This window comes from Gopherus flavomarginatus, chromosome 12 (assembly GCF_025201925.1).
Source record: "Gopherus flavomarginatus isolate rGopFla2 chromosome 12, rGopFla2.mat.asm, whole genome shotgun sequence".
Classification (NCBI taxonomy): Eukaryota; Metazoa; Chordata; order Testudines; family Testudinidae; genus Gopherus; species Gopherus flavomarginatus.
Window position 1 is genome coordinate 41,843,758 of NC_066628.1, and position 268,111 is coordinate 42,111,868.

The window sequence follows — 268,111 nt, forward strand, 5'->3', positions numbered from 1 at the left end:
GACTTAATGGTTTTTATTACTGCAATTAAAAACTGGCAGAGATGCTGTAATTAATTGTGCTTAGTTAGCAGTCAATTGCTATCTGGTGGAGGGCAGCTACAATGGGTCTTGTTGGCATTAAAGATTTGATCTTTTTTTAAAATAACTTTTAAAAAGTTATTCTTCAGTTTATTGCCCTCTCTATTCAGTGCCACTTGCCCCCTGATGCTGGGAAAATGAAGGGGCACATGAGACCATCAGATGTCATTGGAATGAATCAGTTGGTAGCTGATAGCTTCACCACTTGGGTTGTGTACTCTGCCAGCTTTTCCTCTCTGAGAGCTTGAATTGAATAGAATGAAATGGTGAAAAGGGGAGTTTTGGGGCTGTTGGGGGATTTTTTGTCCGTGTTTGTTTACCAGTGAGATAGAATGCACTAAACAGTGGACCCATGAGACAGTGTGCTAAACAGTGGCCCAATGAGAACATAGGTGGCCAGCTCTTCGGGTGGTGTTAATGGGTGCAGAAGACCCATTGATTTCTGTGTCACTGGAAATTGTAACATCAGTGGAGCTGGACCCATTTATGGTAGTTGAGGCTCGCACCCAACATACTCTGTGCCAATGCTCCCTGAAGTAATATAGCACAAACATTATATAGCGATTATAAATAATTATTTCCAGAAGGCCAAAGACCTTATTAGTAGCAAGGATGCTTAGCTTATTGATTCTATTACTGCTCCTGATGGCATCACTGTATATTAGTTTTTGAGTTATTCTATTTGACGACCTTCAAAGTCATTAATGGAAAAGCTTCAAACGCAAGAAAAGCGGTTACCCAAATCTCAGCAATGTTGGCTGTACTAACTTTGGACAGCAGCATGGTGTCCAAATTGAATTGTGTGTTTACTTGTCTTGACCCATGCTTGGGCTTAAAGTGCAATTAAATTCTTTTCTTTCATGGAGAATGCAAATGTACTGATGACCAACAGTGCACCAGAGATGACTTTAACTTTTTTTTTTTTTCACTGTTACCCACTGGCAATGAGAGAACAGAAATGAATAGACTTACTGGAGTTTCAGCAGGAATAACTGAATCCTGGAGAACGCCTGACTGTCCTAAATGTAGACTCATATTGGTGGTACATCTGTGAATCTTGGCAAAATGGATTGCTCAGACTTTTGCATTTCATTTATCTGTGTTAGCTGAAAAAAAAAATTTGGGGCAAACCAGAACAGATTACCACCCTTAATGCCACATCAAATTACCTTAGAATTAAAATTAACAAAATGAATGAAATCAAGAACTGATCATTAGTCTTCAGACTGATTTTCCAAATAAGGACCTTCTGAGCATTATCATAGTTAGTACATTTCTTGAGAGCCCATTAGCACAAGGTACTTTCCCATACTGAATTTCTTTAATTTAATTAGGACAAGCTTTTCAAATGCTCACTATCCTTAACTGGGGCTAGTTTTTCAAAGAGTTCAGTTTCCATTTCAGCACCTAGAATCCGGTCACTTCGGTGCTTAGCACCCAGCAACTCTCATTGTTTTCATTCCCAAATAGCTCTTGCTTCATTAGACAGAACTGCAAGTTTTTTTCGTAGACATGTTGATATTCCCAGTATGCTCACAGGGCCAGATTTTCAAGGGTTTAGCACTGCCTGCTGAAATGGGAGAATCACAAATTTTCCCCACTCATTTTCAATGAACAATACTGCATGAATTGTTTATTGCACCCACGCATATCCTGTCACAGGAAGAGTAAGCACTGATGGTGTCACTCAAAATGAACTTCTACTGCACACACCAACCTATTTCTGTACAAAGGTCAGAATTGTTATCTTTCAAGATAGCACAGAATAGTTGAATAATGAGTTGCCTCAATGCACTGGCCTTTTTACCTTCAGAATGGGCTTCTACATCAAGCAGAGCAGGCATTGACTGAAAATCATTTGGGGCTGTCTTCTGTATAGGTCAGAGTCTGAAATACTATAAGATAATTTCACCCTAGTTTGTAACGTGGAGTTCTCTCTATCGTGGAAACCCAACTAACACCACTTGTTCAGCTACCTGGCTCCTTTAGAGTTCCAGGTGGTGATGGGAACCAGGAAAGCCTAACTGGTACTGTCACTGAACTAAATTAATCAAGAAAATATAGTAACAATAAGGATGCAAATAAAGTCTGGGATGGTTTCCCCCAGTGCGGAAGTTGTCATCGTGTAGAATATTTTTTCTCAAGGCAAGCAAACTGCATCCTGGAAGTTCTAGTGGTGATGATCATTGGTTGTACATCTTTCCGTGTCTTCCCTTCCAGATGAGGATCAGTTGCTTTCTCTCCCTCCCAGCCTCTAGTTTAAGTAAACTTCCTTTCTGCTTCTAGTTCCAAGGCACTACTGTTTGCACTCACCATTCAGGTAATGGCATTTCTTAAGGCTACAGAGCTAAGTTCTGCCACTTGACCCATGTCTACAATTCCATCTGAAGCCAATGAGAGTTATGGCGCTATCATCTGATCATAGATATGCCTCACATCATTCTGTTGGCCAGTAATGTTAGCAGTCTTTCCTTTGTTCGTCAGCTGAAGTCAAACACTCAGCAGCTGTGTCACATGTAAGTGGTACAAATGCAGGAACATAAAATCAATACACTCCATTAAACTGTTTAAAAATAAATTACAGTGAGTGGTGTATGAAGCCATCAAGACATAACACTGCAACTTTATCTGTATTGGAAGGGCTCCTTTTACCTCTTAGTATACAAATTAGTATCAGACTTTTGGTAAATGAGGTGTTACATCTTTTTTTTCCCCCACTTCTGTTTCTTCTACAGATGAGTAAACATAAGGTTGTGGTCAGTGATATAAAAAAAATCTGCTGGTAAATTTAGTAAAATTACTATAGACACAAAAGGCCCAATTTCCTTCTCTCTGACATCAGATTTATACTGGTATGACTCCGCTGACTTCAGTAGTTACTCTTGACTTGCACTGGTGTGAGAAGCACAAGCACACTTCTCTCTGTTCATAATTCAAGAAATAAAGTTCAGACAAACTGTGAAATTATTAATAAGCTTAAGGACAAATGGGAGCTTTTCTGTGGATTCAATGGGCTTTTGATCAGGGTCTAATTGCTCAATTGATGGAAACTCCAAAGGATTCTCAAACCTTAACTCAGAATCTATTTTTTTTTAATGCATTACAAAGGAGACTGGCTGGCATTCAAAAGCTTGTGCATCTACTTTCAATGAACTTTTTTGTGAACAAAATGTAATACACAAGGGTTCTATGAAAACAATGCTGTTAAGCGAATTCACTTTAGAATTCACTGGAATATTCATGGGAACATTTTTTTTTGCAGTATTTACCCAGCTCTGATTGTGATCCTGTTTTAGGCACTCTGTAGAAAGCCAGGGTGGCTTCCCTCCCAACCTGAGGGTGAAGAGCCACTCTCTCAGCCTAGGGGGTGGGGCCAGACACAGGAAGGGGAGGGGTGGAACAGGAAGTATAAAGGGCAGAGCCCTTAGACCAGTCAGGGCAGCACCAGGGAGGGAGGCAGATGCAGACGCAGATGCAGACCGCTGGCTGCTCCCTTCAGACCCTGCTGCTGGTCCAGGGGAGGCCCTGGACCAGGAGAAACCTGACCTGGAGGAAGGACAGGGGCTACCAAGGCTGCCCACCGCCGAGTACCTGGAGAGGGGGAGCCGGAGCTGCCAGCAGCAGAATACTCGGATGAGCTGGAGGGACTTGCTCAAGGGACCAGGCAGAAAGGAGCCCAGGGACAGAACTGCACAGTGTGGTGAGTCTATTTGGTCAGCGTGTTGCGGAGGAACCCCGCTGACCTGGTGGCGGGACCCTCGCCCTGCCACTGTCAGGGCCCTGGGCTGGAACACAGTGGAGCTGGGTGGGCCTGCATTTCCCTCGCCCGGCCAACCCACCTTGGGTGGCAAAATCCCAATAGTCCTATAGGCTCTTGCCGGCGCTCCCCTGCCTGAGGGGGGCACTATAGGCTCTTGCCGGCGCTCCCCTGCCTGAGGGGGGCACTATAGGCTCTTGCCGGCGCTCCCCTGCCTGAGGGGGGCGCTATAGACCCTTGCCGGCGCTCCCTTGCCTGAGGGGGGCGCTATAGACCCTTGCCAGCATCCCTCCCTCTGCTAATTCCCTAGTGACAGACGGCCTGATGCAGGCCAGCCAGTGGGACAGTAGCTACCCACCACTCCCTAGCAGCTCGGTGGGCCAACCAACACGGGTCACACACTCAGATACCATAATGAAAGGTGCAGAATAAGAATGTAGATGGATGGCCCTGTGTCGGTAATGAGGTTTGGAACAATCACGGATATACTCTCTGATCACCTGTCAGACTTTGCAGAGATATGCACAGCCTTGAATTACTAGCTCAAATATACAAACTCTCCAGCTTTGATTATGGTAACTATTAAGAAATGGGGAGCAACAAAAAAATAAAATATTAGGTACTATTTTTTTTCCACTGTGAAGGGAAACTAAGTATGCACCATCCATTATCTGTATTTTGGATATGAGTTTCAGTGAATGTAATTAATGATTACTCTGTTGTATTTTAAAATATCAGAGAGATAGCTATGTTAGTCTGTAGCCGCAAAAACAACAAGGAGTCCGGTGGCACCTTAAAGACTAACAGATTTATTTGGGCATAAGCTTCTGTGGATAAAAAACCCACTTCTTCAGGTGCATAGAGTGCCAATATATCTATGCCCGTATCTGTAATTTTCACTCCCTGCATCTGAAGAAGTGGGTTTTTTACCCACAAAAGCTTATGCCCAAATAAATCTGTTATATTTGTGATTTCACCTGGAGTTTAGTTTATTGCTTAACAATTAGCAATGCTTGTTCTAACTCATTAGTAAATAATTCTGGATGATCTCTGCAAACACAGAGTAATCTAAACCAGTGTTTACGATGGCTGAGTGTTGAGTACCTGTTTATTATCCGACATGTCCTTTATAAGGGAACAACATGCTGCATAGGAGATGGACTCAATGATCCGAGTTTTCTTTTCCATCTTGAACTATCCATGATTGGCTGAGAATATGTGACGCTGGCAAACCAGGTGCCAGCTCATGCTTAGCCCTGCCCTTATCTCAACTGCACACTGATAAATACATAGCTGGAAATAGCCTGGCTCACCTGTCTGTTAATATTGTTAATATAAGTATTGGAATTATAAAAATGTGCTTAGTGTTTAGACATTACTGAATGCTTGTAAACTGCTGTCTGCATTAATCTCACTTATAACATCTGTAACCCATGTCATAAGGTAATATTTAAGTGTCTGCATTGTCCACCTCTGTAACTGTGTAAATCACCAGATAGGAAAGAGATATGAACTAGCATGAAATGCTGGCTTCCAAAAGGAGGTCCATTAACACCAAAGTGAATTAGTATGGAATCTTGAAGAGGAAAAAAGACTTCGTTTGCTCTCCCCCAGCACCCATGGAGATGAATTACAAGTAAATGTGCTCATTGGCTGAGTTTTCAGCTGAGAGCACCGAGGGGAACACAATAAAAAGCCCTAACAAGAAGAAACTGGATCTCTTCGCTGCTTGGACTCTAGTGGGGCAAAATTTCTAGGCATAAGCAAGGGATCCCCAGCTTCTTAGCCTGGGTTAGTCCTAAAGGACGTATAGAGTTTATCATAGAAACTTCTATTACCTTTCGAAACTTAAGACTGAAACTCATTTGTGTGTATATAGGCTTTAATCTTGTAAATAATGCTCATTTCTTTTTCCTATGTAATAAATCTTTATACAATTGGCTACAAGCATTGTCTTTGGTCTGAGATGTAAGGTGCAATTGACCTGAGGTAAGTCACTGGTCCTTTAAATATTGCTCTGATCTTTGGTTTAAGGGACCATCTATCACAAAAGTAAGCTTACCTGGATGGCAAGACAGAGGGAGTACCCCAGGGGTCAATCTGTGACTCCATGTTTTGCTGTTATAGTTTACACTCGAAAATTGGTCAGTGAAATCTAAGTATAGAATCAGGGGGGTTGAGCCCTTTTTCCAAACAGTCTACCACTTAATGCAGTACTGGAAAGTGCTCAGATACTGCAGTGTAAGAACTGATATCAAGTGAAAGGCAAGGGAACTGAAAACTCCACGAACTTCATCAGTTATTTTAAGAAAAATTGTCCCCCCTGTTGGGGGAGATTTGTGGGGCTTCCACATGTGCAGGGTGCAATACCTCCCACCCCTCGGATCCATCTGAAGGGCATCCCCAGATCTATGGAGCTGTTCCTACATGTACAGCAGCCATCATGTGCAAATGTGCTAACCCACCTTTCCCACTATCAGCACAGTCAACAGGAGTTGTGCTGCTCATGGCTGATTCCCCCTGCAACTGCTCAGGAACAGCCTCTGGGGATGGGGTGGGGAGAATGGTGGGCCCAACACAGCATCAACTCTTGATCAGGTTTTTGAATTGAAATCTACAAGCTTAGCTAGGAGAAGCAGCTGGTTTTTGCTCCATTCCCTCCCCCAACACCACTGAAGCAGCTCTCCAGGGAGTTGGGATGATGCTGCAGAACTGTGGCTGTCTCCTCAGCGTTCCCCGAGAAGAGATTCTTTAAATTAGTGGTTCTCAACCAGGGGTACATGTACCCCTGGGGGTGCAAAGAAGCCTTCCAGGGAGTATGTCAACTCATCTAGATATTTGCCTAGTTATACACAAGCTACATAAAAAGCACTAATGAAGTCAGTACAAACTAAAATTTGATGCAGACAATTACTTGTTTATACTGCTCTATAGACTATACAGTGAAATCTAAGTAAATAATTATATTCCAATTGATTTATTTTATAATTATATGGTAAAAATGAAAACGTGCAATTTTTCAGTACTAGTGTGCTGTGACACTTCTGTATTTTATGCCTGATTTTGTAAGCAATCAGTTTTTAAGTGAGGTGAAACTTGGGGTATGCAAGACAAATCAGACTGCTGAAAGAGATACAGTAGTCTAGAAAGGTTGAGAGCCACTGCTTTAGATCTGTCCCTTCTCCCTGGAGATGTGTAGGCCAGTGACAAGAGTCATTGTTGCTTGGAACAACACAAAGGCTGGTCACAGCTTTACTCGGCTACTTTGAATGGGATTCTCTATTTTCTGCAGCCCAGTTCTGCCTTGTCTTCCATCACCCAGAGAGATGGTGATAGTCAAACATATTACATCTGAAATAAATAGCAGCAGAAATAAAATATTAAAACGAAATGTTAGATCCATAATCCCCCGATGAGTCGTGCAGCAATAGAGAGATGTGTGCAGCAGGTGGAACGACAACTTAAAAGCAAGAAGTAGAGGGAACTTGCTGACTAGCAGCCTCAAGATTTATTCCACATTATTATATTAAGTTCAGGATTTAAATCTGGCTTTTGTTCCAAGTAGAGCCCTTCAGGGATTGTGGGTAATTTTCAACATATTTAAGAGAGTACACTGAGTCCTCCCAAAAGAGCAGTTTCATTAACTGCTTGGTATTGCTGCTGCTTGGACTCATAATCCTTTTCTTAAATTACAAAGTGCACTTCAGCCAAGACATCTCCCCTATATGCAGCAGCATGAAGGAAAATACCCTCTCCATGGTTCTGCTGCTATTGTTGACATAATGTTCCTCTGTAAATCTCATGGTATTTCTGGAAAGGGATCTGTTTATCTTAATATTAACATGCACATGGTCCCTACCAGCCCTCACCATAATCTTAGTTACATAGCTGAGTTATTAAATAGTAATTCCTAACACTGAAGGAGAATTGTCTACCCGGGTGGGGAAACAGGAAGAGGGAATGTCTAAGGCATTGGCATGATAAAGCTAATTTCAGAAGGATTTATCACAGTCAGGAAAAGAGATCATGAGGGACAGATGCAAAATGGTTGGCTAATAATGAACCAGATTCAGCCGCCCTTTGCCATACTGAGTGGTGACTTACTCCGTGAGTAAGGGACTACTCGGAGTGAGTAAGAGTGGCCGAAGCTGGACCCTGCGTGGGTGCCTTTGAAGGTGGGAACACCTCCCACTTAGGGCTGCCATTGTGACAGATAACTTCTCCATCCTGACCGATCGCTCCCAGAACAGTAGACAGAGTGGGATTTAATACCACAAGAAAAGTTTAACACTGAAACAATAATAGGAAGAATAAGAGCATTTCCAAGGTCTAGATGTTTGTAGCAGAGTAACTGACCTTATCTTAGCCTCTGGCCATGTAAACAAGATTTTCTGCATTTCCCAGTTGTACAAGCTATGAATAGAAATACTGAAGGCAGCAGATGTGGGCTCAGCCCACGGTTTCTGCTAGGGAAAGGCATATTTGTTCAAAAGAATTCAGCACAGGCCCAAATGTCTTGTTTGTGAATTCTAAATGCCCTTTTGGGGTTCAGTCCAGTCCCTTTCTCAATCAGCTGTCGGTGATTCTCTATACATTATTTCTGCGCAGCCTAAGATCAGGTCTCCCTGGACTCTGGAAGGATATGTGTGTCACCATAAGTGATGCGTATCAGGGAAGCAACTAGCAGGCTTCCATCCTGGGCTGAATCTAAAAGTGGTACCAGCATTAAGTAAGAATAGCAGCTATGCCTGGCAAGAGCTGAATTAAAAATATGGTTCAATGTTGGAGGAGGAAAAGAGGATTGGACCATGACAAAATACGTCATCTGATGTATGTGAGGGTGATGAGGTACTCGGGCAGGTTAATTCTAAACAGGTGGGGCCAGTTCTGCCTCAGGCAGCAAAGTGTGTAATGCACTCTCACACTCTCGAAGATCTGAATCACTGCATCTTCCTAACAAAAAAAACAAACACACAAAAATGCTCTTTGTTCAAGGGGAGTAGGACTAAAAGTTCAGCAAGCAAAACAACATCCCATTCCAGAAGCAACCCTTTTGGCAAAATAGAACTAAAAGGAGACCTCAGGAACACACATCTTCAGCTGAACCCCTAGCAACTTGAGGTCCAAAATACATTTGGGTGCCAAAGTATTATTCCAATCCCCTCTACTACCCATTGGATTGCTGGGAAGGGAGAGAGGCTTCCTTTCTCAGGCTCTAACCAAGAGCCACAATGCTACCAGTTAGCTTTTCATGATTAATCAGGATAGTCCTCTAATTAAGAATTTGTTGTATATTTCAATATTTGGCCTGCAATCAAGAAAGGAATTGTTGGGTGAGGGCAAAGGGACAGCAAGATAAGGCTTGCACCTTGCATCATCCATTACAGGAGTTGGTATTTTATTTTGGTACTTAATTTGGAAGGCCAATAGATTTGTCAATAGCTGATGGATGTTGTAATAAAAATAAAAAAGTTAATCAGATTAAATGTGGGAGCTGGACACCTTCCCAGTGCTCCTGTCAAAGAAAACTGTACCATCTACCCATTGAAACAGCAGGTTGGGTTCCTATTTGCATTGCTTATGAGATGAGCATTCTTTAGCACTCACAATATTAGCAAGCTGGCAGCCATGGCAAACCTCTGAGCCACTGCAGATAAATCCAAATAGATCAGCCTCTGTTTTTGTATTCCCTTTCGGAAGACAGAAACCATGGATTCGTCATCTTCTGAGCAAAGAGTTGAAAGGCCTTTGCAATTATGGGGGTGCTTGCTTAAACAAATTCTGCACAAAGCCATGTTTAACAAACCAATTAGAAGAATACATTTACTGCTTGCTTGGATGCTCTCTGCAGAGGTTATGTGCCATGAACCCTTTAAAGTAATGGCTGACAAGAGCTCAAAGAATTTTACTGAAAAGAATTTTCTGAATCAAAACGGCGGATGCGATGGTTTAGCAGATGTATCAAGTGAATTAATTGGCTAGGCGCTAAACTCTCCCCGAGTTACAGGCATGACCAACCAGTCCATTAAAGGAATGAAGAGACATCACACTAAATGCATTTTAAACACGTTCATTTTCCATGCTCTTCCATCTTCATGCTTTAGATGGTTGTTTTACACTCGCTCGTCAACAGAATAATGACTTAGTAAAGCAGGTGATACATAAAAACCAGCATAAGGAGAAAGAGCTATTGCAGGCCCCATGTGAAGTTGTGACAGCAGCGGAAAGTTAGTCACGCTTGCTAAGACACTGGCCGGTAGTGGGACCAGAGGACTGGGTGGCGGTCTCAGCTCGGCAGTGTACCTCAGACTTTTGGGGAGACTTTGAAAAGTTATTTACACTTTCTGTGCTTTCCTTTGTCCATCTGTACAGTGAGCGGAGCTATAGATCTAAAGTTAGCCCCTCTTTTGCAGAACAAATCATTCACAAATTGATCCTGCTTATTGGTTCTTAATCAATTCATCATTAGTCTTAAGGATACACCAAACCCTTTGGACAAGTAACTGTCAGCCTGTGGGAGGAATGATGGGGTGCCCTCAGCTGGTGCAGAGAACTGGCCTCCATGGTGTGTCAGGGACGTATGGACTCCCAAAATCCTGTCACTCTCCCCACTTTTACTCATGTGGGAGAGCAACAGAAGCTGTACGGGAGGTGGGTCTCTCCACACCCATGGATGAAGGATTCAGTTCTTAGAGAATCCATAAAGGCACGTTCAAGCTCAGTGTAACTGATGCTGTTATAGTCTCATACTATTTGCATTCTAGTTTAAATCTGATCTTCTCTGGTCAGACCTGTCCTGACAAGGCTGTGGAGTTAGGAAGATGTTCATATTCTTTAAAAGAAATTGACAATTATTTATGTCTCACAAGTTTGTTTTCTGGAAAATGGCCATGCTTGTTCTGCCTGTAACGGAGCAGTGAGCTTTCTCGGACTGGTTCTATTAATTCCAATAACAGAAAGGGCTATGAAATCAGTCTGCTGTCAAGGAGACAGGAACTGAGTCCCACACCCCCCAAAAAACTGTGCCACTCATTCATTGGCAGGAATATGATAAACAAGTGAATCTAAGAAGAGTTGGTTCTGGGTGGGCCCAGATGATAAGGGGTAAAGCCCTGTTCCACCTTTCACTGGAGGCTTTCAGAAGAGAAGAGACACAACTTGGACCAGAAGTTCTATCAGGTTCCCAGGTGGGTAAATTGCTTTTGTTATCAGTGGTGCACTGTGTACTTATGAAAATGCATCCTGATTCCAAAGTCATGAAAATTATTTCCCATTTTCTATCTGCAATGATGGCTTAATGTCCACCCCATAGCACCGTTCTCCACGTCCCAGACAATAGAAATATATCATCCCTGTGGTATGTGCTTTCTGTTTACAAGGAGTCCTGCAGCTAGAGGATCACTTCAGAGAAGCAGGCTCTCAGAAGGCAAAACAAAACAAACTGATGAGATAAGTTAAAAGGCTTTTCCCCATCACTCCGTGCCCACAGAAGAGGTTTATTATTTTATGGATAGTAGCTATGTTTGTGTGATTATTGTAAGTCCTGATTTAAAGATGTGGCAATTGGTCTGTTTCTAAATATAGGCTTTGTTTTGTGCTGGAGGGTGGGAGGGTGAGAGAGATTTACTGTGTTCCAATCACTTAAACCTGTGCAAAGCCTTTAAAGGCAACAGGCATAATCTGAAAGCAATGGAATTGTACAGGTGTAATTATGAGGGCATAATCTGTAGAACCTTGCAAGAATCTTGATTCACAGATCATAGGGTTGAGCTTGCAGGGCTGAGAATTGTGGAAAAAAAAACATTTTCAATTTCAAAACATCTTTTTTACTTGTTAACTGGCCCCATTTGGTATGGAGTTAATGAAAAATGGCCAGCTTGTGATTCCCCAATGCCTCTTTTGTAAAAGAGTACATTTTACATAGGGAGTAAGTGGTGCACAGAGCCTTGTGCGGTGTCTCTGCACGGGGCTGAACTTTATCCACTGAGCACACGTTGTACAGATCGTATGCAGAGAATGTAGCACATACCTCCTGTGCCATGCCTTGGTCAGCCCAGTTCATTTTCACTTTGTCACAACATTTTAGCTGTAGCCCTTGAGGCCACTAGCCTCTTCCTTTGATCTTCCCTTAACATCTAGCAAGAGGTAGCATGATCTAGTGGGCAGGGCACTGGATTGAGAATTGAGTTATACTTGGCCCTGCCGCTGACCAGCATGTGAATATCACCACGCTGAGCCTCCTTCATGTCCTCCAACCCTTCATCTCTATTTAGACTGTAGGACCTTTGACACAAACAAACAATCTCTTACTTTGCAGAGCACCTAGCATAATAGGGCAGCTAGGCATTTCTAGGGGCTACTGTAATACCAATAATACATTCAGCACTTTCCAAATATTCCCACACTGAGATTTGGTCTTACATGGTTAAATCATCAGAGCATCTTTTATAAGCACTGAGACTGGGGGCTGAAATAAAACGTTGGTCAGGCTGTGGCACAATTGAGTTAAACCTTTTTTTTTCTTTCAAAAAAAATAAGAAATGGAAAAGTTCCAACCCACCAAGATCATGATCAGCCCCTCTGACGAATCATGCGAACAAAATCATTTGCTCCAGCTCTTCTCCTCTAAGCTGTATGTTACTTACAGCCCCCACTGATTTAGTCATATTTTTTTTTAATATAAATTGTTTGTCACGGCTGATAAGCAGTTTAGTGGGATTCACACTGTGACTATGTGGCATCCTAGTGTACTTGCTGCTATAAAAACTGCCTTGGTTTAAACTTAAACCCAAGCTGTCAATACAGCCTGCTAGCAGAATAGCCTCCTGGGGATGTATAGAGAGGGAAAGCGTGATGGATTGAAGCAAGTTGATCTGAAATCAAATGGAGGTGCTGCTGGTCTTCATTGTGGAATCAAGAGATGGTTCATTTCAGCTTCGAATTCTCAACTTCTCAAGATGTTTCCAACTTGATTTTTCTCCCATTGGTCTTAAATCCTTCCAAATAGTTAACTATTTATCTGTGCAGATCTCTTGTAAATATTTCAGAACAGCTTGGGTTGGGTTTGTGCTGTATCCCAGCTTCGATATGATAAAAATCACAGCCTAAGAAAATATTTGAACTGTTTTATGATCCCTTTCCTTCTCCCCTTACATCAGGTCTCCTGCTCAGCACTCCTGCCTTTTCTTCACTGTCTCCACAGTGAAACCCAGAGACTAAAAGCAGAGGAGAGCCCTACTCTTCCCCTTGGGTTGGGTAAGCTGAGGTCCCCAGCAGGTGGTCCTCCTCTTGGTCGATGTGGTGAATGCTTCCACTCCTGTTTCAATCTACTTTACCTACTGGCTTAAAACAGCGGTCACCTCTGTGATGACGATGATTTTCTCTTATCTGGCTTTGTAATCTCTCCCTGTTTCAACTCTAGTCAATGTAAAAAATGCGGCTGCTATTCTGTACAGGTTATTGGACTGCCTTCTTCATCATAGCCCCTTCCAGGAGTACTTTATGCACTGTACCTACATCTCTCACAGGTAGTTCTTTCTCTCATCCTTGTGTGGGTAGTGTAGTGTTTTTGTTTTATGTGCTGCTCTGTGTTTGTTGGAGAGAGACAAGGTCAAAGAAGTGTACCTTGCACTTGGAGCAGTGGAGGTTTGTGGTAGTCCTTAGTTCCTGCATGAAGTTGGTCCATAGTCTCAGCTCAGCCCCAAACAGCCCTGTCTTGCACAGAGGTGCTTTACCCTATCGCCTCTAGTATCTTCCTCTGCTACCCCCACAGTACATCCCCTTCTTGGTCTGATGTCTCATATTCAATTCAAGTTCCTTGTCCTTATTGATAAGGTGCTACAGATGCTTGCTCTCACCTAGCTCTGTGCTCTCCTATGCTTATGTCTGTTCCCTAAACACAATTTCCTAACTAGGCTAGTCTACACTGCGTGGGGGGGAAATCGATCTAAGATGCGCAACTTCAGCTACGCTATTCAAACTAAGTATCTTAGTTCAACTTACCTGGCTGTCCTCACAGCGGCAAGTTGACTGCCGTGGCTCCCCCGTCGACTCTGCTTATTCCTCCTGCTGAGGAGGAGTACAGGCGTCGATTTGGGGATCGATTTATCGCGTCTAGACGAGATGCGATAAATCAGTCCCCAATAGATCGATTACTACCTGCCGATCCAGTGGGTAGTGTAGGCGTGGCCTACTTCTCTTCAGTCATCCCTTCATCTCCTGCTCCGATACATGTCTTCTGCTGTGCTATGCCAAGGACCGTCCCTCAGTCTGTCACTCTCCTCCTTCAAATTCCCCCTCTGGCAATCCCTCTTCCTCTCTTCTCACTCCTGCCCTAACCTGAAATGTTGTCCTATGTTTATCATAGGCTGGCTTGTCTTCTCTAATTTGAGTTGAGAGGCAGGGAATGCATCTTCACAACTGCTGCTCCCATTTACAAGTAAAAATAGAGAAAACTAGATAAGTGTTTTTACAAAATGATTCCAGCTTGCAAATTCGCTGTAAAAATAGTTCATGCCTAAATGAGAGTGGTAACATGTTTATAAGCCACTGGTGGCCCAATTCTCAAGCCCTAATGTATGTTCTGCAGTTGTGTAAGAGCTGAAGATCAAGGCTAGCACCATTGCCTCATCACATCTTTCCAGCCACTGGCTCCATACATAGATACACAGACCCCCCCGCAGAAGAGCACACGCAAGGACACTGCTTTTGTGAAATGGGTTTTACACGTTTCCCCTATTAACAGCCATGCGGGGAGAAAGAGGAAGAAGATGTTCAAGTTCTTGATCCCTCTTAGAGAGCCTGCAAAGTGTGTTGATGTGGGTCAGGCAGTGAAATCAGAGATCCTGGAAAAGGAAAGATTAATAAGATGCTCAGTGGAAGCAAATCTTGCAGCAAGAAATGGGTTAAAGATGAAAGTCCCAGTAATGCTGTCTCCGAGTGGTAAAAAGAATGAGATCTATGGCAGTGGTTCTCAAACTAGGGCCGCTGCTTGTTCAGGGAAAGCCCCTGGTGGGCTGGGCTGGTTTGTTTACCAGCTGCATCTGCAGGTTCGGCCAATGGTGGCTCCCACTGCAGGCACAGCAGGTAAACAAACCGGCCCGGCCCGCCAGGGGCTTTCCCTGAAAAAGTGGCAGACTGGCTTTGAGAACCATTGACCTAGAGGACTCACTGAGGATCAGGGCCCTTGTGCTAGGCACAGAGTGCAGCTCTTGCCCCTAAATACTTAACAATCTAATTAAAACAAGACAAGCAAGTGTAATCAACAGTCGGAAGGAGTGGGACAAATGTAACCATAATAAGGGTGACTTTCCATAGGGCAGTTACATGCACAGCCAAATGGCTTTGATATGACTACATTTGAAAATCATTTATCATATAAATGAGATGCATATCAGAAATCTCTGTTGGCAGTATACTTAGGGTCTGTCTCTCATATACATTTGTATAGCTATCTGTCTTCTAAACTTGCCATCTAAATAGACAAGTCAGACAAAGGGTGGGAAGGGAAAAGGGAATCCAGGTCCTGTGACTCCCACTCCAGTGCCCCATCCATTAAACCACGCTGCTCTGTAACATGTGTTGGATTCCTTCGAAATAAGGGGGTTTATTTTCCAGTGCGATATGGTTCATTGACTTGGCTACTGAGATTTCATAGCCAGCAGTCATCTTCTTGGATAAAATGTCATTACAATATCCCAACTTTCTGCCAAGCTGAATGTTCTGGCTGCACTCTATAAAACTGTAACACATACAGTACAGTAGGTCAATGATTGCAATTGTGAAATTGTTGTTAACTTTCCCAGCTGAAGGTTATCAGCTCTGACAGCATAAGCTGATGTCCGGTGAACCATAAGCCTTATTCTGAGAGTACTTATCAGTTGGCTGACTTATCTGCCAAGGCAATTCACGAGCAGTTTGTGAGGAAGAAATAAGACACAGCACTGAGGGGGACACATGAAACTTTAAAGCAATAAAAGAGGTATTAGATAATGCTAACTCATCAGAATAGGCCATGAAATAGGCCATAAAAGAGATAACAATATGAGAGGCTTCATAATGGAAATAACTACAGTATCAGGCAGATATTGATTGGCTCCCAAATCTGTCAGTTTCAAAGCCATTTCACAGCACTTCTCATCCAAAGATCTCCAAGAAGTCTCGCAACATGACTGTGAGGTAGATCAGGAGCATTATGTCATTGTACAGATAAGCAAACTAAGCTATAGAGAAGTAAGTGACTTTCTTGAGATCATAGCAAGCAAGCATCAGATTCCCCAAGAGTCCCAGCTCCCTTCGCCTTGCTCGAGAACCTACGCTAAGTAAGTGTGTGTAAGTAAGATCCAGCAGCTATTTTACCAAAGCCCTGGTGAATAACTCTGGTACTAAATATCATCTTTGATTATAATCAGACATGCCTTTTCTTGGTTATACAGGTACCTGGTAGCCTATATTTAATAAAACAGAAGGAAGAGGAGGCACTGCTCAGCAGGATAACAGACATGCCAAACCCGCAAAGATAAACAACGCAAAAATTGGGCTTGTTTTTGGCTTAATTGGTTTGTGAGTTGCTTGTTGGCTAGTTTTTGGTTTACAGCTTGTTTGACTTGTAGCTTGTTGCTGCTCCTTTTTTTTTTTTTAATCAACTCCCAGCAAGCAGGCGCGAGGCAGGAGAGAGTCAGGGGTGCACAGCAGGCCCACCACCATCCCAGACTGCACACAGATCTAGTCACAGAGTGTTGGGGTTCTTAGGGATTGGCTTGTTTTGGCCTTGTTTTGAAATGGGATTAGCTTGATTTTTGGTTTATTGTGAAAATCGGGGTGCTTATTTACCACGTGAAAGTTGGCAACTGTGCAGGATAACACAGTTTCTAACGTTTTACCAATAAACCTGCACGAGATACTCGTTAGTAGTCAGTATGTATTGTTCTAATCTTATCTCAATGTTCCATTTTAGGAGTTTAGGGGATAATGTTTGCGAGAATGTCCCAACACTCCAAAGAGTTAAAACAAGAAATTGTTTTTGTGTTACCTCTACTATTGTATGTCCAGGGAAGAAAGAGTCCTGAACTGAATCCCCACCAGTGTTTGCTACTGAAGTAGAACATTAATTACTTTGCCCTTGTATAGTGCCTTCCAGCTGAGAGGCCAAAGGTTTTGGCAACCCCTACTTTAGTCTCACAATACTCTCGGGGCGGCTCTAGGGATTTTGCTGCCCCAAGCATGGCAGGCAGGCTGCCTCCAGTGGTTTGCCTGTGGAGGGTCCGCTGGTCCCGCAGCTTCGGCAGACCTCCCGCAGGTCCGCCGAAGCCGTGGGACCAGCGGACCCTCCGCAGGCACACCTGCGGGAGGTCCACCGAAGCTGTGGGACCAGCGAACCCTCCGCAGGCAAGCCGCCGGAGGCAGCTTACCTGCTGCTCTCGCAGCACCGGCAGAGCACCCCCCGGGGCTTGCTGCCCCAAGCACATGCTTGGCGTGCTGGTGCCTGGAGCCGCCCCTGAATACCATCTGTCAGGTAAGTAAAGATAATTACCAACATTCCACAGCATATTTTGATTGCATGCTCATCATATCAGGGACTATATTCTTCTTTTGTGTCTTGTAGAGCACAGAGTCCACTGTCAGTCCTTAAAAAAAAAAATTAAAATCTAGATGAGGAAATGAGTAGAGCTGGCTGGAAAAAATGTTTTGTTGGAATTTGCCAATTTATCAAAATTAAACTGTATCATGGGAATGATTTGATTATGACTGTGATGGGTTGCCCTCCCCCCCAAGGTGCCACCTGGAACTGGGGTACCACTGAGCCCCCTGACCCACCAGCCTAGGCTCCCTTTTACACTGTACTGCTGTGACAAGCTGCCAAGCCCTTTGTAGGCTCCAGTCTGCACTTCCACCAGCACACATAGAGGTAGGGACACATCCAGCTGCAGGTACATGCAGACACTCTGACCAGCCCCTGTATGGGAGGGCTCCAGCTAGGGCACCTCCCAGTTCCTAAGGCATATACCCCCTCTGGAGTGTAAATCCAAAATTATACCATCTTGTGCTGCACAGGGAACTATACAGCATAACTCATAAAATTCACCATCACCCCCCTCAATGTGGAGAGGAATATGCAACAGCTTTCTGTCCCGAGTTATAACTCCCACACACTGGTTTTAGATAAAGCAAAACCAAGTTTTACTGCAAAAGAGAGATTTTAAGTAATTACAAGGGATAGCAAACAGATCAAAGCAGATGACCTAGAAAATAACCAAAGAACGCAAACGAAGCTTAATATATTACATAGATTGGATATGAATAGCAAATTCTCACCCTAAGTGATGGTATAAGCAGGCTGGAGATTCTTAAGGGGCAAGCTGAACTTGCTTACAGCTTGGAATCCCCATCTCTCCCATTCACAGACTAAAAATCCTTTAGCCTGGGTCCAGCACTTTCCCCAGTTCAGTCTTTGTTCCTTAGGTGTTTCCACAAGTCGTCTTGGGTGGGGAGTCAGTGAAGAACCATGATGCCAAGAACCATGATGCTGTCACTCACCTGCCTTATATAGCTTTTGCGTATGGTGGGAATCCTTTGTTTCAAAGCTTGGCTCCCACTCCAGTCAGTGGAAAAATGACATGCATCTGAGGAAGTGGGTATTCACCCACGAAAGCTCATGCTCCAAAACGTCTGTTAGTCTATAAGGTGCCACAGGATTCTTTGCTGCTTTTACAGATCCAGACTAACACGGCTACCCTCTGATACTGGAAAAATACTGACATCCCAAGATGGAGTCCAGCACCAGGTGAACTGGTCACATGGCCCTGTAGTGTAACAGCAGCCATTACTTGGAGGCTGTCCTCAGGAAAGCTCCCCAGGTAGAAGATAAGCTTCTCCTAAGGTCCATTGTTCTCTCTGATGGCTCATTAACTTGAATTGACCCTTCCAAGCCAGCCATTTAGACTGAGAGCCTTTTGCCTAGTGGGCACTGCTCAGGAACAGTTACATGTGAAATAGATATATAGTCAATATTCATAACTTTGGAAACAAAAATGATACAGGCGTACAAACAGGATAATCACAATCCGCAAATCATAACCTTTCCAATCACATCTCACAATACTTATCTGCATAAAATACATCCAAATTTTAGCATAATCGATCATAATATCACCGAAGAATTTGGGGTGCAGTGTCACAATGACCACCTTCTGTTGGATCACAGGCAGGTTTCAAAACTGGTTTCCTGCCAGCTTGCCCACTTGGCTGCTCAGCCGCCTGCTAAGCAAGGGACCATAGAGCTTGGGAGCTGGCACTCCCAGGGCATCCAGGCTCCTGGCTCCCTTTCAGCCCTCCAGGAGGACTACCAAAGACCCAGGGCTTCCAGGTTCCCCAGATCCCTGGCAGCCTGCCCCAGAACCTGGAACTTCAGGCAGCTGTGGACTGAAATTGACATAATTTCTGTCAGTTTCACTAACCACCACCAATAGCAGCAGCAAAACTGACTAGAACCATGTTAACTTGAGAAATTCAATGAGCTGCCCAAAGTCAAATAGTGAAGAGCCATGGACCTTCCTTTTAGTACTCTGGAATTAAAAATTCCTGGACATAAGGAGCTGTAGTTCTGCACAAGATGTTTGCATCCCTTACAAATATTATTTGTTTTCACTTTGAATTGAAATATGAATCAAAACTACATTCTCTCCCTTGTCAAGCGTTTCTCTCCTGCTGTAGGTGAAACAGTTTTAAAATCTGCTGTATATTTTCTGCAGGTATTTCTGTAGCAGTGTCCCTCTAGCTTTCAGAAAGTATTTGTTGAAGGCAGCATTTGAATTAGTGATGTGTCACCTGCCACTGCCTTTGCAAGAGTCATATCCTGCCCCCCCCAAAAGTCATAACCAAACTGCCTATAGAATGCTAATGAGTACAGGGCAAGATACGATCTACCTTGCCTAGCTTATCTTCTATATAATATGAGAACAGGTCTTTGCTGATTCAGGACTCACTCAGACAAATTCCTTGCTCTTGCCTAATCAGTTATGTCTTTAGCAATATAGTGCAGGGAAAATTGGAAAAGAAATAAACAAGACCAAGTTATTTACATAGCAAGCATTTGAAGGGATAAACCAGTAACATACAGTATGTATAGAAAGTATAAAATAATCTGATGTTTATGCATTAGTTTCCTTTACATTAATGATTTGGTTCTACACTAAAGCTGGTTGGGAATTTTTTGTCAATGTTTTTCAACTGAAAATGTGATTTCCAAAATAATGAAATTATCAGTGGGGAAAATGTTGATTTGTTGCTGAGGTTTTTTTCTAGTTTCCATCATGAAAATAAAAATAAAAATGTTTCTTTTTTGGTAGGTTCAACATTACTCTCTGCAGATGCCTCATGCCCACACTTTCCCCTGTGAATTGGACTCCCTAGCCAGACTACAACTCCCAAGGTGCAGTCTGGTTACATAACTCCCATGATGCACTGCAACAGCCCAGCCAAAGAGAGAGAGACCACTGTGCATCACTGAAAATGTAGTCAAATCAGGAAGACTGACCCATAGAGGAGAATGGGAACATGAGGCAGCTGAACCACAACTCCATTAGGCACTGCTGAAATAGTAGCAGTGAGGGCAGAATTTAAACTGTTTAGGTTTAGAATACAGGTCTATAGCATAGAATACGTGACTGAAATGTGGCACCATGGCTCTGATCTTCCTGGGAAAGTTGTTCTGAAAAACTATAAAACTCCAATGGAAAATGTGCTTGTCCAAAAACAAAAAACAGACCATCAATACACTAAGTTCCCTCTCATAAAAGAAATGGCAAGGTAGCAAGCTTTGCTAGCTTTAAAAAAAAATACAATCAGTCATTCTGGAAAAATTTGTGATTTAAAAATGTAGCTGAAACAGGGAAAATATCACAAGAGATGGCAGATCAACTCCACTGATGGCTAGGTATTAAATATTAACTGTTTTCATAAGACAGGTGGAATTACAAAAGACTTTGCCAAATAGGAATTGCCCAAAATGACTGATTGCATCAAGACATTAAACATCCCCAGGCAAAGAAAACGAGGAACTAGGAAAGGTCAATGATATTTCCTCATAGGGTTTAGTTATTATGATTTGCTATTGAGCTGGTGGTTGAAAAATATTTTTTCAGTATTCATACTTGAAGGTCTTGGTCTGCATTAAACAAAGAGACTTTGAAACATAATTCCCCGTAACTGGTATTTCTGAATGTTAATAGATTTTCAGTATGTTGATTGCAGCATGTTCACAGTTTGTGTGTGTGGGTGTGTGTTTGCGCGCACGCATGCGTGTGAACAGCATATAGATCAAGAGTAACATTTTCAAGAGCACTTAAGTGGCTTCTGAGTCTAACTCCTGTTTAAGAGACTTAAGTGCTTTTGAAAATTTTTCCCAAAGAGACTATTATATGAATCAGAACATGAGATCAGAACATACTTCCACCTCAGAAGTCTGGCTCCAAAGTCAGATCCAAATTTCGATGCTTGCCCATCTGACTGTTGTTAAGGCACTACATATTGGCCATTGGTCTTCAGACCTTACTCCCTGCTGTAACCTTAGTTGATATAAATTGGTGTAGCCCAATGAAGCCATGTGGATTTACACCAGCTGAGGATCCAGCCTAGTCTGGTTACCTAGAGTGCATAAATATAAATACAGTACATGTATTGGACCAGATTTCAAAACAGACTATGGTTAAGAGGCAAAATACCTTTTCTACCTATTAACATGTATAGAGACAATGTGGGGAGGGGGTCCTGTCTGCTTAAAGACATTTTCTTTGCTGCTTTTGCTGAAAATCCCTCTTTCCTCAGTATGTGTAATTACCAGCATGATATATTTTGGACACAGAAGAATTGGTCTTGTGATTATTATTGCCCAGAACTGACATTAGGGCTTCTCTCAGGTGTTCTTAATTGCTTCTCTTATAATAACAACAGTGGCTTTCATCCCAAATGACCATAGAGTAAATTTCCTACCGCTGATGCCAAGGCAGCTCTTGGATGAAATGCAACAGCTGTTTTTTAACAGCACACAGCAACATAATTCAGAGGTGGAGGAAGTGAAGAGCAATGCCATGTCCAATTAAAAATTCAAGCAAGGTCTAATTACCCAAGGTAGAATTAGATCAGGACACCAATATTACAATCCAGACCCTTCCAAAAAGGGCCATGGAACTTTTAGAGACTAGCTCTGTCCTGCTGCTTTGGTCCTGTACTGACTTAAAGGTAAGACTGCCACCTAGTGGAATACAACAACACTTCAGCAGCACCCATTAGTTCCTTAGAAAATACTGACCCAGCCTATCTGCTTTGCTTGTAAAATCTGATGGGACTTTAGCACCGGATAGGTAAGCTACATATAATCAATTTCTATCTTCCTGTCTACTGTTTTTCTTAAGCTTCTATAATCGCACCCATACTCTTTGCTTACTTACATTTTATTAAGAGATAAAGAGAACTGCTGGCAGGACAACTTATTTTTTTCCGTGAGTATTAAGAGATGGTGATGGAATATAGCTCGAGCTGAGATAGAGTATGAGTTATGGTACAGATACCTAGTGTTATCTTAATACTAAAGATGCAGACCAAATTCTGTCATGGCTTGTTAAACAGGTAAGTGGTCCAGATAAGATAAACGCCTGCCTCTATTATTTTTTTTTAAAAAATAATAATTGTTCAGTAGAATTTTCTCTGGCAACTCATTTCAAAGAAATTATATCTTAGCTGTAACTGATAAACCAATAACAGCAAGTATCCTACATTGAATCTTCTTGGTTCCAATAAAGTCACTACTGCTTCTAATGCACTGATAAAAGGGTTATCGTTCATGAAGTCTGCTGGTGACTTGGGCTGTACTGACTGTTTTCTGCAGTAGACTGCAGGAGTTCAACCGAAGCTCAAGTACCACGTTTGAAGGACAGTGATGTGCTGTTAACTCAAAATCAAGAATGAGCACTGGTTGTGGTATATTGCCATTTAAATGAGAAGAGACCAGTCAAACCAGAATACTGATTTAAAGCTAGTAACCTTGATTTGAATGTGTTGTATTATCAAGTGCAATTTGATATGGATTTGGCTCAATTGAGCCAAATTAAGGATAGGCATGAACTCACAATGAAGAAATTGTGAGTAACAAGCCTTTGCCAGTCTCTGTGCTTGCAGCCTTGTTCCCCAGGGAATCAGAAAATTGATGGTAGATGCACAATATCTTGTTGTCCATGGGTGGTTAGAGAATTCCAGATTGAAAGGGGTCGGGAGTACCTCTGCCTGCCAGATGAAAGGTTAGCTATAGCTCAGTACGTTTGTGTGTAGTGGTGGAAAACATGATTTATCTGCGACATCAGGAATAACATTGCTTTGCGTTAACCTTATCGGTGTTATGAGGTTAGGCTGTACTACTGTATAGATGCGTGTACTGCATATTTCTGTGTCTACGTATGATAACAAAACTACAATAGTTGCAAACTCCTTAAAACCTTGCTAGGAGAAACTTTTAAAAGCCCACTGTAAAAGTTTAGTTTATATTTTTAAAATTCACTTGGCCCTGGTGAATCTGCTTTCCGATAAACCCTAGAATGATTGAACCAGAGTCTCAGGTAATGTAAACTGGTGTAGTGATACATAAATAAATAAGGACAACCCAGTGATTAGGCTGCTAATCTGGAATGTGGGCAATTTGCTGCTCCCCCACTGGCTTCCTGGGTGACCACGGGCAAGGTCACTTAGATCTGGCTCCTCCAAGATATTTAGCTGCTAACACTAACTAACTAACTTTGAGGATTGGACCTTAGTCTCTAATTCCCTGCATCACAGGGTTGTTCTGCAGGATAAATACATTAAAGATTATGAGGCACTTGGATACAGCAGTAATGGAGGCCAATAAGTACCGAAGGGAAACAGGTGTTCCTATTTATTCCAGCTTAGGATCTGGGCCATTGTATGTTTGGAATCTCCAAAGTGTATTAAGTGCATTAGAAATTAATAAAGTTGAACGGTCCCTGTTCTTTGTTTACAACCTACAATCTGATCCACGCAGACAGACCTGTGAAGAGCCCCACTGACTTCAGTGGGAATCTGTAGGGACATAAAGGTTTGCCATACAGATCAGACTGCAGAATTGTCACCCTAATAGTCACCAAGCAGCTGAGGGAATAGGATGCCATGTAAGTAAATAATGTGATGTTCAGCACTAATCCTGTAGTTCCATATATTAGTAAATGATTGTGTGTGTTTGTAGTGGGGTACAGGACAAGGGATTAATAGGTGTTATGGATGAAGACTAGCTCTCGTTCCAGTTGTAGGACATCATGTGAGGGGACTAAAATCTCTGGTGGCCTTTCTTTGGAAAAAGGAGAAATAAGCATAAGTAGTACAGTGTCTCTCCATAATGTCTCGGAATTCTCATATACAATTCCCATGCTTTGTACTTGTGGGATAATGTTCTGTAAAGTACTCTCAGAGAACTGAAAGTCATACACTTTCTGTTATCCTTGATGTTGAAATCTACTTTCTCCACTATACTTTTCTTCTAGATTTTGGGTCTCTATCCAAGGACAGGAATTGATATTCATTCTAGCTAGCCAGAAATATCTTGTAACATGAAACTTGTAACTTTGAAGAAAGTGTAACAATTTACAGATGAGTTACTTATTGTCAGATATCTCAAAAGTTCCTCTAAGTAGGACAGCTGCAAGATAAGTTATTTATCAACAGTGAGCTTGTCTACACAGCACCTTAGTCCACACTTCCAGGGGTAAACAGTAAATTCTATTTGGGCATCAGTGCGTTGTGCACCATCTGGCCCATATGGATCCTGCTGACAGGCACTAAAAGTTCCCTTATGTGCATTAATGTAGTCCCTTTTCAAACTGTACTGCATTAACCCTTCACAATGTCAGTGACATTTCAGAAAGCATCAGTGCAAGGCCAAGGAAGACGATACTTCCAAGCTGAGAGAGGTCAGGAGTAAAGAGTTGCTCTGAGTTTCCTGTTTCTCTCTGAGAACAGGATGCTAGCACATTTCAATAGTCTGTCTGCTCACAAGACTGAGCAGATAAGCTCAGCAGAGAGAGCACTGCATGGGTGTGCCTGTGATTGTATGAAGAATGAGAGCCCTGAACCAGTGGGATCACAGGCGCATAAGGGAGGCTGAAGAATTCTAGTGCTCATGTTTAGATTTAAGCAGGTTGCTTAACTGGTTACAAACTCAGCTAACAGGTCTAGTGAAGACAGATTCTTCGCATTATCAAACTCGGTGCAAAGCAACCCAACAGATCAAGCAGTTCTGATAGACCCTTGCTCACTACCAATTTCCCAACAAACAGTTTAACTAGGGTGATCAGATGTCCAGATTTTATAGGGACAGTCCCGATTTTGGGGTCTTTTTCTTATAGGTGCCTATTATCCCCCACCCCCATCCCAATTTTTCACCCTTGCTATCTGGTCACCCTACATTCAACTCATCTTGGTCGTCAATTACTGCTCACCGCAAGGTCTTGGATATGCTAATTAGCTTTTCAGCAAAGATTTCCCATGGTTGCTAACACAAGAGATAAGATTTTCAAAGCTGCCTACAGGATCTGAACAAAATCACTAAGGCCTGGTCTACACTGGGAGGGGGGTGGGAATCGATTTAAGTTACATAACTTCAGCTACATGAATAATGTAGCTGAAGTTGATGTACTTAAATCTACTCACCGTGGTGTCTTCACTGTAGTGAGTCAACTGCGCCGCTCCCCCGTCTACTCTGCCTGCGCTTCTCACAGGGCAGGAATACAGGAGTTGATGGGAAAACATTCGGGTGTCAATTTATCGTGTCTAGACTAGACACGATAAATCAACCCCCACTGGATCGATCACTGCCCACCGATCTGGCGGGTAGTATAAACATACCCTGAGTAATTGTGGAAATAGCCACCATGTTTTCTGCAGTATTTAACACTGTGCTATTTAGATCTAAGGTGGGTTAGATGACAGAGTTAAAAAAATACTGGCAGCCACAGGAGTTTCATGTATTCCTGCACTCCCTATGTTAATACCCCGCAGGAGGATTGCACTGGTGGGAAATGTTTGCCAAAAACCTTACTGTGGAGAGACAGCCAGAGTAGCACATACAGTGTGAGAAATGCACTGAACTGAGAGCCACTGAACCCTTTGCCTTGAATTTCATCACAGTCACAGAAAGTATTTTCTTAGTGCTCCACCCCTAGTATCAGTGCATGGCATCATCTTCAGGTTTCATTCCTCACAGAACTTACTTTGCAAAGGGCTTACACTCAAGAATGCAGGCAGCTGTGCAAACTGGTCAGCTGTACGGATGATACAGGCATCCAGCTAGCTGCAGTGCAAAGTCAGAGGCTGTGTGCACCCTGGGAAATATCTGAGTTCCCCCACTACAGGCTAGTTCAGGCTTAGCATGTCATGGAAGAGACACTGCCATAAATCTCCATTAAGGTGACATGCATTAATCTATTAACACTAACCATGTGGAACCCCACAAGCCAGAGTAAAGTGCTGGACAGAGAGCTAACAAGAGAGAAATGTGGTAGAAGGAAGATGGAATCCTAATATTTCCTCCGCTATAAGGAATGCTTTGCCCCAAATCTGAACAGACTTTGGTTCTTTTGTTTTTTCTAGGAAGCCAGTAGATTAACGGTTGCCTCAGTTAGGGAGAGGGGAAGAAGGAAATTCAGTGCCTTTTTTTATCGATGTCACAATATGAGAGTTGCTGCTGCGCTCACTTCCTTTGTCTCCTCTGCCGGCGCAGTACAGCAGACCACTAATGGATCAGTCATATAAGTACTGGAGAAGAGAGAAGCCTCCAGGCAGCATAGAATCAGAGAAAGGTAGGGCTGGAAGGAAATCCTGTGCTGAGGGAGGACCAAGTGTACCCAAACCACCCCTGACAGGTCTTTGTGTAACCTGGGCTTAAAAATCTCCAGTGAAAGGGATTCCACCACCTCCTTAGGAAGCCTATTCCAGAGCTTAAACACCCTTATGTTTTTTTTTCTAATATTTAACTTAAATCTCCCTTGCTGCAAACTAAGCCAGTGACGGCTTGTCCTCTCATTGATAAACTTGCACTTGGGTTTTTTATATCTGATGGGTCAAGGCGCCAATGGGGGGCAGGAGGGCGGACTAAATGTTGTCTATTGCGGGTTGTTCTGGTTAGTCTTTTAAAAGTTCCACAGTGCAGCATGAACCCAGATACGGCAACAATGGCCATACAATAGATGGCTGGTTATTTTGCTTATCTCTGCTCTGGACAAGGTTTTGCAAAACTAAAAGGACCTATGAAAATATTGGAACTTTTTCCTGTCTAGAAGTGAAATGGGCACAAAATTTCACAAAATACATTGTGGCTCCTTTAAGAGTATAAACTCATGGACCTCTTTATCTTTAAAAAGTGTGTGCGAGAGAATCTACGTTAATATTCTGGATGGCTAGTTAAGCTGGATTTTCTGAAGAAATGTCACCCTGCCCTCTTCTGTGCAGTACACTGAATGGTATGATGTACACTATTCATTTCAGACCAGCTAAATATGCATGAGTCATTTGTTTGATCGTTTCTGAGTTTTTATGCCAGGCACCTGCCTTTTAATTTGCTCCGACCAACCTGAAACATCTGTCAACTTTTTCCCCGTGAATTAATAACTCTGTAATTAAAATCCAGCAGACAGCTCAGCTGAGACTTTTGGTTAATTAGGACAGGATAGAGCCCCTGGAGCAGCAAAGCATTATGTTAACTAGAGAGGGCACGAATTTGAACTGGAGTTCGAAAGGTGACAAGGAGCTACGTAACTTAACCACCCAGCTCTCTCGGTTTTCTCAATTTCGTGTGCAGCCAGAGAATCTGTTTAATGAGGACACAGTGCTTGAGAATTATTTCCCTTAACGTTTCCTTTAAAAAATATTAGTGTGGTTTTTTTTATTTTCCCAAATCTGACATAAAAAAGAAGAGAAATTATTAGTGCTAACCTAAGCTCTTGCCGGAGCTGCTCTGCAAGGTGGTTGAAGTATTACTGATAGCACCATGACCTTCTCAATATAAGGTCATACCTCCTGCTGCTGTATAGGGTTTATGAGGATTTCAGTCTCTTTCAGGGCTGTTTTCCACACTGATAATCACAGGGAATATCACAATAATAAAGTCCCTTGTCGGAATTGAAAATTGTATGTAGACTCCTTCAGTTCTAAAGGTCTTTAGAGGATTCCTAAACCATGTGCTTGGCAAAGGAGTTAACAAAATATTGAAAAAGAGGCAGACAGCTGTATCAGGGTTCAGGAAAACTGTAGATGTTAAGATCTATCTAAAGACTTCATCTCTGGTCCAGCATAACTGGAATAAAAATGCTGATTAATAATAGAGTGTCTCTTTAAGGCTGTTCATGGGAGGTGAGGAAATCTGTACTGCAGCAAGGAATGGGATATGAAAGGTTTTCATCATTAACTTTAATAGAGTTGACAACCAGATTAAACTAGATTTATAGCACTTGGAGTTATATATACACCATATGGAATCTTGATGTCTTGCTGTGTGGCCCAGTGGAACTCCTGAGAGAGATTTCGTAGGCAGGATTAGATAAAGCTAGTATAATTTAGAAAGGAGTTCCTCTCTAAATTGGACAACTGCATTTTGTTTAACATTTTATTTTACCACTGGCCAAATTTACCCATGATCTCCCTGGAATGAAAACTTTGTAACAGCTTCTAATTTAAAAGGCTCTTTCGCCAATTCAGAAATTCACTTTGACAATTTAAGAAGGTACCAGTTCTCTGTTGTTTTCCTCCAGAGACAAGATGACAGAAAAAGGCAAGACCTGTCTGGTACTAGTATTTGCACACAACCTAGCCCAGTGGGGCCATGATCCGGGTTACAGCATTTCTGCTACAGCATCTCTGATACAAATATGATGCCATCAATGCTTCCCGTCCCCTTCAGTCCCGAAAGTCTTCACATCCCCCAGTGCTGTATTCTATGCCCTCCCTTACAGAGTGCTTTGTACTGGATAACACTGGGTTCCTCCCTTCCAACTAGGCAGGCAGCATTTTTGAGGCTCAAGAGCTGTGCCTGAGCCAGAATATTTAAATGATAAACTCCAGCACACCTGGATGCTGCTTCTCTACTGGATCTCCTTTTCAGTAAATCAGGTGCATCAATAAAGGTGACTAAGTTCAGTTAGTTAAGCAAGACTGCCCTCTGCTGGGCATAACTAAACATAACCATCACTTTATCCCACAAAACATTTTGTCCTCTTCCTATATTGCAAATTAAATGTGCCATTAATTAATTTTAAAAAATATATTAACAGACAGACACTCAGGGACTGCTCCACAGTCTGAGAGATTGGATCTCAAATCAGACAAACATTAATTTACCCAAAGGCCTCCTGATTAGGCTTGCTGTTATCTGAATGCAATGAGCTAATGGAGATTATGCAAAGGGGATTTGATCTAGTCCTTTAGCTGTTTGTTGGAGTTCAGCTACCAGCACAGCCCATAACAAGCCTCTGTCTTAGCTACAGTGAGATTTCTGCTGATCGTATCCTTGTTGCTCTTTATAACAAGGAAGAAATAGAAACTGATTTTCAATGAAGATAATGTAGGTAAAGGTTGCTCTTGGGGGGTGGGGTGGGGAATATCGATGACCCCAGCAAATCTCGGTTTAAAAATGGATCCCTCCCAAAATATCAGGCTTAATCCTGTTGTAAACGGTGCCAGAAATCATCCTTGTGATTTATTATTTTCATATAAAATATCATTAGTTGTTCAAGAAAACTACCTAATGTGTTGGGTTTTTTTCCCTGTTATCAGGGTTGGAAGGGACCTCAGGGGGTCATCTAGTCCAACCCCCTGCTCAAAGAGTCTGTGTGTGTGTGTGTGTGTGTGTGTGTGTGTGTGTGTGTGTGTGTGTGTGCGCGTAGAAGCATTTGGGAAGTGGCTTGAAGATTAAATCAGATAAAGACATTTCTCGTTAATTTATTTAAAAATTAGAGATATTATTCTAAACTGCTAGGCCTCGTCTACACTTGAAACTTTTGTTGACACAGCTCTGTCATATAGGGGTGTGATTATTTTTACTCACATAGCAATGCCAGTAAAAGCCGAAATGTAAATGCCATTATACCACCAAAACTGCACATATGCTGGTATAGCTTATGCCAGCTCAGGGAATCACAATAAAGTGTAGCTGCATAAGCACATTTTTGCCAATATAGCTGTGTTCACACACAAGAGTGCTTTACTGATATACTAGCAAAGTACTCCTAGTGTAGACAAGGTCGTTTTATCCAGCAACTCTCAACCTTTCCAGACTAATGTACCCCTTTCAAGAGTCTGATTTCTCTTGCATACCCCAAGTTACACTTAAATGATTTGCTTAAAAAAATCAGACATAAAAATACAGAAGTGTCACAGCACACTATTACTGAAAAATTGCTGACTTTCTCATGTTCACCATATAATTATAAAATAAATCAATTGGAATATAAATATTGTACTTACATTTCAGTGTATAGTATACAGAGCAGTATAAACAAGTCGTGAAATTTTAGTTTGTACTGACTTCACTAGTGCTTTTTATGTCGCCTTTTGTAAAAAGTAGGTAAAAATCTAGATGAGTTGATGTACCTCCTGGAAGGCCTCTGTGTACCCCGAGATGTACGTGTATGACACTGCACCCTATATCCTTCAGTTATATTATTATGGTATGATTATGGCATAATGATGATGCATTTTGTATAAGATGGGTCATGTAGGATGTTATTGGAAAAGTTATGATTTGCTGAATAATATTATCCTATTTTATGCATGTTTCATTTTTGTATTTGAAGTTATGAATATTGACTATATCTGTCTTTCAAATGTAGTTATACCTGTTTGACACTCACTGAGCAAGATGCTTTTTTTCAGTCTAGATCAGTGGTTCCCAAACTTTAACAACCTGTGACCCTTTCACTAAAATGTCAAGTCCTGCAAAGTCCCTCTTAAAAATGAATATTTCCAGGGATTTTCTCCTTTACCTGAGTATAAATTATAAAAGCAGTGATCTTGGAAATATAAAATTTGTTTTTAGGACATGCTTATTACACACTAATTATTATTATTATTTATCTTTACAGTATTTTTATTATATTAAGAAAACAGCAACACTCTTCCAAGATCTCACTTTCATAGCTTGTATCACTTTGAATAAGCCTGTTATAAAACAAGGCTCTTATGTTTCATCAAGGAGTATCAGATGTGAAACAGAAGGTATTTAAGAACCCAACTCAGAGAGTTCCTCCTACAGAAGAATTCAGGTCTTGAGTAATCCAGGCAAACAATGCATGTTACAACAAAGCTTAAACTTGTTCTTCATAATAATTTAAAAAACAATACCAGCTGCCTATTCCATTTTAAAAACAGCAAAAACTATCCACTTCCTTTTCCATTTCTTATGAGTCTTGACCCATTCAGCTCTAACACAAACATGTTCTGACATCTTGTGTCAATTCACTTAAGAACCACTGGTTAGGTTTAAAATGTTAATGTATATTCTTACTGTGTTCCTAACTCTTGAATACAACAATTGAAACAACTGTAGAAAAATCCAGATTACTTTCTATCACTTTTTTTTGCAGTTCCTCAAGTTTGAAATGGATCATTTAGCTTTTGGAAACATCCTACTAGGTCAAGCCCCCATGAGTTTGTACTGCACCTGCCTGAGGCTCTACAGGTGATACCCCACTACAAATAATAGACTAGAAACTGACTTTAAACAGCAGTGAAACTGACACTTTCAAGTCACTTTAGTAGTATTGCGAACCCCAAATGTTCAAAAATCATGAATCGGGCTCACCAAAAATCATGAGATTGGCTTTAAAATAATGAGATTAGGTAAAAATAATAGATGTGGTGTTCTTTTTATTTGCCTTCTGCTTTTTGAGCCTTTGGGGTGCACTGGGGTCACATTCTGAAGCTTTCACCACAGCCACAAGGACTAGAAACTTCATTTTTCTTTAAGAATGAAGGCTGAAATCATCACATTTCCACTTGACTCCAGGAGCTGGGGCTTTAAGGAAAACAGTAATTATCATGAGACTCATGACAAAAGGGTGAGAGTTGACAACACTGCTGTTTCACTTCTGTTTAAAAGCTAGTTACTTTCCAGGAGGGTCTTAAAGACAACACTACAGTGATTGGTTTAAAATACTCTCCTGTGAAAACTGCAATTCAGATACCAAGAAAATCCCCACATTTTAAAGTTGAGAAAAAAGCTGAGACTTCTGAGGTATATCAGGGCCACTGCAGGCAGGAAAGGAAAATAAACAGGCCCGGGAGCTCTGGATAGCTCTCCCTCTTGAAAGAAAGTTGGAGAGTGTCATAAACAGATAGTTAAGGATTAATGCCTCTTTTACCTGTAAAGGGTTACGAAGTTCACCTAGCCTAGCTGACACCTGACCAGAGGAACCAATGGGGGAACAAGATGTTTCAAAAGGAAGGAGGGAAGTTTTCCTTTGTTGAGAGTTTCAGTTTCAGCCAGAGTGAAAAAGATCAAGGAACTAGCCTCTTATCAGAATAGTAAGTTTTAGAAAGGAATAAATAGATTTATGTTTATTTCTTTGTAACCTGTCTTGTGCAATTAGAGGAAGAATCAAATTGGGTATTTGGGTATTTTCATTGGTGTACTTAAGTTTTTGCCCAGGGGAACATCCTCTGTGTTTTGAATCTGTTGTCTGTGAGAGTAGCTGGTATGCTAATCTCTCCCAGAGGGTTTTCTTTTACTTTTCTTTTCTTTAATTAAAAGCCTTCCTTTTATACCTGATTGATTTTTCCTTGTTTTTAGATCCAAGGAGGTTGGATCTGGATCCACCAGGAGTTGGTGGGAGAAAGGAGAGGGGATGGTTAATTTCTCCTTGTTTTAAGATCCATGGGGTTTGGATCTGTGTTCACCAGGAAATTGGTGAAGTCTCTCAAGGCTACCCAGGGAAGGAAAGTAGTGCTTGGGGGTGGTGGCAGCCAGACCAGATCTAAGCTGTTAATTGAGCTTAGAGCTTCTCATGCAGGTTCCCCACATCTGTACCCTAAAGTTCAGAGTGGGGAAGGAACCTTGACAGAGGGTCAAATCTTCTAGCCCTTAATCAAGTAAAACCTTATATTGCCATCAGTGCCTCCACTCATAGATATTAACAACCCAGTGAACATGTGATAGCATGTGTGGTCAGTAACTATACACTTCAGACTTACATATCTGAGTCATCTTGTCCAGAATTACACATCTTATATCCATAGGCTCAGGGACTACATTTTCTGGCATATTCTGAACAGTGCTGAGCACACAGATGGTGCCCAGTGAATACCATATATCATGACAATAATGGCTGACATTGTGGATGCGATTTCTGTTCTTTGTTCTGGAATTGGCCTGAATACAGCTGAAACCCTCAGAATTTGAGGCATAATCACATCTATGCTCATACAACACTTTCTCATTCCTTCCTTTTCTCAAACTCAGAACAAAAAACGACAAAAGAAAATGGTTTTCAGTTAAAATCTAAAATTGCACAGCAGCCATTGCTTTACAACCCAGCCTAGGGTAGAACCCGCCACCCCTTGGTGGTTAAGTGCTCTCCTCTCACCTGACTCATTCTCTTTCTTTCTTCATCCTTCCTGACCTCTGTGCTGCTTTTGATCCTGTCAGCCATGACATCGTTCCCAATCATCTTGGACCAACTGCTGGAGTCTCAGAGAACTGGCCTTCTTGGTTTGGCTCCCATCTAAATCAGAGTCCTCTTTTTTTGCAGCATGCAGCAGAGAGAAAGGCTGGCCCAGTGGATAGGGAGCTAGTCCTGAGAGATCTGGGTTCTACTTCCCTGATATGGACTTCTTCTATGACCTCAGGTCAGTGCATTAGGGACAGAGTTTCAAAGGTTTTTAGGCACCCAACGATGCAGCAAGGCATCTGGTGGGGTTCACAAAGCACCTAACCTTCTAGGCGCTTTTGAAAATCCCACTAGGTGCCTAAATACCTTTAAAAATGTGGCCTTTAGTCTGTGTGTGCCTCAGTGCCCCATCTGTGAAATGGGGATAACAGCACTGCTCTACTTCAGTGAGGGGCTGTGATGTGAGGCCCTCAGTTCTATGGTAATGGGGTCACATAAGTAGCACAGGTAGAATGGGAACTTCTCGATACCACTGGGTTTTGGCCCCTTTTCACCTATGCCCCTCACATCCCCCTCTTTTCTGAATGTAAACTTGGCTCAGAAGGCTTAGCAGTATTTCTTCTGAGTCCCCTACAGACTCAACATCCCCCATCCCTTGCAGTGGGATTCCTGTTTTACAGGTTCATCTAACAACTTCCAGACCCTTAATTTAATTACCAGCCTTTCCTTATCTTAATCACCCTGCCTCTGTTTGTAAACAAAACATTGACTCCCTGCCCCAGGGGCCCAGGCCGGGAGAAGCTTCTCTCTGCAGAACTCACATTCCTCACCAATGTGATGTAGCTAAGAACTCCACCTGGGAGCACACCTCCTTTATGAAACTTGGGGGAGGGAGCCCCCCCCCCACTCCAAAATGGCATCCCTGCTATTTTCCCCCTCCATTTTCGGTCATCTTTTATCAGCAGTCACTCTTGCATAGCAAGATAACCACCTACCTTCTCAAACGGGCCATGAAACATGTGCCAGATCATCTCAGAACATGTGGCAGAAACTGCCCTCTGGCTTGCCGTCTGCCCCCTAGCAAGAGTCTATAAACACACGGTTCCAGGCTGTAGGTATGTGCTAGAAATGCATCTATGGTGCCACATGGGAGTTGTAGTTTGGGTGCTGTTTGTCCCTATTGTCTATGGACTGAGCTCACTGGCTGCACTACATCTCCCATGATGCTCTACCTCCCCATGGAACAGCTTAGGCCAGTGGTTCTCAGTCACGGGTGTATGTACCACTGGGGCTACACAGAGGTCTTCCAGGGGATTCATCAACTCATCTAGATAGTTGCTTAGTTTTACAACAAGCTACATAAAAAGCACTAGAAAAATCAAACTAAAATTATATACCATGACTTGTTTATAATGCTCTATATGCTACACACTGCCTGTAAGTACAATATTTATAGCCCAATTGATCTATTTTAAAATTATATGAGAAAAATGAGAAAATGAGCAATTTTTCAGTAAGAGTGTGCCGTGCCACTTTTGTATTATGTCTGATTTTGTAAGCAATTAGTTATTAAATGAGGCGAAACTTGGGGGTATGCAAGACAAATCAGACTCCTGAAAGGGGTACAGTAGTCTTGAAAGGTTGAGAACCACTAGCCTAGGAGATGTAGTCCTCAGGGAGCCCGTGGAGGAAGAGAGCAGGAGGCACCTGAACTACAAATCCCGTGAGGCACTGTTGCCGGCAGATAACTGCCTGAGGCCAAGCAACAGCGGGGGGGTCCGTCGCCTGGTGTGCCGCGCCAATAAACACACCAGGGTGGAGAAGCAAACCAAAGTATTTGAGATCTCAAAGCGGTGCAGGGAGATTGACTCAGATCAAGCACACCTAAAACAAGCAGTCTGTTCCTTTATATCCATGAGAACTTTTCTCACTGACTAGCAATCCCCCGTTTCCCCTCCCTCCTCCTCCCTCCCCCTGTAGCAATTACGTAAGCGCAGGTGCATTAAGTAATCTTGGCCGCGGCAACTTGTTAGTAAGTTTTCCTTCTGCAAGTTATCTTGTCCTTCTGCTAAAGGTGCACAGGCCTCATTATTTCTGCTTTAGACCAGTTAGAACTGTTGCAACTGATAACGACTGTTACACCTGGCCTTTTAAGTCGATTAAAGTTCAAACATGGAGGGACTCTTGTCTGCTGAGGCCTAAAACCAGGAAGGCTCCATACTCTTGCGGCCTTCCACCCTCCTGAGTTACGTAGGGTTATGCTTAGTGACACCAACAACTCCCTCCTTTGAGAATACTCAACAAACTTTTGGCTGAGTGTTCTCACATTTAAAGGATAACATGTGATTTAGCTCTAGGGAGCTGAAGTGCTTTACAGCAAGCAAGCAAGAGAAGAGTAACAATACACAACACCACACCAGTGAGCAGGAGGTGAACAATGCCTTCCCCTATTTTTCCCAGGTTAAGTAACCAGCCCCAGAGGGAATCAGAAATAGTGGGTTTTCTTTCCTGGGCCTTCCAATTTTTAAAAGCCTGTTTGGCTGACAGGATGTACTTTTTAATATCCTGTGCGTCTTCTGGGACATAAGTACAGCATTCATCCCCTATAAGGGCACACATCCTGCCCTGGGAAGCCACACTTTCACCCAGGAAGTGTCCAAGTATGTCTCCATGATCACAGATCAGATGGTATTTCTGATGCGTCTGTAAGGGCAGTGGGCCAAGTCTGGTACTCAAGATCACTTCAAATGGCCATCATCCGGTAATTCAGGAAATCCCGAATTCCTAAACATACTAGATCCCACTGCAATGCCTTCCCAGCCTCAGTGATATTCAATACCATCTTTCCTTGGTGCAGTACTATAATACACCTGTTATTTAACTATTCTCAGGTACTTTCAAAAGGCATCGACATTAATAGCATAGGAGAGGGGGTTACATTATTAGTCACTCTCCAGGACACAGGGCGCAGCCTGTAGAATAAACCCCAAAATCCAATTAATACCACATTCCCAAACATGGGTCCCACAAATGTCCTCCCACCAGTGTATAATTCTTTGTTTCTTCACCAGGGTCAGTTCTTAATGTCCTTTCTAGTCAGGAATTCCTGGACTTTGCCAATTTCTGAGTGTTCCTTCTTCTTTCCCGAAACAGTCGTGGTTCAGCATCCTTGTACTTTTTCCCTGCTGTCCAAAAGGCACAGTGGAGCTAGAAGGCGAAATAGGCTAATCATCAGGAGGAGAATTCTCCCGATGAGGAGGGGTCTTTTTGCAGTGAGAATCTTGGGTCCAAGCAGTCAGTCTTTGGCACTTCACAGTGGTGTTGGTAGGTAGCAGGACTTAATAAGGGCCTTTCCAGGGTGTAGCCAGAGCAGTCTTTCATTGGTGGACCTTTACATCAATCCTGTCTCCTGGTTCCAAGGAGTGGCAGGGCTGCTAGGGTCTTTGGGTAGCCCTTCTTTACCTGTGAGAAAAGAAACTTAACACATTTCATTAGTGCCTGGCAATGTTTTGCAAATCTCATAGCTGCGTGGGCAAATTCAAGCCCTCCTTTTCCTGGTTGTTAGCCAAGTCTTAACTGTGAGCAGTGTTCTTGAATGGAGTCAGTGTCTTATCTATAGCCTGAGCTTGCTATTTTATTTTATTTTTTTCAGTTAATTCATTCTGTTCTTTGTCCTTCTTCCCTTCTTTTAACCTGCAAAGGAAACTTCCACTTTTTACTTATACACCTTCTTCCCAACAATGAAGACATAAACATTGTCATTATACAGTACATTAGTCTTATTATTTAATATATGCCACACACACCCTTTTACTAAAATAACCTTATTACAGAGCTTTGGAGCAACAAGCCAGGACAAGCACACCCACTTTGAGGAGTTAACTCAATACAACCTCTAGTCCAATAGCCTTTCACCATCCCCAGCCCTCTGGCTAGAAATCTGAAGTAGCCAGAAAGATCCCATGTACAATATGAGGAGTGGGTTAACTTTTCATGTCTTTGCTTTCAAAGACTGTTGGTATGCAAATTTTAACAACAATTTTTGCAATTAACAACTTGGCCAATGAAGTTTCTTTTCCTTACTTAAGGAAATGCATTAAACTTTAGTATATCACATTCTACTGATTTATCGAAACACTTTGTATTCCAAGTTGAACAAAACAAATATCTGCATTTTAATTTAACCTTTTTGTTTGATTTTAAACTAGACTATTTCATAAAAATATTAAACACAAAAATTCCGGCCACAAGACAAACACCACAGGACAGAACATAGAACACAAAACATGATTCCTATTGTGCCAGTAAATGCATGGTACGTTGAATGCTGTTCAGCTGGCATCAGTTTTCTCTGATTATCTGAAAGACAAAAAAAGAGAGGTCTACCCACCCCTTCTGGGCAGACAATCATCGCTTGAAATATACAAATACTCTTGTTGGCTTCAGGCAAAAGAGAGGAATCACCCCATAGTTTCTTGTATTTGTTTCATAGGCAGCCCAGGTTTTCAATTACATAACACTGTATACATTCTTCAGCTAATTCAACTAAATTGTTCATAGCCAAACCAAATGATTGCAATCCAATAACTTCTTTGCCTGAGTTTATTTACAAACATTTCACAGACACCAAAAACTTTTTTTTTCTTTAGCATTTTTACAAAGTTCAACTGCTGTTTCATTCAGCAACTACAGAGTTAACTTCTCACTCTCCCTTAAATCACTTGCTTGTCTCCCAATAGCCACTTTTATCAACTTAAATCACCATTCCAAGTAAGTCCTAGGTATTTGAAATCTCCATGCTTACACTTACTGACTCCTTCCTTCCACTACACCCTTAAAGTTTTCCAACCTGCTTTCCAATCTCTGTCTGGCCATGTCTACATCTAAAATTTTGCAGCGCTGGTTGTTACAGCTGTATTAGTACAGCTGTATAGGGCCAGCGCTGCAGAGTGGCCACACTTACAGCAACCAGCGCTGCAAGTGGTGTTAGATGTGGCCACACTGCAGCGCTGTTGGGCGGCTTCAAGGGGGGTTCGGGGAACGCGAGAGCAAACCGGGAAAGGAGACCAGCTTCGCCGCGGTTTGCTCTCGCGTTCCCCGAACCACCCTGCAAACCGCAGGGAAGGAGACCTGCTTGTTTGGGGAACGCGAGAGCAAACCGCGGCGAAGCTGGTCTCCTTTCCCGGTTTGCTCTCGCGTTCCCCGAACCACCCTGCAAACCGCAGGGAAGGAGACCTGCTTGCTCGGGGTTTGGGGAACGCGAGAGCAAGCCGGGGAAGGAGACCAGCTTGATTACCAGAGGCTTCCTCAGGTATGCTGGGATACCTGCTTATTCCACGGAGGTCAAGAAAAGCGCTGGTAAGTGTCTATACTTGATTACCAGCGCTGGATCACCAGCGCTGGATCCTCTACACCCGAGACAAAACGGGAGTACGGCCAGCGCTGCAAACAGGGAGTTGCAGCGCTGGTGGTGCCCTGCAGATGTGTACACCTCCTAAGTTGCAGCGCTGTAACTCCCTCACCAGCGCTGCAACTTTCTGATGTAGACAAGCCCTCTGTTGCCTGCCCGCCTGGGCCCGATCCTGCTTTTCTTGCTGAACCGTCCCTTCCATGGGCACCAACTTGTTCCACTACCAGTTTAGCTAGGAGGGTGGGCTTCTCATCTAGCCCCCACCCCTCCTGGTCTCTTCCCTTAAACATTCTTACTCACAAGACTACCCGAGTCCTCCTTCATGAGGCTTGCCACCTGGACAAAAACACATGGCCCATTGGGCAAAGGCCATTTACTTAACATATAATTTAAAGGACTATTCTTAGAGGGTTTACCCAGAGACTCATTCATCTGTTTGACACTTAAACAGAAAAGAGAATTACACAGAGAGCAGAGGGAATTACAGTCTAAGCCAGACTTTCCCACTTCTATACACTGACCGCTACAGGGGACGGGACAGAAGGATCTCAATTCAACCTCAGAACTTTCTCGCACACATGGCTTCCACTCCGAGGAATTACGAACAAGAGGTTCAGTTCTGCCCACACTCCTAACGCCCAAATGAACAGAGCAGAAAAACAACAGTAACCGGTTAAACAGAACAGAACTAGAACCAGATAGCGTTTTCTTATCCTATTAGGACTCACTTTTACTCATGCAGTTCTCAACATATAACACCAATAGTACCAAGCAAAGCAAACACAAAATAACAAGGGTAAAACAAATAGATGGTGTAAATTCTGCAGGGCTCCCCCCTTCTTAATTGCTCACCAAACTGTGACAAATTTCTGTTACCAATCTATCCCTCGTGTCAGGTGATCAGGCTGACACTACAGGATCGTTGGGGGAAGATAAAGAAAACACACCATATAACTGAATTTTAAAGCTTCATTAATAAAACAACAACAGAGAGTGTTGAACGCTCCCACATCACTCAGGAAAATATTAATGCCCCAAGCCCCTTTCATACCCACACACGTACGTCCAGACTGGCCACTTCTGTGTATAATGTTCAGAGAAGGGGGGAGAGGTGGACTGGAGATTATCCTGTATACAGCTTGTCCAGAATTTCTAACATGCTTCCGCTCTTTGGAGGGCTGTTCTCTTGCACCCTGGAATCTTCTGCAGCGTCTCTTTCAGAGATTCCAGTCCAGGTCAGCTGCCTGCGGCTTCTTCAGTGTCACCAAGCCACACCGGCTCCGGGGTCACAAAGGCACACTGTTGGATCTTACTGGACAGTTAAGCTTTGCAAATGTAATCTCAATTCTGTAACTTGTATTTCCTTTGCTTCGCCTCTGTCTATATTTTTTCCTTCACAGCCAGCTGGGGCCAAAAGCAGCCCCTCCCTGCACCAAGTACAGTCCGCGCCGATTCCTGACCCTGAACGCAGAGCAATCCCCCTCTTCCATCCCTGGGCCAAGATGATTTTTAAATTAACCCGTTCCTTTCCTCAATAGACAAATTTGCTCACCCTGTGTCAGGGCTTTTTGGTGATTAAACGCTCCTCTTAGATGTATGATCTTATCTAGATTGAAGTACCTTCTAGTGGGCATTATTTAGATGGATTTTCACGGTGTAAATATTCCAATTCTCTAAATACCTGCAGGGTGTTGAACTATAATGTACGTACATGTAATATGCTGGGGTACCCTTAAGGGGTGAGATGGAATGTTTAGACTGTCCCCCACCCATTTTCCACTTACACACACAGGGAGGGTGCCCTGTCCGCGCTAGCGGCTCATAAACTAAGGATTTTTCTCTACAGGGTACTCACACAGGAGAGGCTAACGAGGATGGCCACGACCCTCCTACACCTCCCTTCAGCAAAGAGCGTCGGCTAGTCTCTGGGAGACGGCGCCGCTTACTCTGATTGCATCCAGTGAGATGATCAGACTGTCAGTAGCCCACACAGAAAGGAAAGGGGAAGGGAAGATGGGTACACACACTCCTAGACCCAGGCAGCTTCCTCACCGGACGATGCCAGGCCAAGTCAGCCCACCATGGGTCGGACCTCCTAAAGATCCACTAGTTACCGGGCTTGCGTTAGAGTAGTCCTGGTCACGAGCTTTTGCTTCACAGGGTACTCTGGGCGTCTTCCGGTAACAGTCATTCACACTGGCCCCCAGTACCATTCTGCATCTGATCTTGCTTTTTAGCTACAACAGGGAGAGAGTGCACTAGGACATGGGGTCTCCCCTTTCTAAACAGGTCCCTCCTTTGTCCCTGCACTATCCCTAACCTGCTTTTGGATCCCTGCACTCTGCCAGACAGAGGGAAGAACTGGAGCTACAGTGGGGTATTTTTACAAGAGCTCTCCATACAAACAGCTTCAGAAGCTACCCGTTTGCTGACAAAACAGGAGTAATTGGAGGATCATGTTATAATTAAGTGATCCTTCCGGTGGCCACCTTTCTGGTCCTCTAGTTGATATTGAGGCCAGTCTACTATACAGAACTTTTAAATTTGCTTTTAGTTAGTGGATCTGATACAAGCACTTCCCAATTCGCTAGAATGCATTCTAAGGGTGTACACCGTGTCCTGCCTGTACTCTGTCCCTGCCCCATATCCTAAGGTGACACTGGGCGTCCCCAGGTCATAACAGGCAAAAATCCAGACCACTGGACTGTTCCTACCTTATCCAAGGGACCGGTTCCTCACCGTCGCCCTCAACTGCTTCTCCACTACTCGAGCGCGTTGCACCGTTGTGCCCTCTGGGGTCGCTCATACCGCGTCTCCGCCGAGGCCCCCGGTGAAGTCACCGGTGCGCGCTGGGCGTCGGTCGTCGCCGCGATCCGTCGACCACCAGAAGGGATCCAGGCAAGGCTAATTTTAGCCTCGAGCCCCACGTTGGGCGCCAAGAACTGTTGCCGGCAGATAACTGCCTGAGGGCAAGCAACAGCGGGGGGGTCCGTCGCCTGGTGTGCCGCGCCAATAAACACACCAGGGTGGAGAAGCAAACCAAGTTTATTTGAGATCTCAAAGCGGTGCAGGGAGATTGACTCAGATCAAGCACACCTAAAACAAGCAGTCTGTTCCTTTATATCCATGAGAACTTTTCTCACTGACTAGCAATCCCCCGTTTCCCCTCCCTCCTCCTCCCTCCCCCTGTAGCAATTACGTAAGCGCAGGTGCATTAAGTAATCTTGGCCGCGGCAGCTTGTTAGTAAGTTTTCCTTCTGCAAGTTATCTTGTCCTTCTGCTAAAGGTGCACAGGCCTCATTATTTCTGCTTTAGACCAGTTAGAACTGTTGCAACTGATAACGGCTGTTACACCTGGCCTTTTAGGTCGATTAAAGTTCAAACATGGAGGGACTCTTGTCTGCTGAGGCCTAAAACCAGGAAGGCTCCATACTCTTGTGGCCTTCCACCCTCCCGAGTTACGTAGGGTTATGCTTAGTGACACCAACAGCACCACAGCAGCATTTCCAAATTTAATTTTTTCTGCTGAAATTATTTAGTTTTTAGCTGAAATTTTTCATGGGGGAACAATACACGTTCTGACCAACTTCACTGGATTCACTGGAAAAGGCCCAATCGTATAACCAGTTGCGTACTTAATTGTTCTTGTAAGTAGTTCCATTCATTAACTTCATTGGGATTATGCATATGAGTGATGAGCCTCACATCATAAATATTTGGACCATCAGTCTGGGAGTTTACAGGAGCTGCATACTGTGCCCCAGTGTGATAGGGAAAACTGTGCAAATATCAGTCTAACCATATGAACCTATCCTGGCACGTGTCATTTTGGGCATAATCTGGAATCAGATAATTAATGGCTACCACCCTTGTGGGGGAAAGTAGCACTCTGCCAGCTCAATAGAGTTGCCCCTTCTCTGATCCCCCCCTGAATGAGCAACTGAGATTAGCTGCTTTAAAGATAGGGATAATGAAAGAACTTTCAATCAGGTTGCACATTAGGATTAAAGTGACAGACCAGCAACTACCTGGGTAAACTGAGAGGCAGCATGATCAATAAGCAGAGTGTTGCTATAACAAAGGAAACCTGGGGTCCCTGGGTTCTGTTCTTGACTCTGCTGCTGACCCTTTTTCTCTCAGGACCTCTGTTTCCCCCTCACTCTTTGTCCCCCTTATCTATTTACACTGTATAGCGCTGGTTGAGAAACATTTTAACTATCTCGGGAAAAAATGGAGATTTTGACATTTTTCCCCATCCTTAATTAGGGTAAAGAGTCAACAATTCAAAAATGATCAGAAATTCCACAATATTTTGCTTTAGAAACCCCAAAATGTGATGTTTCCAAAATGAAATGTGCTCTCTGGGATCCTCAGCTTGTCAAATTAACAAGTCTGGTTAGGTTCACCACTGCTATTCAGTGATGGACAGCAGTGAAACTAACACAAATTATGTCAACTTCAGACAGCAGCTGCCAAGTTTTCAGGGTCCCTGGCTCCAGTGTCCTAAATAGCTTGCCTGGGAGCATCAACTCCCAAGCCTGGGGATTCTTGTTCAGCTGGTAGAATCCTGCCTGGGGTCCTTTGGAAGCTCATCAGAACTGAACCAGTCCTGCAAAATGTTCCAAATTCAAATCAGCAAATTTCAATGAAAAAATGGTTCATCAGAATTCTTCTGAGCCTAACATTGTAAGCTTTCCAGGACAAAGTCTAACTCTTGCTTGTTGTTTGTACAGGGCCTAGCATTATAAGTTCAGCTGGGGCCTCTAGGTGCTACCATAAATAAAATAAGAAGATCTGAATGAAATTAATGGGCAACAGGTTTAAAACAAATAAAAGGAACTTCTTCACGCAACGCACCTGTGGAACTCCTTGCCTGAGGAGGTTGTGAAGGCTAGGACTATAACAGAGTTTAAAAGAGAACTAGATAAATTCATGGAGGTTAAGTCCATTAATGGCTGTTAGCCAGGATGGGCAGGGATGTTGTCCCTAGCCTCTGTTTGTCAGAAGGTGGTGATGGATGGCAGGAGAGAGATCACTTGATTATTACCTGTTAGGTTCACTCCCTCTGGGGCACCTGGCATTGGCCACTATTGGTAGACAGGATACTGGACTGGATGGACCTTTGGTCTGTCCCAGTATGGCCATTCTTATGTTCTTACCCTAAATTTGTATTTCAAACAAGGGATCTGTAACTAAGAAATTAAATCAGATTCTATACGATGTTGAGACTCTAAATGAAAAGCCCCCTACATAATCAAACAAGTAAAATATAGGTATATAAAATTGGGAATCAACTGATCAACTGTAATCTGGAATGAAATCACAAGAACATGTAATTAGCACCACCCTCTTATAATAAATAAGTATGTGTTGAGGGAGATGCAAACAGCTGGCACGTGATCTCATTAAAAATGTGTACAGACAATTTTCAGCAGTAGATCATTCTAGTGACAATAAATCCTACACTTATTTTCTAACAACTATACTTAAAGTAATCCATACAGAAAATGTATGCCCTTCTGCAGCCCTCATGTTAAGGTTATCCAGCAGATGGAGTCACCTAGTCACACAAAATGCAAAAAAAGTCAAATGAAAGTAGTCTACAGAGATGCTAGCAATCAGGTCAAGATGGCTTTGCTTATTAATGAAATTCCGATGTCAAGTGAATCATTTATTTGCATATATTATTATATTTTGATGATATGGCTAATTATACCATATTGAAACACTTGTTAATAAAAGAGTCCATATTTGTTTTACACTGAAATAGCTAGACCTTCCAGTCAGCAAATACAAAGATATTTAGAGTTGACTTTCATTTTATCAAAATTCATCTCACTTTTCTGCCCAAGAATTATAGAAGCCTGAGTCACAACTTAGCTTGTGAAGCAGTGACACTACTGTAGCCATCAACAGCAATTGTATCAATCCTAAAGAGAATATCCCTGTCTCTGGTAAAATTTGTGTGGAAAGGGATAGTGGTTGTTACAAAGCACCATGGGATGAGACTACATCAGCAACCCTTGTGCTCTGTTTTCTCTGCCTCTTTTCACTCAGAGATCTGTACATCTGTTTTCCTTCAAGCCACGAATATAGAGGAGAACATATGGCCTAAAGAAACATTTCACCTGATTTGGTGTCAAGAATGTCACAAGAGCAAACAGTAAGTTCCCGTGATTTCACAGTGGTGGAGGCTAAAGTAAACAATGTTTTAAATTTGACATTCTACAATGCAGCAGAAGCTGACATTTCCATTGTATTTGTTATATTTCTGATTGTATGCAAGGGAAATACAGCAGTACATTTAATTAGCAATAGCAAGTGTAATTTCAATTTTACTGCATATGAAGGTGCAATTTTCTGTGGCCTTTACCCAGATCAAAGCTCTAGACACTTATCCTGGTAAACCAACTAATACCATAAAGTCAATAAAAGAAAACCAAAGGAAGAAATCAATAATAGGGGTAGTTTGTCAGAGGCTGCTGAATGGGAGACCTTCTAGGTAAGTGCTTATAATCTGTAATGCCTCCTCACTGTAGTTGGTGTTGAAAGGGAAGAGCGATTTTTCCTTTCTCCCTGTACAAGTGAAATGGGGACTGAAGTCCATGAGACATGAGCCACTGGGAGTTTTGAGCAGAACAACAGGGTGTGGGGATTTGGCCTAATGTGTTTTTATTGATAGTCCCACACAAGAGGTTGTTAAGTAAACTGTGAAATCAAGTGTTGAAAGAGAAAGTCCCCTCCTGTACTAAAGTCTGGTTCAGGAATATGAAAAAGAGAGTGAGAGTAACAGCCTGATTTTCACCATGGAAAACACTGGGGTGTTGGAATGCCCTAGAGCCCAGTATTAGGAATGGAGTTGTTCTGTGTTGGGGCTGGTCTACACTACGGGGGAAAATCGATCGTAGATACGCAACTTCAGCTACGTGAATAACGTAGCTGAAGTCAAAGTATCTAAGATTGAATTACTCACCATCCTCACGGCATGGGATCGATGTCAGCAGCTCCCCCTGTTGATTCCGCAACTCCGTTCAGGTTGGTGGAGTTATGGAATCGATATAAGCGCGTTTGGGGATCGATATATTGCGTCAAGATGAGACGCAATGTATCGATCCCCGAGCAATCGATTCCTACCCACTGATACGGCGGGTAGTGAAGACGTACCCTTGATCAGTGACCTAGAGGAGGGTCAACGCCCAGAGCACTGGAGTGGGACTCAGGAGGTGTGTGTGTTTTCTGTTTAGATAGTTAGCTCTTTGGAGCAGGGACTGTCTCTTACCATATGTATGTACAGTGCCTAGCACAATCAGGGGCTTCTAGGTGCGACTGTAACATGGAGGTGGAAAACTGATGGATGGCACAAAATGCTCTAGTTTACACCTAGCTGTGAGAAGAGTAACTCTACCTTCATATTTATCTTCCGGTAGCACCCAGGGTCCTCATCAAGTGGGCAGTGCCATTGTGCTAGGGACCATGCATGAAGAGACACCTTCCCTGCCCCGATGCTTTGCAGCTGAATCCCCAAGGCTGATGTGGCTCCATCCTTTATTTATAGGGCTGAGAGGTTGGGACCACTGAGAAAAGGAGGTTCAAAAGATCTCTGCTGGAAACACACCTTGTGAAACCCTTCCTCAGCGGGGAAGGAAATGTCTAAGCGAGCCAGCCAGTCTGCTCAGCTTTGGCAGATGAGCTCTGCCTTTGGATCCATCCCAGTCTCTCAGGACAGCTGATTCTTCCCTAAACCTCTGTCCACTCCTGGCGGGAGGGCGCTCAGGCTGTGCTGTGCACGTCTGCCACGGAGCAGAGCAGCCCGCTGGCAGGGCCGGGATACAGGCCAGATCCCCCGAGACTGCTGCCGCAGCAGCTGCTGTGGGTTTGTCTATTGCATTTGCGGTGCCTAGTAGCCCAGGCAGGGCAGGTCGGCTGGCTCCCGGGCGGCACGTGACGCTGGAGCAATGAGCTGCATTGCTCGGTACCTGGAGGCAGCTGGGCAGCTCCTCCCTATGAAACAGTCACCAGGGCAGGAGGGGAGCTGGCAACCAGCTCCCTGCTGCAGCCGCGAGTCCCGGAGCGGGCCGGGGCGGGGCTCAGAGCTCCCCCGGGGGAGGCAGAGGGCGCTTGGCCAGGCCGGGGGAAGGAAGGAGCGAGCAGGCTTTGCCCGGGCTTGGGAGCGCGGAAGCAGCATGGCTTTCGGGAAAAGCCAGAAAGATCCCTTCAGCACAGCCGTGGGGCACCTGATAGGTGAGTACCTGAGACCCACCCCCGATCTGGGGTGACTCGGGGTGGGAGAGGAACCCGGGCCCCTCCAGCGCCCTCGGAGAGGACAGAGGAGACGCTGGGCAGTTTGCTGGACCCCCGCCCGACCTGTCTTCCTACATGGCCGCCCATTGCAGCTCCACTCCCAGCTGGGGACAGCTTTGCAGCCGCAAGTGTGGCCAGCCTGGGGATTAGCCCTAGGTCTCTGCCATCCGATGTATTAATACATCAGCCATTAAAGGCGGAGGAGTAAAGAGGCCAGGTGAGCACTTTGGCCTGGAATAAAGGATTGATCGGTTCTAGAGTCTCCCAATCTAGCCGCCCTGCAGTGCGTGTGATGCAGCGGCTCAGGGAGGAAGTCTCTTAAACTCACAGCACCCGCCTTTAATGTAGTCCGCAGGTAACCCTGACTTTTCCTTCCAGAGAGAGCAACGGTCGGTGTGCTGCCCGCTGAGGAGTGGGGTCAGTTTGTGCACATCTGTGACATTATTAACACAACGGATGAGGGGTAAGTAGGCTGATGCTCGGTAGCCAGGTTTGGAAAGTCATTTACCAAGTGATCCAACTGTAACTGTCCGGAGTGAATAACAGAGATCTCAAAACCGGCTGCAGTGCCTATTTAACTGCTCCTGTTTAAAAGAGCCCTGGGTGCAGGGCTGCCCAGAGGATTCAGGGAGCCTGGAGCAAAGCAATTTTGGGGGCCCCTTTTCATAAAAAAAAAAAAAGTTGCAATACTATAGAATACTATATTCTCATGGAGGCCCCTGTAGGGCCTGGGGCCCCACTTGCACCCTATCTGGGCGGCTCTGCCTGGGTGTGTGGTTTATGCACCTATGAAATACATGCACGCGCACACACTCAAATATCTCTCATTTTTGTGGCTAATAACATATCCAAAGTTACACTTTGCTATTCAGAAGTAGGACCAGCTTCTTCAGGGTAGGGCAGTGTTCCTTATAGTTGCCTGTGCATCAAGTGAACTACTTAAGGTCACATCTAATTAAGTCATTACTAGGGGCTAGATCCTGATGTCCTTAGTTGGTTTTTATTCAGCCTTTTCCCAGGAGAGAGGTTCGTTTGAGTTACTAGGAGTCTTGGTTGAGTGAGAAATCAGTGAAGATGTCAAGATTTGATCATTAAGGGGAGCAGTTCCTGCTATATAGAGCGGAGAATCCAAAGTTTACAATATTCGAGACATCAGTTAGCTACCACAACATAACTATGGTTTGGGGTTTGTAACTTGACCAGGGTTCCTGATTAAATATTTTTGATGCCCACCTCTATTAAATTTATCATCAGAAAAGTCAAATGATGTCACACTTTGTATCCCAACATTTTTTAATGTACCTAGGTAGGTATTTAGGACCCCTTGGGAGGCAGTGTGATCTCATGGGTAGAGCACTGAAGACCTAGGTTCTAGTCCCATTTTGGCCAAATGCCTGCTGGGTAACCTTGGACAAGTCACTTCACTTTTCTGTGCCTCAGTTTCCCCATCTGTAAAATGGGATAATGATCCTGACCTTTTTAAAATCTTTTGAGATCTACTGGTGAAAAATGCTATGTAAGACCCTAGTGGTATTATTTACCAGAGAGGTTTCAGTCCTGAGATGATACATAATGACTGAAAAAAAGTTATCCGTTCTACGCACTTCCATTCCTTGCTCTAACGCCATGCTCTTGTTTATGGCTACAGCCATTTGCCTATAGCTACATGTCCAGCCATTGGCCAGGAGATGGTTTAGCTATGAACATTGTTTTTTATGTATAGTATCTACCCAGTGCCTCCTTTTTTTAGGAAACAGCTTTCCCTTGTGAGCAGTTTATTACATAACTGTCCATTCCAAAACATCTTGTGATTTCCTCTTCAACATCTGCTACTGGCCACAGCCTGTGATACAATACTAGGAAAAAGAAGTTGCCAAACCTGATCAGATGAGTGGCCCACCTAGCCCGGTATCCTGGCTCTGATAGTGATTAGACCCTCAGAGGAAGGTGTTAGAAACCCTGAAGTGGGGAATTATGGAATAATTTAACTACAGGGGAATTTTTCTTCCTAATCCCCCTTCTCCTGTTTTAGGCTTTGTCTACACTGACAAGTGAAAGACAAAACTTTCGTTGTTCAGAGGAGTTAAAAAAACACACCCCTGAAAGACAAAAATTTTGTCGATAGCAAGCCAATACTAACGCCACCCATTGGGGGTGGAAGTTTTTGTCGGCAGGAGAAGTCTCTCCTGCTGACAAACAGCGGCTATACTGCACGCCTTTTAGCAGCACATCTGTAGCAGCACAGCCGTGTCGCTAAAAGCTGCATAGTATAGACAAAGCCTTCGATTCTCCACTATTTTGATCTGCTATTGCAATTACTATGTTCACAACTTACAATGGTATAAAAAGAGAGAGAGATCTTGATCTTAGTAGAGTTTTACAAGAAATACATTAGGACAGTCAAGCTAAAGTATTTACAAAGGTGAGCTCTGAATTAGGGCTTTATTGGCACTAAGTGTTTTTTCCAGTAAGATTTTTTTTTTTTCTACACCCAGGTTTTGATGGATTGCATTAATATAGTGCTGGTCATCTTGAAGGATATTGGTTTTGTTTATCACATTCACAAGCAGTCCTGGGGCACCAGTTACTGTAATACCTGGGTGCATTATACACAAAGTATGTTAAGAAACAAAACTATTTTCCATATATAATGAGCTAACACCTAATCACAGCCCTTCTCTCCCACACAGCTATATATAGAGATACAGTAAATATATGAAAATCACAATGCCATGATAGATATGTGGAATGCAGTGTCTGTTTACCGGCACACAGCAATTACTAGGGTTGTTTAGAAGCATCCTGCAATTACCAGGGTTGAAATTTAACCGGGACACTGATGCTAACACCTCTGGTCTTGCCAAAACTCCCACGAGGTCTCTAACTCCAATGTATTTGAAAAATGGGCTCTAGTTAGCTCTTAATACATTGGCCATTTAAGCTTTTATATTAATGAGAGTTGCACAGGTAAATCTCTCACATGACAATAAGAGAAAATAATTTTGGAGAGGAAACTCTGCACTGGGGAATTATGTTTATTCATCTACACAGGACTTTGGAGTACAGTCTGTAGTGATGACCCCGATTCACCACCACATTACTCCAGTTTAATACCAAAGTGACTCTGTTGAAATCAGTGGAACCATCACACTGGTGTGAACCAGCATAAAATTAGAGTGATACTGGGAGCTGATTCACTCCTTATTTCATGTCGGTATTTTCAGATCTTGGATAATTTTTATAAAACAGCCACCCTATTTCATTGGTACCTTTCTCTGCATAATTTCTTGTTATCACAGGCCTAAAGATGCAGTAAAAGCACTAAAGAAAAGGATTTCCAAAAACTGTAACCATAAGGAGATTAGATTCACCTTGTCTGTAAGTACAACTGTACTACTTCTATTAGATACTGAGAAGGAAGCCATATTTTAAGAAATAAGTCAGTGTGTGATTGACATGTAGGTTGTGAGCTCTCTGAGGCACTTTGTTTTATGTCTGCACTGCACCTAGTACAATGCAACCTTGATCCTTTACTGCAGTTCCTAAATGCTACTGTAATATAAATAATAAGCCTCTACACTTAAGGCTTGTCCAAGACAGTTGCCGTATGACTCCCATTGGCTGTCCCACAGATTATACCCCACCAATCTCCGAAAGATACAGAGGTTAGAATACTGTACAAAGGCTGAACTGGTAACAATTCTCCTAATAATATGTCTGGTAGCCTTATTACTCATGGCATGTTACACAGCATGATGGAATGTGTGGTATAAATTTCGCAAAAGCGAGGAAGTCATTAGGATGAAGACATGACTGATGTTGTTCTGTTTGGAGGTAAGACCTACAAAGTTCAACTCTGAATCTAAATTGTCCCAGAGTTTGGGAGTGTTGGGATTTGGTCCCATTACAGATGGTTCTGAGTCTGCCTCTGAACTTTCCCAAGCTGTGGGGCAGTTTGGTTTGGGCCCATCTCTGGGTTTACCGGAGCACAGTTCTCCTCTGCACTGATATCATGGGTCAGATTCTGATCTTCTTTACACTGAGACCAGGATCAAGGCTCTATATCCTTGTTAGCTGGCCTGGTCTTTAGGTATAAATGATTTCCCTGAGGATGTCATTTTCTTGACTGTTTCCATTATTTGGATGCAGAAGTTTCCCTTTATCACGCAAGCATCAGCGCTGTTAAGCGTTGTATGGTGTGTCTGGTGGTCCATAGGTGACCGACACTGTTAAGTCACAGGATGGCCAGCAGTGCCCAAGTGTCAGCTGGTGAGTTAGGGATGTAGCTAAAGTTATCTGAACACATCAGTTATATGCTTAGCGTGTCCCAATACCACTCCATTGTGCTCCCTTCGTTCTTCAGTTACTTAGCTGAGTCACCTTTTTGCTCCACAGGTTTGTATAGCAGAAATGCTCTGTAACAGTGCACTCTCTGTATCAGGCTTGCTTTCTCCTCCAGGCCGTTGTTTACCTTAACCCCACATTGAATGTGCAGGCTAGAGTTTTGATAACACAGCTCAGAGCTTTGGGAGTGTTTATCTGGAGATTTGCTCTGCAGATATAGCTGGGGTTCTGTTATTGTTCAGCCTTGTAGAAAAAAGACCTTATGTTCATGTTCCTGGTGTGTCCTGGGTGGAACCGGATAACAACACTGACTTGCTGAAAATGGATTCTGTTTGCTTGCAGACAGGGCTAATAACCAACCGTTAGGTTTCAGATCCAAGCAGCATGACTGCAAAATAAATGCTCTCTCTCCTTTTCCAGGGTTTCAGGTGTGCTCCCAAGCTCCTAGCACTGTCTCATAGGCTACGTCTACACTACAGGATAAATTCGAATTAGCTTAAACCGATTTTATAAAACAGATATTATAAAGTCAATTGTGCGCGTCCACACTAGGCACATTAATTCGGTGGTGTGCGTCCATGGTCCAAGGCTAGCTTCGATTTCTGGAGCGGTGCACTGTGGGTAGCTACTGTAAAATAATGAGGCCAATAACGTCGATTTGCGTCCACACTAACCCTAATCCGATATAGTAATATCGATTTTAGCGTTACTCCTCTCGTTTTGTAGGAGTACAGAAATCGATTTAAAGAGCCCTTTAAATCGATATAAAGAGCAGTGTAGTGTGGACGGGTGCAGCGTTAAATCGATTTAATGCTGTTAAAATCGGTTTAACAGCGTAGTGTAGACCAGGCCATAGTCTCTCTTGGATTTCAGCTCCTACTTTCTCCTTCTCTGTTCCCACCTACTCACCTGCAACTATACCCTGCCAGGCAATTTCAACCTTTCAGTCCCAGATCTTTTTCTGGGTTTCCAAGCCCTGCCTCAATTTCCCAACCTTCCTTCATTTGGCAAGCCCTACTCTTTCCACTAAATCGCCCTTTCTCTTCTCCTCCTCTTTATTCTTTCAGTCTTCTTTCTGCAAGCCTCAGACACTTGTGTCTGCCAGTTCCTCTTCTGTTGCTGGGTTCTTTCCATTTTCCAGTACCTCCTGGCCTCAGCTTGCCACTCTCCTTAGCCCCAGTAAAACCTTCCCTGCAATACCTCCAATGCTAGCCATGTTTAATGTTACTTTCTTGGCTTCCAAAACCACGTACTCTTGGTGCAAGAGCTGGTTGAATGTTTTCTGTCTGTCTTTTTGTGACAGGAAAGGGCCTTTTTTGCTGAATGAAAAGTTTCCATGGAGATTTTTTGTTTGGTTTTTTGACAAACCATTCACACCCCAACCCCCACCCCTCTCTTTTTCTCTTTTGCCCCTCGAAAAGAGGGCTGGGGGGGGGACACAAAAATATGAAACACTTCTCAGTTTTTGAAAACTTTTTTTTCAAATGTCAAGTTTTTAAAAACTCTCCTGCAAAAAGCAGTTGGTGCTTTTGACCAGCTCTTCCCCTTATCTGTCCCCCTTGTGCCAATTACCTTGCTTCTCCGCCACCCATTGAGACTCTCCATCCAATCCCCTTGCCCAGCTACTTTACATACAGTTAAGAAAAGAACAAATAAAGGAGCCACTTTCTTTTATATGTATTTTGATCTGGTTTCGTTTACTCCACCTTATGTCAGTGGACTTAATCCTTGTATACACAGAGCTTAGGTTACTCCTATGAGAAGCATAAGCAGCACTCAGAAAAATGTGCTGAAAGTTCTTGTTTTGCCTTGAACTAGCAGAGTCACACCTGTAGGCCCCAGTCCTGCTGGAGACACTAGCACGCACACAAGTAACCTTACGCACCTGAGTGTTTCCATTGAGTTTTATGGTGCTGCTCGTGTACAAATTTTATCTTGGGTGTAGATTTTGCAGGATCAAGGCCTTAGTTAACTCAGTTGACCTGTCATTTACCAATATGCTAACATTAGAGCACGGCTTTTACTTTACTGCTATTTCCTTGTGCCTGTTCCATGTATTTTCCTTGTGTGCAGGTTGATTTAGAGGAACATGGGTGACAATCAGGTGTATAAAACTGTCCTGGAAGTGACTTAGTTTCATGCATTCTGGCCTGCTGAAGTCAACTGCTGCTTACAAAGTTACATGGAAAAGATTTTGCATGCTTGGCCCTGTACTAGTTTCATAAAGTATCTTTATTAAAGGCAAGAGATCAGACTCAGCACTGCAAGTTTCACAATCAGATGTCCAGGAGATTATGACTTTCAGGCAGGCAGCCAGCAGTGTGTGTTTGTTACTTGACTCTTTATTATTTGTAGATAGTGGGTGTGTCAAACCTGTTTGCATGCTCCCTTCCTGCTTTTAAAAATAACACCTATTCAGCTTACTAGAACTGGTTAGCTTTTTTTACGTTTGTAAATACCAATGTCCCAATTCTTATTGGGGCTTCTGGTTGCAATAGCAATATTAGGGATGGCCAAAATAAATAGTTTGAAAAAAAAAAAGATTTTTTTCCCATTGTGCAGAATTAAAAATGGGCAGGGGAGGGAGAGAAATTGATTTCTGCATTTTTTTTTCTTAAAATATTTTTGGGAAAAAATTAAATTTTGAGTAAGTTCTGGGATTGGGGTTGTTTTCCTCCCACCCACCCCACTTTTTCATTTTTCCTTTTGAAACTTGATAACACTGGAAAAGTTACCAAGGGTAAAGCTATGGAATTTAAATTGCACTTTTGCCACTTTGAAACTTTTTGCAAAGCTGAGGATTTGGAAAAGTTATGGGATGGAAAAATGAAGAAGTATGTGTGAGAGAGAACCCCAGAACATCACTCTATTGCATTGTAGGGCAAACAAGGCGATGGGAGGTGAAAAAAAGTTGGAGAAGGTGGAGAACTGTGGTTTTGGCTTCCAAAGCAAATGGTGGAACCCCTATCACTTAGGACATTAAAAACTAGACTGTGAAAAACACTAATAAATGTACATAATCCATTCTCAGAACGTATGGCTTAACAGACTCTATGCTGTGACACTTTGGAGAATGCTGAAGTTACAAACTGGTACCCACTGACTGAGATGTATGAGGAGCCAAAATATCCACCCGTGATCCTTAGCAGCATCCTGTGGCTAAGGCCTGGTCTGCACTGAGATCGATCTAAGTTACGCAACTTCAGCTATGTGAATAACGTAGCTGAAGTCGACGTACTTAGATCGACTTACTGTGGTGTCTTCAGCGCGGTGAGTCGACTGCTGCCACTCCCCCATCAACTCTGCTTGTGCCTCTCACCGAGCTGGAGTACAGGAGTCGACGGGAGAGCGCTCTAGATGCGATAAATTGACCCCTGCTGGATCGATCGCTGCCTGCCGATCTGGTGGGTAGTGTAGACATACTCTTAGAGGCTTCCGCTGTAAAATGAAACTGTTCATTCCAACTCTGTGGACCAAATCCTGGTTGCCTTACTCACATGATTAATCCCACTGAATTTAGTGAATAGAATCTGGCTTTCGAAGGAAAATACTTTTCTTTCCTTCTACCACTTTTCCCCTTTCCCCCATCCTTTTCTTTTTTCATTTAACATTTTGTAACAATGGTGCCTTTGCTTCTGCCTTTTAACAAAGGGCTGTGGTGCCCTTTTATTAACTGAGTCTAGTTTGTGAATCTGAGAGCTTGGATTGCACAAGCAGACACCCAACTCCCTTCCTGTTGACACGGAACTTCTCCCGCCTGGGGTGTAGAAACTGTGCCAGCTTCTAAAGTCATCCAATCCCGCCCCCTAATTATGGAAAGTCTAACAGGACAGTTGAAAATACGTTTGCTAATGCTTTGATTTGAACACTCTCAAGAGTGAGTTTCTGGGGATGTCAGTACAGCAGGCAAGAGATGCGATTGCAGCACAGGGCGGGGGCTACCTGGGCTAGCTTTGATTGAATTAGCTCACTAAAAATAGCAGCGTAGCCACGGCAGCATAAACAGTGGGATGGGCTAGCTGCCCGAATACAGTCTCACCTGGGATACTAGTTGTATTTGGGCTGCAAGCCCAGGCTGCTGCACCTACATTGACTGATGTAACTCACTAAAAATAGCAAAGCTAGGGCACGTGCTGTCCCAGTTGCAGAGTAGACATACCCTCTGAAATACTTACCCATGCTGGGTAGCACCTTACTTCACCACTATGCCCCATTGATTCCAATGGAACTGCTTAGGGAGGTAGGATATTACTCTCAACAGTCAATAAGGGTATTAGAATCCTAATGAAAGTATAAGTATCAAAGTAGCTCATTCTTGATTGTTCCAGAATTAATCGGGGCCAAATTCGCCTTGCAGTTGCACTGGAGCACCTCATTCAAGTCAATTGGGTTGCACTGGCATAAACTGAGTGGAGAGTCTGGCCTACTAGCTACAGTAGCCTTACTCAGAAGGGTAAGTGCAGGGCTGGCTCTAGCCATTTCGCCGCCCCAAGCACGGCGGCACGGGGGGGATGCTCTGCCGCTCGGCGGTCCTGCGGGACCAGCGGACCCTCTGCAGGGACGCCTGCGGGAGGTCCACCGGAGCCGCCTGCCGCCCTCCCGGCAACCGGCAGAGCGCCCCCCACGGGATGCCGCCCCAAGCACGCGCTTGGCACGCTGGGGCCTGGAGCCGGCCCTGAGTAAGTGTTCAGTGTCAGGTGTGGGGAATTCATAACTGGAGTTGCATACCATGCACTGGGTTGAAAATGTTTTACACAAACCACAGCATTTATTTCCTGAACCCTTTCAAATAGAAAAGTAATTAGTCAAGCTAAGACTCTCTGGTTATTGTCTTTTACTTGGGTTTTTGCACAGCAGTCTGCCTCGCTTTATTTCTGCAGGCTATTTTCTGCTGCTCTTGTACCTCCCTTCCCTTAAGGCCCTGTTCACACTAGAGAAAAGTCCCTATGTCTCAAAAACTCATTTTCTAGCTTGAACACCCCTTTGTGTAGCCTACACTGAACAGGGAAAGCATGTTTAATCCACTTCAGCTCCATGGGTAGCTATTGTGGTGCCACTTAGCCCTCGTCCAGACTAACCCGCAGCATCGGCGGGTTAAAATCGATTGCTCGGGAATCGATATATCGCGTCTAGTCTGGACGCGGTGTATCGATCCCCGAGCGCGCTTACATCGATTCCGGAACTCCATCAATCCGAACGGAGTTCCGGAATCGACGCGGAGAGCCGCGGACATCGATGCCGCGCCGTCCAGACTGGTGAGTACCTCGATTTTAGAAATTCGACTTCAGCTACGTTATTCCCGTAGCTGAAGTTGCGTATCTAAAATCGATTTTAATTCCTAGTCTGGACGTGGCCTTTGAAGGTTGATTCTACTTTGAGGAATGTTTCCCAATACTTGTAATGAGGGAATACTGATAGAATTGACATAGTTTGTAAACTGGTCTAAACTTTTCCCTCCTGTCTGGGTGGGGCTTAGTAAAGAGAGAGACCCTCTTCCCCTCTGCTTGGGGCACCATAGTCAAGGGGTTAGGGCTCTGAAACGTTGAACCAGGAGAGCTGGATTGTAGTCCTGCAAGTACCCACAGATGTTCTATGGGCAGGATTCCCTTCAAGCCAATGACAAGACTTTATATTGGCTTGATTTCAATGGATTGGGCCCTCTGGGACAGGTTAATGCTTCTGATTTCCCCATCTGTAGAATGGGGATGAGGAGCACCTGCCTTTGAAAGAGCTTTGAGATCTGTGAATGAAAATTGTTAGATAACTAGCAAGTATGGTGAGGTTCAATGCCTTGTGGATCTGTCATCTCTTTGAGGCTCTAGCTGCATATCCAAAGCCCACTTTTGAAGGTAGATATTTCATAAAGATGACTCTGACGATCAAAGTAATTTGCCTACTTTATTTCTGGCCTCTGTGCTCCTTATCACACAGCTCTCACAATTGGAGAGCTCAATTTGATTTTTGGTTTTGATTACATTTCACTTGTAGGCGATATGAGGAAAAAGAAAATGGTAGTTGTTCCTATTATGATTAATTCATATTGTGACTGTGCCCAGCAGCGCTAGTCATGGACAGGACCCCACTGTGTTAGGTGCTGTACAAACACTACTGTCTAATCTCGTCTTTCCCAGGTGACAATCACAATGCCATCCAGGCATGAATTGAAAGGGGGGAAGATGGAAGGGCTCAAGTTATTTTTAACCGCTGTGTCATAGAAATGCCTTCTCTGTACAGCTTCTTGACATGTGCATGAAAAACTGTGGCCCCAGCTTCCAGTCTTTAGTTGTGAAGAAAGACTTCTGCAAGGACAAGCTGGTGAAACTGCTGCATCCAAGATACAATCTGCCAGCTGATACACAGGACAAAATATTGGCCTTTATCAGGGTAAGTCAACTGTAAATAGAGGGATATATATGTAGTAAATATTTGATGATACAACCCGGTGATGGGCTGGAAATGGGGTTTGTGGAAGCCGCCTGTGAAAATGTCCTTTGATGTACTTGCTACTTTTGCAAGTGCAGCCGGGAGTGGGAGGTGGAGGGAGAGGAGCAGAAAGGAGGCATGGAACTGCCCCTTTGGATACCCCCTACCCTGACTGCTGGATGTGTTCCTTCCCCAGCTGCACTGGAGGAGAAAAGTGAAAGGGAGTTTTAAAGCTTTCTCTGTCTTGTTCCTGCTGCTTAGAGTACAGGCCAAGGGAGTAGGTAGCTCATGTGGAGGGCTTCAAGCACATGTGTAGTAGAAGAACCCCTCTAAAAGGAGGTTCTTTTCTTCCCTGACCCACTGACATCATCTTCAGCCTTGGTACCAATTCCTCCAACCAACAGAAATCCTGCATTTTTCAAGGAGTCTAGTAGGTGGGTGGACAAGGAAAGAAAGTGAGGCAGCCACCAGGGTCGGCTCCAGGCACCAGCGCAGGAAGTAGGTGCTTGGGGCGGCCAATGGAAAGGGGCAGCACATCTGGGTCTTCAGTGGCAGTTTGGCGGCGGGTCCCTCAGTCCCTCTCTGAGGGAAGGACCGGCCGCCGAATTGCCGCAGATGAATGAAATGGGGTGGCAAAAAACCTGGAGCCGGCCCTGGCAGCCACCTGGGGAGTGGAGGTTCAAGCCATGTGGCTTCTCCCAGCGAAGAATTCTGGGTCTCAAACATAAAAACATTTTTGATTTCTGTCACCAATGATTTTTCAAAATCAGACCTGGGCCTATGGGTTCCAAGGAACCGTGGATGTGAGCGAAGTGAAGGAAGTGTACCTAGAACTGCTAAAGAAAGGCGTGCAGTTTCCATCCTCTGATGCCAACCCAGAGACACACAAGGTCAGCAGAGCATTCGTCACTGTTAATCAGAGTTAATTTTGAGAGCTTTATGTACAAAGAAGGTGTGTTGATTGTCATTAGTTATTATGTCTGAAACCACGAAAATCCTACTCACATGCTCAGGAAATCAGTCACACATTCTGCCCTGAAGTGTGTATATATATTTTTTAATTAGATAATAGTGCTTTTATTATAAAAATCACAGTTTGGGGGATCTGTTATCTCAGACAGAAAGGATAAATCTCTGAGATTTTTTTTTAAAGCTAGCTAAGAGATTTGGGCACTTAATTCCTATCAAAACACATGGCAATTGAGTGTCCAAATCTCTTAGGCATTTTGGAAAGTCTGAGCTAAAATGTATATGATTAGCATGAAAACGTCCAATGATTCAGAATGTGAGCATTACCTGGGTTCAATTTGGAATTGGGAGAGGTAGGGATGTCTAATAAAAAGATCTTTATAATATAAGACTCTACCCACTTGTTTGTACAGTCTACAAAATAATTTGCAACCTTATGGATAAAGGCTCTGTTTTTACTATTTAAGTTGATCAAAGGTATTGTGTAGATCTGGAAAATGACCCTCTGTCGATATGGCTTGAGAAGTCCATACCAGCTCTACTTACAGCAAGTTTCTTAGATCCATTCCTTCCAATTTCCTGTGACTTGGAAGAGCTTTCACAAGACTTTTGAGAAGCGTGAAACCATCAGGTGGAACATTGCAGTTATGGATTTAGAATCTTCTAGTCAGCCCAGGCAGAAGTGATTCAAAACTATTGTAAGTCTGGCCTGACGATTAGATAGTGGAGTATAGGAAAGGCAGCGTATTTTGACTAAGGCTATTCAGACGAGGCTGTGTGCTGAGTCTTTTGACTAGATAATTATTTCTTCCCCCCCACCCAGATGTAACTGTGGGAATGAATGTCTTCTAAAGCTCTGGTCCTGCGCCCACTGAAGTCAATGGCAAAGCTCCAATGATTTCAGTAGTGCAGGAACAGGACCTATATTCAGAATTTGGCCCAGAGTGCCTAAGATGGAAAGGGCTTAAGCATAGTGTCTGATGCAGGCCTTCAGTTTAACCAAATGCACATGAGGCTTCTTGCATCTAGAGCTTTCCAGCTCTAGGATCCAGAAGCAGCTATTCCCCTCTCAGCTCATCTCCCAGACAAGGATTCCTAAAGCCTTTCTTCTTACGGCTTCTGCTTTCCTAGTGTGGCGCCATCACCAGCCACACCTAATTCTTTTTTCCCAGAGCAGAGTTCTTGTGCAGTGAGGTCTGACACCTGTTAATGCCCATTCCAAAGAAAGGAATAGAATTATCTCACCAAAGATGGGCTTATCTCTGCGCCTAGTCACAGAGGCATAACTCATGCTTCCTCTGATGGATTCATTTGCTAACAAACCAGCTGAAAGGAAACCTGGATCCCAAGTCTGATTTTTATTCCAAAATGGTTATTGGTTTTGCTGTAATGAATGGAACTCACTCAGATAACTCCATCTACGCCTTCCTCCCTGGTAGCATTGCAGCACTGATTATGAGGAGGCTAATGCACTGTTGTTTAGTCTGATAATGATGCTTTGTAGTGCTGTCATCTGGATGTCTGTGTCAATTCCCAAGTGAAACAAAAACTCTTTTCATATCATATAGCAGCGAGCTTCATCTTGGCCCTCTGAAAAGGCACCACCTCCTGCTGCTGCCTCTGTGAAAAGTACTCCAGTACCTCGTCCCCAAGCTCCAACAATTACATTGACTCCTGAACAGGTACAGTACAGCCTTTCTTTTGAAATATGCTGGCTAAGCATCTGTCATCACGATTCCCTGGCCTGTATAGGATATAATATTAGAGACTGCTGCAAGGAAAATCTCCATTACTTCAAGCAGTATAGTCTTTTGTTGACAGTCCAGGGCTCAATCCCTGCTCCATTACCATAATGTTTTTATTTTGTTAGAAAATTTGACACGTTCACGTGCCAGATCTTAGTAGAGGCCAGGAAAGGAGTTGCTCGATTGGAAAGTAGAAATCTTTGCTTGAGTATTTGTATTTCTAATGCTCTTATAAGGGTACTGTGGTGCAAATTAGTAAGAAAAGAGGGCAATTCAAAGACAGAAGGATAGGCTAAAGAAAACTTTTGCATGACACCAATGAGAAGAAATTATTTTTAAAAGTCAGAAAGAAATGGACAAGCCAGTTCCACACCTGCCTGTGGATAAATGAAAAGGTTGTCTGCTTAATAGTAATAGGACTTAACGGTAAAGGAGAGAAATACCAGCACTGCACTCCACAGAACTCAGGTTTGAGACCCACTGCCTTATAGTGATATAAAACTGGATTAACTCTGTTAACATCCATGGATAGGGCCCTTCCAAATTCACTGTCCATTTTGATCAATTTCACAGCCAGGGTTTTAAAATTGGTCAATTTCATCTGAAATTTCATGGCGTTGTAACTGTGGGGGTCCCAACCCAAAAGGTACCTGGAGGTGGATCTGATCTCTAATCCCATTTTCCCCCCCAGCAGCCCTGCAGAAGGACAAGTCCTGTCCCTTCTCAGCCCCATGGGGACTTGCAGCTAGGAGCCCCTTGGCTGGGGGGGAAGAAGGGGGAAGGGCTTATTTCACGGTCTGTGACACATTTTTCACATGAAATTGGTAGGACCCTATCCATGGAAAAAGCGACAGAGTCCTATGGCACCTTATCGACTAACAGATGTATTGGAGCATAAGCTTTCGTGGATGAATACCCACTTCATCAGACGCCTGGAGCTTGTACTGGAGCATAAGGACTCTTTGTTGCTTTTTACAGATCCAGACTAACACGGCTACCCCTCTGATACCATGGAGTATCATCTGTGTAAGGGCTGGAGTAAGGCAGTGCTGATCAGATCCATAGTATATCTGATAAAAGAGCAAGCAGGACCATAGATGTGGAAAAACGTGTTTTCTGTCCTTGCACATATAACATTCCATTCCATTGCACTGAACAGATTGGGAAACTGTACAGCGAACTGGATATGGCGAAAATGAATACGAAAGTCATGTCAGTGATATTAACGGAAAATGTTCCTGGGTCTGAGAATCTTGACGATATGGAGCTCTTACAGGTGCAGTACAACGTTTTTGCTAGGAGTTTGTTGATGGTTTGGTTATGGTTTGTTTTAAAAAGGTACGTTGTGCCCATTCTTTTTACATCTGGGTTCATATTGCAAAGTGAAAACCAACCTCTGTTTTCAACCTTTGGTGTTGATCTAGCTTTCTCTTTCCTCTGTCTCCACCTGCTAGGAAGAAAGGCAGGAAAGGACAAGTTCATCTTGCAGTGAAAACTGTAGCTCTAGTGGATTGCTCAGGAATGAATTACAGAGTGGAGGGTCATCTCTCAAGAATGCTCTGCCACTCATACCCAGGTGTTGAATTCAGAGAGCAAGAACATGCTGGCTGAATGCAACTGCCCCATGGGAAAATAGATGACGATACAGTCACTGTAACAGTAGGGTCCCAGGCCTTTCAGGGCTCTGGGTGTCATCGCCAATACTTTGAAGGCAGACCAAGAGCCAGTGCAGAATACGGAGTGCTGGTTTTAAACGCTCACCTTAAAAGATGAACTGTTGTGTTATGCATTAGCTGAAATTACACATAGGTTTCACGTTCCATTATTCCAGCCTGGAGATGACAAAGCTGATGCATTGTCTCCAGTTTCTTCTTTACCCACTACTGGTTTTTCTATATATACACTGCATTTTTAAATGCCTACTCTGGAAGCAAAATCCTAGTGCCTCAGCAATATAATTATCTGCCCATGGAAACTCGTGATTCAGCCATATGTTTCTCAAGGATCATGTGAACCTCGTTCTCATGTAGTTCCTCTGTGTTTTAAACTTCTCTTCAAATGCTGGGGTGGGGAAATGTTCTGTCAATGAGACGCCTTCACTTGGTTTGGCTAATCTACCTTCCAGCAACTTGTAGAATGGACATGCCTTAAGCCTAGCTTCAGCTGGCCAATGGAGAATTCTCCCTGAGCCAAGAGAATCGTCCACTGGTATGGGCTGGTGTACTGGTTCTTATGCCAGCCTGCCTGCCCTTGGCCTCTAGTGCAGGATGCATGGCAGGGAAATAGAGGTCTCTGGCTGCAATATGTTGTACTGGGGAACCAGTCCTAGAATTGGGGGTGACCAAAGTAGTGTAAAGCCACCAGATGCCAGGATGTGGCCTAAATTCATTTAAAAAAATTGGAAGAAAATCCACTCAAGGTAAAATCTATAACAAAGCAATTTCACAATGGCAAAGAGTAATTCTCCATCTGCTCATTACTGCACTTTTTTTTTGAAGTCCCACGTCATATACTTCTGCTATAATATTTATGAGCTGCTACATTCAAACAATATGATTTTTAAAAACTTCGCAATTCAGTCTGTCCCCAGCACAATAGATTGTGGATTTTTCAAGGTTTCAGTTGCAAGAGATTCCGTTACAAACCTCTCTGGTAAATAATACGCTTTTTTTTTATAAAGGTTGTCTGCCTAAATATTTACTGTACACAATAGACTTAATGGCTTCTCTGAAATGAGGAAGGGTTTAAAAATTCCCTTGGTGTGCATTTTAAAATGATCTTAGTGCACATTGACTGTACGCAGTAATTATGATTGCAAAGCAGTAGAGGACTCTACCCAGTAAATGAGAATTTTTAAATGAGTCTTAACTTTCATGTTCTTCAAGTTTAATTTTCTCCCTCAGCTAACATAAAAATATTGAAAAAAACTTATTTAAAACCAGTGCAAACAGATTGGCTTAGCCTAATAAACACCAGGGATCTGGAGCTAAGTTCTTCACTCATCTTAAGGGAAAACAAAGCAAACGGAAAGACAGTTGGATAGCCTACTTGTCAAGGTTTCTTGCCCCACTCTGAACTTTAGGGTACAGATGTGAGGACCTGCATGGACACTTCTAAGCCTAATTACTAGCTTAGCTCTCGTATACTGCCACCACCCAGAATTCCAGTGTCTGGGGCACTCTCTGTTCCCCCAAAACTTCATCCCCTCCCTGGGTTGCCTTGAAGGACTTCACCAATTCCCTGGTGAACACAGATCCAAACCCCTTGGATCTTAAAACAAGGAGAAATTTATCATCCCCCTCCTTTCCCTCACTAATCCCTGGTGAGTCCAGATCCAATCCCCTTGGATCTTAAAACAAGCGGAAATTAATTATGCCCCCTCTTTTCCCCCACCAGTCCCTGGTGAGTCCATATCCAATCCCCTTGGATCTTAAAACAAGGAGAAATTTATCATCCCCCTCCTTTCCCCCACCAGTCCCTGGTGAGTCCAGATCCAATCCCCTTGGATCTTAAAACAAGGAGAAATTTATCATCCCCCTCCTTTCCCCCACCAATCCCTGGTGAGTCCAGATCCAATCCCCTTGGATCTTAAATCAAGCGGAAATTTATCATCCCCCTCCTTTCCCTCACCAATCCCTGGTGAGTCCAGATCCAATCCCCTTGGATCTTAAAACAAGCGGAAATTAATTATGCCCCCTCTTTTCCCCCACCAGTCCCTGGTGAGTCCATATCCAATCCCCTTGGATCTTAAAACAAGGAGAAATTTATCATCCCCCTCCTTTCCCCCACCAGTCCCTGGTGAGTCCAGATCCAATCCCCTTGGATCTTAAAACAAGGAGAAATTTATCATCCCCCTCCTTTCCCCCACCAATCCCTGGTGAGTCCAGATCCAATCCCCTTGGATCTTAAATCAAGCGGAAATTAATTATCCCCCCTCCTTTCCCCCACCAATCCCTGGTGAGTCCAGATCCAATCCCCTTGGATCTTAAAACAAGGAAAAATCAATCAGGTTCTTAAAAAGAAAATTTTTACTTTTTCTTCCTTAAAAAGAAAAGCTATCTCTGTAAAATCAGGATGGAAAATGCTTTACAGGGTAATCAGATTCCCATAGACCAGAAGGCCCCTCCCCAGCCTTAGGTTCAAAGTTACAGCAAATGGAGGTAAAAGCAAAAAGAAACATTTACAAATTGAGGAAACAAAAATAAGACTAACGCCTTGCCTGGCTAATTACTTACAAGTCTGAAACATGAGAGACTGATTCAGAAAGATTTGGAGAGCCTGGATGTACGTCTGGTCCCTCTTAGTCCCAAGAGCGAACAACAACAAAAACAAAGAGCACAAACAAAAGACTTCCCTCCACCAAGATTTGAAAGTATCTTGTCCCCCTATTGGTCCTCTGGTCAGGTGTCAGCCAGGTTTACTGAGCTTCTTAACCCTTTACAGGTAAAAGAGACATTAACCCTTAACTATCTGTTTATGACACTTCTAAAGTATGAGGACTACAAAACTCTATCAGCAATGGTTTAGGCCTCGAGTCCCACTTATTGTACACACAGCAATCTGCACTGTGGTTTTAGTGAGAGTGGAGTGTGGTCTAGGGATACAGCAAGGCAGTGAGAGTCAGGCCTTCTGGATTCTCTTCCTGTTTCACCATATGACCTTGAACAAGTAATATGACCTCTCTTTGTGCTTCAGTTTACCCAGCTGCAGAATGGATATTATAATACTTCCCAGCCTCACAGGAATGCTGGCTAGATGCTTGGGGTACTGCTATAAGGCAAGCAGAAATCCACGTCACAGAGCCCAGGCTTGCAGATCAGGGCTTGTCCTACAGTGCTAGAAATAGTTGTCTAGATATTTGGGTTGGGACTGGAGCTTAGGCTCTGATGCCTAGGCTATGAAGACCATAAGCCCAGCTCTGAGACTCGCTGCTTTGAGTTTCTCCTTGCTGTGTAGATGTACCCTTAATTCTGCAGCCCTAGAACTGCAAAGTAGCCTTCCTTCTGGTTTAACCAGCCAGTGGAAGATTTCCTCTGTGCAGGGGAATCCTTGTGTGGCATAGAACGGGCAGCTCCCTTCCTAACCCCTGGTGTGATACATGTTACTGCGAGGAAAGAAGATAAGGTCGGGACATACCCGGGCCTTGTTGCCCTCTAGCTGCTACAATGGACCTTCAAGGCCAGAGGCAGATGGGTGAGCATTAGACTGGCTCCAGTAAGCTCAAAGGTCACTTCTTCATAGAATCCTCCTCTCGAACTGCGTCCACTTAGCTGTTTGGCCAGCGCCCATGATCGAGGCCCTGATGTCTAATTTAATTAGTTCTTTGAGAACCTTGGGCAAAGACCCCCTGCAAAGGATTATTAGAATGTCTTTGCCTATTTTAAATCGATTTCTGGTAATGGTTTTGAAGTATATTTTGTAAAAGGAAGAATGCCATCACAAAGTCTGAGGAAGTGCGAGCAGATCTGCCTGCTGGCACTCAAATAGTTAAATTATTGGTTGGGGTAGGGGCAGGGAGTGAATTTCACTATTTATGAAGAAGTGAGTAGAAGCTCATTCCTTTTATATGTGTTTTATGACAGTATTTTCTATTCCTTCCTGCAACACCCTGAGATACTTATCACAGCACAAAGTGGCTAGAGAAACAAATGCGAGTTGCTTTTACAAGAATGAAATATGTTCTTTTCTTTGCATCTCAGCCTAGGTCACTCAGTTCAAGGGACTGTGTCCTTGTACAGTCATAGTTTCACTGAAACTGGTGTAGAACAGAACCCTTTGCTGAAGGAGTTGCATGCTTTAGGACTTAAAAGGAGATTTTTATTTTTTTTTTTTTAACTATCTGGCACCAGAGATCCAGGCTAGTCAGATGAACTGAAACTTAACAATGGGCAAAGTACAGCAATGCAAGTCCTGGCTGAGACCCTATACATTGATTAGAGCCCAGTTTTCAGGACTTGATTAGGACTTATGGTGTTGCATCATCCTTGTGCTTCAATTCTGAACAAAGGTGAATTCCATCCTCAGAAATGTAGTTGGGTACACACGCTTTTGGAGCAAAAATGGGCCGGTGTTACAAAAAAAATCCTCCAGACTCTGTTTGAGTACTGGACTATGCCCAGGACTCGGCTTCAAAAATTATTCTTTCTGCCTGCGATCCTTTTCAGTTAGCATGGGTGATTGTTGCTGGCTGAGAAGGATCCCAGGAAGGTGCAGTATCTGCTGTTTGTTCCCCAGCCGTACCTAGGAAGAGTGGGAACTTCGCCTTAGGAAGCCTAATGGAAAAGTGCATGAGGCCACAGCTTGACCCAGGCCAGGGGATCCTCCCCCCATTATACATTGGCCTGACTTAGTAAGGAGTGCACCTCCAAATCAGAAGCGAAGGTGTCTACCCCCATAGATCCCTCAAGGAGTCTTGTTAGGAGAGCAGTGAGCATTCTCATAAGCATGAGGCCAAGTCTTCCTCTAAATGATCTTCGAAGAAGTGAGATCCAGGCCAGCCTAAACTGAGCAGTTGCTCAGCCCAAGAGAACTTAATATGTCCAGAGTCTTAGAGGCTTAGGGTTAGGGTGTACTCGCCAAACCAGCAATCAATGAGCACCATAGTGACTGTTCCCACCAAAGTGATATCGGCCCTGTCATGGTGGAAGAATTCCCATCAGGTTTGCATCTGCGTTTCCTTTCTTGCTTCTGCACAGACAGGATGATTACGGGCAATGCATCCCTGTTAGGTTGAGGTGCCCACGTGGACAGCGGTACATTGCAGGGCACCTGGACATCTCAAATGTCCAGGATGTACATCAAGAGCCACGAGCAGTTTGAAGGTCTTGCAAAACCTTTCTCCTGTTCACTCAAGGTCACCATGCCTTCATTATGTCAGACAACATCACAATCAGCTCTTACATAACGAACAGGGAGAAGTGCGATCTGTCCCCCTGTGTGCAGAAACGTTGAGTCTGTGGAACTGGTATGTCAGCAATCAGATTACCCTGTTGGCCGTCTACCTCCCAGGAAACCAGAATGTGCTGAGAGTGGCTCTCTCAGCAGCCACTTTGTGGTCAATCACGAGTGGGAGCTTCATGACACTGGTAAACAATATTTTTGCTCTGTGGAGAATGCCCCATTAAGGACCTGTTTTTCTCCCAGACAAGAAATGCAACTTGTACTGTTCTGGAGGAGCCCTGGGTCACCACTCACAGAGCAACACTCTACTTCTTCCATGGTCAGATCATCTGAACTATGCCTTCCCTCCACTACCACCCTTACCTCGAGTCTTGTGCAAGATTTGGCACGCGTTATTCTCAATGCCTCAACTGGCCCAGACAGTTTAGGTTCCTAAACTTCCTATGCTTGTCATCTCGAACACCAATCATTATTCCTACATTTCCCAATCTCCTGACTCAAAGAAGCGGCAAAATCAGGCATCCCAACCCACGGGCACTTCATCTCAGAGCTTAGTTTTATCCTTAGAGCAATTGTGTTCTGAAACTGTATAGAACATCCCTTCTATAGTAGGAAGGAGTTCACTAGGAGATGTTATCTAGCCAAGTGTAAACCTTTCTCTGTTTGGGTGCATCAAAGGCGTATTTCTCCAGAAGCCACAGATATTCCTCTCATTCTGGATTATATTCTTTCCTTGAAGACAGCAGGCTTGCTCTCAGTTCCTTACGGGTCCACATGGCAGCAATCAGTGCATACCATCTGCCTATTCACAGCTACTCAATCGTCACGCACCCACTGACTAGCAAATTCTGGAAAGGTCTAATCGGAATTTTTTGCACCTATAAAGAAGCCTACTCTTCAATGGGATTTGCACCTCGTTCTCTCACTAGGCCTTCTTTTGAATTATTAGCCTCCTGCTCCATGTCTCTCCTATCCAGGAAGGTGGCATTCCTGGTAGCCACCACCTCAACCAGGAAGGCTGGTGAGTTTGGGGTATTGATGGCAGATCCCCCTTACATTGCAGTGCATAAGGACAAGATTTCATTGTGTTTACACACTAAATTCACCTCCACAGTCGTCTGAGTTTCACCTGAACCAGTCTATCCACTTACCAGTGTTCTTCCCAAATCCTCACCCCTCCTCAGAAGAAAGGAGGTTCCATTCTCTGGACGTTTGATGAGCCGCAGCCTTTTACCTGCAGACAATGAAAACAGGTGGGAAATACCATAGACTTACTGGTCACCATATTGGAAGAGGTCTGGTTATATCCTCTGAAAGAATCTCAAACTGGATCTGAGGCTGTGTTTTGCTCTGCTAGACGATTAGACAGCTGATCTTTCCACAATAGAGCAAGCAGTGTCTACAGTACTACTTCGAGGAGTGCCTCTTCTTGATATTTGTGAGACAGCTACACAGAGCTCAGTCCTCGTGTTTGTGAGACACTCTGTATTGGCACAGGACTCCTCTACTGCTGCATCTTTTGGAATAGCAGTCCTTCATACAGCTCTGCCATCTTTGACCTCACACCTTCCTCCTATTTAAGTAGTGCTGGTCAGTCACCCACATTGGAATACTCATAGGGACTAGCACTTGAAAAAGAAGAGAGTTACTTGCCTTATAGTAACTGGAGGTTCTTGGAGATGTGTAGTCCCTATCTGTATTCCACTACCTTGACCTCCTTCCACTAAAACAACAAGGAGTCCGGTGGCACCTTAAAGACTAACAGATGTATTTCGGCATAAGCTTTCGTGGGTAAAAAACCCTTGCATCTGAAGAAGTGGGTTTTTTACCCATGAAAGCTTATGCCCAAATAAATCTGTTTAGTCTAAAAGGTGCCACCGGACTCCTTGTTGTTTTTGTGGATACAGGCTAACACGGCTACCCCCTGATACTTGACCTCCTTCCACTGCACTTCAGATCTTCTCTGATTTGCAGTGAGGAAGGAATTGGAAAGGCGATTTGTCTGCCCCACCCTTATCTCCTCAATCAGAGTAAGCCAGGGCAGATGTGCAGGCTAATGGACACTGCTTTCAAAAGTCTCTGGCTCCAGGCACATAGCATCCATCCATACCCACAGTGGAACATGACTAGGGACCACACCTCTCGGGCACCTCCAGTTACTATAAAGTACGTGACTTCTCTGTGGAGGAGGATGACTTTCCAGAAACAAGGCTGGGTTATGAGTTGGGGTATAGGAGTGCTGGTCATGGTGATAGCAATTATCAGCTGCATTTTGTAGGAAGTGGTAGGGGATCAAATATAAGGGATTTGGGGCTCACCCTTTAAACTGTATGTGGTCATGTGAATTAGACAATGCATTATCCTTGTGTCTCCCGCACCCAAAAGTTTTTATAATTCTCCTCCCAAACTGACAAGTGTGAGAAACCACAATGATGATGGTTTTGGTTTTTTTCCTGGAAAGAAACTGTACAAGATATGTCGGGTGATGCAGGAGAGGATCGTAGAACTGCTGGTGGCAGTGCAGAATGAAGATGTGTTAGCTGAATTAATACAAGTGAATGAAGATCTGAATAACGTCCTCCTGGGCCATGAAAGGTAAATTTATTAGTGAAACCTGAACCTGTCTTTTCCACTTTGGTTTCAGTAACAGGTTCTCCTGACTGGGCTGACCAAATCTGTTTTAAAAAAAAAATGTAACTCGGGTATAATGTTTATGTCATGGTGCAGGGAAGCTGCACCTGCATTCCCCCTCCAGGGTCCAGCAAGGGCACCCACTCTCAGGCATCCAGCTCCCCAGTGATCCCTTCCCTTGGGTGGAAACACATGATCTTTCTCCCTGCTGACCAGACTGTTTCCAGGTTGCACAGTTCCCTGCCTGCCCTGTGAATTCTCCAGCAAACTCCTAAGATACTTAAACTTAATCCAATTAGGTATAACTGAATTCAGGTTTGTCCAGGATATTGCAGGAAATTTATATCTGTTACAGTTTAATCTGCTCTTTCAGGGTGCAGTTCACCCTTCTGCAGAGGACTAGCATGAGGCATACGGGCCATTTAAGTGCCCCTTGAGCTCTAAGGGGCTTAAATGGTCCATATGACTGGTGCTGGCTGTCTCCAGAGAGATGAATTGCATCCTCCATCAACAAGGAAGGAACAGCTCATTCCTTTTTGTGTTGTACTCAGGGCTGGCTCCAGGCACCAGCAAAACAAGCAGGTGCTTGGGGTGGCACATTTCTGGGGGCGGCAGTCTGGCGCCAGCCATCATAGGTGCCGACTCTGGGGTATGGGGGAAAAGTGCTCCCAGCTCGCCTCCACTCCGCCTCCTCCTGCTCCCCTGAGCACGCCGTCATCACTCCACTTCTCCCTCCCTCCCTCCCAGGCTTGCTGCGCAGGAAACTGGTGTTTCGCACAGCAAGTTTGGGAGGAAGGAGAAGCCAAGCAGTGACCGCTTGGGGGAGGCGGCGGTGATGGAGCGAAGGTGAGCTGGAGCGGGGAGCGGTTCCTCTACCCGCTGTTACTTCCTGCGTCCCCCCCACCCTAGCTTACCTCCGCTCCACCTGCTCCCCTGAACGCGCTGCTGTTCCGCTTCTCCCCCTCCCTCACCCGAGAGGGAGCAGCGGCGCACCTGGGGGAGCAGGCGGAGTGGAGGTGAGCTAGGGCGGGAGTTTGGGGGGGCCCCCAGGAAGCAAGGGGGGGGAATGGGGCATGCCCAGGTGAGGAGTCGGGGCTGGGGATTTGGGGAAAGGGTTTGGAAGGGGTGGTGTTGGGGCAGGGCCAGAGGCAGGGGGGCATGAAAAAAAGGAGGGGCGGCCAAACGTTTTTTGCCTGGGGCAGCAAAAATCCTAGAGCCGGGCCTGGTTGTACTTATATTTGTCTGCTGATCTTGTCTCTCCAGGTACTTGAGAAGCAGCAGACAGGTTAAAATTAGTAGAAGGGTCCCTAGAATACCAGCTTGCAGGGTAAACCAAAGTACTGGCGTAGCTGGGAATAATAAAGCATGAGGAAAGAAACAGGCTCTGAGTCCTTCCGTTAGCATGGGACTCGGATACAGTGGATTTGGCTTCAGTCAATTATAAGCTCTCTTTGTTCCTTTAGTTACCCACATGCTGAGCTTAACTGCAGTGTGCACATGCTCCTAGGGAAGACAGACAGTTTTACTGCAGGCATCAGCCAAAGGGTGGAGTTCCTGCTTCCTTAAAAGGATCACATGCGGCTCTCCACAGTAGCAAACATGTGATTCTACCCCCCACTGCAGGCACAAATATGTATTATTTCACACAAGGAAATCCTGGATGCTTGTGATGTTGACATCTGCATTTATTTACTTATTGATTTCATCAGTGGGATAACTAGGGCTTAGAAAATACCAGAATTTCAGCATTTCGCAAGCAACATATAACAGAGATCATCCTGGTATATCAGGATTAGTCTTAGCTGTGAATGGATGGCTTTCCTAACCAGAGGTAAGATGACCATGTTCTAAAAACCATTCTACAGCACCATGTGGGTTGGGGAACAAATTGAAGCCTTGTGCTTCCCACATAGGGAAAATTAAGCCTTTCAAGGAACATTGAACTCCTTGGTTTTGGGGCTGGGCAGAGTGGAGTGCACTGATGAGACCACACTTTTCTTCATCCATCAGCTATGAAGTAGATTGTCATCAAGAAGACCAACTTCTCGCGTATTTAACACTGCACAGGACACCACACATTTCTGGCAGGCCTTGGAGACATGTTGTCCTGTCACATACTCTGTTCAGTCACTCAGCTGAGGAACTGTCAAAGGGGGGCATATTAGAGGACAGTGGGGTGATCTGGGAGAAGGAGAGTAGAATAAAGAGGAGTTGCAATGACCAGGAAAGGGAAGAGGAACACAGTGGTGTAAGGGAGGGGAGGAGAGCTCCAATTAATGTCTTGTTCTTGTTTGCCTTCTGTCAGTTCCAGTTTATTTCAGAAGAACTTTGATTAACCTCTTCATGCCACAATCCTTAGTGCTTTAACACTTGGAATGTGTGCTCCAGGTGTATATCACAAGATTGTTTTTCCATTGTGTGACTTTCTGATACAGGAGCAATTTTTGTGGAAACTCTGAAGCTGCTAATAGCATGAACTGAGAGGCTCTTAAAAGCTGCTTTAGGTGCTGTTAAATCTGTGCAGTATTGCTGTTCTGTCCCTGTAGTGGGTCTTAGGAAAATGCAAATAAAATGTGTTCCCTCTGGAAAATAACCCTGACCTCTGAGAATTTGCACAGTGAGCTTTTGGTTGTAGCAGGGATGACAGCATATAGACAGTCAGCAGCGGGTACGATGAAGCAAAGCTATTAATAAGTAAAATGATGGACTTAGTTTTTTGAGGGAGAAAGAGAGAGTTAAAGACAAAACAAGAACCCATCTTTAATGGCTCTGTCTGGCTTACAATTTTGGCTTTGGGACTCTCATTAAAGTGCCATGAATATGTTTGGTTCTGTATTTGTACAGCCCCTAGCACAATGGGTTCATGATTGGCATTCCTAGAGCACTACTGCTATACAAATAATTATCGTAATAACAATATATATGTTCAAAATAATAACATAGAAGTTAATGTGCATCATGTGGCTTGCACTTAGTTAATACTTCAAAATTTCTTGATTTTCTGGTTTTAATTTGGATTATTATTGTTGTTGTTGTTTGTTGGTATTATTATTATTATTTTATTATTATCATTAACTGAGTCTATCCAGAAGAATGCCAGAACATTTTTCAGACTACATAATAGCTTACTTTTTTTTTATACAGTGTTTTTTCAACAGAGGACCAAAGCATTCTGCAGAGATGGGTGACGTTAATTCGTCCACCTGAAATACCTATTAAGTGAATCAGTAAATATCGTTGTCCCTATGTTTACAGTTGCAGAAACTAGTGTCACTCTGAGTTAGTTTCCTAGAGCACAGAAGAGCTCTGTGTAAGCTCAAAAGCTTGTCTCTCTCACCAACAGAAGTTGGTCCAATCAAAGATACTCCTCGCCCTCCTTGGCTCATTGATTATAATGGCATTTAGTCAGGGCAGCAGGTTTAGACTCCTGCTGTCACAAAGAATGCTGTGGGATCTCTCATGATCAGGAGGAGTCAGTTCTCCTGTGCAACATCATCTACACTAGGAGTTTCCAGACCTGTAATTTGCATTGGGTGCAACTCCATCGGTGGCAGCCCTGGTGGAAGTTGCGGTGTAGAAAAGGCTCAGGCAGGTTCAGATGTTTTTATCCCTGTATAATTTAACTTAAAGATTCAAGGATTCCAAACTTGTTCAATACACCCACTTCTAAATAACAGCACTGCAGAACACCGTCCCAAAGGCCAGAGCAGACTTGTCTCTGTTTCACTGTGGATTTACTGACTTGGAAAAACATGGTGATTTCTACACTGATCAATTATGGCATCCCTTCAATCTGTCTCAGTTGAAACCAATATTCTGTTATGTATTACACAGCTGGATGATTAATACATACTCACCCCTAGTATGTTTCCTTTTAGGCCTATCCATAAGGGATTATGAACAGAAAGCTTTGCAATTTTAAAAAATAAAATGTTGCATTAGTGGCATCTGGAAGGTTACGGACTGTATTTTGCACTGACCACTGCTTTGGCAACATCTCAGCCCACGTCCACACTACAGGGTAAAATCGATGTTAATAAAATCGATTTTATAAAGCAGGCTTTATAAAATCGATTTTGCGCGTCCACACTAGGGCTACTTACATCGATGTTGAGCGTCCATGTTCCCTGGCGTCCATCTTTTCCCTGAGCGTTGCACTCTGGGTACCTATCCCACAGTTCCTGCACGGGTCCCTGCCCTTTGGAATTATGGGTTACTAGCCCAGTGCATGATGGGATCAAAGTCCCCGTCCTGGGTGGTTCTGGGTACAGCCCCCCCCCCTTCCTGTAAACGGCACACAGTCAGTTCGCGCTGTTTTTACTGGCTGCAGTGAGGGAAACGCCATTTTGCAGCAAGCATGGATCCAGGTCTGCTCTTGTCCTTGATCGCGAATGCTGTAAATAATTCACGCATTCTCGTTCTATCACTGCTGACCCATGATGCAGAAATGCAAGAGAGAATGCTTGAATGCGGGGACGACAGCGATGACGAACTGGAGAACGAGTTTTCTGACTCCCCGGGCCCCTGCACGTTGGAGCTCCTGACGGTTACGGGTGAGGTTCTACCCGTTCCGCGCCGCTTTTGGGCACGGGAAACAAGCACTGACTGGTGGGACCGCATAGTCCTGCAGGTGTGGGACGATTCGCAGTGGCTGCGGAACTTTCGCATGCGTAAGAGCACTTTCTTTGAACTTTGTGACTCGCTTTCTCCTGTCCTGAAGCGGCATAATACCAGGATGAGAGCAGCCCTCACAGTGGAAAAGCGAGTGGCAATAGCCATATGGAAGCTTGCAACGCCAGACAGCTACCGGTCAGTCGGTAATCAATTTGGAGTGGGCAAATCTACTGTGGGGGCTGCTGTGCTGGAAGTATCCAAAGCAATCATTAAGCTGCTGCTTCGAAAGGTTGTGACTCTGGGAAACGTGCAGGCCATTGTGGATGGCTTTGCTGCAATGGGATTCCCTAACTGTCGGGGGGCCATAGATGGAACCCACATCCCTATTTTGGCACCGGAACACCAGGGTGCCCAGTACATTAACCGCAAGGGGTACTTTTCGATGGTTCTGCAAGCCCTGGTGGATCACAAGGGACGTTTCACCAACATCCACGTGGGATGGCCAGGAAGGGTTCACGACGCACGTGTCTTCAGGAGCACTACACTGTTTAAACGGCTGCAGCAAGGGACCTACTTCCCTGATCAGAGAATAACAGTTGGAGATGTCCAAATGCCTATTGTTATCCTTGGGGACCCAGCCTACCCCTTGATGCCCTGGCTAATGAAGCCATACACAGGCAGCCTTGACAGTGCTCAGGAGTTGTTTAATTACAGGCTGAGCAAGTGCAGAATGGTGGTAGAATGTGCATTTGGCAGGCTTAAGGCGAGATGGCGAACGCTTCTTACTCGCTCAGATCTTAGCCAAACCAATATCCCCTTTGTCATTGCTGCTTGCTGTGTGCTCCACAATCTCTGTGAGAGCAAAGGGGAGGCCTTTATAGCGGGGTGGGAGACTGAGGTAAACCACCTGGCCGCTGATTATGCGCAGCCGGACACCAGGGCAATTAGAAGATCTCACCAGGATGCTGTGCGCATCAGAGAAGCACTGAAAAGTAGCTTCCTCATGGGCCAGGGTACAGTTTGAATGCTGATTTTCCTTTCAATTGATTGCTGCCCTCCCCGTCTATGCGGTGTTGCTGCTGCAAGATACTTTGCCTGCAGCATTCCTCAATTGCTTGCTTAGGTTACTTGCAAGAGCTGTCCATTGGAAAACATATACTTCTGTATTTCCCATTTATTACCTACCTCCACCATTAGCTGCTTCCGTCTGCTGCTAGGCACAGTACCTGCAACCTTCCTTAACTGCTTTTTTATTGAAAATAAAGTTACTACTATTTGTTACAAGAATTGTGTTCTTTATTTAAAATCAGACCCTTTCATCAATCAAGCATAATGTTTGTTGTTACAATACTGTGCATGAAATTTCATAACTCATTGTTCTATGGGGGACGGAGCGAGGGAGGTTTGGAGGAAGGGGGAGGGAGGTTTGAAAGAAGAAAGTGCATCAGAGAAGACAGAACAAGAATTCTCATGGACCAGGTTACGGTATGGCTGCTTTCTTTGTTTTCCCTGTATTGCCCATATCCCCAATTGTCAAATCCTGATGCTGATAACTAGCTTCCGTGCAGCTTTCCAAAGCTGCTTGCTTTAGTTCATTACCAATCTACAGTCACACTGACTTAATAGCATGACCTGAGAGTAAAAAATAGGCAAAGGTGCCATGGTAGAAGTTTGGATCATTAGAGGAGGGAAAAAACAGGACACAAAGGGCTTTTCAATCTAATGAAAGCCTTCTGGTTGGAGTGTCCGCAGCGGTGGAGGGGGCTGGTGCAGAGAGCCTTCCCCCACGCGTTCTTACACGCCTGGTTCTGGAAGGTGTGGGACAGGGTGAGTACTGAGGGAGGTTATACACGGGCTGTAGGGGCATTCTGAAACCACGGAGCTCTTGCAGCATATCGCGGAGGATGTCAGTCTGATCACGAAGAAGATCCAGAGTTGCTGCTCGCCAGCGCTGATCTTCCTGCCACCTGACATCATTTTTGGCGTCCCTCCTGTCTTCGCGTTGGTCCCTCCTGTCTTCGCGTTGGTCCCTCCTGTCTTCGCGTTCACTGGCAGCCTCCCTGTACTTTGCGACCAATTGCTTCCATTCTCCCTGCTGAGCTCTCTCTGTACGGGTTACTGCCATAATTTCGGTGAACATGTCCTCACGCGTCCTCCTTTTCCTCAGTCTTCTTATGATACCCCCCCCCACGTAGATGAGAAGCGAGAGGGAGGCTGGAGAAATGTGCAGCTGTGTGTGGGGGGGTGGGGTTTGGAAAGAGTGATAAAAGAATCATAAGAGACACATTTCACACAACCATGCATACAGTCTCTCCCCTCACTGACCTGTGCCTGTTACCGAACCTTGAACATTTTACTTTACCAAAAGGTCACCTTAGGATTCCTTTAATACTTATTGCTTGTGGCTGAGGACAGAGAGTTCTGCTCAGACGCAGGTCAGGGGAGCACACAGACCATGTCCGGAGAAAATGGTAAGTTAATAATGGCTAGTAATCCCTGTAGTAGATTGTACTGGTAATCAAGCTACTCTCCTTCCCTGGTTTGCTCTCGCGTTCCCCGAACCACCCAGCAAACCGCAGGCAAGGAGCCCTGCTTGTTCGGGGAACGCGAGAGCAAAGCAGGGAAGAAGAGTAGCTTCCCGCGGTTTGCTCTCGCGTTCCCCGAACCACCCAGCAAACCGCAGGCAAGGAGCCCTGCTTGTTCGGGGAACGCGAGAGCAAAGCAGGGAAGAACAGTAGCTTCCCGCGGTTTGCTCTCGCGGTCCCCGAACAAGCAGGATGAATCCGCCCTGTAACAATGGAGACTTTTCTAAAAACCACCTCATGGGTCACTGTTTTAGGAAAGGTTTTTAATCTACTTGGTCAGTGACTCTAAGTACAGGTAGTGATTTGAAGCACCCAGTAAAAAAGGCTTACATTAAACTGAAGCTTTTAGTAAAAAAAATTACACTCACCAGAGGATGGTCCCTCAGCTTCATTTTCTGGAGTACTGCCTTGAGATGGCTGGCAGGGAACCTCAGTAAGGGTGAGGAAAAGATCCTGGCTGTTTGGGGGGATAAAATGCTCTGTGCTCTCTGCTGGAGCCTCCTCCTCTTGTTCCTCATCATACTGATCATCGCCATCAAATAAATCTTCCGTAGTTGCAGGAATCACAACGCCCACCTCTGAATCAACAGACAAGGGGGGGTTCGTCGTTGCGCTGTTCCCCAATATTGCGTTAAGCTCGTCGTAGAACCGGCATGTTTTGGGGGCAGAGCCTGACCTGCCCTTTGCTGCTTTGGTCTTCTGATACGCCTGTCTGAGCTCTTTCACTTTCACTCGGCACTGTAACGAGTCCCTGGTATGTCCCCTCTCCCGCATGGCATTAGAAATTTTTTCAAAGGTTTTCTCATTTCGTCTGCTCGAGCGCAGTTCTGAAAGCACTGACTCTTCTCCCCATACAGCTATCAGATCGAGTAACTCCTGTGTGCTCCATGCTGGAGCTCTTTTCCTATTTTCAGGAGACTGCATTCTTCTCTCTGCTGCTGAGAGCTCCACGCTGTGCAAGCAGGAAATGGAATTTCAAACTTCCCGGGGCTTTTCCTGTTTACCTGGCCAGCAGAAGAGTACCTTTACCTGTGTAGAGCGGCCACTAGAGCACTGTGGGATACGTCCCGGAGGCCATTAACTTCGATGGCCGTCCACACTATCATAAAATCGATTTTAAAAAATCGATTTTGGGGTTACTCCTCTCGTTTTGATGGAGTTCCAAAATCGATTTTAGGGACCCTTAAAATCGATTTTATGCACTTTGTAGTGTGGACGGTTACAGCTTTAAATCGATTTAGAGCTCTTAAAATCGATTTAAAGCTCTAGTCTGGACCTGGCCTTAGTTACTATGGCTAAGAATGACCACATTAGAAGCAACAACTGACCAATTACATTGCAAGCCTTGTGTCTCCTTCCCACCAGACAACCAACCTTCAGAGAGTGTTATCATTTTTGCAAATGCTTCAGTGTGTATAACTTGCGTTTAGTTTTTGCACAAATGTCTTATCTCTGTCACGCAGATGCTGTAACGAGTGGAACCAGTGGCTGGCTATGCAGTAAACAACGACCATCTTGCCCCATCCTTCCTTTTTTTATTTGACTCTCAAACCTCTTCCAAATGCTTTAGCCAAACTGTCATTGTATCTTCCCAGTGTCTTTCTCACAAACTTTCATGCTATTCTTCACAATATTTCATTCAGTTTGATTCGTAAGTTTCGTGTTTGCAGCTGCGGGTTATGTTTTACAATTCACTCTTTTAAGAGGGTTTTTCATTTCTCATCTAAGGAAGTTTGTCATGTTAGTAAAATACAAATGAGTTTCCCTTTTGGTTTCTGTAAATTCTATTTATCCAAACGTTGACCTAGAATCTTCTTAATACGGACGATTAACATTTTTCTTGGAAAGCTGAAACTTCCCCCGAATTATGAATAATAGCTTGTGGGTATGCCTCAACAAATCCCCAGTGAAACAGTTCACCCGTTGATTGAAAGGGCAAATAATTGCGCGTGGGAGTGTGAAATTGATCAAAGACTGTTTTAGCATTCTCATGCAGTAGTACTGTACACTTATTTAACTGTCATTTCTGACTGCAGGTGCGTTGTACCTCAAAGCTGCTATACATGTTATTTGCAGTGGTTTCTGCTGGCTTGGTTAATATTTGCTACATAAGGATTTATTATTTAGAATAGGAAATCTTCAGTGTGCCCTTGAACACACCGGCGTGTGAGATGCTAAACATTATATAGGTATGTTTTAACTAGTTGCAGCTGTTAACATACATTTGAGTGGCAGTATGACTGCTTTGAAGCAAGTCACATTGCATTTCCTGTATCTGATTATCAACAAAGATTCTGGGCAGAGTCCCAGTGAAGTCAGGGACAATGGTCTCTGCGTGTGTAGTCTACTGGCCTGCTGCGTGTAACCATGGCTCTAGTGGTTTTGATAGCTCTACCATAGTAGTTCTTCCTTATGTCTAGTGACTCGGAGCTGTGGTTCTGGTTCTAATATTCCTACTGAGGATGTTAGTGTCTGTATGTGCGTTTGGCTGAGGCTTGTTAAATACTTTGCTAGATCCTTTTGTAGAATCAGACCTTTGCAGTAACTGCTGGATTTTTATGAATGCCCCTTTCTTTTTGAGTGATGCACCTGAGATGTTTAAGACTCAGTTATTGACAATGTTCCCTTTCCAACAGGTTTTCTCGGAACAGAGTGCGTTTCTTGGAGAATCAGCGAATCCAGCGTGAGCAAGCAGAGGCGAGTAGTTAAGGACAAATCCCATCAACTTCAGGATAAGGATCTGGCTAAGATTTTATAAACCAGAGCTTTTCCTCTTGTTTGTTGCAACAAATGTGCTTGTGTGACCTAAGGAATTCTATTTGCTTGCTATCCTCTGTTGGATTCAATATTCTGTCTCCAACAGAGGATAATCTTGCTCTATTAATTTGCAAGAGTTCCACTTCCAGAATCTCATTTTGTAGCACAAGTATCAAATTAGCTTCAAATATAACATGGAGAATAGGAAAGGACAACTGGAAAAGAGAGAAAATCTATTCAAATACAGTTTTATTACTTCTATTGCTGTGTGCTAGATTCAATTCTAATCTCTCACATGATGTGAAGAGATTTATTTCTTTTCATCTATAGTCTTATTTTTCACTTATTGTCTCTAGGGGCGTTTATGAAGCTGGAAAACGAATTTTTAAAGGCTACTTTTCTCTCATCACTGCTCCTATTTTATTAACCAGGTTGGCCCTTGTACAAAGCCAAAATTAACTCCGTTTCCTTTGCATCCTGCATGAGGCTGATTACATTGTGACTGAAATATAGTCCATAATTATTACAGGACGGTAGTAATCAATTTGGGTTTTTCAATGAAACACTCCTATAACTGGCTTCTATTTGTAGTCAGATAGTCCATTTGTAGTTTCTGACTGTTGGATGGGTTAATAGTCCAGAATGATCCAGTTTGCAGATCATGTAGCTCATTCACAAGTCCCCAAGTTTAAAATAAATTTGTTTTCGCTAGTGCTAACAAAACACTTTTTTATATCAAACATGTGATATAGTTAATTCCCTTCTGATTTCATTCTTAACTGTATTAAGACACACCTGGGCTTAAATTGCAGCAAGGAAGGTTCAGGTTGGACATTAGGAAAATCTTCCTGAGTGTCAGGAATAAATTGCCTAGGGAGGTTGTGGAATCTCCATCACTGAAGATTTTAGGAGCAGTTTATACAAACACCTGTCAGGGATGGTCTAGATAATACTTAGTCCCACCATGAGTGCAAAGGACTGGTCTAGGACATAAAGTCAATAAGTGTTTTTTTTTTAAAAAAAAAAAGATTGGGTCAATTGAAACATTTCAGGTTTTTTTTAAAATACTATAAATTAATTTAAATTCTGAAACAAATTTTGAGCCACTTTTTAGTTTTGCAAATGTTGAAATGGGATGTTTTGACAACTTAAGAACTTTTCTTTTTCAAAAATTTTCAAAAGGGGAAATTCAAAACCAACTTATTCCTGCAAACAGTTTTGGTTTTGATAAACTGCCATTTAAAAAAACCAAAAAGATCATAGAAAAATTCCCAACCAGCTCTACTGGTCACCTTTCCTCAATAATATTCAGATTCTGATTTTAAATGTTTGTATTAAGTGAAAACAGCAACTTAAGTTTACTTTTATACTCTTTTTTTTTTTTTTTTTCTTTTTAGATCTATAGCAAACAACCATCTGCTCCATCATGTGATCTGCTTGACGTCAATTCAAGTTCTTCAATTCCTGTGTCAGCATTGGGGGGAACTGGCACCGAGACTCCTCAGTTTTCAGAATTAAGTGAGTGAAATATTTGAATTTTCTCTGAAATATTAGGAAGTTTGATATAAAATATTTCTAACCTTGTGGAGCTGGAGCCTATGCAGATGGAAATGAAAGTATGCTGACTAGGGGGCCTCAAAACTAATGAAGACATTTCAGAAAGTAAGTGTTGCTTGTTGCTGCCATGTCCTGTGTTTCCTCAGATGAATTTCAAATACATGTGAAAGGAAGCAAAACGTAGGCCCTGATGAGAGAGTTTGTGAATGTACACAGTATCAAACAGAACACTGGCCCCAACACAATACACTATTGCAGGCACGTACATCTGACGTTGCGTAAATGAACTACCATAACAAACCATATAAAGATGAGCTTTTTTGTGTACGTCTCCTGAATGTCATTTTGGAATGGCTCACAATCAGTGAAAGCGGTGTTATTCCTTTGTAGTGTTCTTTGCTAAAATAAAGAACCACTGTGGCCAGAACAAGAAATTCCTTGCAAGAGACAAATGTGTATCCAAATGAAAACGAGAGAGCTCTGATTTGAACCTTTAAGGGAAAGTAGAGCTGATTTACAATTGTATACTTAAGGTACTTTGTACCAAAATCTGATGTGAGAGGTTGTGTTTTGAAATAATCTGCCTCCTTCGTTATTAAGTGGGGGATCATTAATAATTTACAAGGAAGCAATCTCTGTTATCCATGCCCAAGAATGTCCATATAACCATGCACCTACGTAACAGCTCTTACTAGTACAAATGGCTTGTTCTGTATTTTCAGAAGGGAAAGGCATGCTTATCCTTTCTGAATTTCCTAAAGATGTTCAAGGAGCCCCTTCAAACCTGCAACTTGTTACTTAGGTTGGGAGAAGTAAGAACTCAGAGTAAATAATGTATTGTTATCCTATTAGAATAAGGCCATGGCTACACTAGAGAGTTGCAGCGCTGGTGAGGGGGTTACAGCGCTGCAACTTAGGATGTGGCCACACTTGCAAAGCACGGCCAGTGCTGCAACTCCCTGATTGCAGCGCTGGCTGTACACCCGGTCGAGCCTCGGGTGTAGCGATTCCAGCGCTGGTGATCCAGCGCTGGTCAGCAAGTGTGGACCCCACCAGCGCTTTTATTGACCTCCGGGGTATAAGGAGGTATCCCAGAATTCCTGTCCACAACAAACTGGAAGAAAGGAGGAGCTCGGAGTTCAGCCAAACTGCTTATTTAAAAAACAAACACAGCTCCTGTTTGCTGAGCGAGCGGAGGCAGGCAGGGGAATTACTTTGGAATGTTCACAGCTGTTTGCTTGAAGAGAGAAACAGCACGCTCACACGGCAGAGGGGGAGGGGGAAGTCCATGTTGAGCAGATGCTTATCTGGTCTGACGGCTATTTAGGAGTGCATAATTTGCATTTAGTGAATGAGAGAGTGGTGGGGGAAGGGGTCAGAACTTTTAAAATGATTGAAGGTAGGCACTGTGTGTCTTCCAGTCCTTAGAACTTGCAAGGCAGGGAGCTGAGAACAGTGTCAGCTCCAAAAATCCAATCTCTCTGTCTCTCCCACGCTCCCTGTCACATTCCACCCCACCCCCCTCTTTTGAAAAGCACGTTGCAGCCACTTGAATGCTGGGATAGCTGCCCATAAAGCACCGCTCCCAACAGCGCTGCAAATGCTGCAAACGTGGCCACACTGCAGCGCTGGTAGCTGTCAGTGTGGCCACACTGCAGCGCTGGCCCTACACAGCTGTACGAACACAGCTGTAACTACCAGCGCTGCAGAACTGTAAGTGTAGCCATGGCCTAAGAAACGGGTGGTCCTCTTCCCCTCCCCCCCTCCACCCCGCCCGGCAATTTAAAATGTCAGGCAGAAGTACAATGCATTTCTGAATTCAACTCTACATTTCTTACCACTTCAAAGGCAAAACTATAATATGTCTAAATTGAATAGCAGCATCTTCAGTATGTATTTCAAAGCAATTGCACAACACTGCAACTTCTTCACTGCTGTTTTATAACCTCTCCAAAAAAAAACCCGTTGATAAATAATAACCTAGTAAAGACTTAATTGTTTGTCAAATAAGTTATGCAAGTTTTAATACCAGCTCGAATTTTAGATTGCAGATCTACAAGTGCTGCAGATGCAAGCATCCACCATCCTTTGCTCTACCCTCAGCTAGATTTACTAGCTATAGCAAATGCTCAACAGCCCTCGTAAGTAATATGTTACCAAGAAACTGTAGCATAATGTTTTCAGAGATGTTTGTTCTTTATATTGCTGCTCTGCCACAAACTTTTGGAAGGATCTGTGAATGTTTGGAACTACTTATGATTTGCACACTTGTTCAATAGAGCAGGAATGCCTATCTTTTGCTCTAGATGCATCCTGTCACACTTTAAAAATAGGGTGCTTTTGTAATACCCTTTGACCAATAATTAACACATTTTAATAACCCAACAGCCAAAAGTATATTTAAGATTTCCTAACCGTCCTCCCAACCCTCATTGTCCAGGAGAAACACATGAGCCTTGCAGAATGCCTTACAGGTCAATGAATTAAGTTCTGGTCTACACTACGAATTTAGGTCGAATTTAGCAGTGTTACATCAATTTAAACCTGCACGCGTCCACACGACGAAGTCGTTTTTTCGACTTAAAGGGCTCTTAAAATCGATTTCTGTACTTCTCCCCTGACAAGGGGATTAACGCTGAAATCGACCTTGCTGAGTCGAATTTGGGGTAGGGTGGTCGTAATTTGATGGTATTGGCTTCTGGGAGCTATCCCAGAGTGCTCCATTGTGACCACTCTGGACATCGCTCTCCAGGGCCGGCTCCAGGCCACAACGTGCCAAGCACGTGCTTGGGGTGGCACACTGCAGGAGGCACTCTGCTGGTTGCTGGGAGGGCGGGAGGCGGTTCCGGTGGAGCCGCCACAGGCATGGCTGCGGACGGCCAGCTGGTCCCCCGGCTCCGGTGGACCTCCCGCAGACACGCTTGCAGCAGCTCCACCGGAGCCACGGGAACATCAGACCTTCCACAGAAACGCCTGCGGGAGGTCCACCGGAGCCGCGGGACCGGCGAGTGGCAGAGCGCCCCCCGCGGCATGCCGCCGTGCTTGGGGCGGCGAAATTGCTAGAGCTGGCCCTGTTGCTCTCAACTCAGATGCACTGGCCAGGTAGACAGGGAAAGGCCCATGAAATTCAAAAGTTCATTTCCTGTTTAGCCAGTGTGGCAATCTGCAGGTGAGCGTAGATCTCATCAGCATAGGTGACCACAATCGAGTCCTAGATTTGCAAAAGAGCTCCAGCATGGACCAAATGGGAGGTACGGGATCTGATCGCTGTATGGAGAGAAGGAATCCATGCTATCAGAACTCTGTTCCAAAAGACAAAATGCGCAAACATTTGAAAAACTCTCTAAGGGCATGAAGGACAGAGGTTATAACAGAGACCCACAGCAGGGCCAAGGGAGGGTCGACTTACGACATGGCTTACAGGGAATTAAAATCAACAAAGGGGGTGGGTCTGCATCAAGGAGAAACACACAACTGTCACACACAATGGCCCCCTCAAGGATTGAACTCAAAACCCTGGGTTTAGCAGGCCAATGCTCAAAACAATGAGCTACCTCTCCCCCCACTATTCCAGGCAGGACTGAATCTCCATTAAACTTTTCAAGGTGCCCCGACAGACCTTGCCAAAGTGATTGTCGGCCGTTGATTTCACAGAGGGAGGAAGGGAGGAGGGAGCAAATGAATACAAAACAAATCTGGTCTCTTTCTTGTTTTAATCCACTCCATCTCTCTTATACATCTTAGGCTGGCAGCAGACAGTGCAGTATGACTGCTAGCCATCGTCATCTCTTGGCTGCTTGCCAGAAGATGGTGCCGTACAACTGCAGGCAGGACTGACTCTCCAGGAGACGAAACTTAAAAAGAGAATGACTGAAGTCACTCCCATTTATGTCCAGGCGCCCCTGACAGACCTCACCGAGGTCTGCCAGGAGCACCCATGTCTGCCCAGGCGCCCCTGACAGACCTCACCGAGGTCGGCCAAAAGAGCACCCAGGAGACAATGATGGCTACCAATCGTAATGCACCATCTGCTGTCAAAAGGCACGAGCTACTGCTGTGTAGCCATGCAGCACCACGGCAGCCAGCACCCAAGAGATGTACAGTGACGGTGAGCTGAGTGGGCTCCATGCTTACCATTGTATGGCGTCTGCACGAGTAACCCAGGAAAAAAGGCTCAAAATGATTATCTGCCAATGCTTTCATGGGGGGGCAGATGACGTACCCAGAACCACCCGTGACAATGTTTTTGGTCCATCAGGCATTGGGATCTCAACCCAGAATTCCAATAGGCGGCAGAGACTGCAGGAACTGTGGGATAGCTACCACAGTGCAATGCTCCAGAAGTTGACGCTAGCCTCAGTACTGTGGATACACTCCTCCAAGTTAATAGTCTTAATGGTCTTAAGTGGGGACACACAGAATTTACTATATAAAATAGATTTCTAAAAAATCAACTTCTATAAATTCGACTTAATTTCGTAGTGTAGACATACCCTAGAAAGCTTAGGACCTAGGAGAGCAAGTTCCAAACCTTGCAGAGACCATCCTGGCAGCTGTCCCCTATCGGTGACCCTAGTGATCTCAGCTCTGGCACAAGGTGACAGGCGGTAGAAAAAAAAATCTAATTATATAAGTTCATGTTCTTCAGTTCGTTTCTCAGTGACATTCTATGTGTTAATCATTATCTAGGTTTGCAACTGAAGCACAAAGCACAAGCCAAAGCATCCCTGATGGTCATCTGTATAACAACGTGAGTAACAAGGGTGCTCAGAATCACATTCTTCCATGGCAAGTGTTAAAACGGAGGTCTCCTCTCTTTTGTTCTGCTAGCTGTCCAGATGGAAGTAAAAGATCCTCCTACAACACTTTTCCAAAGCAATAGGGAAAAACCTCAATGTGCAGGCCTCAATCCCATTCTTGATACAACACGTTCTGTTCTGAAAGATTATGTGTGAGATGCTCGCTGCGACCAGCTAGGTCGCTGCAGTTTGCCGAGGCCGTTACTGTATGAGTAGTATTGAGATAATGGATGTATACTGCACATTGAGATTGCTGTGTCAGAGAGCCACTATTCAGTGTGTTTACCCAGCTATAAGTTTCCTGTTGCAGACCATCTAGGCACTGTAAGTTTAAAAAAATGAAATAAAAACAACTTTGAAGAAAAGAACCAACCAGCTAAACACAATGTAGGATAAACGGTGTATGGGCAAAATATCCCCCCACAAAGGGATGCATTCTCTGCTTAATATGAGGAATGTGCATGGTGGAGGGAAAGAAGATTGGATATAAAAGCAAAGGGATTGGGGACCCAAATAAGTCAAATTAAATAAATGACTTTTGCATCAAACTCTGAAAACAGCCAGAGAGGAGGTTGCTCATCTGTTCTTCAGCAGACCCTTTGGATGGGAGTTCACCATGTCCAAGAAAGACTTGCTGTATTATCTATATTCTAGCAGCACCTACAGATCAGGGCTATGTTGTGCTAGGTTGAATCTAGTGACTGAGGTGAGATCAACCCTGACCAACCATAGCTGCAAAGCAGGGTTATAAGGAGAGAGGCAGTTAGAAAGTTAGTCATGTGATTCTTGCCAAGATTACGAAGGGCTTTCTATGATCACATAAGAACTTGCATTGTATTCTTTGCAAGCAGTACAAATCTTGGGAGGCTGGCATCACCCACTCCTTCACCCCGTCAAAGAGCAAGTTCACAGCCATGTGCAGATCTCACAGCCTCTGGCTCAATGTATCAGAATAGAATATATACAAGTAAATTATACAGATGTACACTACAGTAATAGAAATATTGGCTCTAGCAGTTGCACATGGAGAACAATAATTGTTTTGTGCTGCCTGACCTGATCTGTAGACTGTCTGTCTGTTTTTGCCACCTTACGAAATAAACAGTATAAAAAGGTTGTCTACCAGCATACAAATTTAAACAATTTTTTGTTTGCACTGCCTGCTTACATACTAACTTTATTATGATTGATTTCCTTAGCTTGCCACGGTTTTAAACCCAGTGCCTTTGCAGACCGTAAACCTCCAACCTGTTAATGCCTCATCACTGAATGAGACAAAACCAGGCGCATCACCAGCAGGTAATAAAGTCATTTTACACTTCAGACCTAACCTTCACATTATGCATCTGTTTTCCCAGTGTCCCACAAGGACCTTGCATAGTGGATCTGAAGGATCACAGCAAAAAATCAGCAGCAAAAACTAACATGGTCCAGGGCTCTGTGTGATGACTTTGAGAAGTATGCATATGTTTAATATTTAGAGCGTGAAAATGTATTGGGGATAATCAGTTGTTGTCTTATGTATATTCAAGATGCAAAAGAAAGCAAACACTCATCAAGCATGTTATTTGCTTACTTTAATATATGTATTAATTTGTCTTTTTCCCCCACCTCCTTTCAGATGTATCAAAGAGCAGTTCACAGACACCTCATTATTATGAGATAATGGAATTTGATCCTTTAGCGCCAAGCTACAGCACAGAGTGAGTAATTTTGAAAATTACTAATCTGCAGTTTCTCACTGCTTTTTAGTAGTGTATGATAGAATGATTTATTGGACTATCAATTAACGGCCTTTAATGTGTGTGGTTAATGTGGGTTAATCGCAGACCCTCTGGGCGAGAGGGCAGCATGAGCTGCTCCAGAGAACCTGTCTGGTCAGGCACAGTAACAGAAGCCGCCACCAGAGGGTGGGAAGAGAAGAGGCTCTCTTTAGAGTTTAGAGAAAGTAATGTGGTTTTCATCTCAGCGTTTTTAAAGTAAAAACTGGATGGCTAGGGGCTTGCCGGAGTGCCCCTCTTCCCCGCTTGCAGAGCTGGCCCAAGTCACACTCTCCCTATGCCTCCTGGGGCTGCCCCACCCCCATTCTGTGCCACCCACAGCCGAGGCTGCCCCCCCCACCCCAGCTCTGCACTGCTCACGATTGGGTGTCCCCATCTCAGCCCCGTGTTGCCTGCAGCTGGGACTGACCCCCCTCCCCTGTGCTACCTGAGGCTGAGACAAACCCCCACCCTGAGCTGACCCCTCCCCTATCCCCTGAGTCCTGTGCTACCCGGGATTGGGGCTGACCCCCAACCCCTCCCTCCCCCTGCTCCAGACTGCCCATGACTGGCTCAATCCCCCCTCCAGTCCTGTGCTGCCCACAGCTGGGGCTAATCTCCACCCCCACCCCACTGCCCACAGCTGGGGCTAATCTCCACCCCCACCCCACTGCCCACAGCTGGGGCTAATCTCCACCCCCACCCCACTGCCCACAGCTGGGGCTGATCTTTCTCCCCCCTGAGCTCCATGCCTCCCCTGGCTGAAGTTGATCTCTCCCCCTACCCCAGCTCCATGCCTCCCCTGCTGTGGGATTCTCACCCCTCCCGCACAGCTCTGCGTCTCCCCCAGCTGACGCTGATCTCTCCCCCACCCCTTGAGCTCCGCACCTCCCCTGGCTGAGACTGACACCCTCTCCCTCCCCCCGCCTTCCCCTCTCCAGCTCTGTGCCGCCAAGGGGTCAGCTCTGAAGCCAGCACTACCTGCCAGCAGCAAATTTCCCTACTTTCCTGCTGGTGGGCAGGGGCAATGCTGAGCCGCCTCTCTGCTCTGCCTTACAGCTGGGACAAATGCCCAGTTTTGGTGAAAAAATAGGGCCGGCCAGGACAGAGCTGAAAAAGGGGACTGTCCTGGCCAAAACGGGACGGATTGGCACCCAAGCCAGCCCGGGCCCTATTGTTCCCAGCTGGCCCCTCACTCCCGGGACCAGCCTCCCTATGTCATGTCCCATTGCCCCTAGCTGGCTGCTCACTCCAGGGATACCCCACAGAGAACATGAGTCTTACAAGCTCAGCCTCCCTGCATCAGCCTCTCCACCCCTGCAGTATGATGAGTCCCTGAGGTAAAATCCACCCTTCCTTGCAAACAAGGGCTCACTCAGCGGAAGGGAGCCCACCTAGCTCCATAAAAGTAGGTGAGCCTGGTGAGCCCAGTACCAGAAACCACCTTTCCAGAAGCAGCAGCAAGACACCTTCCTCACCCTCCTCCTGCACAGGTTATTGCTTGGTCCTCCCCATTGTCACGCTCTGTCATCCCAGGCCCTCTTCCTGCACAAGTCATTGTTTACTCCCCCCCTCCCCTGTCCTCCCCCAACGCTGAATGCTTGATTGGCTGAACAAGAAGTAGGACTGAGTGGACTCGTAGGCCCTAAAGTTTTACATCGTTTTATTGTTAAGTGCAGTTATTTTTTTACATAATTCTACATTTCTAAGTTCAATTTTCATGATAGAGATTGTGATACAGTACTTCAATGGGGTGAACTGAAGTTTTTTATACAGTGCAAATGTTTAATAAAAAATAAACGTAAAGTGAGCACTGCACACTTTTTGTATTCTGTGTTGTAATTGAAATCAAAATATTTGAAAATGTAGCAAACATCCAAAAATATTTAAATAAATGATATTCTATTATTAACAGCGCAATTAAGTGATTAATTTTTTAATCACTTGACAGCCCTACTTTTACTGTATATATTTCTTTTGCAAGTTAAAAATGTGTGAAATTAATCAAATTGACGTAGGTATCAGGTGAAAGTGATTAACATTAATAGGAGTGGCTAAATTCTTTGCAGTTCTTTGAACATTCCTGGGTTAGCTATTTAAGCAATAAACCTGTGGAGGGGAGTTTATTAATAGGCAACCTATGTGCTGAAAAATAATCTAGTTAACTCTTGTTCAATGGTATGAAAAGCTGAACATACCAGGACTGATCTTGGTGAGGACAGGCTGCTATAGCCTCACAATATATATTAGCTCAGAGCTATCTTCTTTTGTAGTTTTAATGTATTAAAATCAGTATGTATTTGTTTAACTTTTTTGTTCTCCAACCATTTTACTTCTGGAGACCTGAACCAAAATCCTATTTCATTCAAAACTGAAAACAAGTTTAGTGGTGTCTCCTAGTGTCCCAGTTGGAGATGTACAGTATCTTCACAAATTCACCACAATTAGCAGTGTGCTCAATTTTGAATGCTGGCTGTCCTGCCACTTCAATTGCTGAATAGTAGGCATTTTAAACACTTAAGAGAAATATTCACAATTGAGCAGGATTTCACTGGCAAATTTTTGCTGAATAAAATGAAATGAGCATGACCTAGTATTTACCCTACTCTTCTTCTTCCAGAGTTATTTATGAAGAAATCGATGATTATATCTCCAAATCAGAAGCTAAAAAGCATACAGATTGCTAAGAGTGGAAGGTGAACTCTCTTAATGAATACAAAAGTTATTCTCTGATGCCAACACTAGACTTCTTTCTATAACTGACAAGTGAATACAAGGAAAGTCTTGTTTGTTATTTTGAACATAGCAACAAATAAGCATTGGGGTCTTATGCGTTACCCACTTCCATGTGTTATGTTTGGATCTGCTTTCAATTCTGATCATTGACACTTTATATAAGCGAAGTAAGGCCCCAAGTCTGCACACACTTATTTTTCGAGGGGACTATTATTGTATGTATTTTTTGCAGGACTGGGGCCTGGAACAGTTTTTTGTGTGTTTGCAGAATTGGGGCCTGAAACAAAATTGTCTACAGAATAATGCACTCTGACGCTAACTGAAGCAGAACACAAGCAGTCTTAAATTACAGAGGAAATCTTTGCTTCAAGATTAACTAACATACTGAACTGCTTTGTTTTTTATGTAGCAAACAAAATTAAACTACTATTCATCTACAGAAACTGAATAACTCAATCTGTTGTTTAGCATTAGTGCTCTTAATTGGGCAAATCATGTGAGTGACACCATCCAAAAACCTAGGAGAAGTTCTGTATCTAGGATCCTCCTATTTTAGATCTACCGACTGTTGTGTGAATATACTCACTATGGAACCTTTTTGCCTTTATATTTTGAATGCAGATGTTACTTCCTTCTAAAACCTGATTTTGAAGTGTCTGTTGTAAAACAAAGGAGAAAAAAACACACCTACATTTTACAGAAGCTTTCGTTCGATGTACAAATGAATGGGTTTTGCCTTAATAAGGACCTGCTCTGAGTTGGAGCCTGAGCTCTTTCTTCCGGGCTTGTCAGAATAGGAAGGTTTTTTTTGTTTTTTAAACCTCTCTGCTTGCTTGTATCACACCACATCCTCACTTTTAATTTTAATGTGCCTCTTTAAGAACTGGATATGAACCAACCAAAACTTTCCTAAGTATTGTTTTTATTTTTCAGTTTTTAATCCTATAAGGCAAAAAAAATACACCTCTACCCCGATATAACGCGACCCGGTATAACACGATTTCGGATATAACGCGGTAAAGCAGCAGTCCGGGGGGTGAGGGGAGGCAGGGTTACACACTCTGGCGGATCAAAGCAAGTTCGATATAACGTGGTTTCACCTATAACACAGTAAGATTTTTTGCCTCCAGAGGACAGCATTATATCGAGGTAGAGGTGCATCTGTAGTGAAGGAAAAAGAGCAATAAGGAAAAGTTACTTGGTTATCAAATTATTTTAAATAAATACCTTGAGCATTAGAAAGTGCTACTTTTATTAGCAGGGTTAAAGTGCCTTCCATACTTATGTTGAATGTAAAAGTTGCACTTTCATGAAAGATGTAATAGTGCTCTGAATTGAAAGCTGTGATATAAAACTTAAATAGGTTTTTGCAGCTAGCAAGTCAGATTAAGATTTTTTTGACTCTGTATGTTTAAAGTTAAATTTTATTATTTTAACTTCAAAAATGTAAGCAATATTAAATTATTTTAAGTTCTCCAACTGTTATACTGTCTTTTATAATACAAAACCAGAGGAAAACCGATTTGTGGAAAACTACCACCTTACCACTTGGACTTCTTACCAGTTGTCATTCATAAAGGGTGAAATACCCACCATGTAACACTACCCCACAAAAACTTACACCACTGGGAATACTTGTGTGTGAGTATAAGGTGTCACAGGTATGTGGGTGGGGATGAGCCTCCACAATGGCCAACATGCCGAATTGCTCTAGAGACAAACTTAAAAGCTTCTCTCTCTCACCAACAGAAGTTGGTCCAAGAAAAGATATAACCTCATCCACCTTGTCTCGAATATCCTGGGACTGACATGGCTACAACATGCATGCAAGTTTCTCTAGTGCAGACCAAGGCCTTACAGTCAAATCACAGACCCATTAAGAAACATCCTGTCTTTAGCCTGATGTGGTCTACAGCTTCCGAGTGAGGAATGGTTTACACTTATTTGTCAGTAATCTGGCCAGAACATAGAATTTCTCTCCCCTGAGCATTTTTTCCTGAATTGGGCCAGAAAATCAAAATTTTTCACTAGGTGAACTCTCAAAATTCCATTTTAGAAGAAATGAAATGGAATTTTCTAGCTGCTCAACTCACTCCAATGGAAAATTCCCAGCCAACTCTATGGTGCTTGGACTTTTGTTGTTGTTGTTGCAACATAGCTATGCCAGTAAAAGCCCTAATGTAGATAGTTATATAAGTGCTTTATGGGGGGACAACTTACTTCATTAACTGGAATAAGCTATACTCATAACTGCATTGATAGTAGGGGTGGGGAGGCTCTGCGGCTTAACTATGCTGGCACAGATAAAATGGCAAATCTTAAGCGTAGACAAGGCTTAAGAGAGGGATGAACGGCAGAGTGTTCTCTGATAGGGCCCCTATACCTCTACTATTTGCATGGTATGTAATAGTTTGAGTTTATTGATAAGGCATATATAACGTATCACTGGCCCCGAGAACCGAGTGAAGTTGGTGGAGGACTCGGTGGCAATTTTATTATTGGTATTTATTCAATGTCTATTTGTGCTGCTATGGCAATATGATTGGAAGGAAAAAAGTGTTTATTTAGAGTGTCTAACAATCTGTCTAAAGCACCCAGCGCTCCACAGGAAGCTCGTGTATGTTATAGTCTATATTTTGAAGAAATAAGTCAATAGCTACATTTCCATACACTTCTCTGGGGCCAAGATTTGGCCTTCATTCTGGAATTTACAATCCTGCACAGGGCAGGGCTTTGCTCAGACTCTCCACATAGAGTAAAAATCATTTTACGTAGCAGAACAATGTAACACTCAGCATGAAACTGTAATATTTTTAATCAGTCTAGTTCAGATTTCACATTGTGTTATTACAAAAGATACACTGGATGCCAGTAAATACACAGTACAATAATGTTCTTTGTTTTGAAAGAGACTTCCATGTACTTTAAAAACAACCAATAATTTGGACAGACGTAAGAGATGCACCAGAAATAGAGACAGGGGAACAACAAGAGCTCCTCTGCATAGCACTGTTCTTAAATCATATACAAATGTAGTTTGCAGAGACCTAAATGAGAGCAATTCAATATTTTGTCATGATTTCTAATGTGCCCCTCATGATGATGTCTGTACTATGAAATACTACTTTTGGTATTACTTTTATCACAGTCCATGCACTAACGTGAGGGTAGGAGGGATTGTCTAGGGGGAAAAGGATACTAAAATAGGAATTGAGTCCCGAGTTCAATGTGTGTGAGAACTTGGGCATAACACTTCTTCCACCCTTTGCCTTGGTTCCCCCATACTTAAAATGGGGATAACTGCCTGTGTCACAGGGCTCTTGTGAGAATAAAATCCATTAATGATTAAGATGGCGTGGAAAGCCATATTAATACCTAGATAGAAGGGCAGGTAGGGAAGAACTATTCTGATCTAGTATTTCCTGACAGCTTTTGAGATAAGCTACATCACTCTTTCTTTGAGAGTCTTCTGTGAACACTTTTGCTACTTTCTTTGGGGCTTAGGTAGAAACCAGCAATGCAAAACATTAAGCTCTGCTTCAAAACTGCCTTGTTACAATTAAAAAAAAGCCCATTAAGAGCTTCTATACCATCTTTCATTCAAAGATATCTAAGTACTTCACAAATCAGCCTAATTCTCCTATAAGATATTCATGGAGAAATTAAGTTTGTCTACCACCAAAATGCAGTCACATCTGAGGTGAACAGCAGCTCTTTAACAGTACACAACACTGGACTGCTGTTTACCAAAACTGAACACCAATACCTACTGGAACTGTAAGAGAAATGCTTGTCTAACAAATAGCTCTTTTTTTTAAAAATAACCATAAGTAGTCAGGACCTCTGTTGTGCATAACATCTAACACACACACACACTACCTCTAGCAGCAGTGACCACTGGTCTATGTCAGACTATTAATTCAGTACCATAAAAGGGAGAGTCCTAATAAATCAATGTCTATTCCTGTACCACGTAAGTATTCTTTAGTGACCCAGACTGATTTTGTTTCCTCTCATGAGGTCTAACAAGATTAGGTAGAATATTTGCTGGTAAGGGGTATTCCTTTTCACCTAAAACACAGGATCAATGAAAGTTGTCTTTCTTCTGAAGTACCGTAAGCTCTTAATCATTTTCAGGCATTAAGTTTTCTTATCCAATTTCCATCAACAGAGAAGATTATTAACTCCATACCCTCAGAGATTTAGTGGACAAAGCTGTTCCTATCAACTGAATGTAAAGCTAAATCTGATAATTGTTTTGAAGATTTCCATTTGCACTTAGCTACAAAGATTTCCCTTTTCCTGTGTGTTCAGACACATCATTGGCCCTTGTATGGAAAGTAGAATAAAATTCACACCTTAAGAGCATCTCTGTCATGGTTTAATAATTTAAAATACAAATTCATATTGTACAGTAGTTCCATGTGGTGTTTCATATCCTCCTTGTGTCTTTGGAAGAATGTGTTTTGCTGCCAGGTACCAGAGAAACTACTCATTCGTTGTATAGATAGTATATTATTGATAACCTGGGAGTGGCAATTTGTGTCCTCCTTTTGCTTCAAAAAAAGTGTAAGAAAGAGTGATCAGATCAACATTGGCCATTCTTGGGTCTTCAGCAAATTCAGGATCTATGAAGAAAAATACAGGCATGTCCACTTCCTCTTGGGGATTAAGCCGCTGTTCTTCAAAACAAAAGCACTGTAAATGGTGGAAAGTGGGAACGGTTACAAAACAAATATGCACAGACTGCATGTTAAGAACAGCCTTTAAGTGTACTGTTTTTTCTAGTGCTACTTTGATAAATTTAAATGTCTAATGGACAGCGGCAGCTCCAGGCACCAGCGCTTCAAGAGCGTGCCTGGGGTGGCAAGCCGCGGGGGGCACCCTGCTGGTCCCTGCAAGGGTGGCAATCAGATTGCCTTTGGCAGCTTGCCTGCGGGAGGTCCGCCGGTACCGCGGATTTGGCGACGAGTAGGCTGAAGCTGCGGGACCAGCAGACCTCCCACAGGCAAGCTACCGAAGGCAGCCTGACTGCCATGCTTGAGACGGCAAAAAAGCTAGAGCAGCCCCTGCTAATGGAACAAGATTGTGATTGTGATGGGATAGCAGGTTCTCTCTTCAATTGTTAAAACAGAGATATGGTCCATGACACACACTTCTTCCCTATTCGTGATTCATAGATCATCTCCCCTCTCTGGTGAATGGATACCAAGTGGCAATTACAGCAACTGCTTAAATTAAATACTTTCCCAATATAACTTTTCAATAGTTTTGAAGTGAACAATCAATACCTTATGACTATTCAACCCACAAGTAAGTGCCTACAAGATCGTTAGTGGTCCATCTCCTACACTCCGGGAGCCACTCTACTGGGAGTTTTAGAACCTGCCTTCTATGATTTAGCCTAGGCTAAATAGATGAATTGATGCATGCCTATTTGGAAAGGATAATGTCTGAAATACTGAATTTTGCCAGTCTAGATTGCCTCACGCGCCTTGGCGTTACACACTTCACCTACTTGTATTTTATTGAAATACTGTCCTGCTTCAAAAGGAACCACATTATATGTAGAGATTCCAATAACTGGTTTGTCTGTAGAATTCTTTGCTTTGTAAAATGCCAGTGCAGTCTCTCCTGGTACAACCTGTTTAAAAAAACAAACTATTATTGTATTTACTTTACATTCATTACACTACTCTCAAAGTTCTGTAGGACTTAAGTTGCTAAATTTATTCCAGTGATAATTTTTTTAACTGCCTTAAAGGCAGATTCACTGCAAGTTATCTATTTCCTGTATTTCCAACATTAGTGAATCTGGAAAAGTGATTGCAAATTAAAAACAGTATCGAGAACTAGCTTTAATATCCACACACAAAATTAATCATAATATGGATGCATTTTGGATCTTATCTTACAAGATATTGGACTTCAAGGGTATATCTACACAGCCCATGTGGTAGACTGTGTTTGAAGTTGTCACTTTGGATGGAATTTGGGCTCTGAAGCCTTCTTCTTCGGGGGTTGGAGGGGGCTAGACTTGAGCCCAAGCTGAAACTTCAAAGTGCCATCTATACAGCATGCTGGGAGGCTTGCTGGGAGCTATGTAGACATACTCCCATTGACTTCAGTAGTTCAGCATCTTTTTGGAGCCTTATGACACCATATAAAATCGGGTCTTTGTAGATGTCAGATTACAGGTCTGTCGCATCTTAAGTGCATTTAACGTGTGAATTCAGCTTTATGCGGTTGGCAAAAACAAAACAAAAAACCCCAATAATTTAAATACTGTTCCTGTAATGCGGGCAATTCCGCCTGCCATTCAACTCGATGTAATTTTGACTATACGCGATTTTCGCTTTACGCGCTGATCGCAGAACGTAACCCCAGCGTAAGATGAGACACACCTGTAATACACTTTGGTATACAAAGTCCAATAACCCTGTTGAAAAAAATATCAAAACGGTAATTTCAATAATGAATTCAAACAACTGATCAAGGAACACAACTGACCTCAGAAGAGCCTGTGTTGGTAACCAGTTTTCAACAGTAGCATTATTATTAAAGGTGTAAAAAAAAACAAAAAAAAAAATGCCCTACTGGACCTAAGCCCCAGTGCTGTAATTTACAATGCTGAGGTGGACTGTTCTGCCCTGCCAGCGTGAGCCCTGCAGACTTGTTGGGGGCCCAACTTGCGTTTTTGCCCTTGCTTGCAGCCCATGCAACTTTTATTAACCTTTTCTAAAACATTCTAAGAAATTAATCTACAAACCAATGTGTATAGCAGCAACCAAGACAAATATCTGGTAAGTAAAAATATTTCAATCATTGTTTTTGCCCCTTAAATTGAAATTAAAAACCTACAATTATTTTTAAAATTATGCAAAATCCCTTTGATGGTATCCTTTAAATCTGTGGCATTAACATTTATGAATTCAAATGAAAGTAGCTTCAATATTATTTGAATGGGTGCTGAAATAAAAGACTCCCATACTGTAAAAACTTGAGTAGTCCATGAATAGGCCTATCTATAGCCTTGATCCCGAAAAGGCTCTCATCCATGTTTAAATCTTTTCAAGATCAGAGCTAATGTATGTATTAGAAGCTAACATAGAACAAGTTTTAAACAGTTAAGATTTGAAGCCTCAATTTTTCAGTTTTGTAAGTTTTTTTTTGTAGCTTTCATAATCATTCTATAATGTCTAAATGAATTTTTGTGTAAATTTCTTACATATATTTCTGTTTGCTGAGGTCTAAAATTCCAGTGTAGACTTGCATGCACATCAGCATTGAAAGTGACCTTAATGATGCGATCTTTAACAGGTTCCATAGTCTCAATCTGGTCTGAATCATGGCCTGCTACTGCTGACCCACCTAGTCCAGTAGCCTTTAGAAAAAGAAAAGTTGTAGTTAGCAGTATTAAAATTGAAAACTTGATGGTATTTGAGGTACCAGAAAGTAAACAATTTCAACCTCTGTAGAAAGAGAGTTAAAGGTAACACTACCGCCTTAAGAGCTAGTCAATTCCAGGAAGCATTGAAAGTAGTGTCAGGTAGTACTCTTCCCTGGGAGTCCCCTGACCAAATCTATTTCTTTTTCATTTATTTTTTTTTCCTTTTCCCCTTTAGGAAAGGTTCCACCCAAACACCAGACTGTAGCGAGGAAAAGTGAAAATTACCATACACACAGTAAACAAACTGGGGCAAAAGGGAACAAGTAATTTTGTTACACTGCCCTTTTGAAACAACAAATAAAACAAAATAACCAGGCAAGTGCATAGCAGGGGCTTAGCTACTGACTAGGCTCCTAGGTGCTCTGGTAATACAATCAATAAACAACAGCAAGTGGATGGCACTGATTTAAAATATATAGGGCAGAAGGCTCCAGCAAGGAGAGGGAAGTGAGAACCCTGTGTGCAGGTAGAGCCGGATATTTAGGGTACATCTTTGCTTATGGCATGAGGAAGGGTATGTACACTGTACGCCCACCCACCATAGGCGTACACTGTACGCCCACCCACCATAGGCATACCTGACCGTGTAGACAGAGTCAAGATTTAGGGGGGAGAGTGCCCTGCCCACCTGAACCCTAGGCTGTACACCCTACACCGATCTCTACGTGCCCGAGAACTGCCCACCACATCCACACTGGTATTCTCAGCAGTCTAGCGTCCTGCTGCTCGAGCTCTCCCTGCCGCCAGACCCAGCGGGGGCAAAGGTGGGCGCCGGCTGCCTGTCCCTGTCCCTGCAGTGCACAGGGACACGGGCAGCGTGTGTACTCGACCCCGCCTTCAGCCTAGACTGCAGCCTGAGAACAAAGGCGGAGAAAGAGGGAAGGGGGCAGCATCCCTAAACCTCCCGGAGCTCCGGGCTTCGCTTAGGGGCAGCGGGGGCTGGGCCGGCCGGTGGGAGAGTCCCTGGCGGGGGCGGGCCGGCAGGGGAATCCTTGGGGGAGGAAGGGGGCCTTGCCCCGGCCCTGACCTGGCAGTAGAGGCGGTAGAGCGGCACGGCCGCGTAGGACATGCCCACCATGCCCACGGCCGCGGCGGCGACGTAGGTCAGGACGGTCCTGTTCCTGCGTCTCCACTCCTGCTCCTGGGCCCGCGCGAAGGGGTTGGGGCGCGCCGCCCCTCGCGCCTGCTGGAAGCCAGGCCAGGCCTGGCGGCGCGGGGGCCCGGTTCGAGGGCACCGGCCGCAGGCCGAGCCCCCCCGGGCCAGGGGCTCCCCAGCGCCTCGGGCCCAGACACTGAGCAGGCGGGGGCCCGATCCGGCAGCCCCGCACGGCAGCCGAAGGACCCCGAGGCACCTCCAGCCCCGCCCGCACAGCCCCATCCTCCCCTCTCACGTGACGACCCGGGTCCGTCGGGCAGGGCGGCACTTCACACACGTGATTCGCTAGTCTCGCGAGACCCGGGGCTCAGGTAGCTGCACGGCAGGAACCGGGCGGTTTCCAGACGCGGTGGCGCACAGTCTACGGCGGCCGCAGGGGGTAAGTTCGCGTTCTCGTTGCCCCGCCCCAGTCCTGTGGGCTGGCGCGTGTGGCTCAGCGCGGTTTCTCTGTCACTTTCATCAGGGCTTTGTGCTGACACCTCACCCGCCTCCTGAGAGGAAAGGGGCCACGGTGCCTCCCCTCACAGAGCTCCCAGGGGCGGGGGGGGGCGCTCCCAATGGGAGCATGGCGGGGGGGGGAGTATCCTCACTGGGGGCTTGGCAGGGACATGGGGAGCGCTCCCATTGGGGGCATGGCGGGGGGGAAGCATCCTTCTTGGGGACATGGCAGGGGCATGGGGAGCGCTCCCATTGGGGGTATGGCGGGGGGGGAGAGTATCCTCCCTGGGGGCTTGGCAGGGACATGGGGAGCGCTCCCATTGGGGGCATGGCGGGGGGGGGAGTATCCTCACTGGGGGCTTGGCAGGGACATGGGGAGCGCTCCCATTGAGGGCATGGCGGGGGGGGGAAGCATCCTCACTGGGGGCTTGGCGGGTCCGTGGGCAGCATCCTCACTGGGTACATGGCAGGGACATGGGGAGCGCTCCCATTGGGGGCATGGCGGGGGGGTGGGTATCCTCACTGGGGGCTTGGCAGGGACATGGGGAGCGCTCCCATTGGGGGCATGGTGGGGGGGAAGCATCCTTACTGGGGACATGGGGGGGGGAAGCATCCTCACTGGGGGCTTGGCAGGGACATGGGGAGCGCTCCCATTGGGGGCATGGCGGGGGGGTGGGTATCCTTACTGGGGGCTTGGCGGGGCCGTGGGCAGCATCCTCACTGGGGACATGGCAGGGGCATGGGGAGCGCTCCTATTGGGGGCATGGTAGGGGGGAGCATCCTCACTGGGGGCTTGGCAGGGGCGCGGGCAGTGTCCTCATTGGGGACATGGCAGGGGCAGGGGGAGCGCTCCCATTGGGGCCATGGGGAGCATCCTCTTTGGGGACATGGCAGGGGCATGTGGAGCACTGCCAATGGGGACATGGTAGGGCGGAGGGGCTCTCCCAATGGGGGCAAAGGCAGTGGGGGCACTGCCAATGTTGACAGCTCAGAATTGGCAAGAGCACTTCCAATGGAGACATGTCAGGGGGAATGGGAGTGCTCTGAATGTGGCTGGCCTAGGGGCAGCCGGAGCACTCTGAATGGGAACATTGCAGTGGGCGTGCTCTCTCAGTGGGGCTGCCCCAGGGAAAGGGGGCAGGCTGCTTCTCCCAAAGGTCTGATCTTGCAGGAGTGTCACCCCACAAAACCCTTCTACCCACAGGGTTGTACCTAGCAAAAATGGTGTTTCTCTGCAGGGTCATCCAGTGAAGCACTGTGAGCATTCCCCAGGCTTCCACGGTGTCCCAGCACAGGGACGGCTCATAGCCATTTCTCTAATGTCAAGGGAACTTTTGCTGCAGGGACATTTCTTGGGGGCTACATACAATTATACTCCTGTGGCCTGCAGCGCTTCTGGGGCTGTGCAGAACCTCACCATAGCCTCATGTCAGACTGTTTGCATTGGACCAAGCAAGCAGCATGCCATGGATTGCCATGCTATGGTTTTAGGGAGTCTTGATGCAGCACAGTCAACATTATAACATGGCACAATGGTGCCTGGTTGCAATGTTTCACTGTAATGCCTTGGTTTTTTTGGCCAAGTCCATCCTATTGCATCACAAAACGTTCATGCAGCACACTGGTGTTTTCAGGCAGTGCCCTTCTGTGAAGTTGTGCATAACAGCGAGTTGATGAAGTTCAGAGTCATCGTAATGGCATCTTCATACAAAGTGATGGATGTAATGATGCAATTCCATTTATTTGAACAAATGGTTGCAAATGGTGTGGCCTGGAGTGCAAGCCAAATTTTTGAACATCACATCCCTATGCTGTGTCCTGTCCTGATGACTTTTTGCAGTAGGATCAAATTTGGGTCAGTGGGTTATATTTTGCTGCCTTGTCACCCCATTGTGTATTGATTTGACTATATTTTGATAGAAAACATTGACAGGTTATGTAACATGCCAATGTGATGTTAACAGTAATGACTTCACGACAATCAAGTTCACACAAATTCACAAATCCTAACTATGCTTGTCCCACACACTATAGGTGACCATAGCATTATCTAGAGAAGATGAATGAATAGTGACACCTTGAGCAAAAATTCCTGGGAGAGCTTAGTCTCTCTCTTAAAAAAAAAATTTAATATAAATATTTTTATTTACTTTTTTACAAACATATACTTATGGACATAAAGAACAAATTGGATTGTGTCTTTAAAAAGAAGCTATACTTTATACATCCAACAATTGATGGAAAATTTGAAAGTGGTGCAAAGTGTTCGCCGTTATTTAGGATGTGTGTGGGGAGGGGGAATTGGAAGTATCAAACTGTAACATTGGAGGAAGCTATGCTACAATCATTATATTAGTTGATGGGTTTGAAAGAATACCAGTACTTTTCACTTGTATGTCAAACTTCATCCAAAGAACTCAGAGTTTTGCAAATTTTATTAGGCTAACTTCAGGACACCTCTGGTGAATGTAGGTACTTATCTCTACTAATTGATAAATGATGCATGGAGAAGTCAAGTTATTACTCATGCATTTGTTTTCTGAGAATTGGTTTTTGTTTTAGATTTTTGAAAGGCTTCAGAGTTGCAGAACAAGCTCTACCTGATTTTGGTTTTGTAATTACTTGGATTTTTCTAATTTGTGAGTTCCTTTTTTACGTCGCTTTAAGTCAAAACCCACACAACTGACACCTTAAGCTTTGGATCCTATAGTTGGGCTGCATTTTCAGAATGTGTGGCACATCTTGTTTTCAGGTGCTGCTCTACAGGGTGACAAGCAACTGCACCAAATGTTGCAGCTAATGAATTTGCTGCCTTCTAAAATGAGGTATACCAATCCATCCTTGTAACACACTGGTTGCACGAGTCGTTGAATGACTCTAGTTACAAACAAGGACACTTGTTTCTTCAGCCAAAAGGGGTGAAAACAATATTTATAATTCTCCTCCTTAACAAAAGGGGAAGAGATAGTAAAAGCAAGGGAGGATGAAATACGTTATGTTCACTTAAAACCAACATGTCTGAATAGACATTAAATGAACTGGTAGGATATTTCCATACCGGTAATGTTCCAGCAGTTTATCAGATGACTATAACCTAAATACATTCAGGAATGTTTCTCATGGACTTACAGTTTTGGTGAGGCTATTATAGGAGTGACCCTTTAGCATAGTTTCATTAATAATATTTAATGGCACCTTATATCCCATACCTGTATATCTGACTTAAAGGCTATAAAGCAAGAGTGTGCTTTATAGCAAGTCCCAGAATTTGAAAAGCTATGGTATCAGGTCCTTTACTGTATATGAAACAAGTTGGGAAAACTCTATAATCAACATTGGAAGAAAATCAGAGTTCATATTCTCTTCTTTAGGATTATATTGGGGTTCCTCTTACAGTGTAATCATGACTACTGCGGTGGGTTTCACAGGTTTAAATCACAAGGGGTCTAAATCTGTGTAAATTTTCAGTGTAAATCTGGAGGAGCGCCATTTATGCCAATGGAGTTACTCTGGATTTATAGTGGTACAACAAAGAACTGAGCTGAGGATGTTAGGCATTTGGTACTTTGCTCCTCAGCAATCAATTCATGAACCAGTTATACCCAGAAGTGAACTCTTCCCACTCATCTTCAGGCAAACAGTCGTAAAAGAATTGGTATGAGAATTTAAAAATAAGCATGTCTGCAAGTTTCTACAAGTGATTTCTCCTTTTTTATAGCAATCTTTAATCTTGGTTGTGGGTCTGTCATTTATCTTTCAGAATCTTCTATTCCGACCATTTAACAGTTGATCTAAGAAGATGGCCTCTACAGAGTCCCTAAATTTACATAATAGGTAAGGGTTTTTTTTGTTTCATTTTAACAAGAATGTAGTAAATGCTGGGTTACTGGATCAAGTTCTTATTGTTAGCATTGGTGGTGATGGTGTGTTGTTTCAGTAAGTTCTTAAAGGTAAACACGGTTCAAAGCAGGTTCTTACAAATGTAAATATTTTAATTTTGTTAATTTCTTGTTCACAATGGCCCTAGAGATTGAAGGCCTCTGTCTTTCCATTGAAAAAACGTCCCCAGATCGCCACACAATCCTGGAGAATAACTCAGTCACCAAGTCCATTCATTCCTCTATCTCCCTACTGAGACTGCCTTAAGGTTGCAAAATAGTACCAACTGTGGTGGTTATTTTTTTTAATGTAGACACGTGTTCACTTGGTAGTAGATGGAGACCACCAAACTCCAAATAAAAACAGTTTTTAAATCTTTCAGTCATTTAACCTACACTGGTTGCAAACCGATGCCCTTGAGATGAAAAGCTGCATATTACAACTAATATTCCCTTGAAAACTTTCTTGTTGTAGAATATCATATTATAAGTTTACTGAAGATGTGTATTTAATGAGCTTCTCTTAGGAATGAGCCAGCTACAACAAGGTCATGCAAAATATGGAGTTTATATGTTATGGCACACTACTTCTCTGCATAATAATGTTTGCATTTGTCTTGTATTTTTCATGCAAAAATCTCAGTGTTCTAGAAACATTAATTAATTAGCTTCCTAACAACTCTGTGTCAGAAGTAAGTGTTATATTAATTTTACAAGTGGTTATAGTTAAGAGCCTTAAATCAACTGTTACTGAACCTTTGTTATTTAAATCAACTTCTTACCGAACCAATGGAACCTTTCCATGATTAGCTCAAAATAAATGGCATTCAAGAATCCCAACTCCCAGATCCTTCTCAAACCACTAGATAACCATGCCAAGCATGTCAGCAAAAATGATAATTTAAAACATACACAAACAGTTTGTGCAGAATTGTATCATGACTGTTGTGCTCATGCACAACTTACTGGGTTCTGCTCTCAGTACTGGCAAACTAACTTATCATATTCACAAATTTGTAATGATACTGGCAAAAGATGAGCAAATTAATAGCCATCTTAATTTCAGTTGCAGTGGAAACTGAAAAAAGAAAACAGTATATTTGCCAGATGGAAAAGTACAAAATCAATAAAGAAGTAAATTGTCTTCATGTTTCTTAAAAACAATTGAAAATTAAAAACAAATGTCCTATGCGGCACTTGGCTGTATCCTTTTGAAGAGCCAAAGAAACTTAGCTGCGTTTTCACTGATACCAGATCATGGTTCTTCAGAAAGCTTGATTATTATTTTTTTGATCAGTGGGTGTGTACATAAAAAACATGCACACAGTTACATTCCTTATTTGGGTGTGCAAGGATGATGGTCATGAATGACTGGTTATTTGTAGATGTAATTTACCCAGTTTCTCTATGCAAACACAGGCACATGCAGATTAGGCACAATCTTTGTGTGTGAAGCTGCACAATTTTCCAATATATTTAGATAATATGATGATATATCAGTAATGCACATGTTCAGGTGCTAATTGAGATTTACAGGAAGTTTGAACACTACATTCCTTGTGTTTAAAATAGCTATGTACAAGGGAAGAGAAAAAAACAATTAACACTAACAACTAGGAGTCTGGTGGCACCTTAAAGTCTAACAGATTTGTGTTAGATAATCTGTTAGTCTTTAAAATGCCACCAGACTCCTGGTTGTTTTTGTGGATACAGATTAACACGGCTACCCCTCTGATACTTGGTACAATTCACATTGTTGCACTTTGTTGCTTGTGCCTATTTTCTTATATTTTTTCTAGATTAAACAAGTGCCATTTAATGGAATATATATTTTACTCTTTCCAATGACATAGTCCATAATTTTTCTTAATTAATTACTATTTTATGATAGACCAGATGCAAGTATTTTTCCATATTATATAACAAAGCATTCACCTGGCTAAGGGCCATAACATCTTAATGAATTTTCACCCTTTAAGGTTTTCAACCTGAAAGGTTACTGTTATATAATTGACTTTTGTAGGATTTTTTTTCATGATTTAATTTATCCTTGACTTTATTTTTTATGAAATCATTCCATGATTCTTGCTACCAAGGATTACAGGATTATTTAGCAGATAATAAGTTACCTGAATATTTCTAACCTCAGTTACTAACTGGTAATAAAATATGATTCTAGAAAAGTCATCACATAATGATACCATCTGTAATAACCTTAGTCCCAGATTTGGACCTTAGCGTCCAAGATATGGGGGTTAGCATGAAAACCTCCAAGCTTAGCCACCAGCCTGGACCTGGTACCTGCTGCCACCACCCAAAAAATTAGAGTGTTTTGGGGCACTCTGGTCCCCCTGAAAAACCTTCCCTGGGGACCCCAAGACCCAAATCCCTTGAGTCTCACAACAAAGGGAAATAATCCTTTTTCCCTTCCCCCCTCCAGGTGCTCCTGGAGAGATACACAGACACAAGCTCTGTGAATCCAAACAGAGTGAATCTCCCTCTCTGTTCCCAATCCTGGAAACAAAAAGTACTTTCCTCTTCACCCAGAGGGAATGCAAAATCCGGCTAGCCACTTCAACACACACAGATCTCCCCTGATTTCTTCCTCCCACCAATTCCCTGGTGAGTACAGACTCAATTTCCCTGAAGTAAAGAAAAACTCCAACAGGTCTTAAAAGAAAGCTTTATATAAAAAAGAAAGAAAAAATACAAATAGTCTCTCTGTATTAAGATGACACAATACAGGGCAATTTCTTAAAAGAATATTGAATAAACAGCCTTATTCAAAAAGAATACAAATCAAAGCACTCCAGCACTTATATTCATGCAAATACCAAAGAAAAGAAAACCATAGAACTTACTATCTGATCTCCTTGTCCTTACACTTAGAAACAGAAGACTAGAAAGTAGAGCTACTTCTCCAAAGCTCAGAGAAGGCAGGCAGACGGAAAACAAAGACAAAGACACTCAAATCCCTCCACCCAAAGTTGAAAAAATCCGGTTTCCTGATTGGTCCTCTGGTCAGGTGCTTCAGGTGAAAGAGACATTAACCCTTAGCTATCTGTTTATGACACCATCATTATAATTTATATCTGTTCAAAGAAGAATCTTAATCTCTTTGTCTAACGTGTTGTGTGTTCTTATCTATACATACTGGAATAATAGGAAACATCTATTGAAATTTCATTTTCCTCAGTATTATAATCATCACTTTATGCATTATTTGTTTGGGGGTAGTGCCCAATTATATGCTAGGTTTTTTCCAGACATACAACAAGGGATGTCATGCCCCGGAGGAGTTTGTCTGAAAGAGAGATGCAGACAGGTAGACAGAGGTTGGGCAAGGGAAGCAACAAAAGAGATTTTCTATGTTAATCAAAAAGATTCACTAAAGGTGGCAAAAGAGGGACTTAAACGTGGAGAAGGTCAAGCCTTGCAGATGAGTTCAGGGAGGCTGAACAATGCAGAAGTGCTAACTGGAAGAAGGTATGAATGTAATTGTTTGAGAGACTGACAAAAAGATGAACAAGGGTGGGACCAAGTTGACTGAGGAAGATAAGTAGGGAACTGTAATGTGTTTAAGAATGCTTAAAAGGTATACCGGTAAATATTTTCTGATGGAGTTTTTATAGCATGAATCAACTTCTCTGATTTTTAGAAAAAACCTTTCTCTGATTTTTCAAATTAATTTCCACAGAAAAAACCTAAAGGTGGAATTCCTCCTATCTGGTTATATATTGCAAGGAAATCTCTTATCTATGGTTAAGAAAAATGAAGATCTGTGGTTTGATTTGATTTGATTTTTTTTTTATGAGTACATAAAGCCTTGAATGACACTTTTACTGGTTAAATACAAAACATGACCCTAAATAACAACAAAGCCTTGTCTGTACAAGGGATATTTTTGCAGAAAATTCCCACTGTCGATACAACTGATTCAACTCCATTGGTTTTATTAATATTGGGAGCTTTGTTGTAGAAAGCACCATGTCAGTTAGACATGATCTGAGCAAGGTTACATGACATGGTGCTTAAAACACTAACGGCCTGTCTACTGCAAAGCTCCTAATATTGCTAACATTGACGGAGCTAAATTGAAATAAGTAAGTCTGTACACTGCCAAATCCAGGTCACTGAAGTTATGAGAGTAGTCTCGTTGACCCCTATGGAACTCCTCTCATGAGTATGGTGGGAGTCAGGAGATCTGGCTTCTGTTTCAGCGCTACCAGTGATCTGCTGTGTAACCTTGGGCAAGTCACTTTACCTCTCTGAACCCCTATCTCTATTCCCATAATCTCTTCAAGTCAAGGACTGTTTCTTCATATGTGCTTGTACACAGTGCAGTGCTTGCAGTAAAATGTTTTTTTTAAAAGCCTTACCTGAAAAAAATGAAATATCAGCTGAATGGGTGCACTACAACTTTAAAAAGGAGCACTCTCTGGCATGTGCTCCCATTTCTAGGATAGCCACCATGGCGCCCTGCTGTGCAGTTCCAGACATTGGCAGATGCTGTCTTGTCACAGTGCTGTTCCCTACTTGAGAGGGGATTCATTTGCTGTTGAAACAAAGCTCTCAGAGGTGAGGGAAACACAGAGCAACTGAGTATTTCATTTTACAAAGAAACGAAGGACAGGCAAATTGAGCTCTTCAGTCAAGTTTTTTTTTTGTTTTTTTAGGGAAAGGAGTGATGCAAATTTACATATTCATTTCCTACCTCCACAAGAAACATTTGTGAAATGTTAAAATGGATGGTATGATATAATATTTTGCCAAATATTAAAGTTGAATATCTTAAAAATAATACATGTCTAGCTCTAGACTAGAGAGTATGCCTGATTGTAGACAGGTCTTCTGTTAGACTAAGGAGAACAGGTTCCTTCTAGTCCCTTACCCTCCTTGTAATCCAGATGAGGCTGCTTACATAGTACATTCCTTCAAGCATGCTTGCTGTAGGCCAGTGGTTCTCAAACTCAGGCCACCGCTTGTGTAGGGAAAGCCCTTGGGGTCGTGAGGTTACTACATTGGGGATCGTGAGCTGTCAGCCTCCACCCCAAACCCCACTTTGCCTCCAGCATTTATAATGGCGTTAAATATATTAAAAAGTGTTTTTAATTCATAAGGGAGAGTCACACTCAGAGACTTGTTATGTCAAAGGGGTCACCAATAAAAAAAGTTTGAGAGCCACTGAGGTAAACAAACCAGCCCGACCCGCCAGGGGCTTTCCCTACGTGAGCGGCGGCCCCAGTTTGAGAATCACTGCTGTAGGCCCATTAGATTTTATCTAGAGTGGACAGACATTGAAAATCTATTTGGCTTTAGTAATTCGTTAAAAGAACTGTCTCAAGATATTGGCACTGAAAATTGTTGGACAGCTTCTGGGAATCCTTTGCATGGTTTTATGAAAGCTTCCCACCTCACTGTTACTTCGTTCTGTAAATGAGATGTATTCTGACTATTCTGTGGGGATCTAAATCAGAGACCACCTCTGCTCTCTGTCAATTTGTCTGTTGCTTTAAGAAAACAAAGTAAAAGGCAGGATTACTAAAATGAATTGGAGAGAAAGAGAGGAATATTAGAAAGAGTGTTTATGAAATAATTTTGAAGTGTGACTTAAAAAGGAATTTTATTTTCTGCTTACCTGACCACAGGAAAAAAAAGTAAGAACAACAGGAAAAGCTTCTTCACGTTTTGTTATCAATTTTCCATAGAAAGAGCATACTTTAAAATATTATCTACAGCATTTACTTTGGTCTGTATAAAAAGAATAAATCGTCAAAGTAATAATCCTGGTTCTCCATTAACCTTTGTCTGCTGTGGATGAAAACACTATTTTTTTTTAACTTGGCTTTAAGTCACTGCCATGACTGAGAGTGCACAATAGTTAGTGTAATGAAAACTTCTGATGGTCTATTTCTTTCATGGGTGGCTTATCTGTCTGTCTGTTGCTTAGTTGGCTTTCTTTTTGTGTGTGTAATCCAATCTATTAGGAAGATTGCTTTAAAAAGATCAAAGAGAGGGAGTTAGCTGTGTATTGTACTTGACCCTCTCTGGAGGATCACAGGGGCTAAATTCTAGGATATGTCAAAAATATGTATCTTAATCAGTGACTTGTCTGCTGCCAGATGGATATGCAGTATCATCATATCATAGATGAGGCTAATGCAAGTAATTTTTATCACATTTGCATTTTATGAGACTTGAAGGTTGCTACAAATCCATTTCCCATACAGGGAAAAAAGTAAACATTGCTTTGATAAGTGAATTAGCCCATGTGACGCACAGGATTTCAGAGGAGATTAAATAGAAAGAGACATCCACCTCACTCTCTGTCTGTTGAGATTTTTTTAGTTGGTAACAGAAATTGTCCTGAATGTAATTGTTGTCCTATTGAATTGGAAATATTGAGTGTCTTTTGGATGCTTTTGTTTTTCTTTTCACTTGTGTCTTGAAGAATGTCCCTACTTTCACTGATGGATGAAGATGAACCAGAGCATTTTGATGGGCTCTCTCTCTTGTACTGGTATGCCAAATCATTAGGTTTTAATAGCATTTTTATAGTGTATGAACTAACAAAAGTGCAGTAAGGGTATTTTAGAAGATGTGACTCTTTTTGGTTTTGTTTCAGTACACTAGAATATCAAGATTTTAACCCCCCTAAAATATTGTAGGTAACAAAACAACAGAACAAAGTACTCATGGGTTAGTTTTAATAGTCATTATTAGGTTCTTATCCCAATATTAGCTCTCAGAATCTGTTCTGGCACTAAATATTTTACTTGGAGTGTGAGGTTTTAATGGGGTTTTTTTGTTTCTTCTGAGAAATTTCAGCGTCACTCAATTATACATATAGCACAGATGTTCTGTATTCTCACCTGGGTATTATTTGGTGTCAAGAGTCACTATTTTTACTTGCTTTTTCTCAATATGTAAAACTATTTAATAGTATTTCTGACAAGATTTTGTAGGAGTAAAGAGAATGATATATCAAATATTGTATGATTTATATTAGTGATCAGATTTCATCTATTTTTTTCTTCTGCAAAGCACACTAAAATGTGTTTTTAGTTATTTTTATTACTGCTACTGGTTACTCTTAGCACAGTTCAGGAACCATTTTTCTTTTCCATATCATTTTACTACTATTGGGCAGGGCACTAACATTTTTAGATGTTAAATAATCGAGGTTAATTGATTATTCCAATGACATGAAAAATACTGGGGACAAGAATTTCAAAAGCATCTTAAGGCCAGATTCTCAGCTGATGTGAATAATCATAGATCCATTCTCTTCAGTAGAGCTATGACAATTTACACAAGTTAAGGATTTGGCCCTAAGTGATGCTGAAAGTCATACTGAAAGTCAGGAAGTCTTGTACTTCTAGGTCACTTGAGAACTTTTGAAAATCGCACTCTTAGATTTTTTGAGTAACAAAGTCATTTTAAAATTCATGCATTGCTGAGACTCCTATGGTATGTTAATTGAAAAGATTGTGCTCTGAACTGGCAATCAGTTATATATCATATTAAAATGACAGCCATAATTAATACGCTACAAAGTAATTCATCCAATCTGATTTGTAATTATTGTATTTTGAATTGCCGGCAGTTTTCTTCAGAATTTTATGAGCAATTGTTTCCATTCCAACCTTTCCCCATGTTTTACATACCTCAGGGCGACTTAATATGTTTAGTATTTGTGTCCATTGTGTTACTATGGTTTCAGTACCACATACCCACAGAATAATTTGGGTAATTTTTAGTGAAAGTAGTACAGAAACAACTTAATGCCCTAATGTTAATTCATACTTTGTGCTGTTCTTGAATCTCAGTCTTACATAATATAGGTTTGCATATGGCATTATATATTTTATGTGTATGTGACATCTTATTCTCCTCCCTGTAGAGGGCTGTTTCTTACCCTCGTGTATATTCTTTTCACTGCAGCAGCATCTTCTTGTAGAACATATAACTCTTTTGAAAAGATGTTTCCAGTATTCAGTTTGCTGTTAGATATTTAAAAGATTATTTTTATTGGAAGTGTCCCTACCAAAGTTAGATTCTTCTTTATTATTTTATAGTGCTGCAATGTGTGTCTTAGGCTCTGTTATTCTTGATGGTTACACTGTATCCTTTCAATGCTGAAAAGTTAGCCTAAATGCCAATCCTGTAAATCCTTATGGAAACAAAATTCCCTTGCATAGGAACTTCAGGATTGAACTCCAAAGTTTGTTCTTGCATTTTTATATGGTAATATTTAAAAAATTATTATTGTGGTGAAATTGACTTTAATAATATTCCAGGCTTCTTGTTAATTAAGTTATTTATAACCAAAGACCTGTCTATTGACATAACCAGATTTACCACCTTTCAGTCTGTTTGGATTAACATTGAAAGATCAGGAGAAATTAAGTGTTCTTTATGGCTATTCTGGTGTATTGGAAGCAATTACTTAGAAAAAGATCAAGTTGAGGTCAGATATTTATTCCTTTTTCTTTATTTTTTAGTAAATAAAATACAGAGTGTCTCTGGCTTTGCAATATGTGAAGCAGTGGGTGCTCTGTTACAATTAAAGGTGTTTGAGAGCACTACAGAGCATTATACTATATGTGACTAGTACAAAAAGCCACAAGATGAGAATGTAGAAGGAAAAATGCTTTAACTTGAAAGTGATGTGATTTCTTATTTTTGAACTTTTCAATGATAGAAACACACATCTATGGCAGACCTGTAAATGATAATTACTACTCACCCTCTTTATATATTACTTTTCACCTTCAAAGCCCTTTACAAAAATTAATTAATGAATCCATTAAGAAAATTCGATATGGGGAAGAATTGAGAGAGGAGTCATAAAAATGTCTTTTTCCAGAATAAATATTTCCTGCTTCCCAAATTATCACCATGTAATCATAGTTTTGCTCAGTTGTGCACAGCTTACAAAAATGAATTCTCAATCAGCAACACTAGAATAAATTACTCCAACAAATACATTTTCATTTCTGATCATGATAAAATATACAAATTAGGTTTCATAATTTTGTTTGAGCTTTCAGAGTAAATCCTGAGGTGAAAGTGAGTTCTCAGGAGCATCTGAGGCATAGTTCTTAAAAAAAAAAAAAAAAAAAAAAAAAAAAAAGGTATTCTCTTCTAGTTCCTTCTTGTGATTTGGGGTAAAAGGCCCATTTAGCAAGTTTTAAGGACCTACAAACCAGAGAAAAGCTTGCTTGTCTACTAGGTTGACTCTCTTTTCTCTCTTTGTGAGTATTTTTTTAAGCTAATGCTTTCAGGTTACTTAAGGGTATGTACCTTGATAGTGCAGACAGACCTCAATACCACTTATCTTGCATATGACAGCATGATGGGCACTATGAAGTTAATAATTCCTCCTCTTCTGTAGATGCTGAGGCCCCTGACAGCAGGATTGATTCAGTTCTGTTGTGCAAAAAGGAGAGAACAGAATTTGGAGTGTTTTATTGGATATGTATGTTCCAGGATGTTACCTTGCACCTGAATTCTTCTGTCCTCCTTCTTTTCTCTGGCTCTGCAGCTTGTCCTCACACCAGCTCCAGTCCTGGCTGAAATACCCAGCGTATGGCGTGGTATAGTGGTTGTGTGCTGTATGGGAGGCTTTGAGTGTGTGTCCTCCACTTTGATCTTCTTTTGCTTCACTGTTTGTGCTGGTAGTTGTTCTGCTTCACTTTGCCATCATGATGTGGAAAATAGACGTAACCATTTAATTTAGAACATTATTTATGGCATACCAGAAAATCTAAGCAGTGCTGCTGCTTTCTTGTTTGTTGAGGCTGGCAGATCCTCCCTAAAAATTGAACAACTGAGTGAGGGTGTTTTTGTAATGCAGGTTTGGATTTGTTTTAATAGCTTGCATTTGAATGAAAATATAAATGGATAAATCATGCTTGGCTAGCTAATACCAATTTATACCCAGTTTTTTAACGCTTTGTCTGTTGTTAGATTAGCCTTGGAAATATTTTCTCTGGGATTATACATTCAGGTCCCAAGATTATCATTTTATTTTGTGATTTTTTTTCCTTAATTCTTTACATCGTGATTTGCAAGAGCATTAAAAAAAAATCCTCGGCTGTTTGACAGCTCAGACAGTCTGCCCTTATTCTCACCTCTGGCATTCTGTGTTTGGAGGTGGAGTTAAAAGTGAGGCTTTCATAAATCAAGAGAGAACGAATATTATTTGATGAGAAAAAGAGAGATGATAGGAAGAAGAACACCGCCAACGAATGTCTAGAGAGTTGTGCTCTCTCCCCTTACTTAACTGTGGAAACATTTTCGTGGAGACCACTACAGCCATCGGTATTTTCATCTTAAACATCGTCTCCTGGTTGCCAGCTGTCCTGTTCTAAATAGGACCACAGTTTATTATTATTATTATTATTAACCCTCTTTTCTGTTATCCTGAGTAAGGACTTCAGGATTTAGTCAGAAATACTTTGTTTAAAAAAAAACAACAACAACCCAAAACCTCCACTGTATTTTAGATAGTACTACTTTACCATCTGTTTTTGATATTCAAATGCCAGAGCATATCATCTTGTCTTTTCATTTTTTCATCTGCCCAGTATTTACAATACCCAGTGAAGAAAATCTTTGCTTTCTTTTTTTTACTAGAAGTATAATAGCAACTGCTGTAGTTTGCATACATGTATATTTCTCCAAGTGCAGCAGCTCTGATTTTATTTATTTGTTTTAGGACTATTATGGGACCTCATGGAATCAATCGAGCTGTTCATCGCATTACTTTTTCTGACTGTCAAAATGGATTAGGTAATTAGAGTACATATTGACTCTACCAGAGCAAAATCTTGAGAGTTGCTGGGCGCCTGCTCTGCATTTGCAATTCACACTGATATCAGTGGGAGCTGAAGTTTCTCAATCTGTTGTGATATTTGACTGAATATGTTTGATGCAATGGAGAGAATGACCAGTTTCTTGCTTTTATCTGTTTTTCAACAGGGGTTAAAATTATTGGAGGTTATCGGGACCAAACTGAAGAAGAGTATGGAATTTTCATAAAGAAAATTTTGCCGGGAGGGATGGCTGCCATAGATAGTAAATAATTACTTTTACATATTCTGTAGAATCCTACATTACACAGGAAGCCTGTCAAGAAAACAAACTGTCTTTTTACATTTTATTTTCAGTATGTACATACAAAGTAATGTTTAGTTCAGCAAAGATTCATCATTTTCCAAAGGGAGGATGTGGAGGAGTCACAGTAATGGATATCCATTCAAATCAAGATTAGACCAGTGTGAAATCAGTTTGTGATCTGTCCACATTGTCAGCTTTCCAAACTGTAAGATGCTGAAAGCTCTCAACTCCCAGTGGCTTCAGTGGGAGATAAGGGCATTCAGCACCTCACAGGATCAGGTCCTGAGTTTATACATTGTTCTAATGAATTCAGATTAATGTTTATGATCATGTTTTAGGTGATTTATATGGTAGGACCAAACTGTGTTGTACAGAGAAATGGGGAGAAAATTCCAGTGTAACTAGGTCCAACCAGGTTTCTAAACTTGCTCTGGTCTTGTCCACACTAGCCATTGGGGTGGGAGAGACAAAAATAACCTTTACCCAAGTTTGTATTTAAAACTGCTCAGCAAACACATTTCCTACACTCATGTAGACAGAGCCATTGAGTGGTTCAAACTAAGAACTGTTTTAAAAGCTATTAGAAACATCAAGAAACACAAAAATATTTAATTTATATATGATAACCTACATATAGTCATCCGTTCAAAGCTCAGCTGACAGCTAATTCCACACCTGTGGAGCATAATCCTACAAATATGCACATGGTGTGAGTAGCGTCCGTTAGGATCAATGGAACTACTCATGGTAGTAAAGTTAAGCATATGCTTACGTGTTTGCAGGATCAGGGCCTACGGTGATGAAATCATTCTTTCATTAGATTAGATTGAAGCAAAAGTAGTATGAGTATATTTTCCATTTTTCCCTGTTAATTCATGTAGACTTTTACATTATATTTTGTTAATCTCTTTAACAGACCGATTGCTCACTGGAGATCTAATTTTAGATGTCAATGGAGAAAACTTAGTTGGTGTAACCAGTGAAAGGTATGTTTATAAAGATGACTAAATGTTTATTTAGAGCTTGGGAAAATGTTACTAATACTGGTGTTATACAGTCAAAGACTTGGACCAAATTAAACACTGATTAAAAGGATATAACTGCACCAAGTCCATGGAGTTGCACCTGCAGATTGTCTCAGAGAGCTCAATATAGCTGTCCTTACTCAACAAAACTATCATTGACATTAATGGGAGTTTTGCTTGCATAAGATCCGATTAAAGATATTTCATGTTGTTGTGTAAGTTGCAGAATGCATGTGTAAATTCATATCAAAATAGTTATTAAGATAGTATAATATTTAACATTACTGTAATTATTATGGTATTTGGCTGGATATCCATTAAAGCAAGTGATTTGGTTATATAGTGCTAATAATTGGCACTTCTTGTTCTCTCAGGTGGGGTAGTTAAGGCAGAGAAGTTGCCTGTATTGTTTATGTGGTGTGTGATATATAGGGACTGAGGTGGAGACACTGACTATCACTATAGAGCCCAAAACAGTGGTAGAGTTAGGATTTATATTAAAAATAACCTTCTCCCCCCAAATAAAACTACTATAGTACAGATTAAAAAATAAACAAACCAGAGCGGAATGGTACAAAATTAAAAGCCAACTTCTACCTCATACAAACTATTTGTGCCGTATGGTAACCCAAGACTTAAATGGAATGATGAATCAAAGGCATATTTCCAAAATGGTTTGTCTGTTAAGATAAGAAATTGTTCAGTTTTCTGGCATTATAAAACTATGTGGATGCAGAGCTCTTGCATTCAAACAGTGAAAATAGGTAGATTTACTTTCTTAATTGTTGTTGGGTTTTTTTCCCTTCCAGAGCTGTTGACATTTTGCGAATGGCATCAGCGACTAATCACATGTCTTTGCTGATTACTAGAGATGAAGAAGCAAAGTAAGCGAGTTAAAATGTTTATATTAAAATTACCACTATAGCATCCCTCTTCCTCAATAAACCCCAACACTTTCACTAAAATACGTCATTTGTTAATATACAGATGTTTTATAAATTGGGGATCAATCATAAGATATCCACAGTGTAATTTGTTTGTGTTTTGCTTAAACATTTTTATCGCATAATCCATTTTGTCAGTGTATAATGCAGAGTTTTTATGATCATTCCCCCCACATATGCACGTGTAGTATATCCCAAGCTATGATACCAAGATTCCTGTGAAGAATGATGGCAGTGGTGAATTGAAAGTGCTTCAATATATTTTATATCTGACTTCCAGGGCCATGCTGTCTGCATTCCATGAGTATGTGAAAGCTGGTCTATAAGTCAAACAGAAAATATTAATCCTGCTCACTATAGTCAAACTATCAGTTCCAGTTACTTCAGTGGGACTACTCACATTAGTAAAGGCTGCAAGTTCTGACCCATTTATATTTCATGAACAAAGTCTAAATGTTACATGGTACAATTAATAATACTATAAAGTATTTGCTGTCATCGTAAGCATGATTTCCTGACTCTTTGTTGTCTCTTTAGATATAAGAGAAGTGGAATTAAAAAAGTGATTAGTATTTGACAGTAGAACTACTTTAACTAATGCCAGCATCTGAAAGTAAAGCCCTTGCAGTTGTCTTTTTTTCAGAATTGGCTTTTCAATCTCTTACTTACGAGCTCTGAATTAGTTGTGATAAGTAGGTTAAACTATTCAGTGCAGCAGATAGTCCAAAATTCCTACAATATAAGGACAGTTACACTAAAATATCCCTTTAATCTTGTTATCTACAGATAATCATATAAACCGACATTGGCATAAGAAATGTTGGGATGGAAAGAAGCCAGGAAGCCCATCCAGGTCTATCCCCCCTTTTGAGTTAGCAGCTGTTTCCGCCAAATATTTATGTAACTATATTTAAAAATAAGTGAAGACTTGCTACTCTTGTTGCCTTTCCTAGGCTCTTCCATTTTTTAACTGCCCTCTATGTAAAGAAAGTCCACCTAAATTCCTTTAGAACATGGCCTTTCTTAATCTTATTCTTGTGCCTCTTTATTCCTGTATTTGACAGTAGTTCAAATGGCTTTGTAGCTTCTATCCTCTCTCTCTTCTTCAGACTGTTTTAGATATCTCTGAAGTTCACTCTTAATCTGCTTTTATCCAAAGCATACTGACCTAGTTCCTCTAACCCTCTTGAATAATTAAAATCCGTGAGCCCCTTTATCATTCGGGTGGTTTGTCCAGTGACAAGATCTCCATTAGCTATTCTAAATGTGTCCTCACTCCCTTACAGAACTCTCAGTTAATTTCCTACCATTGTACATACATATTATATTAAATGCTTCATTTATACATAAGTTTTTCTGTATGTGACTAGAACCTTGTGATAGATAAGCACCAGTTAAACAAGTATATTTGTATTGCTGTTAAGCAATGTACCAAACTGTGGTTTGAGTCAGGGCCACCCACAGGCTTCAGTGGGCCTGGGGCAAAGCGGGGGAGCTGTGGCCTTAGAACTCACCCAGTGGCAGTCCGGGTTTTCGGCAGCATTTCAGTGGCAGGGGGCCCTTCAGTCGCTCCGCATCTTTGGCAGCACTGAAGAGCCCCCCGCTGCCAAAATGCCCGCCAAAGACCCAGACCGCTGCTGGGCCAGGGCTCGCGGGGCTACTTCGGGGCCTGGGGCAAGTTGCCCCACTTGCCCCCTCCTCTGAGTGGCCCTGATTTGAGTTGCCCCTGTGTAGTCAATAGAATTACTCTGGAATTATGCTACTGTAACTGATATCACAATCTGGCCATTTATGTTACCTCCACCCTAATTCTGTGATATTAGTTTTCTGGTGTTTGTGGTTAACATCCTTTTAGATATAGGTCTCCCCCCCCATTTTTTTTCTTTTTTACTTTTACCTTTATTCCTGCGATGATAATAATGACTACATTTTAATAATAATAATAATTAATCTTAAATAATATTTAAGAATAAATAATGTTTAATAATAGATTTGCAGAGTCAGCTTTAATTATTTCTTTGCTAATTACTCCAAGAACTATTTCTGAAACTTCCAGAAATGTTTGGAAATAGTAATTAGTTGATTTCTATAGAGCCAATCATGTAAATATTTTTAATACAAAGGAGGATTCACAGATTCTTGAGATTCATTCTGCAGTCAGCTGTATATTCAAATTGTGTATTCCTCTAGGGGGGAGAATCCAAAACATACCTGTAGGCCAGGGGTCGGCAACCTTTCAGAAGTGGTGTGCCGCGTCTTCATTTATTCACTAATTTAAAGTTTCGCGTGCCAGTAATACATTTTAACGTTTTTAGAAGGTCTCTTTCTATAAGTCTATAGTATATAACTAAACTATTGTTGTATGTAAAGTAAATAAGGTTTTTAAAATGTTTAAGAAGCTTAATTTAAAATTAAATTAAAATGCAGAGCTCCCCGGACCAGTGGCCAGGACCCAGGCAGTGTGAGTGCCAATGAAAATCAGCTCGCTTGCCGCCTTCGACACACGTGCCATAGGTTGCGTACCCCTGCTGTAGGCATATAGCACTAAGTATATGAATCTTAGACACTAATGTCCAGGGTTTGATTTATGAAGTTTCCAAAGAGGAAAGGAACCACACAAAGATGAAGCTGTGGATTGAGCCAGAGGCCTAGATTTTGGGAGCTGACGCTGAAAGAGATATGGGGTCATGGTGGATAATCAGCTGAACAAGAGTTTCCAGTGTGATGATGTGTCTAAAAGGGCTAATGCATAAATGTGGCATCTCGAGTAGGAATAAAAAGTTATTTCACCTCTGTATTTGGCACTGATGTAACTGCTGTTGGAATACTGTGTCAGGTTTTGGTATCCACAATTCAAGAAGGATGTTGATAAATTGGAGAGGGCTCAGAGAATAGCCACAAGCATGATTCAAGGATTAGAGAAAACATGCCTTATAGTGATAGACTTAATGAGCTTAATGTATTAAAGTTTAACAAAGAAAAGATTTAAAGGGGTAATTTGATTACAGTCTATAAGAACCTACAAGGAGGACAAATATTTGAAAATGGGCTTTTCAGTCTAGCAGAGAAAGGTATAACATGATCCAATGGCTGGAAGTATTCAGGCTGGAAATAAGGCATACATCTAACAGTGAGGGTATGGCTACATTTGGAATTTCAAAGCGCTGCCCCGGCAGCGCTTTGAAGTGTGAGTGTAGTCAGAGCGGCAGCGCTGGGAGAGAGCTCTCCCAGCGCTGCATGTAAACCACATCCCTTACAGGTGTAGCGTGCAGCGCTGGGAGCGCGGCTCCCAGCGCTGCTGCCCTGATTACACTGACGCTTTACAGCGCTCAGGGGGGTGTTTTTTCACACCCCAGTTGCAGCGCTGTAAAGTGTGAGTGTAGCCAAGGCCTGAGAGTAATTAACCATTGGAACAATTTACCAGTGCTCTTCGTGGATTCTCTATAACTGGCAATTTTCAAATCAAGATTAGATGTGTTTCTAAAAGATCTGCCCTAAGAATTATTGTAGGGAAGTTCTATGGTCTGTAATATACAAGAGGTCAGACAAGATGATCACAATGGTCCCTTCTGGCCTTGGAATTTATGAATCTGTGAATTCCTGGCCAGTGTTCAGAGGTGTCTCAAGGAGTTAGGTAGTTACGTGCAGCTCAGTCTATTAAGGCCCAGCACCTTAAAAAAACGGTATGCTTCTCTCAGAAGAGTGAGGTAAATTGGTTGTGCTGACCGGAAACCAAGACAGAGAGCTCTGTGGAAACATAAGATCTATCTTGTGTGATTTCTACTTGCCAAATTTTTTTTGAATATTCTGCTTGTACAACTGCCTGGGACAAAGGCAGCTGGAGACTGTTAGAAAATTGGTGTCAGTTTGAATCCTGAAACTCCTACAAACAATTTCTACCCATTGATGGTGACTGTATGATCAAATCTGTGTCTCTGGGAATGTTTTCTTTCATTTTGGTGCACAACAGCCCTGAAACAAGGCCATAGAAGAATTTCTGATGCTACCTAAATTCTAGATGTAAAGAAGACTCTATCACACTTTAGTTCCAAATGCAGTGTCAACTCTCCCTCTTGTTTTCTCATCTTTTGTTGGACTGTGTAAGCTATTTATGAAATTAGACAACTACTTGCTGAATAAGACATTTCAGTTGCTAATACTTAATATTGGAGAAAATTGCTACCTTTCCTGTAGTGTTTTTTGTACAAATTGCATCCCGCAGTACTCTACAGAATTAATTTAGTTGCAGAGGTAAAAAATTGCAGGAGAAAGGAACCGAAAAGGTGTGTGCAAGGGAGAAAGATCTTCAGCTAATATTTGGAATTAGAGGGAGGAATAAAAACATCTGCATAGGGCAGGAACTGCTGTGGGAAAGGGTCTTTCACCATTAGTAGCAAGGTTGTGTGGTGGAGTAGAGAAGAAAGTAATGCTAGATGAGCAGAAGGGAAAGTAATGTGGGGTATGATTTCGGAGGTGTGGTAGAAGGAGTCCACAGAAGGTTTTTAAGTTACCCAATGCAACTTTAACTGGATCCTGAAACAAGTGGAGAGCCAATGAGTCATTTGACCACTTGGGTGAAGTGGCTGTGCTTCTTTGGACATGTTAGAAGGTGGTCAAGGAGGAAAAAGCAGCACTACTCTTTCTCTGCCAGCTTGCTCTGTTATGACAGGCTTGTTGCAGGAGGGCTGCCCTCCATTCTTTTTTTAAAGCAGGATGCATAACAATGTTTTCCCTTATATGAGAACAGAAGCAAGCTGTAGATATTAATTGCCAGTGGCTAGCTTTCCTTGTTTGATCAGTGTTTTCAAATAAAATTACCAGAATCTCTCTCAAAAACCCACAAAAATATTTTGTAAGCTTCACAGTTATCTTTCATCTTTATATGTAGAGAGTTATTAATCAAATTTGTAGTGCTGCAACAAAGAGAAAGAAATGGGGACTATCTATTATGTGAAATTTCTTTCCCCTCATTACTGTTGTAGTTTGGAATTAAAGAAGGGGATAGCCTGGAAAGAATTTGAATAGAAAATCTGGGATTGAATCTAATCTTATGCTGCTGTAAATCAGCAATTATTCTGGTGAAGTCAATTACGCTGGTGTAAAACTTGTGAAGGTGAGGTGAGAATCAGACTCTCTGTTTCTAAATATTTGCAAGTCAAGTAAGTCAGCTGATATTTTAAAAATGCAGAAAAATAGACATTGTCACATTTCATGTTTCAAAGTAGTACACTTGATCAGACAAAATGTTGAGAGCAACAATCAGAAAAGCTAATAGCTCACTGGCTTTTCCAGTGGAGCAAGCAAAGAACAGGCTGTCTTTATAATGTAGAATCCCTGAATAGACATGAGAGAATTCAGATGTATATAAATCCTATGAATGAAATCTGATTTATTATTGTGTAGGAAAAGCAAAAACAGGTTCCAGGTGCTTTCTATCCTTCTATTATGTATCAAATATTGTGTCTCAGAATAAATAACAAAGCTAGAACAAAAGCTTTCTACCCCTGTGCTATGCACAGAATTTCTGTTAGTGAATAACTCCTTTTGGAATCAAGCAGCACCACCCTCTCATCATCCAGAGGGGTCACTGTTGAGCTGCTTCACAGGCACTTGCAAACCAGGGTGAATAGAGCTAGTAATTAAACCTCTGTACCTTGTGGTGACTGGCCCATCTTATTTATAGACAGTCATCAACCTCTGTGCTTGTCCTTCAATATCATGCTACTCTTTCACTTATCTGTTCTCAGTATTTTTATATCTGACAAAAATGTCGTTTTTCATCTGGTGTTGAGCCATCTGACCTTTAGTACACTGTGGTCTGGGGAAATTCGGTGTTCAGAGGAAAATGTGAGAGACACATTCTAAACAAGTGTCATTCTACGTGGTCTCCAAGGGTGCATTTGTAACTGAAGTCAAATAAATAAAAAACAAAGGTATTTTTAATTATAGGAAAGAATTTCTAAACCTGATGGATAAATATGGATCATGCAGTAACACAGGCTCTGCAAGATGTTCACCAACACAACTGCTAGCTGGTGAGGCATTGAATATTTCTACATTTTGCACTATAATGAAGTAGGAGAGGATGCTTCATGGCTTGAAATAATGTTGGAGAACGCTATAGTCATCCTTGTATGAAATGTAAATCAGCACTTCAAAGATATAGGTTTGGGGAGTGGGACGAGGGGGTATGGTTTAGTGAGTAGAGCAGGCGACTAGGAGTCTGGCAGGACTCCTATCTTCATTATTTGAGCATTAACTCACTTTGTGATCTTGGGAAAGTCACTTACCTTCTCCATGTCTATTTCCCCATCTATATTGTATCACCTACCTCAAAGGGTTTTAATTAATGAATGGTTTATAAAATGTTATGAAATTCTCTGATGAAAGGCGTGTTAACATTGCAAAGTGTTGATACCTGAGAGATTGTAACTTTTCACACTCCATTTGGGGTTGCTGCATTGGTAAGGATGATTTATATACTGCATCTACCTTCTTCTTTAAGAAAGGTAGATAACACAATTGTTTTGCTTCACTCACTCTTTTCACTTGAAGGACCAGTCTTCACATGTCAGCAAGTGATGTCTGTTTCTGAAAACCTGAATGCTTGACTTAGCTTCCACTCTGAAGCTGTGTAGCCTCTGGCTTCTTTGTGGGTTTGTTTGTCCTTTTGACAAAAGGTTTCTTTTATGGGCTCCTCTCTAAGGATGAAAACAAGGAAAGACTGGGAAAGTGGGGTGAAACACATGAGCTGTTGATTTAGGAGTGTGAGGGGGTAGAGGGGATAAATCCAGCACTGCAAGGTTAAATTATTTTCAGCAGCTGATACAGTGTATTGTATCTGCTCTCAGCTCCTGCGTCCTTTTGTTCTGATTTTTCAAATCAGGTGCATATGTTATAAAGTGAACCCGGGTGCTAAATATTGCCTTCCTAGAGCCAAAAGGAGTGGGTCAGACCACACTCATTCCCTCCCAGAAGTAGGTTTAGAGCCTTCACATCTTTTCCTATTATCCAGAAAGCTGGATATGGCTGATTGCAAGACTTTCAAATGCTGGATCTTGTGACAAGCTAGATATTACACAGAAGCCTGAAATGCTTGCTTGGGAAAGCACCTCAATACCAGAGACACTTTTATTATATTCAATATCAAAATCAATAATAAAAGACTTGATCATAATGATTCAGTTTACTAGAACAGTTTCTTAGCTGAAGTTCATGGGGGAAAATCATGCTCCTCTTCCTGACATGTACTGAACTATTTGCCTGAGCAAGACTTGCAGAAATTGATGTTATATGTCAATGAAACACTGTGCCTTCCCTGAATGTGGTTTTTATTTCTCTTTTCTCACTATTCCTTTCTTTAAGGAAAACCTGTTGACAGCCTTTCTTCTGGATCATCCTCAAAGTCACAAAGTCCCCAGCTTCTGCGTCCAAAGGATATTGTCATCAGCTGCAATGGAAATAATTATGTTACCACAACATCCCCTCAACTCACAAAGTAATTCCTGAAACTGACTCGAGCTATCTTCTCTGAACTCCCTAGGTGGTCAAAAGTAGTTGGGTTTAGGTGCTTATGAATATTTTGGGTGGAGCTCACTAAAGGGCTACCAAGATTGTATTTTTAAAAATCATGTTACTAATAACACCGTTGATTGTTAAAACTGAAAGAATTTTTAAAGCTAACTTATTTTGGCCATTTTGTGCCGTTTGTTTACTTTTTGTGTTTTGCTCATTTTGGTGAAATTGGGCTGATCAGATTTACTGTAATTTCTACCCAGCCTCTAGTTAGTTTTTGGTTCTGATTCACGTACACTAGCAGATTGCCGCAATGCTTGGGTTGCAAACACTGCAGGAGAGCTGCCAATCCAGTAATAATAATTTTTTAAAAAGCCAAAAAAGAGAAAAACATGAAAATATATTTGTTGCCTATTTAGTAGAAGTCACTAGAAGCTAGAAAGGTAGGCATGGCATACATGTCCTAAATTCACAAGCTCAGCACCTTGGAATGTCAGGCCATATTTATTTTGCTTCTTCATTTTAGATGTCCAGGTTTGAAAATTTTGGCCAACTTATCCAAGGTCATGCTGTGAGTGAGTGGCGGAACCAGGGCTAAAATCCAGGAGTCCTAACACCCAGCACTTTGCTCTAACAACTTTTGAAACAAGTTCTATCTTAATGTATATATAAACAGCTTTATAAAAATGCTTGTGTTGAATGAGGCAGTTGAAAAATATGTATACCAAGATTTTGGAAAGGAGTAAGCAGTAAAAATGCTGTAAGTTTGGTGGATGGTGTGACAGCACCACCTCTTGGCAGTTCTGGGAATTAGCTCTGCCAGGTCAATGCCCCTTCCAGTGGTTGCACTCCTCTCTCTCTCTCAGTCTGCAGGCTCCATGACCTCCTGCTTCCTCTTTATGACTTAGCCTTCTGGCATGTTTCCCCCTTCCGGGATATTAAAGCCTTCCAGCACAAATTGTCCCAGGCTGTCCACTACCCACTGCCTTGTCTGTGAACCTGGTCCCGCCCTCTAATTAATGGCTGTTTCTTGGCTGCTCTTCCAGGTGCAGCCCAGACAGTTAATTGGCCTACCTAGCTACTTTACTCCCTTCTGGCCTTATGTGGAGTGGACACCCCATCATGGTGGGGGGCAGGAGAGACTTTAGATGGAATAGACACACGGCAAGACAGCCTTGCAGTTTGATATACTTTTATTTAAAGTGATTTTAAAAAGAGAAAGGTGACGTGAAACTTTCCAGATGAATGCATTTTTATGATTACTTTCAGATCCCTAGAAATATGGTTATGTCTCTAATAAAAGTAGAGAATTAGACACACTTTAATTCTATCAGTGTATAGAGCACTGCGTTAATGCTTAGTTTAACTTGACTTCCTATTTGTAATTGCTTAAATTAGTATAGAAATTAGTAATTTTGTATTGAGTAGAATGTGGACGATATGAGTCTCCTGATTAAATGTCAGCCATTTATGTCAAACTAGTTGTTGCAACACAAGAGAAATATTGCACATGAGTCTTCATTGCTGCTTTTTTCAAGCTCCACGGACTGTGTAACTTATCTTTTAATGCTAATTTTCTTTTCTTTTTTTTCTCTTAGTGATAGTGCATTTCAGATTATCACTGTTTCCAAGGGAACAGGCCTGGGCTTGAACATTGTGGGAGGAATTAACAGAAATGAAGGTCCCTTGGTATATATTCAAGAAGTTATCCCTGGAGGTGACTGTCATAAGGTAGATATTATAAAGTCCTCTTTTATTCATAGTTCCTTCCCATGCAGCTCTATTTTTTCTTTATTTATTACCAACCTCAGTATAAATGCTCTCCAACATCAAGACTGATCTACTTTGACTTGCTGTGTTAGCAGCAAGCCAGATCTAAAAAACAGTGTTCTGATAGGCAACACTAGATTTTTTTTTTTTAGATAGTGGCACCTTTAGTAGAGCATCCTGTCAAGTGTCAAATCTTGCCTTGTGTCGACTATCCTGTATGGGAAGGAGGAGGCAAGTGTGTGGATATCCTCTTTCCTTCTCCTCCATGCATCCATGTGGTAGTCAGACGGCTTACCGGGCACTCAGGAGAAAACTAGGAAATGAATCCAATTGTTCCTGCTGGCATGCCACAGCTGGCCCAGGGTTATAGGATTGGGGCTAGTTGGTGGCCAAGGTAAAAGTTGGGGCTGGCTGGTGGTCAGGATCCCAGGCAGCTACATACTAGTTGGGAGCATATGCTTGATCTTCTTTAAAGGAGCTTAGTGGTCATAGGCACAAACTTCTTTCCTTCTTTCCTTCTCCCATTTCCTATGCCATTTTGTATCAGCAGAATGGCCCTTTTAACCATCCTGCAGTCATCAGCACTGCTGTTGATTGCCACTAAGGTGAACTAACGTATGATGTACATAGGAATCATTATCCACATCTTCTACATGAGAAGACTGAGACACAGAAAAGTTATGATTTGCTCAGCCAAGGTCACACATGTATGTGGCAGAGCTGCAATTAGAACTCAGATATCCTGATATCCTGTTATTTTTCTTGATCACAAAATCTATCAATTTTTTCCCAGTTGAGACTCAAACAGTAGCTATTGCCAGGCCAGAATAAAGGGAAAGTCCTATAGGCCACATAATTAAGAGTTATATTGAACTCTTTAAATATATATCTTGCATCACTGAAAGTATGTAATGGACAAGGGGAACTAATAAATCACAAAAAATTCAGTTTTCAGAGCTAGATTTTCTAAACATAACCTCTCTTTTTGAACCCATGGCTATTTATAAGTGTGATATGGGTCATTTTAGAAACAAGGAGGGTGAGGTAATAACTTTTATTGGACCAACATCTGTTGGTGTGAGAGACAAGCTTTCACAGAGCTCTTCTTCAGGTCTGGGAAACTTTGGTCTGGTCTACATTGCAGAGTTAGGTCAATACAAGGCAGCTTATGTTGACCCAACTATGGAAGCATCTACACTTAAATTTTGCTCCAGACAATGTAACTGCCCCACTACACCAACTTAACTTTACTCCATGAGCAGCGTAGAGTTGAGGCTGATGTGTTTAGGTCAATGCGGTGTCAGTGTAGACACTACATTGCTTATGTCAACTGTTTCTGGCTTTCAGGAGCTGTCCCGCAAGGAGCCAGGTGTAGACACACACAGACAATGTAATTACTGCAGTGGCAGTATGCCAGTGTAAGTTAGGTCGACTTAATTTTGTAGTGTAGACATGACCTTAATCAGACTATAATACCAAGTGGAATAGATTGTTTAGCATAAGTAATGAACATACATTTCAAGGGACCATTCCAGGTGAACACCCCTCCAGTCATAAGGAGGAACAGAAAGGAGTAGGGGGGAAGTAGTTGAGCGGGGAGGGTTTTTAATGGCTTATAGATTGTTGTAATAAGTCACAAATCCAGTGTCTCTGCCCAGGCCATGATTTTTAGCGTCTAGCAAAGTTATGAATTTAAGCCCCTGGATTGTCTTTTGAAAGTGTTTTGCAGGTTTCCTTTCAGAATGAAAGTTTCCCAGACCAGAAGAAGAGCTCTGTGTAAACTCAAAAGCTTGTCTCTCTCACCAACAGAAGCTGAGTCAATAAAACATATTATTTCACCTACCTTGTCTCTTTAATATCCTGGAACTGACACAGCTACAACACTGTATACAATAGTGGGACATTTTGACATGTAAATATTGATTGTGTCTGCAAAGCAAAGGCATGAATGTTTAACAACATTAATTGCACCTGCAATGATTTGTGCCCTCAAAATTCTGCCTGTGGTTATTTGTGACCACAGATTTGTAGGTACAGAAAGGGAGGGCAGGTTAAGACCAGACTGCAGATCAGGGAGAAAATTGGAATGCTACCTTAAAACTGCTTATTTATGGATAACAGTGATTCTTCTTTTTTCAGTCTTATTTTGTTTTAGCTACCAAAAACATTTATGGTCTTAACCTGTGTAATTTAGTGCCCATTCCTTCACCGTGGTGGTCAGTGGGAACAAGACTAGGTCATTTATTTTCAAACTGTACTGTAACACTAAGACAGTTCAAACAGTCAAAATTTGAGGCTGTATTTAAATCCGCATCTCGAAATTTCTCAATTTAAAATGTGATGTTTGCCATGTGAGCCACCAGAGGGCAGCATTGTAGTTGGTAGTTTTGTACACTGGTGGCAAATTTAAAAAAGGGGTTTTTTTTGTGATCAAAGACAAATATGAAACAACACGATATGATGTGTTATAAAATCATAGTGTTCAAGCAGCTAAACTATAAGTATATGTATGTTATAAAATTGTATATATTTGTTCCTTGTCAGGCCAGCATATTTAGGTTTACTAATTTCAGATTTTTATTTTTTCAGGGGATTTTTTATGAAATATTAAAAAATTGAATGAAGGTAGAGTTTTGTATTTGAGATCTTCCAAATTTTCCATGCAATTAATTACATATAGGTTCAGAAACACAGATGCATCTTGAATGTGTGTGTGTGTATATATCTATATATATATCTGTATATCTATATCTATATATATTTTGCCATATATTAGTGAAATATAGTACTTTTACAATCCATAACCATAAGCTAGAAAAAAGTATGACAATCTTTAGAATGAGTAATAATTCTCAGTTCTCAACTACGTTGTGATTTATGCCCACTCGAAGGCCCATTTACACAGCCAGAAGAAAGTAAAAGGACCTCAGTGTAAATGAAAATTCAGCCCCCCTGTTTTTAAAGTGTTGTCTTATGACTGTCTGTAACAGAAATGTGGTATGTCACTATGTTTGCAGAAGGCTGCATATCAGGCAGCTTCTCCCATCGACATAGTACTGCCTCTTGCGGAGTTGGAGTTATTAAGCCAACAGGAAAGCTCTCCCCCATCGACTAAGGGTATGGCTACACTTGACATTTCAAAGCGCTGCCGCAGCAGCGCTTTGAAGTGTGAGTGTAGTCGGAGCGCCAGCGCTGGGAGAGAGCTGCGCCAGCACTGCATGTAAACCACATCCCTTACGGGTGTAGCTTGCAGCGCTGGGAGCCGCGCTCCCAGCACTGCGGCATGGATTACACTGAGGCTTTACAGCGCTGTATCTTGCAGCGCTCAGGGGGGTGTTTTTTCACACCCCTGAGCGCGAAAGTTGCAGCGCTGTAAAGCGCCAGTGTAGCCATGGCCTAAGAGCGTCTTCACCAGACGCATTGCAGCTGCATAGGTGCATCTGTGCTGATTTAAATTTGTAAACCTGCCCTCAGTATCACAGCTAAATACACAGTGAAAGAGATTGTTTAACATAACTAGTTAATACCTGGTGGAAGAGATTGTTTAACATAACTAGTTAACATATAGTCGAAGGGACAACTCAAGCCGAAGAGACCCAATAAAACCTCTTCAGTAATAGGAGAAAAAAGGGTTAGAGATCATTGTAATAAGCCATAAACCCAATGTTTATATTAAGACCATGATTTTTAGCATCTAGTAAAGTTATGAATTTCAGCACCTAGGCTTGTCTTTGAAGGTGTTGTTCAGGTTTCCTTGGAGCATGAGGTCAGAGAGGTCAGAGTGATGGCTTTGTAAAAAGTGTTCACCCATAGGTGATACAGTGTTTTTGTCTTTTATCATTTTTCTGTGACAATTCATTCAAGAGCATAATGATTGTCTGGTTTCACCCACATAGTTTTTGTTGGGGCATATAGTGCACTGGCTGAAGTACACCCCATGTTGTGATAGACACAGTACCTGGGGATCTTGAAAAGCGTGTTGTGGGAGGTATTGCTCATTGTAGCTGTGGAGATGCGTCTACAGGTTTTGCATTCAGTTATTTGCATTTGTTGTTCAGGCAGAGTCTGGTGCTGCTTTGCGTTAGTGTGTCTTGGTCTGTGAGGAGCTTGCTTCTGATGATGAGCATGGAGAGGTTGGCGGGGAGGTGTTTGAAGGCCAAAAGAGGGGGTTGGGAAAGATTTCTTGCAGGGTATAGTTCCCCATTGAGTAAGGGCTGGAATTGCTAAATGAAACCCTGAATGGGTTTCAGTGTGAGGTAGTACGTGACAACTAGGGTTGTGTGGTTGGAGAGGGAGGTTTTGGATTGTTTTTTTCCTCCTCTGTATGGAAACAAGTTCTCTTGGGGTATTTGGGTGGCCCGTTTCATGATGCAATGTTTACCTTCAAAAGATGAGCCTATCACCCACCAACCCCTCTTTTTTGTCCTATGACTTCAGACATGTTAATGAGCCACTTCAGTTTAAAAGGTCCCTTAGAATATGTGTTAACTACTTATGCTAAACAATCTGTTCCACCTTGTATTTAGCTGTGCCACTGAGTCCCTTTTCCAGACCTGATCTGTGCAGCTCAAAAGCTTGTGTCTCTCACCAAGAGAAGCTGGTCCAATGAAAGATATTATCTCACCCACTTTGTTTCTCTAGTATCTTGGGACTAACATGGCTACAACACTGCAAAAAGCAGATAATATTCTTCTTATTATTCGTACAGTTCTCTTCTGCCTCCATTGATGGATGAAGTTAGGGCTAGTCTACACTGGCAACGTTAAAGCTGCAGCAGCACTTTAATGTGGCTTGTGTAGTCACAGCAGAGTGCTGGGAGAGAGCTCTCCTAGCGCTCTAAAAAATCAACCTCCATGAGAGGCGTGGCTCCCAGCACTGATGCACTGCTGCTTTACAGCGCTGAAACTTGCTGCGCTCAGGGTGTTGTTTTTTCACACCCCGAGCAAGAAAGTTGCAATGCTGTAAAGTGCGAGTGTAGACAAGCCTTTAGTCTCTCCTCCCTTCTTCAGATCAGTCTGATTCAGGAGTGCCTGAAAAGTCCTTGGTGTAGCTCTGAAGGGTGATTTCTTTGAATACAAATTAATCGAGCTCAGAGATGCTTTAACTGGTAGAGAAACTTCCCATAGTCAGGTTGGTATTCCATGCTGGAAAAACTGTTGTCTGTGGTTTATTTTTATAGCAAATTCATTCCTGTTGTAATGCCACAGACATCTTATCTATCTTATCTTGTCAGAGCTTTTATACTGACTCGCATCACTGTAGAAACTGGACGATTTCAGCTGATGAATTTCAATTCAGAGATGGATTCTTTGTCAGCAATATTTCCATAATTCTCTTTTACAAATATTAAGTTCCTTTAACACCTGTGATAGACAGACACGTGTTCATTCCATATTTGAGAAATTTGTTGTGAACGTTCAAGTCATTGAACTTTGATATAATCTATGTCAGCGGTATATAGTACCTGCCATGTTGTGATTCTAATCCTGCTATTTGTTCTATTCATTCAGAGCAGTTTACCTGCATGGGAACCATATTAATTCCAGAAGGATTTGGTGTCAACACAAGGGGTCTACCCACAGTGAGAAAAATATCAGGATTAGGGCCATAGATTGGTTAAAGGCAAATTCTAGTATGTTTTGAAGAAGTGCTAACCAACCAATTGAACTTAAGTATTGTGTAGTCAGAGTCCATAGCCATTTTATTATTCATTTCACTTATAAGTGAAAGGCTAAACAAGTGACTGATTGAGTTTCTCATGCTCACTCAAGCCATCATGGAAATCAGACATATAGTGGCTATGTTATCCTTTGTCTTACTTGCATGGTAGCAAAGCAAAAAGTCTGAATCTAAAAACAAACAGCCTGCAGCACAGGCAAACAAATCGGACAGAATGGGGTGATCAGCTTCTTTCACAACTGAAAAAAAAATATTATAGAAAAATGGAACAGCTAGACCAGGTGAGCTATGCTTGAGATTCCTGTAGGACAGGACAAGAAATAATGGGCTGAAATTGCAACAAGGGAGATTTAGGTTAAACATTAGGAAAAATTCCTAACTGTCAGGGCAGTTAAGCACAGGAACAAATTGCCTAGGGAGGTTGTGGAATCTCTGTTACTGGAGGTTTTTAAGAACAGGTTAGACAAAGACCTGTCGAGGATGGTCTAGTTAATACTTAGTTCCCTGCACTGAGGCAGGACTGGACTAGATGACTTTGAATCCTATATTTCTGTGATTCTGTGGTTGACAGGCAATTAATACTATAGCGTTTATTAAAAATGAATAGTATATAATTGAGTGGTTGGAAAAATTGGTCAGCATATTTTTCCCTCAAAGCAGCTACAATAGTGAGTCTGATGCATCCATAGCTTTTCTGCATGGTGACGGTTTTTGAATGTTTGATAGTGATTTATAGAACCAAATTGTTGAATATAGTATTGATTGTTTCTTTGTGCCTTTTGAAATCTAGCACATACAAGATGTTCTTTCACTGCATAATTATTCTACTAAGCAGCAGCACAAAAGATGTATATTACCAATGGAAACTGCTAATTTACAGATTAAACATATTGGTCCAGGCAGAAAGTCTGGCCAGCCTTGACTGTTTCTTAAATTAATAGGTTCAAAAGTACATGTTAAACTGTTGCAATTAAAAAGTTGTTTCAGTTGCATCTTCATCAATAATCAGTACAGAATGCCACGCTTGGATTCTTTATTGTTACTGTTTAGGATGGCCGACTGAAGCCTGGAGACCAGCTTGTATCCATAAACAAGGAGTCAATGATTGGAGTCTCCTATGAAGAAGCAAAAAGTATAATCAACAGAACAAAGCTGAGGTAATTATTGTACTACAGCAGCTAAACCCCCAAAGTGAAATCTTGTACAAATTTTCTTTTGTGTAGTTTGAAATATTTTGTGAAATGTGTTTGAAGTAAGAAGACAAGTTCATGCCTCAGAAATATTAAATACTCATATTATTATAAAAAAGCTCAAATATGTTACTAATCTAAGTGATGCAAAATTATTAAGAAAATTTACTAGCTCAGTCACAAATGCTACTCACCTGTCCTTCACCTTCATAACTTATGATGAGGAATAAAATAAAAACAAGTGTCAAAAAAATTCTTACCCCATGAGGCGTGGACAAGTAGAATTTTGCAAGGCTGCTTTATTGTTTTATGTACAGTGTTGCATATAATATATGTAAACCATTTATTTTTAAATTTAGATCTGAATCTGCCTGGGAGATCGCTTTTATCAGACAAAGAGTTTTTCCCAGTTACTTTGAAAATCCTCAAAGTCCTGGCAGTCTCTTGACATCTTCTGCTGGATGTGGACAGCAACAGACACTACTCGCATTTAATCTTCTTTCACCTCCTAATGAGAATCCAGCTTCAAAGGTGCCCACACCCTACACTGTGAGTACAATCTTGTCTCTTGTTTTAAGATAAACCAAATAAGAGATTAATTTTCTAAATTAAAGAAATCCTATTGCAACTTTTTTCCATATTTCAGTATTAGTTTAATGGCATGTACTTACCATTCCAGTAAGTTTAAATTATTGGACCCTTTCTCAGAACATGAATTTTCCTAGGGTATTCCTGGGAGCTTTCTGGTAGATATGTAAGATCTCTCTAGAATCAACAGTACTGGCCAGTGGAATGAGAATATTAACTGAAATCGTTAGTTGATTGGTTATCTCACTTCTCAATTAAATCTTAATTGAGATCCTAGATTGTCAAATTCTTATTTTGAAAAAATAAATAATATCTAACCATTTCCATTTTATATTTCAGATATGGAGGAGATTTTGAATATTAGTAAATAGTGAAGAATAATAATCTACTATTTAAAGATATTTTTTACAGTGCTTATTACCATAACATAGGGGTTTATAGACAACTTAAACCGCAAAATGAGAATTATGTGAAGCCATGTACAATTGTTGAAATGAGAAAACACTGTCATTTTTTCAGGGCTAAAATCAAACAGAAAATAAGCTCCTTACATCATACCAAAACAAAGCCAAAAAACCTAAACCATATAAAAAAGATTTCAAACCTTGTTCCTTGCTGGGCTGCCAGCTACCTGTGCCTATTTGCTTTATTTGCTCGTATCTTTTCTGGTACATGGTATATCTGTATCGCTTGCTAGTGTGGAGTTGCACACTAACTTGTGTTAGTGGACGTTTCTCCTCTGTGTGAAATGTGTTTCTCTCCCTGACTTTAGGAGACTCTTAACAAGTTCCTTCAATAAAAAATAAGTTTTTTTAAATAATAAATTTTTACACCTCATGATAATAATAGAATTTGGAGAGGGAATATAGACTACTATAAATCTTTGTTTAGAACAATGATGTTTTATCACACTGAAGGAAAAATATAAACATTTTAAGAACTGTAGCACATCGTTAGTGCAGACGAAACTATTTTAGTGTGTGATGGTGTGAAAGTTTTGAAGACCAGGGAAAGCTAACTATTTTAGAACAGCTCTCTGTTTTCTGTCTTTTTTTTTTAAATATATTTAATTTATAGTTCTTTTTAGAGGTGAACAAAATATTCCATTTGATAAGCTGGAATTATAAAGTTATTTTTTAGACTATGTAGTCAAAGGAGTTGGTTCCCCTGTGTCCATATTTGAAATAGATGCCTTTGTATTCCTTTTCAGAAACATCCTGTGTAGGGTGCAGCCACACTTTTTTGGTGTTCATTGTCATGCTTATTCTGCAGATAGTGAACCTCAGACACTAGAATTTATTACCATGTTTGTTATATTGCTATTGTGTAATGCTAAATTTGTATACACTTACGGCTCTGCCAGAGGGACACAGCCTTTCAGCTATAGCTTACCAGGTCAAGTTGAGCCGTGGTCCGTAATGACCCACTGTTCTTTGATAGTTGTTCAGCAGCCCATACCTAATGACTTTTGGTATCAGTCCATTTCCCTGTTCCATTTTGAACTAATGCTCCATCTGCCAATAGTCTTGGCAAAGAGGCAAAAATTGGATACACCATGAAAGGCAATCACTTTTGCAACTTTCACCAGCATTAAAATTCAGATGCAGAAAACAAGCCCTGTAAAACAACCAGAGCAAGTGTTTCACTGCTATAGAAGTTTTTCTAGTATGTTACATGATTTACGGTATACTGCACCCTATTAAATATGTGGCAAAGTGGCCCTCTTCTGTTTCAGCACTAGGTTTGACACTTTTAGTACAAACCTCATCAGTAATGATCTATAATAAGTTTTCTAACAGAATGTCTGTCTCATTTATGGGCTTTTTATTAAAATATCTACATAATAAAAATAACATGCTTTCTGAATTGAAAAATAACTCTTTAAAAGCTGTAAAATCATCAGTGTGGGCTACACCTCAGACAGAGCAAGTTTACATTGGCTTCAATTACTTTTTAAATAGTACCATATAAAAAGTACTCTGTAGTGCTTAGGCGCAGTGGGTATGCCACAGTAGCCTTTACATTCTGAATCATTGCTTTTTATGGTGCCGGTAAGAGTTTAAATGCAACATTGGGTTTTGGCTTCAGTGTTCTTCCAGTATTGTTTTAATCTACCCAGCTACTCATTTTTTTAAAGGTTAACATATGTTTCTAGTCTGGTCTTTGACCTACTTTAGCAAATGTCATTTCATGACTTGTGATTTTCTTTCATAGATGAAAACAGGATTTAAGAAAAGAGAACACTCTCCAATTACTTCTGCAGACAGCAGCCCTGCTGATGTGTCTGCTACTGGTAAATGCTTATTTAATATTTTTCCCTTATTTTTTTGCAATTACTCTTCCACAGAAAGTAGTACACAATGTGATTGACTAGGCTTTAAGGAAGGGTATATGGGCCATTTTTCTAGCAGTGTATAAAAGGCTAAGATGAATGGATTGTTCAACAATCCCTGTCAAATATAATTTACATTGGACAGTTTCTTGGACAAATAGTTGAAACTAAACAAAGACGAATGATCATAACTTTTCAGTACAGCCAGATAATGAAGACTCACATATAAATCAAGACTAGGTTGCCATAGAAACAGTGCTTTCTCAGTTTGATAAAATGCTGTAGAAATATATTCTGTGTGTGTGTATATATACACACACCCACACACACATATTAAGGAGGGCAGGGTTTTTTTTTATTTTAGGAACAAAAATAATTGTTAAAGTGGCTTATATGTGATAATCATATTGATCATATCTCTAGATATATATTTTGGAGGTGCTGAAGGAAAAATAATCAGAGATCTGATCTTTCACAACAACTAGATCTGACTTGATAGTGATAAATCCCTCAGTGAGGTTATTTGTATAGTATTTATGAACAATGAAAATGCACAGGCATGACATACACACTTACATTGGTGTCAAGTATGGCTACGCTAATGGTTGTGCTCTGTACTGCTATGCAGTAGACCTGGAGCCCTCTTACCACTCGGTACAAATGGGAGCAGTATGTTCATTACATCTGCCTCTCTAATTGATCAGTCCACATGACCAAGAACCTCAATCTAATTTGTCAAGAGAGGAAGGACCAACCCAGAGGACCATAGTGTCACTCCACTGACAGTAGTTAAATTGCGCTAGGGATTAACGTGGCCCATAGTAGATACCCTAATTCCAAATGAAGCAGTCTGATTGGGATCTTGACCAACTTTGCATAAGTAGAGAGTTTCCCTAAGGGGTTAACTGGCTGAATAGCAACTTTTGGAATTGGAGCCGTCACAGTATTTCATACAGCTTGAGTTAAATAATCAGACCTCTTGATCGTCTTGCTCATGAAAACTACCATGACTAGATTAGATCAGAAGCATCACAAGACAAGGGCTCCTCTGACCAACCATTTAGGGCTTCTTATTTAGTTAAAAGGAGGGGGTACATGTGAGCTGAGCCCCATCTATTCAGGATCCAGACTTCTCAAACCAATGTATTTTTAAATGACAGATCTATGCAAGAGACAAAATACAGTGGTTGGGGGCTTAATAGGGATGGAAATATCCCCTTCCCTCCCTGCTTGAAACGGTGGGGCCCTATGTCTATTTTGATCACAGTTAAAGATTTTGGACATATGTAGTTAAGTCATCCTTCCCCTACCCCATTCATTCAATATGGGGAAAAAATGCAGCCATTCTAAGGGGTTGGCTTAGTGAGCATAATGAGTAATTATGGGTCTAAGTGCCCATTCTTCAGAATTGACACATGAAGTTAAGTTGTAGACATTTTGGTCCCAGGATATTTGAGAGACAAGGTGGATGAGATAATCTTTTATTGAATCAACTTCTGTTGGTGAGAAAGACAAGTTTTCGAGTTTACAAAGAACTTCTTCACTGATGAACAGCCCTGTGGGAGCTTGAGAGCTTGTCCTCTCACCAACAGAAGTTGGTTCAGTAAAAGATATTACCTCACCCACTTTGTGGCTCTCTATCGTGCAGTTTAGTGAGGGCCAGATGCTCAGCTGGTGAAACTTCATTGGCTTCAATCCACAAATAGAATTGAATTCATTGAATTAGATCAGATGAATGCAATGCGTCAGATGAAGTTAGTGACACTACATCAGTTTATACCAGCTGCGAATCTAGACCTCAGTTTTGGACATTTGTCCCTGTGTCTCCACCACAAAAAATGAATTTGCCAAGGACAGTCCCCATGGGAACTGATTCCCAATTATATTTTAAAAGGGACTAAGACGGCTACAGTGTATTACAACATAAACAAGGTGGCTCTACCAGTTCTTGTACAATTTATATTATACTATCCCGTATGTTATCTCTGGGCTTCCTTCGTTCCATTCTTATTTGACAACATGTCCTTGACTGAAACTGCTACTTCTGTCACACACCTCTTCTTCAACACTAATGTGAGACAAAGATCTAAGCTCTTGGATCGAAAAATCAGCATAATTTTGAGACGTGCTTGAAAAAATTCATGCTTAAAGCCAATGATCCAATAGTTTTGTGAGCTTGGTATCCACACACTGACTTCAGGGGAGCTATACCGATTTACACTAGCTTAGGATGTAGCCTGTTGTCTTTAGAATTTAATATAGCATGCCAACAGTATTAGTGTTACAGGTTTCCAAAAAGATGTTTTGTTGAGCACATATGGAGAATATAAAATTAGTTTAAGCTTGGAAACAGATGTTTCGTGAGTTACGAAATCCAGTTTTGTTTGTTTGTTTTTGTTTTTTGTTTTGTTTTGATTCCGTGTTTTGGAGATGGTCCCACGCTGCAGAGTCCTGAGGTTTTCAGATACACATTTTGGTTTGAGCCCATCTCAGTCTCCTCCTTGATGAAATAATAATATAGAAAGAAGAACTAATTAAGAACACTAGTTAATATGTGGTTGTTCCTCAGAATTTCAGCCTTTTAATGAGAAGTGTTTTGGATTCCTTTCCAAATTAGGAAATTTAATAAATTCACATTGATGAGTCTGTCGATAGCATGTCCCTCTTTGTACTTGGCCCTCTGCAAAAACTCAGCCAGTGGATGTATTGTTTGTTCTATTTTAAATAAAACGTTAGTGCATCTAAAATAAAAGTGAAGCTACAAGTTTGCTGGAGTGCATATAGACAGTAGTAAAAGGCCCTGAAGAGCCTCCTGCTATTTTCCTGGTGTACTGAGATCTTTCTCTAGAGAAAGCCAGAGCACTCTGGCAAAGTTATAGTTGATTTTTCCTGTATTGTTTTCCCTGCAAAAGAGATCTGTAGGTGTGAAATCTTTTGTGTTATCTACTTATAATTTTAAACTCAGTTTTCCTCAGAATTTATAATTTGCACATAAGGGAAAATAAACAACTGCATCCAAATCTTAATGTATTAAGGCATTGTTTAAATTATGGAAAATTGTTATACTCTCTCATCTGTAAGGAGGGGCATGAGAGGAAGGGCTCGGTGGGTGGACAGGCCCTGGAGAAGGGGGGTTTCCCATTCCCACTAGGCAAGAGGAGAAGCCAGAAGAGATTCACTCCAGGCAAGATCCCTAATTCAGCTCAGCCCCTCAGTGTCAAGAAATAATCCCTTCTCTTGACACAGTGCCTCCTGCTATTTCCTCAGAACCAACCAGTTCCTTAAATTAAACACCTGGAATTGACAGTTGTGGAAAAGCTAACAAATGAGTGACATCTCTGAATTAATAAATGTTTTTCCCAACCTGTTTCCAAAAGCACTCTGTATGTATTCCATGACAGAAGGTAGTGTCAGCCATGTTTTTCTGTTCCGACATGACCTCATGCTACATAACTTTTGTTAATCTTCCCTCCCATTATGATGATAATTATGAAATGGCTTAACAGTGTCTATATTTCCTTTTTGGGTATTTAATGAATATTTTAGTAATGTTCCTTTTAGCATTTAAGAAAAACATCATAATAAACATTAGAGTTCATTCCTGCAATCATGTGATTAGCTAGAATTATTTTGAACAGCAGGACTGTAGGGGTAGGTTTAGAAGATAAAATAAAAAAAGAACAAGTTAAAAATCACTTAGAAAAGTTAGATGCCTGCAAGTCACCAGGGCCTGATGAAATGCGTCCTAGAATACTCAAGGAGTTAATAGAGGAGGTATCTGAGCCTCTAGCTATTATCTTTGGAAAGTCATGGGAGACGGGAGAGATTCCAGAAGACTGGAAAAGGGCAAATATAGTGCCCATCTGTAAAAAGGGAAATAAAAACAACCCAGGAAACTACAGACCAGTTAGTTTAACTTCTGTGCCAGGGAAGATAATGGAGCAAGTAATTAAAGAAATGATCTGCAAACACTTGGAAGGTGGTAAGGTGATAGGGAATAGCCAGCATGGATTTGTGAAGAACAAATCATGTCAAGCCAATCTGATAGCTTTCTTTGATAGGATAATAAGTCTTGTGGATAAGGGAGAAGCGGTGGATGTGGTATACCTAGACTTTAGTAAGGCATTTGATACGGTCTCGCATGATATCCTTATCGATAAACTAGACAAATACAATTTAGATGGGGCTACTATAAGGTGGGTGCATAACTGGCTGGATAACCGTACTCAGAGAGTAGTTATTAATGGCTCCCAATCCTGCTGGAAAGGTATAACAAGTGGGATTCCGCAGGGGTCTGTTTTGGGACCGGCTCTGTTCAATGTCTTCATCAACGACTTAGATGTTGGCATAGAAAGTACGCTTATTAAGTTTGCAGACGATACCAAACTGGGAGGGATTGCAACTGCTTTGGAGGACAAGGTCAAAATTCAAAATGATCTGGACAAATTGGAGAAATGGTCTGAGGTAAACCGGATGAAGTTCAATAAAGACAAATGCAAAGTGCTCCACTTAGGAAGGAACAATCAGTTTCACACATACAGAATGGGAAGAGACTGTCTAGGAAGGAGTATGGCAGAAAGAGATCTAGGGGCCATAGTGGACCACAAGCTAAATATGAGTCAACAGTGTGATACTGTTGCAAAAAAAGCAAACGTGATTCTGGGATGCATTAACAGGTGTGTTGTAAACAAGACACGAGAAGTCATTCTTCCGCTCTACTCTGCACTGGTTAGGCCTCAACTGGAGTATTGTGTCCAGTTCTGGGCACGGCATTTCAAGAAAGATGTGGAGAAATTGGAGAGGGTCCAGAGAAGAGCAACAAGAATGATTAAAGGTCTTGAGAACATGACCTATGAAGGAAGGCTGAAAGAATTGGGTTTATTTAGTTTGGAAAAGAGAAGACTGAGAGGGGACATGATAGCAGTTTTCAGGTATCTAAAAGGGTGTCATCAGGAGGAGGGAGAAAACTTGTTCACCTTAGCATCTAATGATAGAACAAGAAGCAATGGGCTTAAACTGCAGCAAGGGAGATTTAGGTTAGACATTAGGAAAAAGTTCCTAGCTGTCAGGGTAGTTAAACACTGGAATAAATTGCCTAGGGAGGTTGTGGAATCTCCATCTCTGGAGATATTTAAGAGTAGGTTAGATAAATGTCTATCAGGGATGGTCTAGACAGTATTTGGTCCTTCCATGAGGGCAGGGGACTGGACTCGATGAACTCTTGAGGTCCCTTCCAGTCCTAGAGTCTATGAATCTATGACTTCAGAATACATTCTTCGGAGGGAAAAATCCAATTAAAATTCCAATGAATGTACAATCTGTTGTCTCTTAGCTGTTGCTTCCAACTGGACTGAAGATTATGGACCTCAAGAAAGGAAGATTTCTCTGAACCCCACTGTTCGTCTCAAAGCAGAGAAACTGGAGATGGTAAATAGCGCTTAATATTGTTTTCTATTTTTTCCATAATCGGTGAATGTAAAAAGTCTAAAGAAAATGTCTAGCTTGACTACTGCATAAATAGGTAAAAAAGAACTGATTACTTCCCAAATGTATAGCTCTTTCAGGCTCTGGATACATATCTGACTTTACTTATTGGGCAAATAGTTAAATAGCTGGTTGGGTCAACCCATTTAATTTTTAACCGATTTAATTTTTAACTGCATTATTTTCTGAGCATCCTTTTGAAAGAGGATATTGAAAAGGAATTTCACTCATTTTTATCCATCCTTCCTTCCTTTGGGTTTTATACTGCCACCCATCCCTGTAGTTTGTGAGTGCCTCCCACATAAAATTGATAGCAATAGCAAAGTCCCTAGTGAACTTTGTGGAGTCTCTGGCACAAAATTGTAGCCAAAACATTAAGAATATAAACAACATGAAATAAAAGCTAGGTACGGAGGAATGAACAAAGTGCCAAAGGCTCATAAATAGAATAAGTAAATGCATACATATGTCTTTTATTATTATTATTATTATTATTATTATTTCATTATTTTATTTATTAAAAGAAGGCAGGGAGTTAAAATTTAAGGAGAGAAATATTGAGATACCCACAAGAGTACATGAAGATATGATGAGGTAAAAGAAGATGAAAGAAGCCAAAGAAATTGCGCCTACAAAGAAGTAACTTCCTGGACAAGATTCATGTGGGAAAAGTGAAAAACAGATGAGAGAAATGCAGAAGGAAATAAGATGCACAGAAATACTGTAGATGTGCAGATCAGTTACATACATTTTTGCTGAAACATGCAGTATATATTTAAATTGATTCTTTCATTTTCCCTGGCACTGTCAGCATGCAATAGTTTGATCTATCATTTTTATTTATCTCTCCTGCATGACATAGTATATTTCAGAAGGAAATACAAATGGGCATATTTTTATGAACATTTTTATTTGTTTCTTGTTTTGATCATAAAAAACAAGTGTCAATAAGGGGATAAAAGATAAGGAATAGTGTTCAGAGTAACAAAAATATCTTCTAATTATGGTTTGGAGTTCATTTGAGAATGCTAGACTGCATTATAAGTTCAGTTGATCCCTTTCAACATTCCAGTAGAGACTGCAGTAGAGGAGTCTGCAGTGTTAGCATTACTTTACCTTAAATAATACTCAGGTCATTGGAGCAAGAGGATCTAATTGTGAGTTGGAGGAAATGTAGCTATACAGTGAAAACTGTCTTCAGGTGATCAGCCAGGAGACCATTAAAATCATCTAGCTAATAATACATGGTAAAGAGGAGGGGAAAAAAATCTCTGGGGTCCTCTTGTCCACATCTCTACCACTGCGGAATTGAAGTTGATAGGTCAATATTAAGTGCATAGGTAGGTCCTATTGATATGCTTGAAGTTAAGCACCTGTCTAGACATCTGGTACCCTGGCCTTTGAAGTGAGAGCCATCTTGCATGTTTCCCATATAAATTGATGGCCAGTTGACAGCTTGTAATTTATGCATCAAGTTGAAAGATAACAGATTATAAGGATGAGGTGCATTAGTCTTCTTTATTCCAACCAACCTCCCTCCCTGTTTTAGTCTCTCTCCCATTTAAAGATGCCTGATCCATCTTCTACCTCAGGAGTGGGCAAACTTTTTGGCGCGAGGGCCACATCAGGGTCGGGTAGGGAAGGCTGTGCCACCCCAAACAGCCTGCCCTCTGCCCCCTCCCACTTACTTCCCCCCTGACTGCCCTCCTCAGAACCCCTGACCCATCCAACCCTCCCTGCTTCTTTTCCCCTGACTGCCCCCTGCCCCTATCCGCCCCCCTGGAACCCTCCTCCAGCCCCTTTTGGAATGTGGCCCCGTGAACATGGGCGGAGACTCAGGAGGAGCAGGGGCAGCCATACAGCCAGAGAGAAGCGGTGGTTTCCCCTTCAAAGCACCGCTTCTCTCTGGCCGGCTGCGCAGCTGCCCGGTGCTCCTCCTGAGTCCTCTGCCCGCGTTCCCTGCACTCCTGCCATGCGCACCGCCTGCTCCCCTGCCATCGCAGTGCAGCCCCTCCCCCCTGCGGGCGGTGTACCAGTGCTGAGCTGCCCGAGTGCCTGGCCCTGGGTCCCTCTGTTGTTGGAGGGCCTGTGCCAGGGCACTCTGTGTTCACCGGTAAATCTGCCCCTGAGCCGCGCCGCCTGGCCAGAGCCAGCCATGCGAGCTGAGGCTGCGGGGGAAAGGAGACAGCAAGGGAGGGGCCAGGGCTGGCCAGGAGCTCAGGGGCCAGGCAGGACGGCCACGTGGGCCATATGTGGCCCGCAGGCCGTAGTTTACCCACCTCTGTTCTATCTTATCCCTCCATACCTGAAAATATTCTGGAGAAATGAACATATGATGAATGTGGAAGTGCTCGGTAATAATTATTGGCCTGTAACGCAAAATCTGATTATATGCCCCAAGTTAGATGGCATGCTAAAATGGCGTGATAGATTTCCGCTACTAGAAGAGTTCCAGATGGTTTCAACACTCTCACCTATAGGGAGAGACAGTAAGCAGACAAGGGATTACAAGCTATTGAGACAGAATGGGTCTACCTACCAAACAAGGAAGCAGCTGTCAAACAGTCTTAGCGCAAAGGAAAACTTCATACATGGATTCTGAAACAAAGAAATTATCAAGCAATATAGAAATTGAACCCATGCACACACACAGTAGGTGGGGGCGTTTAAAAACAGCGCTGCCCTGAGAGAGGAAAATCTGAAACAGTCCCAAGGCAGGTGGTCTAAGAAAAACAGCGGGGCATGCTGTCATTTGAAAGTTCCACTTTGGTCCTCAGTCCAGCCAGAGCACTTACATGCGTATTTGACTTTTAAGTACAAGCACAAGAAGTCCCTTTGTATGCAGTAGGATTGCTCGCATGTTTAAAGTATGCATGTTCTTGAGTTTTTGTTGGGCCAGGCTTTGACCAGCAGGTCTTTTTCTTGAGCATTTTGCTTTTATCATAAATTATTGTTTTGTGCTACTATCCAGAAACTATTTCCATGGTATTTACTTTATCTCAGCCATTTTAATAAAATTTAAAGGAAAACAGGCATGAGCAATGGGCTGTCCCTTTAATGATGATTTATGATGATAAACATCTTTGTGTGCAATATTCAAAATTTTTGAAGAAATGTCTTTAGAATATGAGATTTTTTATCATTCATTAATTGAGAAGTCCAAGCTTCAGTACAATCTAAAGGATTTAACTGATTATATTTCTGTCTTGAAAAAATAGTCACTCATTTTCATGTTTTGAAACCTGTATGTCTTTTTGGTTCAGTTAACTACTGCATATAACTTAATTTACATTAATATTTGGCTCTTTATTGCATACTTTGTCTTTGATACAGCATTTGTGGATTGTTTACATGACATTGAATGGTTTGTTTTGCAAATTATTATATCTATATGCAATTTTCAGGTGTACTCCACCCTTCCATTATATTTAGTCCTCCCTACTTCCATTAACACTATAAAGAAACCATTACCAGTTATAAATATATCAGCATTATCTTGTATGCTGTGTAATGTGTGCTGGGTTATTTACTACTTTTTTTTAAACACAGTCTTGTAAAAGCTATTTGAGGTACACAAACTAATAATTCCCCATAACTCAAAAATACTAGCACCAGATTTCATTTAACTTGACAAAAAATCAAATAAATACAAAATCTGTGAGTGAAAGCAAATGCTGAAACTTGATATGAAATAATTCTTTGTGCTGAAGATCCGAGTAAGTCAAAATAGGGATATTGTGTGGAATCATGGGCATAAGTGTGGCAACTGTTTCCCGTTTTCCTTCCTTGGCCTAGTATAGTCAGAGTTTCTTCAGCGTCAGGTAGCTTCTGATAGTTTTGTAAACCAACATTCACATACTATGGTGATGACAATAATATAAACGTGGTGATAGTTCTAACCTTAATGTTTTCAGACCAAAATATGATGATCATGGAAAAATTGTACACAAGTAGTACATATTAATAAAGACAACTACACTCAGGAGTCACCAGAGCTCATTCTGTCATCTTTCTTATTTATCTGTCTTTGAGGAAGTTTAAGAAACAGTGACCACACAAGACACAACTTGTTAGTGAAGGAGAGCTATAATGAAAAGGCCTTTTTCCCCATTTGAGGCAGAGATCTCTCATCCCTATTTTTTTTTTTTAAATAACTCTTTGTCTTCTAGGCACTAAATTATCTTGGGATTCAGCCCACAGACGAACAGCAGCGAGTCCTAAGGCACCAACTACAGAAAGACGCTAAAGGGACAGTGTCTTTTGGAGGTAACCATTTGCAGAGTGCCCTGGAAAATAATGTAACATAGAAGCAGAGAGCTTATAATATCAGTTTATATATTTTCAGTTATAATAACCTTCCCATCAATGTAAGTTATTACTATAATAAAAACAGTTCTCCATGGTGAGGTGAGATCGTGATTCTACTATTTAACAATGAACTTACAATTCTGGAACTAGCCATCTGTAATGGAAATCAGATTTCTCCTTTATGAAGAGCCATTTTAGCTCACTAGACCTTGAGTGCACTGTGCTCTCACTTATACTAATGAATTTTCAACTTTGCCTTGAAAATAGGGTATTATTATTAAGTCTGAGGGTTTTTTTAAATGAAAATGGTTTTAGTCCTTAAGAAATCACTGCTTTCTTTCAAAAATAAAAGCACAAAGTATCTATAGCAAATTCATTTTTGCAAACTACTTAATTCTAAACAATATTTCTTGTACAATAGTTTCCTAAGAAATAGTCATGAGATTGAAACATGCAGTGTCATTTTAGCTGCTGCTAACTTAGGCATCACAAACCTTAGAAGTTAACCATTTTTCTTCTCCAAATTTCTTAAAAATTAAAGTGGGCTTCAAATCAATCAATAAAAATACAGGTATACATTTCTTTATTTTTAAATTGCATAATAAATCAAAGGAATTATGTGTCAGGTCTCCAGTTTATGTCATCCAGCTGTTCTATAAAATGATGTCTTGAATAACCTAAATCAAAATTAATTTTTCTAATTCTTGATGTCAGCAACTGAATTGTAGAATTTCTAGTATCAGCTGCTCCATAATTTAGGCTGTCAGACCAGCACCTTACAGAAGCATTGCATTCATTTTTAATAGTAGTTGCAAACAGTTTTAAACTAGGGAAAAACAAACTGACTCCTATGAAATTGGTGCCACAGACTACAGTAACTAAACTCTGTTTTAGATTTTGTTCAGGTTGCAAGAAATCTGTTCTGTTTGCAGTTGGATGAAGCAGGGGGTGGCCAAAGACCTATAACATTTGGTGCCAGTGAAATTGCCAATTTATTAGATTCACAGGTAAAGTATCTGCTAGAGCTCAGTAGTATTTCTCTATTGTGAAGAATAAGTTAACAAAGGTTAATTTACTTAAAACTATTCCAATTCTTGGACAAATTTTTCAAAGAGTTTCACATCGTGGTTTTCTTTAAAGTAACCTAGTTCCTAAGGAACCTTGTTAAAGTAACCTAGTTTGCAGGAAGCATTTCACATAAATATGTTGTGAATTGGTATGAGTGGTTAACAGTATTTTATTGATGGGACTGCTGATTGCTTTCTGCAGTGTGAGTAATAACCAGTTATGTGGCACAGTGATCTGGACCTCTATTGCACTTGGAAATCACTTTATTTTAGAGGTGATTTTTAAGAATGAAGGCCTACATAGAACCCCGATGGGATAGAAATACTGAATGTAATTTATTCTTTATCTGAGATAAAATAGGAGGTGGAAGGTAGTCAGATTTATTGGCACTGTTTTCTGAGAAATTTTTGTGGATAATTTTTGTTAATCCATTTTAGCAAAGCAAGTTGTTATTTTTCATTGCTAGAAAACCTGTGACTAGAGCTGGTCAGAAAATGTCAGTTAAAAATTATTATTATTTTTTGTTCCAAACTGAAAGTTTTCATATTTGGTTGCCGAAAATCTACAATATTTTGGAGAAACAAATTGTATTTTCATTAATTTGTAATGGCTAAAAAAAGTTCCTTATCAGTTCTACTTGTGATTTTCTTTTAATAATACTGTATTGTTAAAGAGATCCAGCATTGTGATAGATGCATTTAATCAAATATTAGTTTCTATTAATTTGCCCCTTTTTTCATATTTTAATTCATACAGCTTGTATCCTGTGATTCTTTGGAAATGGATGATGTGGAAAGACTTAAAAGAGAAAGAAATGAAGCTTTAAAAGAAATAAGTAAATTGAAGGTAATATTTAATTCTGAACACTTTAAAAAAATGAAATAATTCATTTAAGGAAAGATAGCATTTAACCTGAATTTGAATTGTATGTGTATAGCATAAAAAGTATCGTTACAAGAGAGAGTAGTATTCACTGGTATCCAAAGGGCATATGCATATAATGTGTTTATACAGAAATTGACTTTTACTCCCTATACTGAGTGCCTGTGCTTTTTTCTAGCCTGACTGTCAGGGGAAATTAGACTAGAGACATTTCACAGAGGTACATTGTGTATATGTGATTTATCTGATTTATTTAGAAATTTATGTGGCCCCAATCATCACAATATCTGATCACCTTTTAATATTTATGAAATATGCCAGATTGGCAGAATCGGAGACTTAGTCATCTATCTTCAAAACAAGTACAGCAAAGAGGCAGTAGCAGTGCAAACTCTCCCCAGTCATGACCTGCCAGCAGGGCTGGTGCAAGGATGTTTCGCGCCCTAGGCGAAACTTCCACCTTGTGCCCGTGCCCCCGCCCTGAGGCGTCCCCCCCATGGCAGCTCCCCGCCCTCTGCCCTGAGGCACCCCCCCATCCCAGCTCACCCCTGCCCCGCCTCCTCCCCAAGCACGCGGTGGCTGCTTCATTTCTCCTGCCTCTCAGGCTTGTGGCGCCTAAGCTAATTAGCGCCGCAAGCCTGGGAGGCGGGAGAAGTGAAGCAGCCACAGCATCCTCGGGGAGGAGGTGGGGCAGGGGTGAGCTGGGGTGGAGAGTTCCCTTGCATGCCGCCCCCCCCCCCCTTACTTGCTGCAGGCGGCCCTCCCCATGTTCCCCTGCCCCACATCCCTCTGCCTAAATGCCGGCGGCGACTGGGGCGGCCGAAGATCTGACCACAACGGTTGCTGCCGAAGAAAATGGCGCCCCCCAAATCCTAGTGCCCTAGGCCACTGCCTAGGTCACCTAAGTGGTTGCACCGGCCCTGCCTGCCTGTATGCCTTAACCTAACCTGGAAATCCCATCTGTGGGGTAAAAGACAAGCTCAATCTCCATACTCATTCTCAGTTATGACTACTAGTGTGACAACTAGTGGGAGTTGTGGTGGTTTTTGTGATGTAGACAACTGTCCATTGGTAAGTGAACCAGTCTCATTCCACACAGGGCAATGAGCATTTCTCAATTTGTAGCCACTAGTTATTTGAGTTGGATTGGAATTAGCAATCTAAGAATATAGAGAGAGCACTGTATAGCCTACTATGAGTCTTTCAAGCTGTCCAAATGCCATAACACCATATTTGTTAAATATGTGAACATTTTTTCTAATCTCTTAATAAAAGTCTGTGTCAACAAATAAAAAACCCTCACTTATCAGATGAACAAGTAATTTGTTTATTTTGATTTTAATTCTTAGATTGAATCAGTACAAAGTAAATAATGTTTTGGAGATTTTTTAGATGTCAGTGGGCAGGAACGACAACCAAAGAAACCATTGTCCTTGAAGTGTCAGTCTCATGCAGTAAACTAGGTCTGTTTAATATTTATTCATTTGACTGCCACATAAATGAAATGCGAAGAAGGTACTAAGAGCTAATTTGTTTCCTGAAGGGGGAAAGAGAGGCGTTTCAGTGTGTGTTCATCATAGGCGTTACAGGCTATACAGTGTGTGACTACTACTACTAAAAATACATAATGTTCTTCTAACCAATTCATTTTATCTCTTCTTTTTAATTATTTTAAGTGCACCACTGCATGTGGAAGGTGCTCTGTTGGCAGCCCAAGAGACTGAAGTTCTGCCACTATATAGGAAGTGACCTCATCCTTGTTTGTGAGGACCACTGGTGGGCTAGAAAAAGTGGATCGTTCTCTTTGCTGAACCTACCAATGCGTGCTAATTTGAAGACAGATTTTTTATGACAGTCACCGTACAATAGGAACTGAGTGGAACTACCAGTTCATTTCACACAAGCTACGTAAAACTGTCAGATAGGACCAAATCTCATTACTTACTTATCTGATCTGAATTTCAACCAGTTAGCTATAGGCCAATCAGTTAGTATCCTGATAGCAGTCTCCTGAATCATCTGTTCTTGCTCACCTTACCTTTTTAAGGCCATGGCTACACTGGAGAGTTGCAGCACTGGTGGTGGGTTTACAGCGCTGCAACTTAGTAACTGTCCACACCTGCAAGGCACATCCAGCGCTGCAACTCCCTAGCTGCAGCGCTGGCTAAACACTTGGTCTGCTTGGGGTGTAACGATTGCAGCGCTGGTGATGCAGTGCTGCTCCACAAGTGTGGCCACCAAAAGCGCTGTAATTGGCCTCCAGGGTATTAGGAGGTATCCCAGAATGCCTGTTCACAACAAACCGGAAGAGTGGCTGAACTCCGGGCTCCCTGGAGCTGCTTATCTAAAAAACAAACACAGTTCCTGTTTGCTCCAGCCGGCGGAGGCAGGGGAATTGCTTTGGAATGTTCACAGCTGTTTGCTTGAGTAGAGAAGCCACAGGGTGGAGGGGGAGGGGGGAGTCCGTGTTGGAGCTTGGAGTGCATAATTTGCATTTAGTGAATAAGAGGGGTGGGGGAAGGGCTCGAAACTTTTAAAATGATTGCAGGTTGCTGAAGTGTATGTTCCAGTCCTTAGAACTTGCAAGGCAGGGAGCTGACAGCTCCAAAAATCCACTCTCTCTCTCTCCCTCACGCTCCCCCCGACCCCCGTCTTTTGAAAAGCACGGCTCCCCACAATGCACCACTCCCAACAGCGCTGCAAATGCTGCACATGTGGCCACACTGCAGCGCTGGTAGCTGTCAGTGTGGCCACACTGCGGCGCTGTACCTACACAGCTGTACGAAGACAGCTGTAACTCCCAGCGCTGTACAGCTGTAAGTGTAGCCATACCCTAAGTGTTTCTGTGTGATCCCAGATAAGACTGTGTGTGTATAGGCTAGTTCCTCACTGGTGTAAATCATCATAGTTCTATTAACTTTACTGGAGCAAAACTGATTTACACTAACCCAGGATCTTATAGCCATCATGGCTCAACACAGAAAATTATTAAGAGTCTGAATAATAGTCCATTTGGTCAGTAAATGAATGGAAGACCTCCATGAGCTTTGGATCATGCCCTTAGCTACTCCCTTCGGTGCACTGCAGACATTACTAGATCTCTGTACACTTACCACTATCCTTTAAGAGAGAATCTTTTATTAAGTACAAGTTGAGGTGAATTTCTACTGACACTTTTCAAATTCAATATTCAATCTCACATGGGAAAACTCAGAAGTGTTTAATTCACAGTACAGACAAATATTAAAACATTTGGATACAAAAACAAATCTATACAGGAGAAGATTTAATTTCTACTGATGCATTAGGTTCCTTCCATTTCTTACCACATTTTTTATAGATTACCACATAGTTATATAACAGCTGCTATTATTAGATAATGGAAAAATGCCTCCATTAGAGGATTTTTTTAGATGTTTGCTGATAATAATAAGGGCATCTTTCAGTCTATATATACCTATGGCTTAATATTTATATATATTATTATTGACAAAAGAATATTGGGTAAAGATATGGCAGAATATCATAAGTATGTCCAGCTCGTCATCTTTATGATTTCTACACAACAAAGTCTTTAAAAGATATTACCTGACACCAGAGTGCCTACAGAAAAGCTGTATTTGCTAACCATAGCAAATGCTGGAGATACGACATATTACAGTTAATATTGGTGCAATATATCCCAAGGTCTCTTCACAGTTCTGAACACAAAGATTTGTTCATCTGCAAAAATCTCTCTACTGGAATTGGTAGAAGAACAGTTTCCCTGAGAAAAGCAAGAAAATGGAGACTGACATCTCTGTTAGTGGCAAAACATCTAATTCTCTGAAAATGGAAATCTAACACACCTCCAGTGTTTTCAGAATGATTGAAAAAATGATCAAAGATTTAATGGAAAAATAACTTTACATATATTACACAATAGTGGTAAATGAAGTAAAATTTGAAGGATGTTTGTATTGTTTTCTTGAAAAATTAAATAGAGTTTTAAAGCAATATCTACAAATCAATACAATAAATTACATTGTGTTTTCTAAATATAGTCTTATGCCTCACAGAGGTTTGCCAAAGCTATAAAAAAACCCTTTGTCTAAAGGAATAAATGAACGACAAAATCACTAGACTGTCTAAAAAATTAACCTCTACAGCAGTGATACTCAATTAGATCTACCCGTAGGCCAATTTTAGACTTTTACGACAAGAGGTGGGCCATTGGCATAGAAGGCTAACAAAATAAAAAATTCAGCTGCCACTCAATAAAGGACTTGATTGTAACATAAGTATTAGTGTTTCTATCTTTTAACAAAGTTTATAAATCAACATTATTACCTGTGCTTTGGTTTCCAAATGGGCACGGGACATGGGAGAGCAGCACTGCCCCCCATCTATCTCCATTGTTCTGTTAGTGCCAGTGCGATGGGGAGAGTGTTAATTTTCTTCCCTGCCTGAAGCATCATTGCTCCCATATACAGAGGAGACAATCCCCACTACCTGAACCTGGATTGCTCTGCTCTATGCTGAGGTTGGGGTACCTGCCTGACTGGAATCCCAGGGGGTGGAGGAGAGCACCTACCCTTCACGGAAGGGGGTCCAGGATCAGGCCCAGTTCTCACCTCCTCCTGGGACAGGTCCACTGCATGGGACAGAATAAGCAGGGGGCTGCAGCAGCTGGGATCGCAGGCATCATGGCGGGGTCAGCGCTCTCTGGCTGGAGCACAGAGCTGATGCATCTTGAGCACCCCACTCAGACTGCTCTGTGCACCTGATCTGCCTCCGATGGTGGAGCCCTGCCAGAGGGCCTCCCTTCTGCCCCAGTGCCCAGCTCTCCCTGCTGTGCCCTGGGTGCACAGTCACATCCCCAGTTCCTGATACTTCACCTCTCTCCTTGCTGCCAGGCCCGGGTCTCTGAGCCTTCCAGGGCGCTGTGGATTTCTCATGGGAGCCCCCCTAGAAGCCAGGTGGGCATTGCCACGTGGTCGTGGACCCAACCCCAAAGGACTCACTGCCCAGGAAGAAGAAACTCAGCTTGTGCATGTTTAGCCATAGCTGCACCTGCTGATCATTGGGCAGGCTCAGCATGCTGCTGGCCTTGCACAAGGGCATAGCGAAGCATGGGTGCTGGAACGTGTGGGTGAAGCAGTTGCAGCCCCAGCACTGAAAGGGTGCACTGTGGTCAGCATTTGGCTCCTGCTGCCCACGCCAGGACTGGTAACTGATTCATCAAGCCCAGATGTGCCAGGACTATGAACTGCCAAGCCCCAGTGCAAAGTAAGCACTATCTGGCGGACCCACACAGGAAGGCTTGGTGGACCATATTTGGCCCATGGGGCCACCTGTTGTGGATCACTGCTCTAGAGATTAAGATTTGGTCTGGTCCCAGTCTTTACTAAGGTAGTCGTTTTATTTGTGTTGAATGTTGTAGCTAGAACATAGTACCTGTCCATATTCCATGGATCTCATTTTGCTGCTGCATAACTAATTAGTTACTGTTTCTATTAACAGGAAGAATTGTGTGAATCTGTAGATCTACGAAAGCAGTTAACAGAGGAGCTACAAACTGTTAAACAAGTATGTTGTTGTGGGGTTTTCTAATGTGATTCTGAAGAGTTTTTTTAATAATAGCTCCTTTTTTGTGCAGGGGAGAGGGTGGAATTCTTTGTGCACTTCATGGTTTTCCCCTCTGCTACACTGATTTCACTTCGTTGGAGTCACACTAACATAAAAGTAATACGATTGAGTGAAATATCAGACCCTGTAGATGGAAATATTTTTGCCTGAGCGAATGAGGGATACTGGGGCAGATGTTCACAGCACATCTCCCATTATCTTCAAATAGTGATTGAGCAGGTAATTCCCAGAGTGTCAGACTGAGTATTAGCCCTTTATGTTTTCGGTCTGCTTTTTCATGAACTTTGGTGAAGATAGTTAAAACGTAATTTAAAGTGCAGCAAAAATTTCACTGGTAAACGCCACATTAATTCCCTCTGAGTTATATGAGATCTGCTCAGTTTTCTCAAGTTATAAAATAATCTCTATCTGCAAGTGCTAAATATTCAACCTGGGGTATGAAAATCCCGCTGTATTTTTGTGAGTCGTACAGATGATTGTTAGTAGAAATAAGAATTCTGCAGTGAGAACTTTGGTCATCATAAAAAGCAAAATTGTAAGCTAAGCCAGAAAGAACCCTCTTCCATAGCTGTATTGATTCTTCAGTGGCAGCATAATGACAAAATTTTCATAAAATACAAAAATAGACTCAGAAGTGTAGAGGGTTAAGTTGGCTTAAAAGGTGCTGTCTTTCAAACTTCTGAACATAGCCTTTCTTCAAGTGATCTTATTCTTTCTTGCTAATGCTGTACAAATAAAAATCCTAAGTATGGTACTGTTAAAAATCTTGTAGGTAAACACAATTAATATGTACATTATTGCAAAAGGAAATGTGTGTGTTTAGGTATAGCTTTTGAATCAGCTAAAATGAATGTAAATGTTTCTCATTCTGCCATCAGACCTCCTGCTTTTAATTATGGGGGGTTGAGGGTGGAGAAAGAGCATTTCTTAATTGATTTAGTCTGCTTTCCTCTGAAAATAAATTATGTTTTAAATTCACATTTGTACATAAAACAATTATTCCGATGGAATTTTTTTACAAATCTATTGCATTCAAATAATTTATATACAGTACTATCATGCATTTATGTGAAATTTTACAACTGCAGGGTCATGTTCTATACTGTTCTTTTTGGGAGGCTGAGGAGAGAAGATGATTCTGAGGCAAGGAGGGGACAGATGTAGCTTTATACCACCTTTTGTTCCTCCCAGATTCTGGGCTGTTGTGGACTGCTCTACAGGCCTGAATACCTTGAGTTCATAGTGCTTCAGCCACTCTCTCTCCCACCGTACTGCTACACCAGAGTGTAAATGCAAGGGACAGCTCATGGCTGCGTACACATAAAGGGGCCATAGTGAAGACCAGCATCTTGCGCAAAGTGTAAGAAGATCTCTACCCCAAGAGCATACAAAAAATAAGACGTTGCACAAAGTCCAGCCAAGGGAGAATGCGGAGGGCGTGACAGGTGGGAGGAGAACAAGATAGGAAAGGTTCTGTGGTCTGCAGTGTGCAGGTAGTCAGACTTAGATGATCACAGTGGTCCCTTCTGACCTTAAAGTCTATGAGATTCCTGGAAAGACCCAATGTTTAAGGAGGGAGATAATGAGGAGAGAGAGAGGAGGCCCTGGTAGCCACGTGTAGGAAATGCAAAGACATGCACAGTGCTTAGCAAAGTGAGCAAAACTCTGCTCACACATGAGCACTGATGTGTAGGGGACAGATGGGCAGGGAGGTCATGGCTAGGCCATAGCTATTTAAGTACACTCCAGTGAACTCTGGTGATGCCGTTTTTAGGATTTCTAGTACTGCTGTTTCCAGTTAGAAGTACTGACTCCTGGACCTTGCTTATATTGACGTTTAGGGAAATCTCTCTCTTGCTGCAGCACTCATGCTAGCAACAGTGAAAGTTCTACTGTGGACGTGCCACTGGCATCCTTACCTTCTAGCATCTAAGAGAATGTCTACGCTGCAGCTGTGAATGAGTCTCCCAGTCCAAGTAGACAGACTCGCACTAGTGGGGCTCGAGCTAGCAAGCTAGAAATAGCAACGTGGATGTTTCAGCTCGGGTGGAAATTTGAGCTCTCAAGCCCATCAAACTCTCTAGGCTTTAGAGCCAGAGCTGGAATGTCCACATTAGCTCAAGCCCTACTACTGCTAGCTCTAGCCCTTCTAGTGCAAGTCTCTTTGTGTGATCTGGGAGTAGGGTGACCAGACAGCAAGTGTGAAAAATCAGGATGGGGGTGTGGGCTAATAGGAGCCTATATAACAAAAAGACCCAAAAATCGGGACTATCCCTATAAAATTGGGACATCTGGTCACCCTATTGGGGAGGCTTGGTCACAGCTATCCGTGTAAACCAATGGTTCTCAACCTGTGGTCCAGTTAGCACAGAGCTGCAGCCCACGTGACATTCTCAGGCCATACTGCTTACTTGCATGCTGCTTGCCTGCCTACTGACTGCAGCAGATGTTCTGTTCCAAATGCCAAATAAAGTGTTTAAACCTTTCTCTTCTGTTCTTATTTTGAGATTAGATTTAAACTTTTGACTTTACTATTTGTTAGGGTTTTTTTTTTTAGTGCTACCCTTCAGTACTCAGTTAGAATATAATTGCTATTTCCGGTATTGCTATGTTGCTATACTTTACATGACAATCATTGTTCAGTTAAGGCATTGTGGACACCTAAGCTACAGAAATGCATGTGCTTGGTATTTTTAGTGATAGCAATGCCCATTGCCACCACATGAGGCCCTCGTGTTTGTTTCTCTATCTGCATTGTCATCGTGTAATTTTGACGGTCAGCTTTGCAGTGAAAAGTTCAGGCCTCCTGGTGCTGAACAGTAGGGTTTCCCCAGCTGTACTTTAAGTAATGACTACTGAAAAGGACACAGCTAGTGAAATCAAAGAGCAATAATTAAATCATGGAAAGTTTCAACATATTTGAAATATTTACTTACAGAAATGTTTACTTCTGTTTATATTTTATATTATTTTATGTATTTTGCCATTATATGTATTCTAAGCAAACACATGGATCTGCATTTCAATTAATATTGAGATTCATTGTTTGAGATTCACTGAGACCCACACTGTGAAAAACCAGGCTACTCACAGATCTGATTAACACTCTGTTCAACCTTCACTTTTGGACTTTCTACTTGAGTACCCAAATTGATGCTTACCCATCTAAAACATGTATTTGGATGCTTAAGTGTCTGATCCTGTAAGCTGCAGAATACTTTCTGACCCGAAATCAGCAAAGCACTTAGTGCATGCTTAACTTTAAGTATGCGTTTAGGTGCTTCCCTGAATACAGATGGACTTAAGCATGTGGTTGAGTGCATTGCTGAATCAATGCACTCAACATGCATCTGACGAAGTGGGTATTCACCCACGAAAGCTCATGCTCCAAAACGTCTGTTAGTCTATAAGGTGCCACAGGATTCTTTGCTGCTTTTGCTGAATCAAGGCCCTTATGAGGTATTGTGCATTGAGGATGCTCAGAACTTCACAAGAGGTGCTCAGTATGTTTTAGGACTGGGCGGGCCCTAACTAACAATTTGAACACTGAAATGTACAATTTGGATGCCAGATTTAAGTGCAGAAGATTGAAAACTAAGCACCCACCCTAGAACTCTATGGCGAGGTCTTCAGTGGGGAAAAAAGGTGTGAGGTATGTTGATGTAAAATGATCTCGAGATAGCTTTTTAAATGTAAAACCCTATTGGAGCCAATGGACACAGGCACTTTGTACCTTGATGTAATTAATCGAGGTCAACCCTCTACTCTTCATCTGGTTTTCACCTTGAAGTAAACACATTGAAGTAAATCTAGGGTGCCTTGTCTTCACTAGGATTTTACATCAAGAAACACATCTTTTTTGCAATGAAGCCATAGTCTAAAAATGCTGCATAGTTTAGGCTTATCAGTTGAGTATTATCAATTCAACATGAGACTCTTGCAATAGGTAGCTACAAAGGGATTATAAAGGAAGGTGTTTCCATATTATAATGAAATCTACGTATCTTTAAAAAAACAAGTCACAACTTGAATGCTCATTAAGCATTTGGTGTGTGTCCATTTTCTTTTGTCAAAGGCAACTAAAGAACAGTCGCTAGCTATTAAACCATTCTTAGCATATGAGCTGTGTATGTATATATTTAAGGACGTCTAAAAATCCATGAGATGTGGCAGCTTTTCCCTTGACCTTTTGGTCTGTTATGCCCTCCAAAGGTTTTTCAGTCAACAAGATCAAAGAGCAATAATTAAACGATGGAAACCTTGATGTTCAGAGAAATGCTGTTGTCTTCAGTCATCGATGTAATTAGTGTTCAGTTGAGCTGGTCATTTATCATAAAGAATATACCAAAAACACCTCATTAATTGCCTCCCTGGCTGAGGGAAGGCTCCAATATTCAGTTATTCTGTATCTGTATATAGAATGTTTGTGTGTAGCACAGAATGACTGAAGATTATCGTTTTCCTATAGATAATATAAGATTAGAGTCTTCCTGTAATATCTTTCCATGAATAAATAAAACATCATAGTTGTGGGTATAGATGCTATAAATGCTTGCCTACAATTAAGTAGTGCCCTGGTGAGTATATGTAATTTGGGAGCACTGAGAATAGCCATCCACATACTTAAATTAATTATTTCCAGAAACAAGTATTTCGCACGCAGATCTCTGTGCTATCGCAACCACCTTTGATCTTTCACTTGCTAAAACTTTTTCCCAGGCTGAGTTTATAAAAGTTATTTTAAGGATTGTTAAAAGTTCATTGTTATGACCTGAAACAGTAAAGTAGTGATCAATCCAAAACTGAAATGTTTTAACCTGTCTTGGCCAATCGTTGACCTGTAGGAGGACGGCAAATCATTCACTTGAGTAAATTCTAGGCTATCATAATACTTGGTTATCCTCTGGGTGCAGGTATAGATAATTGTACTGGTATGTATCAGATGTTAGAAAGAGACATTATAGAATAGAATACCAGTGTTGGAAGGGACCTCAGGAGGTCATCTAGTCCAGCCCCCTGCTCAAAGCAGGGCCAATCCCCAGACACATTCTTGCCCCAGATCCCTAAATGGCCCTCTCAAGGCCCTGGGTTTAGCAGGCCTAAGCAACCCTGGGTTTAGCAGGCCAAAGCTCAAACCAGTGAAGACTTTTTGATTTTTTTGTAAAATATATTTTCAAACCCTTTTCTTCTGGGCACTTAAAAAAATATTTTAACAGTTGAATCATTACATCTGCCCCTTATCACCTTTTGTTCCTTATTCTAACCAAGCTATTTCAAACTCCTGCCATCTGAAGATGTTAATCAGAGGCTGCAGGGCAGAAAAGGAGCTTTTAACAGTACCCGTTGAGCTGTGTAGGGAAATAAGGGCAGCTTTTATTGATTCAAGAATCCCCCTCTTTGCAGTGTGTTACTGCCTTTGTAGAATTGTTTATTGCTCTCATTTTTAAAATCAAGAAGTAAAACAAGTTTTTCTTATTTTTACTGTTGAGAACTTAATAGTTATTTTCTGAGGAAAACCAAGGAATTTTAAAATGTTTACATTGTTAAAACTTGTTCCCAAACTTTTAGTGATAGAACCTTTGATGTATTTTAATGTACATTAGTTATTGGCTAAGAAAGGCCTGACTCCAGTTAAAGTAACAGGTTTCAGAATGGTGGCCGTGTGAGTCTGTATCAGCAGAAAGGATGAGGAGTACTTGTGGCACCTTAGAGACTCCTTATTAATTATGCTAATATCCATATGTCTATATATGTAAAGACGTAGGGATGAGATTAAAGTACAGCGTAGAACTGATAGCCCGGTGGGAGAGGGAGGTAACGTGCCTTTAAGTCGCCATTGTGCCCTTCTGATCCCAATTTGCTTCAAGGACTCCGGAATCTCTCCATGATAATTTAGACAGCCCTTATGGCAATCTGTCCTTTGCTGTCCCACAGCCCTTAATGCTATTTGGAATCTGAGTACTATATGCTGGAACCCTACTCCTGACACTTCCCCTTCTGCATACTGCTCCAGCATACCCAGGGCTTGTGAAGGGAAGGAAGCCATACGGTTATCTTCAACATAATCCTCACCCCTCCCATCAGAAATGTGGCCCTAGGGCCACTTTATGTCATGCTGGCCCTTTTACATGTGTAAAGCGGTTGGAGCCGTAGTGAGGATCTCACCCTAAATAGTTAATGTACATCAACATAGCTCCATGGGGTTCAGTGGAACGGTCATAATTTATACTCGCTGAGGACCTGGGCCAGTATAGTACAATACATAAAAAGTATCTAAAAGGAAACTGCCTCTAGGATTCTGACTTTCAAGCCATACAGTAGCAAAAAACTCTGTGAACTTTGTAAACAGCCCAAAAAGGTCCAGGTGTACATGTATATACAAACATCAACAGTGCTTGTAAGTACAGAAACAAGCACTGCCCTGAAGCTGGCAGACCTGTAATATAATTCTGATTACTGGCAGCCAGATGAACACATCAGCTACTTAAAAGTCCTAATTCTAGTGTTCACTGATCAAATAATTAGCTTTTTAAACTGGGTTAAGATTTACCCAGGCCAACATGGCTATGTTTTACGTTGCTAGGTCTGCTTATTGTCACTCGGGAAGGTGGCTTGGTATAGATTAAGTTGGTTATACAGTCAAACCCATGCTGGTCTGAAAATTGGGCGGGGGATTGCAAGGATGCAGAAACTTACGGGAAAACTTTTTTCCAGTGCCACTAACCAAGGCATAAGGGCCCTTCACGGGGTTTCAGAGCTCAGGCTCCAGCCTGAGCCTGAACATCTGCACAGCAATGTTTAGCCCCACAGTCCGAGCCCTGTGAACCTGACCTGGTACAGCCATGGCTCTGCTGCGGGTTTTTTATTCCAGTTTAGACATACCCTTAATGGCCTGGGACCTACCTGCCTGAGGGACCACATCTTTCGCGGTGATATGTTGCCGCAGTTGAGAAAGCAGAGGCACTTAAGCTGGAGCACCCTCGGTAGATGAGAGGGTTGACAGCTTGTTCTCTATAACTGCCCTCAGTTCTGGAATTTTGTCCAAAATGGACCAGATTTGGCATGCTGCAAAGCTCTTGTCTTTTCCTGGGCAAGGTGGTGGTGCTTTGAAGATTGGGACCTGTGTGCCTGAGATTTGGGAGCTGGGACATGATTTATTTTTCCCCTGTCTTCCAGGAAGTTGTTGGGTTTATTTTTGTTTTCTTTAGTGTTTGTGTTTTTAATGCATGACAAAAAAGACTAAAGACGTGTATAGATGCTTTTTTGTATATGATTTGTATAAAGCCAAATAAATAAACAAACGTACTTGAATATTATCTGCCAGCTTTTTATTGAATCACATTTGTAGTTAGATTAGAGGAACATCTTCCTTTTACAAGGAAGAGTGTTCACTGTTAGTTATACTGTTTTTGGAAGCTGGAGTACTAAACAGATTAATTCAGCTGTCAAAGAGGAAGATTTTATCTAAGGAAGAAATAGAACGTGGTTCACAATGTTGTCAGGCCACTTCACCTTGGCAACTACAATATCAGAACCCTACATGCTCCCTCTTCACCATGCACCTCATTAATTGGTCAGCATAGCTTGTTACCAGAAACTGATGTTACCATGCTAGAATCAAAATGTAAAAACTTGCCAGCTGTGAATATGCAAACAGTGAACAGAATACAGTATATACAAAAAGACATTGGACCAAATTCTATGCCCTGCTACTTCCTCTTTGCACTGCTGTGATGGCACAAAGGGGTTGGAAATTGCCAAGTCTTCCCTGAAAGAAATCTCCCAGGCATTGGGGAGACACCAGCAGCTGTAGAGTCAGATGTAGATTCTCCCTTCCTTCACAAAACCAGCTCAGGAGCCAGGAGAAGGGGTGACTAGAGCAAACTGCTCTCCAGTTATCCCCATCATTGGGGACCACTGCCAGAAGCACCGGTTAAAGCAGCTCCAAAGATGCTCTAATCTGCACTGTGGTGGATATAGAATTGGGAAGATAGTGGCACTGCAAAGTAAAAGGATTTGGGGCACTGTATTGTCAAAAGGTGCTATCTGCACATATTGCTTTGCACGATTTAGGCCTCACAGAGCAAATACAATCCCCATTGCATGTAGTAGAATAGGGTTTTTGCTAGGTGAACCTTTAAGGTACTGAGCTAAGCATCGTAGATAAATGTTTCTTTGAAGAATTTTTACCTGGATGTCTTAATTTAAAAAGCAGGGAAAGTATTCTAGTGGTTCCGACCTTTAATAAGGGTGTTCAGTAAATGCATATAAATTGGGAATCTTTTCCAGATTAATAAGAAGCTAAGGAGAACTATGGGTTGTTGCTTTGGTTCAGGTGAACCACAAAATACAGTTTATATCTTTCGTTTTGATCAGCAACTTACTTGGTCTAAAGCTGACACTTTGAAGGATATACTGACTAACCTGGGAGTTTTAAAATGTAAGGGAGCAGATTAACTGATGTAGATAACGGTGTGTTAAACTAATTAGAAACTTGTCTCTGATAAAACTGTATATTTCTTTCTTTCTCTGGGAATGTCTGTTTTGTTATGAAACTTAGAAGGAAGTTAAAATTTTTAAGTTTTAACGGCATTGGTATAGCACGGTGAATGCCATTTGTTTGTTTTTGTTTTTTAATTCTACTGACAGCTGTATAAAGAATTTGAGGAAGAGCATTGCAATATCTTCAGTAAATTTCATTACATTAAGCTCCACTATACCAGTGATGCTGTGTGTGTATATATATATATATATATATACCATTTGATACATATTTTTGTAGGAGGAAGTTCTTCAAGAAGAATTTTCAGAGGAATTAGAGCACAGCTCTTGTTGACTTTCAATGGGAATTTCATCCCAAAGCCCTTTGCCGACTGATCCACAGATTAATATTCTCATAGAAGTCAATGAGAAAACTCCAGCAGAAATAGAACTCAAATCTTGTACTGTATAATATATTGGAATCTATTTACTCACCACTGTGGTGGGAAGGATCGTGGCTGATGAATAGCGGACAGCAACACAGCACAGCGGTTTAGGATTGGAAGTGAAGAAAACTATTGAATCCACTTGAAAAGTCATAGAAACTTTTTGATGGAATACTATTATTGCCATGAACAGGACACCAAGGTTTACACACCTATTTTGCACCAGATTTAGCCACAAAACTAGATATAGATTTACAATCTCCTCTGTCTCTCTGATTGATCCCTTTTGTTATATCTGTATTTTTGTAAAGCTGGTTTACTTTAAATGAAGAGCTAATGTATATATTTAGCTAGGCAATTTTTGTTCTGAATATGATTCACTGAACTGCCTATTTCATTACACATGCTGCACAAAATGCTCAGGTTTAATTAGGAGCAGCCCACAACAGCATGAAATTCTTCATTGCATATGAAGGCTTGATTCAGTAGCAGACTACATCTGTGGCCACTGATCTGTGAAGTGAACATCAGACAACCACAGAGTTAATCCTAATTCCTTAAGGGAAATTTTAAAGGATTCACTCGTTGGAAGCCTCAAAATACCACATTGGATGTTTCATTTTTTGTTTACAGCACAAAAACTGTGATTCTGCCAACTTGATTGAGAATGGGGGACTGAGGGTCTGATCCAGCTCCCACGGAACTCAGTGGAAAGTCCTGGATCTGGCCCTGAAAAGGGACTCCTTTGAGAGAGCTTTGACTTTGAATGGAGCCTTCATTTATTGTCTCACCAGTTTGTTCCTGGCCTCAGCCAGAAAGGTAGACACAGAGCCTGATTCTTTTCTCACTGACCATGGTTTTCATGTTGGTGTAACTCCATTCACTTCAGTGTAACTGCTGATTTTCACCAATATAAGAAGAGAAGCTGGTTTGTGGTTCTATGGGGTGGTGGCGAATATAGAAAAAAATGTTTAAATTACTTAGGGGCCACATTAATGTATAATTTGTAAATTAGGGCACAATCCTTCAAACAGATAATCATGTGAGTATGAAAGTAGTCCCATTCAAGTCTGAAAGACTACTTGCATGAGTAAAGATTTGCAGGATCAGGCCCTTAATTTAACAATACTCAATTTACAAATTAACAGACGTTAATGTGAATTAATATTCAGTGACAAACTTAACTGAGAATCTCCACACTTCTCTGTGTTCAAGTTTTGTAACTGTTACATTCTTTCACAGCTGTTTTTGTAAGCAGGGAATAATTTATCTACCTTGATTTTAAAAAGTTCACAAATGTTTATTTGGAAAAATACCATAAAATTTCCCCTGCCTTCCCCTATGTCTACTTTCCTCTTTTTTTCCATGGCTCCTATATAGAAAGCTCTCCTTAAATAATACAGGAGTAAAGAGTTGAATACAAGAACTGGAAGGAAACAACAAGCAATACATTTTTAAAGGAATTTAATTTTTCCAGGACACCAAGGTTAATAATTCGTACAAAAAAATACTGTGGAAACTGTGGGCTGATTCACTGGATTCAGGCAATAATAAGAAAGCCAGATACCTATAATTAATTGGAGGCTTTCCCCTGGTGTGGAGATGGTAGGCTTCATTATGAATGTCAGATACGCTGGTGTTAAATCACTTTCACCTCCATTGGATTTATATCAGTGTACTAGAACTCAGAACCTGATTTGGTGGTCATGATTTCTTTAGATTTTGTTGGTCTCATTTGCTGTAGAAACTGACAATTATTTTTTGTTGAATACAGTCCATTAAAATGTTAAATGTCAAGGAAAGGGCTGTCTTACTTTACTGTTGTTAAAATTCTCACTTTTTAAAAAAAAAAAAAACCCTTTTCCCCTTATTTTCACACCACAAATTTTAGAAAGAAAAAAATGGAACTCTCTAATCATCAGTCCCAAAATTTAAGTCCTATGCCAAAAGCAATATTTTACCTAAATCAGAGAATTGTTCACTTTGTTTGTATTTTATAGGAAGCCAAGGCAGCAGTGGAAGAGGCAAGAGCCCTGCGAAGTAGGATTCATCTTGCAGAAGCTGCACAGAGGCAGGCTCGTGGAATGGAGATGGATTATGAAGAAATAATCCGCCTATTAGAGGCTGAAATTACAGAGCTGAAGGCTCAGCTCACTGGTCGTTCTGGCCAAAATAAAGTAAGCGGAACAGTCATCTCTCATAGTTACCATGGTTTCCTTGCTGTTGTCATGTATCCTGTTTTCATTTTCTTTTCATCTGCTCTTCTAAAGTAGGTCACTGTTTTGTCTTGTATTATTCAATAACTGGAATGATGCGTAGTGAAGGGGGCAATGTAAAGGCTATGAGCCTTCCTTTATCTAGATATCTTTAGGTTGGAAAAACAAGAGCCAGAAGCTTATTTGGGTCATTGGTCAATATGGCACATCTCAAGCCTTAAAGTGTAAAACACTGAATGTTTTGGTTTTCTGTTTTGTTTTAAAATTTACTAGTATATGTCATAAAAATTGATGCAAAGAAAAATCATTTTTGTGCTTGATTAGAGCTTTCAAGGGAGTGTGAGAGATTGAAAGATATTTTAGATTCCTAAGCAAATTCACACGTTCAGTTTCAGCTTTTGCCTGGTTTCTGTTTTAAATCAGTGCAGATGTATCTTCAGTAAGTGTGTTTGTTGTTTACACTTGGCATATTGTTAGTATTTCTAACCTGTTTCTCAGTGATGCACAAATAATAAAATAAAATTCAGGACTATTCTTGAATACATTCAAATTTACTCAAGTTAATTATTTGAAAGACACAAACAACATTAGTGTGACCTAAATCTGATTATTTTTTTAAATGAAAAGGGTTGTAAAAATGAGCCTCACACTCGAGGCCACCATATTATCCCCAATGATTTGTGGAGACCGATTTAGAATAAAACAGTTTGGGACAATTTTTAATGAACCTCCATAACTGGGAATCCATTTTTCATGCTGACATATATTGTGCATTGTTTCTTTATACTTGTCTATATCCATCTCTTCTCTCTTTTCTTGAACTTATATTGTAAGCTCTTTGGGACAGAGGCTTCCTTTTTGTTCTGTTTGTTCATTCAGCTCCTAGAACAGTGGTGTCCTGGACCATGAGTAGGGCTCTTAGGCTTTACAATAATACAGATTAAAAAACAGGAACAATAATAATTGGAATTTGTGTGTGTGTGTGTGTGTGTGTGTGTAGTTACCTAGCTTACCCATGAAAAATGGATATGCCCAATAATTTAAAATAAGGGTGGCCTGCTGAAATTTTCAGTGTGAAAATTAGTTCAATATTAAAAAAGCAAAACCTGTGTTTCGAGAGCTGTAAAATGCATGGACCTAATACTTCACTGCCTTGTGCACTCTGTGTGTGATCACTTAGGCCCAGATTTTCAAAAGAGCGCAGCTCCCATTTAAGCACAAAATCAGAGCCCAGATTTTTAGTTGCGCTCAGCACATTGATGCATGTTGGGTGCTAAACTTTCTTGAAAATCTGGTCACAGACATGAATGCTTGAAAATCTGGACCTGAGTGCTTTCAAAAATCTGACCTGGGACCTGATCCTCACCCATCTTGTTTAGTCGTAACACTCCCATTGACTGCAACAGGTGCAGGATTAAACCCTTGTACTTGTGCAAAGTTGGAAGCTCTTCAGGGCTAGGACTGTCTACTAGTCTGTGTTGGTACAGTACCTAGCACAATTAAGACTCATTCTTGGCTGGTCCTTAGGCATTACCATAATAAACCTGATCGAGTTAAAAAAATAAGTTGGTGTAAAATGTTACTATTCCAGTTTGGTTGCCTTTTACTCCCACTTTGTGTGAGTGGTTGTACGGCAGCAAGGCAGTAGAGAATAAGGCCTCTTAAGTAGCATACTTTGAAGTGCTCTTCTAAATTTAATTTATGCAACTGGTAGTGTAAGCAAGAGATATTGATCAGTTCACCTTGTTTCTTTAGGTACAGTACATGAAGAAGAGGTTTGCTCCACTTAGCCTATTGATAACATCTGTAAGCCAGGGAATCCAAAACTGTATTTAGTAAAGCACCAACAGTTAGCTGTATTTTAATAAAATCCTCCCTAAGTAGGCTTAGCATCTCCTTTTCCAGTAGTGAGCAGTGTGATATACATTACAGAAAAGAAACTTTCTAATCAAGCAGATTTTCTGATAGTCAGAATAATGGGGATTCTGCCACATAAAACTGTGTGTGTGTGTTTGTTTTTAATAAAGATATAGTTATTAGTAACAGCACTTTTTAGTAGTTGCATATCTTATAGTAGGTTGTATTCAGGTGATGGGCTTCAAGAGAAGTGCACCTACAGTAATGTCAACCTTTGTCTTTGTAGAGATTGGCATTTTCTTTCCCTTTTACTGGGAGGTATTTTTCGCCTAATCCTCTGCCTAGCACACAGATCAAGTAAACAAATGTGCCCATGTATACACAGTGGCCTCCATCTTGTCCAACACCACCAGAGACTGAACATTTTAGAGCTAAAGAGCCAGCCTCTGTTGATGGGGCTGTACCAGACTCTTATCCTCTGTGGATCAGGCACAAAGGGGGATATGTAACAAATACTGAACGATGGGTTACACATACGCATGTAGAAAAATCTGCGTGGTTTAACTCTGTTCAAGGCCTGCCACAGAGTTACTAGTTGCTTTGGTGAGATCCTAATGTAGTAATTAAACATTGAACAAAAAACAGTCTAATTCAGAGTTTTAAAATAATTCAAAAAAGGAATGGAGACCTGGGCTTCCCACCATGATCAAATCAGCACTGTGCACTGCTGGGGGAATCCAGCTTCAGGCTGATGCCCTTTCTAAAAGAACAAAAAAAAAAAGTTGTAACAAGAGAAATGGTGGCTGCAGTCTGTTGACAGCACCTCGATCGCAGCAGGAGCCTGATTGCCAATATGCATGTCCCATGAACAACTGAACCAGATGAAGGGTATGGCTACACTTGCAGCTGTACAGCGCTGCCATGGGAGCACTTCCGCGGCAGCGCTTTGAAGTGCGAGTGTGGTTGCAGCGCCGTGCTGGGAGAGAGCTCTCCCAGCGCTGCACGTACTCCACCTCCCTGTGGGGATTAGCTTGCAGTGCTGGGAGCCGCGCTCCCAGCGCTGGGGCACTGTTTACACTGGCACTTTACAGCGCTGTAAGTTGCTGCACTCGGGGTGTTTTTTCACACCCCTGAGCGAGAAAGTTGCAGCGCTGTAAAGCGCCAGTGTAGCCAAGGCTGCATTCTAAAACTTCTGATTCAGCTGTTTCACTCTCAATTCTAAAGTTAAAAGGCCTGGTAGAAAACTGAGTGTGGGCTTGTCTACATGAACAATTAGTTCACACCAAGCTGGGGTGTGAATCTAACCTGCTGCAGACCAACTATCCTTGTGCACCCTGCTGACATGTTAATAGTTTGTTAGAACCCTTCCTTACAGAGCTTCGAGGACTAGATCAAACAGTTAACACACATCAGCAGGGAGTTGGTCAACACCAAGCCAGTGTCGGGTACAGTCACACCTCAGTTTGCTGTGAACTAATTGTTCATATAGATAAGCCCTCAGTTACTTGGACATGGAGGAGATAAAGAGTGCTAGGCTAGGGATGCAAGGAAAGCATTGCTGAGACGACATTTTAAAATCTACAGTCTCTTTCAAGTTCTGAATTCAGATTTTATTTTAAACGTGCATTTTTAAGGTAATATTAGGGCCTTCACGATCCTTTTGGTAAAACAGTCTTTGCTTCCTCTTTCCTTAAAATTTGGAGAGAGAACCCCCATCACCTTCACTGTTCACTCAAAAAGTTTGAAAAATAACAAATAGGATAAATAAAATTAAGTCTTGAAATGAATTAGATAGCATTAACTGAATTTCTTCCACAGGATAGTGTTCAAGATTTAAGAAAGAGAATTACTGTGCTTGACTGCCAGCTGCGGAAATCAGAATCGGCTAGGAAAACCTTTGAGGTGGCCACTGCAAAACTACTGCAGTTTATAGAGGTAACTTTTTTGCGCTGTTGTTCCCAGCAGCGTTTTATTTGGGAAAAGATGTGTGTTGTTTAATCTAAGGAAATAGGATAAATTAAGCATGAATGTGTAAAACTGTAGTTTGAAAAAAAACATTCACAGCTTATACAACCTGCTGAAATAAGGGTTAAGGCAGAATTTCATGTAGGGATTTTTGAGTCCTTCGATTGTTGCTGTGTGCCTAATTGTAACAAGCATTCTTTTTTTGTGCATTAAAACCTATGATCTTAGCATTTAGAGGTCGTTTCTTTATCTGGAAATGGTAAAATAATGCCCATTTGCAAAATTAAGAGGCAGATATACATCAGTAATCAGAGGTTATGTTTAAAACATGTTACAAAACCAGAATTTTAGCTTACTGTATGCTTAATCCAACTCAGCCTGTTCTGCACCATTTTATACTGAGCCAGTTAGTCAGTGTTCTATGTCACTTTATACTGGCTGAGGATATGGTCTACTCAGATATTTATTTCACATAGTAGAAAGGTTTATAACATGGACGTATAGATCATAAACACACAACACGGATGTGTTTTAATTAATTTTGTCCAATTCGTGTTTGCCTCCCCCATATGATGGACCTGAGTTGCCCCTTGCTGTGAAAATAGGGTGATTTTGTATGTTATAATTTGCAGGCAGCTTAAAATTGTTGTTGCTCCTTCCCCCTATGCTGACTGCCAATATAAGAAAATCTCCCAGACTTGTTTTTGAATGTCACATATGGGGGAAAGGTGTTGCAGGCTTATACAAAAGAGTTCCTTGGGGGAGAGGGGGAGAAATTATGTCATTTGAAGTGTTATCTTTTATATCTCAGCCATATACCTTATTTGCCTCTACAATTTTACTTCCATGGAGACTGAGAAATTTCTCATGTTATAATCCTTACATTATGGGCTGCCCATAGGAAAACATTTGATTTAGCAAACTAGCCTTTTGGCGAGATCTGTGGCTAGGGATATAGAGTAAAATCCATATGAAAAATGTCCTACAATATATTGTTCATATTTGCATAAATGTGGCTGAGGTGCTTTGGGTTGATAGAATATTGTCCACATGAAAAATCATTTAGGGTCCGTTAGAAGAAAACTGAGACCCCAGCTCATTCCCTCTGGCTAGGAATACCAAAGTTTTCAGGGAGACAGAAGATCTTTAAGTAGATGACAAAGCAACAAAAATAGTATGTGAAGCTTATAAAACATTAACTATTCATTTCTTTGATTGTTTGCCAACAGGTTGTGCACGAAGTACTAGCAGACAACTCCATTCCCTTGTCAAATTTAAGGTAAGAAAACCTAAACTTAACTTGTTTTATTGAAGGTAATGCAGTGAAATGATATGAAATATATCAATACATGTTGTTATTGAAAACCTTTGTGACAGGGTTAGAAGCTACAAACAGCTCATCCTAAGTCTTAGCTGTTTTCTTTCTATGCTCCCATGCATTTCTGAATGCCACTTTTATGAACAGTGGAAATAAAACCACGACACTGGTTTCAGGGCTGCAAATTTCATTAACAATTTGAAGATAAAGCAGTTAACCAGCACAGACCCAGCACACCTATGGGCATCTCCACATTTCTATCAACCAAAGACACTTTATCCCTTGCCACAGCTTTCCACCTTATTCTTTCCCCATGCAAAGAGTAAGACTCTTTGGTAGAGACTGCCTCTTGCCTATGTCCAGTAATAAGAAGCATCACCGCTGTTAGTACCACCAACATCTATCTAGTTCTGATTCTTCTGAGAGTTTAGATTTTTGTTAGGAAGACTTTCAAGGTTACCTCCTGCACCATTTATGTGGTGAATGACCCTGCCAACAAAGGTGGAATAAAAGAAAAATGTGCATATTCACATATGTCAGAACATCATCAAACCACCCCCAACAGGGCTATAGAGAAAACGCTTGGCCCACTGCATCAAGCAGCTTACAAATGAGATACTCAGCTCCCTTCCACGTAATGCCTGAAATAAGGGAGAGGGAGTAGCCTCTTGCCGCTGGCTAGGGCTGTCTGCCAGAGGGAAAAATTCCTTCCTGACCCTAAATATGGTAAGTGGTATAACCTTGTGTACCATGAGGATTGTACTAGCAAACTCCAGTAGCACCACCTGCTTTTGTTACAAAGCAAGAAGCATTCAAGCCTGTAATCAGAGAAACCATATTTATCTAAACTGTATGAAAGTGAACAGAATTACTTTAATTAAAAAATGCTGCAGCTCAGATGTATTCAACAGGATTTAGAGCAGCCTTTGGCCTCTTAAAACACCAATATAATTCTGTCCTGTCTCACTAAGCAGGTTTCTCCATGTTCATGTTCAAGAATAAATGCTAAATAGGACCCTATCTGGAAAACCTTATTCATGCAAAATTCCTAGTAAAATCAAATCTGTTTAACTGAAATTATCAGGGGTCTTGTCTCACTGACAGTTTCAGGATCAAGCTCTCAGGCTGTAATGGATGCCTATTAAGTAGCAGACAAATTCTACCCTTACGTATTTACGCACTAATCCCAGTCAGGTCAATGGGAATTGTATTTGACTGACAGAGATAGCAACATTTCATTCTTTACAAAGTTGATATACCCTGTTTTCATAGGAGATTCTGAGTACAGAAGCCAGTATGATCTTTGGGTAAGTGTAACACACTGCTGGGGATATCCAGAGCTGTGAGCCACTCTTAACTCTGCCACAGCTAGAGTGAGCTTTGCTAGAGATTAGACTGCGTGTCAGCTCCCTACCATACCACTGTCTTCCTCACCAGTCAAAATCCTCAAGGCTCCACTGGTCCAAACCTTGCCTCGTTGATAACAATCAGTGAACTCAAGCTTCCGAGCTCTTCGGAGATGTTTCTCTCCAACGCACAGCCCCTACCACTATGCATTCACAGAAGATATTAAGTTTGCTGCTCTTTTAAGGAGACAGTACATTACAGCTTATTAACTTAACTGGGTAAACATACCCTTCCCTTCAAACACAGCGCTGAGACATTTTATAGTGAAAATAAAACAAATGTATTAACAAAAGGGCACAAGTTAAGTGATACCACACAAAAGGGATAAAGGTAGACATGGCTACGAGCAAATAAAAGTCAAAACATGCATCTAAATGACTAAAACTTAATCTAGTAAAATACAGTCTTTGTTAAAGATGATTTCTCTGACCTAGGTCTCCTTTCCAACTTTTACTGGTCAGGATCCATCGCAAGATCACATTGCTTAGTTTCTTTGTCTCCTAAGGTGAAGCATAACATAAAGGTGCTTTACTCTCACTTTTATAGTTCAATAAACCTTTGAAACATATTCTTCTGAAGAGTGCACCACCAGATAAAGTTCATGTCAAGTAAAGGAGTCATGGGTCTGGAAGATGAGACTCCAACTGGTGATTGCTACAATGCAAGTTGATCTGTTCCTGCAACCTCTGATATTCAAATGAATAACCCATTGATTATGATTGCACCTGGATGGATGCTTCAGCCTTTCCTTTGTCTGGGAAAAACCTGTGTACCAAGTCCCCATTTGTCTGATTTGAAAACAGTTTAGTCCCATATTTCCAGCACAACTGTGTGGTCCTTTGGGGTTTAGCGTACATACACAATGCAAGAATATTAACAGTCAGTGTGTTATTAGTTTTCCAATAATACCTGACCCTACAGCTGTTAGATATAGATTATGACATTAGTGAGTTGGAGTACGCTGGACTGTTCTGCACTGCTAGATACTGGGGAGCTCCTTGCCCTCTGACACTGGGATGCTGTTAGGGTCACAGTAAGTCTCCTGAATTTGGTAGCATAATTCTTTTTTTTTTTTTTTTTTTTTTTTTTTTTTTGTTACTGGAATGAGACTAAAATCAACCAAGAGATGTGTTCAACAAGGTGAAAGGATGCTTGTTTTATTTTATTAAAAGGAACATTTTCCCTTGTAATCTTATAGACAATTGATCTGTTTGCTGTGTATTCCTTCCAGTGACCGAAGAGGCACATTATCTACCAAAACACTCCTGGCACGACTGGGGAGGAATGGACGTACTGTCACAGCAACCCTTGCAGCAGAAGCCAAAGATCTTACTCAATCTGTCCATGCCATTCTGGAAGTAGATTGTGAGTGTATATATATATGTGTGTATATATATATGTGTGTGTATATATATATATATATATATATATATATATATATATATATATATATATATATATATATATATATATATATATTCTACCCGCCACCCCTGCACACCCTTTCTCCCTTTCACCTTTTGACTGGCAATTCAGAGTGGAATATTTCAGCAGTTATCAACTGAAAAATAAATCTAATTAGTCATTACCGTAGGTTCATCAGAAGAAAGCACATTCGAGCATAACAGCCACTAGGAAAATACTCGATGTAGTTCAGATAGTCGTAGCATTTACACTTAGTATAGAATCATGAGCTGGAAGGGTGATTTAGGTTTGATTTATGAGATTTATTATCAGCCCTTATCAAGGCACTTTTATTAATGTACCAAACCTATATTTCATAATGGCAACTAACCTACACTACGGGTATGGTTCCAGGAAAAAACTAATTACACCTCTACCCCAGTATAACGCAACCTGATATAACACAAATTTGGGTATAACGTGGTAAAGCAGTGCTGCCGGGGGGGCCTGCACACTCCGGCGGATCAAAGCAAGTTCGATATAACGTGGTTTCACCTATAACGCAGTAAGATTTTTTGGCTCCCGAGGACAGCGTTGTATCGGGGTAGAGGTGTATAATACTGACAGTCAGGTGGTAGGAAGAAAAAGGGACCTTTTACCAAGCAGGTCTCAGAGACAGACTCCTACAGCCTGCTTCTTATTCTAGTCCGGAAAGAAAGACAATTCACAGAGTCCAGCCTGTGAACAATGTAAGCATATTGGTCCTGATTTTTCTATCAACTGCACTGATACAAATTGATATCCATAATCATCAAAAGAGTTATACTGGTGTGACGCTGAAGTGAAAGGAGAATCAGATCGAATGTAAAGATAAAAGAAAAAATTACAATCCATCAGAAAGCTCTGTTTTTTCTTTGACCAAAATGAGATTTGGATTTTTTTTTCAGATCATTATATCATTTTGTAGTTGGAATGATCTGTCTCTTCAGAATGGACTAGAAAGAATTTTATGGATTAAGAAGTGAGCATTGGCCAATATTACATTACAACTGTCTGAAAGAAAAGCCTGTCAGCCAACTGTTTTACAAATGCTATAATCAGTTAACACAACAGCTGGTTAATTGGTCATTTCACAAGAAGAGTTCATATACTAATGCAATCCTTCTGGAGTCTTTTCATTAACATTATACCAGGATGTTTAATATTTCAGTTTACAATTAACTGTCATGATTCAAGGAACCCAGAACTGTAAGTGAATGCAGAGTTCAGGTAGCAGAGACAAGGTATTTGATGGCAGAGGACAGAGCTGACTGTATCACTCCTTCCCAATTATAATTTATGAAGAAGTCATCAAGGAGTCTACAGTCCTGTTTCCCATTTACACTTAAGGTCCCTTTACACTTCTCTGGTACTGCAAAAGTCGTCTTCAGCAACAGCATGATATAATTAGATGAAAATATTATTCAGATCAGTAGCCAAGGAGCACATAGCACAGCTCAAAGGAGCAAAAATAGTTTGAAGCATGGTTATTTTTCTCAGAGTCTCTTCTCTCCCCCATACGCTTTGCACCAGGAGCAGAGAGAGGATGGCACTGATGCCAGTTCTGTGAACTGATACCACTTAAAGGTTTCCCTGAGCTGAGAGAGTCATCAGGGGCTGGTTAAGTCAGCTTTATGGCTACTTTTTAATCATCAGAGCAGCACAGAGCCCCTGGAGTAGAGGCCGGGGTCTGGCCCAGATTGGGGAGTCAGGAATCTTCTGCATAGTAATCCCAGCTCTGCTGCTGATTTGCTGTGAGACTTCTGCCTCATTTCCCCCTTTTCTAAAAGGAGACTAATGCCTGCCTTACATGTGGGTCCTCCCAAGGATTAACTAGTTGTTTGTACAGGACTTAGAACTTGTACAGGACTTTGAAGTGTGATATGAGTAAAATTTTTGAAAGTGCCTAAGGGCCAGTTTTAGACACCTAGTGGGATTTTCAAAACCACCTGGGTGCTTATCTTCCATTGATTTCAGTGAGATTTCACTTCAGCTCTCACTTGTAAATCTTTGCACAAAGAAGGTTATGCAGTTGGAGGCTAGGAGGTCTGATCCTGAAATGTTTTTATGAATGTGAGTTGGCGCACTGATGACAGTAGACCTACTCACATGAGTAGGGGCTGCAAGTCCAGGGCCTGATAGAAAATTATCACATTTCTACTCTGTTAAACTGATTTGGAGAATTTTTAGTGCTGTTTGTGTTATTATATCCACTCTTCTGTTTATTTCACTGTCTAGAGTACCTATCCTGAGCAGTACTGAGCACTCTCCATTCTGGCTGCTCAGGAGGTGCTCAGTATCTCATAGGACGGGGGCATAGATAATTATATCTTCAGAGCAAGAAGCTATTTTCTGCCTTTAAAATTAGCAGTGTTTTTCCTTTCCTGGTGCACTCATAATAGTAATTATCTATCTCCTTAGCTTTAGGCAGATATTCCAGGATAGTTTATTACATACATATTCCACTGAGAGAAATAATAATTGATCTCATTTATGGGGCTGGGATGTGTTCTCCAATTAATTGAATGTCCTGTAATAAATCATAGCTAGCCTTTTACAGAATGTTTGTAGGCTACATGAAACAATCCCTTATTACTGCCAATATTTTGAACTAAAACTAGACCATAGAAGAATCTGACCACTAATATTCCCTTATGAAAATTAATTGGCTATTGCCTTGAATTATTTCTAACAAAGTGTTATTTTCAGTTTGGAATTTCTGACATCTGTATTAACCTAAAGAGAGAGAGAGAACCTGCTGTCCCTTTTCTCCTAGCTAGACCAGCTTTCATTCACAGCATAGCAGTCTAATAAACAAAGAAAATATTTCTTCTGAGGTTTAAACTAGCAACATGTAGACATTTCTGATCAGTACGTCATATTCTTCAAATGTTTCCTGGGCAGGTAAGTGCCTTGAAAGTTTCTTACATTAGATGCCTGTAATGAAGTGCAGCAAAACGAGAGTATTATAGTGGTGATTGCAGCAATTTGGTGCCATGCAGCAAATCATTTAAAGAGCTGCAGTGGTATCTAAGGGACCAAGTTTCTCTTTTTAGTTTTGTACTTCCACCTTCCCTTCTCTTTTGCACACTGCCTTTCCTCCTAGGTGGTTCATGAGCAGGCGCTCCACTGCCAAAGAGATCATGAAGGTAGGAGATGCCAGTTGAGTACATGGAAATTATTTTAATCCTGTTCAGTAATATCCATCGCTCTTCTTAAAACACATGCCAGGGACTTCAGATAATTTGACTGCCCTAGCCTGTGAAAGTACAGGAGGACAAGCTCAATTACTCAGACTGACGTACCATAAGGATTCCAGAAAGCTGGGGTTCTCCTTTCACTAGGCCTGATCCACAGCTCACTGAAGTCGAGCTTTAAGGACTCGAGTACTTACGCCACACTGTCCCAGTTTTTCCTTCCAAGATGCCAAAGTTCCATCAGAATGAGTGTGTGTTCTTTAAGGTCTTTGAATATTGTCTTTCATAATTTTTAATCTGTAGTGATTAAGTGATATAATGTCTAAGGGAACAAATGCTCTACAAGCTTCTAAATCTATTAGCAGTCTATCATAGGAAGATGGGGGTGTTTTATTTAATATTGACTCTCAGCTGGTGAAAGGGAACCATTAGTGGGGCAATTGTACCAGGGACTATTTTGGTTTGATACTATATAAAATGCATCCTAAATCTCTAATATGTTTTTATTTATAGAGAGACAGACACTCAACTATTGTTAAGGCTTAAACTAGTTTTCTCTTATAAGCCCCTGTAGGCGTGCAAGACTCACACCTGCGATGCCTCCTGCTGGTTGTCTCGGGAATTAGGTCTTTCAGCCTCTGGAGTGCCTTCTGCAGGCCGGTGTCCCACTGCCACTGGCCCCCCGTGTCCCTCCCAGGACCGTGGGGCTGCTCCCTGGCAATAACCCCACCAGTCTCTATGGGTCTCCCCTCTCTGGGAAACCCCCAGCCCTCTATCCCCACCTTGCTTCTGTCTATGGGCCACTGCCAATCACCATCTAGCCCCCTTTCACTGGGGCCAACTGCAGTCTGTATAAGCCAGTTATCACAGGCAAGGGAGGTTTTGACCTGCTTCCTTTCCCTGCAACCCAGTACCTCCAGGGGCTTTGGACCAGGCCCTGCAGCCTGGGGAGTTGCCAGCCTGGAGCTCCCCAGTGCCTCTGGCCTTCCCCAGCCCTGCTTCACTCCAGTACCCATTAGCAGTCAGGCAGCTAGGCCCATCTCTTTCCTCAGCTAGAGGGAGACTCTTGGGCCTCTGGCTCACAGCCTTGTTATACAGGCCAGCTGTGGCCTGATTGGGACATGGCCCAGCTGTGACCCCTTCCCCAATCAGCCCAGCTTTTCCCCTGCCACAGCCCTCTCCCAGGGCTGTTTTAAGCCCTTCAGGGCAGGAGCAGTGTAACCACCCCGCTACAGCCCCATTTTACTATTCAAACACACCTTTGTTTAAGTACAGTCAATGCACCTGATATGTCACAGTTGTCAATTTATCCAAGGATAGAACTTGCCAGGACAGTTTAAGGCAGATTGGATGAGGAATTTAGGTGTTGTAGAGGTTCCGGAATTGTATAAAATGACTGAATTTCCCAACTTTATAATGCATTACTTTTATGTAATTTACTGTGATATATTTTTTGCATCTTAATCCCATGTTGATGAAGGGTTTTGGGGGGGGTTTTTGTTAGTGTTGCTAGGGAATGAGCATAGACTAGTTGTATTCTTGAGATAAATTTAACAAGTTTTACAATATTTATGTATTTCTAGGTTGCCTCTGTAAATCCATTGATATCTGACATCTCTGTCCAAATGCAAAAGTCTTTCCAGTTTATGACTAGAGATTGTACTAGACTGCATGAGAGTGCAAAACTAAGAGATTATGGTGTTTTATGATAGGATCTCCAGTAGAGAGCATCCAAATGGCTGTCTATTTTGATCATATGTCCCTATAGTTGAGGGGATGTGTCACTGATAATCTAGGTCAGCTAATTTAACTTTTAAAAATAAAACAAAAATGGCCATACAGATACATTACAGTATTTTTTCGTTTACCTTTTCATCCCTTTATGGAAAACATGAAGAATTTTGGTGGGAACAGCCATTACAACAAACATTTATTTTATCTGTCTGCTACCCGCCTTTTAGACTGGTACTAAATAAGTTTCTTTGGCCAGGTTATGTTTCATGTGCATACATTCATGCGAATCCTTACATTGTCAGGAACTGAAAACCTCTTCTCCTACCTTCTGTATACGGGAGCGCATAAAATGTTGTGTGAGAAAGGCTTCCGAAGAAGTAGATACTGAAATTGCACAAAATTGCTGTGAGAGCTGGAATTAGAGTAGCTGAAATAGGGAAGCAGAATAATTATGACAGGCTCATTTGATTTATCATAGCATTATTAATTGTTGCAAAGCTGTGGTATGTTGCATGTTAAATAATTGTATCTAATTTATATTTATGGTCTATATCGAACTACCAATAATGTCTCTTTCAGCAAGCAAAAATATTGTCCCACAAGTAAAAATTTTTTTTTCTTTTTGAGGAGTGTTGGGGGAGGGAGAATCAGGTTGCACCGTTGGAGATGGAAATGTTGTGTCACATTAAATTATTTCTGTCGGACTACACAGGAAATCATGCAAGAGAAACCTTTAGACCTAAATGCAATTGAAGACTAACATCTGGTTGTGTCAAATATAATAGGTAGGATTCAGTTAGAAAGCTCTAGAGCCATAGTATGGATCCATTTTGTGAACCTGAGAGTTAAAAATAGCTCTGCAGAGAAGGATTTAAAGATTGAACGTCATCCTTCTGGGTTCATTCTGATTTGGAGAGCATTACAGATAGACTCAGGCTCTGCTGAGTTTGTATATGAGATTAAAGCATTAAAGCTCTCCAGGCTTAACAAAAAAAAAAAAACAAAAAAAAACCAGACACAAAGTAGATATTCAATAGTTCTCGGCAATCCTCTGAACCAGATTTTCACAGAATGTTTCCCACATGTCCTACCAGAGTGGTTGATTTAAAGAGGGACATTAGTGCCTGCACCAGTTCATAAAAGGTGTACCAAAGAATAATGTTTAGTGAATGTTGCAGTGAAGAGTGAGGGGTTTTACTCTTATCAGCATGGAGCATCCCACATAATAGTTTGTTAATGATATATTTTTAGAGTTAAAGCAGTAAAGCAAAAATTGCTGAGCTGATAACTTCGATATTCATTTTGCATAAGATGTAGTTGAAGAAACATACCCAGATTGAAACTGTTTTTCTGAAGAAGGCTATTAATTTACTTAAAAGAAATGTGTCATGAAAGTCTAACTTTGTGAACTCTGCTTTGTGAAGAGCTGTTTCAGAAGAATCTTGATAAAACAGGATGGGGTCCAGAAAGTATGGATTTATCCCCACAAAGAGCTGTCTTCCTGCATGGGGAAGATACATTTAAAAAAATGTATTCCTCACAATCTTCCAACATGTGCTGCCTCCTCTCTGATGGTATTGCAAATCCATAGCATGATTGTGTAGGGTGGTACTGCTGCTGAAGGACACTGCCCTGCAGAGGAGAATAGGGCCCCAGTTAAATACTATAACATTTGAAAGTAGTCTGCTGGCTGCACTTAGTAACTCATATGATGAAAATCACATTGGTAGCGTTCAGGAAATCATAACCCTCCCTTCCAATATAAGCAAACTTAAAACAATCCAGCTAGACATTGGCGATGTCCAAAAACCAGTTATCCTTTGGAACATGCTTATCTCATCATGATATAGTGATCCTTAGGCACTGAGTTATCAAGTTTTCTGACTCTGTATTTCACACTCCACCTCCAAGGTATCTACCCAAAATACAGCCTTACTGTTGTTGATGTAATCCCATTATGTCAGTAGTAAACCATTAAACATTATGAAGTCTGCTCCTCTGCACAGCAGGAAACTTAGAAATGCATCCTGAAACATTTTCTCACTCATAGATTCCAGGGCCAGAAGGGATCATTGTGATCATGAAGTCTGACTTCCTGTATAATACAGGTCACAGAACTTCCCCAAAATAATTCCTGGAGCATAGTTTTTAGACACAGTGTGTCTTTAATCTGAAATTTGACATATGGCGGTCATGCTGAAGTTTACTAAAAGCTTCTTTCCAAATAACTATATCTCCTCTAAAAGGACCTGTTCACCTAATAAAATGTTGCAGCCTTCTAGATGCTGCCAGTCACGATGCATAAATATGTTTTCTTGGGATAGTCCTACAGGCAAACGTTTAGCAGACCAAGTGTTGCTTGGGTTTGTTTCAAAGTAATTTTGATTGTCTATTGTGTTGTATGTATCACATCACTACTGCATTTTTGGCCTGATCCTGAGAGGTGCTGAGTACCCACAGCTCCAGGAGAAGTCAGTGAACGTTGCAGATGCTCAGCGCTAGTCAGCCCCTTCTCTCTTGAAAATCTGGAAAGTGCTAGTTTAGACCAATTCTGTGCTCCAGAAGTCTCTGACAACTGACAGACTCTTTACCAGCTGAAATATGGAGACAACACTTTTTTCAGTTTCACTTGTCTTCACTCCTTTATGGTAACTTCCTGTATAGCTACCCTGTACTCTTAGGGTTGTCGGCTATCCCATCCCTTCGTCTGCCAATCAGTACTACAAGTTCGAGACCCTAAGACAGACAAGGCATCAATTCTCCCCAAGTAACAGATTTGATGCCTGAGCCTGCATGCTCTTATCTACATCAAGGGTCAATAGTATCACTCCCCAGAGAAAACGAAGGAAGCACATTTGTTGAATTTCAACAAACTTGCAAAACGCATGAAGATTTATTAGCACAAACCTTTATCAGTAACATGAACTAGACAGGGAAAAAAACTTCAAGTATGTTGCAGAGATTAGACATTAAATTGACCCATGTACTGCATCATTACCACCTTTGCAATAAAACACAATTGGAAGATGAAATGAAAACATTGTAGATCTTAATTAGAAGATTTGGGCCTTTTAAGAATAGGAATAGTAATTGCCACTATTGGAAGCTTGGAGGGGCTCAGGGAGCAAACTAGAAGCTGACCTTCAGCATGTAAAGGAATGTGTGAAGAAACGTGGTATATTAACATCTCTTTATCCTAATGGCTAAAAGAAACGTGTGATAATATTCAGCAACTGAATGATCAGTTTAATTTCTTTAACAGTTAACGAGGACAAATTAACAAAACTAAAGGCAGAACAGAAGTATCAGGAGCAAGATCACTGGAAAACAAGTTTGCCCTGATATTTTTTTACGATTATAAAATACAATGAATTACTATTGCACATTTGGGGGGAGTTGTTTGGTTAGTTTTGGTCATTTGATGAAGAAAGAAATTATGTTACCCTGCACTGAGAGAGAATATAAATTCTTCGGTTGAATTGTTCAGAAAGGTTTGTCCTCATAGTGATTTCATTAATGAATTGTTTAAATTGGAAAAAGGTTTTATGTTGACCTGTCCTAGTCTCTTAGCAGAGTTATTCAGAACGTGATCCAGTGGTTCCCAGAGCAGCTACTGAGGGGTCTGTGGAATACTGGCTGGTCAGATAAGATCTGATCTGAAGCCCATTGAAATCAATGGAGAGATTCCCGTTGTTCTCAATGGGCTTTGGATCATACCTATACTGGTAGCATCTCTCCTTGATTTCAGCTGCTACGCTGCATAAAAGACAGCTTAAAAATACAGAGAATTATTTCCTAATGTTACTTATTCATGTAATCAATTGATAGCTGCCTGGATCCAAAAGGATCCGACTGGCAGGGCTTTTTGGACAGGGCTGAGACTGTGCTTCCTATAATAATGAGGAGGCTGGAAAAAAAAGTAGGTGTCTGGTTGGCTGAATTCCTGTTGAATGATTATTTTAATGCTGCTGAGATCTTTATTGTAGTGTTAATTATGTGTTAGGGTCTCTAGAGCTTTGTGTAGGCATATTTTTATTATTTAAAACTAAAATAGTTCGTACAAAGATGTGATCACAAATGGTAGGGAAGGTGGCTTGCATAATTATGATTGAGAGCTGACTGAATAATTGATTTTTTTCAGTTTGGTGGCTGCCTCAAAAAATGGGGAAAAAAATCCATTCATTTTGAACCCAAACTTCTTATTTTTTTATTTTGGGGGTGTGGAGATGTGGGGGGCAGGGAAGAGAAGAGTTCTTACCAAAATTAAAAACTGGGGGGGGAAGAGGGATTGTTTTGAGTGAAAGGAAATGTTTCATTCAACCCAAAACAAATTTCTTTTGTTTACATTTTTGAGGTGTATTTTACCCTTTTCATTTTTTAAAAAACAAATCTAGCTAAATTTCAAAATAAAATGTCATTTTGAAACAAAATAGTCAGAACATATTGTTTCCAAAATGTCAGCCTGAACTGTTTTGATTTTTTCAAATTTTTTGAGTTCAGCTGACGCTATTCACCAAGTTCAACCCACATTGATTGCTCCAAAGCTGCATGTTTTGGTGAATATAGCATCCAACGGAAAAATGTCACCATGCTCCAATGAGGCTGTCCATAAGACAAATCTTTATGATAGGTTCAAACAGTAGGATAAGTTTGAGAACCTTCCTCACCTCAGTTGATATGCTACAGCTCCTTTCCATATTCAACCAGGCTATATAATTTCTGCTGTACTCTAGAAGAGAAATCTATGTCATTTTCTCTGTTTATACATACAGCTTACCTAGAGTGCACAGATTTATAGAAGTTGAATGAGTATGCTTCAAGGTTAGTTTAAAAAGTAGCTGAAAGAACATGCAGGTCAGTTCATTGTATTCTGTTTTCGAGAAATGTCTTCTTTAAGAATGACAGAGACAAGACTGAAAAGATGAATAGAATTTGTTTTATTTCCTGGGGTCAGGCTCCATCACGGTCACAGCTTGTTGCTGAAAGACATAATATAGTGTACCTTAAATACTTACAGCCACATGTACATAAAAATGTAAGCACAGAGGTGCTCTGCGCTTTAGGTGTCGATCTTCCTCCCACTGACACGCATGTGCATTGTTTTTCCTACTCCATTCTGTTGTACTATTGTATTACACAGGTTCATTTATTAAACATCTCACCAGTTCTGCCAATTAACTGTAACAGAGATCTGTATGGCATTACACCACTAATACTGAGGTATTTGTTATACTTAATATTATATGGATTTATATTTGTTAATCGTTTCTATGGTTTTTTTAATAATAGAATTTTGTATATGTGTGAATTTTATGCTGAGGAAAGGTGCCAGATTGACATTCCTGAAATCAAGTCCTCTCATAATCCCCAGGATAGTTGCAGCAGAAGCAGCAATAACATAAGCTTCCCCTCATTACCCTGGCAACATACCTCATACGTAGCCAGCACAGGGGGCCAAAGTGGTTTTCTGAATCTTCTCAGTGGGTTTGATTATGCTCTCATTGCAGTCAGTGGCAAAACTGTCATTGATTTCAATGGAACTGGGATTGGATCCTATGCATATTCACTCCTTGGCTTTTCTGGTGAGACTGTTAATTAGGGTACAAATTAGTGGCAATGGGAGCGGGGTATTATTATGTGGATGCTCATCCACTAAGAATTGGACTGAGACCAGCAAACTAATTTCACACAAATAGCCATGAAATGAAAATGAAGTACAGCCACTGCTGATTTGGACCAGATTTGGACTAGTGACCCACTTTTCTTTGTTAATTTATTTCTAATCTTGCCCAGTTCCCTTTATATTTTTCTCTGCCAGCTTTATATATTTTTCCCTGCCGAATGACCCACTGTGGGCTTTCATTCAAGTCATATGTGCTTCTTCCTGGGAGATAGTCAAGGTTTATATATGCCTGAAACTTGGTAAGATGGCAGAGAATCATACTGAGGTCTGAGGGTAGATTGCTATTGTATCTGCCCAAGATTTATCTCACAGTGATGTAATTGTTTTCGATGATTTTTTTATGGCAGTGTCTCAACATCACTCAGACTTTTAGGCATTATTCTTATTGGACATGAGACACACACAATTCCAAGACTTGATTGTAATCTGTAACTTCTGTATCATTCATAACTACAATCTAAAATGAAAATTTTAGAGGAAGATTTATTATAAAGGTGCTGATTAGGCCTGGATTCTCAGCTATGAAGAGGCAGCAAGCAGTTATCTTTGTGCTGGGCCAGTATGCTGGTGAAACATAAAGCACCCTGAGGACCATTCTGAATTATGCTGGTTGCCAGTGGTACCACCCAGGCCTACTTTTCCCAGACCTGGCCTTCTACACTAACAGCAAGGAGAGGCTGGCCCAGGAGCTGCAGTTGTCCTTCCAGTGTGGGCTGTGCATCAAAGTGGCCACTCCACCCCACAAGATCTGGGCCTAATTTTATAGTTAAAGAACATTCAGTAACTTTTTAATTTTAACTGACAAATTGTTGTTCCTGTGGATCCACCTTTTGGTTTTTCGGAACATGTGAGCAAAATGATTGACATAAAGGTCTAAACTGAGCAAAGAGAAACTTTTTAGGTTGATGTATCCAGAGGTTTTCAACTTTAAAAATATAGAAAGATAAATTCATCTCTGGTGTAAAGTCACTGACCCCAGCAGGGATGAATTTGTCCCTGTCTTTTTTTAATGAGTAGATTTTCATATTGCTGGAATATCCTTGTGGAAACTATACAAGTGCTGTATTAATTTATAACTGTCTTGAAAGTCTAGATTAATCACTTAGTTGCTGCACTTGTGTATCAGAATGGAGAACTGGTATAGAACCCCCTTGAGTATGAATGAATAAATGGAATTGCATGTATGTGACATAAAACCAAGACCTATCACAAGGTAACTGAGAATTCAGCTCTTCAAATTAAGCTGAATTCCTGAGTTAGGACTGCTGTTGGATTGTAACAGAGCTATACTGCTTCAGTTTTTTTTTCTAAGATTCTTGAGTACTTTCTCCACATTTCCCCCTTTAGGTTCAATTCAGATTCCTCTCAGGAAGCAGCATAGCATTGACCGGTAGACCTGTCTAGCTCTCTTAGAAGGCAGATTTATTATTATCCTTCTCTGTCCTTGTTGTGGCTTTTATTTTTGCATTCCTTGCTTAGCTAGCATGTGAGATAAATGTCTGTTTTCATGTTCAGTCTTAACACCTATCAGTTATCTGCAACATATAATATTCATTATAATAACACTGTTGAGATGATCCTGGGTTTAAAAATTGTCAAATTTCATCATCTTAGTGGAATAACATCATTTAGTGGGCAAAGGCTGTAGTAATAATTGAATGGAGGGCTATGTAAAGAAATCTCATAACCTCATGTTAACCAGTTTAAAGTGATGACTTATTCCTCAGACCAAGAACTCTAAGTGCATATGTTAGGGATAAATCTGATTTGAGTAGTATCAACAATCCACACTGTTAGTACCAGTCTCTTTAATGGCAGAGCTTAGCTTCTGACTTTTGCTAGCAATTCATTGTTGTGCTAAACTGAAAACACTGAACAATAGCAAGCTACAGGTATTATTGTGATGGCATCAAGGTCCAAAGGATGCATTTCTATACATGAGTATTTTATCAGTTGAGATAACAAAGCAAGCAACCTACTTTAAAACATGAGCTTTTAGGTGAAGTTTTGTGTGTCAATAAATCAAAAATAAGAATTCAGTTATATTCATTGAAATCATATTGACAAGATACAAATGTTGATATAGATCAGAGGTCGGCAACCTTCAGCACGTGGCTCGCCAGAGTAAGCACATCCTTTGGCCCACACCGCTTCCTGCCGCCCCCATTGGCCTGGAGTGGCGAACCGCAGCCAGCGAGAGCCACGATTGGCCAAACCTGCAGACATGGCAGGTAAACAAACCTGCCCGGCCCGCCAGGTTGCTTACCCTGGCGAGCGGCGTGCCGAAGGTTGCCAACCCCTAATATAGATAAACGTACCGTTAAGACCAAGAGTGCATGAAATATGGAAAATGAAGCAAGCATGTAGAATGCTTAATAGGCATTTGCCATTTTGCAGAGCAGAGTTACATAGTTAAGCATTACATTCCTTTCTTGAAAACACTGCACCTTTTGATTTTTTTTATTCTTACAATAGAATTATTAAAGCTGTTTATATAGCACGTTATGCTTGCAAGGCTAGTTTAGAAGGCATTCAGCTGGAGGTTTTGAAGAAGCAGATGCTTAAGAGTGAGCTTCTATCCCATTTTACAGGATGGAGCATGTGCTCTACCACACCTGCTGGTTTCTGCAAGGAATGGAGGCCAGGGGGGTACTCCTTTAAAAAGTCTCTATCAGTGCTAGGCTAGCTCAGTGCTTGTAATCCCTGGTACAAATAGGATAGGGGAGATCTTGCAAAATCTGATCCAGGCCAGCTAAAAATTGGCCCATAGATTAAGACCAAGCATATTCCTTGCCCTGAAAAGTTTGCAATCTGAGGCCCCAATCCCACAAAGATTTAAAGTTAAGTACATTCATAAGTCTGTGCAGGGTCAGAGCCTGGGATAGACAGGACAGTATGCACAAGAGAAAAATTCAGGGAAGGTGAGAGTAAGGAAGGGTTTCTCGTAGTGGGGGGAGAAAAAAAGGAAAGATTTCTGAAATAATTGGGGTTTAAAGATAACAGGAAGAGGTGAACAAGGAATGTTGGCTGTAGAGCCCACAAACCGTCTGAAACATGGATGGGGGAAGAGCAAGATAGAAGGCGTTAAGTTGGAATAAATGATCGGAAGTCATAATGGAAATATTGGGGAATAAGTATATGCCATAAAATAATAAGCTGGTTAAAGCTTCCTAAAAGTTTTTCAGTTTTGTTACTGACATGGGGACTTTGTGCTTAAAAATATGTAAGTACAATCGCTGTAGTCTTTTCAAAAAAGAAAAAAACACCACTGTTTTGGGTTTTCGTTCATTGGCTGTGCCACATCTGGTTATATGTCTGGGTCTGCTCTGCCAAAACTTTTATTAAACTTGCTGACACATACTAATATTATGCCATTCACATAATATAAAAACAACCTCCGGCTCCCTATTCTAGTCCAGTTACTCTCGAAGTATATATCAGTCAAGCTATACTGGCAAAGGTTAAGATGTTCTGATTTTGTTGTACAAGTGGGTTAGAAAAAAACTGTTTCAGCAATTGCTAATTTCTTAAGTACTGTTCTTCACTGGTTAATCACACTTAGGTGAAACCCATGCATTCAGCCATCTCTCTCTCATTCAGCACTCACTTGAGGGGGTCAGCTTTTCTCACTTGGAATTATACCTGTGAATTTAATTCCCTGTTGGAAGCTTGTGCCATCTCTTGAACAACAGATTAAGTTTACTGATGACTTACAAACTACAAATACATCCTTTAGCCTGCATGAAAGAAATCTGAGACTTTTATATGTTGGCTCTAATCAATATAATATTTAATTCTTGATAAGGACTACAGTACTAACAAACTGGAGGAAAGCTTGTAAGTGGCAAAATACCAGAAATTTTATCTCTGCATCCCATCCTGAGGTTCCCAGTGAATGTGGAGATAGTTGAAATCCCTCATTATTTTTGGATTTTCTAATTTCGTAGCCTCGCTAATCCTCCTGAGCATTTCACAGTCGCTGGCCAGGTTGTCAACAGTATATTCCTATTGTTATACTCTTAGCATTCAAGCATGGACTTTCTATCCATACAGATTATATGGTACTATCTGATTCATTTAAATATTTATTATATTTGACTCTATGCTTTATTTCACATATAGCGCCACTCCCCCAACAGTATGACCTACTCTGTCATTCCTTTATATTTTGTGCCCTGGTATTACCATATTCCATTGATTATCATTAAGGCTACATTTTAGTCACAAGCATTTTTAGTAAAAGTCATGGGCAGGTCACAGGTAGTAAACAAAAATTCACAGCCGGTGACCTGTCCATGACTTGTACTATATACCCCCGACTAAGTCTTGGGGTTGGGGGCCCCGTGGCTGCTCATGGGTGGAGCAGCCTGTGCCCACCACGAGTGCTGGGGGAGGAGCTGCCCGTGGCCCGGACCCCTGCTAGTGTGGGGGAGAGGGCAGTGGCCCAGGACCCCCGCTGGTGCTGGGGGGTGCTGGTGGGGCTGGCAGGGTCCCTGTCTGCCTCCGCCCCGAGTGCCAGCTCCTCAGCTCTCATTGGCTGGGAACCACGGCTAATGGGAGCTGCAGGATGGTGCTTGCAGGCAGAGGCAGCGTGCAGAGCTGCCTGCTAGGAGCTAGGGGGGAGGGATATCACCACTTCCAGGAAGCCCCCCGAGGCAAGCACCACCCAGAGCCATCACCCCCTCCCACACCCCAACCCCCTTCCCTAAGCCTCCTCCCACATCCAAACTCCTGCTGCAGCTGGAGCAGAGGGGCGTGATGGCCTGAGATTGCCCCAGCAGCAGCTAATGCGGCTGGCTCAGGGGTGCCCGAACTGCTCAGGTGGCCACCAGGCCAGCCGCACCGGCCCCTGCAGAAGTCATGAAGGTCCCGGAAAGTCACCAATGATGCCTTTTGTATCAATATCCTCATTTAATACCAGACACTCTAGTTCACCAATCTTAGTATTTAGACTTCTTGCATTTGTATACAAGCACTTAGAAATTTGACATTATTGAGTTGTCTGCCTTCATTTATGTAATTGAATGGGACTCTTATCATTGGACTGTTTCTCTTCAGTTCCTACCTGTACTTTATCAACTTCTATCCTCTTCTCTTTACTAGGATACAGTGTATCTCCTGTAATAAATCCTCTCAAAATGACCATGTGCACCAGGTGCTCCTAATTATGTTCACCAAAAAAGAGGTCTGGTTTGAAATATGAGACCATATTATTTTGAGCTAGCAGAATATCCAGCAATATACCCAGCTGCCTTATCAGTTCACTATCAGAAGGAAAATATAATTTCTTCCAAGGGTTAGGAGCCATGTCTTCATTAGGAAAAATGTATATTTTTTTTTACTATATGTTAGCTAATGTTTTAAAAATACAATTTTTCCTAGTGCAAAAATAACTTGGGAAGGAGCAGCATGATGATAGCTACAATTATAGTTTTGTGTATTCGTTGGCCTGGTAAGTCCATGAACAATTGAGTCAATCATTGAAATCAAATACTGCATTACGTAGTGCAACACCTGCCAATTGGTATAGCTGCCTTTTTAAAAAATCTCAAACAAAAGCAGCAAAAATCTACAAACATACTGTATCATTTATGGATCGTGAGTGTATAAACTACAAAATGAGCCTTTTTCCTGTTAGATTATTTTTTTTTCTGGAATCAGTGGAGCATGTTAAAATGCAATTTGGAAGATCAGAATTCAGATTCTGAAGTCCAAGGTATAACCTAATTCCCCATAAAATGCTAAATTCTGTTATATTCTACTTCACTAATCTCATTTTGTGCCACACCTTTTTCCACATCACTGTTTACACTCCACTTCCCCGTAGGCCTGTGATTACTATGAGAGCAGTGCTTCATAGAAAATCAAGTAAAATATTAAATTGTGTATAATTGTAAATTGTTCAAGAATTGATTTAAGTGAGCAGTAGTACTTAGGTAATTTTTGTCTGAATCAACAATGGATCCACACTTCCGTACTGCTGTGACAGTAGCACAGAGTTAATGATTAAAGCTAGCTAATGTAGCAAAATAATGCTGATTAGGAGTTAAATTCAAATCTTGGGTTTGATTCTCCTCACACACTTATACTGGTGTAAATCAAGAATAACTCTATTTCACTTGAGTTGCACTGGTATAAAATGTGTGTGAAAGGAGAATCAGGCTCCTTATGTCCATGAATGTAGGCGTCATTGATTTGCTGCCTTAAACTGAAAAGAAGAATAATATTTATAAAACCACCTCCTCAACCCTGGGGCACTGTACAGCATAATAGAAAACAATCTACAAACAGTAAAATTGTGATAAAGAACAGTCTATCCTTTCGGAAAGATTGTGTAATCCTAGATGGAAGCTGAAAATTCAAGGCTAGATCCTAAGCTGGTGTAAATCAGTGTAGTCCAGTGATTTTTAATGGCATTAGCCATAATGATTTTTCCAGAGATATGTGTCATCTTAAAGATCTACAATCTCTTTCATTTAGAAAGGACAGAATAATTAGATTTTAAAATAAAATTTTAAATACATCTTCTTTAATGATTCAGGTCAAATTCTGATTGCAGTTATTCCACTGGAAATCTGGAGTAACTTCATTGAAATCAAGTTACTTCAGGTTTCCACCAGTGTTTGAGTGCATAATTTGTCTCTTTTCTGTAAACTTATAAAATATGGAATAAATTAAGCCTTTTAATCACATTTTAAATCATGTTTATTTTTTGTACATAATATAACCAGGGTTTACTGAGGCATGTAAGTAAAGGCAGTTAATAAATTAATAACAATTTTATATTTTGAGCTAACATACTTAAACTTTGTCTTTTGCTACTAATTTGCGTACATAATTGATACCTTGTTTGTATTCATTAGGTGCACTGAACACCAGGTCACAACAACAAAGCCAGAGGGGAACAGCCTCTACTTTTTTATTTATAGATAAACAATTAACTCAAAATTGCAAGTCAAACCACCATAACATTAGAGATAAAAACAGTAGTTTCCTTGGTCTTCAGGATAAATTCAAGCATATAATCTGTATTTTTATAAGGAGATAGCATAGAAACTACAAACTTGTTTTTGCATGTCTCATTGTTGAACCAAGACTTCAGTTAAATATTTATGGGAAGTTAAGTGCTCATTGGGTTAATACTGACACACATCTTGAGAATTGGGCCAGATCCTAGGTAAGTGGTGGATGTTCAGTACAAACACAATGTTAGATTATTCAAGCTATGCTATGATGCTCATCACACATCACAGAATAAAACCTGATCTGGTGTCTCTATGGTGTTGTCTAGTTGGGCAAATTTTAGTAATTCTTGCACTGTTTTGCTGCCATCAATGCAGCTCTGCCTGTGGTAACAGGGTGGGTTGTGGAGCTCCACTGTAGGTGTCCCTGTGCCTCTAATTGGAGATTTTAGATAGCAATGTCAGTTCAGCCCACACATGCGCTCTCCCTCCCTCATGGTCTGCCTCTAGGCTATCTAACATGGTGCAGGTGAACCGTCCCTCCCGCCCTCAGTTCCTTCTTTTTGCAGAGTTGAAGGGGAAAGCAATAACAGCCTCTCAGCTGAATGATTGTGGAGAGCCTCATATGTTGTTGTTGTTTTTCCCTTTCTTTTTGTGCCAGATTGTTCCTGTGGGTATTCCCACAGGAGCTGGGCATCAGGGCCCTTACATTTGATTTGACCTCTGAGATTCAGAAAATAAATTCTGTTAGGGATGCACAAAGTCAGGGAACTGGATAAATGGTCAAAGATATAGATAAACAGAATCATTTTATATTAAGCTAATCAAGGAGTTGCTTAATTTAAATTAGGTATACACTAATTTATTGATGTTTAAACATGTTTGGTTTTCCTCGTTTCACAGCAAGGAAAAGAAAATTCAGTATTTAAATCCCATGTGTGATGAGAGAGTTCTTTATTGTGACCTAGATTTCAAATCTCTGTATTGTCACCCGTAGAAACCCATTTATTCCCTCTCCCTTCAGCTGCCTCTAATATGAAAGATGAGTCAGCTATTGAGCAGGCATTGTCTGTACTGATTTTTTAATCAAAACATTTTAATAACGAACTCCATGAACATGAAGTTATTATACCTTAAAATGCAGATGAGCTAATAAGATTAGTACAGATTGGTTAGCTGCCTTTTCAACATTCTGGTAGAAGAGTTTATTAAAGAACAGACTTTTAAAAGCCTAAAGTCAAATCCTGAGGATTTTATTCACCTTTATTCTGTCCTTACTGTAGCAAAATTTGACCGACTTTACTTCCCCTGAAAGCTGTGCTTGTTCTTGGTAACTATGGAAACAGAAATTCACAATCCATAAACTCAGCAATGCAAGCTTCCTGTGCTGGCCTTGTTATTAATTTATATTGTGCTAGTGCCCAGGAGGCCCCAGCTGAGATCAGGGTCCCTTTGTGCTAGTGCTATAGAGAATATAGTAGGAGAGTCCCTGCCCCAATGAGCATACAGTCTAAATAAACAAGACATACCCAGGGTAGGAGAAAGGAAGTATTATCTGCATTTTGCAGAGAGGGAGATGAGGCACAGAAACTATGAATTGTCCAGTCACATAGGAAGCCTATTACAGAGGCAGGATTTGAAGCCAGATCTCATTAGTGTCAGGCCACTGCCTTAACAACAAGATCATATTGTGAGGATGTTGTGTGCCATGGCCTGAGGAAACAAGAAAGTAGCTCTCTGTCTAAAGCATTCAGTGTTCATTTTGGATAAAAAGGATTGTATGTTCCTTCTGCCATTTACTTCATATGTCACTTTTTTCACCTTTTTTTTCAATAGGTAAGAGTGAGACACTAAGGACTGTCACTCAGACCTATACGATGCACATGTATGATAGTTCAGAGGCAAAGCAGTTAAAGAAAGCTGGTTGAGGAGAGCAAAATAGGAAAGCTTTAAAAGCAGTATGTTTAAAGAGGAATTTGGAGAAGGAAAGTAGCAATGTCTTTGGCACAAGAAGGAGGCCTTACATGGAATTTAAATGGGTCATAGATGCTGTACTAACTCTCTGCACAGGACTGAATTTTACACAATAGTGTAAAAAAGTGAACATTAATGAGGGGTTTTTTCTCACATCCCTGACTGCTATTAGTATCTAATTTGACCCTTTTAATTAAATTGGGAGGTCACTATGCTGAGACATTTGTGTCTGGAATGAAATCGTAATGCAGACACTGTTTTTATTTTTATTTAGATTTATAAGACAAAAAAAAATTAAAGCATGTCTCCTGGACTCTAAGCACCTTTGACATAATTTAAAAAATACGTTATTAGGAAAAGCATGTCTACATGTAAATCACACCCTTATTGACCCTTTAAATGCAGATACAGGAGATTTTTTAATAGCCTCCAGGGATATTTTGTGTTTGTGTGTTTTAAAAAAGATATACATTATTGTATCAAATGAAAAACAACAATAACTGATATTATCCATTAAGCTGTGTGCTGGGCATGAAACGAACTCCAGTGACGGCCTGCACCTTTTCAGTATAGGTGGTTCACTCCAGTCCTGGGCACTGAATTTAATGTCGCTCCAGGCATGAAAGGAAGGTTTTACTTAGAGAGCAAGGCATATCATTTAATGCTATTACTGTTAAAATCTCAGTCAGTTTCTGCCCAATTCTAATATTAGACCCAGTCATTTTGATTAGTTGCCAATAAATGCTTTTTAATTAAATTTATATTTAACAGTCACATGCGTCAGTGAGGCTGTGCGCTGACAGTGATGGAAGTGGGTGGATAGCACAATTGAATGTGACAAGAGAAGTGGATCCACTAAGGAAAGGAGACTACTGAATTCCAAGATAGAGACAGCAATCAAGGGAGCACGAGAGAACAGGAAAAATGAGACTTACAGTTTAGGAGCTCAGATTAAGATTTACTGTATATGGAATACATGTTTAGGTTTCTTCAGTTATGGATTATTCAGATTTCACTTCATTTTCCTGCTGCTCAACAATACAGAATGTGTTCTCTGCCTTTCAGCACCCCTTCCCCTCCATTTTGACAAGACTGATAGCTTTAACCAAAAGAAAATTTCAAATTCACCCCTGGAAATACTCTCAGAAACCACATTTTAAATTTCCATATATGAATATCACAGTTGCCAGCTTTCACGTGGTAAATAAGCACCCCGACTTTCATAATAAGCCAAAAATCAAGCTAATCCCATTTCAAAACAAGCCAGTCCCTAAGAACCCCAACCTTCTATGTGACTAGATCCCCCCAGCATGCAGTCTGGGACTGTGATGGGCCCACTGTGCACCTCTGACGCTCTCTCCCTCCTTGCCCCTGCTTGCTGGGAGCCAATCAAAAAAAAGAAGCAACAAGCTACAAGCCAGTTAAGCCAAAAACAAGCCCAATTTCTGCTTTTTTTCCACAGGTTTGACGTCTGATGAATATATATGCCAAAAGGGGTTGCATGTTTGTCCAATCAGAAACACAAACAGTAGTGTGTAACTTTCCTGACCAATCATAAAAAGTCATCTGCCATTTGAACAGCAAATATTGACCGCTTGCAATTCACAGACTTAAAGGAAAAATCACAAAAAATGTGACTGTGAATAGCACCAGGCCCAGATGAACCAATGCGCACTTGGTGCATTTTTACAGGTCCCCCTTTTCAGGGGAGAAAAACAAACACCACCCCACACACACACACACAAAACCAACTTGGGGCAAAGAAGGCGGAGGGGCATCACGTGGAGGGCCCCCGTCTGCACACTGTGGCAAGAGCCAAAGGGGTGGAGCAGGGAACTGGGCCAATTTGCAGGATAGGAAAAGCTGCAGGGTAAATGTGAGGTAGGTTCAATGTACAGCACATACCCCTGGGGCCTCCTACTCCCCTCCATGGGCAGGGAAGATGGGGGAGCCCTCAATTGCCATAGTGCACACAGCCCCAAAATTATTTAATTCAGCACAGAATAGCACATACATTTGAAGAAATCTCCCAGTATAGAGTGTGCCTTATAGCTGTTCTCAAGAGTTTAGCATAGGGCACTGCTAGCTACATGGTCCCAGAGAACCACAGTTGTCTCTGTGAGAGGCTGTTTCTGGTGTAGCTGTTGAGGGCCTGGAACTGGCAGCCTAAGGGAAATGCAAGCCTGTGGAGGGTGAGGAGCACTGATATGACATGGCCTTTGCAGCTTTCCCTGTGAAGGAGGCAGGTTTCTATGTTCCGCCAAAATCTGATGTTCTGGGTTGTAGCCACTTTTAGCTCCAGATGTTTCAGTCAGAAAAAAACTTTAGAAAAGGTATAGAAAAGTGCTGCTTACTATACTGTTATCGTACCTCCACTTGAAAGCTAGCTACGAAGCAGCTTCAGTACGAAGCAGAGTAAATTAAAACTACAAGATATAATTCTCAAACAACTGCTTTCTTAAATGCAGTTCCAGAAGGAAATATTAATTGCCAAATTGACCCAGCAAAACTCCATGTTTGTTCAGAATAAGCTGAGAATCTCTGGCTGTACGTTTCTCTCGGCTTTAAGTATTCTGCATCTGTCACGGTTCCTTCCCCACTCTGAATGTTAGGGTACAGATGTGGGGACCTTCATGGACACTTCTAAGCTTAATTACTAGCTTAGATCTGGTATCACTGCCACCATCCAGAATTTTCAGTGTCTGGATCACTCCCTGTGCCCCCAAAACTTTCCCCGCCCCTTGGATCTTAAAACAAGGAGACATTAACCATCCCCCCTCCTTTCTCCCACCAATTCCTGGTGAGTCCAGATCCAATCTCCTTGGATCTAAAAACAAGGAAAAATCAATCAGGTATTAAGAAAAAAAAGGCTTTTAATTAAATAAAAGAAAGGTAAAAATCATCTCTGTAAAATCAGGATGGAAAATACTTTACAGGGTAATCAGATTCATATAGCCCAGAGGAACCCCCTCTAGCCTTAGGTTCAAAGTTACAGCAAACAGAGGTAAAATCCTCTCAGCAAAAAGGAACATTTACAAATTGAGAAAACAAAAATAAGACTAACACGCCTTGCCTGGCTGTTACTTACAAGTTTGAAACATGAGAGACTGGTTCAGAAAGATTTGGAGAGCCTAGATTGATGTCTGGTCCCTCTTAGTCCCAAGAGCGAACAACCCCCAAACAAAGAGCACAAATTGTTCAATAAAATATGTGACAGCATCTGTCTGACATCATATATTTTACTGAACAATTTACTGGCAGAGTTTAGGTATACTACTCACCACCAGCTATCCACAGCTTTGATGGAAATATTACTATGCTCTTAGGCTCATCCTTCCCAGAACTGTGTGTTTTAAACTGGCAACTGTTTCACAAATACCTGGTATTTTAAAAGACAATGCAGGTTAAAGTATTGAAGGCAACCTAAAAATGCTTATATGATATACTTTACCCTCCTATTATAGCATGTTAATATTTGTTTTTTTTTCCTCTAAAGACTAAAGGCTTGTCTACACTACAGCTTAAGTCGATGTAACTTGCATCACTCAGGGATATGGAAAACCCCCTCCTCCCCCCAAGTGACGTAAGTTACATCAACGTAAAGCAGTGTCTACACTGCTGTATGTTGGCAGGAGATGCTTTCCTGCCAACATAGCATCCACCTCTTGTTGAGGTAGAGTAATTATGTCAGTGGGAGAGTGCTTTCTCGTCGACATAGCACATCTTCACCAGACGTGCTGCATCAGCGCTGCTGCTGCACTGTAGTGGAGACAAATCCCAAAAATAATAGTAATAATGCTTTGGACTTCACTGGCATCTTTCACCCCAGGACCTCATGGAAGTTACAGTCACTAACATAGGGCTTATCTTCACTCAGAGATAGTCCCAGTTCAGCAGTCAGTGGCCAGCAGCTGGTATAGCTGCACTGGTACTGGCACCTAATTGTAGCTACTGGAAGTACTCTGGATTTTCACTATGGTGGTAGAGCAGAAGCTGCCTCAGTGTGTATGTTTGTAATCAGCACACATTTACAATGGCATAAGGGTTGGGGTATTTTTAATTGCTAGTAGGATTTAATATTCATTAACCTGTTGTTAACAAATGCTTGAATTTCTTATGCCATGTACTTCAGAAGGAGAGCAACTCTGTTTGGCGACAGAAACAATATGGTAGTTAATTTACATTTTGCTCTTCCCTTAAAATATAGTCAGAATGTTTTATAGCAGTATTATTTTTAAGTACACTCGGCAAGCTCTGTTGACTTCAGCTATTTGTGTATAATTAGTTAGACAGATTTGATTGCCATCAGCTAAGCAAGAGAAGGTGTTTTATTGCTCAGATTCAGTGTAGTGTGTTTATTTCTGTCTTCCACCACTAAATTCCTGCTTGAATAAAAACGAATCTCAGCTGAGCTTTTCCCTTCTGATTTTAATAACCGATCAGAGCAATGAAGATTGTCTATGATCTTACAGTATGAAAAGCTTTTATCTGAAATTACCATATTAATATTTCATCACTAATAGAATTATATATTCTCTTCCAGTAGTTTTCCAGAGTTGTTTTTCAGAACATTAGGTTTATCACTGAAAGTTATACATTTCTCTAAAACTAAACCAGTATTTTATGAGGTGACATCTTTACCAATCTTTGAGATTCAGAGGGCCAAATTCAGTCCTTGAGTAGATGCATGCAACTCCCACTAACTGCTGAAGAACTTTAGTGCACATACTAATGTAGTCAAGAGTTTGGTCTAAATGTAGATTTCTTCATTTTGTAAGTTCGGAGAACAGAGGGCTGCTGCAATCTGTGATGACTAGCGTAATCACATATACTATTCAGATTATTAATATGTCACTAGATAAATCAGCTGGTTGAGCAATTCTATTAATATATTTCAATTTGCTGTTTTTGAGTACTTAACTTCAGCAAGCTATTCCCAGGCCAGTATTAGAGTAAAGTGAACTGGAGAACATTAGCTGTAACATTCATAATTTACAAATGGTAATAAAAGACTTCAAAATTTATCACTGTCAGATGGTCTAACAAATCCAGATCTCTCCCCCAATCCCACACCCCCAAAAAGGTTTTTTTTTATTGAGTTCATAGGTTTTGTATCTTTTTTTTATACCAATCTTTATCAACTATGCAGTAGTTGTTTAAGTGGCTGATAGGACGCGAATGAGATTGTTCTCTAACAACAGTTGGATCAAATTAATATCTTATCAATAATAATAGAAATGTCTGGCTACTAGAGACCTCGAGAAGTTGTCAAGTCCAGCCCTGCACAGAGGCAGGCCCAAGTAAACCTGGAGCATCCCTCACAGGTGTTTGTCCAACCTGTTCTTAAAAACCTTCAGTGATGGGGATTTCACAACTTCCTTTGGAAGCCTATTCTAGAGCTTAACAACATTTGTAATTAGAAATGGGAAAAATGAAATGGGAAGATATGTGAGACATGTTCGTGAGCCCTGACCATTAGAAGTAAGGAAAAAATATTTAGCCTGAAGCGCAGTTTCTAGGAACCGAAATATGTGGAGAGAAAAGCAAGCAGAAAAGCCATCCATACTGTAAGTTAACACAAGCTTCTGTTGATTTTATTTGACTGATTCCATCTCTGTTTTACTAAATCAACAACAAGAGAAGATCCAGTCCTTAGAATGGAATTTGATTTGTGGAAGATAGGAATGGAATGTCCCTTTAGCAGAGCATTATTCATAAGATGAAAACACATAGTTGTTTCTGGGGCGAGCCTTGAGAGAGCCTAAAGTATGGAGTGGCACACAAACACATTCATTTCTGAAAGGTATTTCTTTCTACCTCCGTTTTACAGTCAGTTCAGGCATTAGCAATAGCCAATACAATATGTATGGCTGAGAGCATCAAAAAATAAATGGCCAGTTCCCCAGGTATGCTGACCTCTGCTTGGCACACATGAGGAGACGGTACATCCTCAAGCTATGCCAGCTGGTACAGCCCTTAGGGGTCTTTTCTGCCAGCCCTGAGTCACCATAGCACATTTCACTATGGCTGTATGACTGGCGTGTCCCCATCGCTCATTAGTTATCAAGGTCCAGAACCAGGTTGCATTGAGCCATCAAATGGAATACCCAGCTCTTCTTCCCTTCCACCGTGCCAGAATGGCATAAAGGGAGAATGAGCAGGGACTGAGGATCTGATCCAAAGATTTTAATCTTGTTGACAAATGAATTTTGGATGCATAGGTCATGTTGAGAAGGTATAACAGCTGATAATAGCATGCATAGATATATCACATGCATTGGTGGATGTTGAGATGAGCTCTATTCAAAACCTCCTTTATGAAAAGAATTTGATGCTTAGGGCTCTATTTTCCAACACACATTAACAATACTTTTAGATCATGCATTTGGACAATTACTTAAGCATGTCTAGGCCCTGACCCAAAGCCCACTGAAGTCAATGAAGATTCTCACTGACTTCAGTGGGCTGTGGATCAGGGCCTTATTGATTTAGAGCTAGATTGTGAACATTTCAGTCTCAGTTGTGAGCAATTACTCCTGACGAGTCCTTTTGAATTCAGTGAGACTACTTTTTACAGTAACTGCTCACCAATGGGAGTAAGAGGTTCACCTTAACCCACAATCCAGCAAAGCACTTAAGCTCATGCTTAACTTTAAGCAGGTAAGTAGTCCGCCCTGTGGTCAAGTGAAGTCTAGACTGGGGCCTTTGTGAATAGTAAATTAAATTTGGCACCAAATAGTTTTATGCGCCACGTGGAAGTTGATGTGTCCAGATATGGGATTTGGAAGGTCTATAAATGTCCCCAAATTTGAAAATTGAGGGTAAAGCACTGAACATTGTGGACTGATCCAGCAAAGATCTTAAGCATGTGCTTAACTTTAAGCACATGAATACAGCAATTGACAGGTGGTACTAGGTTGGGGCCATTGCCTCTCTTTAGTTACTGAACACTAGAAGCATTCAGCAAATGATTAAATGAGTGTCCAGAATCCAGACTGTACGCAAACCACAAGGTAAGAAATAAAACAATATTCACACTCCAGTTAATGTTCATTGCATTTTATTTTTTATTTTAATTCTCATTCAGCAGTAGGCCATAGAAAGAACTCCACAAGCTCTGCATAAAAATCTTCTATCAGATTGTCAACGGGACTACTCATGTGCTTAAAGTTAAGCATGAGCTTAAGAACTCTCCTGGATGAAGCCAAAGTGTTCAGGGCCTTGCATCACTGAGCCCTTCAGTTTTCAAATGTAAGACCCTGTTTAGGACATCCAAATCCCATAACAGAACACAGACTTCCCCCCTATATACATAAGACTATTTTGTGCCTACGATGCTATTCACGAAGGCCCCAATCTAGACTTGACCACAGTGGAACTACTCACATGTTTAAAGTTGAGCATGTGCTTAAGTATTTTGCTGGATTGTGACTTAAACTCTGTGCCCCTTACTCCCATTGGGAAAATGTGTCAGAATATATGAAAAATGGGACTTCTTGGGCCTAGATCTGTTGTCTTTAGCCCTTACTTAGGCAAATAAGTGGCAGTTTTGCCTGAGCATAAACTGAATAAGAACTTAGTTTGGTATCCTACATGTACATCTGATCAGCAATTCTATTGCATCTCTATTTTGAAAATATTTTTTTAAATTTTTTTTGTTAATTTATTTGAAAAGAGCTGCATTATTTAGCTATTTTTAGCTCATGAGGACGGCCCCGTGAAACTAGGCACTTTTCTACATAAGGAAACACAATCAAAACCAAAGATGAAGTGTAGCATCTGTTCTTATCAGTTTAATTACTGAGGCAAAAATTACACCTTCTAGAAGACTCGACCTCCTATTCTGAAGAAGACTACTGCTATGAAGATGGATTCTACTGCTTCAAAAGAAAACCTTCGTACTCCTTTGGAGGTTCCAGGATAGACGAAGAAGATGATGGCTCCCTCGCTGATTCTACAGAAATCTTCAGCTACTGCTCGGACCACTGTTGCTTCACGGAACGCCCATGGGGAAACAGCCTCTAAGAAGATCCTCAGCTGTTCCAGGACATCGCAGATGAGCAGCATCAATGGGACAAGCAGCGCTTCCTCGAAGAAAACCCATGGAGATGCTGCTGCAGGGAGACTTGCACCTCAAGGACGACCTTCTGGGACATCACAGCCAGGACAAACATCATCTCGACTGCTTTTCATGAGAAGGATGCTACAAGGAAAACTTCTTCCATCTCCTCTATTTACCAGGATCCTGATGATGATGATTGTCCTACTGTACAAGAAGGTACCTCAGCAAGCAGGACCAGCCTCTCCTCAGAGACTGGCCTCTCCTTAGTGGGACCTCAACACCTCACTAGAGGCTTGCTCCATTGGACCTCTCTATACTACTCTCCCAGATCAAGTTGAACCATCTAGCAAGTCCACTGATATGACTGAAGCCCATCCAGCAGAGGGAGAAGAAAAGGAGAACGATTGCATCTACCTCCAGTATCCCCTCCCTGCGGACATCCTCCTCTGCCCCTTCTGCTATCTGGTCCGAGGATTCCAGTACCTTGACGGTCTCAGCAGACACCTCAAAAAAATCCATAGCAAACAGATCACCTTCCGGTGTGCCCTCTGTGACTTGCCTTTGAGACGCAGAAGAAATGTAAATTGCATCAAGTACCTGCAAAGGATTTCTCACACCAGAAGAGTCAGACTCTACCAGTCTGTGTTGCCAACACCCCGTCTCTGCTCTGAATGCAGAAACACCACATGCTTCAGCTCCGGCTGCACAAATACTCCGGCCACTGCATCTCAGCCAACTCCCCCAGAGCCACAGCACGAAAAAGTGATCCAACAATCTACTGAGGGAAGGACAACCCCTGTCCCCGGGATCATCCAACAAGATACTGCCATTGAAAGAGTATGTGTTGCCTCAAATATTCCTAAGCTGGACCCTGCCAAGAGTAGGACTGACACTTCCTTGCAGCTTATACAAGGCAACGCCATTTCCAGACAGCTAGTTCTTCCTCACAGAACAGCCAGCACGATGCCATTATCAGAAGGGTCAGTGCCCCCCACACAGGTAACTTCACAGGACCCTGTCCTCGGAAATGCTAGTGTCACTGCACAGCTACCCAGTGAGACCCAGACAGTGGAGGAGCTATTGCTGCTGGTAGGACCACACAATGGGACCTCACCCCTAAGCGGACCAGCATGGCCTCCAAAACCACCCAACGGGATCTTGCCCCAAGAAGGTCTCATACTACATCAAAGACACCTCCCCACACCCCACTCCAGACAGAACTCACACACAGAAGGACCAGCATCTCTCTGGAAACTCCCAAGCAAGACCGCATCCCTAAAATGGCCAGTATCGCTGCCTCAAAAACTGTCCTTCCTAAAAGGACAAGTGCCGCCCTAAAATCTGTAAGGGAAGACACTTCCCTCGTTCCAGAGATCACTCCTCAAGATCCAGTCAAACAGAATAATCAGCACAGGGAGGAAAATAGGCAACAGGCTAATCCCACAGCAATTTTCCAGTCTGAGCCTGTGGAAATTAAGCAATCAGAGAAGCAGCAGCACACAGTGAGGGCCGCCACACCATGGCAAGCTGCTTGGATAGAGGAGATGGGGAGGACAGCCTCCTTCGATGACTTTGACCTCTTTGTAAATGGACTCACTAAAGACCTGTCTGCAGAAATCGTATCTGGGAGGAAGGGAACTCAGGAGAACACACTGACTGTTCACAGAACTCCTGCGTGGAGACATCACCACCACCACCACCACAGGAGAGAAGCCAGGAGAAGGAACATCAGTCATTGGTACGACCCAGCAGCAGCTTCTAGGATCCAGAAGCTCTACTGGTCAAACGGCCCTATGGCTATGAGAGAGATCTTCCAACGGGTCCTCGTTTTACTGTGCAATCCCATCCGAGAGACTATTCTCATACTTCAAGGGTGTGTTTGACCATCTAGATCAGAACGACACGCCTAATTCTCAATTACAATTACTGAGGGACAGTCTCCACTCATTGATATATTTTGCTTTCCACAACTAACTCTCTGTGCAACTCTTCATGAGTGATGTACCTGAGTATTTGGATTCTAATATCGAAATTGTATTGTTAAATTTATTCTCCTAAATTTGGGTTATTTCTGTTTATGTACTCTATGTATCATATGACTTTTAAAAACAAACTCTGTATTTGTGGATCATCTGAGCACTATACCCAGATGTACAGACACTCTTTTCTCAACCTATGTAGTACATAATTTTTTTAACATTAGGTTTAATAAATGTTTTAAATCTCTCCTAGGTCTAATTTCTAATATGTCCTCTATCGAAACGATTCTGCTACAATGAGAGGTTCACTAAATCATAAAATAGGTCTTTTCCAACTGTAGGTGCCATTATGCTACTGTACTTATATTTGGAAACTTCAAATATATGTAACAAAAAATCAGCATAGTACTGCTTTTTGTTTGCTGCAAAGAAATTCATCTTTGAACTAAAATGTATTTTATTTTTTTTGAAAGAGGGAATTTGCAGCCACCCACAACCAAGATGTATTATTTATGCAATTCCACAAATGAATATAGCACTTTACAAAGCAAATAGGAAACGCATAAGAAGTATAAGACTCAGTGAGTTTATACTATGTAGGCCAGATTATTTAGGTTGCAGAACACAGTCCTGAGTGTTATCGAATGTCTTCAACTCCCATTAACAATTGGAAATGGAAGTGCTTAATGATTTTCAGTCATATATGGGGCAACAGTTCCGCCCAAGAGGGTGTGGAGATAGCACTGGTAAGTAGATCAGCTTATGAATGATTCCACATAACAAGTGGGTTTGAAGGAGGTGAACAATATATCCAGGGTCAATGGATGCAAAGGAAACAACTAACAAGACATGGGAGCTCTTTGCTAACAGCCAGAGCAATGAGAAATGGAAGCACAAAACTGAGAGCTGGTCAACCCTAGAAAATTGGGTTGGCATAATTACATTCCTCAGGAGTGTGAAAAATCCACACCCCTGAGTGGCGTAGTTAAGTACTCATGTAGGCAGCACCAGGTCAACAGAAGAATAGTCCATCACCCTAGCTACCACCTTTCCTGGACAGGGCCGGCTCCAGAAGTTTTGTCGCCCCAAGCAGCCAAAAAAAAATGCCACGATCACGATCTGCGGCAATTCAGCAGGAGGTCCTTTGCTCCAACCGAGAGTGAGAGACCCTCCGCCAAATAGCTGGATATGCTGCTCCTCTCCGAAGTGGCCGCCCCAAGCACCTGCTTGCTAAGCTGGTGCCTGGAGCCGGCCCTTCTCCTGGAGATAGATTACCTATGCTGATGGGAGAACTCTTCCTGGCAGTGTAGGTGGTGTCTGCACTGAAGTGCAGTAGTGACGCAGCTGCATCAGCGCTGTTGTAGCGTTTTAAGTGTAGACAAAGCCCTAAGAGTGGAGAAAAAAGATAAAGGGGGCAGTAACAACAGAGGAATCAGAAGAGTTTAAGGAGCTAAAAGGTGAAAAATAGGAAATGAAACTAGCAGTGTTGGGTTAAGAGGAGCTTTAACCTGATGCAGTAGAAGTCAGGAAGCCAAATTAGAATAGATTGCTATAGCAATAGCAAATGTCTCAAAAGCTTCTTTTACAAGTGACATGCAGCCATAAATAATGATAATTAATGCTCAAGTGCTCCCTTGTCAAGAATTTTCTTCATTAAAACTGTATGGTTTCTTTAAAATTTTGAATAAGTCACCTGCTTATAATTTTCATTTACAAGAATGTAATGAAACAGCTTGGTCAAACCCCCAGTGTATCAGACAAAATCCAGTTCTTGGACTTTGCATTCCTTTGCTGTAATCAAAAATATCATACTTATAAACAGCATTAAGACAGAAAGGTGGGTGGAGAGACTCTGCAAATTTGTGAAGTTCAATTTCTCTTCAATTTGCTTCTTATGCTTGGCTGACTAGAGATCTTAAAAATTCTGAATATTCTGTCATGAAGGCAACTGCTTGTATCTAAACAGATACTTCACTGACAGTGAAGAGGTTGTCACTGACATGAAGAGGTTGACATAGAGGACTTTAAAAAGTGTGAATGTAAATCAATCACTGACATTTCATCAGTGATTGTGCAGAAATTTTTTATCTAATGTTGGAGCAGGCATGTGGTGACATGCTTGCAGGAGTGATGAAGGGTCAGAGAAGGCAGAAGTACATAAAGGATGAAATCCTGGACTCACTGATTTCAGTGGGGGCCAAGATTTTTCCCTCAATATCACCAGGGCTATATCTTTTCTGGTTTTGTTTAGATCACACTAGTCCCAGAGAAAGATTGTCTCTCTCATAAACTTACTCTGATTTCAGAAAATGATTCTCCATATTTGAAAATAATAGTATAACTACAGTTTTAAGGAACTATGTAGAGAGGTTGGAATTTCATCCTTATTCCTCCTCACAAGCTATAATATGTATAATAAACTATTTTCAAAGAAAATGTGGAAGATTAATATGTACAAATTTTATATGTGTAATATGTATAAATTTTCAACCAATTTATAATATTCAGATGATCACAGAAGGATCTACTTCCTCTCACAATAGTTGAACGCCAGGGTAAATTCACTGACAACACGTTGATAACTTACTACAGCCTTCTCTTCCCCCCCCCACCCTCTTTATGGGAGTCAGATTCTGGAGGCTGACATGCATCAATAGCCCTCTATAGGGTTGTTTTTATTTTCCCCCATGAATAGTGTATGAAATCGTTTTTAGGTGTGGATTGTGAGGACTTATAGTAGATACAATGGGCATGGGTAGTGCCATATACAATTCCAAATCTCAGAGAGATTGCTAGTTAGAGCTGGTTGGAAAATATCCATCAGAACTTTTCTTCAGTTAAAGCTCTCGTAAATAGCACTGAGGTCACTGGGGCTGTTCAGCATATGCCAACTCAGGACTTCTCTTCACCAGTTCTGTAGTTTCTGCCCAGCCAGTGGCACACTTTGTTGCTTTTCAGTTGTGTTCTGTTGGTTGCATTTGGGCCTCAGATATGTCCAGAAGATCATTTACACCTGCAGCCTCAGTACACCCTTTGAAAGCAGTGCCTCTGCAGGTGCAAAGAACTCTTGTCCTGTCTGAGAACTAAAGGCTAGAGCTGGTTGAAAAAATTTTATAGCAAAATTCTGATTTGTCAAAACCAGAACTTTTAATGGAAACTTTTATTGTTTTTGTCAGGAAGGTTTCTCAGGTCCAGGATGACATTTCTGCAAACAGCGAGCGTTTGCACCCTCACCTGGGGTATGGGAGACCCAGGTTTAAGTCTCTGATCTGCCTGATTCAGAGCATGGCCTTGAACCTGCATTTCCCGTACCCAGGTGAGTGCCCAAAACATCATGCAGTAGAGTCATTCTCTTCGTCCACCCCCCAAAGAATAGTTATTTATACAAAGTGGATCAGCTCCAATAGGAGAGGTTGAGCAGCTTCCCATCCCAGATAGCTAAGCGGAAACACTGGAAGCCTTTGGAATGAAGGAATGGCAAAGCTAGAGATCTTGTTGGATTGCTGCCCTGGGTAGGCTTATGGGAGAAAGAAAGCTGGACATGTTAGGGGAAGGGTATCTAATGCCTGTGCTCTTGGGGTCTGCCTTGGTATGGACAATTTCTCAGACACTGTATGCCGTGTGCAATCCAGCAAGCTCACAGATAGTTCTGATGAGCTGCTTTTTGAGATACTGTGGGGCTTGAACAAAAACATTTTAACTCCTAGCTCACTAAGATTCCAGATGCCTTCCAAGTGAAAGCACACACAGAACAATATACATCCCTGTCTGTATGCCTTAAGTCTCCAAACGGTTGTTTCTAAGGTCTTTACACTTTGATTTATCTAAATTGTTATAAACTACTGCTCAAACGCAGGATCACCTTTGCATACTGACTTTTGCTACTTTCTCCAGCATTTTTCACTGTCTACTAAGAGTGTGATCCTGGCTTTAATCCACATCATCTATTGCTATGGCATTTTTTTCCTTAACTTTTCCTTTATCCATTGAATTTTCAAAGAGAAAAAGAGAAGTGTAGCACAGCACAGGTAAAAGTCTAGTTGAAAGGCTTTCCTGAAACATATCACCCACATCAACAGTCTTTCACACAGGATCACATTCAAAGTAAAACCCAAAGTTCTGTCTCAGAACTTCTAATAATTACCTATGGAGAAAAGAGCAGGTAGCTTAATTATTATATATAACAACTCCATCTTCTCAGAAGTTTTCTTTCTCTATGTTAAATGCTATAGCATTAAGTCCGTGACTCCCATTGACTAGTCACACATCTGAAAACTCCATGTAGCACTTTGTAAATTGTACTTAGCATGGAAACATCTATACCTTTTCTCTGAAGCTAGCTCTTAGTGTCTCACAAAGGTTTGCTAGTAAATTTCCAAGGAGTTACATTCAGGATTGTAAAGGCCACAAAAAACCTGATTCTGCTCAGCTTCCCGCCTGGTGGAGTCATTTACACCTATGCAAAGTAGGTGTCAAACATTAGCAAATCAGAGTGGTTGTTTTTACACCTTCTTTGCCTAGGTGTGAATGATAACACAAAATTCAAGCCTGTTAGGAATCAGACCCTAAAATTCTACCAGACTATCAGTTTACTTGTGAATAAGACTAATAATGATTAAGGTTTTAGCTACTGGTAATGCTTTTGTGACATAGCTTTTTTTTTAATATAATGCAGTAATACTTATGTCCAATGAAGCTTAATGGTTTTAAACTAACAGGCTTTTGAAAGTAATATTTGTATGCCCTGATTGAAGGCTATAGTATTCTAATTATTACCATACCAAAATGTAATTTCATGGTGTCTTCCAAGCTTTGAGAGTAATTTTATTTCTTTATTTCACCTTAGGCTTACCTTATGGATGGGAAGAAGCTTACACAGCAGATGGAATCAAGTACTTTATCAAGTGAGTACTGGCATCAAAGTTATGTAAGCGGTTTCTATCACATCTGGAGGATGACAGGGAGAGATTCAGTTAATCGGGGTAAAAAGATCTAAACTTTCTAGGAGGAACATTAAAATCAGTAACATGACCAGAAACATCATCTGTCTTATAAACAGCTTGTTAGTGACATCATTTATAGACTTTTTTAGGGACAAACTTATATAATGAGACTGGGCTTTTCAAAGAATTCCAAGGGAATTAGGTACCCAAATCCTATTGAAATTCACTGGTAGTCAGGTGACTAACTTCCAACCTCATCTTGCTTTGGTTACTTCAAAAGTCTTTGATCCTTTCAATGCTGCAAATAGGGATGGGAAAATCCCAACCCCTAAAAAGTTCATAGGCCCGAACATTCAAATGCTAAAATGAAAAAATCAGTGTTAAAACTGGTTGGGAGCCTCAGTGCTGGGGAAACATCAGACAGTACTCAGTTATTTGGGAGCTGTAGCTCTGGCTCCGACCCTAGGAGCTGTTTCCATAGTAACACACAAACCTTAGGGCTCTCTAGATGCACTGACACCTTTGTTGAATCTGGGAGATGGCACCTGTGCCCCATACATTACTTAAGCAAAACCTCAGAATCCTTTGCACTGTCTGCAGTTTTTCCTGGGCAGCCAGATAGACAACTCAGGGACACAGCTTGGTGTCTGTGCATCATTTTATTCTATTCTGAGTAGATAGTATCTGAGCACCTCCCAGTAATACATTTTTTCATCTCTTTTTATAGTTTCCTTTTTAGCGTTTCTTTTTTCCCCTCTCCCCTCCCTTTTTGCTCTTTTTGTCTTTCTTTATCATCTTGTCCTCTGTCATCTATGCATATTGGCACCCATCACAGTTTCTATAGGGCCAGAAAGCTTTGCACATGCAGAAAGCAGAGGAAAATGAATAGGATGCTAATCAGTTTCCTTCTGCAGTCTCTTTTATGTGTAAAGGCTTCAATCCGCTGTGTAGACCAGTCAGTTACCTTCTGTATTGTGTACTTCATCAAGAACTGGCTGTGAAGGAGTACTGGCTAGCTTGGTACAAAACTAATCAGTTTTTCTTTGTATCCAGACAAGTGTTAAAGAGCCTAGATGCTGACAGACACTGACTAAACCTAATCAAATTCCATCTGCAATCTTTTCACCCAGAAAACTGCACAAGGAAAAGGACTAACATGGTAGTTTCTCTTTGTAACTAGTCCCAGCAGAATGTCTTTTACCATGTGATTACCCTCTGTAGCTGCCCAGGCTATATCTAAAACCATTCCTGTTGTGTCAGAAAGTCATGTTCTTGTTTTGTAGAAAATGGACTTCGTAGCCAGCTTTGTATCTGGAATTAAATTGTTCTGTTATTGTAATGGATTGAAGGAGCAGAGTGGTAGGCATTTCATCATAATTATAAAGTAAACAAGAGACTCCCAAGTTTCCTGCCATTGATTTAAAAGAGAAGTTATTACTTGCTAAGCTTTCCACTTAAGATGTTAATCATAGGGTCACTAACTTAAAATCACAGAGTTCTGACAAGTCAAATTTTCACTGCCTTTAGGTTAGCCTACCCTTACTCAGTGAATATTGCCATTGAAATTGGGCCTGTTACCAAGATCTTTTGTCATATTCTTTGTGCATTTCAGTGCTTGTCAATGCAAATATTTTAGCTATATTAAAAACTTCTGCTGTCAGTATGCATCTCGAGTATTTTAAGCCAAAGAAAAATAAATAATCTGATTCAATTTCTGTTATTTTAAGAAAAATACATATATGGCTATCTCCTCACTGTCATAATCTGCTCGGTATATAGTATAACTACCATTGTCTCAACAGCCAGGGTGCTTGTCATCTCTGTTGCATTAGTGTTAGCAAAGAAGAGAGGAGATTGGAAAAAAAAACCTGTGCTCCTGGTGATTACTGGTTAGTTAAATCTATTCATTATGTTAGTCAATAATGCATCATCATTTCAGCGTGTGCAGTATAGCGTAGATGTTATAATAGCAAACAAACTTGTGTCACCAAAAATAAGATTAAGGAAAAATCTGTGTGGCCAAACGTCACCTGCAGTTGAATGAATTTTCTGACAACCCTCCTAAGACTAGAGGAGAGGTGACATTGAGATGAAACAATAAAACGTGGTATAAATTACTATGACAAGGTCTACAAAGCTTTAAAAGTAATCACCCTCAGGAGGGAGACTAGAAAATACAAAGCACTGAGATCAGGCCCTTTTTGTCATGTGCTCTTGGGTTTTTCTTAATTACAGGATTTCCTTCATAATTTTTTTCTGAAAGATTAAAAGAAAAAAGTCAGTAGTGCAAGTTCATTATTTTCAACAAGTGAGGGAAAGGTGAAAATATCTTTAAACTTAAGGCGAAAGCATCCAGTATGATACATATACACATGCATGGCACAGATAAAGAATCACAAAATACCTTATAGATCTAGGATACCAGCATGATTATAAACCATCTGAACCTGAGCCAAAGCCCATCAATGTTAATGGAAAGTTGTCCACTGATGTTAAAGTGGGCTTTGGATCAGGACCCCTCTATCTTGTTGTTTGTACCCTAATATATAAAGGTCTGCTTTTTGCTGTGAAAGATCATGGCTGATTATTTAAGACCTACCTGCCTGTCAGCAGGGGTTTGTGAGTTTGATTTATGTTTGCAAAGTGTCTGAGATCCTTTGGTGGAAGACACTAGCAAGCAAAGTTAGCATTATTATGAAACAGTTGAGTTAATGTTGTTATGTTGAGTCTGAATGAGAACTTAGCATCCAAACTGAGCACCCTGCACTCTGTTAGACTTCGGATCCAGTTTTAGATGCAAACTTTATATCCTCAGGCCCGTCTCTAGTAGCTATTTATTTAGTTAATATCAGGTATCCCTTACACCTTTATTTTCATTATTCTCTAAATGCTGTAGAGAGCAATGTGTGATATGCTGCTTGTGTCTATGAATATTTTATTGTTGACCTACCTGAGTTAAGGTCTGATCCTGCTTCTGTTGAAGTTAATAGACAGAGTTTCATTGATTTTAATGGAAGCAACATTGACCCCCAAAAGTAAATACTCAGTTTTATCTGTTCACTACCTGCACAAAGTGAGATACTGATGCATATAATTTGGGGTTAAGGCAAAGAAACCTTAGGTTGAGTGAAGGTCCCTAGGTATCAGAATAAGATACCTAGGGACCTTCCCCTTGCCTAGACGAGTCTCTGTGTAATGAGTTAAGATGGCTCTCAGGCTCCTGTGTGTTGCTGGAATGGCACAGAGCAGCCTTATCACGAAACAGGATCCAGTTCACCATCTTTTATACTAGAATGGTCTTGAAAATTTAATTGTAACTTCTGACGGAATTCAAATGGGCAGTGAAATGAACATAAAGTTTCTTGATATCCTGAGAGTAGCTAGACATATATTTTTCATGTAAATCGTTCCTATTCATTCACATTTTGGTTCTGTACCTGTTCTTTTATAGGACAAGCAAATTGCTCTTAATCCTGACCCAAATGAGAAGATACTGTATATCTGCAAAATGCTAAGTACTCTGGTCCTGATCCAGCTGAGCACTTAGGCATGTGGTTAACGTTAAGCCCAAGAGTAGGCCCATTGTATAATGGAACTGTTCATGTGCCTAAAGTTAAGTACATACTTAAGTGCTCTGCTGGGTCAGGGCCAGAGTGCTTAGTACCTGACAGGATCAAGCCCAGTATTCTTACTATATTCGTCATACTGGGATAGAATCCATATATTTACTGTGCAAAGCATAGTGGCCCCACCTGTGCAACCCTTATTCGTGGTAATTACCACTTACTCATTCTGCACCCCCACTGACAACCAGTATGAGTAAATGTTCCCCAATCTGAGTGAGAGTTGCACAGTTCAGACTGACGCTTTTGAACCGGTACTGTGGACACACTGGACTCAAATCCCAAACACACTCGAAGCCAGCTTTAGTTGGACTTAGACTTGCAATTTCCTATCCATTGCATTTTGTTCATATTTGTCAACTTTTCACTGAAGCTAGATGGAAATTTATTGTTCTATCTAAGCCTGTCAAGGCTGCTGTTCACATATGAACCATGTTATCTAGAAAAGGGCATATGCTGGCAAGTTGTTGTATTTCCCTTGCCTTCCTGATCTAATCAGCTGAGATGCCTCCTTGTGATTGGAAAGATCAGTAGAAACCTTTCCACTTGATTTCTCAGTGAGTGAGAGCAAGATTATGTTTTAGCTGAATTCTCTGATCCTACTGGAAGAAACTAGGAAAAGCAAACAGTTTAGTGTGTGTGTGTGTGTGTGTGTGTGTGTGACTTTGACAGGAAGTGATTTAATTTGACAGGAAGTGATTTAAGTTAGCATATTATTCTTCCATCAGGTGGGTGAAACACAGCTGTGTTAATATTAAGGGCTCATTCACAGAGCAACATTATCTTGCCTCTTACCAGTTAGAAGAACAGTCAGCTAAAATTTTGGTTGATGTCCATTCAGTACATTAAGTTAATAATCTGGCAAATTGTTCAATTCCTATGAGTGATTAGGCACATGTTATTTTGCTTGTGGAGAGGACTTCCACAAAGGCACATAAGAGATGAAGAGGGTGGTGAGTGAGGCCTCTGCAGTGGGGTGAAAATGATTTTCCCCTGGGCCATTGTGGAAGTTATATGTAAAGTAGTGTATTTAAGTTTCTGTGCCAGCCAGAAAAAGCAGGAACTTTTTTTTTTAACTTACTACTACATTGTCCTTAATTCATCGCTGGTGCCTGCAGCTAGAGATATTAGGGCTGACACAGTATTCTCATAGTGATTCAGAACATACCATATATGCTGCAGCACTCAAGTTCTGCTTGAGCCCTTGTGTTTAATATGCTGATTATTTCCAGATGTAAGTTACGCAGGAGATGTATACCAAGGAATGTGATGAAGAAATAACTTAGGAAATTAAAACAAGTAGTGTTTTCCAATACAATTTTACAGATGCTGCAGTTTCCACAAATAAAACCGATAAAGTAAAAGACTCATTTTTGTGGAGATGTATGCACATTGAATTTTACATGAAACATTGAAAATAGGGTATTGCCACTTTTGGCCTATACAAGAATTGGTTGGTTTGCTCAGTCGGTCAGGCTGAATCAAGGTTCTGTTCTATGTAAATCTGAGGTCCTTGCTCCACTTGCTACAGTCTTGTTACCCTGCATTTATACCAGTGTGACTGAAAGCCGAACTGGGGCCTAAAGAAATGACAAGAGCTGTAGCAGTTGGCAAAATCCATGGTTGCTTAAATATCTGTAATAGCAACAAAATGACTGGTCTCACACAGCAGAAGAAATGTCACATTTTACTGTTCATCTAATTTCTTTTCATTTGGGTTCTGTGACCAGTAGAAAGTCACAAATGCAGCTTCTCGTTTATCTTGCTGCCTCAGTGGAATGCTGGACCTGCTGAATATGCTTGAGAGGATTCTATTGAGAGCTGCACTTTGAAGTTAAACTTTTGCTGACGTGGTAATAAGGTGCAGATCAGTAGAGGATGAACCTCCTGTGGCTGGAGTTCAGCAGAGAAAAAGCCTCAGATGTTCTGCTGCTTTCCACACCATCCTCATTGGTTGAGTGTGCAAATTTGGGCTGGAAATCTCACAAGAACAGGCTTTCTCGTGAGGTTTTCCACACTTCCCATCCTTATCTAGAAATCAACAATGGCAGCTGTTTCTTAGTACAGTCCTTACCCAGGATGCTAGGGCCTCTGGATTTCTGTCATCACAACCCCCTGTAGCATATCCCAGACTCCATTGTCCACATCGGCCTTTGCAAGATTAGCATAAAGACACCCTCCTTGATATGCAGCAAAGAATCCTGTGGCACCTTATAGACTAACAAACGTTTTGGAGCATGAGCTTTCGTGGGTGAATTCACCCACGAAAGCACATACTCCAAAACGTCTGTTAGTCTATAAGGTGCCACAGGATTCTTTGCTGCTTTTACAGATCCAGACTAACACGGCTACCCCTTTGATACTTGCCTCCTTGATATGTGAAGTGAAAGAGTGCAAAGTTCCCGGGCATAACCACTGTCTGAAATCTCTCACTCTCAAGAGCTCTCCCCACTCCTGAGATTAAAGTGGTGCAACGGTTCTTGCTCCAGATGTAATTGGATATTGTTTCTTGTGGACAAAGTTAGACTTTGCTTACACCATTGGCTCCAAGGAGCTTGCACGGAGCGCAAGCCTGCCCAAAACTGGCTCTTTGCAGGACAGCCTTATAAGAGAAGGGTGAATCCCTTTGTGTAAAGTCAATTTGAAAGTTAACTATTCACAGCAAGAAGCAAGTGCCACAGAAGTCCCCTACCTCTAACAAAGTGTGATACAAATTTCCAGAAGAGCTTACGTAAGGTTAAAAGGTATCCTTTTCTAGAAGGAACATACCCAGAGGTGCTTCTAATCAGCTGATCCTGTTCAGTAGGATTTAATCTAATTGTTGTATGTTCAAATAGGGATTATGTTTGGTACTTAGAGCACTAGCACTAATTCTGTAGCCCTCTTGTACTGTTTGGCTGTGAATTTCAATCCTTTCTTTCTCTTTGGTATTTAGAACAGCTTAAGTCCTGAGGTACTCGGAACTATTTTACCACTCCAGTGGGTACAACCAGGCATTGAAACGTGGTTTGGTTGTCATGACAGTTGTAATTTCCCAAATGTTGCCACATGTAAACTCACCTTAAATTTGAATTCCGTCATCTTCTTAACATATTGTTAAGCTGTGAAGTGAACAAAAACTGCAATGACTACGTTTGAATTAATTAAGATTTTACAGTTTGCTAAAGATAATTATTTTTAATTAATAAGCTGCTTCACATGCAAGGTACTTTATTGGGCTGTCAGGTAGTTGGGACTCTTAATTCTATTTCTTGTGGATCTCATGCAATAAACGCATTCCAGGACAGAAGCTGAATATCACATAAGATTGAGGTAGCTTGCTGTGAAATTTCTATAAATATCTTTGAAGGGGAGTGAAACAGTATGAAGTGCATGAGAAATCAGAGTTTAAAAGAAGTAAACCAGCTGGTTTCTGTTACATACTACAGTGAAACCCAGTTATATGAATAACTGACATGAATAAAACATTTACATGGATGCATTTTTGTATACATGTCATTGAGAGTTAGAGCTTAATCTCCACCATTAGGGCACTTTAGTGCCTCGTTTATTCATTTTTGATCAGCCACGTTGTTAAGCATCCAATGGTCAAGCACTGGCAAGCATGGAGAAATTACCTTTCAAACTGCAGTAGTGCCTCATGATTGGAGCTGAAGCTGTTATGGGCAGTAAGGCCAAGTCTGTGAGGTATGTGGTTGCCGGGAAAAGTTCAGAAGTGATATAAATGGTGCTGTGGGTTACACACTAGTACGCTGGTGGAAAAAGTGAGGATAATTTGCACTGACTTGACTTTCAGGGGTATAAAATGAATATAAATCCTACCAATGGAGTGGTGAGTGGGGATCAGATAGAGTCCCTGACATACGTGGGTGTGCCTCCAACTGATGTCAGTGAGGACTGAACTTGGTCTCAAGAAGGTCTGAAGTTATATGATGCAACTTAAAGTAATGTGAAGGGAAAGTTGAATTTTATCTCTTACTGTCCTGCTACAATCAACAAGTCATGTAAGCGGCACTCATTTTTCATAACCACTGGTACAGATGGCACTGCTTTGCCTCTTACACTCATTTTCTAACCAATTTAACCTGATATGTAAGCAATGGTGTAACCTACATCCATGAAGTTGGTCCAGGGGTTTCTGAAAAGTTTTACCAACTTACTCTAGGTGACGCTTAGTTGATGCTTTGGCCCATGTGTCTTAGCAGCCAAGAGCACTTCAGGAGCATTTAGGAGTTTCCTACATAACAGAATACAGAATTGGGTATTGAAAACCCTTTTCCCTTCTATATGATTAGATCCATATTTCTCCTCTCAGTGCTGCGGAAGGAGAAGGGAATGGCCTTTACTTCCCAACTTATAAAGATTCAGAGATCTCTAAGGCATGTAGACACTGGCATTTTTAAAAGCAATCCCATAAGAAGTTTCCAGTCTGGCTGGCACATACGTAAAACCGTTCTAAATACCTTCTCTTTTTTTTCTGAATTCATGGCATATCTTCAGATCTTCTGGTACTTAGGAGAAGATGTTTTGGGCTTTTAAAAATTGTGCCTGTCATCTGCCGTTTACGGTGTATGGTGAATTGATCACCTGCAGAGAGGAGATGGCATCCAACTGCATCTCTGCACTACAGTCTAAAAGCAGTGCAGCAGTTAATGCTATTTGGCAAGAAACAGGAGTATGGAAGTTTCTCTCACAGGCCTTTCTGCAATTCAGACCCCAGGTGACTTAATCTTGTTCCCCAGCAGTTCAGCCTGTCTGATACATTCACCCTATTGCCATTTTTGAGGGGAGTAAAAAATCCTGTGCAGGACGTGATTCAGCATCAATCCAGTTATGAGCATGAGAAATCCAATTACTCAGATTCCAAAAGGATTTATAATTCCCCCTTGGGAATTTCCTCTCTGAAACCCAGGGCCTTGGGCGCAGTTCATGTGATCTCATGGGAGCCAACACATGCATTCAGAAATGTGTATATAGTGAACAGTTGGGAGACATTCATATGGAAATACCATTTCATCTTGATAAGAGCAAGTTCACTTTGAACCACTCTTGATAGTTAGACACATGGAACAAATTCTGCCCAGATTTTCTTCAGATGCAATCCCCATTGACCTAATTGGGGGTTGTAACTAATGTAAATGGGGGCATAAATTGACGCAGTCATATGATCTGGCAGTAAAAGACTTCAGGGGAGAATCATAGCATTCCATCAGTACAGCCTGTGAGATGATACATGCTTTCATTGGCAGGCTGTATTTAATGCCATGTAATATCCCATTATTTGCTGTTGCTTGGGAAGAATCATAGTGGAAGGACAACATAGAAAAGGACATGAATTTTCTTCAAAAGCAACCTACTCCAGTTAATCTCCTCTGTCTTCCTACTTTGTTTCACCTTTAACATATGGAAGCTCTGCATCATGGGACTAGCATCTAAAATTAGGTATGGCCTTGCTATTCTCCCTCCCACTGCCACCCACTTCTTGCATATGTGTAAAATTTGTAAGTAGCAGCTGGGGATTTTGCCCCCTATAAACACCATTTTCTTGCTGCTTAACAGAAGCAAGTTCCTACACTTCGACATACGCTATATTCTGTCTTAGACAGTGAAAGCACAACTTGTACTTTAAATAAGTCTTTCCTGGAGAACAAGGTGTGAATTCCCAGATATTTCAATCTTCTGGAATGCTTAGGTAGACTGAGGCCAGTGTTTATTTGTCTATTTTATGGCAAAGGAAGGGATAATACTTCTAATTTTTTTTCCCTATAATTCACCCAAGAACCAGAAGTTTTCCTTGTGTGCTTAAATGCCCTAGAGTGCTGCCAAGGAAGAATGTTTCCTTTTGCTGTAACGGCAAAAGATTTTGTGTATACGTTGAGAGGTGTTAGTCTCTTTTTGTCCACCCCATTGCTCTGTAAACCTATTCTGTTCCATCTATCAGTGGTTCTGTAGCAAATACATGCAGGAGTAGACACAGCTCACACGCAGAATGTTAAGATATTTTAAAGACTTCTTAGTACTTTCTGACACCTTACAAGCAGTAAAAATCGCTCAAACCATTTAAAAATCAAAAGACAAGGATATCTATCTAAGAGATCTGCTCTAGTTCAAATAGGATTGAATTTAGGGAATTCCTCTGGCCTGGGTATGCAGGAGGTCGGATAAGATGATCACAATGGTTCCTGCTGGCCCTATAATCTATGAATCGAACCAGCCTGCTTTTTGACATTTGAAGGAACTGATATCTTGTGAACTGAGACATCCTTTTAAAAATCCCTCTCTGTCGTGCAATGAGGAGGAAATGGTGGGGACAGATGGCTGAGGCCTGTCACATTCTCCTTGACCATATATTGTATCTGTAGGAAACAATAGAGACACATGAGTCTATGCCCAAGGGCCAAATCCTGCTGTCTTTTACACCATCATAAAGACTGAGAGACTTCACGAAAGGCAGTGTAGTTACTCCGAATATCCACCAGTGTAGCTGAGAAGAGAAGGTACTCTATGGTAGGTAACCAAATAGTCTGAGATAATACTCAGAAAAACAGACAGACCATTAAAGCACAGAAAAAATGTTGTAGTGGATTTTCTAATCAAGCTACTAAATCATGCATCCACCTTGAAAGCATGGCTTGTCACACCCTTTAGAGTCCTATAATTAATGGGTGACATCAAATAGATCATAAATGTCCAGTATATTTGTGTCTGGGGGGAGGAAGAACGAACCACAATTGATTTTATTGAAAGCTGGATATTTACAGAAATCTATTTATGATTTAATGACTGAATTTAAGAATAACAAAGCACTGATCATAGCTGGACAACCTCTATGGCAGGGGTAGCCAACATGAGCCTGAGAAGGAGCCAGAATTTACCAAGATACATTGCCATAGAGCCACAGTAATATGTCAGCAGTCCCCCTGCTCCCAGCACCTCCCACCCACCAACAGCCCCACCTATCAGCACCTCCCCCTCCCTCCCCGCACCTCCCAAACCTCTGTTTTGTGGTGTGCAGGAGGCTCTGGGGAAGAGGGGGAGGAGCGAGGGCACGGCAGACTCAGGGGAGGGGGCGGGAAGGGGTGGAGTGGGGGACGGGCTGGTGGCAGAGCCAGGGGTTGAGCAGTGAGCACCCCCCCGGCCCATTGGAAAGTTGGCTCCTGTAGCCACAGCCCCGGAGTCAGTGCCTATACAAGGAGCCGCATATTAACTTCTGAAGAGCCACATGTGGCTCCGGAGCCACAGGTTGGCCACCCCTGTTCTACAGTATAAATATAAATGTTTACAGCAGTAGGGCTAAATGTATCATCTAAAAAGGAAAACAAATTTCACTTGCATTTACCTACTGAATGCGAAATAGAAACTGTAAAGCTATAGGCTGATAAGCTTTTCTGTGACCAAGCCTGCCCCTACCCATTTCCACTGCATTACAAAGTTGGAACTCCTCTTAGTTCCTTAGACCCAGATCCTGCTCCATCCCTTTGTGGTTTCAGAGGCCTCTGAGCACAGCTGCATCTTTGCAGTATCACTGCATACAGTGGGTGGCAGAAAGAATCCGCATCTTATATTTTATAATTTGCAGGTTATTTTGATGATAGCCACAGTGTCTACATGTCTGTGAAATCTTCTTTCTAGTTCAAATCTTAGTGAATCCACAGTAGTTCTCATTAGGAGTAGACTTCTACACTCAACATCAAGGCTCCTATTTAAGTGAGTTCACACTGGTATAATGAGAGACAGCACGATCTGCTGGATTGAGTTTGGCATTTGCAATCCAGTATCTCCTGATCCTGTCTCCCTGTATAACTTAAGGCAAGGCATTTACACCATAATTTTCAAAACTGCCGCCAGTTTTTCAGTGCTGAATTTAGCATCTACCAGTAGGGCTGATTTTCATAGGTGCTGAGTACTGAGCCCAGTTGGAGTTGCTGGTGCTCAGCACCTCTGAAAATCATGCCTTTGTCATAAATTTGGCACTCAAAATTAGAGGCCACTTTTGAAAATATTTGCTTTAATGTCTCATCCTCAGTTTTTCCATCTGTAAAATACAAATAATAATAGCTACATAGTTCACAAGGATGTTGTAAGAGTTTGTCAGGTAAGGTTGGTAGAGGACTGTATGTGCTCAGTATCATTGCTATAAAGCCTTTCATCCAAAGAGTTTCAGAGTGTTCAGCAAACTTAAACTAACAATGGTCAGATCAAGATTTTCAAAAGTGACCCATAATTCTGAGTTCTTTTTTTTTTTTTTTTTTTTTTTTTTTTTTTTTTTTTTACCCAATTCGAGACAGTGGGTCTGATTTTCTGAAAGTGCTGTGGGCCAGCTGTCTGAAACTCAGGCCCCTTAAAGGTGTCTCATGTTGGACAGTTAAAAATGGAGGCACCCAGAATCACTTGTCACTTCCTAAAATCATGTCTAGAGATCACTTGCATCTACCGATGGCACAGAGACCCCTCTAGAGTGAGGTGGGGCTTTTGATTAACAGCACACAACAACAGTTTAGCATGGGACATGGGAATACTTTTGCCAATGGAAACTACATGAAGAAGTCTGGATAAGCAGAATGGAATTACTTGAAAAATGAAAAATATATTAAAGTTTTTAAAATAGTTCAACTCCCAGCATATGTGGTTACAGTGAATTCATCTATTCTGATTTTCAATGAATTCATTTTGTATTGTTGTAAGGGAAATGACCTTAGAGGTAATACAAGGGAACTTGGCACTGGCTTTTATGATAACATGAGTTTGTAATACAAGAATGTTAAGACTTTAAGCAGCTTCTGGCTGAGTTGGAGCTTTTTTGAAGGGGGTGGGGCAGGAATTTTTTTTTTCCGATATCAGGCACCAGGATGCAGAAACATTCTTTTGTCCTCTGCAGAAACTGTACTTCCCAATCAGGTTCTGGCATAGCAAGTCATGGAGCAGTTTACGTTTCCTCCCTGTGAGCAGAACCCTAGAGCTAAATTCTCTCTCCCTTGTATGCTCATAAATCCCACCAAAGTGACTGGAACCAGTTCTAATCTTTGTTTACTGCAGTAGAGTTACTCCAGCTTTACACAGGTGTGACTGAGGGTCAAATTCTCCACTACCGGGTCATTTCCATGTAGGGACTGGAAACTTGGTGAGTTCAAAATCCTGTTCATTCTTCCATTCTTGGAGCAGGGTTTGCCACTTTGTGGAAAAGGCCACTACTAATCTTTACAGTCCTTGGTGTCTGCTGAGACTGTCAAGAAGTTACCACACAGGAAGTTGGTTTTTTGTGATGTAGTCACATGTCCACTGGGAACCTCCGACCCCTTGCACACAGGCTACTGAACTACCCTTACATGGTGGTAACACTCAATCACTTCTGACCCAGGAGAGATTTGAATTGTAAGTGAACGATCATTAACCCCATCACCAATTCCAGGTGTTTACTCAACACCGGGTCAGTTTACTCAGCAGGCCATTACTCAGAAGTTTCCAGACCAGTCCATTTGTGTATTGCTGCACCTGCTTATTAATATCACTAGTAGTACCACTATCTGGACAAATAAAAGATCTTTTCAGTGATGTTTACCTCTTATGAAGCTGCCCATAGACTTATAATACACTGCTGTTTAATGGGTTTAATCAAGGAATAAACTGGACTCTTTCTTGGGCTTTCATTTTATATTATTTAACTCAGGGATCGGCAACCTTTCAGAAGCGGTGTGCCGAATCTTCATTTATTCACTCTAATTTAAGGTTTCGCATGCCAGTAACACATTTTAACATTTTTAGAAGGTCTCTTTCTATAAGTCTATAATATATAACTAAACTATTGTTGTATGTAAAGTAAATAAGGTTTTTAAAATGTTTAAGAAGCTTCATTTAAAATTAAATTAAAATGCAGAGCCCCCCAGACAGGTGGCCAGGACCTGGGCAGTGTGAGTGCCACCGAAAATCAGCTCATGTGCCGCCTTCGGCACCCGTGCCATAGGTTGCCTACCCCTGATTTAACTACTAAACCCACAGCCCCTTCAGAGAAACACAGCATGATTGGGGGGGTTGTGTGTCACATTAGGATCAGAGCTGGGGAGGTGATCAGTGCCCTCAGTCTCACTGAAACCAGTGAGTGCTAAGGGCACTAACCATCTTCCAGAAGCTGCTCAGCACTTCAGGCCTTTAATCTGCAACTCCTATGCTATGCGCCTTCCCTACAGGTGTTTCTTATAAAATGTAATCCTGGGAGAGAGTCAAGCAGCTAAAAACTAAACAGAAGTTATTTTTAAAAAATGTTTATTTTAAGTTCAGATAATCTGGTTTTGGTTAATAGAAAACACATTATTTCCCAAAGCGCTTGTAGGTTCTGAGTTCTGGAAATTGTCTTCACCAGCTATTCCCAAGATTGATTTACTATACTTACCCAGTTTTACCCAATTACTTCTTTGATCTAATCCCCCCATAAAGTTGAACAATTGAGAACTATTTCCTCTTTGCAGATCTCATCAACACTAGCATAAGCATAAGATGGCAACAGCATGTTTTCAGCTTCACTCGGTTAACTGAGAATCTCCATATAATTATCATCTGGCTTCCAAATAATGACATTTTAAAGGAGGCTACAGAAGCATATAGGATGTTTTTTGAGTCACAAATCTTGACTGGGTCAGCAGTGTACAATGGCCACAAGAGTTGATGGCCACACTGCTGTTTCACCATAATCAGAGCTGATTTCACTGAAAAGACAAAGCCAAGGTTAAGTCAAAATGATAAGAGCAGAGGGGTAAAAGTGCTGGCTCCTAAAAGCCAAGGGATAGTTTGGATCTCATAAAATGTGATCATAGGTACATAAAAGTGGGTGTGGGCTGCATTATTTTACTGCACCATTAACTATACATTGGCTGCAACCTGTATGTTGAGTTTGTGAAATACTCCATATGTGCCATATTCTGCATAGCCTTCCAGGCAATGGAACTGACACAATCTGCTGCACAGGGGATCCCAACCACAAAACACTGCGGCATGGGATTTCTCTCTGTGCCACCATGCAAGGAGTGAACTGGACCGTAGCCAGTAAATCTGCAGTTACTGGATCCACTGGCCAAAAGTTCTAGTCCTGGGGAGTTCAGAAACAATAGATTCTTCTGCAGTTGTAGAAGTCTGTGGTTCCTTTGGTACTCTGCTGTCACCCAGTGGTAGGGGGAAGGATCCCACATCTCACAACCAGCACCACTGCAAAGCAAAAGTCGTCGTTACTCTGGCTTTGTGCAGGACTGCTGTTATTGTTTATTATTAGACAGCCCTTTACAAAACACTTAAAGACAGTATTGATCGAGGTCCAAGGGACTTGAAGAGAAACTCAGAGAAACAGGAAATACAGGGTGCAAGGAGGCAAAGAGAGGCATTGTGGTTGAGCAGTTAGAAGGCTTCCTGAAAGAAGTGAGTTTAAAGGAGAAGGGAAGTGTTGGGTGCATGGAAAGCAAAAGGCCATTCAAAGCATTAGGGGAAACATGAAAGAAGAGGCAGAGCAGGAGACAAAGGGAGCAGTTAGGACAAATCCTGCAGAGCTATGGGCAGCTCAGCAAACAGGGCTGTACACTGAAATTCCATGCAGCAGAAAGGGAAAGAACTTGTATTGGAGCTAGGGTTGCCAACCTTCCAGGATTGTCCGGGAGTCTCCAGGAATTAAAGATTAATCTTTAATTAAATATTATGTCATGTGATGAAACCTCCAATAACACGTTCAGCCAAAATTGGCAACCCTAACTGGGGCTTGGGTTCCTGAACCTTCACACTATGTAAGTCAATCCCCCTAATATTGAATCCACAGGCCCCAGCTCCACTTCTCCGATCGCCTGGCCCTACCCCACCTCCAAGCTCTCACTGAATGGCAGTGCACAGGAAGTCCCCACAGTGATTTCCTCCTGGCAAGTGGTGTGCACCCTGCGTGGCATCCCCAATTCACCTGCCATTCCCAATTCACCTGCATCTGGGGATCTCTGCACCCAGGTGTTTCTGCAGATAGAGTGGGAGAATGGCAGGATTTGCTCCTACGAGCATACGAGTATGTAAAGGGATCTAGTATAAAATATGGGGGAAGAAAATCAGTGCAACATGACAGGTGTATTACTGGTGTAGCCATAAGGTGTATTACTGGATGTAGCCTTGTGATCATGCAGTTGGTGCTGGCAACAACTTTTGCTACATCCTGTTTTCGTTGCAGGCTGTTTCTGCAGCAACATTGAAAGTACCAGAGGTTACAGTTTTGATAGTAAGGGATTTGACATTCTCAGTCCTTTGCCTTAAAGCAGTCAGCAAAAGTTAGTGATTTTGCAATAATTTTCATTTATGCACAGATCATTTAAAGTTTTATTAAGCACCAATAATCTTGAATTAAGCATTACTGTATTTTGCATTGCCAGTTAGATTTGGGAGATCCAAAATCAAGGATACAAGAGATTAACAGCTCAGTAAAATGACTGATGCAAGTTCAACAGAGTAGGTTGCTAGGATATCAGTTTAGAAAAACCCCAGCTACCTTTGTCATTGCATTTGTGCATTTGATTTTAAATGTGACACATTCTGCCTTTACTTACATTGTGTACAACATCATTATATTCAGAGGGTAAGCACAGGCTTCACATGAGGTCAGAACCTGGCTTTCTTTATTCAAATAGGGCTGAATCCTGGTCCCATTGAAGTCAATAGCAGAACTCATTTGGCCCATAATGAATCTTTATCTGGTGGGAGTTTGGTTGATTTTTGGTTTGGAGAGACATCCAGACTCCCCCAAAAATCTCAAACAGGCCTTGCACAGAATTTCTTCTTTTGCAAGTTGCAGGTGACTCATACAATCATGCAGTGGAGAATTTTGGTCAGTTAATCCACGGGAAATGGCCCCGGTTGACATTGGCCACGCCCATTCAGTCTCCCAGCACAATAGCATGAAAAAAACCTCCATGGGACATTACATGGACTCTGTGCAGAAGGGGAACTCTACAAAGTGACCTGCAACAGTTCTGCTGCCTATAAGGCTTTCCATGACCCTCTGAGAGGTTACAGAACTTGGCTCTGTACAAATTAATGTAATGTAAATGGGAGATTGTTATCACTTAAAGTGAAAAACACAATTTGCTAATTCTCAAAATCTAGCAAAGATGTGCACTCTATTTTTCATCATCTTATCCCTCTATCTTTGAACCATTCTTTCCTTAAGATAATGTCCTAAATTCTCTTCTTGAAATAAACCATTTTGCATGCTAGGAAGTAAGAACCATAAGGAGGGTAATTATAATGGGATTTAAATAATTCGCTACTGTTTCTTTGCCAATAAAATAAAGGCTGTGTTCTCTTGTTTTGTTTGTACAAGCAATAAAATTTGTCTTATAATTTACTACTCTTAAAAAAAAAAAGCAAACAACAACAAAATGCTGACATATTCCCAACTCAAATATTTGTTTTCCAACAATAAGCTTGGCTATCTTCCAATAACGCAGACTTGTTTGTAAACCTAAAAAGCTTTAAATATAGCTAACACATAGTTGATTGCTCCTAAAATGTGGTCAAATGAATCGTTTCCACAAGAACATTTGCCAAGGGACGCTGAACAGTTGAAATGGAAAATGTTTTGCAGTTATGAATTTGTGTCGTATTGCTGCCTTTTCAAAATTCTGCAATATTGTCAGTAGTGTCTCACTTTAAAAAAAAGTGGTCCTTCAGTTAAACAAAGCCTAGAGGTAGATTTGAACTCCTCCTTACTTCTATTGGTGCCCTTACCACAAAAATCATAGAGGATGTATTTCTAATACAAGAATGTTCCGCAACCCAGTAAATCTGGGATTATCTCATTGGACTGATTATGTCCAAGCTCTTTAGCCTCAGCACTTGATGAGGACTAAAAATAAATAGCAGGACAGTATACAATTATTTTGTTCCTAAGTAATCTGTGCTTATTGTTTGTGTCTTTCTCTGATGTGAGTTGCAGTATCTGGACTTAATGTTTATTTGTAAGAGTTCTTCTAATAAGGGTGTTTGGAAAAGAGTTGTAAAGAGAAAATGGCCCATTGCACTTATCAGTGTAAGGGGCAAAGCCTGCTCTTACACCAGTGCAAATCCAGCATCACTCCATTGAAGTCAGTGGAATTTATTCCAGATGCACACTAGCCCAGAATTTGGCCTCAAATATTTTAAAATGGAGGGGCCTGATTCTGTTCTTCCTTATACCATTTTTTCCACCAGTGTAACTCCATTGATGTCAGATTTCACTGCTGATTGAGGGCCTGTTCCTGCACCATGAAAATTTTTGCATTGACTGCACTATAGGAGCAGGATCAAGCTCTCATAGTGGTAGGGGAAAATCAGATCCACTGTTAGTTGTTCCCCAGCTCTAAAGTTTATAGAAAAAGGCAACTTATTAAAATAGATAAATAAATAGAAAATGAAGTCTATGTTGGGTGGGGGTAGGTTAGGCCCACCCTATCACCTGTGGACCTTTATTCACATCATCGTTAAACCAGCCCACAATTTGTTCTAATTCACATGATTGGCAGTGTATGCTCATGGTTCATAGATTCATTGATTATAAGGCCACTGTGCTTACCTCTGACTCCCTGTACAACATAGGCCATAGAACTTTCCTGAATTAATTCCTGTTTGAACTGGAGCAGATCTATTGGAAAAAACATCCAATCTTGCTTGAAAAATTACCACTGATGGAAAATCCACCACAGCCCTTGGTAAGTTGTTCCAATGAATAATTACCCTCACTGTTAAAAATTTGCAGCTTATTTCCACTCTGATTTTGTCGAGCTTCAGTTTCCAGCCATAGGATTTTGTTATACCTTTGGCTGCTAGCTCAGACTTGATATAGCTGTGTGATAGATCAGGATTTAGGCATGTTGGACAGGACTGTGCAGGGACACAAGTAAAAATGATTCCATTATTAATTAAAGCCAGTAATGGAAAGCTGGATAATGACTGCGTAAAACTAGGCAGAGCAAAGCACTTCTGACAGTGCTGTAGGAAACAAATACTGTATTAGCAGGGTGAGACATCTGACTACATGATTCTACAGGTAATCAAAATCAGGTAAGTAATTCAGAAAATGTACTAAATGATCAACATGTTTCAGGCTCAGTCCTTCAGCCGTTATATAGGCAAGTGGAATTTCAGACCACAAAATTTTAGAGATTGATAGACAGTTTTAAAACACAGCGATTTAACTTGTCAACCAGAGAAAAAAGTCTCTTTTGGGAGCTACTAACAGCTCAGAAAACTTATCTTAGAAAATACAGCAAATATTTTTTCCTGTTGAAAACCAGATTTTTAAATATATAAACACATACATACTTGAGATGTAATGTATATACACACATCTATAATTTAATATATATCATTTTAACAGTGAGTAGCTTGATTTGTTAAATTGTCATGTTATTCATAAATCCCATATAAAAAGTGATATTAGAACTCTCTTTTCAGTGTCTATGCATGATAGCTATAAACCTGTTCACTTTGAAATGTACACACGTTACTCTAATAATTAAAGAGCTCACTGAAGGCTCAATTTGCATCGTCTATTCTTGTAAATCGTCCCATGGCTTAACTGGGGCTATTTGTGAGCATAAAGGTTGCTAAATCTATATGCCAAATCTTGCTGTTCTTACTCAGTCTGTCTACAGGCATCAGCCCATTGAAGGATTTGGCCATGTACTAAGTAATGGATACATTGACAGGCTACCAGCTCAGGAGATGGGGGTAATCTAGTTAAAGCAGCTCAAGTTTTAACTTAAATTAGCTTTGTGGTCCAGCTTTACCTCATGGTTGGCAGCAGTACTGTCCTCATCACACTTTATTTAGTGCTAGCTCAGTACATCTGAGTAAAAGGCGTGAGTACGAGGTAACGGCATAGCTCATTCATCTCATCAGAACAGCATAATCCCTGTACCAGTAAGTCAGTGCTGCGAGACACTGACGCAAAACCTAACCTTCAGGTATTAAAATGAGACCACAATCAAATGGTGCAGGAAAAGAAAGAGCAAAATTTGCTCCCACTTACAGTGGTTTAACTCCAGAGTGGCCCCGTTGCTCACTCAGAAGTTAGAACTGAGCCGAAATTGGGCCCGAGTTTAGGCTGCAGCTCTGTGTTAGAACAAGGCATGAGACTTACTGTAAATAATGTGTGTTCTAGCCCACAAACACGGCCTTGTTCCACAAGGCATTGTAAAGGCGAGTGAGTGTAATTACAGTCATAAGGACCGGAGGGCCAGTACCTCAGCTGGTGTAAATTGGCCTAGTTCTGTTGGTTTCCATGGAGCTCTCCCAATTCAGGCCAGTCGAGGATCTGGCCTTATGTTTATTGCTGCATAAGCCAACTGTACTTGAAGAAATTGTTCAGAGACTGCTCAAGAGACAACGTGCAATGCAGATACATGGGGGGCAGGGCAGGAATAGAGAAGGAGCAAAGCTGCAGCAGGTATTAAGAGAAGAGAATGAAGTGAAGGGGAAAAATCTAGGTGAGAAGTGTATGAAGATCTTTATACACTAATAAAACTTAGTCAGATTCAACCCACACTTACACCCCATGAAATCAGTGGGTCAAATTCTGCTCCGTGTTCCACCTGTGTAAATGCAGAATGTGTCCATTAACTTCCATAGAATTACAGTCATTTACATGGGCAAACTGAGTGGTGAATTTGACCCAGTGGATTTGCAAAACGAAATGTAAACCAGGCCAGCAATGGGGCAGATGCTTTTCCCTCTAGTCACGAGGTGGTACTCCCTATTTATGGGACCACTGACCCCAGAGCTGTGTTTTTAAATTAACTTGTGAATACATATTCGCACTCCTTTTTGCTGTGTGTGCTACACCACAGCTCATAACTAACTGAAGAATAAAATCTCTCACCTTATTACTAGGCTTGGCAGGATGTGATTTAAAACACTAGTCATCCGTAAACATTAATTACATCAAATACACAGAAATAGATGCCAAAAATATCCATTGCTTGCAGTTGGCAAGTGCAGCCTGCCCTGCACCTAGCACCTTCAGGCATCTAGATCTCAGGAGGCACCAGGTGTGGCGAAGACTGCGATCCTGGTGGGGCAGAGCGGAGATCCCAGCCAGGGCCACAAGGAGAATGATGAGTTCCCAGCTGCAGGACTCCTGCCCAGGGACAGTCCCTGCTTTTGCAGTGGGTGAAGTGAGTGGGGCAGTGATAGTGGGAATGCAGGGGCTCCCTATGTGGATTTAGGATTGCTGACAGTGGGGTGGCTTCCCCTGTGGCCAGGGACTTGTCCTCCTCCTTGCATTCCTGGCCAGGGATCTCTGCTCTGCCCTGCCAGAACCGCAGCCTCCGTGCACCTTGTGCCTGCAGGGTTTAGGTGTCACTGAATAATTGTGTTCTCACTCTCTCACACACACACACTCAGAGTTAATTTTGCACAATTGTGAAAATTCAAATAGAAAAAAATGTTAAAAAGCACTTTAAAAACCCATAATCTCACACAACCAAAAACATTAACTTGATAAAAATCGGTATCTGAGTGAAACAACAAAATGAAAATCAAATTCTCCCAAAACTACTTATTATACATTCCACCCTTGTTTTTTCTTTCCTGTGAACTGTTTCTGTTGTGGAGTGGTGAATGTGTGCTGCATTAGGATACACAGGCCAGGCTCCCATTAACCTCAGAGGGCACTATGGATGTCCATAGTGTGGACAGATTACAGTGGATTTGCAAAGAGAATCAGTCAGGGCAGAATTTGCTCAAGACCGCAATGTTTTGTTTTGTAGGGTATAGCAGCACAGGTATTTGCTTGTTTAACAGGCTGCAAGGTAATATAATGGGACTCTTGTGGGTTTCCTTAACACGTCTGTTCCTTTGGTCTTACTTATTTTCCTTGCTATTGCATATGAAGACAATATATTCATCTGATTTGTCAACTTTTTCATAATGATCATCTTATATTACAAGCTTCCTCTTTGCACCAACTTGCCTATAACAATGATTGAATCTATTAGCAGGACTAAAAACAGTGAAAAGAACTGTATTTCCTTTACCATCCTTTCCAGAAAGAACAGAAGGCTGTGACCTGCCCACGTACAGTGTGGATGGTATCCACACAACTGATCATTTTATCTGAGGGTTTTTTGTGTGCCCGGGGGGCAGTGGGGCAAGAGGGCTTGGCCTTGCACTATGTGTGTTATTTGCAGTGTTGTAGCCATGTTGGCCCCAGGATATTAAAGAGACAAAATAGGTGAGGAAATATCTTTTATTGGACCAATGTCTGTTGGTGGCAGGGACAAACTTTCAAGCTTCATAGAGCTCTTCCTCAGGTCTGGAGAAGGTAACCAGAGTGTCACAGCTAAATACAAGGTGGGACAGATGGTTAAGCATAAGGGGCTCACACATGCTGTTGGAGACCACTTAAAATGAAGGGGTCTTGAATGTACTCACACAGAAAAATGATAAAAGACAAAAATACCCTATCACCCATGGGTGAACACTTTTCACTTGCTCCATGTCTGACCTCTCTGGTCTTGTCCTCAAAGGAAACCTGCACAACACCTTCCCAAGACGAGCCTCAGAACTTAAATTCATAACTTTGCTGGACTTAACATAAAAAACATGGACTTAAGAGAGACACTGGTTTTATAGCTCATTACAACAATTTGTAATGCTGCTGTCTGCTAACCCTTAATTACCCACTTAAGTGGTGTCCTACAGCATGTTTGAACACTTTATGCTTAACAATCTGTCCCACCTTGTATTCAGCTTGGAGACACTGATTACCTCCTCCAGTCCTGAGAAAGAGCTCTCTGTGAACCTTGTCCCTTCAACCAACAGACGTTGGTCCAATAAAAGATATTATCTCACTTGCTTTGTCGCTCTCATTATGTACACAAATTTACAGTATTCTCAGCCTGACCCATTTGTCTGCACTCACTAAATCTGAGAAACTTTCAGAGCAGGTTCTTTTTAGCCATTCATATTGTTGGGAATGCAGTTAGTGATAGCAGACCAGGATCATGCAAGCAGCTTGGGGCGGTATTTCAAACGCAGGGCCTGCGCCTGTAACCCTTACACAAGTAGGGAGGACTCATGTGAGTCAGGTTAGTTGCATGAGCACTGGCTCCTGCACATGCCCAGAATTTGTCCCAGAGGAGGACTAAGAATACACCCGTTTGGGTTTATGTACCTCTCTCACCTTCAAGAGGAGAAGTCTCTTTATGATTCTACACCTCTGTAGTTCACCCTCTAGTATCTGAGCATAGGACTGTGAACCAGAATCTCCTGGGTCCAGCTCTGGCTGATGCCTTCTCTGACCTCATCAGGTCACTTGGCCACTCTGCTCTCAGCTTGCTGGAAGGTTGGGAGACTTAGTTCATTCCGGTTTGTAGAGTGCTGCTGTATTAGTGGCCAGTAATCGTGGTCATTCATGAGACACCACCTCCAGGGTATTTTCAGTATACCAAGATTCCTTTGCTGCAAGGGCACTTTTCTCCTTAGCTTTCAATTAAATCAAGGGGGACTGTTTGAGGCAGGGAACTTGACTTGGGATTCTCACATCCTAAAGGTACCTCCTTTTGCCTACAGAATGGGAAATAAATGTATGTGAGGTTTCATGTTTAATGAAAGAGACACTCCTATGCTGGAAATAATGAACAGTTCTTAGGGTCTGATCCTGTGAGACACTGGGGACCTCCAGAGAGGAGCTAAGCATCCTGAGGACTTCGCCTGTTTTTATGATCTGAAATAACCACTTTGGGGATGGTAATGGCATTTCTTGTTTCCATTTAGCCATATAACACAGACAACATCATGGATCCATCCAGTGACCAGTGCACTGAACTTGTCCTGCTCCGGAGAGAATGAGGAAGACCACATCAGAGAGCTTCCAGACCCCAAGAGCTGAGATTGGCCAGTGGTGAAAAGTAGTTTGTCTCATTTCAGTACCTGAATAAGAAGATGTACACCTTCCAATAGTTTAGTGTAATAGCGCCTGATCTTGCGCCCACTGACGTCAATAGGAGCTTTGCCACTGATTTAGGTAGGATCATTTTCAAGGCTAAAGTTCACCCTGGCAAAATTTCCACTTAAACCCATAAGAACTTAGGTGGTGCACAGGACCTGGATAAGTCCTGTGCACAGGGGTCACTCTCATCCTCGTACCTTAGGATTTGATCCTGACCTTTCACCACGTATACACTGGTATAACTTCATTGGCTGGAATGGAGTTAATCCTGCTCCTAGTATGAGAACAGAATTGAGCCCAGTGGGTGTAATTCTCACAGTGGCTTCAAGCTGCTTATAGAGCCATAACGTACAAGCTGAGCTTTTTTACCAATGCTAGTAGTTGTAATAGAGATGCCTTTTCTGTAATTACTGAGTTAGCCTGTTTTTATAGCAGAAACATTCAGTGTATTTTGCTAGCAAAAGTTCATGACAATTTGTTATAAGTATTGCAGCCCAGACGACTTTTTTACAACTATTTTAAGATGAATGATTAGGCCTTAGGAAGACAAGGCCTTGATGAGTTGTCAAGTATAAAGACACAATTTTGGTTGAGAAAGCCATACTCTGTCAGCATAATCATGCAATGAAAATGATTTCACTTTTGTACTTTGCTAAACCTATAGACACATGCAAATATTTCAGTAGAAGCTGTGAAGTTTCAAGTACAATGAAACCTGTGAAAGCACCTCTGGGATCAGCAGAATTCAGTCACCTCCTAGAAGTAGGTCTTTACGTAGATACAAAACAAAATCATCTGGAGATCTTGAGGATGTTTTAAAGAGGTCACGCAAAATGAGGCGCTGCTGTGGCCCTACAAACAGGTTTCACTGTAGATCAGCAGCATGTGATATTTAAGATAATGTTACACTCAGCACAAAAGCTGACTTCTGCTCTGAGTGCCTGATTCTACAATAGGTCACTGTAAAGGCTCTTTTCTTTTTTTTATCTGTGACGGTGACAGGTATTGACCAATGAATGAAATAAGGAACACTAGAAGCACTGATGAATATGCCAAAGAAAAACAGTGGTTCAAACCTTCAGGACCGGGCACAGGCTACCGCCTGACTTCCTTTTGGGAGCATACATAGGAGAGTGACGCTCTGAAAAGATCCAGCTTAGCTCCCCTGGTCAATTTGAAGCCAGTTCCCCATCCCCCACACCCTCAGTGAGGAGTCTCTGACAAGTGGTGCGCTAGATTTACAAGCCTTTGTACTAGAGCAAAAGGACCTGACTTGTTTACAGCTCCTATGCCTGCTGAAACTCTCCCTGCCGCCTTCCCCTCACACTTGGTGCAGAGCCAGGCACAGGGGAGCTCTTAGGCCTTTAATGTTTCATTTGCTTTACAGAACAAAACTCTGAGGAAGCCTCCTTTCTGAGTCACAGGATGGCCTTTATCGCACATACTCCGTGTGTGACAGTGTCACACCCAGGATAGGCCCTCCCAGGGAATCTGTACTGCAGCACAGAGAAGTTAGCTTTGCTCAGTCTCTCCTGGAAGCAGATGTCATTCCTAGTGCTGGGCAATGTCGTACTCACTCGGGAGGCTGGTAGGAGACTTCGTTTTGTTTTTTTAACCGAGTCAGAGCCAATTATCCATGCATGTGGAGTCCGTGCCACTTCATGTAGCCGGTAGAGGGAAGACGTTATGGAAGGAGCTTGACCAGCAGATCCATTAACAAACCCTCCATATGACAGCAGCCCGGAAAGCTCCCACGCTGCAGCCATGATCTACAATGGCCTCAGAGGGAGGATTTTGCTCCCATCCCTCAAACCACCACAAAGAACCACTGAGCAAAACCCCTTAGCAGGGGCTTTGTGTCGAGCTATAATGATGCCGTTCTTCTCTAAACGCCCTTTAAAAACTGGCACAGACTCCTGCTGAATGCAGGACCTTTACGGGGGGTTTTCTGAAGTTTCCTTAGTCCTAGGAGTCATGTACGTGGTTTGTTTATTACAGAGCTAAGGTGGGTGAGGTAATTTCTTTTCTTGGACCAGCTTTTGCTTTCTTTCCAATGTATGGGAGTTACGTGATGGTATCTTGTTTGAGATGGTCCCTTCTGGAGTATGTGATGTTTATTCCAGGAACTTTCCAGCTCTAATATGGGATTTCCAAGAATTCTGTTTAGTTAGGGCATATATAGACTGTGCCACTCTGATTTCTTTGTGAGAGATTTGAATCAGATAGTGGCTACACTATCCTCCCAGGGCTTGATTCAGCCATGGGTTATGCCATCTCAAAGTAAAGGTAGGTGATCACAACTCCACTCTGCCAATGGCTTCCAGCCAGCCAGCCAACTCTGAAAGTGGGAGATGGCGGGGGAGAACCCAAGATAAAATGTTGGCATTCTGCCTGCCGTGCTTTCTTGGAAAATGTTGCTCTTTTATTTTGACTTGATAATTAAAGACTTCTTAGAAACAGAGCATTGCATTCATCTAGTTTCTTCTCTATTCTAGTGTTGTCTCATCAGTCAGGTAAGCTACTATAGCTCATATTCTCCAGCACTGAGACTGTTTTGAAACCTGGGATCTCCAAATGTTCTCGTCTATTTTTGTAAGTTGGCATACTTGTTTCCTAGGTTATTTTTTTTTCTCTCACTGAAGCAGTTTGCAAAACAATTTTGATTACACTGAATCCTGTAAAGTGGGAAAACGGCTCTGGAATAACATAATGAGACTTTGTAAAGAGCAGTTGTCAAAACATGCAACTTTGTAATGGCTGCTTTACATTTTTACTGCACAATGAAATGTACCAAGTGGAAGAGCAATGGAAGTACAACTTTGTAGCCATTAAGAGAACGAAACAAAGGCGCTGCCAGAAAACAGATACTGGAGCACTCTGTTCAGTTGACACCATTATAAATAGACTTCTGCAGCACTCTGGTATTTACCTTTACAATAGTACCTGTAGTACACTGCACCCTTCCAATTGGCAATACTGCAAGTACCAGTGTTAGCAGCTCAGGTGTTTCAGTGACTGGAATAAACAGGCAGATTAGACACAAAGATATTCAGGCACCTAAAACTCTTACTGACTTCAGTGGGAATGAGGCATCTAAATACTTCTGAGGCTGTGGGTCAAACTGCAGCTGCAAAATGTCTTCCTTGTAATGCAGCCCAATGTATCACTTAAAAAACAGGGTAGATCTCTCCCGACACAACACTCACACAGAGAAACTACCCTGAGCATCCCACTGTCTGTTTAAATAAGTCACAACAGATGCTTGTTTCACACCCTCTGACATACCACACAAAACCATCATTATTTAGTGTGAACCCACCAACACAAGGTGTATGCACCACTCAGGCCCTCCAGGGCCCAATTCTGCAGGACTAAAGTCAGTGGGAATTTTGCTATAGATTTCAGAGGGAGCCTTGAGGGCAGAAGTGGATTGAAGTGGTGCATAGCCCTTGTGTTGTCCTCTGCACAGGGCTGAATTTCACTAAAGCCGTTTTCAAAGGATGACCCTGCTCACACTTGGCTTTAGAAAGCCCTTTGTACTATCCTAATCTTATGGAATGTATGGCCACTTCTCCTTGTATTTACAAAAACACCTAAAGTGATGTAAAGCTCTGATGCTCCTTTCACAATAAAGATCTCAGTGATAAAAATCACTTGTGTCTCTTTTATAATTAACACCCGCAGCTTTGTGATATTATCCACAGCAGATTATGCAGCTGATCAACTCCAGGTCTCGCTCATGTTTTAGAATTGTAATTAATGAAATCTTTTAGACTAGAGAAGGGGGTAAATCCTGTCTGTCCCATTCCTTTAACCTTCTTTTTACAAAGGTGACTCAAAATGCACCTATGGAAAGGAATCTAGAAAACAGACAGGCCTTTCAAAAAAGCATATCCTGTGTTCCAACCCGACAGTGACTTCCACACAGGCGCCCCCCCTCCCCTCCCCATGGAGCGCCAGTGACTTCCTTCGGGGTTCACTCACAAAGATTCAATTGCCGAGTGAGGCTCATGCTTGTAGTCACCTGCTTACAAGGAGGCAGCCTAGTCCAGTAGGGCATTGGCCCAGGCGTCCTGTTCCCAGCTCTGCTGCTGACCTGCAAGATCCTGGGCAAGTCACCTCAGCCCAGATCCTCAAAGGTATTTAGGCATCTAGCCCCCACTGATTTCAATGGCACTTAAATACCTGGGAGGATCTGCACCTCTCTGTGCATCCGTTTCCCATCCCACCTTCTAGCTGTCTTGTTCGTTTAGACTGCAGGGTCTTTGGGGCCAGGCCTGTGTCTCATTCTGTGGTTGTACAGTGTGTAACACAATGTGAGTCCTCAGCTGCAAGTTGGACCTCTGGGCCCTACCATAAATCAACTAATAATTACCGTAAGTGATAGCAGTTTGTCATGCCCTGAAACACACACGCCATCGCTGCCGGGGCGTGTGCATGAGCTGGTTTACTTCAGAGTGCGTTTGGCTCATGGGAGCTATGTATTGCCTGGCTACATCTACGTCACAGGCCCAGGTCTTGTCTCCTAGGTAACCATGCCTGCTGGAGAGCGTGTATTGCTATCACAGAATGGGTCTTTGCTGGGGGGAAACGGCACCCTTATTTTGCTAGGGAAGATAAATGTGTCAGGCCAGGGATGAGAGGCCAGTTCAAGCTAAGCAGCTCACGCTGATCCACCCTGTGTAATGTTCACCAGCCCTTCAGTGCTTCTCATGCCAAGCAGTTTTATAACTCAAACAAGCGATTTCTTATTTTACATGAAGCCAGTTTCTGACAGACAAAAGCAGGGGGGGGAAAGTCAGTCATCGCTGAGGTGGGGAAAACCCTCATTTGGAAGATAGTTAGTGAGTCAGTTAATATGAGCAGCAAATAGGAAAGGCATCAAGATTATGCTGTGAGAGGCCAGTGAAAAGAAAGTTGGTCTCGTTGTCTATCCCATACTTAAGACAGAGCCAAGTTCTGTTCTCACACCCTTAACTCTTCCCTCTTCTGGGTGATGGTTGTAGCCATATTACTAGGGTTGCGCAATGCTCAGAACTGCAGATGAAACTACTCAGCACCCCTTGGTGTCCCTCATTGGGCATCCAAAATCGGTGGCCCCCTGCCTTTGAAAATGTTGGCTTATGTGGCGTGTCCAACATAACACACTGACTCAGTGGCAACATTTGGTGGAGACCTAGGAATCCTTATTCTAAATCCTATGATCTAACCCCAAGACAACTCCTCCTTCCCAGATCATTTACCCACCAGGTTATTTTGAGTAGCATGTTGTTCTGATGCTTCAGAGCCAGAGCCCTGTCTGGTGTAACTGCATTGGGTTAAATGGAGATACACAGATCTACAGGAGCTAAGGGTCTGAAGCAAGCTTCACAGAAGTATTTAGACATCTAAAGATACAGACTAAGTCAATGGGAGTTAGGTGCCTAATCCATTTCAGTGTGTTTGAAAAGCCAACTGAGCACCTAGCTGCACCTTTAAGTGCTGTGGCCTGGTCTTAACCGTCAGATGGATGGAATGATACTATGCCAAAAATTAAATGTCAGTGAATGAAGCCTAACTGCTGTTCTCAATAACCAGCTTTTTGTTTTCATGTAATGCTGAAAATGCCGGCCATTTAACAGGTTGTACAATCCAGATTCTTTTTCATATTTTTTGCAGTTTGATCTTTTGCCACTTACTGAGTATTCTTCTCCAAACACAGGCTGAAGCTGCCACTGATTTAATAAGTTGACTTTTTTTTCTTTTACATTCTTTTGGGAAGACCTGCTTTATTACACAATAAAGATATTGACGTTTCTACTAAAATTTGATCAGACAGAATTTTTCATCACTCACCAGACAGCCAAGTGCTTTAAAATAAATGGCTGTAAAGACACAGGAATGATACTGTTAATTTTTAATCAGTTACAAATCAAAATAGACCCACATCAGACCCCTCACTCTTCCCCCATGCCCATGAACATTGGTGTACAGTTTGGAAATGAATCTGCCCTACTGTATTTTCCACTGCATGCATCCAGTGAAGTGGGGTTTAGCCCACAAAAGCTTATGCCGAAATAAATTTGTTAGTCTCTAAGGTGCCGCAAGTACTTCTCGTTCTTTTTGCAGATACAGATTAACATGGCTACTGCTCTGAAACCTGTCACCATAAGCCTGGATTTGGGTCAGAGCCAAACAATAAAGTGCTTGTTTTTGTGACGATTTCAAAACAAACTACTGCTGAGGTTTTAGCTTCGGCTTCTCCAAATGCTAACTCTGAATGGAGCTTGGACCTCAGCCCAAACCCACCGTAGCGCTCAGCACCAGTTCAGCTACTTGGCCTGTGTCTAGTTCCAGGTTTAAGGATTAATCAACTCTAAATAAGCGTGTGCTTAAGTGCAGCCTGAACAGAGATGATTTCCTGAATCAGGCCCTACACGTGCAGCCGTCATTAACCTTAGGGGAGGGAATGTCAGTGTAGGCAAGGTTTAGAGAAGGAAGCTCGGAGTCAAGACTTTGGGATGCTATTCCTGGCTCTGCCACTGACTTGCTACATGACCTAGGGCAAGCCCCTTAATAGCCCTGTTCTGTAGTTCACTCATTTGTAAAATGGGCCTGGTGCATAAGTCCATCTTTTAAAATTTTTTAGTGTCAAAGATGAGCCACCTTCCAAGTTAGTCAGGAAAGTGTTTACTAGGAAAATAAAAGTCACATCAGCAGAGAATTTGGCCCAGCGTCTTCCTCAAATGTGAAACTCCATTTTTTGTCTTGACGATTACAGGAAGCTAAGAATGCTGCAACACTGGACAATTGTGATTAGGTGACACCACATTACTCATTGTGGGAACTTTGGTTTATGGGAATGAACTGACAGGAAGCTTCTATTGACGTGAATGATGAGGGGAGTTGTATGATGATTGATTGTGACTAGAGAGAGACTGGATATTACTGGGTTGTGTTTAGGTTGAATGTGCCTGGAGATGTGCAGCTTCTGTCACCTCTGAAGGGAAAACTTGATGCCAGAGTTGAGACATGTGATCACTTTTCAATCATCCTGAATCTCTCTTTCAGTTTTCTGCCTAGAGATCACAGGGTTTGATCACTCCAACATGGGCAATTATTTTCCAGTTCAAAGGGAGACTGTAAAGTCTTCACTAACGGCATCACAGATGAGTTGGTACAGACTGAAACAAGGATGTTCTTGCTTGTAAATAACAACAGCTGGGATCCCTTAGACTGTGGGATTTGTGTTGGGAGTAGGCAATCTACTGCTGAAAAAAGCAAACCCTGTAGCTGCTAACACATGAGGCACTGGGTGTTTTTTAAACTCCCACCATGCTGGGAAAATACATAAGTGCAGGAATGATCTAGAGTGAAATCCGCCCCCGAAATCAACAGTTTTGCCACTGATTTCAAAGTGGCCAGGATTTCATCCTCTGGCCTCCTGAGCTGTAAAAGGATCAGCAACAGTGTGCTATGCTGGTTCGCTGTTATGGCACAAACACTTCCAGCTGCTCTGGCTTTCTTCAGAAACGAGTCTGTGTTCATCAGCTTTGCTGATGCACAAATGCCAGCCAGAACATTACAGAGCTTGTTAAGATGCATGTGATTTTTAAGGGACAAGAAGCAAAATGGCCATCTGGTGTAACAGTAAGAGTGCAGGGATGTGGAGCAGGGGCTTGGAAAGCCCAGAGGGTTGAGATTTGTTTTACCATGAGCCTAACTGGAGGAGTCTTTTTTTTTAAATCCAGAAAATTGAAAAACATTGCAGCTACTTTCCAATCCCCTTGGCAAGATAAAGCCAAGAGCATTGAGCCCTCCAGGAACAGTAAAGGATTCAGTCTCCAAACACCATGCTGATCTGCATTAATTAAGCACTATTCCATGTCACTGTGGACTATTAGGTACTGTAATTAGTCACCATGGGAGTTATACATCCCAAGTCAAAGGCAACTGTACATATTTGATGTCATGGTCTATTACTAGGGGCAGACAAGCCCATTAAGAAGGCAGCCTGTTGCTCTCAGAACTTATTACCTGAGGGGGAAAAATGTAATTTGAAATTAATAAAACTTGATCTAATAGAATAGGAAATAGGACACAAAACAGGGAGAGGCAGAGTACAGTGAAATTGCTACTTGGCTAATGAAAGCTGAGTCCAAAAAGGGACAATATTATCATTAAAGAAGGCAGTGTAAGTGTAATTAACCTCATCTTAGTCAGATTTCAATGGAGGTAGATGCCTAAATAGCTTTGAGCCCTATGGATCCTACTTATCTGGGCCTTGGTGGTTTCATGTTAACCATTTGGATCCTCTCCCCCTGAAATGGGCAGGGGTTTCAAACCAAACTAGCTAATTACTAGTAAGTCTGCAATAGGACCCAGTCCTGCACTGGGTCTCTGGGAGATGCATTAAAATGATCAGAAAAGGAAAAGCCTTTTCCAGCTCTCAAATCTAGGATTGTTTGGCACTGAACTCGTACTTATGCCTGTTTCAAGCCTGCTTGCCCTGAGTGTCTGTTATTCACAGACCACTGCTGCTGCTGAGAGGGACGGCAAGTATCAAGAGGTGGACTGGAAGGCCCCAGTTGTTTCTCTGCATTCCAGTGAACTCCTTGTAAGGGAACTAGGAGTTATTGTCCCATTAGAGGGAAGTTTTGTTGCAATATAAGTGGTTTCACAGGACTAATCCTCTAGGCCAGAAACAATTATCAGCTCCTGGAGAGGTGTTAAATACAACCGAGGAGGGTGATTAGCACTTTGGTCTCCTCCTCCAAGGTGGCTGAGCAAAGATTACTCCAAGGGAGGTGAGCAGAAATGGCCGGCTTCCTATCCTGCTACAGCCAGAGGGAACAGAAGCCAGAGTTGGTCCCAGGCAGTGTGCCTCACAGTTACAGGAGATGAGCCGTGACCCTGCCCCCACTCCCACAATAGAGGAGGAGAAGGAGATTTCACCAGGTAAGCTCTCCCCCCACCCCCCAACTCTCCTGAAATTCAGTTTATTGTGAAGTTTGGTGGCCACAAACTTAACTGAAACCAGGACAGGAGTACAGTCCTCCTGTTCTTTTGGCAGATACAGACTAACATGGCTGCTATTCTGAAACCTGTTAACTGGAACTATTTTGCTCCTCTGTGTAAACTCTGATCCACACCAGAGCTGGGTAGGGCAGAAGAAGGGAGATTTTTTTTCCTCCCAGAACTGCTTATAATATATAATTTAGTGCTACACTGCCTCTAGCTGCTCTGCCTTGTGTAGCTATTCCTACACATGCCCATCTTGTGTCTAACTGTCTTACTTGTCCCCAGGTTAGTTAGTCTCTCATTTCAAGTTCTTGCATATACAGCCTGCTGCCTATGGGTCCTCCCTCCTGTCCCCCCAAAAAACACCCCCCCCCATTATTGCTCTCTTCTTCCAGGTAAGGAGGGGCCAGAAGCTGTGAAACCTCCACTGCACAAGCAGATGAATTAGTAGACTCAGCCCCATCACAGCCAGGCTAGAAGTCTTTGTGGCAGGGAGGGACAGGCACAGGTGAGGAAGTTAGGCTGCTGGGGCCTCTATAGATCTATCCTGTGAGGAACAATCTGGCACACTGAGCCTGGGTCTGTTGGCTTGGGATTATGGGGTTTGGGCTGTGGGCTAGAAACTGCAATGTAGGGTTGGGCTCTGAGACACACAATCCTCTTCCCCCACCATGGGGGTTTAAAACCCAGACTCCAGTCTGAATATCTACACTGCAGTTTTTAGCCCTGTGAACCTGAGTCAGCTGACCTGGACCAGCTGTGGCCAGGCTGACAGTCTTTTATTGCAGTGTAGACATACCCCCTGTGTCACCTCGCGTAGCCCTGCCGGAGCCAGGACCAGTGTTTGTTTGGCTGCACAAAAGCAAATTAAACCTCAGGAAGCTTCAAACAAAATCCTCAAAGGAAATCTCAGCCCCAAAACGAGCAACCGATCAAGAGCTCAGGAATCCTTGGTGGGTTAAACCCCAAAACCAAACTCTACTGTTATGAAGCCACTGGAAGCAAAGCTACCAAAATGGTATGTGGGGGGTTCCTGCACAATGCAAAAAAAATACAAACCCACATTCTGCCCCCACCCAGTTACAGAGAAAAAAGCTGAGACTGTGGCTAGAACAGGATTTGCTGCCAGAGGCAGATCCTCTGCTGGTGTAAAGTGTCCTAGCACCACTGAAATCAGATCTACAGCGCTTGATGTCAAGAGGGCTATGACAATGTACAATAACTGAAGATCTGCCCCCAGGCTTTGCTGTGGGAGTGGGGGAAGGGGATATTTAAACAGTGACCATGAAGTAGAAATCTTGAGCAGAGAAAGTTGGATTAAAAAACCATCAGTATTAAATAATGATTATTAATACTTAGCATCTTCTTAGCAGTAGATCTGAAAGAGCTTTAGAAAGATGGTTAAACATGATTATCCCCATTTTACAGAGAGGAAAAACTGAAGTGCAGAGGCCCAGATCCTGAAAGGTATTTAGGCTCCTACGTTCCACTGAAATCAATGAAAGTTAGGAGCCTAAATAGCCTCTGAGAACTGGCCGGAAGAGTTTACATGACTGGCACAGTTCCATGGGTAGTCTACAGCAGAGCTGGGGAAAACAATAAGCCTGCTAATTCTCCTTCTGGTGCCCTCCCCCTATTAGCCCACACTGCTCTAAACCTGTACAGTTCAGTCACTAGAACTAGCCTGATTCTGCTATGGCCAGGCCATGTGTCCCTTATCCCTGTGTAGACATACCCAAAGGCTGCTGGGATTTATACAAGACAGGGTGCTGAGAAAATGAAGAGGCTGTTGGAAGATCTCTTGCTGGAGCTACCAGCTGCTTGGCAGCTGGATTGGTGCAAGGTTCTCTGTGATGCCTCTGGCACTTGCATGATTTGGCTGCCATTATTGAAAGGTAGTCATTCTCAGCCCTACAGCTCTCAGAGTGGGTGAGCCAGGTTATCCCTATTGACAGATGGGGATTGCTGAGATACTGAGAGGAGGGGAAGTGACTTGCCAAAGGTGAGCTGAATCAGAGCTAGGAATAGAAATCAGAACAGCTGGGGTCAAATCCTCCTAGCTCTCTAGAATGAATTGAATGGCTCTCTTGCTATCGGTTTCCTTGAGGCCAGGATTTCACCCCAATTTCCCAGTCCAGTCCCCTCAATCACAATTGGCAGCTATAAAATTTCAGCTGAAGCATGATTAGAAGAGAAATGTGGGCTTAGCCTCTCTGTGTGGAACTGGCAAAACAAATTAATGCTGTGTGCCTGGGGAACTCGGCTGATGTCTCCTGGTGTAACAGGAGACAACAAAGGTTATCAGAGCAGAAGAAACACACTTGGGTGAAAGTAAATACACTTGGTAGGGAAAACTACTTTAAATAGCTCCCAGTGACCTTTGACAATTTGCCTCCCTAGTGTAACAGCAACTGAGGATGGCTCATGACAGTTTATCAAAGAGCTGTCCATTTTCTGTGTTCAGTTTTCTGCTTTCTCTTCCCCCAGAAATTACAGAGTCATACTAATAATGTATGTTATATTGTCAGGGAAAGTAATCTCTGGAATCTCAGTAACCAAATCCCGGTAGATTGAAGTCAAAGGGCTCTTACTGCTTAATGAATTGAATCTGTACATTGCAGTCACTTCTCAAGGCAGGTTGGGACCCCCATTATCTGTACAACATCTAGCGCAATAAATGGCAGTCCTTGCCCCAAAGACCTTACAGTCAAAAAGACAAGACCTCTTGGGGGTGTGGGGCTAAATGTGGCCAGGTTTGGGACAGAAAGGGTAACTACAATAAAACCATGTGTGCGATTCTTAGCCAGCTGGGATCAGAGATTACGATTTGTTATCTGGATTAATAAGAGCAGGTGATAGTTTTGGATTTCTCACCACGATTAATGTTTTGTGACCCTTCCTAGTTTGTTTAGAATTAGTGGGTTGTGTTTTGATTTTTCTGCTTATATAGGGATGCTAGGTGCAAACAAACAGTGACCTCCTAGCAAAATTCCAACTCTCTGGTAATTATTTTTCACCTAGCTAAACACCTGTGGTTTCAATTAAATAAAATACCTTCACGTCATATCATAAACCATTGGGCATTGTTGTTAAGCAGCTTCCACACTTCCCCCCTGAGTTAGCTGCATTTCAGTAGTAAGATCAGGTGATCCCTTTGTATATTTTGGCATCTTTGTAAAGCTCTTTAAGATGAAAAACGTTAAATCAATTTAAGATTGCAGTACTTCAATGAGCAAAATGATGAGTTACTCCTGTGCTAGTCACCAGCCAATCCACAAGCCAGGAACTGGTCTGGTGACTTTCAGGGCAGGTATATAAGTCTCACAGGTAGACCAGAAGCTCAGTTTGCTCAAGGTCACCTGAGGGCTTGAAACTCCCTGTGGCCTGATAATGCCAACAGAATCACCAAGCCTTGGCCTGCTCCCACCCTGCTCCTGCTCCAGCCTTGTTCTAACACCGGCCTTGCTCCAATCCTGCTCTGGATGCCTGATTCTGGCTGTGACCAGCCCTATCACAGTTTTGGACCGTATTGAAAGAAGTGTCCAAAAAAAAAAAGTAAGCTATTCAAACCTCAAAATCACCTTTATCTTCCCATTGTAGCCCAGTAGAGGTTTGAAATTTAACATGTGTTCTTAATCAATTATAACTTTCCCCTGCCATTCTGTAGATTGGTTTATTATTGTAGGGTTGCATGTAGGTGCTGAAATGTGTGCAATAATGTTGCTTTGTGGGGAAGGGGGTTCTTAAACATATACAAAGCTACTAGTACTTCAAAACTCACATGCCTGCCTGAAGATGCAAACACCACTGGTTCGGAGGCTTGATCCAAAGCCTACTGGAGTCAATGAGGTACTTGGTAATAAGCAATATGCCAAAAATAAGAGTCTGCTAACTTAGACCCCAAGGGAACACCTTACAGAGGTATTTGTAACACAGCAAATACAGCTAGGTCAGTGTAGCTCTGCGTTGTCTGAGGGCTCTATAGCGAGCAAAGTGTTACTGCACCTTTAAATGCACCTTAAGACAAGAGCTGGGGAACCTGTGAACTCCTGCAGGTGAAAGAGAACTTAATTTTAACAACCTGAATATTAATCAAAACTCTGTCTTCACTGAAAAGCCAAATGCGTTTAGAAAATGGGCCTCATTCTGATCTCACTTACATCAGTTTTACAGTGGGTTAATTAACTCCACTGATTTCATTGTAGTTACTCTTGTGATTTATCCCATTGCAAGATCAGAATCGGGCCCCACGGAAGTGATCTATTGTACACAACAAATTGCAGTATTTCAGGAGCGATTATCCTGAAAGCACTTTAAAGATTTGAGTTATTTATCTTGGCATAGTAGAGCCTTGGCATAATTTCTAAACAATGAGCTGTATCTTAGGCTGCAGTGAAATCTGTAAGTAAATGAGGCCTGTTCAGTTATTAGGACAAGAAAATGCCTGTGTGTGATGACCCCATGCACACATTTACTGCATAACCAGACCACAACGCTACAGGCTTAATCCTGCACAGTGCTGAGTGCTCTCAAATCCTACTGCCATCATGAGGGCTTGAGCATGCTCGGCAACTGATAGGATCAGGCCCTTAAAATCTAATTAGAATCCAAGGAGTGTATTCATTGCTCATTTACAAGGTCCTCTCAAATCACTGCTAACACAAACTACATGGATCTGTAATTACCATAATCAATATTGACTTCATTACTAGTCAAAGGCTGTTTTCCCCAATCTCTGTTTTGCAATAAGGAGGCTTGCAAGAGAAAAGGTTTTAAAATGTATATTTGCAACTACAGAATATATTACAGGAAAATATAGTTCCAGGCTGTCAGGTGCAGGAGACGTACAATCCTTCAAAACTGTAAGAGAACAAAGCACTTCATTATATGTAAATCATTGACAGGTAAACACTTTAGCTAGGGCTAGTGAATTTGTTTAATTTGTTAGCTGAAAAATCAAAGGATGAGGCTCAAGGGAGGCGGAAGGGAGAAATGTACAGGAACTGCTGTAAATTATTCACTGTTTGAAATCCAGACAACAGAACTATGGCCCAATTCTGCAATGTTAACTCAAGCGAATAGTCCCATTGGCTTTGGGGGAGCTATTCATGTTATCTCTGTCACTATCCTGAAGAGCTTGCAACCTAGATACACAAGACGGACACAGGGTGGGAGAGAAAACAGGGAAAGAAGTAATTTGTCCAAGGTGTCACAGGCGATGAACGACATCAACAGACCTCCTGACTCCCAGCTTCATGCCTTCCCCGCTGGATACGCTATGTCTTGGTAAATGAAGGATGTGGGATTGGGCCTCAAGTATCCAAATCTAAATGTGACGCCTACAAGAGAAACAGTCCTACAAATGGATGTTATGAAACACAAAGGTTCAATACTCGCCCTCCCGATGGTACCAAAGGAAGGAGTCCGTTTCCAGTAACGAAAACTCTTGTACTAGAAATAGGGTGGTAATCCGGAGTTTGATTCTGGGTTGTACCTTTAAGAGTGTCAGCAAGGAACTCCCATCCCAAGGGGAAGGGACACAATGGTGGCTTTAAACCAACTTTGTGCCCTTCCCATCCTGAGCTGCTCTGTTGTACTACCTGGGATTTCCACAGTGCTGTGTCCCTGTCTCCATCATACCTCGTCCTCACCCTGCCAGTCCCCCGTCCCCCTGGACCTGGTGAAGTGGTCCTCAGAAGTCAGCCTTTTAGAACCAATTTACACTGCTCTGGTTCCTTCCCCTGGCCCAAATGAGCTGGAGCAGGGGGTGAGACATTCACCCCGTTTTCCCATGGCCTCAAGAAAAGAACTCTCCCACTAATCACAAGCTATCTTCTCCAATTGTCTCAACAACTGTATGAAATTAACACTAAGAAATTACTCGGAATTTTGGGACTAGCCTGGATCCAGTCTCTACAATGGCCCATCTCACAGTATGGAGCCATCAATGAGAGCAGCTTTTCCAAGAAAGAATGAATAGCCTTTCAAGCTGACAAGTCAGTTAGTCCATGCCCAGAATAATGATGTTGGTCAGATGTGCAAGGCTCCAGAAATGTCATCAAGATGGCTTCTCTAGCAGAGTGTGGATACAATAGCGGATTTCTTTTATCATGCACTGAAGCTGTCCAGCTGTGGAAGTGTATCCAGTGATGGTTGGCTTGGCTGGAATTGTTGCCTGGATGGTGATGGAGTGCCCAAAGGAATAAAGTTGGCTGTACAACCACAAGTGATCACGAAAAGCCCATTGTACTTAATGGAGTCAGTGGATGAAATGCAGTATCTGATGGAATCTAAGAAAATGACTCTTGTCACTGTTATAAACACCAGCCCACTTCCTAGGGAACTTATTCTCCTGGGATCTGCATTTGCATTGAATTTGCACCAGGCATCCTCACACCCAAGACTTCAACCCCTTCTGAGCCTCAAGGATACACACTGTCTGACCTTCTCTCTACTCCAGAACAGCAAGGGGGAGCCCATAATGAGGCCAGCTATCACCCACCGTAGTTCTCCTCTTCCTTTTTCCAGGGCACAGCAACACAGCATGCAAGTCTGACACTTTAGCTATTGAATGCTTAGCTTGTAGATTTCTCTTGCCTGAGACATCCTAGTACATCACTGCGAGAAATGAGGAAGTGGAGCTGGCATTCCTCACTCTTATGAGGAGAAATGACATCTTCCTGTCAAATCTTTGAGGAACATCGTACCATGGAAGCTGTAACTCCAGGCTTTTGCTCTGGAAAAAAAGCAAGTGAATGTGATGCCATCTGGAAAGAAGCGTAGCTGATAATGAAATAAATATGTTCAAAAAAAGAGCTGTGTTCCATGCTGACTTATTGTTCATGGGCAGTCAGACGCTCTATGCTATATTTGATTACAATAATAAAAATGAGTTATATTGGGAGGAAGAGAGGGAAAGCATAAATAAGAGACATCAGTACAAACTCAGTGTAAATCTGAAGTAATTCCACTGATTCAGTGAGTTCCTCAGTTTATGAAGGTGGAAATGGGTATAATTTGCCCCACTGGGGAAAAGTGACATGCCCTACTGAAAACAGAGGTCCTCATCCCGCTCTCATTGAAGCCAATGCAGAGAGACTTCCATTGGCCTCCAGAGGCATTGGATAAGACTGATCAGTTACAAATGGGCAAAGGGCGTGAATTTCCTTCTTGCTTCAGGAATGGCCTTTCTAGGCAAGAGCTGAAGGACAGTGGTAAATCAGTGAGGGGAAATAGCAGCAGCTGCTGCTGCTGCTCATTTATACCTGTTCTGTGGATGGAGCTCTTTAGGGATACCAGTTTTGCACTCTTCCCCGGCACTGAATTCTTACCCATTTTAAAAGTGACTTGTTAATTCTCCAGGCAAGTCTAATATCTTGTCATTACAGTAGTTTTTCACCTTCAATTAAATTTGTTAGCTGGGAGAAGAAGAGCAGAGGTTAGGAAGTGGGACTGGTTCAAGTGTGAAGGGAAAAGAATGGAAAGCTTTTGAAAGAGCAGCTTGTATGAAACCCACTGGTGAGACCCAGATTCTGCGTCCTGTGTGTAGCTCTCACAGGACTGATAAAATCAGATTGTTTTGATACTTTTACAAGTATAAAAATGTCTTTAATTCCATTTTTTATAAGCACTGAGATCTTTGCAAGACTGAAGTCTCAGTAAGATTGACTTCAGCAACCTTTTTTTAAATTATTTTTGCACCATATTCCCACACCCCCTCCACAGATGACTGATTTACAACAAGTCTATTAAATTCCAGATTAAGCTAACTTAGGAGTAGATGACAAATGTAGAGTCCAAGATGGTTCAAGAGACAAGCTACAAGCAGACAATGTTCATCCGTGAACCTGAACATCAGTTCCGAGTTGCCAAGACTCCAACTGAAAAAAAATATTTCCACTGTAAAACAACCAAACCATCGTCCTGAGCGTTGCAACAGATGTAAAAGATTCTGGCTCAACCAGCCCTGTGGCTTGGCTTTTGTTTACAATGGCTCAGAATGTATTTATTTACACATTTCAAGGAATACACACTTAAGCATATTTACAGTTTGTCTAATGTTCAAAGTCCAAGGTCATGTGATATGCTACTTTAACCACATCTGCTCCTATTTAGCATAAATTCTATCCACAGCTGGCCAGATCTGTAGTTGCATAGTGTCTGGGGGGTGTGGTTTATTCGCTTTCTTTAAATTAGGAGAGATTAGATCAGTCTTGTTCCCACTCAACAGGTACAAATGCTTAGTGCTCAAACTCATCCTCACTAGTGTTTCGGGTTCTCACATTCATTCTATTTTTTCCTTCAGAAAGGGATCCATTATATGCAATTTTCTCTATCCCTCAAAAAACTGATACCGTCAGAGAGAATACCAATGGCCCTTGAGGAAACAGTGGGGAAGCTAATAACTGGGGAATGGCCCTGGCTGGCAAGGTTTACTCTTCCCAGACCTGAGCCCAGGATCAAAGGGGGAAGACCCTTAAAAGATGCTGGCCTATGGAGGGATTGCATAGTTTGTCAGCAGCAGCTGGTGGTTAGCCTACTTGCTGTGCTGCAGGTTGTCTGTCTTTCTCCCAGCCCACAGACGGAAGGTAACTGGGCTGAGTGGCACTTACTGAAGCTTGCAGGGGAAGATTAAGTCTTAGGTTAGGCATATAGACTTTTGTTTTTTCCTTTGTTATTCACCTTAAGGTGAATAAATAATGCTTTGTGTGAGAGAAGCTATTCTTGAGTCACTTTAACTTCTCTCACAGGCTCCTGGACGAAAAGCACTTTCAGGCATGGAACACAGTGGGTCTCTTGGGTTAATATGGTTGGTAAATAGCACTGCACCCAGTGATCCAATCTGAGTGGTAGGATTATATGGTTACACCCAGAGAGGGTGAAAGGAGTGAAACCTGCATTCAAGAGGGACTGAAAGGAGTCTGAAGTGTAACTCACTTTGTAACCATGACAGTGATGTATATTGGGTTTGTGCCTTGTGATCCTGTAAGCCGGTCGTGTCGGGGCCCGTCCCTCTCAGGCGCGGCAGGGAACCAGGGTGCCTCCTTACACACTGCAGTCCGGATAGGCTTAGCCCCTCGGCAGGTGTTGAGCGGGGTACAGGGTCTGTAAACAAGGTAGAGCCCCGACCCTCTAGCCGGGGTTGGGGCTCTCAAAGTAAATAAGCTCCAGCCCTTGAACAGGGCGGGGCGTAACAGTTCAAGCTCAGGCCTCTAGCAGGGCTGAGCAAACATAATATCAGCCCAGGCGGCGGGCACCAAACACAAGTCTAGTTAGCTCTGGCCCTCTGGATCAGGGCAGAGCAGTGGCAATAGGCGGGAAGAGGGGGAGTCTGCCACCCGGTTACGGGTGGCAGGGGGAACGCAGGCCCTCCCATTCCACTGCGTTCCAGCCCGGGGCCCTAGCAGCGGTCAAGACCTGCTGCGGTCAGTGGGGATCCTGGCCGCAACACACTGACATGGGTTCAGGCTCTTCAGGAGCCAAACCAGGGTCGGCTATCCCCGGGCCACTTCCAACCTCCCCCTCTCTGGGTACCTGGTCCTTGCCAGCGTCGTCTGGGGGGTCCCAGACCATGGGCTCCTCCGGGTACCGGTCGTGGGGAAGCTCAGGCCACTCCTCGGGGTATCGGGCACACGGCAGATCAGGCCGACGTTCCTCCGGGTACCGGGTCTGAGGCAAGTCCGGCCAGCGCTCCTCTGGGTAGTGGGCGCGGGGCAGGTCCGGCCAGCGCTCCTCTGGGTAGTGGGCGCGGGGCAGGCTGGGCCCGGCGGGAGCCCGGGCACCAGCGTCTGTCCTCTCCGGCAGCCTGCCCCCAACTGAGCGCTGAGGCCGGGCTTTTATACTTCCTGTCCCGCCCCTTGACTTCCGGGGGGCGGGGACAGGCCGTGCTGGCTCCGCCCACTGAGGCACCTGCTCTGGCTGGTCCCTCTCAGGCGCGGCAGGGAGCCAGGGCGCCTCCTTACAGATCCCCATTAGTCAATGGGAGTTGTGGCCTCACTTGAAATGTTTACTCTTCAGAGATCCAAACCGAATTACAAAAACATAGGTCCATGTTTTCTAAAGACACTTTTTTCATTAAGGCATAAAAGTCAAAAAGTCTGCATATATTAAAAAGAATGTTTTGTTTTGAATTTCCTCTGATAAAGAAATTCAAATTCTACATAAGAGAGATTGTGTGTTTATTCCCTTTTATGGCACAGTATGTTTGCTTTGTATACTGTTAATTGGGCCTAAATTAGGCCTCAAAAGAAAAAATCTCATTAAAATTCTGATTAGTGATGTTGGCAAGCAGCTATTGAGAAGGCCCTTTCTTCCTTTGATAAGGTTTGAAACAGCAATAACAAATAGTAAATATAAGATCACAGCCTGTTTTCCCTTGCCAATCAAAATAATGTATTCTCCAGGTTAAGGCCCTAAAATACAGAAAGACACATCTTATAATGACAACTGTCTCTTTGTCTCAGAGGTCTACAAACATGCACAAGTGTTTATGCTCTAATAATAAAAGCTGACTATAAAAAAAAGTTTGTGTTCCCAAAGAGACCGTTACATACAGATTCTCCCAGTCAGTTCACTAGTTTTACAGTAAGAATAAAAATGTGAGAAATTAATAGCACTAGAAGTATAGTCATAGCTAAGTTAACAGTCACATCCTGATCCTGCAAATACTTAAACACAGGAATACCTTTACCAGTATAAGTAGTCCTATTAAAGTCACTTGCATATACCCAATTAAGTATGTGCATACAGGTGGTATTCATTTAGGTGTCTGACTGCAACTTCAGGTGCTGAAGCCCAATTCATCACGTGGCATTCACAAAATCCCTGCTCATCTGCCACCCAACTCTGTAAGTCCCTAAGTTTCCACTCTTAAATCCCTTAAACTTCAGCTGTTTAGCACATGCGCAGCCGCCTAAGTCCTGACACCACCTCGCAGCTCAGTGTCTAAATCAATGGTCCCCAACCTTTTCCAGGTGCTGGACGACAAGCCACCAAGGACTGTGGCTGGTGGACAAGCATCTGCCAAAATGCCACCAAGAAGCGGCAACGTCAAGAGGCGTCGCTGCCAAAATGCCACAGAAGTAGCGTTATCAAGAGGCGTTGCTGCCGAAAATCAGCAGCTTTTCAGTGGCGGCGCCTCTTGATGACACTGCTTTTCGGTGGATGCTTGTCCGCATTGGGGACCACTGGTCTAAATCATACCACAGCTAAGCCCCAGAATTCACAGGCAGGGAACACTTCTTTTATCTTGAATTCAGGGTCCAATCAAGTAGGCATGCTCAGAGCACACTGTGACCCTTAACCTTTTGCCCAGTAGATAAAGCACTCACCCAGGATGTGTATGTGGGAGACTCGGGTTCAAATCCCTCCCGCTGCAGAGCAGGGATTTGAACTTTGGTTTCCTCTCTCCCAGGGGAGTTCCCTACCCACCAGGCTATAGAATGTTTTGGGACAGGGCTCCCTCAATCTCTCTGGCTGAGGCTATTGCATGGTGTAAACTAATTAACTATTAATTGGAGCAGGGGGACTGGAATGTGATTTCCCTCATCACTGGGCTAGAGACTTCCCCCTCCCCCCCTTTACAGTGGCTACGTTCTCCATTTCAGTCTCACCCTATAGGTGAGTCTACACTACAATTAAACACCTTTGACTGGCCCATGTCAGCTGACTCAGGCTTGTTGGGCTCAGCTATGGGTTAATTGCAGTGTAGATGTTCAGGCTGGAGCCTGGACTCAGGGATCCTTCCACTCCATGGTCCCAGAGCCCAAGCACCAGCCCAAGCCTGAATGGCTAAACCACTATTAAACAGCCCTGTAGCCAGAGTCAGAATCAGCTGACTCGGGGAAGCTGGAGGTATTAAATTGCAGTATAGACCTACTCTAAATGTCTGCAAGATCAGAGCCAAAGTTTAGATGCAAATGTGAATAAAAAGGGTTCCAGGAGAGGTTAGGAGGAAAGTAAGAAAGCATAACAGAGATTATTTTGTGGGGTTTGGGGGTCTATTTTTGTTCTGTTATCCAGTTTTGCTTACAAATGAGATTAAGAATCATTGTTTCTTTTGTTACTGGTTAATGCACTTCATTTTTAATTCAGAAACAATTCTAATAAGCATATTGAGTACAAGCTGAATGTTATCTGAACTGGTTATTGTTTTAGGGGTTTTTTTAATGCCTATATACTGTATTTTAAAGAAGACCTTCTTTGTGGAAATCATCCAATAGTGTGGCCTTCCGGAACTTAACAGGCAGCTGGATGCCACCTTTTGGGACAGGACTCTGACCCATGCCACGTTAAGACAAAGCCTAAACATAGTCATAGGGAAATTGTTAAGGAGGAAAAACATATGTGGAAAGCAATAAAAGACAAACTCACTCTCTGAAATCCAATGGACTTCACTAGAACTGAGTTTTGTTTTGCGATGTCTACGTGGAAGAGCTCTGAGGACTACCTGAAAACGTTCCAGTTTGGTAGGTGTGCTTTTGCCTGAGCTCCTTTACATTGGAAAGATAACCTCAAAGATTTTTTTTATCCGGTCAAACTATTTTAATGAGTGAACTGGGAAGACACTTGCGCAGGAATCGGAGTGCATTTGTTTGAGGGAATGTTCAATGTAACAGCCTATATGTTCCATCAATGCTCTTCCTCAAAGACAGTAATTACCAAAAATAAAAGCAGCTCTAGCAGACTTCTGTTGCATTTACTGAAGAACACAGAATCAAGAAAAGACACTGAATAGATTCAAATGGGACTTATGAAGAGAAATTTTAAAAGAACAAAATACGTTCTATGCTAACTATACTGGGCTAGGTTCTGATCATATCATTATACAAAGCTGAGAAATGAATGCTGACACTGGATTTACATTGCTACGATAGAGATCAGAATCTGCTCCCTTACTATTTGGTACATCAAGGATTTTGCAACTGAAATCAGGAGTAATCAACCTTACTTAACCACAGGACCTTAGGAATAATATCTCATGACACAACTTGTAACTACTGCATATGGATGAATACTGAATGTTAATCTACCACATGCTGCAGTTTTAAAATGGCATACACATGGGATTAATGTATTATGTTTTATAGTCTGACTAAGTCTCTAGATTGTTCCCAGTTTTCTCCAGCGGAAAGCTAGGCTCTCCTGCTGTCATCCTGTTTAACTTGTGGAATTCCAAGGGATCTTAACATCCTAGGCCTATAAGACTGGACAAGGGCAAATATAGTGCCAGTCTATAAAAAGGGGAAAATTAGAGACCAGTCAGCTTAACTTCTGTACCTGGAAAGATAATGGAGCAAATAATTAAGCAATCAGTTTGAAAACATCTGGAAGGTAATAAGGTGATAAGTAACAGTCACCATGGATTTGTCAAAAACAAATCATGTCAAACCAACCTGATAGCTTTCTTTGACAGGGTAACAAGCCTTGTGGATGGGGGGAAGCAGTAGACATGATATATCTTGACTTTAGTAAAGCCTTTGATACTGTCTCACATGACCTCAAACTAGGGAAATGTAACCTAGATGGAGCTACTATAAGGTTGGTTGCAAAACCATTTCCAGAGAGTAGTTATCGGTGGTTCACAGTCATGCTGGAAGGTCATAATGAGTGGGGTCCTGTAGGGACTGGTCCTGGGTCCGGTTCTGTTCAATATCTTCATCAATGATTTAGATAATGGCATACAGAGTACAGTTATAAAGTCTGCGGATGATACCAAGCTGGTAGGGACTGCAAGTGCTTTGGAGGATAGGATTAAAATTCAAAATGATTTGGGCAAATTGGAGAAATGGTCTGAAGTGAATAGGATGAAATTCAATAAGGACAAATGCAAAGTACTCCATTTAGGAAGCAGGGCCGATTCCAGGCATCAGCATCCCAAGCAGGTGCTTGGGGTGGCAATCTGCAAGGGGTGGCAGTCCCTGTGTTTTTGCCCCCAAGCAGCGTGCCGGAGCGGATGGCGGGAGCAGTCAGTGTGCCTTTAGGGCGTTCCACAGCGGCAGCAATTCGTGGCAGCTCCTATGTTCAGCTGTTCGTGGTGGCGCAGCTTCAGTCTTCTGGCTGAAGACAGAAGCTGCCACCAAATTGCCTCCGCAGCAGAAACGCAGGCGTCGCCCTAACGGCACATGGACTGCCCCCGCGCTGCTTGGGGCAGCGAAAACAGTAGAGCCGGCCCTGTTAGGAAGGAACAATCAGTTGCACATATACAAAATGGGAAATGACTGCCTAGGAAGGAGTACTGCAGAAAGGGATCTAGGGGTCACAGTGGACCACAAGCTGAATATGAGTCAACAGTGTAACACTGTTACAAAAAAAGTGAACATCATTCTGGGATGTATTAGCAGGACTGTTGTAAGCAAGACATGAGTGGTAATTCTTCCACTCTACTCTGCACTGATTAGGCCTCAACTGGAATATTGTGTCCAGTTCTGGGCACCACATTTCAGGAAGGATGTGGACAAATTGCAGAGAGTCCAGAGAAGAGGATAAAAATGATTCAAGGTCCAGAAAATATGAACTGTGAGGGAAGACTGAAAAAATTGGGCTTGTTTAGTCTGGAGAAGAGAAGACTAAGAGGGGACATAACAGTTTTCAAGTATGTAAAAGGTTGTTACAAGGAGGAGGAAGAAAAATTGTTTTTCTTAACCTCTGAGGATAGGACAAGAAGCATTGGGCTTAAATTGCAGCAAAGGAGGTTTAGGTTGGACATTAGGAAAAACTTCCTAACTCTCAAGGTAGTTAAGCACTGGAATAAATTGCCTCGGGAGGTTGTGGAATCTCCATCATTGGAGGTTTTTAAGAACAGGTTAGACAGACACCTGTCAGGAATGGTCTAGATCAGGGGTGGGCAAACTACAGGCCGGATCCGGCCCACCAGCTGTTTTAATCCGGCCCTCGAGCTCTCATTGGGGAGTGGAGTCTGGGGTTTGCTATTGGGAATCATGGCCAATGGCGCTGCAGGGGCGGCGCTTGGGGCAGTGTGCAGAGCGGAGCCCCCGGCTGCCCCTATGTGTAGAAGCCGGAGGGGGACCATGCCGCTGCTTCACTTGAGGAAAGCATCGCCCAGAACCTGTACCCGAACCTCCCCGTGCCCCAACCCCCAGCCCTGATCCCCCTCCCACCCTCCAAACCCCTCGGTCCTACACCCCAAACACCTCATCCCCAGCCCCACCCCAGAGCCCTCGTCCCCTCCCGCACCCCAACCCCAATTTTGTGAGTATTCATGGCCCACCATACAATTTCTAATCCCAGAAGTTTGCCTACCCCTGGTCCAGATAATACTTAGTCCTGCCACAAGTGCAGGGGACTGAACTAGATGGCCTCTCAAGGTCCCTTCCAGTTCTGATTTCTATGATTGAGATTTGATAAATGCACAACTTGAGCCAATTAGATGTCATGTAACTGACAAAAGGACCTAAATAAATAAACTCCAAGCACAGGCGGACTTCCTTTGAAGAGTCTAAACCTGGGTGTTGAAGTCCAGCTGAATGTGAGGGAGAATGCAGTTGTTCAATAACAAACCGGAAATGCTCAGCTGCAGCATCTTATGCAGGCAAACCTCCCTTTGGGCTAACTTCTGGCCTGACCTCCACCTGCTGTGCAATCTTGCTGAATACCTCACTTTGAAGTTAGTAGAATTTGGGTTATCAACTTCCATGGGGATTATGCTTGCATGAGAATGATGTGGTTAGGTCCTACAGCTTTCACTCCTCTGTAACTGCTTTAGTATGGCCCTGATCCAGGATGGGGATTTCTGTAACCAATTTGGGTTTTGTTTGTTTGGGGAGAGTGGTCTTTTCTCTCTTTACAGGGTCCCTATAAAAAAAGCCTATTAATTGAGCATTCTGTCATCCCACTTCACTGGCAATACTCTAGTTTTACTCCGGGATCCAAGTAGCACCTCTGCTAATTCCACACTGAAGATTTGGTGTCCTTACTCCACTTTGGCTCTCTAATAGGTCAGTTACTAGTTTACAGGGTTAGGCATCGTGCCAGTAAGGGCCTACCTCAGAAGAATAGCATGGCAGTAGTTTTTAAAAACTTTCTTGCTCTGCATCATTATTGCTCAGTTCAAACCAGGTCAGCCACCCCCATGCAAATACATGTACTCACTTTACTGTTGTGTCAAGGGCTGCCTGTAAACTTTGGCAGAGAAAACATATTAATTTTTCAACACGTAGGCATTTAAGCGATGATTAGTACTACCTATTTTTCTGAGAACTGGAATGCCGTTTGGAACTGACCCAGATCTCTTAAGAGAAGTCCCTCTGCCATCACCTAGGAGCAGGTCCAAACCTGTCTCTCCTGCACTCAATCAATCCTAAACATAGGTGAGGCAGGGCATGGTTCATTCAACAAACACTTTTCTTCTTGTGAGAAATCATGTCAGTTTGCTCACTTCGTGCCAAGTGGAAAACCAAGTATCAATTAAAAGGTAATCCAAGGCTGTCAGTAAGGACTTTCACTTCAAAAGCCAAGCTACGGCTAGGTCCAGGATTTCTGCTAAGGCAAGGGGAGACTCCGTCCCAGACACACACTGCTTCTTGACTGCACTTCCATTGCTTTGCACTGCTAGGGTCTGATCATCTAAACATATGGCTTCAAAATTAGAATTAGGCAAAACATTTTGGACAAAATTGTCTTGTCAAAAAATGCAGATTTGGGCCGACCAAAACATTTCATGAATTCTTGTCTATTTTGGCAAACTGTTTCAGTCAAAATGAAAAATTTTGAATTATCAAAACAATTTTTTTCAGGCTAGATTCACATGGAGAATTAAGTACCATTGACAAACATGGTGGATGCATCTTATAACCTTTAGCCTGTTGATTTAAGCATTTCCCTGGGATGTGGGAAATCCGTACTTAAATCCCCACTATGGAGCTGGGACTGGAACCCCAATGACTACCCTAACTCTGGCTATAGAGTCACTGTCTCTCACGCATGCACGCCCCAGTGACTACTCAAGTAGTTTAAGCAAAGTGGAACAACTTCAACAGGAGACAGTGAGAAAGACCTGCCTCAGAACACCCCCTAGCCTGCAGGTTAGGGCACTCTTCCAAGAAACAGGAGACCCAAATTCAAATTATGCTCCAGGTCAAAGCACACCTAGATGAGTGTGCTAACCACTTGGCTACTGGTTAAGGGAACCGTCCTCCTTTGCCCATGTAGAGCTTCTTTTGAGCAGAAACAACTTTGTCAAAAAGCACAACTCTTCTGGCTTTTTCACTCACCAAAATATTTCAGTTTGAGTCAAACCAAGTGTTTGTCTCTTGTTTTTTGGAACTGCCATCAAATTGAAAATCAGTTATGTGCAAAGCTCTGTTGAAAAACCACCAGTAGGCTGGCATTTGGTGACTTAAATGCATCTCTGAACTATGCCTGGCTATAACGGCCTCACTTATTATAGTCCCAAATTTGCCTCCACTCCATGCTGACCTGGCAGCCTCACTGGTTCTTGTCATATCAGAAGTAAAAATTAATCCTGACTAGTTTTGAAACTTATCTCCCAGCTTCCTCCTCTTCTAGTTCACTCTGGAACAGAGACTGCAAATGAGGTGAACATTTGGCTCTTGGAGGGCAGAGAGACTGAGGTGGAGATAAGGCTATAAACCCATATATATTTAAATTAACTTGTTTGGAAATCAGCATCTACTTTTCCATCGTGCACTTTACCTTGACTCATAAGTTAGTTCTCCTGGGTTCTTAAGTGTCGCCTCCCTTCATTTGGTGGCCTGTCATTTTCCCACTTTGCACCCAAACCATCCTTTCCCAAGACAGCATAGAAGACAAATGAGGAAAAAAATGCTTTTTAAAAAAGAGCATGTGAAATATGGACAGCCCACCTGAGCTGATCTATGCATATTTGATCATTGGGAGAGCTCCACCTGAACATGAAAAGCTTGTCCATGTCAGTGTGGTAGTTACTTTCTTGTATGAACCTGAATAAAATGACATGGTCAGATAAATTAATTTAGCAGTTAGGTCTTGTAAAAATAATTAGGAAAACCAGGCTATGGCATGGTTATAGTTAACGTAGGGCTGTCTTGTAGTCCAGACAGGACCACATCATGTTTCCAGCAGCACCCACAACAGTGCTAAATCCTGTTCCTGGCTTAGCTGCTTCACGTTAGCAAGGCTTGTCTTAACAATAGTCAGGAACCAACTGTTGTGAACAGGTCCTCAACAGGTATTTTGACCGTGTAGATGTGCCTGAAAGCTGTGTGTGATCGCTAAAACAGGAAGAAAAAACCATATCCTTGTATTTCCCTAGCACCTTTCATGTCATAGGGTCCCAAAGATCGTCATTACTAAGTAAATGTAAAACCACTGAAACAGTCACCTCTTGGGCACAGCAGTGACAGAAGGGGAAGCTGTGGCAAGACAGCAGAGGAAAACCCTATCCATAAGAAGAGTACCAAGGGATTTTTAATGTCCATAAAGAGCTAGCAGGACTGTCTGTTCTTAAATATTTTAAAATACTTTCACTGAAAAATCTGTAGTTATTACAAAATCATCCTATGGGTAGTAGGAGCTTTAGAAATACAGTTAGAATAATCAGAATTGATCTATGTCAAGGAAAAAATGTAAACAGCAATTCAAATCGTTCCTCTATCAGCAGTTCTCAAATGGTGGGTTGGGACCCCAAAATAGGTTGTTAGCTTGTTTTAACAGGGTTGCCAGAACTGGCATTAGACTTGCTGGGGCCCAGGGCTGAAGCCAAAGTCTGAGCCCCACCACCTGGGCTTCAGTCCTATGCGGTGGGGCTCAGGTTTACAGGCCTTCTGCCTGGGGCGGAAGCCCTTGGGCTTTGGCCCCCTCACCCGGGACGGTGGGCCTCTGGCAGGCTCAGGCTTCAGTCACCCATCCTGGGGTCATGTCGTATATTTTGTTGTCAGAAGAGGGTTGTGGTACAATGAAGTTTGAGAACCCCTCTAACTGGAAGACAGGAAAAGAACCTTAAGCCAATTTTTTTTTGAAACCCGTCTATTTAACATAAGCTGCTTAATTGTCAAAGATGGTAGATGCCCAAAATCCACAAACCACCATGGGGGGGGGACATCCCAAAACAAAGGGATTGCTGTACAGTAACTGACCCCTGCTGCATCTATTCCAGTATCCTCTCACCAACAGCAGCCAGCACCAGATATACTTCAGAGGAGCCCCCTACAGCTGATAGACACAACAAATATTGGTGGAAAAAAGCTTAAAACAATGTTGCTGGGTAACTTTTTAAAAATAAGCATATTCTGTAGTGGCTTCCTTCTCATTCACTAACATGGAATGCAGTACTCCACATTTGTATTATGTTTTATGAAGCCCAAGATCACTGAGCACCTGAACAGTTTGCAAAAATTAGGCAAGTGTAAATACTGTAACTGTACATTAAGTGGTACAACACCACATAGGGGTGTGATAGAAGCAAATATTGGTATGGAATAAGGGACAGACTTGCTATCTTTTCCTGTTTTATCCTACAGAACTCCAAATAAGATTTTGTAAAAGTCATCACAATTTTGCAAAGTTGCTTCCCTTCCCTTCCCTTCAGTGAATTCCACATTTTTTCCCCAATCAAACGTGCCCTCAACTTTTGGGCAGGTGACAATTATATGGCAATGTTTCAAAATGCATTGAGGGGGAGTTGCTAGGCAACAGGTCCATAATGCTATAATAAAAGGAGCTCAAGAATCAGGGATCTCCACCTCCAGTCCCAGTGCTAGAGGGGGAGGCTGGGTTGTATTGTGTTGCTGTCAGTACAGGATTGCAGAACCCCCCAGCCCCATTTCAATATGGACACATAGCACTGCCTGTTACGGAGCAAGAGCTGTGGGTACGGGGAAAGCACAAGCTACGGAAGAAGCCAAGACCTAATGCTTTGCTTTGAACCATTGCTCCTATCAGAGTTACAGGTGCTCGGCCTCAGTTCTGGATCCGGTGCCCTGGCAACACCTCGTTCTCACTGCAATGTGCCTGGTTGTGACTAGTTGCTTTTCTGAGCTTAAGTAAGAGCAGCCCCCTCTCCCAAAGGCCATCCTCACTTTCACCTGCCCCTTCCTCCCGCAATGCCGTCCTCTGCTGTGCTCTGGAACCTCTCCTGCTCCCTAAATGCCATCCATTGCTGCCCCCAGCCTCCAAACACCAACCCCTGCTGCCCCCCTGCCCCCCAAACATCATCCCCCTGCTATTTCCTGCCTCCAAACACCAACCCCTGCTGCCCCCCCTGCCCCCCAAACATCATCCCCGGCTGTCCTCTACCCCAAACACCATCCCCCTGCTGTTCTCTGGACCTCCCCCATGTCCCCAAACATCTGCCCCCCTGCCCCCCAAACACCATCCTCCTGCTGCCCCCCTGGAACTCCTAGCTCGCCAAACACCACCCCCCGCTGTCCCTTGCCCCCCAAACACTATCCCCCCGCTATCCCCTGGACTCCCCCCATCTCCCCAAACACCATTCCCCCCGCTGTCCTCTGGAGCCCCCCTGCTCCCCAAACACCATTTCCCGCCGTCCCCTGGAATCTCCCCAAACACCATCTCCAGCTGTCCCCTGCCCCTCTAAACACCACCCCCCCCCGCTGTCCTCTGGAGCCCCCCTGCTCCCCAAACACCACCCCCTGCTGTCCCCTGGAATCCCCCCAAACACCATCCCCCCGCTGTCCCCTGGAATCCCCCCAAACACCATCCCCCCGCTGTCCCCTACTCCGCAGCCCCCCCGCGCTGGAGTTCCCCCCTCCCCGGGCCCCCCCGACCCAGACGAGCGCAGCCCCCACCGCGCCCCTCGCCATTGGCCCAAAGTAGGTCACCGCGCGCTCCCACGTGATCCCTGCCGAGCGCCGCCGCCTGGACGCAGGCGGGCCTCCAATGTGACGGGTGCGCGCGCGGGCGCGGGCTGGGCTAGCAACCAGAGCGCGACTCTCGGGTTCGCCTCTACTCGAGCCGGTCCAACGTGCTTCGGGCGGGTAGCTGCGAGCAGCCTGGTGGGAAGGCTAACTTCCCGCTCCTGCAGGAATCCTGCCTCCACCAGCCAGCGGGGTCCCCTGCCCCGGGACCCCCCTCAACGCTCAGTGGTCTCTCTTCCTCCATGGGAGTGTCAGACAGTGATTTCACTTCTAATTATCTAGGGGCTTTGCAGGGTGGGTAAAAAAACATCAGTCTGTCTAATTCTGTGGCCACCAATGACATTGCCCTTGTTTCATGAGAGACGAAGGCTTGGGTCTCAAGTGTGCCCATTTTCACTTTGACAGTAGGGTGGTGGGCTGCTGCAACCTCATGACTTTTTAAAGAGACACTCAGGACCCAGCATTTACTGAATTATTAGTGTCAGGCCTGCTAGGTAGAATTAGGTGTATCTGCATTTGGAAATGAGTAATGTGGTATTTGTATAACCTGAGCTGTTGAAAGACACATCTATTGAGAGCAAAAGCAAAAGCCAAATAGGTTTGATGCTGGAATGTCATCTAGTTATTGCAGAAGATACGGAATCCTGGCGGTCAACTCAGGCAACCTGTTCACACCAGGCTGTTGCTCAGCTCGATCTCCGCAGCCTCTCTTCAGCTTTGTGGTGGAAGACGGCACCAGTTTGTCCAGCAAAGACTCAGGATTTCAGCCGCCAGCTGCAAGAGCAGTTGTATCAGTGGGACGCTCATTTCAAGACACTCCTTGATTGTCTGCTGCCAAGTATCCTTCTGCTGCTCGAAGTGGGGCAAGAAATTCTGGCAGAGTCACTTTCCTTCAACCAAGAAGAGACCCGTATCGTGGTCTGTGAGTTGAAGTCTGGGAAAGGACCCCCGAGTTCCTGAAGTCAGGGGAAAGTATTGTGATATGACAGCTGCATGGGCTCTTCCAGACCATCTGGTGCGTTAGTGTGATCTGTTATGACAGGAGGAAGGATGTTATTCTACTTATGTTCAATAAGGCTGAATATAGCAACCACAGAGGTATTACGCTCCTTTCAGTCCCTGCCCCAGCATACTCTTCTCTTCCATGTTCGTATCTTGAATCAGTGAAAATCCAGGCTAATCAGTGCAGCCTTAGAACTGATCAGTCCAGTATCAACCAGATCTTCGCCTTGAAACAGCTTTTTGTGAAGATGGCTGTATTCAATAAGCCACACACAACACTTTTTATAGAGTTCTTTGATTCAGTGCATCAAGCAAGCTTGTAGGATCTGATAAGGTAACCTGGTGTCCCTGGGAAGCTTGTGTTATTGATAGGATAGCTCTATCATGGAATGGAAAACTGTGTTTTGAATTAATGGTAGATACAAGGCATGGTTTTCTGTTTCCGTGGGAATTTGGCAAGATTGCATCTTGTCACCATCATTCAATATTGGCATTGGTTGGTTGATGGATAAACTTGAGGAGGCATCCATCAGTACTGAGCTGAGCACCATATTGCTTCAAGATCTTGAATATGCCAATTATATTGTCTTGTTGGCTCAGTCTGGTAAATCCACTGCAGCCGAGGGCCAATGTGTTCGGGCAAGAAACAGCCTGCATTAGTCTGGTTATTAATCCTGATAAAACTAAATCCCTGGCTATTACCATCAAGCAACTGCCAACTCTAGATTACAACCTGCTCAGCATTAATCTGTCCAGATGGTCACTGTCAAATACTTGATAAGTGTCATAGCCAGTGTTGAGAATGATCAAAGGATGTAGACACTTGTATAGCAGCAGCTGCTGCCACAGTCCTGGCCCTTTATTGGCCTCTGTGGAGATGACCTGACATCATGTTTACTACAATGCTGTGGATCTGTTGAACAATGGTTGATTTACTTATTTATGCCTCTTTATTCCAGACAGAACATAGGGCCTTTCTCCACCGCCTTCCATCTTTGACAGGCTCCCGCTGCTTTTTCCCATGTCATTTTGATAGCTTTCAGTTCCACTGCTATTTTGCATTTCCTTGTTAATCTTGGTCTACGTTATCACCTTTTGCCAAGGAGATTCCAGTCCAGTGCCTGTCTTGTTATGTTATTCAGATTTTTCCTCCCTCTATGTTCTAACCATCTCCATTTTCATTACGTAATTTTCTGTCCTATCAGTTTCAGTTTTATGCTCCTCCAGAGTCCTTTGTTTGTGATTTTCTTCTGGCCATCTATATTTAGAATTTGTCTATGGGAGCTGTTTATGAAAGCTGGTTGTTTAGATAGTAAGGTCTTAATAAGTCTCCAAGTTTCAGCCCCATATAATAAGACAGACTTTACAATGGTGTTATATATTCAAAGTTTAGTTTTGGAGGGCAAATTTTCTGTTTCTCCAGAGAAGCTTTACAGTTGTGAAGGCATGTCTGGCTTTTGTGCCTTCATCTGTTCCACCGTTTTACTTACAGTGCTGCCAAGATATATGAAATATCAGACCTCTTCTGTGTCAGTCCCAGAAAGTGTTATTGGTGTTTTCTGTCGTATGTTGATTCCCATGGTTTTAGTTTTCTTGGTATTGACTTTCAACCCTATTCATTATGCCAAGGCCTGAAGATCATATGGTCTGGTCTGCATGTCTCTGTAGGTATGGGATTGGATAGCAAGCTGATGTCATCTGCAAAGTCAAGGTCTTCCAACTTCTGCATGACACTCTACTGTATGCCCCTGGGTTGTTCTGTGATCTTTATCATTACCCAATTTACTACCAGTGAAAAGATCATGGGTGACATAAGACATTCTTATTTGATGCCAGTAGTAACCTTGAACAGCTTAATCAGTTCACTTTTTATGCATTATTTGGAATGTCATATTTTCATAAAAGCTCTGAAGGATGTTCACAAATCTCTGGGGAATTCCAAAGTGGTGTAATAAGTTCCATGACATAAAAAGCTTTTTTTAAATCTATACCATTTGTGTAAAGTGGTGACTGCCATTCAGTCAACAGTTCCGGGTGGATTCATAGGGTTACTGTGTGATCTATACAGGATTTATCCTGTCTAAACCTTCGTCTATTCTTGTCTAACCTTGAATCTACTGCTTTCTTTATTCTGTCAAGAATAATGCAAACTTTACTTGGGACTGACATCATTTGAATGCCCCTCCAGTTTGTGCACTGACTGAGGTCTCCTTTCTTTGGCAGATTCACTATATGACCCTTTTCCCACTCATTTGGTATTTTTTTTCCTTCTTCTCATATCTTTTGTAAGAGGCCTATCAAAATGTTACTGTGTTCTTTGAGTCTGGCTTGAGAACCTCCACTGGGATGTTACCTGGACATTGTGCCTTTCCACTGCCCTCTCTACTTCTACTCTGGGGATAAATCTTAGTTTGACATCCAGATCTTCTCCTCCTTCTGTGTCTGGGGGATTGACCACTGGCTTGCCATTCAGTAGTTGACAAATATTCCCCCCATATATTTAATTGTTCTGATATCTTTGTTGTGAAGTTGTCCTTCTTGTCTTGGGCTGGTCCTTTGGTATTTGTTTTTCTTCCAGAAGGTATGCATTATTCAATGTTATGCTCGAACAAATCAAGCTAGCCAAAAGGGAAAAGAAAACTTCTCTTTTTTTGTGATGTCATCTACTATACTCTGTAGCTGCTCATAGACGTCCTCCTAGTAACTGAAGGCATAAATGCTAAAGTCGGGAGCTACTACACTGGCAAGGAAGAAATTATGGGGAAACAAGGCCATGGTGAAATTAACAAAAATGGTGGACTGGTTGCTGATTTTTGTGGCATGAATGATCTGGGCATTGGAGAAAATATCTTCCCTCAACATACTAATTATAAGATAACCTGGAGGTGATCAGATCACAGAACTGAGAACCAAACTGATCACATTACAATTCAGCACAAATGGAGAAGAACTTTAGAAGATGTACATAACAGGAACAGGGCAGATATGGACCACACTAGCGAGAAAGAAACTGAGAATAAAAATAAGAACCAAAACGAGATCTGAACAACAGAGATGCCCATGTTATAACATCAGCAAGCTAAACCAGATGACAATACGACAAGCGTTTAGAATTGTACAAGCAAATAGATATCAGGTACTAAAGATGAAGATTATGGAACAGTAGATGGCAAATGGAAGCAGGTACAGGAAGCTCTCACTGAAACTTGCGAAGAAGTGCTGGGATTTAGGAAGAAACACCATAAGGAATGGGTATCTTAGGATACATGGCCAAAAATAGATGAAAGATGCAAAATTAAACTGAAAGTAAATCAAGCAAGAACAAGAACACAGGCACAGTGACTCCAGGAGGAAAATGCTGTAAAGAACAAAGAGGCCCCCAAAAGTGCTAGGGAAGACAAATGAGAATGTATAGACAAAACGGATGCACAGATCTCAGCAGCATAGAATGACACGAAGACATTGTACAACATCAATGGACAGTTTGTCATGAAGAAAAACAAATACCAACCGAGCAGAACCATAGCTATTGTACCATATTCATTGTATGGCAGTGAAACATGGACACTGAGGAAGGCTGAAGAGCCACATTGACATTTTCAGTTCTTCTTGTCTTTGTCAACAGCTCTGTATTAAGTGGCAGGACAAGAGCAGCAATGAGGATTTTCATAGCCGATCCCAGCAACTGCCTCCAGGTTTGGCAGCTCTCAGAGTATGGCTATATTATTAATATGGAAGACAAACAAATCTCAAAGTGCATTTACAGAGGAATACAGCTAAATGGCCAGCAAGCACATGGTCATGGAAAAAACTTTGGTAGCACAATAAGATTGGCAATGACAGATATAAGATAGTCTTACTGTTCAAACTAAGGACCTAGCTAGAGATTGATCCAGGTACCATTTGACCTGCAAAAAGGCTAAATCTCTTTTTAGGATTTGTCTCTGATGATAATAAAAGGTAAAGCCCATTACCAATCCTAATATGGTCGAGCATAATACTCAATGCTTCAGTAATATCTTCACATATGCTGTTCTGTGCACCACAGCTATATCCCACATAGTAGAAGCTGAGGAGACTATCGCCCGTTTCTGATTGCTCCCTTCTTACCATGAATTAATGGTAACAGAGACAGCAGACAGATACAGCAAGAAGAGGAAATAACAGAGGGCATATGAGGAATATGGGGAGAAAGGTGAACAGAATCAAACTCTGGACCAGAAACTGTAGAACTGGAAATGTCTACATGTAAAATCCTGTTCATACTGCAGCGTTTAGTCCATGTAAAGTGGATAATGTGGTCTGCAAGATTTTAAAACAGCTACAGATTTAATAGAGCCCATTTACACTAACACTTGTACAGGGCCTTGTCTAGCACAGGTAAAATAATCTGTGTTCTGATATGTTGGTATGGTAGTTGGGAGTTACAGGACTGTGTTATAACTTAGGTCATTAGTCCTCAGCACAGGTCTATAGCTATGTTGTCCCACCTAAATGCAAAAGAAAACCTTAGGTTAAAACCTGGCCGTGTCTTAGGTGTGAACTGGTATGGTTAGACGTGTAGTTTAGATGGGCTCTTCGGAAGAAGTGGAAAGCTTCATGTGTTTAATTTTTTCAAATCGCCTAGATGAGAGAAGGGAAAGAGTTATCAGAAAGCAGGGCCTGGAAAAAATATGGATTTGTACTAACTTGGCTGGAGCCAGTTTGAAAAATAGCATCCTTGAACACTTCTATGCTGACCCAAGATTTTGTGATGCAAACACCTGGAAAAGGAACATAAACATTCACTAACTGAGTTAATTGTTACCTGGGAAGCAAACAAAAAGTTTTCTATATGGAAAAATAGTGATCTGCCGTGGTCTTCTGTCATTATGTACAAATATGTTTTTTTTTCTCTTGGTGAATCTGGTAGGAATAAATATTCAAAACAAGCTGCCTTTTGACTGTATGTAGAATGCAGAAATCCAGCTAGATTATTGCATAATTAGTTTTAAAGCTTCCTATGCAGCATCTGGCAACAACCACTGTTGGAAATAGGATATGGTCTGACGAGAGATGAACTATAGCCGGTAAGCATGTGGCAACTTCTGCGTACCTATGACCCTTACCGGATAATTCTGCAAAGCATCTCAGTGATTTGGCAGTGTAAGGAGGCTGTCTGTGCGATATAAATAACCTTTGTGGCAGAACTGTTGCTTTAAGTTATTACCTTTGTTAAGATACATCTACACTATGAGCTAGGGCTGTGATTCCTGGTTCGTGTGGCCATATTCTCACTAGCTCTCATCTGAGCTAGCATACTAAGAAGAGTAGCATAGCCGCAGTAGCCCAGCAGTGACAGCCTGGGCTAGCCACCCTGAGTACAAACCCACCTGAACCACATGGGTTATATATTTGGACGACCAGCCCGTGCCATTGCTGCCTGTGGTACTGTGGCTTCACTACTATTTATAGCATGCTAGCTCAGCTGAGAGCTAGCACAAGTATATCTATGCAAGCTCGAAATTGCACCTCTTGCTTGGAGCGTAGACATATCCTAAGAGAGGGGAGAAGATTATTTATCTGGAAGCACAGGACGAAGTGCTACATACTTGTGCAGCATGTTTTCCCTGAATGCTGTCCCAGCTGTGCTGGCGAATCCACAGATGGGAGGGAATGACTGTTCCCTTCCGCTGTCCCTAAGGCTTTGAGTTAATTTCCAGTCCCTGCATGCTGGGAACTCAAAGACTGGGATTATACATGGCCCCTGGACCATTTTGTTGCTACTCTTTGTCCTACACTTATGCAGGTCTAGACACAATTTGTTCCTAAAAGTTTTTCACGCTTCATGGTGTCAAATAATGAAAGAGACAAGCTTGGGTCTTATTATATTGAATTCAATATCCTATTTCATCAGATTTTACTGAGTATATTTTGCACTAGGTGGATAATAACCATAACAAAGTTCAATAGTTTTTCTCTTCCTTCTTGAGCTTTTATATCTTAATTCCAAATAAATATTGTTTGTTGTTGTTGGTTCCCAGATTCTCCACTACCTTTGCATCTTATATTTCTGTCTATCCTCATCATTGCTTAATACCAAATCTCATAAAGGTTCCCTTTCTTATTTATGCACATATTGAACAGAAAATTATTCCTGTACCAGATATGCATGCAACATTGCCAATCATTTCCCTCCTCTTAATGTCATTTACTCTGTACATATGTAATTAAAGTCTCCAGTAACTAGCAATTTGGCCATTTTACGCACTAGTGCCATGTGTGCAATCATTTAATAATCCAGTCGTTCTATCTGGTTGGGTGGCCTGTAATACGCTGTGCTGCTATTGTCTTGTTACTCCTTAAAACGTTTAATCTCAAACCGTGGCTTTGTGCCATGTCATGGTTCTTTCATATCCTCTTTTTAATTGTTTTCCTTAATTATGTTAATGCTACACTTTCTCTTTCTCTGAAACACCAGACAATCACTTTAAATCCCTAGGCTTTGTCTAGGCCAATGCTCTCATACTCTTGGTTCAAGGTTGAGATTTATTGAGAGCTTGTGGGTTACTGCTAATTTTAGCT

The 268,111-nt window shown here is 42.0% G+C and overlaps 3 protein-coding genes and 1 long non-coding RNA gene across 15 annotated transcripts; 2 read left to right on the forward strand and 2 right to left on the reverse strand.

The window, feature by feature from the left end:
• Nucleotides 1-6,731: 6,731 nt before the first annotated feature.
• LOC127032715 (uncharacterized) lies at nt 6,732-25,634 on the reverse strand. 2 transcript variants are annotated; one of them, XR_007768879.1, is made up of 3 exons: nt 25,544-25,634; nt 17,371-17,460; nt 6,732-7,186 (listed from the first exon to the last, which is right to left on the reverse strand). It is a non-coding gene; the product is annotated as an uncharacterized LOC127032715 (long non-coding RNA). The 2 variants fall into 2 exon arrangements; XR_007768880.1 differs by having other exon boundaries at nt 17,367-17,460.
• Nucleotides 25,635-46,844: 21,210 nt separating this feature from the next.
• Nucleotides 46,845-92,505, forward strand: TOM1L1 (target of myb1 like 1 membrane trafficking protein). 2 transcript variants are annotated; one of them, XM_050920124.1, is made up of 15 exons: nt 46,845-47,140; nt 47,579-47,663; nt 50,500-50,578; nt 57,779-57,928; nt 58,738-58,857; nt 60,508-60,618; nt 61,841-61,957; nt 70,043-70,176; nt 80,048-80,108; nt 81,566-81,686; nt 83,770-83,866; nt 86,415-86,475; nt 87,724-87,823; nt 88,146-88,227; nt 90,905-92,505. In XM_050920124.1, the coding sequence occupies exons 1-15, from the start codon at nt 46,855-46,857 to the stop codon at nt 90,969-90,971; spliced, it is 1,671 nt and encodes a 556-aa protein (XP_050776081.1). In that variant the 5' UTR covers nt 46,845-46,854; the 3' UTR covers nt 90,972-92,505. The 2 variants fall into 2 exon arrangements, with proteins under 2 accessions (XP_050776081.1, XP_050776080.1); XM_050920123.1 differs by having other exon boundaries at nt 46,849-47,140; nt 60,505-60,618.
• Nucleotides 92,506-95,379: 2,874 nt separating this feature from the next.
• LOC127032706 (cytochrome c oxidase assembly protein COX11, mitochondrial) lies at nt 95,380-99,950 on the reverse strand. The gene is made up of 4 exons (XM_050920134.1): nt 99,498-99,950; nt 98,249-98,404; nt 96,539-96,664; nt 95,380-95,718 (listed from the first exon to the last, which is right to left on the reverse strand). The coding sequence occupies exons 1-4, from the start codon at nt 99,846-99,848 to the stop codon at nt 95,536-95,538; spliced, it is 816 nt and encodes a 271-aa protein (XP_050776091.1). The 5' UTR covers nt 99,849-99,950; the 3' UTR covers nt 95,380-95,535.
• STXBP4 (syntaxin binding protein 4) lies at nt 99,921-234,364 on the forward strand. Of its 10 annotated transcripts, none has more exons than XM_050920106.1 (23): nt 99,921-100,005; nt 103,825-103,898; nt 114,666-114,739; nt 114,929-115,024; nt 115,983-116,052; nt 116,901-116,975; nt 122,985-123,070; nt 124,401-124,533; nt 126,149-126,281; nt 133,050-133,156; nt 133,549-133,738; nt 135,992-136,070; nt 141,442-141,536; nt 145,763-145,859; nt 146,796-146,908; nt 147,726-147,815; nt 153,354-153,419; nt 164,407-164,583; nt 168,298-168,414; nt 169,674-169,723; nt 172,401-172,534; nt 207,050-207,107; nt 230,537-234,364. In XM_050920106.1, exons 2-23 carry the CDS (start codon nt 103,864-103,866, stop codon nt 230,649-230,651), a joined length of 2,190 nt encoding a protein of 729 aa, XP_050776063.1. In that variant the 5' UTR covers nt 99,921-100,005; nt 103,825-103,863; the 3' UTR covers nt 230,652-234,364. The 10 variants fall into 10 exon arrangements, 9 of the variants coding, with proteins under 9 accessions (XP_050776063.1, XP_050776062.1, XP_050776067.1 ...); XR_007768873.1 differs by lacking the exons at nt 99,921-100,005; nt 103,825-103,898 and adding an exon at nt 110,384-110,462 and having other exon boundaries at nt 230,537-230,786; nt 231,714-234,364; XM_050920105.1 differs by lacking the exons at nt 99,921-100,005; nt 103,825-103,898 and adding an exon at nt 110,384-110,462.
• The last annotated feature ends 33,747 nt before the right edge of the window (nt 234,365-268,111 follow it).

Bases quoted from the DNA above. Each gene is read 5' to 3' on its own strand.
- LOC127032706 (XM_050920134.1), bottom strand. From the start codon at position 99,848: ATGGGGCTGTGCGGGCGGGGCTGGAGGTGCCTCGGGGTCCTTCGGCTG. The intron at 98,405-99,497 runs GTCAGGGCCGGG...CTTTTTCTAAAG, and splicing joins TCTACCGCCTCTACTGCCAG to GCTACTGGACTAGGTGGGTC. The intron at 96,665-98,248 runs GTAAGAAATTTA...TTTTTTAAACAG, and splicing joins CTCAGCAAACAGAAATATAT to GTTGTACCAGGAGAGACTGC.
- STXBP4 (XM_050920105.1), top strand. From the start codon at position 110,395: ATGTCCCTACTTTCACTGATGGATGAAGATGAACCAGAGCATTTTGAT. The intron at 133,739-135,991 runs GTGAGTACAATC...TTTCTTTCATAG, and splicing joins AGGTGCCCACACCCTACACT to ATGAAAACAGGATTTAAGAA. The intron at 169,724-172,400 runs GTAAGAAAACCT...TATTCCTTCCAG, and splicing joins ATTCCCTTGTCAAATTTAAG to TGACCGAAGAGGCACATTAT.
- TOM1L1 (XM_050920123.1), top strand. From the start codon at position 46,855: ATGAGCTGCATTGCTCGGTACCTGGAGGCAGCTGGGCAGCTCCTCCCT. The intron at 57,929-58,737 runs GTAAGTCAACTG...TTTCAAAATCAG, and splicing joins AAATATTGGCCTTTATCAGG to ACCTGGGCCTATGGGTTCCA. The intron at 58,858-60,504 runs GTCAGCAGAGCA...CATATCATATAG, and splicing joins CCAACCCAGAGACACACAAG to CAGCGAGCTTCATCTTGGCC.